At 35.5% G+C, this 288,358-nt stretch overlaps 1 protein-coding gene across 1 annotated transcript; it reads left to right on the forward strand.

Annotated features, from left to right (window-relative positions):
* The first annotated feature begins 226,079 nt into the window (after nucleotides 1-226,079).
* Nucleotides 226,080-226,737, forward strand: LOC141714678 (endoplasmin homolog). The gene is made up of 2 exons (XM_074518182.1): nucleotides 226,080-226,217; nucleotides 226,489-226,737. The coding sequence occupies exons 1-2, from the start codon at nucleotides 226,080-226,082 to the stop codon at nucleotides 226,735-226,737; spliced, it is 387 nt and encodes a 128-aa protein (XP_074374283.1).
* Nucleotides 226,738-288,358: the final 61,621 nt, after the last annotated feature.

Genomic DNA, 288,358 nt, shown 5'->3' on the forward strand with positions numbered 1-288,358 from the left:
ATGGAATGTATTGACCCTGATAACTGTAATGAAGGATGGGTAGTTGTTGCCAAAAATATCTAGGATGGGTATATTGTTCAACTTTACACTAAATTATATAGGACTGTGCCAACTGTAAAGAAATGTATTGGCTAGAAGAACTCAGACACAATCCAAAGATGAATCAAGATAACTGAGAGCAAGAAAGAAGAAATTTAAAAATAAAATCAAGTTTGGGAGTGGTAGAAAATGAGTAATAAAATGATAAAAACTTAAACAAAGATAGCACAAACTTAACAAGATAATAGCAAATAAAAAATGAAATGGGAAGACATATAGCTCCAAGACTAGTGGCATATTAGTTTCGGTAATTGACTACGATATATATTGGCTAACGGTATATGAGAGAGGCAAATACAATCTTACATTAACAGGCAACGAGGCACACAACCAGACCAGGGAATCGAAATGTTAACATGGGTTTTACGACATGCTATACACTATAAACACACACTAGAGAAACTCATGCTATGTATAGAGAAATACAAACAAACCTAACACATGAATAATAGAGCTCAAAAAAGCTCTCGGCAACAGACACAAGATTAGCTAAAAATAACACACATGACACATATAATATATTTAAACAATTCAAACAATTACTCAACTTAGAAATAGATTAACATGCTCAATTCAAATAATTATTCAACTAATTAAAAAACTAGGGTTCAAACTGAAACCCCCAATATAAAAATTAGGGTTTCAAGCTTACTTAATTCAAGATTGACCTACGACTTGAGCTTTAAACTCTGATTTGAGCTTTAAGTTTTCACATCTTTAACCTTTAAACCCAATTCAACCTCCGTCCTTTTCAAACTTCGACGAAAAGAGAGAGTAGAGCGAGTAGAGAAAGTAGAGAGAACACAAAGAGAGCAGTCGATAGAGACGAGCGAGCCTTCCGTATAACACAATATCGAGAGACAGAGAAACAGGGAGGAAGTTTTTTTTTTGAGAGAGTTGTTCTTTGAGACTCGAGAGAGATGAAAGTTGTTCTTATTTATTTTTGGTTTTAAGTTTTTAGATCTGCATATGTGTAATTTTGATTTTAATTTTTTAGTGTAAAGTTGAAAAAAGGGAGAGGGGGAAATGAGTACTTAAAATTTTAGAAGGTATAAAACGGGGGGGGGGGAGTTTTAAGAGGGTATGAAATATTTAGCTAAGGAAGGGAAATGGGGGGCGTGATGAGTCATTTTTTTAAAACAGAATTATAACATCGGTTGATACAAAAAAACCGATTTTTAATTTATTCAAAGACCGGTTGAGCAAAACAGATGTAAAAAACATTTTTTACATCGTTGATAACTTCAACCGATGTCTAAGAGGCGATGTCTATTCTACTTTTTATAGTAATGATTATTTAACATATAATCTGCTATTAATCAATAATTGAATAAGATATTCAATTGCAACACTAAACAACTCATAAATTGTTTAAAAATAATATTCTAAATTAGAATATGCTGACCTGTTGTTAGTATTTGGAACTGCAAACCTTTCAGGATTTGACAATCTCAGGATTTGTCGACTCAAATTCATCAGTATTTGTCAAAAATGCAAACTCGTTAGAATACCATAATTTAATCTTAATAAGCATCAAAATATAAATGATAAGTGTATGATTTAAAGATTAATAGTCTAAAATAAGAACAATCACATGCACACACAACAAAATAACAGAGATTAAATCTTGTAAACAAAATTTCATTAATAGATCAAAAAATTACATTTCATAAAATTTTGATTACATGCATGAGAGATTACAAGATGATCCTAGTCTAGTAGATAATAACTTCAACAACCTTAGTCTAAGAAGCACGAAAAAGCTGATGGTGAAGAGAAATCGACAGAGGATGTTTGTCTGGAGGACTAGGATGGTGGATGATTAGGGCTTTTTCCTGCTTTCAACAAAGAGAAGTGCAAGATGAATGATCCTCTCTTGATGACGAAGGCTGTAGAGATAAAGTTCTTTCTGAAAGCACAGAAAATTAGTTTTAGTTACTTCTAGGAGTTGAATCCAAATGTCATTTGGAATTGCGGTGATATGCCATGAACTTTGTACCCCAGCACAAAAGAGTGTCACATTATTTGTGTCATAACTGTAAAATCAACCGAAGTTCTCCTTTGTTTAAGAGAAGAAGAAAAAGATGTGAAGGAGATGATAAGTGAAAGAGATTTGAGAGTTTTGTGTTGGGAAGATATGATTAGTCTGGATGATGAATGGTGGTGTAAATAACCAAGAGAGAGGGAATATGAAAGGACTAGAGGTTTGGTTAATTATTAACTAGAGAGTTAACTGAATGAATTAACCAAAAAAATATCTAAGTGATACGCGTCTCCCTAGACTGATTTGTAATAATGACAAAGATATATGTATACATGAACATTTAGCAAATAAATCACTTAATTTAACATGCATATAGAGGAGTACATCATTAATTCCCAAAATAATATCTTTAAAAATGTTTAGGACATCATCAGGATTTGATCAATTTATATCAGGATTTGATCAAAAAAATTATCTGTCCCATTGACAAGCTTCGTAAATGTTGCTTCAGGTAATGGCTTTGTGAAGATATTAGCCAGCTGTAGGAACAAAATCAAGCTCAATTTTCCCTTCCATGACATGTTCTCTTATAAAGTGATATCCGATACCGATATGTTTAGTAAGAGAGTGTTGCACTGGATTTCATGTCATGGCAATAACACTTTGATTATCACAATAAATAGGAATTTTAGAAAAATGATAATCCATATTCCATGAGCTGGTTCCTCATCCATTGTAACAGTGCATAGCAGCTTCCAGCTGCAATATATTCATCCTCAACAGTTGAAGTAGAAATGGATTTTTGCTTCTTACTGAACCATGAAACTATTCTTCCTCCCAAAAACTGACAACTTCCAGAGGTAATCTTCATGTCTATTTTGCATCCAATAAAGTCAACATCTGAATATCCACACAATCCAAAGTCAGCTTCCCTTGCATACCATAGACCAAGTGATGCATTACCCTTGAGATATCTAAAGATTCTCTTAACTGCAATAAGATGTGGATCCCTAGGATTTGCATGAAATCTTGCACAGGAAACAGGTGAAAAACATAATGTCTGGCCTACTTACCGTTAGGTACAAGAGAGAACCAATCATACCTCTATAGTTTGTGACATCAAATGTTATACCTTCATGAGGATCAAGCTTTGTAGGAGTTGACATAGAAGTAGTTGCAAGTGCACTTTCTTGCATATTAAACCTTTTCGGTAGATTCTTTGTGTACTTGGACTGATTAATGTAGATGTCATTATCAGTCTGTTTAATTTGCAATCCCAGGAAATACCTCATCTCTCCCATCATACTCAGTTGATATCTTGATTGCATCAACTTTGAGAACTTATCACATAGTTTTTGATTAGTTTATGCAAAAACGATATCATCCACATAAATTTGAACTAAAAGCAAATCTTTACCTTTATTTCAGATAAAATAATGTTTTATCTATTGTACCTCTTTTGAATCCACTTTCAAGTAGAAACTGAGCAAGGGTCTCATACCATGCTCTAGGTGCCTACTTTAGTCCATAGAGTGCTTGTCAAGTCTATAAACATAGTCAGGATGTTTAGGATCCATAAAGCCTGGTAGTTGTTCAACATAGACTTCTTCTTCAAGTTCTCCATTGAGAAATGTACTCTTGACATCCATCTGAAAGACTTTGAATTTCTTGTGTACAACATATGCCAAGAAAATTATGATTGCTTCCAGCCTAGCAACATGAGCAAATGTTTCATCATAGTCAATGCCTTCCTATTGAGAATCTCCTTTAGCCACTAACATTGCCTTGTTTCAGATGATGGTTCCATCAGAATCAATTTTATTTTTGAAGACCCATTTTGTACCTACAATTGACTTGTTCTTAAGTCTAGGTACTAGCTTCCATACTTCATTTCTTTCAAACTCATTCAAGTCTTCTTGCATAGCTATGACCCAATCTGCATCCTTAAGTGCATCTTCTATTTTCTTTGGATCTTTCTTTGAAAGTAGATTGTGATACAGACATTCATTTTGAGTTACACTTCTTGTCTTTACACCTTCATCAAGATTTCCATTGATCAGATCAGGAGTATGATCTTTGGTCCATTTTTTGAGATGAGGAAATGTCCTTCTTAAGCTAGATGCTCCCCCTGAATCATATGCCCCATCAAATGCATTTGAGGCTCCCCCTGAATCGGTGTTGTTAGCTCCTAATGAAGTACTAGGACTTGACTCATGTTCTCCTGATATTTAATCAGCATTAGATTCTGAGTGATCAGATTGAGAAAAATCTTGAGTTGACTATTCAGTATTAGTACTATCAGCTGAACCTTGTTGTTGCTCCCCTCAACATGTGCAAGTTCATTAGTACAATGATCATCTTCAGGATCTCAAGGAGTATCAGGATTAAGATCATCAGTAATTGATAATCCATTAGAGTTTAATGCAGATTCTAACAGTGCATTTTAATTCGCAAAGATCAAATTTTCATGAAAATCTTCTTCAAAACTAGGAATCTTCTTATCATCAAAAGATACATTGATAGTGATAACTAAAGTATTTGTTCTCAGATTAAAGACCTTGTATGCTCTTGATGGTGAGTAACCAACAACGATTCCTTCATCAGCTTTTGATTTAAATTTTCCTAGCTGATCAGTATGAGTTCTCAGAACAAAGCACTTACATCCAAATACATGGAGATGTTTGAGACTGGGCTTTTTTTCTTTCAACATCTGATAAGGAGTAACACCATGTCTGATTATCAGTGTGATATTTTGAGTATAACAGGCTGTATTTACTACTTCAACCCAGAAGTAAGTGGGTAGTTTGGATTCTTCTAGCAGAGTCCTGCCAGCTTCAATCAAGGTTCTGTTCTTCCTCTCAACAGTACCATTTTATTGAGGTGTGCCAGGAGCTGAGAATTGTTGTTGTATGCCTTTGTACTTATAGACTTCCTCCATCTTTCGGTTCTTGAACTCAGTGCCTTTATCACTTCTCAGTATTTTCACTTTGAAGTTGGATCCATTTTCAATTTTCTTTACATGATCCGGAAGAATATCTGGAGTTTCATCCTTCATGTGTAGAAAATAAACCCAAGTGTATCTAGTAAAATCATCAACAATTACAAGTGTGTACCTTTTCTTGTTGATAGACATTATGTTCACTGGTCCAAAGAGATCTAAGTGTAGCATATGATATGGTTCAGTGATAGAGAATTTTGTTTTACTTTTGAAAGATACTCTTCTTTGTTTGGAATTTTGAAAAGCATCAAAAATACCATCAGATGAGTATAGCATATTTCGTAATCCTCTTACTAGCTCCTTCTTGGAAAGCTCATTGATAGAATTGAAGTTGAGATATGAGAGCTTCTTGTGCCAATTCCAGCTCTCATCTATTGATGACTTTAAGATAAGGCAAGTAGCTTCTTGCTCAATACTTTCATGTAACCTTTCTACATACATGTTACCATGTCTGTATCCAATAGAGACAACTTTATTTTTCTTATTATGAACAACTTCACAGTGAGAGACATAGAATACCACATGATAACATCTGTCAGTGATTTGACTGATGCTAGTAGGTTGGGCTTCAGTCCTTCCACCAGAGCTATATTCTCTATTACCACCTTTCCAATCACCAAGTTGCCATATCCCAGAGCGTATTCTATATTTCCATCTCCATAAGATACATCTGGGCCATCATTCCTCTCAAATTCTGATAGCAGGGATTTGTTTCCATTCATGTATCCTTTAGAGGTTTTGACTTCAGCTTCAATTTGAGCCATTAACTCCTTATGTTGCATAACTGCTTCTTCAGTTGTAAGATCCGGAAATTCTTCAGTTATCATTTCAAGAGCACTCCTAGCATTCTTTTGCTCAAACTTTTTATCTTTGTAGTACATAATAATCTCTTCATCTATTTCCTTGTGTCTATAAGGGAAGAATAACCCTTTAGCATCTGCTAAGTTAGAGATTGTAACATCACCAGTCTCAGGAGCATCATCAATAGTCTTGTGCTTAGCTTCATGACCACCAGTAAACTTCCCTTGTCATGAAGAAACAAACTTTTTAGAAAGTTGAGGTTGTTGAGCAATAGGAACAATTGGAACATTCGCAACTGGATTTTTATCACCATCACCATCAGTATTTTTGTCCTTCATCTGAATAGAATCTGGTGTACATTTTGTAGCAACTATCTTCTCCCCCTTTTTGGCATCAGTATTTGAAAGAAGAGAAAACATAGCATCCAGTTTATCAGCCATAGAAGATACTTTATCTCCCAAAGAAGAAAATCTAGAATCCATGCTTTGTTGAGATTGTAACACAGCTTGAATAGTAGTTTTCACATTTGTGAGTTCACCTGAGGTAGGTGTATTGATCATGAATGCATCAATCTTGTCCTTTAAACTAGCATGAGATTCCTTCACATCAGCAAGTTTAGAATGAATCCATTTCATATATATAGTAGAAGCCTTAAGATGCAATTTCAGCTCAGGATTTTGAATTTCATCATAGGCCCTTTGAACATGTTGCATACCAATAGCAGATGAAATAGAAGCATTTGCACTTATCCATTTAAAATCCCATTCAGGCTTTCTAAAGTGCTCAGCATCAGCATTATAAGAAGAAGGATTTTCACTGAAATGTGAATAAGAACTAAGATTGGACTTCTTAGATGCATCAATAGCAGCCTTAAGCCGAGCTGTATCAGAATCATCATCATCACTATAATCATTAGAATCAGAACTAGACAGACCCTCAGAAGAATTTGCAGAACCAGGTAGAATTGCTTTGCCTTTAGATGAATCCTTAGCAATATGTGTCTATTCTTGATGAGATCCTGAAACATAAACAAGTGAACACCTAAATCTCTCTTTTCTTGTCAAGTGATCTCATCACTTCTCACACATATATTACTTTTGGGAGTAATATTTTTCTCACAGAAGAAAGTTTATAAGTAAAGAAACACTTATAAAATTCTTTTCTCAAAGTTACCTCTCCATTTGCCAGTACCGGAGACTGCCCCTCAAAAATTTTATTTTCTCTAATAATATTTTCACACAGTCTCACAGAAAAGCACAGTCACACATTTGTCAAATAAATAAGAGATGGCTGGGAGGAGTAGTATGCTTGTAATATAAATAGGAGTAACCTCAAACAAGAGACTATTTATAATCATACAAACATGAGTAACAATTTGTAAGAGAGTAAGCAATACTTGAAGGTGAGTTCTCAAGTGGAAGTGATGATAGTGGAGGACTAAATAACACATCAGGATGCTTTAGCAAACTAGCAATCAATAAGGGATCATCAGTAGTTGTTGTTGCATTTGAAGAATAAACATCATCAAGAGTTGATGTAGCATCAGGATTTAAATAAGTGGTGAAGGTTTTTGTGTACTTGGACTGATTAATGTAGATGTCATTATCGGTCTGTTTAATTTACAATCCCAAGAAATAGCTCATCTCTCTCATCATACTTATTTGATATCTTGATTGCATCAACTTTAAGAACTTATCACACAGTTTTTGATTAGTTGATCCAAAAATGATATTATCCATATAAATTTGAACTATAAGCAAATCTTTACCTTTAATATGATAAAATAATGTTTTATTTATTGTACCTCTTTTAAATCCACTTTCAAGTAGAAACTGAGCAATGGTCTCATACCATGATCTAGGTGCATGCTTTAGTCCATAGAGTGCTTTGTCAAGTGTATAAATATAGTCAGGATGTTTAGGATCCACAAAGCCTAGTGGCTGTTCAACATAGACTTCTTCTTCAAGTTCTCCATTAGGAAATGCACTCTTGACATCCATCTGAAAGACTTTGAATTTCTTGTATGCAGCATATGCCAAGAAAATTTTGATTACTTCCATCCTAGCAACATGAGCAAATGTTTCATCATAGTCAATGCCTTCCTGTTGAGAATATCCTTTAGCCACTAACCTTGCCTTGTTTTTGACGATGGTTCCATCAAAATTCATTTTATTTCTGAAGACCCACTTTGTACCTACAATTGACCTATTCATAGGTCTAGGCACCAGCTTGCATACTTATTCCTTTCAAACTCATTCAAGTCTTCTCGCATAGCTATGACCCAATCCGTATCCTTAAGTGCATCTTCTATTTTCTTTGGCTCTTCCTTTGAAAGTAGATTATGATACAGACATTCATTTTGAGTTGCATTTCTTGTCTTTACACCTTCATCAGGATTTCCAATGATCAGATCAGGAGTATGATCTTTGGTCCATTTTCTGACATGAGGAAATGTCCTTCTTGAGCTAGATGCTCCTCTTGAATCATATACCTCACCAAATGCATTTGAGGATCCCCCTGAATCAGTGTTGTTAGCTCCTGATAAAGTATTAGGACTTGAATCATGTTCTTCTGATATTGAATCAGCACTAGATTCTGAGTGATCAGATTGAGAAGAATCTTGAGTTGACTCTTCAGTATTAGTACTATCAGTTGAACCTTGTTGTTGCTCCCCCTCAACATGTGCAAGTTTATTAGTACAGTTATCATCTTCAAGATCTGAAGGAGTATCAGGATTTGGATCATCAGTAATTGATAATTCATTAGAGTTTGATGCAGATTCTAACAATGCATTTTCATTTACAAAGATCAAATTTTCATCAGAGTCTTTTTCAAAACCAGGAATCTTCTTATCATCAAAAGATACATTAATAGAGATAACTAAAGTAATTGTTCTCAGATTGAAAACCTTGTATGCTCTTAATGGTGAGTAACCAACAAAGATTCCTTCATCAGATTTTGATTCAAATTTTCCTAGCTGATCAATATGAGTTCCCAGAACAAAGCACTTACATCCAAATACATGGAGATGTTTGAGACTGGGCTTCTTTCCTTTCAACATCTGATGAAGAGTAACACCATGTATGTTTATCAGTGTATTGAAAGATACTCTTCTTTGTTTGGACTTTTGGAAAGCATCACAAATACCATCAGAAGAGTATAGCATATTTGGTAATCCTCTTACTAGCTCCTTCTTGGCAAGTTCATTGACAAAATTGAAGTTGAGATGTGAGAGCTTCTTGTGCCAATTCCAGCTCTCATCTACTGATGCCTTAGAGATATGGCAAGTAGCTTCTTGCTCAATACTTTCATGCAGCCTTCCTTCATACATGTTATCATGTATATATCCTATCAAGACAACTTTCTTTGTCTTGTTATGAACAACTTCACAGTGAGAGTCATAGAATACCACATGATAACATCTGTCTGTGATTTGACTGATGCTCAGTAGGTTGTGCTTCAGTCCTTCCACTAGAGCTACATTCTCTATTACCACCTTTCCAGTCACCAAGTTGCCATATCCCAGAGAGTGTCCTATATTTTCATCTCCATAAGATACATCTGGGCCAGCCTTCCTCTCAAATTCTGACAGTAGGAATTTGTTTCCAGTCATATGTCCTGAACATCCACTATCCATGAAAAGAATATTTTTCCTGTTACCCTGCAATCAGAAGAGTGATTAGATAGAAGTATTTTTAAGGACCCACACTTGTTGGGCCCTCATTTTGGAAAACTTAAGTTTCTGTGATTCAGAGTTACTTCTGACAATTTAACCCTTATCAGTATTTGTCTTATCAGAAGTAGATTTAGTAGAACTAGTAGTATTAATCACATAAGCAGTTTTATTGAATTTTGGCAAAGGATCATAGTAATTATGATATAGCTTATGATAAGAACTACAAGTGTAAATTGAATGCCAACTACTACCACAGTGAAAACAATGGTTTTTTGGTTTATAAAATATTGATCTACCCCTAACATCAGACTCAGGAATAACAGTCTTCTTTTTCTTACTCTTCCTGCAATCAATATCAAGATGATTAGAATTACCACAGTTAAAACAAGTTTTTCTAGGAGCAATGGGAACAAACTTATATTCAGATTCCTTAGAAATACCTTGCTTACCTTTTTTGTTTCTTTTTGGACTTCTTACTTGAGGTTTATCAGTAACCTCAGATAATTTCTTTTTTAATTATCCTTTAGACAAAAGTCCTATGTTCTTTTCTTTCTTAACCGTCTTAATGGTCTCCTTGTTTTTCTCTCTTTGAGTTTTATCATTTACTTTCTTTTCTTGGGATTCAGAGGTTGAGCCCTTCACAAAAGTAGATTTGGGTTCATCAGCTTCTGAAGAAATAAACTTAACAGGAGTCTTAAGGGTAATTTCATTTTTAGTGTCAACATCCTTAATTCTATCTGCATAGCCAAGATATTCCCTCCAGTTATTCTTAGAAATCATCTCATGAACCTTTTTGCCTGAATCAGTCCAGGCTTTAAGGGTTTTCCGATCATTTTCTAAGTTATTTTCTAACATAATGTACTTATCCTCTAGTATCTTTGCTGTATGTTTAGCTTTCTCACATTCTTTTTGCATTTCAATCTGATTCACTAAGTCAAACTCTAACTGATCATTCCTATATTTTAAGACTTCAATTTTAGTTAACAGTCTATTGTTCTCTAGAATCTTATTCTTAAAATTTCCATGGAGAGACTTAAGAATATATTTCAATTCAGAGTTATCTTCAGTATCAAGAGAAAAGAAGGAAGTTGATACCTTAGAATTAGAAGAAACAGGATTATCAAAACTAGCCATCAATGCATAGTTTGTTTATTTATTTTCAGAATTAGTGGAATCCATCCAATCCTTGCTTGATGTAATCAATGCTTTGTTCTTCCCTTTGTCATTCTTTGCCTTTCTGTATTCTGTAGCAAAGTGACCAGGTTCATCACAGTTGTAGCACTTGATCTTCGATCTGTCAACTTTTCCATCTTTAAAATCCTTTACTTCTCTTCTTCCAGAAGGCTTCCTTTCTCCTCCAGAAAACTTCTTCCTGAAGCTTCTATTCTTCTAAGACTTCCTGAACTACATCCTCTTGAAGCCCTTAACTATCATTGCAACCATTTGCATATCAGAATCTGTCATTTTCTCATCAGTTTCAGAATCAGTGTCATCATCAGGATTTGATGATGAATCATCAGTATCTTATTCTGGCAGATAGTTCTTTTTCCTTGTAGCTTCAACTGACCTGTCTTTTGAAGCTTTAGCATTCACTTCTAAAGAAACTGATTTTCCCTTATTGCTTTTCCTCTTTTTCCTTTGCTGAACTTCCAAATCATGAGTTCTCATCATACCATAGATTTCATCCAGAGTGACTTTTTCCAAATCATATTGATGTCGTATGATTGAAGTTTGAGTCTCCCATTCCTCATTCAAAGCTCTCAGAAACTTGGTGTTTGAATCTTCCAGATCGTACATCTTTCCCACCAAAGATAGATTGTTAAGGAGAGTAAGAAACCTATCATAGATGTCGGTGAGACTTTCATCAGACTAGGCCTCAAAATGTTCATATTCTTGAATTAGAACAGCCCTTTTCTTCTTCTTGATGGTCGTGGTTCCTTGACATTGAGTCTCAAGGGCATCCCAGATCTCTTTGGCAGTCTTGCAGGCTATAACTCTGTTTGACGTCACAGAGTCAAGACTGTTATGCAAAATGTTTCTTATCCGTCAGCACATTGGCTTTGTCTTCTGGTGTCCACTCCCTCTTCTCCTTCAACCGAAGGTGTTCATCAACAGTAGGAGTTGCAGGTATCAATTTTGTTGGCTTGTAAGGTCCATCATTCATTACATCGAGGTAGTCTGGATCTGTAGCTTCCAAGTGCATTAGCATCTTTACCTTCCATGTAGGGTATTCAATCTTTTTCAGAATGGGAATTTTGATACTTTCATACTTGTTCAGAGACATGTTTAGATCGTTTCTGATAGTAAATTATCAGTTTGCTCTGATACCAATTGTTGCCTAGTAATAATACAATTGTTTAAGGGGGGTTGGATACAATTGTATAGATGTTTCGAACAAGTTTGAAAAATATAACATAAAAAACTGTTACGAACTCCCTCAAGAAATACTGATTTCTTGAGAGATGCTAGGTCGTACTGTATTCGAGATCCTTACTATGTGATGACTAAACTGTATTTATATATTACACAGTTGCTACAAATCAATCTAAGATATGTATTATCAATGACTAACAGAAATGATACATATCTTTAACTGAACATATAAAGTCCGATAACTCAGAACGTAATAGATATTCATCCCTCAAATTAAGGAACAAAATCAATGTTCATAGCTGACCGCCTCCAGATGCTAATGACATGCAAATACTGATGATGTGTCAAATCCTGACGACACACCAAATACGGATGACATCTAAAATGCAGCCAGATACTGAGCTTCTTCTGATCATTGAAAATCAGCATGTAACACGGTGGGTTAGTGTGTTCTTCCTGACCCGATTATTTCTTGAGGACCCGAATCAAAACCCGGTTCTAACCCGATTTTGATCCGTTTTCACCCAATTCCTGTTTTAAAAACTTGTTTTTGAGTTTTATTTTTACTTTTATTTTTAAAAATTCTAAAAATCTGTTTTCTTTATTTAAATGAATTGATTAATTTAATAAAATTGATTAATTGATTTATATTATAAAAAATCTGAATTATTTTAAATATTTTCCAATAATCCAAAATTTTATTTTTTAATTTATTTTTTTATTATTTATTATTTATTTGAATTGATTGATTATTTTGATGATTAATCAGTTTATTTAAATAATTTATATTATTTTTATTTAAATTTCAAAAATTATGGAAAAAATATTTTTAATTCTAATTTTTCCTAAAATATATTTAAGAATATGATTAATATTTAATTAATTTAAATAATTGATTATTTTGAATAATAATTGAATTATTCTTATTAATTGAATATTAATTGAACCGTTTATCCATTTTAAATAAAACGAACGCTCCTAAATTCAGAAAAATGATCTGTTTCCGATAAAAATAGTTTTAAATCTTAATTTATTTCAAAAATGAGTCAGCTTTTGATATTTATTTATTTATAGAACCGATTAATTAGGAATACGAGTCTTATTATAAATTCTAAAAAGTAAGAAACGAGTCAGATATTGTGCAATAAAATCAAAACATATAGATTATTTCAGATGCTTCACTTATAGACTGTATGGTTACAAATAGGGCTAGGGATGGACTGATGTGATATCCCATATTTTTTCAGAATTATTATTATTATTTGAATATGTTTATGTGATTTTTCGATTTGAAAGTAGTAAAATGGTGGATATTTTATTCCTGTTTGACGAGTTCATGTTATTAAATGATAATGTGCTAATTGTTAAGCGTTGTATCGATCCTTGTTAACTTCTAAAAATATTTATTTAAATGTAGTATTTTCAAAAGTTTATTTGAAAGCCGATCATTTTATTGATATCGGTAAATTGAGTTCATTTAGTAATAATATGTATTGAGTGGATATTCTGTCAACTATGTGTTATATGTAATATTAATTGTGTGTGACTCAGTTGTGATTGAGGATTATTTGTATTATTAATTAATGAGTCGTATCGTTTTGTTTTTATCTTTAAAAGTGATTTTATTGAAAATTCATTTTCATAAATATTTAAATTATACTTAAAATTATTTTTATGGGTTTATAAATTCAATAATTATTTTTGAGAATTTATAAAATTTAGAAAATAATATTTCATCAATTACGATCAAATCAAAGACGATTCCTCCCCCCTTTCCTTTTCTTTTACGCGCCAAACCCCCCTTTTCCTATTTCCCTCATCTCCTCCTCCTCTGTCCCTCCTTGTCTACGTATATTTATTTACTTTTAATTTTCAAAAATTCATATCCTCTAAACCGTCTGTCCAAATTTCAATTTTTATATATATAAACAGTTAGCGCTTCGATACCTACGCATATGTATAGATATTGCAAGGTTTTGATGAAATACTTTACGGAGCATATTTTCCGTTTTAATTTATTTTCAAGGCGTAGAAAAGGAGCATGACGGTGTTGATTACTCCACATGGCGTTTCAGCGTGTGTATGTCTATGACTATTATTTCGGATTTTTCTGGAGATATTTTACGGACATCAGATAATCTCTTGGGGTGATCAGAAGTTATTTTGGGTAAAGATTCCGAAATTTTTGCTGTTAAATTTGGGTATATTATAGCATGTTAGTGTTTACATATTTATTTAATACTTTTTAGAAGTTGTAGAAGTCGCTTTTGGCCGTATTTTTTATTTCTCGCGTATTTATACGTGCAAATATAAATAATTGTGTGTTTTAAATTTATTGATTTTATTAGAGTATAGTTGGATTTTATTGTTTGGAATTGATTTTGAGGGGTTCTAACATCGGGGGAAAAGTCCATTTTATAAAGTTGTTATTTCAATTTTTTTTAAAATATATATTTTAATTTCAAATCATTCTCTTTTATTATTTTCAAAAATTATAATTTGAATAAATTGTTTAAAATTTGTTTTGGTTAATTATTTATTCATTAAATTAATTGATTAATTTAGTTAATCAATTAATTTTAATTTATAAATAGTTGAATGAAGTGTAATTATTTAAAATTGAGCCATATAATATTCTAAAATTATTTCGAGCTTTTAAGATTATATAAAGGTTTTGAATATATAATTAATATTATTAATAATTGATTTATTCTTATTTTATTCGCAATAAATAGACCGTTTGTCCGTTTAATACGAAACGAACGCGTCTAGACTCAGAAAAATATTCTGCTTTTATTAAAAATACTTTCGAGACCTAATTTATTTTGTTTCAAAAGGTTGCTTATTTTTCGAATCGTTCTGTGTCATGTGTTATATGAATTATGTGATACGTGAATTATGTCTTTACGTTTCATGTGAATTACGTGCGTATGTGGATCAGGATTCTTGTGTTGACTGTTGTAATTATGTGTGAGCTATCGTATGGGTGGATGATAGGATTTTGGCGTAGTCCGCCGAGTAGTTATCGTTTAGACGAATAAAGTGTTATTTTCTAATTATAAATACGAATCTTTCAAGACGATCAGGACCAGATGGAATGGATGAAGAGTAGAGTTGAATAGTATGGAATATTGGGTTACAGCACTACATGAGCAGCAGATCAGAGATTTAGCGAAGTAAAAGACGGTGATTGTAAAGCCCGGGAAATATTATGTAATTATTTTTATCAATAAATAATTATTATGTGAGTTTTGCGTGATTTTTTGGTGAATTATTTGATGATGGATAATAATATATGAATGTTTATTTCTGATAAAATTTAGATATTCTAATTTCCAATTATCCAGAATTAAGTATAGATAATTTTGGTATTTTTCTGGTAATTTTTGAATGATCATATGATTTTATAAGGATTTATAGAATTAACAATGATTATTTTTACATAATTATAAAATTAATTTTTAGAATCAGAAATTGTTCCACTTCAATCGTTTTTGCGTTTTTACAACCCGAAACTCTTCCGAAAACTCCTTCCTAACCTAATCTGTTAATTCTGAACACTTTTCATGTTTTGACTTTCTCGATCCGGGGTACGGTTTGACCTGTACGAGTCCCAGTGTGAAATTTTCGATACGCAAATCATTTTATATATCGATAAGAATCCATAGTCTCAAAAGGCGAGACATTATCACCTTAATTTCGTATAAAGTATTTTATAGAAAGCTCTGTTTTGATAATTATCCCAATTATGGTATTAAAATCGTATCGACTTTTAGTTACTTAGCGGCTAAGTAACCTATTTTCGGAACCAATCTGTAAATGTAATTATCAAATTATTAACTAAATAAAATATGTGATGGGTATGTCGGCTATGCGTTGCTGTATTATTAATTGTTTGTGATTTGTTGGACGCGAAGGTTAATTTTATAATTAACTATTGAGCTGTATGAATTTAATTCGTTTTAAAATAATTTTATTGAATATTTATTCTCATAAATGCTAAAATTGCTCACAAAATTATTTTTGTTGCTCTATAATTTTATTTATTATTTTTAAGAATTTATAAAATTTAGAAATCAATATTTTATTGATTATTTATCTTTAAATGATTTTTTTGATTTCATTAAATTGTAAAATCAGTATTTAATTTCAGAACGCTTCAAAAATCATGAAAATTTTATTTTATCAAGTTTGGAATACTTTGAGAATTTTAAAATTATTTTAAAATGTTAGGTCACACTCACTGTAGAGGGGGTGAATACAGTGTATATTACAATCAAATTGAACTTTAATATCGTAAGTAACAGAAAACAAACTTTATTGAAACAATAAACTCTGTTACAGTATGGAACCGTTACCTCTCAGTGATGAACAAATATCACGAGAACTGCTAGGGTTACAATGAATAATCTTCTCGAATAATGATAACACTTATAGTGTAAACCCTATGTCTGTGTTTATATACTACACAGTTACAAGATATTCGCTAATTGATATGGAATATAATTCTGCTTCCTAAAATATATCAATCAGATATCTTTTCTTCCAAGTATTCCATTCTTCACGAAACTCCTTCTTCATGCATATCTCTTCTTATGTTTATCTCGATCTTCTTTCCTTTAATCAGCTACTTCCCTTATCTAATCGTCCTTCAGCACTTAAGTTCTGATATCCAACTTCTGATGATTATCTCCTGATAATATAAGTACTGATATCCTTAAGTCCTGACTTCCAGTATAAGTACTGATTCCCAGTTAAGTACTGATTTGTCCTGGTAAGTAAGATCTAAAAACTAAACATAAAACATATTAGCCATGACATTATCAAATATATCTAACAATCTCCCCCAACTTGTAAATTAGCATAATATACAAGTTTAACAAATATTTGATGATGTCAAAAACATTAAGTACAAATGCATGAGAATTAGACTAGATAACTACAACTTACAGTCCTTAAAGCTTTACCAATATTTAACTTCTGATAACAACTTCATTCTGTACAAATATCAGAATTTAAGCAGTTGTAGATCTTTGACTTGGCTTCATTTTCTGATCTCTCTGATGTTAGGAGTTGTTCTGAGATAGTTCTTCAACAAACATCTCTCAGCATATCTAAGTTCATCAATCATTCTCCTTTTGGCATATTTAAGCTCTGCAGTATCTTCACCAATTTGAAAGATTGCAGCCCTGAGATCATTAATCTTTGCTTTTCTTATATCCTGATCCAGTCTGATCAAATAAGCTTTATCAGACTCAAGATTGAATTCCACAGCCCTGTACCCTAGAAAGGTAGTTATAATTTGAGCAGAATTGGGCTTCATTTCAACTATATCACCCTTGTGATCTTTGTACTTTGGAACATATATGCTGTCAGACTTAACAGAATAAAGCCTTTTCTGTCTCTGAATCTGATCCTTCAAATAGTTTCAGCAGTTCCTGTCAATCTGTCATCCACTTCAAAATACTTCAATGGAATGGCATTTTGCCTTATATGATAAACCCTACCATCTGTCATGAAGTACAACAAGATGTATTCTTTCAAGTAGGTATGGTAAACCATTTGTACAGATTCCAGTTGATTCAATCTCTCAGGAGTTTCTCCAATACCTGGGTCACTCAAGGAAGTTGGATCATTGGTAGTGTTCTGTATTCTTCTTTCATCAGCACTTCCCAATCCAGTTTTATCTCTTGCTTCCTTTCCAGTAACTACTCTAGCTTCAAAACCACTTGCAGCAGTCTTTAAAGGTTGAGTCTGTTTTGCTTTAGTGAATCCTGGTAGGAGTGTCTTTGGTCTATCTTCAGATATCAAGTTAACTTGAGCTATATCAGAGGTTACTTGCTTCTTCAAAATATCAGAACTCACAGTTTCTTGACTCTGAACAACTTGAGCCATGTCAGAGGTTGTTTTAAGAACTTTTCTTGAAGTCAGAGCAAGATCATCCTTTTCATCAGTAATTTCTTCATCCTCAGGAGGTACATAAACCTTGATAGGTTCACCAACCTTTTCTTTACCCTTGGATCTTGGATCTATTTGTGGTTGTGATTTAGCCAATGTTGCTTCAGTATTTGTCCTTTCTTTGATCACAATGCCTTTGAGTTCTGGAAGTGGCTTTTTACTAGAAGCTTCAGATTTAGATGTGACTTTTTCTGATTTAAGTCTGGCTTCTTCTTCCATTAAACTCTCCAAGTCCATTCCTGGATTTTCCTGAAGAAATAACTGTCTTGACATTTCCTCATCAAGATCTAAAAGTTCATCAAAACTTATCCTTTTACCAGTAGCAGAACTTATTCTTTTCCCAGTATCAGAACTTGTCCAGTGACTTGTGATTTTAGCTTTTCTTGATGTGAATCCTCTACCTTGACTATGACCTCTACCCATTCCAGAGCTTCCTTGATCATCTTTTCCATCATCATTCCCTTTCAGTGTCTTGTCAGTCTTGCATTTGGACTTAATTACTTTCTCCCCCTTTTTGGCATCAGCAGGTAATAGGAGAGAGACAAGCAATTCCACCGAGGATTGAATTTCAGTAAGTTGAGATTGCTGAGAAGCTTGATTTGTCAAAATATCATTAATCTGAGCTTGTTGTTTTTCTTGAGTCTTCTCAATATCAGCAATCCTGTCAAAGGTAGGTTGGAAGAACCTTTTCTTGTCAAGTTTCCAAACTTCTCCTTGCTTAATAAATTCTTCCTGAATCTTGTGTAGCTCTGCATGAGTAGTTGAATGAAGACCTTGTAGATGTTTAGTACTCAATGCAGTGACTCTAAGCCGGGTTTTGAAATCATCAGAATTTAACATTTCATCAGCTTTAGTCAAATGCTCAGCAAGATGAATCTCATTTGGAATACAGGAAACTGAGTTCCATTCCTTAGTCCACTCCTGTCCTGCAGGAGTTTCACTCCAAGGCACTGGTGCTTCTCTGGTAACAAACTTCTTAACCAGTTCAGACTTAAGAATAGTCTGTTGAGGAGCATGTCCTGAAGGACCTGCTTCATCAGCATCTGCAGTTGGAGCAGCATAACCAGTAACTCCAGCATTTGCAGCATCAGAACTTACAGAATCAGTATCCTCTGATAAAACAACAGTGTGAGTAGCAATGGAGGCTTCAGCATCCTCTAAATGCTGATGTGGTGCGAAGGTCTGATCAACCGCCATATCCTGATGCTCACCTAAATTCTGATCATCAGCATCTAGATGCAGAGAAGGTGTAGTAGATAACTCTGGAGTTTGAACAACATCAGTAACAGGTATTGTTGAAGGATTAGTTGCTGTTGGAGCTTCTAAGAGAATTACTTTAGGCACAACCAAGTTTTGAATATCAATATCAGCACTTGTGCCTGGATCAACAGGAGATACAGAGGATGTGTTGACCTTTTCAGATACAGCTTCCTTAGATGGAGTTGATGGAGAAGAAGTGACTTTAGCAAATTCCTTTTATTGTGAGATCAGAGATTCCTGATCCCCTTCCTTAGCTGCTTCCTCTTCATCATCTGAAACTGGCATATTTACCCTCTGTTTCTTGTATCTCTTTGAAGATTTGAATTCCTTGGGAGTTTCAAAAACTGTCATTCTTCTAAGCCTCTTGAGAAGCCTAGATCCCCCAATTCCAGAATCCTTCTGAGAAGTCACTTTCTCAGCTTCTTTTACAACAGGTTCTGAAGAAGGAACCTGGTCCTCAGTATCAGATTCATCTCTCAAGGCAATCCTTCTTCTCTTTTGAGGTATTTGAGGAACAGTCTTTGTCCTCTTAGGTTTGGAAGATGAAGACTTCATAGTAGATACTGAGGGATGAGGTTCTGATGGTTGAACATCAGGATAAAGTGCAGTGTACTTAACAGGGTCATGGGTGATTAATGCTTGTTTGACAGATAAAGGTATTAAGAGGGGTCTTAACACAGCCTTCTTATTATCAGTAGATAATAAATCAGTGAAAGCTCTTTTAGCTAGTCTAAAGGATGGAATTAAATCACCAAAACTTTGGGGCTGATTACAACAAAACCTATGAATAAGCTGACAAAATCTGGCAAAATATATAATATTTCGATCTTCTGTCATCCTATCCCCAATAAAACCTAAGACAGCACTTGCATAATCAAAATCAGTTTGATTTATAAGAGCATACCCGATTTGTTGGCTGAATATGGGAATTGCATCGAAATTTGAGCATTTGTTAGCAAAAGCCTTGGTAATGCAGTCAAAGAAGAAACTCCATTCCCTCCTTATGAAAGATCTCTTCAACTTGCCAAGCTTTGCCAATGTTCCCTCATATCCTAGACTGGCCATCATGTTCTGAAGAACCGGTTCGTCAACAGTAGAATAAACACAGTTCTCAGGTAGCTGCAGTGCTTGTCGAACCGTAGACAAAGTCACAACATACTCATTGTCCCCTGATGAAAAGATAATACTCGGGGACCCTTGAGCACCACCATCATCATATACTCCACTCCTCCAGAACTCCAGTACTTGAATTCCAGAGACTGACTCAGGCTCAGTTAGAGCGTACCCAATATCAGAACTAGTGTTAAAATCCTGAATGAAATGAAGTTCAGAGGGTGCCTCTGATGTGTGAAGTATAGCAGAGAAGTTATTAGGAACAAACTTTGCTCCATTGAAGATTATGTCCTTGGGTGCCATGTGAAAAGTTGAGATTGAAGAGTGCCTGGTTGGTGTTTGGTAAAATGTCTGTATGAAAAAAAACGTGAGAAGAAGAGAGAGAGTAAAAGCAAGTAGAGAGAAAAAGTATGAAAGGAAATAAAAGATTAAAAAAAATCCTCTCTCTGTCGTACTTATACTCTGAAAAAAAATGTTACCGTTGGACACCTGTCAGACATGCAGTAATAACGGATAGTTACTGGGCGCGAGAAAACAGTAATCATTACTTACCCACTTGCAGTTTTTCAAGGAAAAACCGTTCCACTTACCCAGATATTCCATTAATCAAGGTGAAACAGTTTTAATTCAAAATTGAAACCGTTCCCACTGATTTAATTATTTTTCACTGCATCATTAATATTCTGAAAATAAAACAAGTGAAAATGACCAAGATAAATTAGGTGAGTAAGTACTGAAAAAGGAAAATCAGAACTTAAATGAAAACAGAATTTATATGGTCATCAGAATATGAATCGTTATCAGGATTTATCAATGCATTACAAAATAACTTAGAGACAAAATCTTGAAACAAAAACAAATTTCATTAATATATCAAGTGAATACATTCATGAAATTGAAATTACATCAGAATTTATACAAGATTTCCCTAAGCTGCTAGACCTAACATCAACAGCCTTTGTCCTAGCTCAAGAAGCAGGGCAAGGCTGATGATGAAGAAAAACAGGAAGAAGAAAATAAATCATTTCTTCTTCCTACTCTCGACAAACAGAATGGCGAGTCGAATGATTCGCTCTTGCTGGCGGAGAGCTTCCAACCTTTCCTCCTCCAATCGCTCCAGATGGCGATGGTAGTCCATATAGAAGAACAGGAGGTGGGTGAGTACCTCCTGTGGGACAGAGTCCCATATCTCATCAGGAATGGCAGTAACGTGCCATTCCTGCTGCCAATCGGCACAGCTTAGCTCCATATTGAAGTTTTGGTAGTTCAAAAACATGTTGTATCTGACCATGGTGTTTTTGAAGGAAAAAGTATGAAGGTAAGTTGATGTTGAGAGAAAAGATTTGATGGAAAGACTGATGTGAAGTGGTTGCTTATATAGGCAAGAGAATGCCAGGAGATGCAAAGGAATTTAATGTTGACAGATAGAATTTATTCTACCTCGTCTCCCCAGACTTGGAAAAAGAAAAACATTCATTGGAAAGAGAAAACATGGTTTAATGCGCACAAGAAGCAAGTAAAAGTTGACTGTTCAAGTACGAATACCATTAACCCTAACCATAGTGACTATTAATCTTCCACTTCAACATGAATCTAGTTTGAACCGAGACTGTTATTAAATTTTATCCACAGATAAGTCAAGTAAAGAATTAGACTGGAATATCAGAACTTAGACTTATATCAGAACTTAACAGTCATCAGAACATAATTTCTTAACTCGAAAAAGGAATGCCTATCTTAGTAAGTCCTCATACAAGTTATAAGTTATATTTTTCAGAACTTAATCATCAGAACATGCAACCAGAACTTGTCCTCAGAATTTGTGCAAAGTGACACAATGACTATTTATCTAAAACAACACAGACCACCACAGTAACTTTCATCATTCTTATGGAGTGATTAGTGTGTGCAATAAGCTAAATTTCAGACAAAGAATAAAGTCTGATTCACTTCAGTACATCTTAGAAATAAGGCATAATTAAAACTTTGCTAAAGAGCTATCATTATTCTGTAACCTACTGTTGAATGAGTTCATGCTAGAGTCCACCTCAACTATTTTGTGCTCATTTTATGCATCTTTTTGAATTCCATTTTACAGTGGCTTCTCAGTGTAAGTGAGTCACGACTGCTTATCAGAATTTATGCTATTATCAGAGTATTTCTCCAGTAATCATAGAGTGTAAAAAGTCACCAAGAAAATATTTTGCTTTTCTAATGCATATTTAATTAATACCAGCAATGCACTTGGGTCGTCCCTTCCACATTTTTACTCTAGATCTCAAAGGAGTACCTGATTTTATTCTTTGATCCTTTTGCTTTTTCTTTTTGATAGGAGAGGTTTATCAGCACTTAGTGCATTCAGCAGAATTACTAGTATCAGAACTTAACAGATGAGTAGCATTATTCTAATTTGTGACTTAGTAATAAGATAAACAAAGTAAACTCAACTTAGCTCTATTATCAGAATTTGCTTGTGTCAATAGATTTCCATAGAAATAATTATTTCTTACATGGGATCATTTGTTTATTGAAGACTACTAGGTCAGCATCTAGCACAGTTATCCTCATAGGATTGAATGGTTACTTAAACAGACATATCACTTATCAGAGTTTAGAAACATATATCAGACAACAGTCAGTACTTAAACACATTTATCAATTAATCACAGAATACACAAAGAGATTAAATTCTGTAAATACTGATCATAAAGTCTGATAACACAGAACAAAACTAAGCAGATTTAGAGAAAGAACCTGAAATCATTCCAAGTTCATTTACCAATCTTGTAAAAGTGGCTTCACATAATGGTTTTGTGAAGATATCTGCTAGTTGTTGATCTGTTGGAACAAAGTGCAATTTCACTGTACCTTCATCCACATGTTCCCTTATGAAGTGGTACCTGATGCTGATGTGCTTTGTCATAGAGTGTTGAACTGGATTACCTGTCATAGCAATAGCACTTTGATTATCACAGTAAATAGGGATTTTGAAATATGTTAACCCGTAATCTAGTAGCTGATTCTTCATCCAAAGAATCTGTGCACAACAGCTTCCTGCAGCAATATACTCTGCTTCTGCAGTTAATGTGGAAATTGACTTTTGTTTCTTGCTGAACCAAGAAACCAATCTGCCTCCAAGAAATTGGCAGCTTCCACTTGTGCTTTTCCTGTCAATTTTGCAACCTGCAAAATCTGTATCTGAGTAACCTATTAGTTTAAAATCTGATTCTCTAGGATACCACAATCCCAGATCAGCTGTTCCTTTAAGATACTTAAAAATTCTTTTCACAGCTGTTAAGTGAGGTTCTCTTGGATCTGCTTGAAATCTTGCACAAAGACAGGTAGCATACATGATATCAGGTCTACTAGCAGTTAGATAGAGTAGAGAGCCAATCATACCTCTGTAATCAGTAATATCTACTGATTTACCAGTATCCTTATCCAGTTTTGTTGCAGGGGCCATGGGAGTGGATGCACTTGAACAATCTTGCATTCCAAATTTCTTCAGCAAGTTTCTGGTGTACTTAGTTTGACAAATAAAAGTGCCTTCTTCATTCTGCTTGACTTGAAGGCCCAGAAAATAGCTAAGTTCCCCATCATACTCATCTGATACCTTGACTGCATCAGTTTGGCAAACATCTTGCAAAGTCTGTCATTTGTAGACCCAAAGATGATATCATCAACATAAATCTGGACCAGAAGTAAGTCCTTTCCATGGTTGAGATAGAACAGTGTTTTGTCTATTGTTCCTCTGTTGAATCCACTTTCCAGAAGAAACTGAGCTAAAGTCTCATACCATGCTCTAGGAGCTTGCTTAAGTCCATAAAGTGCTTTATCAAGCCTGTAGACATAATCTGGATGTTTGGAGTCTACAAAGCCTGGAGATTGTTCAACATATACTTCCTCCTCCAATTCTCCATTGAGAAAAGCACTTTTCACATCCATTTGAAAGACAGTAAACTTTTTGTGAGCAGCATAAGCCAAAAATATCCTTATGGCTTATAACCTAGCAACTGGTGCAAATGTTTCATCATAATCAATTCCCTCCTGTTGAGAATATCCTTTTGCAACCAGCCTTGTCTTATTCCTTGTAATTGTGCCATCACTGTCAGTTTTGTTTCTGAAAACCCACTTTGTACCAACAACAGATCTATTCTTTGGTCTTGGCACTAGGGTCCAGACTTTGTTTCTTTCAAATTCATTTAACTCTTCCTGCATTGCTTGCACCCAATCAGCATCTTGAAGAGTTCTTCCACTTTCTTTGGCTCAGTCTGAGAGAGAAACGAATTGTAAAGACATTCATTTGAAGTACCTGTTCTAGTTCTGACACCTGCATCAGGATTTCCAATTATCAAATAAGGTGTATATGATTTTGTCCACTTCCTTGCAGATGGAAGGTTTTCTTTAGAACTGGATGCTCCCCTATGATCCATACTGTCTTCATTTTCATTTTCTGATGCTCCCCCCTGAAACTATGCTCTCTGAGTTGAATTCTTCAGAATTTAGATTTTCAGCACTATCAGAACTTGGCTTATCAGAACTTGACGAATCAGAACTTGAAGAGCCAGATGTATGTTCTGATGTTTCTTGAGATGTGGTAAGCTCTTGAGTATGCTCCCCCTGCATAGGTGCATTTTCCTTTGGCGTAGTCACCACAGTTTCAATAACATCAGAGTTTAATCCATCAGAGTTTACAGTATCAGGACTTAGACTGTCAGGATTTTCAGTATCAAAATTTGAGTCTTCATTTTCAAATCTCAGCTGATCATGGTCAATAAAATCTTCAAGACCAGTAATCTTCTTGTCATCAAAAGAGACACTGATAGATTCTATGACCACTTTTGTTCTCAAATTATAGACTCTGAAGGCTTTTGTGGAAAGTGGATATCCAACAAAGATTCCTTCATCAGCTTTTAGATCAAACTTTGATAGCTGTTCAGGATGGGTCTTGAGAACAAAACACTTGCATCCAAATACATGAAAGTACTTCAGATTTGGCTTCTTTTTCTTCACGATCTCATATGGTGTTTTTCCATGCTTGTTAATGAGTGTTGCATTTTGAGTAAAACAAGCAGTCTGCACAGCTTCAGCCCAGAAATAGGTATGAAGCTTTGCTTCTTCAAGCATTGTACGTGCAGCTTCAATGAGAGTTCTATTCTTCCTTTCAACAACTCCATTTTGCTGTGGAGTTCCAGGAGCAGAAAATTCCTGCTTAATTCCATGGTTTTTGCATAACTCTTCCATTATCAAATTCTTGAACTCAGTGCCATTATCACTCCTTAAGATTTTCACAGAATCTTTGACCAATTTATCCAGATGTTTGACATGATCAATCAAGATAGTGCAGTTTCACTTTTTGTGTTCAAGAAATACACCCATGTGTATCTAGTGAACTCATCCACTATGACCAATGTATATTTCTTCTTTGCAATAGACATGACATTTACTGGACCAAATAGATCAACATGTAGTAGATGATAAGGCTCAAGAATTAATGATTCAGTTTTGCTCTTGAATGTAGATTTTCTTTGTTTTGCCTTCTGATAAGAATCACAAAGACCATCAGGAGCAAATACTGACTTTGGCAGTCCTCTCACAAGATCCTTTTTGACCAGTTCATTTATATTGTTGAAATTTAAATGAGAGAGTTTTTTGTGCCAATTCCAGCTTTCTTCAATTGATGCTCTACTTATCAGACAGATTGCAGAACCATCAGTACTTGTTGAAAGCTTAGCTTCATAAATGTTACCACGCCTGTATCCTTTCAGAACAACTTTGCCTTTAGATTTACTCACAAATTCACAGTGTTCTTCAAAGAAATCAACATGATAACCTCTGTCACGGATTTGACTTATACTCAGCAGATTATGTTTAAGTCCTGAGACCAGAGCTACTTCTTTAATGATGACATTCCCAAGATTGATATTGCCATATCCCAATGTTTTTCCAATGTTTCCAGCTCCATAAGAAACACTTGGGCCAGCTTTCTCCACAAAGTCTGATAGCAGGGCTTTATTTCCAGTCATATGTCCTGAGCATCCACTGTCCAGAACTAGAATATTTTTCATGTTGCCCTGCAATTACAAAGACCACTAATTATTAGTTTTTAGGACCCAGACTTGCTTGGATCCTTTGGCCTTATTAAGTTTGTTAACATTTGTATCGGATTTAGCATCAGAATTTATGTTAACATTTTCCTTATCAGAACTTACACTATCAGACTTTGAATCAGAATTTACACTAGAAGGAATAATGGAAACTTTCTTCAAAGAAGGTTTTAATTGATAATAATCATAGTACAAACTATGATATTCCTTACAAGTATAAATGGAATGCCATAAACTACCATAATAAAAACAAGGATTTTATGGTTTATATCTAACAGACTGACTCTTAACTCTTGATTTTGAAGGTAAGGAGTTAATGTTCTTATTCTTCCTGCAAAAAGAAGCCAGATGGTTAGAACTTCCACAGTTATGACATGTTTTCCTAGGAGCATCAGGAACAGGTTTATAATCATTGGTTTTATTCACACCTTCCTTTCCATTCCTATTTTTCCTAGGTGATTTTACCTTGTTTGCATTCTTAACATCTTTCAGCTTATGCTTAAGCTGCTTCTTAGTCATTAAGCCTATGTTTACTTCAGCTGTCTTTTCCTGTTTTAGTTTGTCAGAAGTTAATTCCTCTTTAACTTCTGATTTCTCATTATCAGACTTTACAGTTACAAACTTAACAGGTTTTAACTTTGGCTTTTGCTTAACAACAGGCTTAATTTCTTCAGTTCCTTTATCATTCTTATCCTCTCCATAACCTAAGCCCTCTTTCCAATTTTCACTACTTAGCAAATTTTGAGTTGTTCTGCCAGAGTTAGTCCAAGTCCTGATTATCTCTCTTTCCTTTTCTAACTCAGTTTTTAGAGATTCATTCATTTTTAGCACTTCATCCCTAACATAAAAAGCATCATCTCTATCCTTCTGAGTTTGATGGAATATAACTAACTCTTTTTCTAAGAAATCATTTCTTTTCTTAAAAGCAAGATTTCATAAGTTAATCTTTCACATGTTAAGGTTTGATCTCTATAACTAACAAACATGGTTTTAAGATATCTTCTCAACTCATTAATATCATCAGTATAAAAAGCATAAGTAGTCTGAGGTACCTTTGTTTCAGCAGCTTCAGAACTGCTCTCAGCACTTTCTTTATCAGCATTTGCCATCAATACATAGTTCTCCTCACTTTCTGAGTCTGAGGTGTCTGTCCAGCTTTTCTGCTTTGTGACAAGAGCCTTGCCTTTGTCACCCTTCACTTTCTTGCAATCAGGAGATATGTGGCCTTTCTCACCACAGTTATAGCATTTAACATTGGTATAATCTCCTCTATCAGACTTTCCTCCTCTGCCTTCAGATCTTCTGAAATTCTTCTTATCAGAACTTATGCCTTTCCTGGAAAACTTCTTTCCCTTCCTGAACTTCCTGTATGCAATCTTTGTGATCCCTTTCACCATAAGAGCACATAGCTTCATCATCTCCTCATCAGCATTAATCTCAGGCAAGCTTTCAGAATCTGAGTCATCATCACTTTCAAAACTTGATGACTCGGTATCAGACTTTGTAAGAAGAGCTTTAGCCTTGTCTTTCCTTGAGGAAGCTGCTTTGGGGGATTTTTCTTCAGCCTTAAGAGCAACTGTTCTTGACTTTCCTCCTTTCCTCTTGCTTCTTTGTTCCATCTCAAGTTCATGAGTCTTGAGCATTCCATAGATTTCATCAAGAGTTGTTTCATCAAGACTGTAGTTGTCTCTTATTGTTGTTGCCTTCAAATCCCAACATTCAGGAAGAGCTAACAGGAATTTAAGGTTTGTATCTTCAAGATCATACTCCTTATTAACCAGTGACAGATCATTCAAGAGTTTGACAAATCTATCATATAAATCAGTCAATGATTCATTAGCCTTTGAATCAAAGTGTTCATACTCTTGAGTGAGTATTGTCTTCCTGTTCTTCTTAATTGTGTCGGTTCCTTGACACCTTGTTTCCAGAGCATCCCATATCTCCTTAGCAGTCTTGCAGTTAATTACCCTATTTGACATTACATTATCAATGGCACTATGCAGTAAGTGTCGTACCTTAGCATCCTTAGCAATTGATGCGATATCTTCAGCAGTATAATCACTCTTTTCCTTTGGTACGGTTTTTGTTACTTCACCTGCAACTGCAACAACGAGCTTGGTTGGTTTGTGAGGCCCTTCCTTGATTCTATCAAGATATTCTGGATCTGTAGCTTCCAGAAACATGGTCATCCTCACCTTCCATATAGCATATTCAGATGGTCTCAGTATGGGAACTCTGATGGTTTCATACCGACTTTGAATTTGTGTTTTTGGAGGTTCTTCAGTTTTGGTAGGCTTAGTTGGAGTTTCTGTGTCAGACATGATTGTGTTTGGATCTTTAACTGTATGTGTGTTAACAGATAGGCTCTGATACCACTTGTTAGGTCACACTCACTGTAGAGGGGGTGAATACAGTGTATAATACAATCAAATCGAACTTTAATATCGTAAGTAACAGAAAATAAACTTTATTGAAACAATAAACTCTGTTACAGTATGGAACTGTTACCTCTCAGTAATGAACAAATATCACGAGAGCTGCTAGGGTTACAATGAATAATCATCTCGAATAATGATAACACTTATAGTGTAAACCCTATGTCTGTGTTTATATACTACACAGTTACAAGATATTCGCTAATTGATATGGAATATAATTCTGCTTTCTAAAATATATCAATCAGATATATTTTCTTCCAAGTATTCCATTCTTCACGGAACTCCTTCTTCATGCATATCTCTTCTTATGTTTATCTCGATCTTCTTTCCTTTAATCGGCTACTTCCCTTATCTAATCGTCCTTCAGCACTTAAGTTCTGATATCCAACTTCTGATGATTATCTCCTGATAATATAAGTACTGATATCCTTAAGTCCTGACTTCCAGTATAAGTACTGATTCTCAGTTAAGTACTGATTTGTCCTGTTAAGTAAGATCTGAAAACTAAACATAAAACATATTAGCCATGACATTATCAAATATATCTAACATAAAAATATTTCAGATTAAATTCACCTGCACCATTGTTTATTACATCGTAAAATGCGGGTATAGTGTGAAAGTTAAAAATGATTTTAAAAAAAAATATGAAAGTGTTATTCTAATTATTTTTAATTATTACAAGGGTGTTTAAAATTAATTTAGTATTTTTTTTCAAATTGATGTCGCTCGCGAGTCACTCGTTACAAATGCGAAACCGATTGATATGCAGCAGTTACAGAACAAAAAGAAAATAACAAAAAGGAAAAAAATAAATAAATAAAAACACACACACGCGTGCACCCTTGTGACCATTTCTCCCACTGCCTCTCTCTTAATTTCTTCTCTGCTGATTTCTTTTGCTCTCTCGGGCAAAATCTCTTTACTCCCTTTTACACTGATTCTTCACTTTGTTCGCTGTGCTCTCTCTCGGTAATTCCTCTGTACTATTGTCCCCTTTATTTTATTTCTGCCCTCTCCATTTTCCGGTGAGGGAGTGGTGGCGCGGGTACCTGTTTGTGGTTGTTGTGTGTGTGTGGTTGCGTGTGTTTGTCTCGTGTGTATTTGTGCCTGTTGCCCCTATTTCCCTGCCCGTGAGGTTCGGTTTTGGCTGTTGTTGTTGCTGTCTTCTCTTCCCTGTTCCGGTGGTTTCGTCACCGCTGCCACGCGTGTCGCGCGTGTTGGTAGCGGGACGTTTCCCCGATTGCTGCCTGCGATTGTATATGCGTATTGAATTACGTTCTTTATATTATTTTATTTAATTCCTGAAGGAACTAAATTACTTGACTTCGGTTCGTGAAATAAAATATTTTTGGTGCGAGAGTTAAATTATTAATCGATGAAATTTACGTAGGATTCCCGGAATTTACGGGAACCCGTAAACTTTATCGCCGTCGGCGATGAGCCTCGGCGAGCCGACGGTGGACCGTGATGATTTTAATCTGAGTCCTACGTTATTAATTAAATAAAAATAGTTGGTAAATCGATTGCGAGACAAAAATGCGAATAAAATAAAAAAATACAAATAAAAATGCAAAATATGAGTAATAATAATAATTAAGCGAATCGGAGTTTGGGACTTGGTAATTGGATTGTGGATTGAATTGCTTGATGTGATTGTTGATTGTGATCGACGTCGATTTGATTTCGACGGGTAGGCCGATAAACAAAGGAGACGCTGCCCGATTTTCGGGAAATTAATTCCGAAATTTCGGGAACGTAACCTGTAATTATCGGAGACGTCGAATAATCATATACAATTATATTATATGAACTGGACTGCGATTGAGACAAGATAATTTATAAATAATCAATTACCCTATTTTTCAAAACGACGAGTATACGTATTTTCTGAAAATAAATACCGAACCGAGTTTCGAAGATGTGAACCATAACTGCTATGTGTATTTCGATAATACATATAAATATGAATTCGGTTATGAAATCGTATGGGTAGAATAGGATGACGATTTGATGTTAAGTTTAAGCGGTTATCTAAATTAGGGTATTTCAACCCTGTAGGTTTTAGACGGAAGACCGAGACGTGACATCGGACTAGGAACGATCTAGTGATTAGACGACGAGATCAACGAAGTTCCAACCGAAGGGTCTGAATGTTGGGATTGTATCGAGAATAGGATAGTAGATTGATGATAAAGCCAAACGATCAAAGTCGAACCAAAGTCAACCAGTAATAACGGTTAAAGCTTATTGAGGCAAGAATTCTGGATTTTCCTTTTAAATACTGCAAGTATTCCAGAACATTCTTTTAAATACTGCAAGTATTCTTAAATTTCTTTTAAATACTGTAAATATTATTCGCTCCTATTCTAAGTTCAGAATAGTTAACTGTTTTACATTTCGCTGCAATTACTCTGATTATGCACGTTCCTTTCATTATTGTTCCTGTAATTCGATTGCTCTCATGAGCAAATACCCATTCTTTCGGGTTATTTGCGAACCCTAAATTGGGATGTTTTGAATTCAAAATGATTTGACATCAAAACACTCTACGGGCTGGATAATGATATTTTGGGGATTGAGTGTGTCTTAATCCTGAGGACCGGGATATGACTGGTGCCTCGATATGGTCCTTAGTGCCTAGGTACCTGAATGGACCTATACAGTTGGGTATAGATTCGCACTGTATCCTGACTGATCAGCACGGTATAGTGCATATGTTAGAAATAGTGTCCAGTCTAATTTATTGTTATTCGCCATTAATGGCATTCCTTCTTAAAAGAAAAATGTGATTATGGATTAAAGTTATTCTTTCTTAGCACTCATTTTCAGAAAATTACAATGTTTCCAAATAAATTCGAGGTTCAGATTGTTGCTGCAACATTAGTTGCTCAGTGATAGTTAGAATCTTGAATGAATTGAGATCTTCTTAATTATTCAAACCGTCCTTATCAGGCTGGTTTAGCAGGCTAAGTCTATGAAAATACGCGATCTCTGAAGCTCTTATTAAATGTCATTATTTCTTATGTGATTTATAGAAATGTAAATCAAATTGATTTTAAGATAATGAAATATATCCTTTAAATGATATCGTGTTTCGCTCTTCAAAATATTTCAGAGATTTGGTCCGGAAGTTTTCTTTGATATTAATATTTGAAACTCAAATTATATACTTGTTGGGCATTTTTGGCTCACTCTTGCTTTGTCAATTCTTATTTCTGCCAGAAACAGATAAGGCTAAAAATGAATAGCTTAGATAGACAGCAGAAGTTCGAGAAATCTCCACTACGAGAGGTTGAAGAAGTTAGAAGAATGTGTTACGAACATTAGTTCTAAGATATTTACAATTGTATTTTAGTTGTTGAAAGTTGTAGAAGATTAGATTCTTGTTTCATACCATAACCTATAAACGATCCGGATTCAAGGGGTTATTTGTTTATTATTTTATTTTATGTAAAGATTGTTTAGTGACACCAAATCTTGACCCCGGATTTGGGGTGTTACAGTTGGCATCAGAGCTGCAGGTTATTGGTCACTGAAATAAGAATAGGTGAGAGTAAGATATGAAGAATAGGTCGTACAGGGTAGGAAAGACACTAGGCATATTCAGGATAAATTGAGTTGAGTGCGAATTAGGGTTAGTAGATCCGAGATGGAATTGCTAAGATAGGATTGTTGAGAAAGTGTAAGGCGAATATCGCAACGCTATAGGTATATTGAATTTTTAGACCCTACAGTAATGAGGAATCGACAGATCGATGGAGACGGGGTATGTTACCCTACTTTTTATGTGGTTTTAGAGACTATGCGATCGATTCTTGTGGGAATGTGTGTAAGAAAAGCTACGATTTACCTTAGAATTAGGTATTAGGACGAGTTCCACGTCGAAGGCAACTAGTTGATGGAAGCTGATGAAGAACCAACGTTGCATGTTTCGAAGGCACCGCCATTGTGAGAAGGATCCTATCACTTATTGGAAGATGCGTGAGGAATGATATCTACCTTCCTAGATATAGGTAAGACTAGCAAGAAAATGTGACCCTATCTACAAACAGAACGTCGAATCGCATGCGTGGTCGTAAGCATCACGTCAAGGACGACAACGAGAATATGAAAGATAATGGCAGGCGTTAGCATTGGGTTCGAGCTGCGAATAAAATGATATACAACGGTAAATGAAGTTTCATCGACTAAGAAATGCGAACAGAGTCCAAGGAAAAGCATGAAAGGCATACCGAAGTAGAAGGACTTTTATATGGATATTCTTTTAATTAGACATTTCATTTGTAAACCATAAAAATAGCAAGTAACTTATATAGTAATGACGACCAAATATTTGATTTTTCAAAACTTTAAAAATGAGATTTTGGAAAAGATTTCCTTAATCAACTTCGAAAGATTTTGCATAAAATAAGTTTTACAATTTGGTTATCGAGATACTACTTAAGTTCTTGTTATTATAAACAGAAAATGACCTAAAAAGAAGAATAGAATTAGATTCAGTATTGTTAATTCAAAGGGCCAAGTAGACCCATTGGCAGGAAGAAAAGTTTAAAGTTTTCTGTGAAAAAAAAAATAAAGGTAAGCGTTGTTAATAAAATCAATAATTGAATCAACATATTAATTACCCAATTTATAAAATTATAAAAAAATAACAAAATTCTTGATTCGAATGGATGGAGGATGATTGAAGGAAATGGCAGAATCTTCTAGACAGTAGGCAAAAGAATCATTTTTATCGAAAAAACTGAGGCGTTGCGTGATTGATGGTTATTTTATGCGGAATAAATGGAATCTAAAGCAATGGTTATAAATTTCGGAAGGACGCGATTAAGATCAAATTATTGAAGTAGTTGATGTGAAGGCATTTCCAGGAAGCATTCCGAAGCAATGATGTGACTTGAATCGTGAACTTGTATCCGCACGATCCTAAAGGCATACGTAAGTGAAGCGTGGAGGTGATCAGCATTGACATTCTTTCTTTTAATACGACAGTATATGTTTTTCTTGATTTTTGAATATGTAGGAGCTTTTTCTGTTGATAAATTATATGAGGCGAAAACGAAAGAAAATTTCTTATATTCCTTCTGAATTGTTTCTCTTCTCCAATTTATTGATTCCTGATTGAGACAATAGTGTTGTGGTATGACGCTTTGTCGAAATGACGAAGAGTCGGGTGGGACGCCACCTAATCATGCACTGTATGCCATATGGTATGAAAGACTGGCCATCTTGAGTATGAATATGGTTGTCCCATTCACATTTAAATCTTCACTCATTTTCTTCCTTCAATTTTCTGATTTATAAATTCTTTCAATCAGTTGCTGCATCGTTACTCCTTATTCCATTTTTCAATCAAAATCATGTTTACAAACTCTCCTCTTGTATCGAGTCTAGTCTTTGACGATTTCAAAAGAAATAGAATAGTCCTGTGCGACAGGTAGAATTACGTGTCCAAGGAGAATATGATTGCAAGTCGATAAATAATGCACTTCAAACCAGAGGATTTCGACGCGAAATGAATGGTTAGTGAATCGTACATTTATTACAAAATAAGGAAGCAAAGTTGTGTGCATCAGATGCTGCAAACAAGTATCGGGACGATAATCAAATATCAAGGAAATTTTGAACAATGATTCAGACATGCAATTACAACGTGAAGCATTCCTCTGTCGCGAGAAGATATTTGTCATGAAGATTCAAGATAAAAGATATCTTAAATATAATCGAACTTCGAATGTGCTCTTCAAGAAATTAAGAAGTTCTCTAACTTGCGTAAATAGGTCATTGTGAATTCAATGCTCATATCCGAGTCAGTGACGAAAGCTCGATACGAAGCCATAAGTGGAGATGAAGCAATGGTGACTCGATTGTGAAACTTTTCAAGAAATAAATTAAAAGAATCACGAAATAAAATTTTAAGTTCATTAATAACAATTCATAATATTCTGAAGAAACTGAGAAATGTATGGTTATATTAATCATTGTTGATGTAAGCTCCAATTCCCATTTAAAAAGATATATGCTATGCCAGTCAGATGCTGATCAAAATGATAAAGTGCGAGTTGTGGAAAATTGATGATTTTGGTTGATGAAAGTGGGTGGATATGATTGTGGATGATTTAGTTGATTGATGGTGTCGGCTTGAGTCCGACTGGTAGTCAATGGTGTAGGGGAAGTGCTGCCCAAATTTTCAGAAATTACCCTATAGTTAAAGAAAAAGAAGTATATTATCGTTCTCGTCAGTACTCCAAATAATTGCGATCTCGGTTCTTGAGAAATTTGTTATGACCAAACCGACTTTATATAATTGGTCTTTGATTCCAGTTAGCTAGTCAGCATTTGATTTAAGTGATCAGTTAAAGGAGTTAATTGATAAACTTTACCAACTAATGGTTAGTTAAATGGAGATCGATTCCAATTAGATTGAGTCGAGCTCTAACATGATTTTCAGCTCCGAAATTAAAGCAATAAGAAATTTTGAAAAAAAGTAATGGCGTTAACGTAAATTGAAGGCTTAGTTCGATTAATGTGATGTTACTGTAATTAGGTTCAAGGTTTGATCCAGAAGAATACGCTCTTTTCGATGAATAAGAGGAACAGGAAGTTACTGGTACACGCTAATAAGAAGAATATTTTAAAGAACTGAAGGTTCAAGATAAAATAAAGGGATTATATCGTCTACAATAGCGTTCCAGGAAGAACTTGGATGTATAACCATATCGAATGACGAATTAATGAAAGATTTGAATGTACACTTCATTTGAACGACGATTGAATGAAAGTTGCTGTAGAATAATGGAAAGCTCGCAAATTCAAGCGCCCGATGAAAGACGGAGATTGATGAAGTCCGCATGTGAACTCAGGAAAAAGAGATGATGGTCAATGAAGAGAAGTCAAACACGCGATCTGTGATACGTCAAGCAAATCTAAGGAAATAGCTATCGAGGAAATTCGATAACTCCGTTAGTGAGAATTTAAATAGTACAAATAAAAGCCTTCATTCCAGTGTGAACTTCAGAAATGACCTATCCAATAATAAACAAAGTAATATTACTAAGAAAAAGAAATTTGTTATGTATAAAAAAGATAATGAATAATGAGAACAAAGAACTAATCAAGACAAGAAGTAGAATCAAAAGAATGATAAAGAAATTTTATAAAATAATTCAGAAAATATGCAAGTTGGGAACGTCGGGTGTGCCAGAGTTGTTGGAGAAGGAGGCGAAACGCCGATCGTTGGAGATAGGAATTTTTTTTTGCAAGAATGCGTGTAAACAGGAATGATTTACCAAGGTTACCTCAGGTAATGAGGTAAGAATTTCTCGTCGGTTATTGCATAGAGTCAAGCTAATATCAAAAGCATGTGTCGTATAATTTAATAGGAATGAAATAATAAGTGAAGGAAAACTTCAAAAATGTGGAATGAAAGCATAATGAAATAAAGAATATTTTGCGTTGTGCACAAAAGCGATCATGGAAAAAAAGAGAATGGAGGTAGGAAGTTACGTATCGATTATCAGAAATTATAAGTTTGAAGATCAAGTGAACACAATATACCAGGAGTATTGGGATGGTGTGATGGTATTTATTGATAACATCCTCGCTAATTCAAGGACTAAGGAAGACTAAGTCGAACGACTGAAGATATGCTTGCGAAGAGCTGGAAAATAACAGCTGCATTCTTAGCTTCAAAGACATGGATTCTGGTTATAATTGATTATGAGCGCTAATGTGTGGATAAAGATCAAACAGGAAAGGTCCATTTAGGAATAGATGTTTCAAATAGAAATAAAAGAGTGAATACCATTAAGATTGTTGAGAAATGGTTAAAAAAATTGGAAAAATTAGGAACTGAAGAATAGGATTTGATCTGTCTTCTAGATTATACTGATACTTACTTTGTCGTTGAATATCAAAGGTGGTATTAATGCAGATGATTGATGTTGACCTCAGTAGGAAACATTGTGAGCATCAAAGTTCGTATTGATATCTAATTTGATAGGACTACAAAATGAGTATTAGTACCAAGAGACCGGATTTTGAACAAAGTTCTAATTCAGATATTAAGGGATTCTCGCTTGATGAAGCTACTTGATAGTGATTGAAAAGAAATAGAAGTATGCTACCAAATGGTGAGTAGATCCAATTGTCGAGATTTTTCTTTTTAGCTTTTGAATAGATGTAGAATATTTCGAAGCATCAGACGTCATGAACTCAGGACATCGGGTGCAGACGAATAGAAAATGCAAAAGACCGATTAAGAATTCTCGAACACAATTGGAAACGATCATAGGTCAGGCTAACCGAACAGAAGGAAACATGAATAGTAGAATAGAACAGTCAGTGAAAATAGAAAGTTCATGAACACGAATTATTGAAATTAGACAGAAAAGAAGATTAGTGTGAATTAAGTTAGTCCTTTGAGGCAATGAGATAGATAGAACGATTGTGGATGAGTTGGTCTTGTTGTCACCGGTATAATGAATCTATAAGACATTCATGTGTGTATGACTACGAAAATTCATTTAGCTTCAAATGTATGAAGTAGAGATTGAGATAGGGCTTGCATGAGCAACTGATAGAGTTGATGACGGTAAAAGGCCGTTGAGTTGTGATTAATGTGATGAGAACTGAGAAATTATAAGAAAGATACTTGAGAAGCATCATGGTCTGTTCCTTAGCATGATTCTGAGGACAGAATCCTTTTAAGGGGGGAAGAATGTAACACCTGGGAAATATTATGTAATTATTTTTATCAATAAATAATTATTATGTGAGTTTTGTGTGATTTTTTGGTGAATTATTTGATGATGGATAATAATGTTTGAATGTTTATTTCTGATAAAATTTAGATATTCTAATTTCCAATTATCCAGAATTAAATCTAGATAATTTTGGTATTTTTCTGGTAATTTTTGAATGATCATATGATTTTATAAGGATTTATAGAATTAACAATGATTATTTTTACATAATTATAAAATTAATTTTTAGAATCAGAAATTGTTCCACTTCAATCGTTTTTGCGTTTTTACAACCCGAAACTCTTCCGAAAACTCCTTCCTACCCTAATCTGTTTATTCTGAACACTTTTCATGTTTTGACTTTCTCGATCCGGGGTACGGTTTGACCTGTACGAGTCCCGGTGTGAAATTTTCGATACGCAAATCATTTTATATATCGATAAGAATCCATAGTCTCAAAAGGCGAGACATTATCACCTTAATTTCGTATAAAGTATTTTATAGAAAGCTCTATTTTGATAATTATCCCAATTATGGTATTAAAATCGTATCGACTTTTAGTTACTTAGCGGCTAAGTAACCTATTTTTGGAACCAATCTGTAAATGTAATTATCAAATTATTAACTAAATAAAATATGTGATGGGTATGTCGGCTATGTGTTGCTGTATTATTAATTGTTTGTGATTTGTTGGACGCGAAGGTTAATTTTATAATTAACTATTGAGCTGTATGAATTTAATTCATTTTAAAATGATTTTATTGAATATTTATTCTCATAAATGCTAAAATTGCTCACAAAATTATTTTTGTTGCTCTGTAATTTTCTTTATTATTTTTAAGAATTTATAAAATTTAGAAATCAATATTTTATTGATTATTTATCTTTAAATGATTTGTTTGATTTCATTAAATTGTAAAATCAGTATTTAATTCCAGAATGCTTCAAAAATCATGAAAATTTTATTTTATCAAGCTTGGAATACTTTGAGAATTTTAAAATTATTTTAAAAATATTTTAGATTAAATCCACCTGCACCATTGTTCATTACATCGTAAAATGCGGGTATAGTGTGAAAGTTAAAAATGATTTTAAAAAAAAAATATGAAAGTGTTATTCTAATTATTTTTAATTATTACAAGGGTGTTTAAAATTAATTTAGTATTTTTTTTCGAATTGATGTCGCTCGCGAGTCACTCCTTACAAATGCGAAACCGATTGATATGCAGCAGTTACAGAACAAAAAGAAAATAATAAAAAGGAAAAAAAATAAATAAATAAAAACACACACACGCGTGCACCCTTGTGACCATTTCTCCCACCGCCTCTCTCTTAGTTTCTTCTCTGCTGATTTCTTTTGCTCTCTCGGGCAATCTCTCTTTACTCCCTTTCTCTCAAATCTCTCCCTCTCCTCTATTCTTCACTTTGTTCGCTGTGCTCTCTCTCGGTAATTCCTCTGTACTATTGTCCCCTTTATTTCGTTGCCGCCCTCTCCGTTTTCCGGCGAGGGAGTGGTGGCGCGGGTACCTGTTTGTGGATGTTGTGTGTGTGTGGTTGCGTGTGTTTGTCTCGTGTGTATTTGTGCCTGTTGCCCTTATTTCCCCGCCTGTGAGGTTCGGTTTTGGCCGTTGTTGTCGCTGTCTTCTCTTCCCTGTTCCGGTGGTTTCGTCACCGCTGCCGCGCGTGTCGCGCGTGTTGGTAACAGGACGTTTCCCCGATTGCTGCCTGCGATTGTATATGCGTATTGAATTACGTTCTTTATATTATTTTATTTAATTCCTGAAGGAACTAAATTACTTGACTTCGGTTCATGAAATAAAATATTTTTGGTGCGAGAGTTAAATTATTAATCGATGAAATTTACGTAGGATGCCCGGAATTTACGGGAACCCGTAAATTTTATCGCCCTCGGCGATGAGCCTCGGCGAGCCGACGGTGGACCGTGATGATTTTAATCTGAGTCCTACGTTATTAATTAAATAAAAATAGTTGGTAAATCGATTGCGTGACGAAAATGCGAATAAAATAAAAAAATACGAATAAAAATGCAAAATATGAGTAATAATAATAATTAAGCGAATCGGAGTTTAGGACTTGGTAATTGGATTGTGGATTGAATTGCTTGATGTGATTGTTGATTGTGATCGACGTCGATTTGATTTCGACGGGTAGGCCGATAAACAAAGGAGACGCTGCCCGATTTTCGGGAAATTAATTCTGAAATTTCGGGAACGTAACCTATAATTATCGGAGACGTCGAATAAACATATAAAATTATATTATATGAACTGGACTGCGATTGAGACAAGATAATTTATAAATAATCGATTACCCTGTATTTCAAAATGACGAGTATACGTATTTTCTGAAAATAAATACCGAACTGAGTTTCGAAGATGTGAACCATAACTGCTATGTGTATTTCGATAATACATATAAATATGAATTCGGTTATGAAATCGTATGGGTAGAATAGGATGACGATTTGATGTTAAGTTTAAGCAATTATGTTAATTAAGGTATTTCAACCCTGTAGGTTTTAGACGGAAGACCGAGACGTGACATCAGACTAGGAACGATCTAGTGATTAGACGTCGAGATCAACGAAATTCCAACCGAAGGGTCTGAATGTTGGGATTGTATCGAGAATAGGATAGTAGGTTGACGATAAAGCCAAACAATCAAAGTCGAACCAAAGTCAACCAGTAATAACGGTTAAAGCTTATTGAGGCAAGTATTCTGGATTTTCCTTTTAAATACTGCAAGTATTCCAGAACATTCTTTTAAATACTGCAAGTATTCATAAATTTCTTTTAAATACTGTAAATATTATTCGCTCCTATTCTAAGTTCAGAATAGTTAATTATTTTACATTTCGCTGCAATTACTCTGATTATGCACGTTCCTTTCATTATTGTTCCTGTAATTCGATTGCTCTCATGAGCAAATACCCATTCTTTCGGGTTATTTGCAAACCCTGAATTGGGATGTTTTGAATTCAAAATGATTTGACATCAAAACACTCTACGGGCTGGATAGTGATATTTTGGGGATTAAGTGTGTCTTAATCCTGAGGACCGGGATATGACTGGTGTCTCGATATGGGCCTTAGTGCCTAGGTACCTGAATGGACCTATACAGTTGGATATAGATCCGCACTGTATCCTGACTGATCAACAGGGTATAGTGCATATGTTAGAACTAGTGTCCAGTCTAATTTGTTGTTAATCACCATTAATGGCATTCCTTCTTGAAAGAAAAAAGTGATTATGGATTAAAGTTATTCTTTCTTAGCACTCAGTTACGGAAAATTACAATGTTTCCAAATAAATTCGAGGTTCAGATTGTTGCTACAGCATTAGTTGCTCAGTGATAGTTAGAATCTTGAATGAATTGAGATCTTCTTAATTATTCAACCCGTCCTTATCAGGCTGGTTTAGCAGGCTAAGTCTATGGAAACTTAGTCAATAAAGATGGATACTGAATAGTTAGGAATTTCTTGAATGTCATTTTATGAATAGTTGTTACATTCGTTGCTCAGGTATGAAGTGTTACCAGAAGCTATTTTGAAAACACGCGATCTCTGAAGCTCTTATAAAATGTCATTATTTCCTATGTGATTTATAGCAATGTAAATCAAATTGATTTTAAGATAATGAAATATATCCTTTAAATGATTTTGTGTTTCGCTCTTCAAAATATTTCAGAGATTTGGTCCGGAAGTTTTCTTTGATATTAATGTTTGAAACTCAAATTATATACTGGCTGGGCATTTTTGACTCACTCTTGCTTTGTCAATTCTTATTTCTTCCAGAAACAGATAAGGATAAAAATGAATAGCTTAGATAGACAGCAGAAGTTCGAGAAATCTTCACTACGAGAGGTTGAAGAAGTTAGAAGAATGTGTTACGAGCATTAGTTCAAAGGTATTTACAATTGTATTTTAGTTGTTGAAAGTTGTAGAAGATTAGATTCTTGTTTCATACCATAACCTGTAAACGATCCGGATTCAAAGGGTTATTTGTTTATTATTTTATTTTATGTAAAGATTGTTTAGTGACACCAAATCTTGACCCCGGATTTGGGGTGTTACAGTGATGTCTTGAGATGCCAGACTGAGATAATTGCGTTGCTACGAGTGTGACTAACTATTAAAAATCAAAGGCAAGTTTTCTATGCTATTCTAATTCCAGAATAGTTCAATATTTTACATATCAAAATGCTTATGGTTATGCAAGTATTCATCGCTATTCCCACTTCAGAATAGATAAATGTTCTACATATCGCGGAATTAAATGATTATGTTTATGCAAGTACACATCTGCTATTCTATATTCAGAATAGTTAAGTGTTTTCACTTATCCAATTATCGGATTTATAAATATTTATACTTTGAGAAAAAAATGATCTTATTGCTAGTATTCCTGCCCAAGTAAATGGGGGAATAAAAATTTATAAGGGGTGTCGATTATTATGACCCCTTTCAATAAAATATTTTAAGATTGGATAGTTACCGGTTGCGTAAGAGGCCGAGGCACCGGTCCAGCATGAGTTATTATACGAAGGTATAATACCCTATAAGGCGAATATATGCATTTTCTGGCTCCCTAAAGGTATAGCATGGTTGCGGGATACCGGTACCTATATTTACTATATGGCTGCGGGATACCGGTGTTGTTTCGTGACTCATCATCAGGAACAACATAGTGCATAATTACTTTAAATCTAAATTTCTAAATTATTTTGATAATCATATAATAAATGATTTATCAAGTATTTATTTTTGGAATAAAGGTGAAATACAATTTTGATTCAATTTTTGCTTGATGTTGATATCTAGTTTGTTTTTAAATATCAAATGGGGTATTAATATACATGATTAATGTTGACTTCAGTATAGGATGTTGTGAGCATCAAAGTTAGTATTAATATCTAATTTGATATGACATCAAAATGAGTATTAATATCAACAGTTCATTTTTGAATAAAGTCAATAATAACTATTTTATGTTATTGTTGTTTACGATATTGCCGTAAGCACTCTTTACGAGTTTTATTCTCGTCGAGGTTTCAAGGGATTGTTGAAGCATTTTCGCTCAAAAATATAAAAAGGATTTTGAATACATTTAAAGAACCAATTTTGGGATTCCTTAACTAAATTTTCTGATTCAGCAATTATGATTTTAAATGTTCTGCTCTATTGTAGATGTCAGTTTTATATAAAAAAAACAATATATATGTTATAATGAACTTGCTGAGCATTTCTTCCGCTCATACTTGCTTGTCTTCAAATTTAACCTTCCAATGAGGATTAAGTTGCGCCGTTTATCCGCGTAATTCGAGAAAACAAAGAAGAAGCTTTTGGAAAGTGGTTGGTCCAGGGTTTGTGGACTAGTGTAAGTTTTATTATGTAAAGTTGTTTATATTGTATTATTTCATAGTTGTGCATTATATAGTTGGGCCTAGTATACTTCTTTTCGAAGTTATACTAGCGGGTTTAGTATTGAGTTAGAATTTATTGAAAAGAGTTTTAAAAGAAAGATAAAAAAATTATTTATGGAAATTGGATATCTTATTTCTACAACTGTAACCTGAAAAGATCTTGGTGTAGTTTGGGGTCACGGATTCTATATTTCAACTACTGGAATTTATTTATTGATTTATCAATTTATTTTGGATTAAGGTTTCATCATGATGACCAAATCCTCTGACCCTGGATTTGGGGATGTTACATGTTGGTATTAGAGCTGATGTTATAGTAAACTAGACACGAGAGTGTGTAAGAGTGTATATAGTTATATAAGGACGCCAGAGCTCATATCGAGTTCGTGTTGAACTATTGGATATAGTACCAATTAATAAGTTAAGATAAGTGTACTCGTTTGAGTTAGTTGTGCTGAGATAGATAGAACTCCTGGCAGCTGCGAACGTCTATTATAGAATTTTCCGAGGTACTATGAGTCGACGGCGACGTAGATTATCAATAAATTGAAGTAGGTAGAAGAAGATTTTGGATGCGGGTAACGAGTCATTTGAAGAATCGATAAAGAAGATAAGTATTAAGACCTTGGCAATACCTTCTCTTTCTATAACTTCTTTTGAAATCTATGAAAAAGAGGTATCTGTTAGAGGATATAATCCCTAACACCCGTTTTCAATCACGTAATGTTCCAGAGGCTGTCATGAAGCCTATTTTCAGGATTTGATAGCCGCGTCAAGTTATAATATGGAAATTTCCACCTTTCTTATATGGTGGATAATTTATTATTGATATGTCACCACTTAGCTATTTTATGCCAGAATCTTGTTTTCTGGATTTCATTTTTTCTTCAGAAATATTAGCTTTGTTAGTTTTTCAATTTTGATCTGAGGATTTCCCTAACAAGTCATTTATTAGAATCCTTTATTATTCATTTGATTTTGAATTTATTTCATATTCTTTTATTATGACTGAGATGAACAACCCTAACTATAGGGGAAACAAGGTATACATGTCTGTATGATAGGAGTTGGATATGATGCCATCACTTGTGTGTGTTGTGACTACAAGAAGGTTAACAACCTTTAGTAGTGTCTTAATTTGGGCACGCAATACCAAGTTCATTTGATCATATTGATCTCTCAGTTATTCTTTCATTTCAACAATACTTTCTCAAAAATTCAGATTTTTGGTAACCACAATGGTGGGACACCCGTTATGAAATGAAATTCTTTTCTCTTTGAAATTTCATGATTTTATAATCTCAAATATACGAAGGTATGCCAATCAAGTTGAGTTGACTTATCTTGGTCAAGTCAAAGTAAGGCTATGTGATGGGATTACCAATAGCAATAGTGGATTGCAATGCGATTAAAATATCAATGGATATAACGAAGTCAGTCTGTTTCTTTATTTCACTATCTATTTATCTCTATCTCTTTTTCCTTTTCTTTCTCTTTATCTTTCTCTCTACTTGTTCTCTCTCTCTCTATCAGTAAAAGTGATTCTATGGAGAAATTGGTCAAATGGCATGAGAATAAATAATTGATTCTATGGGAAAGAGCGATGGTGCGGAGTGAAGCTCCCGTCATAATGGTGTGGTATAAGGATTATCAGTGTTATTTAAAATTTTGAGAAAGGTTACGTATGCAAGATTGGAAAGTTGACAAGAAATTCCTTAATGCTTTCTTCTGCTAATTCCGAGGACAAAATCCTTATAAGAGGGGATAGATTGTGATATCCCGTATTTTTTCAGAATTATTATTATTATTATTTGAATATGTTTATGTGATTTTCCAATTTGAAAGGAGTAAAATGGTGGATATTTTATTCATGTTTGACGAGTTCGTGTTAATAAATGGTAATGTGCTAATTGTTAAGCGTTGTATCGATCCTTTTTAATTTCTGAAAATATTTACCTAAATATATTATTTTCCAAAGTTTATTTGAAAGCCGATCATTTTATTGATATCGGTATATTGAGTTTATTTAGTAATATTAGAGATTGAGTGGATATTGTGTCAGCTATGTGTTGTATGTAATATTAATTGTGTGTGACTCAGTTGTAATTGATGATTATTTATATTATTAATTACTGAGTCGTATCATTTTATTTTTATCTTCAAAAGTGATTTTTATGAAAATTCATTTTCATAAATATTTAAATTATATTTAAAATTATTTTTATGGCTTTATAATTGCAATAATTATTTTTGGGAATTTATAAAATTTAGAAAAGAATATTTCATCAATTATTTATCCCTAAATAATTTTCTGATTGTATTTAAGTTTAATTCAGTATTAAATTCAAGAATATTTCTAAAATCATGAAACTTAGATTTTCTTAAGTTTTCAATATTTCGATAATTTTAAAATTATTTCGGAAATTATTCGGATTATATTCACCCGCATGTTTGTTCATTAAATCGTAAAATACGGGTTGAGCGCGCGAGTCAAAAATATTTTAAAAATTATGAAAATTTTATTTTATTAGTTTTTAAATATTCCGATAATTTTTAAAGTATTTAGGTAATTTTTTGAGTTAATTTCAATCATAAGTTGTTCGTTAAATCACAAAATGCGGGTCTGATATTACATTTAAAAATGTATCAAAAATTACGAAATTTATATTTTACTAGTTTTTGAATATTTGGGAAATTATTTTGGTAATTTTTTGAGTTTTTTTTATCCGCACCTTGGTTCGTTAAATATCAGAATGCGGTATGAAATTGGGCTTTCCGGAAAAGGAGACACGCGGCGATTGCGTTTAAAATGGCAGAGACTAGGCAGTGGTTGGTTTATGTATGTGACTACGCGTTGGTTTTAAAAGAAATGAAAACACACAAACACACGACACAGACATACAGACGCCTTCCTCCCCCCTTTCCTTTTCTTTCACGCGCCAAACCCCCCTTTTCCTGTTTCCCTCATCTCCTCCTCCTCTGTCCCTTCTTGTCTACATATATTTATTTACTTTTAATTTTCAAAGTTCATATCTTCTAAACCGTCCGTCCAAGTTTCAATTACTATATATATAAAAAATCAGCGCTTCGATACCTACGCATATGTATATATATTGCAAGGTTTTGATGAAATAATTTGCGGAGAATATTTTCCATTTTAATTTATTTCCAGAGCGTAGAAAAGGAGTATAACGGTGTTGATTACTCCACATGACATTTCAGCGTGTGTATGTCTATGACTATTGATTTCGGATTTTTCTGAAGATATTTTCCGGACATCAGATTATCTCTTGGGGTAATCGGAATTTATTTTGGCTAAGGATTCCGAGATTTTCGCTGTTGTATTTGAGTATATAATAGCATTTTAGTGTTTACATATTTATTTCATACTTTTTAGAAGTTGTTGTAGAAGTCACTTTTGGCCGTATTTTTCGTTTCTCGTATATTTATAACTGCAAATATAAATTATGGTGTGTTTTAAATTTAATGATTTTATTAGAGTATAGTTGGATTGTATTGTTTAGAATTGATTTTGAGGGGTGCTGACCCGGGGGGAAAAGTTTATTTTATAAAGATGTTATTTCAATTTTTTTTAAATATATATTTTAATTTCAAATCATTATCTTTTATTATTTTTGAAAATTATAATTTGATTATTTATTTATAATTTTTTTTGGTTAATTATGTATTCATTAAGTTAATTGATTAATTTAGTTAATCAATTAATTTTTATTTGTAAATAGTTGAATGAAGTGTAATTTTTTAAAATTGAGCCAAATAATATTCTAAAATTATTTTGAGCTTTTAAAATTATATAAAGGTATTGAATATTTCATTAATATTATTAATTGATTTATTCTTATTTTATTCGTAATAAATAGACCGCTTGTCCATTTAATACGAAACGAACGCGTCTTGACTCGGAAAAATATTCTGTTTTCATTAAAAATACTTCGACACCCAAATTATTTTGTTTCGAAAGGTTGCTTGTTTTGCGAGTCGTTCTGAGTCGATTATTGATCGATAAATCATATTTTGACCCGATTTCAATTCTAAAAGTACCAAGTCAAATATTTTGACGAACTGGGTCATGTGTTATATGAATTATGTAATACGTGAGTTATGTGTTTACGTGCTAAGTGAATTACGTGCGTACGTGGGTCAGGATTCTTGTGTTGACTGTTGTAATTATGTGTGGGCTATTGTATGGGTGGACTATAGGATTTTGACGCGCAGTTCGTCGAGTAGTTATCGTTTAGATGATTAAAGTGTTATTTTCTAATTATAGATACGAGTCTTTCAAGACGATCAGGACCGGATGGAACGGATGAAGAGAATAGTTGAATATTATGGAATATTTGGTTGCAGCACTGCATGAGCAGCAGATTAGAGATTTAGCGAAGTAAAAGATGGTGATGTTTTGAGATGCCAGACTGAGATAATTGCGTTGCTACGAGTGTGACTAACTGCTAAAAATCAAAGGCAAGTTTTTTATGTTATTATAATTCCAGAATAGTTCAATATTTTACACATCAAATTGCTTATGATTATGCAAGTATTCTTCTCTATTCCTACTTCATAATAGATAAATGTTTTATATATCGCTGAATTAAATGATTCTGTTTATGCAAGTACTCATCTGCTATTCTATGTTCAGAATAGTTAAGTGTTTTTACTTATCCAATTATCAGATCTATAAATGTTTATACTTTGAGAAAAAGATGAATTTGTTGTCGATTATTCCTGCCCAAGTGAATGGGGGAATAAAAATTTATAAGAGTGTTGATTATTATGATCCCTTTTAATAAAATATTTTAAAATTGGATGGTTACTTGTTACGTAAGAGGCCGAAGTATCGGTGTAACGACCGAGAAAATTACGCTTGTATTATATTATAATAAAGATAAATTATGTGTATTATTATGTGATTAAATGTGTTGAGTCGTAAAACCCTAAATGTTATGTGCTACGTGTTATCTGTTTTGATCTGAATGTGATTTGGATATTTATTGAGTGTTTTATCGTAAGTTATATGTTTTATATCAAAGCCCCTACAGCTCAAACAGTATTTTAAAAGCCCGTATTTCAAACAAAAATAATGGCCCTATTTTACCAAAAAAGACCTATACCATATCGCTATTTTGAACCCCTAGACGTTTTACAAATTTACCTTTTTCGCGAAAAATGACTTTTCCGGACCCCTTCGGGGGCCAAAAACCCCACAAAAATCAAATTTTTATTTTTATATGATCATGAAATTATCATACATCATTTTTCTTTGCATTTTTGTAATATTCATAATTTTTGGGAATTTTTAGCATTTATTTTATATTTATTGGATATTTAAAAATTCATAATTAATACCCAAAAATTATAAAAATTGGGGCCAAATAATTTTATTAGATGTGTAATTGGACCCTTAATTTTATTTAGGAGTATTATTTTGGTAAATATAAATAGCTGAATTATTTTTAATTATTAGTTAATTAATTATTAAAAATCAGAATATTCAAGAAATCCAAGTGTTGGTGAAGAACAAGCTGAGAATTAATCTGCAGATTTCATAGTGATTTTGTTGCTCAAATCTTTCATGTGAGTAACCAAAATGATCCTCTTGATCTCCCCTATCTATTCCTTTAATCAATTTCATTGTTTGAATGCTTCGATTTTCAATTTGTGTTTTAGGGTTTATACTCGAATCAGGGGTTTCTAATCTAGGAATCGTTTGATTGTTTGGTTGATTCCAATAGCTTTATCTTGAATATAGGAATGATTTTATGTGTTTGATTTGATGGTATAACCCCTGGAAGGTGATTCCCGAGTACTTGGTTTTTAGTAAATTTGGAATTCATTTTTTTTTAATTTATGGATGTTTTGATTGTTGTCGACTGTTGGGATCGATTATGGAGCTAAGTAGCTTCGATTTCATGTATTAATTGACGAGTTTGGTTGTGTTTTTGGGGGATGTGCTGTTTTCCGGTGAAGCCACCGGAGAGCTTCGATTTTTGATCGGAGAAATCGAAGGAGGAATGGAGAGGTGTTGTTGACGGTGTAGGCGAGTTCCTGGGAGTATTACGAAGCGATTCCAGCCGAAATCGATGGTTACGGCCTCGAAATAGCGCGCCGGCGAAGCTACCGGAGTTGTGCGGCGGGCGGCGGCCGGTTCCGGTCGTTTCCCAGATTCCGTCCACTGGTGAACCGACCCGTTTCGGTTTCTTGAAGACCCAGTGTCAACCCGTTGGGTGACCCGGTTTCAATCTTCTAAAATCCAAATTCATTTCCTGATTTATATTTTTTATTTTATATAATTTAGTTTTATTTCCATAAATCAGAAATCAGTTTTAATAATTCTAAAAAAATAAAATAAAATTTAGTTTTAAATTCTGAAAAATATTATTAATAATTTCTGAATTATTTTATTAATTTAGAAATTCAAAAATCATTATTTATTTAATCATTTAATTATTTATTTAATAATTTAGTTATTTATCTATTATTTAATAATTAAGTAATTAATTAATAAATAGGATTGAAAATAATCAAATAATATGATAATAATTCATTAATTAGTCAAATAATGTGAGTAACTCGTAGTGATACGGGTAGTCGATCGGTGTGTTGAATTATTATTCGAGTGATAATTTATTTATTTGAATAGTGTCGTAATAATTATTCGTATCGATTATTTATTTATAAATAGTCGATCTAATCGGATAATTGATAATAATTAGTAAATAATTGTAATAAATTATAATTAATCCTAATAATTAAGGATTAATTATTTTAAAATACAATAATTATTAAATAATTATTTAAAAATATAATTAAGGATTATTTAATTATAATTAATTATTTATTAATTAAATCTTGTTTAATTCATAATAATTAAATCATTATTCCGATTTGAGTGAAACGAAGACCCTTAGACTCAAAAAAATGAAACGAATTTAATAAAAATAATTGTAAGTCATAATTTCTTCCGAAAGAGAGTCGTCTTGTGATAATTAATTGTTTATAGGTCCTAATATAGGTAGAATCGAGTTAAATAAATCCCGAAAAATTATAAATAAAATCAAATAGGGTTAGTTAATACAGGTATGAGTCTAGTATCGATTCTAAATATAATTATGAGGTTGAAATCAATTATGTGCTTTATGTGCTATGTGCTTTACATGATTATATGAACCTTATATGCTATATAATTATATGTGTATATACGCGAGTCAGATATAAACGCATGGGTAGATTATTAGGGTTACGTGGTATCGATTCGAGATACGTGTATGTAGTAAGTTATCTAAACGACTATCTTTTTATGATTGATCCAGTATCAACAAGGCAGATCAAGCAGGAGACGAAAGGAGGTGAGTTGAACCAGTTTAAGTACGCGCAAGACAAGTTTTCCCCTATTCTAAATTCAGAATAGTGAAATATACCCCAATTTCCATATCAGTTACACTTTGATAATCTTGTTCACATATACTGATACATAATTATTGATTCTTGTTTCTATTTCATTTCGATTCTTGATTTCTCTCAATTTATTGAATCCTCTATTCATATTCCAATAATTTTATCCTTGTTATATATACTCTGATATATCCTGATGTTGGGATACATCAAAAGCATTCCGATTATTCCGGATGCTGAGCTTTGACTGGATGGTTACGATACGGGCTGACATTACCCAGACCTTTAATTAATAGGCCATAGTTGCCTGAGTACTCCTTATGTTGGTTGGGTCTATGCAGTTGGGTAAAGATCTGCACTGTATCCTGACTGATCAGCGGGTTATAATGCATATGTTGGTTCTTGTTTCCAGTCTTGTTCATTTGACATTCGCCAGTATTGGAAAATTGTTATTCTTTACAGAAACAGATGGTTGTTCAAACCAGCAGCTTACCGATTCATTTATTCTTCTCCTTTACACTATATATATATTGTTGCAGGCTTGTTGAGCAATTTTGGCTCATCCCCTTTTATTGTTATTCCTATTGTTTCACAGTTAAGGTAGAGAATGAAACCCATCAGAACCCGCATAGTCAAGAAGCGAGTCAAGCTGCGGGACCCTCTTATACCAAGAGTGTTCATCCCTATCCTAGAAGAGAGTTTTGAACTACCAGATCGGGTGTAACAGGATAAGTAGTAGTGTTGGTTTGAATAAAAGTTGTTTGGTGAGAAATGTAGATAGAATAAAGTTTTGTATCAAAGAGAGTTCTTGAGACAGATTATTTTTAAACTGGTTTGTAATAAAGTTATTGTGTCGTTCTTTTTTTCTACTCTTAACCTTAAAAGATCCTGAGTAGCTGTAGGTCGGGGTAATTATTATATTTATATTCCGCTTGTGTAGGTTTAGTGAGTAGTTTATACTAATAATGCCCCAAATCTATACCCCGGATTTGGAGGGTGTTACAATCGGTATAGCGCGAGTTATTATACGAAGGTATAATACCTTGCAAAGAGAATATATGCCTTTTCTGGCACCATATAGGTACGGTATGGCTGCGGGACATTGGTACCTATATTTACGGTATGGCTAGAGGATTCCGGTGTTGTTTCGTGACTGATCATCAGAAACAACATAGTGCATAATTGGTTCAAATCTAAATTTCTAAATTATTTTGATAATCATATAATAAATGATTTATCAAGTATTTATTTTTGGATTAAAGGTGATATGCAGTTTTGATTCAGTTGTTTCTTGATGTTGATATCTAGTTTGTTGTTAAATATCAAAGGTGGTATTAATATATATGATTGATGTTGACTTTAGTATGGGATGTTGTAAGCATCAAAGTTAGTATTAATATCTAATTTGATATGACATCAAAATGAGTATTAATATCAAGAGTTCAGTTTTGAATAATGTCCATAATCACTATTTCATGTTATTGTTGTTTACGATATCACCGTAAACACTTTTTACGAGTTTTATTCTCGTCGAGATTTTAAAGGATTGCTGAAGCATTTTCGCCCGAAAATATAAAAAGGATTTTGAATACAGTTAAGGAACTAATTCTGGGATTCCTTAACTAAATTTTCTGATTCAGCAATTATGATTTTAAATGTTCTGCTCTATTGCAGATGTTGGTTTTATATAAAAAAACCATATATTTGTTATAATGAACTTGCTGAGTATTTCTTCCGCTCATACTTGCTTGTTTTTAAATTTAACCTTCCAATGAGGATTAACTTGCGTCGTTTATCCGCGTAATTCGAGAAAACAAAGAAGAAGCTTTTGGATGGTGGTTGGTCCAGGGTTTGCGGACTAGTGTGAGTTCTATTGTGTAAAGTTATTTATAATATATTATTTTATAGTTGTGTATTATATAGTTGGGCCTAGTATACTTCGTTTCGAAGTTATACAAGCGGTATAGTATTGAGTTGGAATTTATTGAAAAAAATTTTAAAAGAAAGATAAAAAAGTATTTATGGAAATTGCATATCTTGTTTCTAGAACTGTAACTGAAAAGATCTTGGTGTAGTTTGGGGTCACAGATGCTGGCATTTATTTATTGATTTATCAATTAATTTTGGATTAAGTTTTCATCGTAACGACCAAATCCTCTGACCTCGTATTTGGGGGAGTTACAACTAAACCCTTTGTTATGAGGCCAAAATCGGCTCGGGTACCCGAAATGATGGTGGGTCTATAAAAATGGGTATAGATCCGCATTGTATCCTGATTATTCTGTAGGTTATAGTGCGTATGGTGGTTCTTATGTCCAGGCTAGTTCATTGTTGATCGCCGATAACGACCTTCTTTAATTCTTACAGAAATAATAGATACCTATAAAATCTGATTACTTATTTCTAATTAGATTCGCTTGTTTTATCTTGAGATAATATTTATATATATATTGTGGTCTTATTGAGCAATTATCACTCACACTTGTTGTTACTCACTTTTATCTTTCAGTAAATCTTGAGAATGAAGCCTATTCACACCAGGGTAGTGAAGAAGCGAGTGCTAATCCCAATCCAGAAAGAGAGCTTTGAACTACCAGAATAGGTTTAGCTTCTATAGTTCTTGTGTGTTTTTGAATAAAATGGATCTAGGTTTAAAACATGTTTAGACAGTTAGTTTGTAATAAGTATATATGTTGTAAGATTTTGAATTTGAGAATGTAATAAAATTAGTGTTGTGTTCTTATCTTCATACCTTAACCTTAAAGATCCTGAGTAGTCGTAAGAAGTGGTTAAATGTATGTTTATATAATTATATTAAAGGTTAATTTATATTGGTAATGGCAAGTAACCCCTAGATCTAGACCCCGGATTTGGAGGGCATTATAGTTTGACATCAGAGCTGTAGGTGTTTATCCCTGAAACAAGAATATTAGGATTAAGATAGTATAGGAAGATCACATAAGATAGGAATAGAGTTATGGTTTCTAATAGGTTATTTTAGGGAATAGGTTAGGATTTTGTGGATTTTAGGGTGGAAGTTGACCTTTTCTCATTTTATGATTATTTTATCAGATGGAGACCTCGTCAACTCGTAGACGTAGAGAGCAGGTATTAATCCACCAGCACCACAGATAGCAGATCAGGTGGAGTATCCACCAGATTTTGAGCCATAATTACTAGTAGTATATCATTATCCTCAGGTTGTTGATCCACAACCACAGTCATCATTTGCTCTACGAATGGGAAAGCAGGTTGTTGAATGGGAGAGCAGGAAGTCGACCAGCCCGTAGTTCCTATAGATCCATCACCGGAGATTATTCAGCAGGATCTTGCTGAGGCTCTGAGAGTTCCATCTAGATGATCAACTGGTGAGATAGGAGAGCCTCGTAATGTTCCATACAGAGATTTTGCCTGGATGAGGGAGGAGCAATATTTTTGGAGGGCCTAGTGTAGAGAGATTCTGGGGATGATAGACCAGCAAGAGATAGGTCCATTGGCAGCAGTTCATCCGAATTTATTTCTACGAGAGAGGGTCAGGAAGATTGTTAGAGGAGCCTCTCTAGAGTTGGAAGAGCTAGTTCATGAGGGAGCTCATACCTATACAGAGTACCGTCGTGCAGTGATACTGATTGATGTGATTCTACGGTCACTTCGTGAGGAGGTTGATCGAGCACCTCCAGGCTACTGAGGAGATGGTCAGACTGATAGACACAGAGTGTATGATATGTATTATATATATATATATATTTATAGAGGCAACTATAGTTTGTAGTAGTGGGATTAGACTTATGTATTTTACAATTTTGGTTTGTATCCGGCAGTAGTATTTGGCAATCTTTTGTATGAAGCACTCACACATGTCGTTGGTGTTGATATATAGAATAAACCTTTTTGCAACCTCTTTTCTTTTATTTATTTAAACTTTAGTTCTACATTATTTATATTTCCTTGTTTGTCCTGTCCATTTTCATATTTTTAAATTGTGTTTGACTTGTGAAAGGACAAGCAAATTATTTGATAATGATATTGTGTGGGGATAGGACTGTTAAAAAATCTGTTGATTTATTTAAATTTCTGTTCCAATAAAATTTAAATTGTTTCTTTACTTATTGATTATCAACTGTTTAGTGGATTGAATAAATTGCTTGTTTTATCACCAGAAAATGGCACCTAAATGAAAGACCATATCTGAAACATCCAACAATGACCCTGAAGAAATGAAAGACCATATCTGAAACATCCAACAATGACCCTGAAGAACAAAACAATCAAACCATGAACCAGATGCTACATTTTATGCAACAAAAAATGGTTATGAAGCAAAGCAAATGCAACAACAACAACAATTCCAACAACAACAGCTGTTGCATCAACAACCTCAAAATCCACCACAACCAGTTTTACCCACTGTGACTTTCAAGCAATTCCACTCAGTAAAGCCACCAGAGTTCGAAGGTTCTGCAGATCCAATTATATCCAGAACATGGCTGAAAGAATTTGAGAAGGCATTTTCCTTAGTGAAAGTAGAGGAAAATCAAAAGACTGAATTTGCAAGTTACTTTCTGAAAGGGGAAGCTAACTATTGGTGGGAGTCGAAGAAGGCTCTAGAGGGTACTGAGATTGTGGCATGGGATACGTTCACTAAGTTATTAATGGAGAAGTATTTTCCCACACTACATGAAGAATCAGATGGAATTAAACTTTCTGGAGTTGAAGCAAGGGAACCTGTCAGTGGCTGAGTATGAAGCAAGGTTTACTGAATTGTCAAGTTTTGTGCCGGAGTAGGTAGATACAGAAGAAAAGCGAAGGAAGAGCTTTCAATAGGGGTTGAAGTCATGGATTCATAGTGGGGTAGCAGTTTTTAATTGACAATATATATGGCTGTCATTCAGAAGGCTATGATAATCGAAGGAGAGAGTGAGATGTCCCATATAGAAAGGGGACAAGGGAATTTTCAAAGTCGTTTCAACAAGAAGCCGGGATTTTAGGCCCGGACAAATATGAACTTCAGAAGGTTGGACCAGGGAAATCAAAGACCAGGTAATCATTTCCAAGTTACAAATCAGCAAACGCTAGCAAGACCACCATTTCTGGACTGTAAGACATGTGGCCGGAAGCATACATGTGTTTGTAATAAGCCAAATGTTACATGTTTCAGATGCAAGAAGAAGGGGCACTATTCCAATGAATTCCCAACAGGAAAGAGAGATGTTACATATTTCAAATATGGAAGAAAAGGGCATATTTCCAAGGATTATAAAGGACCAGCTATGACTGTAAATGTTCTGAGGATTATGGCACCACCGCCACCATTACAACAAAATCAATCTAAGGCAAGGACTTTCAACATGACAAGGTATGCTTTCTATAAACTCCGTAAATATAAAAGTATTAATTAATTCTGGAGCTACAAGATCTTATATTTTTGAAGAATTGGTTGATAAGTTATGTTGTGAAGTTGAATAGTTGGGTGAGACGTTAATTATAAAGTTAGCTAATGATGATCAAGTTCCCGTTGATCAAGTTTATCCCAATTGTGTCATCGCAACAGCAAGACGTCACTTCTCTGCTGAATTGATACCTTTCAAGTTGGGAGAATTTGATGTTATATTAGGAATGGATTAGTTAGCCGGTCATAATGCCCAAATTAACTGTGTGAATAAGAAAGTGAATCTACGAACCGTGGATGATGTAAGGGTAGTATTTAGGGGTGAGAAATAGAAGAAGAAATTCCTCTCAATGATGTAGACTAAGCGATTGTTATGCCAAGGATGTAAAGCTTATATAGCTTATGTGTTGGATGTTAACAAAGAAGGTCCGAGAATTGAAGACATTTCGGTTGTATGCAAATTTCCAGATGTATTTCCCGATGAACTTCTAGAATTACCTCTGGAGCGTGAAATTGAGTTTACTATCGATCTAGCGCCAGGTACTGAACCAGTTTCAAAAGCACCATATCGAATGACACCGGTTGAAATAAAGAAATTGGCTATATAATTATAAGATCTTTTAGATAGAGGGATTATAAGACCTAGTGTATCCCCATAGGGTGCACCGTTACTATTTGTTAAGAAGAAGGACAGTAGCATGATATTGTGCATCGACTATCGCGAGCTGAACAGATTAACCATTAAGAACATATATCATTTACCTAGGATTGATGATTTGTTTGATTAACTGAAAGGAGCAACGGTTTTCAAAGATCGAATTAAGATCTGGCTATCATCAACTAAAGATTAAGGATGAGGATATTCCTAAGATTGCATTTCGTACCAGATATGGTCACTATGAGTTCCTAGTAATAACATTCGGATTGACTAATGCACCAGCAGTATTCATTGATATGATGAACGGAGTTTTCAAGAAATACTTGGACAAATTTGTGATTGTGTTTATCGATGACATTTTGATCTATTCGAAGACTAAAGTTGAACATGCTGAGCACTTGAGAATTTCTTTGGAAATCTTGAGGAAGGACAACTTTATGCAAAAAAATTTAAATGCAAATTTTGGCTAGGAGAAGTACAATTTCTAGGCCATGTAATAAGTATTAAAGGAATTAAAGTTGATCCTGCAAAGATTGAAGCTATTTTAAATTGGGAAAGACCAAAGACGCCTACAGAAATTAAGAGTTTAATGGGATTAGCGGGATATTATTGAAGATTCATTAAAGATTTTTCGAAGATAGCTACGCCATTAACGAAGTTGACTCGAAAGAATGAAAAGTTCATATGGAATGAAAAATGCGAGGAAAGCTTTCAAGAATTGAAGAATCCATTGGTAACTGCACCTGTATTGGTCTTATCAGACGATCAAGGAGACTTTGTTATTTATAGCGACGCTTCTTACAAAGGACCGGGATGTGTACTACTGTAACATGGTACCGTGATTGCATATGCTTCCAGACAATTAAAGCCTCATGAACAAAAATACCCGAATCACGATTTGGAATTAGCTGCGATTGTGTTCGCATTGAAGCTCTGGAGACATTATCTGTATGGTGAGAAGTGTGAAATCTACACCGATCATAAAAGCTTGAAGTATATCTTCACTCAGAAGGACCTCAACATGAGACAACGATGATGGATAGAATTGATCAAAGATTATGATGTGACAATCAACTATCACACAGAAAAGGCAAATGATGTGGTAGATGCGCTGAGCAGAAAAGAAAGATTAAACATGTTAACTTCCTCAGAAGAATTAATCAGGGAATTTGAGAATTTGGAAATTGAAGTTCGTATTCCAGGAGGATCCACAGAGATGAGTTATGCAATGACGTTCCAACCAGAATTATTGGAAAAGATTTGAAGATGTCAAGAAGAGATAATAACTCAAGAAAATGAAAGCTTAACTGGAGAAGAAATTTCAAGTCAGAAAGATGACAAGGGAATTATACGATTTTCCTCGAGAATCTGGGTACCTAATGTAGCAGAATTGAAAAAAAATTACGAGACGCTCACAGCTCAAGATACTCTATTCATCCAGGAAGCACAAAGATGTACAGAGATCTGAAAGAATACTTTTCGTGGCCAGACATGAAGAAAGAGATAGAGTAATGGGTGAGTAAATATTATACGTGCCAACGAGTCAAAGTAGAATAGCAACGCCTAAGTGGATTACTTCAACCACTAGCTATTCCGGAATGAAAATGGGAGCATCTTGTGATGGATTTCGTGGTAGGACTTCCAAGAACCAGGATAAATCATGATGCAATCTGGGTTATTATTAAAAGACTAACGAAGTCAACATATTTTCTTTTGATGAATGAAATGTTTTCGCTTGATAAGTTAGTGCATTTATATCTCAAGGAAATCATGATGCGACATGGAGTTCTGATATCAATCAATTCTGATCGAGATCCTCATTTTAATTTGAGATTGTGGAGACAGTTTCAAGAATGTTTGGGTACAAAGTTAAATATGAGCACCACAAACCATCCAAAGACGGCCGGGCAAAGTGAAAGAATAATCCAGACAATTGAAGATATGCTACGAGTATGTGCATTGGACTTTGAAGGCAGCTGTGATGAACATTTACCATTAGTGGAATTTTCTTACAACAATAGCTATCATTCCAGCATTAGAATGCCACCCTATAAAGCTTTATATGAGAGGAAATGCAGATCTCCAGTATATTGGGATGAAGTTGGTGAACGGAAGGTTCTAGGTCCAGTGCTGATCCAACAAACTAAAGAAAAAGTGGAATTTATACAAAAACAATTTAAAGCATCACAGAATCGTCAACGAAAATATGCGGATCAAGCCAGGAAGGATATGGAATACAATGTGGGAGAACCCGTATTATTGAAGATATCACTATGGAAAGGATTGACCATATTTGGCAAGAAAGGCAAACTTAAACCGCGTTATGTTAGACCGTTTGAGATATTGAAGAAAGTAGGGAAAGTTGCATATGAGTTAGCCTTACCGCCTATTATGCAGCATATTAATAATGTGTTTCATGTGTCAATGCTTAAGAGGTATAATCCCGATTTGAGACATGTGATAGAAAATGAGCTGATAGAGATTCAAGCTGATTTATCTTATGTTGAGCAACCGCTAAGAATTTTAAGTCAGCAGGAAATAGTGTTGAGGAATAAGTCAGTACCATTAGTAAGAGATTTGTGGAGAAATCCTATGGTTGAAGAATCAACCTAGAAACTTGAGAGTGAAATTTTTTGAAAAGTATCCCCAATTATTTTCTTAAGCGTAATTCTGAGGGCAGAATCCTTTTATGGGGGAAGGATGTACCGGTTGAGAAATTATGATTGTTTTATCAGATATTAAGTTAGTATAATGTGTTTTATTATCTTTTAAATAAGTGTTGATCATAAAATATTAGTTGTCATCTGTTGTATGTGTTTCGTGTGGTTCGGGGTATTTTTCGGATGTTTTATTACGTGTTAAAAGCTTTTATATCAAAAGTTATACTGTCCAGTCTTTGTTTTAATAGTTATTATTTCATATAGAGAAATTGGCCTTATTTTGCCTAATATGGCATATACCATATCGATTTTCCGAACATCCAGTTAATTTAGAAAATATCTCATTTCATGAAAAATGATTTTTCCAGGTCCCCACGGTTGCTTAAAACCCCACAAAAATCATATTTTTGTTTTTATAAAATTATGGGACTATCAAATATTTCATATCTTTGCACTTTTGGATTATTCACAATATTTGGGAATTTTGGCATATATTTTCTATTTATTTGAAATTAAAAATTTAAAAATTATTCCCCATAAATTATTAATTAAGGGCCAATTAATTTTATAAAGAAATATAGTTAAGGTCTAGATTTTAATTAGGGGTATTTTTTTGTAATTATTAATAGGCTAATTTATTATTTAATTATAAAAAAATTAAAAAAAAATCAGAAAATAATAGAAATATTTTCTGAAAAATTGGGAATTAGGGTTCTCGAGCAGCTGAGAATCAAAAACTGATTTTGGGTGATTCTGAGATCCAAATACCATCATATAAGTATCCAAATTGAAGCTCTCAGTTTGTACTACATGATTATACCATCAATTTTATGCTCAGATTCATGGGTTTTTTTATTTTTAATTTTAAGGTTCTTGACTGAAATTAGGGTTTTTAATTTTAGGGTTATTTGATTGATTAGATGATTAAAATAGCTTTCTATGAATGTTTGCAATCGATTTGAGCTATCAATTGCATCATATGAATCCTGGATAGTGTATTTCAAATTTAGGGTTTATGCCATATAATGACTCATATATTTTTTATTATTTTAAAAGTATAATATTTGAGTAAGTAATTAAATAAAATATTTGTATTGGTTTTGGCAGCAGTGTGTAGATATTATTTATATGTCCGTGATTTATTAGTATATAGGTTGGAATTTTTGTGAGTTATTATTGAGTTATATGATTTTGTTTCGCTTGTAAAAGTGATTTTATTATAGTTTTAATTTCATAAATATATGGATTGCCTCTAAAATTGGTTTAATGATTTTATAATTTTAACAAATATTTTTGGGATTTTACAAACTTGAGAAATCAATATTTCATTAATTATTTATCTTTAAATGATTTTGCTGATGGTGTTTATTTGTAAAATCCATATTTAAATCCAGGTTTCTTCAAAAATTATGAAATTCATATTTTATTAGGTTTATAATATTCTGAGAATTTTAAAATTATTTTGGAAATTTTTAGGATAAATTTCACCCGCGCGTTGTTTTGTTTAATTGTTAAAAGCGGGTATAATCAGCATTTCAGAAATTGTTTTAAAATTGTGAAAATTACGTTTTTATGTACTACGGGATATTTATGACATTTTAAGACTAATTTGGATTTATTTTGATGTGTTTTGAATCGCACCTTGTTCTGTCCGATCGCTAAATCTAGGTATTTATTGCGTTCCAAAAATTGCTTTAAAATTACAAAATTTATGTTTTTATAAATTTTGGGATATTTCTATTATTTTAAGATTATTTTTATAATTTTCTGAAACTAATTTATGTGCACCTTGGTACATTTATTTGCGAAAGTGAGACAAAAATTTGGACCATTCGTTATTAAGGGATACGTGTCGAAATTCTAGTGCGAAAGTGAGACAAAAATTTGGACCATTCGTTATTAAGGGACACGTGTCAAAATTCTATACAAGAATTTTGACACGTATCCATTCTAATTGATATGTGTTAGCAGGGTAATCAACAAAAAAAAATTAAAAACCATACTCCCACCCCCCTGTGCGTGCCCTGTCTCATTCTCTTTTCTTTTTCTCCTTTGTTTTTCTCTTCCTTTGTCCTCTGCTTCGCCGCTGTGTTCATTCTGGTTCATTTTTTTCCGGTGAGTGGTCGTGCTTGGTTGCCTCGGTTTCTTCCTGTTGTTGTGTGATTAGACATATATATGTATGTATATGGGTATGCAATTGATTATAGCTTCTGTGTTGCCTTCTTTTATTTTTCCGATCACCGCCTCCTTCTCCGATTCCGGTGAGGGGCGGGTGGCGTTGTGTTGGAGTGCCGCTGCACGCGCTGCGCGTGTGTGTGGCTGTGTTCCTGTTGCTTCTGTTGTTATTGTTGGCTATATTAATTCGGTTAACTTGATTTATAATTATAATTATTTTGCAGGAATTTTGATTGATATTTGTGATATAAATAATTCTGTGCGATTAGTTTTATTCGAAGAAATTGGCAAAAAAATTTGTTGGAATCCGAATTACTGGGTACCCCGAGAATTTTGCCGCCATACCGCGATGACTCTTTACGAGCGGATGGTGGGTGGTGATGAATTTATTCTGAGTCCTAAATTTTATAAATAAATAAAATGAGTCGTATATTAAATTCAGTGTGTGAATAATTTTGGAATTGCATTGTGGAATTATGGATTGTGGATTTTATTGTTGTGAATATTGACGTCAAATGTAATCGACACGTAGGCTTATAAACAAAAGAGTTGCTGCCAAAATTTTCTAAAATTTTATTTTAAATACAAGAACATACTTTATTTTATAAAACATTTTAACCTTATGTGAATAAGGATTATTTGATTATGTGTATAATTATTATACGAGTCGGGTTATCAAATTGGGTTATTAGGGTTTGAGAATATCAAGCATGTCGGTTTAACTGATTAGGGTATTCTGTTGTTGTAGATCCCAGTCGAGTTTCGCCAGGATCGAAGTCAGCGTAAAGCTACTTAGGGTTTCCAAAAGCGTTGCAAGGCAAGTACCCTGACCAGTATTTTATGGTTCAGTACGTATGAATAGACTAATGTTTTATTCCCGTAAAGGAACAAAAACGTTTTAAGTTACATATCCCCTGTAGTTATAAATCACTGTTTTAAACCTGTTTTGGGGAAAAGTAACTTCGAAAGGTACCTATCTCGAATGAAATGATTTGTGAACTAGATTTTCTATGTGTGCTGTTAAAATGAATGGTTTTGGAAATGAGATAGGTACAAGTGATTTTGAAAACCGGATAAAACGATCAGATATGGGATACATAAGGGCTAGAGTAGGCATATTGAGGTGGCGTAAGAGGCTAATTTGGTTGCGCACATTATATAACCGATTAGTCCAGCAGGTCAGAGAACTAGCTAGTCTCTGAGTTCCGGAACATGTAAATGGGATGTCAGTTATAGCCTTCTGGTGTTGATAGCCTGATCAACTGTCTTCACATATCCGTTACGTATCTGATTTGGCTTTGTGATTCCCATAAGAGTATAAGTAATTAATACAGTGGTTTTATAAATGTGAATAACATGCTAAAATTGGACTTTGCTACTTACATAGCACAATACTACGTTGTTTTGTTAAAAGCATGCTAGTCAGTGATATCCAGTTATCCCAGCTTTTCATTATGTAATTTTGTTCGAATGATTTACGGATTTCAGATTTCATTTTGATTACAGTTCTGTTCTTATCATTGTTTACATTACTATTTTTATCTTGTTATTCATATGTTGGTACTACTGAGCGATTATGCTCACCCTTGCAACCTATTATATATATATCGCAGATGCCTAAAAGACCAATCAGACCTAGGCAGAACCGTGTTTCAGCCCCTTCAGGACCTGGCTCCTCAGAGGTAGTTAGTATCAGGCCACGTACGGTCTGATGAATTGTTGAATAAGTTTGGGTGTGTCTGACTTTTGAATAAATGGTTTGTAATAATGTGTAGCTTGGATCATACTTAAACCTGGATCGGATCTTGGTTCAGGGTCAAGTTAGTTTATTTTAATAAAAATCTTGTTGTTTATATTCCTAGTATATGTGTTTGGTGACATCAACTCCTGACCCCGGGGTTGATGTTGTCACAGTTGGTATCAGAGCTACAGGTTCAAGTCCCTGATCCAGGTTGGGAATTGAGTTAAAAAGGTATAGAATTGAGTCTTAAGGTGTGAGTCAGCAACTCTTATAGAGGAGCAAACCCTTAGAGCCAGTCGCAGGTTCCGTCGGCGTTACCCTGACATCTATTAATGCTTTGATAGAACTGCCTTGACCTTGTTGTGTCTTTCCTGTATATTTATTCTGTTGGTTGTGGCCTATTATGATCTCTAGTTCTCCATCCCGGGAGAACCCATCAGACTCGGATAGCTCTGATTTCGAAAGGACCATGGATGTTTTAGCAGAGGAGACTCATTTGCCTCCTCCACCAGTTCCTTCATTTGTACCAAGGGATATTCTTGGACCGAGTTCCCGTCCCCGCTGGGTACGTAAGTCTATGTCTGCTGTTTGGGATTTTCCTTCCGATTGTGGTCCTAGTTCTTCCTCATCGAGACCTCCGGTTCCTCCCTTTGCCCCTAGCGGTACCTCTTCCCCGATTCCTTATCATGTTCACTAAGCGGTGAATAGGTCTTTCATTAGAGAGCAGAGCCCGGGGCTGGCTATACAGCTTGACCAGATACCAGTTGGACCTTTCCAGGGCATCCCTGCCCCTTCCCCTGAGGTGCATTCAGGTGTGCAATCTTTGACTCGGACTGCTATGGAGAGGGCTAGTTCCATTGATCATTTTATTAGCTCAGAGCTTAGAGCCATTCAATACTAAGACCTGGTGAACTGGTTAGTGTTTGAGCTAGGTTCTATCGGTGGAAGTGGCAGTGGTTAGACCAGGGTTGCAGCAGAGAGATACAGAGCTCAGAGTTGGGTTCCAGGAGTTTTGTAGTTGTTTCTTTATATATGTACATTATGTTATGATATTTTCTAGTAGGCGGAGGCTGCTATGACAGCCAGTTTTGATGTGTATTCGGATGGTTACTTTTCAGTTGGATTTCAGTTGTATCAGTTGGATTTATGTTGGTTATTGTATCGTAGCTGCTTTATTTAGTTATTCAGTTTTTATATATACTTGTGCGTTGTTATTATTGTTGTTACTATTATTGTTGCTTCTGTTGCTGGTATTTCTAGATTATGATCATTCACTCGGGATAGATCCAATTAAACTGAGGATGAAGATATTATCTTAGTGGAAGCACTCTCCTGATATATATGTATAAACTGCTTGGAGCAATCCATTTTCTTATATATGACTATTATGTTTAAGGAGAATTCCACTAAAGAAGAATTCTCAACCCAATAACGGATCTGATGGGGATCCCTCCATGAGTGAATTGATAGATTTGTTGTATCAACAGTCTACTCAGCTGGCCCAACAACAATTTTAGCAGGAGAAATAACAATTACAGCAAAAATAACAACAACAGCAACAGCAGCCCATACAGCAACAACGACAGTAAATCCAACAACAGCAACTGCAGATCCAACAGCAGCATGAGATGAGGGGGACAAACCAAGTTATTAGCTTTAAGTCATTCCAGGCTGTGAAACCCCTAGAGTTTAAAGGTGAAGTGGATCATGTTGCTGCCAGGATATGGTTGAAGGAAATGGAGAAGGCTTTTGCACTCACCAAGGTTCGTAAGGATTTAAAAACTTATTATGCTATTTATTTTTTGAATAATGATTCTAATTATTGGTGGGAGTTTACGCGAGCCCTAGAAGGAGAAGGCCCTATTTCCTGGGCCAAATTCACAGAACTATTCTTGGAAAAATATTTTCCGGATTGTCTCCAAATTCAAATGGAGATGCAGTTTTTGAAGTTGAAGCAAGGAGACAGGAGTGTCACAAAGTATGAAGCAAAGTTTATGGAGTTGGCCCGTATAGCACCAAATTATGTAAGTTTAGAAACTCAGCGAGCGAAGCGGTTTCAATAAGGGTTAAATCCAGAGATAAGGAGTGGAGTTGTAGCCTTACAACTCAAGATATATACATCGGTAGTTCAGGCTACCTTAATGATAGAAAGTGACCAGAAGTTAGCTGCTAAGTAGCAGGGTGAGAAGAAAAGAAAGTTTGAAGGTGGACCTGCTAGGTTAGAACCAGGAGGAGTAAGCCAGAAGTTTTAGTGCCGGTTTGGAAAGAATAAGGATAGGAAGTTCGAGAAACAGAATTTCTCCCAGGCTAGGCCCAGTACTGCTTCAGTTAATTCTACCCCGACAAGGTTTAGCAAGCCAGTGATCGACTGTAAGATATGCGGAAAAAAGCACAGTGGTCAGTGCCGAGAAAATATCAACTGTTTTAAGTGTGGCCAGAAGAGTCATTATTCCACGGAGTGCAAGTCTGAGACCTAGGGAGTAACCTGTTTTAGTTGCAGCAAAGTGGGGCATATTTCTAGGAATTACAAATCAGTGACCCAAGGTAGTGTCGGAAAAAGTGTGTCCGAAGGACCATCAACAAGTACGGCTAGAGCTAGAACCTTTAAGATGACCAAGAAATCTCCAGCTCATAATTCCGATGTAGTTACAGGTACGCTTTCTCTTAATTCCATACCTGTTAAGATTTTGTTTGATTTGGGAGCGTCCAAATCTTTTATATCTATGAACTGTGTGAATAAAATGAAATTGATGTTGGAAGACTTAGAGGAACCTTTGACCATAGAGGTGGCTAATAAGGATAAAATGCCTGTAAGTCAATTTTGTCCCAAGTGCTCTATAGAGATTTCAGAATATACTTTCCCTGCCAACCTAATACCTTTTGAGTTAGGAGAATTCGATGTTATTCTAGGCATGGATTGGTTGTCTCTGTATAAGGCAAATATTGACTGCAAGAAAAAGAGAGTTGTTATGTATACCATAGATAATTAAAGGATTAGTTATCAAGGATATAGGCAGGACAAGAAGTTCCTTTCAGTATTACAATCAAATAAATTATTGCGGCAAGGGTGTGACGCTATACGAAGAAAAATACCCCTACTTTGGATGAGATTCCCATAGTAAGAGAATTTCCCTATGTCTTTCCAGAAGAATTGCTAGGATTACCACCTGATTGAGAGATAGAGTTCTGTATTGATTTGATACCCGGAGCTAAACCAGTTTCCAAAGCTCCATATAGAATGGCCCTAGTGGAAATGAAAGAATTGGCCAAGTAATTTCAGGAACTATTGGATAAAGGAGTTATTTGACCCAGTGTTTCCCCGTGGGGTGCTCCAGTATCATTCATGAAGAAGAAGGATGGAAGTATGAGATTGTGCATTGACTATAGAGAGTTGAACAAGTTGGCAATAAAGAACAAGTATCATTTGCCACGCATCGATGATTTGTTTGACCATCTTAAGGGTCATGTTATTTTTCAAAGATTGATTTAAGGTATGGCTACCACCAACTGAAGATAAAGCCCGAAGATATCCCCAAGACTGCATTCAGGACAAGGTATGGCCATTATGAGTTATTAGTGATGTCGTTTGGATTGACCAATGCGCCAACGGCTTTTATGGATTTAATTAACCGGGTGGATAAGGATTACTTGGATAAGTTTGTTATTGATGACATCCTCATATATTCAAAGACTCCAGAAGATCATGCAACGCATCTTGGGATTGCCCTTCAGAAGTTGAGAGAAAAGCAACTGTACGTAAAGTTCTCCAAGTGTGAGTTTTGGTTGACAGAGGTACAGTTTCTTGGACATGTGGTGAGTAAGTAAGGTATCACGGTAGACCATGTGAAGATTAAAGCCGTATCCAAGTGGGAGCAACCGAAGACTCTGACATAAATAAGAAGTTTTCTTGGATTAGCTGGATATTACCGAAGGTTCGTAAAGGATTTCTCTAAGATTGCATCCCCATTAACCAAACTAACCACGAAGAATGAGAAGTTCATATGGACGGAAAAGTGTGAAGAAAGTTTCCAGGACTTGAAAAGAAGATTTGGGACATCTCCAATACTAGCATTACCAGATGAGACGGGAAACTTTGTGATTTATAGCGACACTTCTTTGAAAGGGTTGGGTTGTGTACTGATGCAACACGACAAAGTTATCGCCTATGCCTCCAGACAACTAAAGCCTTACGAGCAGAAGTATCCAGTCCATGATCTTGAGTTGGAAGCTGATAAGTGGCATTTTATACCACTTAGAATGTCTTATAATGGCTTGAATTGATGTCTTAAAATCAGGTATTTTGTGTATTTGATGCGTTTTTCTAGTGTTTTTGCATTTCAGGGTATAACTTGCGTATGTAGGAAGAATTCATCAGAAATAAGCCAAGGGAAATGCTTGGCATTGGTTGTGGGAAGTTAGGAGCAGAACGCAGCAGAAAATCGGGAGAAAAATGAGAAATTTTCCAGTAGCCTGCTGGGCGCCCGCTCAAGAGCTTGGGCGCCCACTCAGGAATGCTGGGTGGCCGCTTAGGGTCGAGAATTTTAAATACTGATTTTTTATAATCCTTATTCTGTGTGACTTCTGAGACGGTTGGTTCTTGTGGGCTTCTATATAAGTAGTTTTCAGAGACGTTTCACAAAAGGGTGGTATCAAGCAAGGAGCAAGGAGAGAAGGAAGAAGACCGTTTTAGCACATCGCAACGAAGAAGTGGAAGCATACGTTTTCTTGTGATTCTTTTATTCGTTGTATCAGTGGATGCTAGTTTTCTTTACTTTGAACCTTATTACTCTTGTGACGTACTCTGGTTTTAATAAGTATTTTTATTAGTTTATATTGTGTGTTATCATCATGTTTTCATATGAACCCATGGTGACGATGAGTTCTGTCATGGGTTGATCTTGATCATGGGGTCGTAATGGATTTACCATGGATTTCTTTAGTTAGTTGTTTAATACCTTAGTGTGTGATGATTGTATGATATCTAGCATAGGTTGTGCTTATTCGTCTTATGTGTGTCGCAAACATATAAGATAGGCTGTTAATCTCTTGTGAAGCGACGGTGGATCTTGATGTTTAGAACTTACCATGCTAGCATAGGTTCATGTATGTGTATGCATGATTAGTGGGTAACTCTAACCGTTTTACTTGCCCTGTGTAATCATAAAGAATAACTTGTGCTTAAATCGTTATGTTGTCAAATTCTGTAGACATATAGGGTCTCAACATAATTGATGCCTATTCAACTTCTATCTTAATTATGGATGTTAGGTAGAATGGTATTAGTACAACGAAAGTTGGCTTTTATCAGTTTCGTGTTGTTCGATTAATATCATCACTGTTTCTTGCTAAGGGTAATAACGATAACTATTGAAGGAAGTAGTAATGAAGTTATGATCTCATGTGTGTTTAATATTGTTAATTCAAGTGCCAATTAAGTGTTTAATTCTCGTAGTTAATTGTAGTTAATAATTAGTTAATCAAATTTAAGTGTTATCGTCTTGATATTGAGAAGTAATCATACATTGGTGAGTAAGTGTTAATTGAACATAATTAGTCTGAGTCTATATGGGAACGAACTAGAAATTATTCTATATTACTTACGAACGTGTATACTTGCATGAATTATTAGCGCGTGTTTTGTGCCTAACAAGTTTTTGGCGCCACTGCTGGGGACTCGGCGTATTTGTTTAGTTTATGTACTTGCCATCAGTGGTCATTAGTACTCATTGAATAAGATGTGTTACTTATTATTTCCGGTTGTGTTTCAGGTACTCTAGCGAGTGTTTATGCAAACACGTTCTCGCACTCGCAAGAGAACTTTCGATACGGCTGAGGAGACAGACTCAGTTCTTGATATTCCGGAGAAGATAAATTTTGAAGATTCGGATAAAGAGAGTGAGCAGAAAGAACCGGTAATCATGGGGGATCGTATAGTTCCAGCAGCAGATCCAGCTCTTATGGACTTTTCTCGGCCTAAAATTAATGACATTCAGTCAAGCATCCTTCATCCGGATATTTAGGCTAACACTTTTGAAATCAAGCCGGGCACTATTCAGATGGTGCAGAATTCTGTTTCTTTCGGAGGTGCTGCGACTGAAGACCCCAACATGCATATCAGGAATTTTGTCGAGATCTGTAGTACTTTCAAATATAATGGTATGACTGATGAGGCTATCAAGCTGAGGCTTTTCCCACTCTCTCTGAGGGATAAAGCTAAGGACTGGTTACATTCTGAACAAGCTGGGTCCATCACAACTTGGCAAGATCTTGCGCAAAAGTTTCTGGTAAAGTTCTATCCAATGGCGAAGACTATAGCTATGAGGAGTGCTCTTACTCAGTTTGCGCAGCAACCAACAGAATCTATGTGCGAAGCTTGGGAGTGCTACAAGGAGATGTTGAGAAGGTGTCCACATCATGGTATGCTTGACTGGATGGTGATCACTGGTTTCTATAATGGTTTGGGGGCCCAATCTCGGCCCATGCTCGATGCAGCAGCTGGAGGCGCCTTGTGGGCCAAAAGCTATACTGAGGCTTATAATCTTATTAAAACTATGGCTGCAAATGAGCATCAAAACCCAACTCAAAGGATGATGCCTGTGAAGGTAGCAGGTATTCTGGAAGTTGATGCAGCTACAACTATTGCAGCGCAGCTCCAAGCGCTGTTTTTGAAGGTCGATTCTTTAGCCAACTATGGAGTCAATCAGATAGCTATGGTCTGTGAGCTTTGTGAAAGTTCTCATGCTACGGATCGGTGTTCTCTTGTTAATGAATCTGTTCCGTATGTGAACAATTATCAGCAACCTCAGCAGCCTGTGCCAGCTACTTATCATCCTAACAACAGAAATCATCCCAATTTCAGCTGGAGTAATAATCAGAATGCTGTTCAGCAACCATATCAGCAACCTGTAAGTAAATAGTTTAATCCACCTGGATTCCAGCAACCATATTATTACTCTCAAAGGCAATCATATCCTCAACAAGGAGGTTATGCTCTACCTTCTAGTGCTGATTTCGAGGAGCTCAAGCTATTATGCAAAAGTCAGCCTATTTCTATCAAGACCTTGGAAAATGAAATCGGTCAATTAGCCAATGCTGTGCACAATCGTCAACCTGGCACACTTCCCAGCGATTCTGAAGTGCCAGGGAGGAAGGAAGCTAAGGAGCAAGTAAAGGCTGTCACCTTAAGGTCTGGAAAAGTTGTTGATGCTGAAAAAGTGAAAGATGGAGAAGCTGAAGTTGTTGATGAAGAAGAGAAGCAAAAGGAGAAAGCGGCGGAACTAAGGAAGACTACTGTTGAACAAACTCTGCCTGAGGGTAATACAGGGGAGAAACAGCTCTATCCTCCACCACCTTTTCCTAAGAGATTGTAACAACAAAAATTGGATAAGCAGTTCGGTAAGTTTCTGGAGGTGTTCAAGAAACTTCACATCAACATACCTTTTACTGAGGCTCTGGAGCAAATGCCTAGTTATGCAAAATTCATGAAGAGTATTCTTTCAAGGAAGGTGAAACTGGATGACCTTGATATCGTTGCTCTAACGAAAGAGTGCAGTGTTGTGCTGCAATAAAAATTACCTCAAAAGCTTAAAGATCCAGGTAGCTTCACCATTCCTTGCACCATTGGCAAGTTGTCTTTCGATAAATGCCTGTGCGATTTGGGAGCAAGCATCAATCTGATGCCATTGTCTATCTTCAAAAAGTTGAATTTGCCTGATCCAAATCCCACCTACATGTCTCTACAATTGGTTGATCGTTCTATTACATACCCACAAGGTATCGTGGAGGACGTGTTAGTAAAGGTGGATAAGCTCTTCTTCCCTGCAGACTTTGTCATTTTTGATTTTGAGGAAGATAAGAAGATTTCTATAATCTTGGGAAGACCTTTCTTGGCTACAGTCTGTACCTTGATAGATGCGCAGAAAGGTGAACTTACTATGAGAGTGCAAGATCAGGATGTGATATTCAATATATTCAAGGCGATGAAATTCCCTATAGAAGACGAGGAGTGCTTCGAGGTGGATTTGATTGATTCTGTGGTAACTTCAGAACTTGATCATGTGTTGATGTTTGATGCCTTAGAGAAAGCCTTAGTGGGGGATTTTGACAGTGAAGATGAGGATGCCAATGAGCAACTACAATATCTAAATGCTTCTCCTTGGAAGCGAAAGCTAGACATGCCATTTGAATCTCTTGGTACTACTAATCTCAAGAATGCTGAGGGAAAGCTCAAACCATCTATTGAGGAAGCACCTACTTTGGAGCTTAAACCATTTCCTGAACACTTGAGGTATGCTTTTTTAGGTGATGCATCTAATTTACCTGTTATTATTGCATCTGACCTTTCAGGTAGTGGGGAGGACAAGCTCTTGAGGATTTTGAGAGAATTCAAATTGGCTATCGGATGGACTATAGCAGATTTAAAAGGGATCAGCCCTTCGTACTGTATGCATAAAATTCTGCCAGAGGAAGGTAGTAAGCCGATTGTTGAGCAACAGCGAAGACTTAATCCTATCATGAAAGAAGTGGTGAAGAAAGAAATTCTGAAGTGGCTAGATGCAGGAATCATATATCCTATTTCTGACAGTTTTTGGGTGAGCCTCGTGTAATGTGTACCTAAGAAAGGAGGTATAACTGTGGTAGCAAATGAGAAGAATGAGCTCATCCCCACTCGAACAGTCACAAGATGGAGGGTATGCATGGATTACAGAAAGTTGAACAAAGCCACGAGGAAGGATCACTTCCCTCTTCCATTTATTGATCAGATGCTTGACAGGTTGGCTAGTCATGAGTATTATTGTCTTCTGGATGGCTATTCGGGATATAATCAGATTTGCATTACACCAGAAGATCAAGAAAAGACTACCTTCACTTGTCCATTCGGCACGTTTGCTTTTCACAGAGTTTCGTTTGGTTTATGTGGTGTACCTGCCACTTTTCAGAGATGTATGATGGCTATATTCTCTGATATGATTGGAAACAATGTTGAAGTGTTTATGGACGACTTCTCCGTCTTTGGACATTCGTATGATGAATGTTTGAATTATCTTCATTCGGTGCTCAAAAGGTGTGTGGAAACTAAGTTGGTGCTCAATTGGGAAAAATGTCACTTTATGGTGTGTGAAGGCATTATTCTTGGGCATAAAGTCTCTAGCAAGGGTCTTGAGGTGGACAAAGCCAAGGTGGGAGTCATTGAAAATCTTTCACCACCTATTTCTGTGAAAGGAATCCGTAGTTTTCTTGGTCATGCGGGTTTTTATCGGCGTTTCATCAAGGACTTCTCGAAGATATCTAAGCCATTGTGCAACTTGCTCGAGAAAGATTTGCCTTTCAAATTTGATGATGAATGCTTGGCGGCATTCGAGACTCTCAAGAAGAGTTTGATAACTGCACCAGTTATTACGACACCTGATTGGACAGAACCTTTTGAGATGATGTGGGATGCGAGTGATTATGCAGTGGGAGCAGTTCTTGGGCAGCGCAAGAATAATCTTTTTCATGTGATCTACTATGCTAGTAAGACGCTTAATGGAGCTCAAATGAATTACACCACTACTGAGAAGGAGCTCTTGGCTATAGTGTTTGGTTTCGAAAAATTTCGATCTTATCTGCTTGGTGACAGTATTCACTTATCATGCTGCCATTTGCTACTTGGTCTCAAAGAAGGATTCGAAGCCTAGACTTATTCGTTGGGTGCTCTTGCTACAGGAATGTTAGTCCCTTAACAATATAACAAGAATTATAGAAGGGGGGTTGAACGGAATTCTTGAAACTTTTTTTCTTGAATAAAAATTGTTCTAACTCAATTATATATATCATTGTGAATTGATTAGCAGAATGAAGAATAATCACTTGAAATTAATCTAAATACAAGTAATTAAAAACAAGAGTCTTTAAAAACTTTCTGATGGATTTGAATGATTCCACCATAGATATATAATATATATCGAGAGAACTCTGTGTGCAAAAAGCTCACAGCTGCTTACAAATGAACAACTAAGAATACATAGAAATACTGAGAATTCAGCTTACAAATGTTTCTCTCTTGGTTACTTAGTTTTTTCGTTAGTTGTTCTATTTGCTACTTCTTGGTTTATATCACCAAGATTATAAAGCAATAAGACAAGATAATAAAACAAACACTATCGAGTCTATTACAATGTTACTTCATTACTCTATTCCAGCATCTTTGAATATCTTCATAATAACATAGAAATGGCAATGCTTCTTTGTTCTCGAAAACCCAGTTGAATAGGCTACCACATTCCATTTTCATACATTCGACGCATGTGACTGTGTTGTCACTGTCAACGGATATTTGAATTCTTTATCCGTCGGGTTCATGATTATCCGTCGAGTTAATGATCATCCGTCGGGTTAATGATCATCCGTCGGGTTGTTGATCATCCGTTGAATTCATTGTTTTTTTATCTATCGGGTAGCAATCAGGCACTAGACTTCATTTCATTTATGTAGAATTACAAGACATCATCTATGTATAATTAATCAACCTATTCTCCATATCTAGTTAAAGTCAACATGACTTAAGTACTACTACAGATTCTAAACAACGTGTATGCAGAAATGTGCTACAGACTTATTGTTACATAAGCTACTCACTCGATGGATAATAAATCATCATCCGTCGGGACTATATTGAGTCATCCGTCGGGACTATAATCCTTATCCGTTGAGTGCTACATTTTCACTAAGTAAAATCTACCAAGGTGTTTTGTTAATGAAATCATCAAGTTCACAACATATACACAACAATCTCCCCCAATTTATGTCTACTAGAATTGTAGCCATAAATTTAGAGATACTTGATGATAACAAAACACCCTAAAAATACAACTTTGAAAGTAGATAGATAAAACTGTAAAGTGCTTCAGTTAACAAAATGTACAAAGTTTTGCTCACAATCATTTTCAAGATGCTCCTCTAGCCTGAGCAGATTTATCTAGTTCCTTGAAGGTCTGGATCTCCTTCCAAGCTTTCTGTTGTTTTCTTCAATCTAATTTTGGAGCTGCCTATGGAATTCCAGTTCATCAGATTCTGAGAGATTAAGCTTTTTTTGCATCTCCAAGAGAGTCTCATTGCTAGAGATGCTTAGTTGGTCTTCTAATCTAAAAAATCTTCTCACTCCTTTGTCATCCATGAACTCCATCAGCCAGTAGGGCCTTAGATGCACTCTTCTCCCTGTGTAAGGGATGATTAGAGTCGTTGGGAGTGCATCTTTAGCTCTAACACTCCTTAGTTCTTCAATCTTCTTTAGAACCAATCTTCTTGCAGTAACATTGAACCCAAAGTTCTTCTTGAAAGATGAATAAACCTTAATCAGTACAACTTGGCTTTCTTGAAGGATCCTGTGAAGTGGCTGTTGAATTTCCTTTCCTCCCTTGTACTTGAAAACTAACCTTTCAGGTAGGTTTCTGTAGGCATCAATCCATCTTACTTCTTCTAGTTCATCTAGATAGAGATTTAGATCAGAGAATTCCTTGATGTCACACAAGTACATGTAATCTCCTTTATTGACTTTAGATTGAGCTTTGACTAAAGATTTGGATTTAAGAGGTGACAACTTCATTTTCTTGACTGCTCTTGACTTTTTTCTCTTTGGCTTGTTAAGGATTTGCAAATTGAAGTCAGGAATTGGTATGTTCTCCCACTCTATTGGTTCATCTTTAGGCACAATAGGTTCACCATAAATGTTCCTGTAAGGATCCACCACCTTGATATCTTCAAGTATCACAGAGGCTTTTGATGCTTGAGTTGTTATTTGAGTGAATTCCTTGGGAAACTGATTCTCCAATTCCTTATCAACAATGTCCAGTTTCCTTTTGGTTCTTTTAGCCAATTCCTTGATTCTTGGAGATTTCTTTTATTCTTGTTGAACTTGCTTCTGTGGGTCTTGAGATTCAGTGATTCCAGATGGCTGAGAAGGAATCTGTTGTGTTGGTTTCACAGCTTGTAGTTTGGCCAAGATAGCAGTTTGCTCTTTCTTTTGCTTAGCCTTTTTGGCATCTAGAATAGCTTGCTTCTTTTCTTGCTTCAATCTTGCCTTTTCTTCCCTCTTTGCTTGAGCAAATTGAGGATGTCCAGCCACCACACAGATTTCTTTCCCATTCCCGAAAACTTTAGCAATTCTTCTTTTTAAAGTTGAATTAGCTGGATCCTTGTAGAAGGTAATTGACCTTGACAGAATGATTTTGGATAGTTCACCCTTGGTTTCAGAATTATTTCAGCCTTTAGAGATTTGATGCAGGATGACTGTCCCCTTTCCAGATAGTTCATGCTCATCTCATTCACAGAAATCTCCTTGATTTGAGAGTGATGGATGGCTGACTTTTCTGACTCCTTTACTAGCCCAAATTTCCTTTGTATATCCTCATCAATCTTCTCCCAGTTGATTGGCTTCAACTGCTTCATTTCAGCTGCTCTGATGTTGGCTGCTGCTACATTTATCAGATCTATACTGTCTGTAACTGGTGGCTTTGAGATAGTAATTGAAGGCACAATTACTTTACTGATTTGAATTTAAAGCCTCTCCCCCTCACTTGATCCTTTCTCCCCCTTTTCGTTATCATCAAGTTCAGTAGAGAAAGAGGTTTGAGAAGCCACCAGTGTTTGAAGTAAATCTGTCTGTTGGGCTTGATGAAGATGAATAGCTATTAAAGATGCTTCCATGGGTGTCATTCTTGTATCCAAGGCATCTATCTTGGTTGCAAGATCAGAATTTTTCCTTAATTACCTCTTGATGTCAAACATTATAGCTTCTGGAAGCTTAGAATCCATCTTGTCTGAAATGGCCTTCTTCATCTCCTCAATATCACCCTTGATGGTGTTTACATCCCTTGCATGTTGGAAGCCTTGAATTTATTGAAGTTGCAGAGAGGCTAGATATTACTGAAGGAGCTTCTTGGTGCTAGCATTTGTAGTGGTTTGAAGAGCAGTATTTGTCTGATTGATTAGTTGGATCAGGGTTGTCTTGAAGTAGTGCTCATCACAGTGCTTTGAAAATGCTCATGATGGCATACCTGATCTTGAACTGGAACCTACTTCCCCCCCCTATGTTCATTACTTCATCTTCACTATCCCCACTTCCATCACCAAAGAAATCAGCTGAACCACCAGTCTCATAATCCACATCACCAGCTGTAGAGGGCAAAGGTGTGATGGCATCCTTAGCTCTTAGCATAGACTGTGTGGTATGCACCAGATTGAGCATCCTTTATACATTGTCATTGCCATGTTCAGCTAGAAGTTGATAAGCTGGAACAGGGTGAGTAAATGCCTCAGCATCAAGGGAGGTGGAATCTATGATAGCTTGAGGTTGCTGAGATAGTCCCTCCCTGTCTGCATCCTGGACATTCATTGACTCACTAGCAATGACATCCATCCTTATAGCTCCAGTAAATGCATTTCTCTCATTTTCTCTCTTTTTTTGTATCAGGGTCTCACCCTGGCTCCCCACCCTCACAACCTCACCTTCACCATCTAAGGTGGGACTCCTCTCACTCTCTTTTTCCAGTCCTGAAGAAATGGACTGCATAGTTTCACTCATTTCCTCTCCTTTTTCCTGGGAGCAACCCAGACTCTCACTCAAAACACTCTTCTCTCTCAATCCTAATAGTGACTGTACAACCACTAATTCTTCTGCACTTGAAATAAATGAAGTTTGAAATGGTGCAGAGATACTCGGCAGATAAGGAATATCCATCGGGTTAGTGATTTTGCTAACCGACGGATAACTATTGTTAAGCTTATTCGTCGGGATACTGTCACTACTCGACGGATGAGAAATATCCATTGAGAGAGTAGAAATGAATGAACTTGGAATAGAAACTACTGTGGACTCTGTGCTGATTGATGATATTTTGGGCACAGATGATTCAACAGTTCCTGAAAGAATTGGCAAGTGAGCCAACAAATCATCTAAAAGATGATGCTCACTTGCACAAGATTTTGGCTTCCCCAACAAAGTTAAAGAAGGGGAATCAGGAATTGATGTGTTTATCCACATCTAGAGAGTTTGTGGGTGAGTTTGGTGTTTGAGGTGCTTCTATTACTAGAGGTTTTGGTTGTGACTCCACATTTATTGGAGCCACATCAAACTGAATTTGTGAAGGTGCAGTGACTGTGTCTTTAGCACCAGTTTGCACAGTGTGTGTACCCTGTGCATCCCCAAGGGTTTTAGATTTCTTCTTTCTGGCATAAGTTTGGAGTGAGCTTGTGTCCCTAACCCTCTTGACATGTGCTCTTGGTTGAGAGCTTTGTTCAATAGCTACATCTTTTTGGGAGGATGCAACTAGAAATGAGCTTTTATCCTTTTTAAGCACTGTAGTTTGTTAGGAAACTGCAGTGTGGCTAGGCTGGGAACCACTCAACTCTTCATCCTTATCCTTAGGGTTTATTTTATGTTAACCCCTTCCCTCACCTGCCTTACCCACCTACACACTCCCCTCTTTGGTTTTGGTGGATTTTGCAACTGGCATCTTTTGAGAGATACCAGAGGGGGTTTTCTTTGATTTGGATTTAGAAATTTTTGCTGGTTTGGTAGCTTGGGTAGGCAACTGTTGGGTCATTGACACAGTTGCCATAGCTACACTGGAACTCAAAGAAACTTGTGAGGTTGGAATAGCAGGGATAGATGAACTTACCTCACTTACCTGAGGTGCTTCCATTGCAGGGAAATAGAACAGTGGCACCTCCTTGTGATGATTGGCCCTGTTCAAATCTGCAATGATCCTTCTCTCTTGAACCCAACAATCTAATTTGTTATTAGGGTTCTCAAGCACAATTCCCTCAGAGAGGTGGTTAGCTAACATCATAAAGAATCTAGCATAATACACATTCTTACCTCTCTTATTTAACTCTCCTAGTTTAAATCCCAACTCAAATAAAATAAGGTCACTAAAATTATAGAACCTATCTGTAACTAGCATGTAGAGCATGTTAAGCATGGAGATATTGACTGAATCAAAATTACTAATTTTAGCTGAAAAGACCTTTGTCACTACATCACACATAAAACTCCATTCTTTCTTAAGGCCCTAATATCACTTAACTTAGAAGTAGAAAGAGCATAGTTCATGGAATTAAGCATATTGATTATGTCAGTGTCAGTGTGTGGTAAGGTCACAGTGTTATCAGGAATCTTGAAACATGCTTTTATAATATCACTATTGATACAAAATTCCTTACCTTTAATGGTGAGTGTGATTGTCTTATCTGTTGAGTTGTATATAGCAGTGGTCCACATCTCTTCAACAACTTCATAAAAGATTATGGGTGATTCCAGCATGGCATAGCTAAGCTTGCAATTCTTCACAAAGTCCATCATCTTGTAATAGTCACCAGATTGCTGAATTCCCTTGTTTACTAGTGTAGTGAAATTGTTCTTCTCATAAATAAACCCAGTTTGAGACATAATCTTGACAACGGGCACCATTGTTAGAGAATAAGAGCTTGAAGAGAGAGAGAGTAAGTGCTTTGAAAGAGAAAGAAATTTGAGCAGTTGATTTGAGAATGATAAAAGAAAAGCAATGGAAATGAAATAAGCTTTTATACTATCTCAAAAATAACTGTTAAAAATAATAAAGTAAAATAAATTAACCAATGAAAATTGCCTAAAATAGCCGTTTAAAAATAAGCTGTAAAAATTCCACCCATTATCTGTCGTGTTATGCTTACAAACTGTAAGTATACTCGATGGATAATGTTTAGGGAATTACCAGCTAAGATTAAGGCAATTCGACGGATGAGGATAAACTGTTATCCGTCGAGTCATAAAATATTCTAGAAAAATAATTGATAAAATATACCGACGGATGATCAAACTCGATGGATAAAGATCATCCGTCGAGATGTAAATTTTGACTTAGCCAAAATTTCATCCAAGAATGAAAGATCAATTAAATTTCTGGCTGTATTACAACTTGCAAATTATCTCATAAAGATTTAAGAATAATTGAGCATACCTAATTCACTTACCAACCTTGAAAAGGTGGATTCATCCAGTGGTTTGGTAAAAATATCTTCAAGCTGCTTCTCACTTGGAACAAAATATAGTTCCACAGTACCATTCATTACATGTTCCCTTATGAAGTGGTACTTGATGTCTATGTGCTTTGTCCTTGAATGTTGTACTGGATTTTCAGTGATGGCAATTGCACTTGTGTTATCACAGAAAATAGGAATCCTTTCAACTTGCAGACCATAATCTAGCAATTGATTTTTCATCCATAAAATCTGTGCACAGTAACTGCCAGCAGCAATGTATTCAACTTCAGCTGTAGAAGTAAAAACTGAATTTTGCTTTTTACTGAACCAGGACACAAGCTTGTTTCCTAGAAATTGACAGGTTCTTGTTGTACTTTTTCTATCAATTCTACAACCTGCATAATCTGCATCTGAATAACCAGTTAGATCAAAATCAGAATCTCTATGGTACCAAATGCCAAGTTTTGGTGTTCCCTTGAGATATCTAAAAATTCTCTTAATAGCTACTAAGTGAGATTCTTAGGATCAGCCTGAAATCTAGCACATAAACATGTAGCAAACATTATATCTGGCCTACTAGCTGCTAAGTACAGAAGTGAGCCAACCATGCCCCTATAACTTGAAATATCCACAGACTTTTCAGTAGTGTTTAATTCAAGTTTAGTTGCAGTGGCCATGGGAGTTTTTACAGATGTGCAATCCATTAGATCAAACTTCTTTAAAAGATCAAAAATATATTTAGTTTGACTAATGAATATTCCATCACTAACTTGCTTAACTTGCATCAATTTGGAAAAATTTTTGCAATGTTTCTCATCTATAGAGCCAAAAATAATGTCATCTATATAAATTTGAACAAGTATACTAGAGCCATTTACATTTCTAAAGAATAAAGTTTTATCTACAGTACCTCTTGTGAAATGATTTTCTAAAAGGAACTTTGATAAGGTGTCATACTAGGCTCTAGGTGCTTGCTTCAATCCATAAAGTGCTTTCAAAAGATAATAGACATGTTCTGGAAAATTTGGATCTTCAAAAGCAGGAGGTTGACTGACATAGACTTCCTCCTCCAAATCTCCATTCAGAAAGGCACTTTTGACATCCATTTGATAGACCTTGAAATTGGCATGGGCTGCATAGGCTAAGAAGATTCTGATGGCTTCAAGTCTTGTAACAGGAGCAAATGTTTCATCAAAATCTATTCCTTCTTATTGACAATAGCCCTTAGCAACCAATCTGGCTTTGTTCCTGACTACTATGCCATTCTCATCCATCTTGTTTCTGAATACCCATTTAGTGTCTATTAGAATCTTTCCTTTAGGCTTGGGCACCAGCTTCCATACATTATTCCTTTCAAATTGGTTTAGCTCCTCCTACATAGCTAAAATCCAATCAGGATCCAACAAAGCTTCTTCTACCTTCTTTGGTTCTTCCTTGGAAAGAAAGCTGCTATATAGACATTCTTCTTGAGTTGCTCTCCTAGTTTGAACTCTGGAAGAAACATCACCAATTATGAGCTCAAATGGGTGATCTTTTGTCCATTTCCTTTATTGAGGTAGATTAGCTCTAGATGAAGATGCCTCATTGTTGTCTTGATGTGTGATTAAGTTTTGATTGTTAGAAACTCCCCCTGAGTTTGTGGATCTTTGATTTGAGAAAGGGGAACTTTCTACAGGTGATCTATTCTGATTTCCAGCTTCTCTTGATAACCCGACGGATGATGAATTTAGAGTACCGACGTATGAAGCTGGTTGTCTCCCGACGGATAAAGCAGATTGCCTCCCAACAGATGAAGCATTATGCAACTCGACAGATGTTGAGTTTTGTGCTTCATTGGTAGTGGATTTTTCTGCATTATCCTTTGATACTATTTCTTGATCACTTTCATCATCACTGTCATCACTAACCATTTCCACATTGTCGAATTTGAGGCTCTCATGATAGTCTCTATCTTGCAGTCCTTCAATCTTTTTATCATCAAACACAACATGTATTGATTCCACAACAATGTTGGTCCTTAGATTGTAAACTCTATATGCTTTACCAACAACATATCCAACAAAAATTCCTTCATCTTCTTTAGCATCAAACTTCCCATTTTGATCAGTTTGATTTCTCAGAATATAGCATTTGCAGCCAAAGACATGAAGAAAATTTAGAGTTGGCTTCTTGTTCTTGAACAATTGATAGGGAGTCATGCATCTTACTTGATTAACCAGGGAAATATTCTGAGTGTAGCATGCAATATTTACAGCTTCAGCCCAGAAATATGTTGGCAGTTTAGATTCTTTAAGAATTATCCTAGCAACTTCAATAAGTGATATGTTATTCCTTTCCACTACTCCATTCTGTTGTGGAGTTCTTGCTGCTGAATACTCATGCAGAATCCCATTTTCCTCACAAAATGCTCTTATGACAGAATTCTTGAACTCAGTTCCATTGTCACTCCTGATTCTTCTAACCTTGAAATCAGGATGATTATTGACTTGCCTTATGTGATTGATGATGATTTCACTAGCTTCATCTTTAGACTTTGGGAAATATGTCCAAGAGAACTTTGAGAAATCATCTACAATTACTAGGAAAAATCTTTTCCTTGAGATGGACAACACATTGACTGGTCCAAACAAATCCATGTGTAGCAGTTGCAAAGGTTCTTCAATTGTTGAATCAAGTTTCTTTCTGAATGATGCTTTGATCTGCTTTCCCTTTTGGCAGGCATCACACAATCCATCCTTAGAAAACTCCACTAGAGGAATGCCTCTAACCAATTTTTATTTTCTAGCTCATTCATGGTCTTGAAGTTTAGATGGGATAGCTTCTTGTGCCATAGCCAACTTTCATCCTAACTTGCTTTACTGAGAAGACAAGTAACAAATTCTGCATTAGATGAGTTAAAATGAGCTAGGTACACATTTCATTTCCCCACACCAGTGAGAACCACTTTGTTTCTCCTTTTGTTAGTCACAACACAGGCTTCTGAGTTGAAGGTTACTTAATTGCCTTTATCACAAAACTGGCTGATACTCAACAAGTTGTGTTTGAGACCATCCACTAAGGCAACCTCCTCAATGATGACATTGTCCTTTAAAATCAATCCATATCCCATAGTATAACCCTTACTGTCATCTCCAAAAGTAATACTCGGGCCAGCTCTCTCCTTGAACTCTGTAAGCAGGGTAGAATCACCAGTCATGTGTCTTGAACAACCCCTATCCAAGTACCAAAGATTCAGTCTGTTTCCCTGCACACATCAAAATCAAATCAAGTTGATTTTGGTACCCAAGTTTCCTTGGGTCCTGCCTTGTTAGCTTTCTTTTTCTATTTCTTAGGCTTTATCTCATTTGACTTGGGGATATCAGATTCATCCTTAGTCATTTGAGTTGGACCTTTGAAACCATTCATTGCAACAGAATTATCATGCATATTATAATTAACAGGGAATGACATGCTACTAGTGAACATGTTATTCCAGTAAGGCATGCTAAATGGCATTTGTGGCATACTAAATGCAGCATAATAAGGATTAGGTACAAATGGCATATTATAAAACTGTGCATTCATATTCTGTGTAGGCATAACATTCATAGGCACGGGAGGCATGGCATTCATGTTGGGAGAGTGAGGTGGCACAGACATGGAAGTAGGCATGGCAGATTTGCAATTAACAGACAAATGATTTACACTACCACACTTGACACATATTTTTCTTGGAGCATATTTATCAGGTGTGTAGTTATTGTGTTTGTTAATTCCTACTTTACCGTTTCTATTATTTTTCTTTTTAGCCTCTGTTTTAACCTCAATCTTTTCAAGTCTATCACTTAATTGTCTGACAGTCATGTGACCAACAATAGCCTTTTTCCCTTTTTTAACTTGACTCGATTCTCCTGGAACAAAGTTCTTAGAAACAGATCCATACTTTTCATTTAACTTAACAAGTTTTGCTTTACTGATAGGCTTGCTTACAGTCGACGGATGAGGATTTGCATCAGTCGACGGATAACCCTTTTTGTTATTCAACGGATGACCCTCATCATCCGTTGAGTCTACATCTGTTAGCACTCCATCCACCAAATTTGGTTCTAGTTTTTCCTTGTTCTTTTTCCAGGCTGCATCACAGAAGGACTCGATTTCTTGAACTTTGTTGATTTGAGCATGGACATCTCTAGATGTTTTCCATGCTTTAATTACCTTCTGTTCACGCTCGAGCTGCTTCTTCAAAATTTCTTCTTTCTTCAAGGACTCAGTTAATTCCTCCTTGGCAATCTTACTCTCAATTCTTAATTTTTCAAAATCAATGAACTGAGACTCTAGCATATTATTCCTCTCACTTAAAAACAAATTGTTTTCTTTGATTTTAGCATTTTCTTTAGTAAGAGACTTAAGTATAACACGCAAATGATATAACTCTGTAGACATGTCATTTATAGCATCATTACACTCAGCTTTAGATAAATGTGCAAGGTTTGTGGTAATTACCTGATTACTTGAAGAACTTGTCTCTGTTTCATCAGACTTGGCCATTAGGGCTAGATTGACATAGCTGACATCTTCATCTTCATCCAGACCATCTACTGCCCAGTCATTTTCCTGTGTAATGAAAGCTCTTTCCTTTTATTTGAGCAACTCAAAGTATTTCTTCTTATAATCCACAGGCTCAAACTTCTTTTTGTTGGAATCTGACTTTCTACACTCACTGACAAAGTGTCCTGCCAAGCCATATTTGAAACATTTGAATTTTGATTTATCCACCATGTTTCTATTTGGCTTGGCTGCTCCAAAGTTCTTCTTGAACTTGAGCTTGGCAAATCTTCTGGAAAGAAATTCTAGATGTTCATCAATATCTTCCATGTCATCTTGGCTCAGAGAATCTTCATTTTCTGCTGCAAGCCCCTTGCCCTTGTTTTCACAGACCCTTCAAGTTGATTCAACAGCTTCCATCTTCATCTCCTTCTCTTTTTCTAACTCAGAAACTAGTGCAATGGATCCTCTTTTCTTCTTTCCTCTCTCCATCCTCTCATCTTGCTCTATTTCAAGCTCATAAGTCTTCAGGATGCCATACAGTCTCTCCAAAGTAAACTACTTATAATCTTGAGAGTTTCCTAATGAGACTGTCAATGGTTTCCATTCCTTTGGAAGAGATCTAAGGAATTTTAGATTGGAGTCTTTTGTCTGATAGACCCTTCCATGCAGCTTTAGAGCATTTAGTGGTTTTTGAAACCTACTAAAAATGTCAGTGAGAGACTCACTTTCTTCACTATGAAAATGCTCATATTGCTGAATCAGTAGCTGCATCTTGTTTTCTCTAACATGCTCAGTGCCATCACAGATAATCTGTATAGTATCCCAAACATCCTTGGCAGTTTTGCAATTGATGATGTTGTCAAACATGTCACCATCAACTCCATTGAATAGGATATTCATGGCCTTCTTATCTTTCCTGACTTGTTCAATATCAGGATCAGACCATTCATGCCTTGGCTTGGGGACACATGGCTCATTTCCAGTTGCAGCTCTCATAGTTACATGAGGACCGCTTTTTATGCAGTCTACATAGGCCTAATCTTGAGAAAGTAAATGAAGATGCATCTTTACCTTCCAATGATGGGAATTATCTTTATCCAGAAAAGGAATCTTGACTCCAACATCCTTCTTGTTCATTTTGTTGTATTGTTTTGATCGTTAAACTCTTTGTTCTTCAAGAGCTTGCTCTGATACCAATTGTTAGTCCATTAATAATATAACAAGAATTACAGAAGGGGGGTTGAATGGAATTCTTAAAACTTTTTTTTTCTTGAATAAAAATTGTTCTAACTCAATTATATATATCAGTGTGAATTGATTAGCAGAATGCGGAATAATCACTTGAAATGAATCAAAACACAAGTAATTAAATAAAGAGTCTTTATAAACTTTCTGGTGGATTTGAATGATTCCACCAGAAATATATAATATATATCGAGAGAACTGTGTGTGCAAAAAGCTCACAGCTGCTTACAAATGAACAACTAAGAATACAGAGAAATACTGAGAATTCAGCTTACAAATGTTTCTCTCTTGGTTACTTAGTTTTTTCATTAGTTGTTCTATTTGCTGCTTCTTGGTTTATATATCACCAAGATTACAAAGCAATAAGACAAGATAATAAAACAAAAACTATCGAGTCTATTACAATGCTACTTCATTACCCTATTCCAACATCTTTTTTCCAGAAACCCCTTGGGCGCCCGCTTAGGATTGTTGGGCGGCTGCTCAGGAGCTTGGGCACCCGCTCAGGAATGCTGGGCGACCGCCCAGGACCCTTCTGCCAGAATTTTTTTTCCTTATAAAAAAATCCAAAAAAAAATCAGAAAAACCCAAAAACAAAATACAAACCCACAACCCACGATTTCTTTTACACAACCCATGTTTTATCTCCCACAAACCCCACTCCTACTCTAATTTTAACCCTAATTCCTACCTTATATATACACACAACCCCTCCATATACACTCCCATATACTTTCAACTTTAAAACTCTCTCCTACACTCAAAACACAACTCTTAAACACTTTTTCTCAGTTTCAATGGCACCTAAGAGATCCCGAACTATTGATAGCAGCAACACCGTTCCAACTGCTGATTCTTCGAGGGGAACTGCTGCGAGACCTCGTTTGATGGATAGGGATGCTGAGGAGGAGTATACTAGGCTCCTGACTAAGCCAATTTTGAGGGAGAGGGGATTTTTACCATCGGGGAGGGATGGTGAGTTGTTACCGATGATTGCGGAGAAATGGTGGATTTCTTTTTGTGAGTCACCGGAGGCGGTTCCAATGAGTGTGGTTCGTGAGTTTTATGCGAACGCTACGGCTGAAAAGAATGGGTTTACTATTATTCGTGGGCTTACTATGGATTATCATCCTGAGGCGATTCACTGTGTTATTGGGCAGCGACAACGGAAGCCCACGGAGGAGAATTGGAATGAGAAGACCCTCGAGGACTTTGATTTGGATTTGATTTGTGCTACTCTCTATCAGCCGGGCACGGTGTGGAAGTTCAAGACGAGATCTAACGAGTATCGTTCTTTTCCGGCGATTGTAATGAATAGGTATGCCCGTGCATGGAATGCCTTTATTTGTGCTAATATTTTGCCTATTTCACATGCACATGAGGTTACAGTCGAGAGAGCAAGGTTGTTATGGGGGATCTTGAATGAGGAGTATTATGTGGACTTTGGTGAGTTCATCTACCAAGGGATTTTAAAGTTTTTGAGGGGGGCAAAACATATGAACATCCCTTATGCATCTACTATCATGAAGCTGTGCAGAGCAGTAGGAGTTCATTGGCCTTCTCACGAGCAGCTCCAGATGCCGGCCACTCCTATTGACTCGGCGACTCTGAATGCGATGTAGGAGTGGACGGGTGGAGAGCCCGAGGAGCATGGTTTAGGGATATCGTCTTCCAGGAGGATGTCCAGCAGCTGGTGCTACCATGGCTAGGCCCAGTCAGGGTCGTGATGAGGCAGGCTCTTCTAGAACCCAGGAAGGTGCTGGGATGGCTGATGCCCAGTATAGGAGGTTGTCGAGGAGGATGGATGTGATGTATGAGTCGCAGAGTAGGTTCGCTCGGGAGCTCACCCTTGCACTTGGGACTGCTTTTAGAGCCTTGGAGCTGACATCCAGTTGCCCATTTTTGATGAGGACTCTGCTTATCCGCCTCCTGACACTCCACCCTCTGAGGGTGATGATGATGAATTCTCCGAGTAGGTATACCCTGTGTTCCTTTCTACTACCTTCACTAGGGACAATGAAGATTTTAAGTTTGGGGGTGGTAGTGGTAGTTAAGGAATATTTTTGTGTGTGTGTCATGTAGTTGCATATTTGTAATAACCCACACTTCCGGACTATTAAATCTAAATCAAAACTAATACAAAATCCAACTTATTAATCTAAAATTCTATTACAAAGATGACTATTACAAAAGCGCAGCTAACGGAAGTCCAAAAGTCAATCTACGCTAAACTATGGTTCTCGAACTCCAATGCTATTCAACTCGAATCTCGGACGAAACCTGAAATTGTAAAGGGTGAGCTACAAAGCTCAGCAAAAAAACAATCGATCCTACTAGTAGGCCAAGTAACATCAACACATATAACAAAATATGATAACATATACGATACGATACACGAAATAACACTTTCGGTACATATTCTTATTCTTATTCGATATACACAATACACATACCACATAAATAACAATAATTCAAAATCCACAATTCATGCCATGACCACTACAACCCGGTGATAATGGTCCTAAATTTTTAGAAAACTGTCTGTAACGCCCTCCAGACCCGGGGTATAAGTCTGGGGGTTACTAGCTAATCATCAAACCTGTACAATTTGATTAATAATTCATAAAGAAATGAAATTAAACCCCTTTAACACTAACCAGGATCTTTTTAGGTTGAAGTATGAAAAGAGGAACCACTAATTACTTTTATTACAAACCAACATTCAAAATCTCACAACTCTCTTTATTACAAACCATTGTCTAATTCATTTTAAACTAAATTCAACTTTTATTCAAACACACACACTATCTATCAACACTTCACCTGCTCGGGCAACTCAAAGCTTTCTTCCTGGATTGGGATCAACACCTTGAGTATGAGGGGATCCCGAGGCTTGACCCGCTTCTTTACCACTCGAGTCCTGATGGGTTTCATATTCCTTCTTAACTGAAAATAATAAGGTGAATAACAACAAAAGGGGTGAGCCAAAAATTGCTCAACAAGTCCAAAAAATATAAACAGTGTTAAAGCATTTTAAATGAATCCGTCATCCCAGCTATATCTGCAAAGATATAACCTCAGAGAATAGAAAGAAGGCCATTACTGGCGAGTACAAATGAACTAAACTGGACACAAGTTCACATCTATATTCTGCTGATCAGTCAGAATATAATGCAGATCCATATCTCATTATATAGATCCAGTCGGGTACCCAGGAACTACGGCCCACGTCGAGGCACCAGTCATCCCGGTCCTCAGGATTAAGACACACTCAATCCCTAAAATATCATTATTCAGTCCATCGCTTAGAAACAGGAACGATCAGTATGCTTTGACATATTCTAATCACCAGAATATATCAATCTCAATGTAACATCAAGCGAATATGAACCAAGTATCCAAAGAAATGGAGAAATCAAGAATCGAAATGAAATATGAACAAAGGAATAGCAAGTGTGTATTAGTGATTAAGAACAATAATCAAAAGAGTGCAAATTTGATAAGCATTGGAATCAATATCACTATTCTAAAAGTAGAATAGGGGAAAAACTTGCCTTCTACGCGATTCACTGCAATTGAATCACTTATGTCTATCACCTTGGACTATTACCAACTCAACTTGCCTGGCTGGCTTAGCTTCTGTTGGCAAAACAGACTGGTTAAGTCACGTCGTACTTCATTTGCATCTTGAATCGACTTCAAACCGTTCCTAACATCTACCCATGCGCTTATGACTGACTCATATATTACTTACTAGCAATTAAGACTCAACTAACCACGTAATACACATAAGCACATCAGCACATAATCATTTTTATGGTTAAAATAATTTTTAGAACCAAAATCGACTCGCGGATCGCTCAACTGATCGTTATCTGACTCGTTTCCCATTTTTCAGGAATTTTTCGGACTCGTCTCGGCAGGTATCTCGACTGATAATCAAATAGATAACAAAATCAACAAATTTCTAGAAGAAATTAAGCTTTGATATTATTTTTAATGAAAAGAATTCATTTTTCTGAGTCAGCAGGCTTTCATTTCACGCAAATCGGACTAACGGTTGAATTATTATCAATTAAATACTGATAATTCCATTTATTAATCATTATAAGTAAGTATTACTAATTTTTAAAACTCAAAAATAATTTTTAAATCATTATTTAAGAAAAATCAGAATTAAAAATAATGTTTCTATAATTTTTGGAATTAAAATGAATTTATTATGATTTATTGAAAATTATTTGATTAATTATCAAAATAATTAATCACTTTTAAATAATTAATATATAATAATTAAATAATAAATAATTAAGAAAATAATTCAATCTGATTTTTAGAAAATAATTCAGAATTATTTATAATATAAATCAATTAATTAAACAATTAATTAATCAATTTACAAAATAAATAAAACTGATTTTTTAAAATTAATAAAAATAAAATAAAAATCAAAATTACAGAAACACATGTCAGAACCCAATTCCTGACAAAATCAGATCAAACCCGGGTTCTGGAAACGGGTCAACCGGGTTGGATTCCGGGTTGCCAAGAACATCACCGGATTTTTCCCAGAATCCGGTGAGTTCCCGGAGTCCGGCCAACTCCGATCAGCCTCAAATCAACACCGTTTGGTGCTGTTTTTGAGTGCTTTTCATTGCAAATCAACACAGCAATCTAACCACGGCCAAAACATACCAAAAACATCTCAGAATCACAATCTCCGGTCAAAATCGACATGAACTCCGGCCAAAATATCATCTTTTGATTCTGTAAACCAAACTCAACATTCTATAGTGCAAATTGAAGCTAAGAACATATACAATCAAGGCCCTAACATTACAAGAACCAAATATTCACAGAAATCATCGAGTTGTGTTTTGAAAATCTGACATAAACCTTAGAAATCGTGAATCACTATTCAGGCATCGTTTGTTCAATTAAATACCATAAATCGACTGTAAATCATCCAACAAAGCTTTATCAATCATCAAAACATCAAAATAACCTTAGAATCAAAAAGTCCTAATTCGAACATAAACCCTAGAAATTGAAAATAAAAAACGATGCAATAAAACGTGAAATTGATGCAAGAAACAGAAAGAACGGATCAAAAACTTCGATTTGAGTGCTTGAATCACACGATTTGATGCTGTAATCAGTGAGAAATCACGACTTGATTCTTCGACCCGAACCTGTTCTTCCCGACCCGATTTCAGAGAATTTTGTGTATTTTTGCAGATTTTAATGATTAATTATAATTAATTAAATAAAAATTAGGCTATTTATAGTAGTAAAATTAATACTCCTAATTAAAATTAAGGCCCTAATTCTACACTTTTTAAAATTAATAGGCCCCTAATTTTTTAATTTTTGAGTATTAAAATTTAATTTATAAATATTTTATATATACAATATATATGCCAAAATTTTCCAATAATTGTGAATAATGCAAAAATGCAAAGAAATAATATAAATGAAAGTCCTATAATTTTATAAAAATAAAAATGTGATTTTTGTGGGGTTTTTGACACCCAATGGGGCCCGGAAAAGTCATTTTTCGTAAAATGAGAAAATTTATAAAATATCTAGATGTTCAGAATAATGCGATTGTAAAACCATTTGATGAAAAATAAGGCCCATTATTTTATTTGAAATACTGGCTTTAAAGTCATTGTTTGGGTCGTAAAACGTTTGAAATGGAAACGATGAATGCCAAATAAAATATCGGAAAAATATCTTAAAAATACAGAAATGACACGGAATACACGTAACACATCACAGTTAGGGTTTAACAGATAATCACACATAAATGACACATTAATACACATATTTTATTATGATTATGATATAAAATAAACGTAAATTTCCCAGTCGTTACACTGTCACTACAATTCAGTGACTACGGTCCTAAGTTCTTATTCGATATTTTCACAAACCATGGCACAAGTCAAAGATCCAAAATTATCGTTGAGACAACACACGTATACATTGATACATATTCTATAATACATAATACTTTCAAATATACCATCACTTAGCCCATGTTTTGATAATCAAATATATACACATAACACACAATTTTGAAAATACTAGCAAGATCGATCGAAAACTTACCTAAAAAACAGACCAGATCTGAAACTACTCGATTTTGACCCTCTAACCGACGATTGTTTGGAAAACACGGAATAAGGAAGTTGTAGAGAATGAAAAGACCTTTTCGAAAAGTCCAGAATCACTGAATTCTAACTTACGATGAATTTTCTACGAATTCTACAAACTGTTGTTTTTGTGAGAGAAAAAGGCCTACGAATTTTAATATAAAATACGAGAAACACGAATATGGTGTATTTATAACGATACAAAACCCTATATCTTAACTTAAAAGTTATCCATATTAGAATCTGATCCAAATTTTAGGCCCATTAGTCTAATTAAATATTAAATCTTAATCATTATCCAATTTTAATCCTTTTTAGTCTATTATTCAATTATTAATCTAATTCTAAAGATTACGGGATATTACATACTAACCTCCTTAAAAAGAATTTGGTCCCCAAATTCACAACATCCTAAAATTTGTGACACGTCTACCCTTTGATCTACCACTGGTCAAACTATGGTCCACAAGATCGAATCCTGGGGAATGTACTAGTCTCATACCTAATACACTCCGAAAGACAGTCTGCTCTAATACCAACTGTAACAGCCCACACTTCCGGACTATTAAATCTAAATCAAAACTAATACAAAATCCAACTTATTAATCCAAAACTCTATTACAAAAATGACTATTACAAAAGCGCAACTAACGGAAGTCCAAAAGTCAATCTACGCCAAACTATGGTTCTCGAACTCCAATGCTATTCAACTCGAATCTCGGACGAAACCTGAAATTGTAAGGGGTGAGCTACAAAGCTCAGCAAGAAAACAATCGATCCAACTAGTAGGTCAAGTAATATCAACACATATAACAAAATACGATAACATATACGATACGATATACGAAATAACACTTTCGGTACATATTCTTATTCTTATTCGATACACACAATACACATACCACATAAATAACAATAATTCAAAATCCATAATTCATGCCACGACCACTACAACCCGAAGATAACGGTCCTAAATTTTCAGAAAACTGTCACTACAATCCGGTGACTACGGTCCTAAGTTCTTATTCGATATTTTCACAAACCATGGCACAAGTCAAAGATCCAAAATTATCGTTGAGACACCACACGTATACATCGATACATATTCTATAACACATAATACTTTCAAATATACCATCACTTAGCCCATGTTTTGATAATCAAATATATACACATAACACACAATTTTGAAAATACTATCAAGATCGATCGAAAGCTTACCTCAAAAACTGACCAGATCTGAAACTACTCGATTTTGACCCTCTAAACGACGATTTTTTGGAAAACACGGAATAAAGAAGTTGTAGAGAACGAAAAGACCTTTCCGAAAAGTACAGAATCACTGAATTCTAACTTACGATGAATTTTCTACGAATTCTACAAAACTGCTATTTTTGTGAGAGAAAAAGGCCTACGAATTTTAATATGAAATACGAGAAACACGAATATGGTGTATTTATAACGATACAAAACCCAATATCTTAACTTACAAGTTATCCATATTAGAATCTGATCCAAATTTTAGGCCCATTAGTCTAATTAAATATTAAATCCTAATCATTATCCAATTTTAATCCTTTTTAGTCTATTATTCAATTATTAATCTAATTCTAAAAATTACGGGATATTACATACTACCCTCCTTAAAAAGAATTTGGTCCCCAAATTCACAACATCCTAAAATTTGTGACACGTCTACCCTTTGATCTACCACTGGTCAAACTATGGTCCACAAGATCGAATCCTAGGGAATGTACTAGTCTCATACCTAATACACTCCGAAAGACAGCCTGCTCTGATACCAACTGTAACAGCCCACACTTCCGGACTATTAAATATAAATAAAAACTAATACAAAATCCAACTTATTAATCCAAAATTCTATTACAAAGATGACTATTACAAAAGCGCAGCTAACGGAAGTCCAAAAGTCAATCTACGCCAAACTATGGTTCTCGAACTCCAATGCTATTCAACTCGAATCTCGGACGAAACCTGAAATTGTAAGGGGTGAGCTACAAAGCTCAGCAAGAAAACAATTGATCCAACTAGTAGGCCAAGTAATATTAACACATATAACAAAATACGATAACATATACGATACGATATACGAAATAACACTTTCGGTACATATTCTTATTCTTATTCGATACACATAATACACATACCACATAAATAACAATAATTCAAAATCCACAATTCATGCCACGACCACTACAACCCGGTGATAACGGTCCTAAATTTTCAGAAAACTGTCACTATAATCCGGTGACTACGTTCCTAAATTCTTATTCGATATTTTCACAAACCATGGCACAAGTCAAAGATCCAAAATTATCGTTGAGACAACACACGTATACATCGATACATATTATATAACACATAATACTTTCAAATATACCATCACTTAGCCCATGTTTTGATAATCAAATATATACACATAACACACAATTTTGAAAATACTATCAAGATCGATCGAAAACTTACCTCAAAAACTGACCAGATCTGAAACTACTCGATTTTGACCCTCTAAACGATGATTTTTTTGAAAACACGGAATAAGGAAGTTGTAGAGAACGAAAAGTCCTTTCCGAAAAGTCCAGAATCACTGAATTCTAACTTACGATGAATTTTCTACTGAATTCTACAAAACTGCTATTTTTGTGAGAGAAAAAGGCCTACGAATTTTAATATAAAATACGAGAAACACGAATATCGTGTATTTATAACGATACAAAACCCTATATCTTAACTTACAAGTTATCCATATTAGAATCTGATCCAAATTTTAGGCCCATTAGTCTAATTAAATATTAAATCTTAATTATTATCCAATTTTAATCCTTTTTAGTCTATTATTCAATTATTAATCTAATTCTAAAAATTACGGGATATTACATACTACCCTCCTTAAAAAGAATTTGGTCCCCAAATTCACAACATCCTAAAATTTGTGACACGTCTATCCTTTGATCTACCACTGGTCAAACTATGGTCCACAAGATCGAATCCTAGGGAATGTACTAGTCTCATACCTAATACACTCTGAAAGACAGCCTGCTCTGATACCAACTGTAACAGCCCACACTTCCGGACTATTAAATCTAAATCAAAACTAATACAAAATCCAACTTATTAATCCAAAATTATATTACAAAGATGACTATTACAAAAGCGCAGCTAACGGAAGTCCAAAAGTCAATCTACGCCAAACTATGGTTCTCAAACTCCAATGCTATTCAACTCGAATCTCGGACAAAACCTGAAATTGTAAGGGGTGAGCTACAAAGCTCAGCAAGAAAACAATCGATCCAACTAGTAGGCCAATTAATATCAACACATATAACAAAATACGATAACATATACGATACGATATATGAAATAACACTTTCGGTAAATATTCTTTTTCTTTTTCGATACACACAATACACATACCACATAAATAACAATAATTCAAAATCCACAATTCATGCCACGACCACTACAACCCGGTGATAACGGTCCTAAATTTTCAGAAAACTGTCACCTACAATCCGGTGACTACGGTCCTAAGTTCTTATTCGATATTTTCACAAACCATGGCACAAGTCAAAGATCCAAAATTATCGTTGAGACAACACACGTATACATCGATACATATTCTATAACACATAATACTTTCAAATATACCATCAGTTAGCCCATGTTTTGATAATCAAATATATACACATAACACACAATTTTGAAAATACTAGCAAGATCGATCGAAAACTTACCTCAAAAACTGACCAGATCTGAAACTACTCGATTTTGACCCTCTAAATGACGATTGTTTGGAAAACATAGAATAAGAAAGTTGTAGAGAATGAAAAGACCTTTCCGAAAAGTCCAGAATCACTGAATTCTGACTTACGATGAATTTTCTACGAATTCTACAAAACTGCTATTTTTGTGAGAGAAAAAGGCCTACGAATTTTAATATAAAATACGAGAAACACGAATATGGTGTATTTATAACGATACAAAACCCTATGTCTTAACTTATAAGTTATCCATATTAGAATCTGATCCAAATTTTAGGCCCATTAGTCTAATTAAATATTAAATCTTAATCATTATCCAATTTTAATCCTTTTTAGTCTATTATTCAATTATTAATCTAATTCTAAAAATTACAGGATATTACAATATTCATGATAGTTTAGTTCATTTTGTTGCATATTTTTTCCATATAATAGTTTTTTTATTTTATAGCTTTATTTATCATATTATTTAGCTCATGCATATACCATGATCCCTTTTTGCGTTGCTTTACCGATTGATTTGTGATATTGATGCAAGTGTAGTGATAGCGTTAGAGTGATGATTGAGTCTTGTAGGTTGACATGCATGTTAGAAACACTTGTAATCTCACTAAGTCTTAGAGTATGCTTAAGGACTAGATGGCTGTCATGGTTTGATGGTTTTTGAGGTTAATCTATTGATTATGCTTAGAATTTATGATAGGCTCTTAATGATAAAAGGCATGAAAAGAAAAAATTGGAGTAAAAATTGGAATTTATTGCTAATTGTGGTTAGGCATCAATTGGCTAGTAGCCGGCTCGTATTTTTATGCGAGTAGTCTAGGGTTGAGCAAGATGGAGCGAAACGCACTTGCTCAGAAATTTGAAAAATATAGAAAAAAAAAGAAAAAAAAGAAAAAAAAAATAAAGAGTTAATGCATAATTAATCACGAGTGGGCTCTTTGGTATTCGAGTTATTAAGTTCTTAGTGGAATTTGTGCCTAGTGACCTAAGGCTTTTATAGTCTGGGATCCGCTAACCTAACGCTCACTAAATGGATGCCATTACATAAGTCTTTTGTGGACCTCACTCATTGCACGGTCAAATAAGCATTTGTTGTTGTGTTGAATAAAAACATGATTCCGTAATAAGCTCCAGTGATCTTGAAGTGTTATAAGTCATTTTGTGCCTAGAATTTATTCTTCGTATAATCATGTGATGGCCTTGAGGATAATCGAGTTATGATAATTGATCTAGTTTCGAAGCATATCTGTTAAGCATCCGCACACACCACGTTTCTAGTTGTATGTTAGTTTGCATGATTTGGTTGATCTTTATTCGCCTAATTACATTTGTTGAGGTGTCATGAGTTGGTTGGTTTAGTAATTGCGAGGGGGATCGCTGCATTTCATGTAGATTGCATTCATGCATGTTTTTGTTTTATTTTTGAGTCTGTGACGCTTGAGGACAAACATCGATTTAAGTTTGGGGGTGTTATAAGTGGCATTTTATACCACTTAGAACATCTTATAATGGCTTGAATTGATGTCTTGAAATCAGGTATTTTGTGTATTTGATGCGTTTTTCTAGTGGTTTTGCATTTCAGGGTATAACTTGCGTATATAGGAAGAATTCATCAGAAATAAGCCTAGGGAAGTGGTTGGCATTGGTTTTGGGAAGTTAGGAGTAGAACGCAGCAGAAATCAGGAGCAGAATGAAAAAATTTGCAGTAGCCTGCTGGGCGGCCGCTCAGGAATGCTGGGCGGCCGCTCAGGAGCTTGGGCGCCCGCTCAGGAATGCTGGGCGGCCGCTCAGGGTCGAGAATTTTAAATACTAATTTTTATAATCCTTATTATGTTGGACTTCTGAGATGGCTGGTTCTTGTGGGCTTCAATATAAGTAGTTTTCAAAGACGTTTCACAAAAGGGTGGTATCAAGCAAGGAGCAAGGAGAGAAGGAAGAAGACCGTTTTAGCACATCGTAACGAAGAAGAGGAAGCATATATTTTCTTGTGATTCTTTTATTCATTGTATCAGTGGATGCTAGTTTTCTTTACTTTGAACCTTATTACTCTTGTGACGTACTCTGGTTTTAATAAGTATTTTTATTAGTTTATATTGTGTGTTATCATCATGTTTTCATATGAACCCATGGTGACGATGATTTATGTCATGGGCTAATCGTGATCATGGGGTCGTAACGGATTTACTATAGATTTCTTTAGGTAGTTGTTTAATACCTTAGTGTGTGATGATTGTATGATATCTAGCATAGGTTGTGCTTATTCGTCTTATATGCGTCGTGAACATATAAGATAGGCTGTTAATCTCTTGTGAAGCGATGGTGGATCTTGAGGTTTAGAACTTACCATGCGAGCCTAGGTTCATGTATGTGTATGCATGATTAGTGGGTAACTCTAACCATTTTACTTGCCCTGTGTAATCATAAAGAATAACTTGTGCTTAAATCATTATGTTGTCAAATTCTGTAGACATATAGGGTCTCAAAATGAATGATGCCTATTCAACTTCTATCTTAATTGTGGATGTTTGGTAGAATGATATTAGTACAACGAAAGTTGGCTTTTATCAGTTTCGTGTTGTTCGATTAATATCATCACCGTTTCATGCTAAGGGAAATAACGATAACTATTGAAGGAAGTAGTAATGAAGTTATGATCTCATGTGTGTTTAATATTGTTAATTCAAGTGCCAATTAAGTGTTTAATTCTCGTAGTTAATTGTAGTTAATAATTAGTTAATCAAATTTAAGTGTTATTGTCTTGACATTGAGAAGTAATCATACATTGGTGAGTAAGTGTTAATTGAACATAATTAGTCTGAGTCTCTGTGTGAACGAACTAGAAATTATTCTATATTACTTGCAAACGTGTATACTTGCGTGAATTATTAGCGCGTGTTTTGTGCCTAACAACAGCTATAGTATTTACTCTGAAGTTGTGGCATCATTACTTGTACGGAGAGAAGTGCGATATTTACACGGATCATAAGAGCCTGAAGTACATATTTACACAGAAGGATTTGAACATGAGACAGAGAAGGTGGTTGGAATTGATCAAGGACTACGACTATTTTATTAACTATCATCCGGGAAAATCCAATGTGGTGGCTGATGCCTTGAGCAGAAAAGAGAAGTTAGATATGCTTCAGATTGTGGACGAACTAGCTCGAGACTTAGAAAAGATGGAGATTGAAGTTCGAGTACCAAGTGGAAGTCAAGAGCAACTGTACGAGATTACCTTTCAACCAACGTTGATGGAAAAGATCAAAAGGTGTCAAGAAGGAGTTATGGAACAAGAATTTGATACTTTGACGGGAGAAGAATTGTGTACTCAAAAGGATAGCCAAGGTTTGTTTAGATTTTCTTCCAGAATTTGGATTCCTAATGTGATGGAACTAATGAATGAAGTATTACATGAAGCGCACAACACTCGGTTTTCTATTCACCCTGGTAGCAAAAAGATGTACCAAGACTTGAAGAAAAACTTTTGGTGGCCGAGAATGAAGAAGGATATTGCCAATTAGTTTAGCAAGTGTCACGTGTGCCAGACAGTAAAAGCGGAATATCAACGACCAAGCGGATTGTTACAACCTTTGAAGATTTCCCAGTGGAAGTGGGAAGAGATTGTAATGGATTTTGTAGTGGAATTTCCAAAGACGAGAGCAAACCACGAAGCCATTTGGGTAATCAATGATAGGTTGACCAAGTCAGCACATTTTCTTCCGATCAATGAAAGGTATTCTTTGCAAAATTTAGTAAAGTTGTATTTGGATGAGATAGTGACCAAGCATGGAGTTCCTGTGTGTATAGTATCGGATCGAGACCCGAGGTTCAGTTCTAGGTTTTGGACCAAATTCCAAGAGTGTTTAGGAACTAAGTTGAATATGAGCACCGCCTATCATCCTCAGACAGATGGTCAAAGTGAGAGAACAATTCAGACCATCGAGGATATATTGTGAGTTTATGTTTTGGATTTTAAGGGAAATTGGGATGAATACCTACCTTTAATTGAATTTTCATATAACAACAGCTACCATGCCAGCATCGGAATACCGCCTTATGAAGCTTTGTATGGACGTAAGTGTAGATCACCATTGTGTTGAGATGAGGTCGGGGAGAAGAAAATGTTAGGCCCCGAGTTGGTTTAGCAAACCAGAGATGCAGTGCCATTGATTCGGAAAAGGTTAGAAGTAGCCTAGGATAGGAAGAAAAAGAATGCAGACTTGCATAGGAAGGATATGAACTTCAAGATAGGAGCACTGGTGTTACTAAAGGTATCACCGTGGAAAGGGTTAGTGCGATTTGGTCAGAAAGGTAAACTTAGCCCCAGTTTTATAGGACCATTTGAGGTGTTGAAGAAAGTAGGGAAGGTTGCCTACGAGATGGCGTTGCTACCACAGTTGCAGCGCATTCACAATGTGTTCCACGTATCCATGTTGAAGCCCTATGTTCCTGATTCAAATCAGGTTATAGAATACGAACTCATTGAACTCCAGCCAGATTTGTCCTACGTGGAACAACCGATCCAAATCTTAGACCGTAAAGAGCGAGTCCTTAGGAATAAGTCGATCCCCATAGTGAAAGTTTTGTGGAGAAATCCTAGAGTAGAAGAGTCTACTTGGGAATTAGAATTGGACATGCTTGATAAATATCCTCATTTATTTAGCTGAGTCAGATTCTGGGGACAGAATCTTTTTAAGGGGGAAAGGATATAACGACTCGTATATTTTCTATTATTTTAAATGTGTAATAATTGAGTAAGTAATTAAATAAATATGTGTATTGGTTTTGGCAGAAGTGTGTTGATGTTATTTATGTGTCTGTGATTTATTGGTGTATAAGTTGGAATTTTTGTGAGTTATTATTGAGTTATATGATTTTGTTTCCCTTGCAAAAATGATCTTATTACAGTTTTAGTTCCATAAATATCTGGATTGCCTCTAAAATTGGTTTTATGATTTTATAAATTCAACAATTATTTTTGGGATTTTATAAAATTGAGAAATCAATATTTCATTAATTATTTATCTTTAAATGATTTTCTGATAGTGTTTATTGGTAAAATCCATATTTAAATCCATAATTCATATTTTATTATGTTTATAATATTCTGAGAATTTTAAAATTATTTTGGAAATTTTAAGGATTAATTTCACCCACGCGTTGTTTCATTTAATTTTTAAAAGTGGGTATAATCAACATTTCAGAAATTATTTTAAAATTGTGAAAATTACGTTTTTATGTACTCCCGGATATTTTTGACATTTTAAGACTAATTTGGATTTATTTTGATGTGATTTGAATCGTACCTTGTTCCATCCGATCGCTAAATCCGGGTATTTATTGCATTCCAAAAGTTATTTTAAAATTACAAAATTTATGTTTTTATAAATTTCGGGATATTTCTATTATTTTAAGATTATTTTTGTAATTCTCTAAAACTATTTTATGTGCACCTCGGTACATTTATTTACGAAAGTGAGCCGGAAATTCAGACCATTTGTTATTAAGGGACACGTGTCAAAATTCTATACAAGAATTTCCACACGTATCCATTCTAATTGATATATGTTAGCAGGGGAATCAACAAAAAAAATATATTAAAAACCATACCCCCCCACCCCCCTGTGTGTGCCCTGTCTCGGTCTCTTTTCTTTTTCTCCTAAGTTTTTCTCTTTCTTTGTTCTCTGCTTCGCCGCTGTGTTCATTCCGGTTCGTTTTTTTACCGGTGAGTGACCGTGCTCAGTTGCCTCGGTTTCTTCCTGTTGTTGTGTAGTTTTACATATATATATATATGGGTATGTATATGGGTATGCAATTGATTATAGCTTCTGTGTTGCCTTCTTTTATTTTTCCGATCGCCACCTCTTTCTCCGATTCCGGTGAGGGGCGGGTGACGTTATTTTGGTATGTCGCTGCACGCGTTGCGCGTGTGTGTGGCTGTGTTCCTGTTGCTTCTATTGTTATTGTTGGCTGTATTAATTCGGTTAACTTGATTTTTAATTATAATTATTTTGCAAGAATTTTGATTTATATTTGTGATATAAATAATTCCGTGCGATTAGTTTTATTCAAAGAAATCGGTGAAATTTTTGGTTTGAATCCGAATTACCGGGTACCCCGAGAATTTTGCCTCCGTACCGCGATGACTCTTTACGAGCGGACGGTGGGCGGTGATGAATTTATTCTGAGTCCTAAATTTTATAAATAAATAAAATGAGTCGTATAATAAATTTTATAGGTGAATAATTTTTGAATTGCATTGTGGAATTATGGATTGTCGATTTTGTTGTTGTGAATATTGACGTCGAATTTAATCGACGAGCAGGCTTATAAACAAAAGAGTTGCTGATTATGTGATTATGTGTATAATTATTATACGAGTCGGGTTATCAAATTGGGTTATTAGGGTTCAAGGATATCAAGCCTGTCGGTATAACTGATTAGGGTATTCTGTTGTTATAGATCCCAGTCGAGTTTCGCTAGGACCGAAGTCAGCATAAAGCTACTTAGGGTTTCCGAAAGCGTTGCAAGGCAAGTACCCTGACCATTCTTTTATGATTCAGTACGTATGAATAGACTAATGTTTTATTCCCGTAAAGAAACAGAAACATTTTAAGTTACGTATCCCCTGTAGTTATAAATCATTGTTTTAAACCGGTTTTGGGGAAAAGTAACTTCGAAAGGTACTTATCTCGAATGAAATGATTTGCGAACTAGATTTTCTATGTGTGCTGTTAAAATGAATGGTTTTGGAAATGAGATAGGTACAAGTGATTTTGAAAACCGGATAAAACGATCAGATATGGGATACATAGGGGCCAGAGTAGGCCTATTGAGGTGGCGTAAGAGGCTAATTCGGTTGTGCGCATTATATAACCGATTAGTCCAGCAGGTCAGAGACCTAGCTAGTCTCTAAGTTCCAGAACAGGTAAATGTGATGGCAGGTAGAGCCATCTGGTGTTGATAGCCTGATTAACTGTCTTCACATATCTGTTATGTATCTGATTTGGCTTTGTGATTCCTGTAATGGTATAAGTAATTGATACAGTGGTTTTATAAATATGAATAGCATGCTAAAATTGGACTCTGATACTTACATAGCACACTACTACGTTCTTTTGTTAAAAGCATGTCAGTTAGTGATATCCAGTTATCCCAGCTTTTCATTATGTAATGTTGTTCGAATGATTTACGGATTTCAGATTTCATATTGATTACAGTTCTGTTCCTATCATTGTTTACATTACTATTTTTACCTTGTTATTCATCTGTTGGTACTGCTGAACGATTATGCTCACCCTTACAACCTGTTATATATATATATCGCAGATGCCTAGAAGACCAATCAGACCTTGGCAGAACCGTATTTCAGCCCCTTCAGGACCCGGCTCGTCAGAGGTAGTTAGTATCAGGCCACGTGCGGTCTGATGAGTGGCTGAATAAGTTAGGGTGTGTCAGACTTTTGAATAAATGGTTTGTAATAATGTGTAGCTTGGATCATACTTAAACCTGGATCAGATTTTGGTTCGGGGTCGAGTTTGTTTATTTTAATAATAATCTTGTTGTTTATATTTCTAGTATATGTGTTTGGTGACGTCAACTCCTGACCCCGGGGTCGAGGCCGTCACATGCCAATTTTTCAATTGATCATTTTTGAATTTTGAAGAAACTGAGATGTGTTTGTGTATAGGGGTTAGATTATACAAGTGAATGTAGATAATATTTACTCACACTTGCTGAAGTTCAATTACGATTCTTTTTATCATACTTTTATCTTAATTTTAATTACCCTTGATATGCTGGATACTCTATTCATATTCCAATAGATTATACACTATCATTATCCTGATACGACTCTTGATATTGGGATAATATCAAAGCCTACCGATTGTTCCAGATGCTTCACTTATGGACTGTATGGTTACGAATAGGGCCAGGGATGGACTGGACCCTTTGTTATGAGGCTAAAATGGGTCTGGGTACCCGAATGATGGTAGGTCTATAGGGATCAGTATAGATTCACACTGTATCCTGACTGATCAGAAGGTTATAGCACATATGTTGGTTCTTCTGTTTAGTCTAGTTTATTATTGATCACTGATAGCGGCCTTGTTTATTTTTTAAAGGAATAGCAGATACTTATAGAGTCTGGGTACTTATTTCTTATCGGACTCACTTATTTTATCTTGAGATAACATATATATATATATATTATATATATTATGGACTTGTTGAGAAATTATGGCTTAAACTTGTTGTTACTCACTTTTATCTTTCAGTAAAGCTTGAGAATGAAGCCTATTCACACCAAGGTAGTAAAGAAGCGAGTGAAAAGGCGGGACCCTCTGGCACCAAGAGTACTAATCCCAATCCAGGAAGAGAGTTTTGAACTACCAGAATAAATTTAGCTTGGATAGTTCTTGTGTGTGTTTGAATAAAATGGATCTAGTTTTAAAACATGTTTAGACAGTTGGTTTGTAATAAGTAGATGTGTTGGAGGATTTTGAATTTGAGAATGTAATAAAAGTAGTGTTGTGTTCTTGTCTTCATACCTTAACCTTAAAGATTCTGAGTAGTAGTAAGAAGGGGTTAGATATATGTTTATATAATTATGTTACAGGTTAATTTATATCGGTAATGGAAAGTAAACCCCAGATCTAGACCCCTGATTTGGAGGGAGTTACACTAGATGCCGCTCATTGTTTATAATTTTAATATGAGATATTTAAATTGTCAACGTCATGATAACGTAAAGGGTCGCACAAAGAAATCTTGGAGGAATATTTAATTTAAATTCAGATTTGAATTAAATTTGAATTTTTGAATTATTTATTATTAATTAAGTTGGACTTAATTAGTAGATTAAATGAAATTTGAATTTATTATTATTAAGTTAGAAATTCAGTTGTTAGATGATTAAGTGAGACTTAATTAGACAATGAATTGGAATTTTCATATTTAATATAACTCTAATGTGAAATTAGGGTTAGAATTTGTTTTTTTCCCTCATATATAATATCTTTTAGGGCTGAATTAGAGGACTACCTTTTTATTTAATAAAAATACAAAATCATTATAGCTAGAGAGAGAGCCGAAGAAGAAGAAGAAGAAGAACGAGTTCAGATTTTCAGTGCTAGTACACGCCTCCTCCGCTCAAGTTTTCGTGTGGACACATATACGGCGTATATCCCTAGGCGGGATACGCGGTGATCATTTTAAGCAAGGACCTCCATTAGTAAACCATAATCATGAAGCTTCATAAGGTAAACATCTCATCCACGAATTAAATATTATTTTCGCATGGATCCAGTGGTAGGTTTCAATTTTATTCAATTTTTACAGTTTTTAATTTTTGTTTCCGCTGTGTTTATATGCCCTGAAACCCAATAGATCGTGTCAGAAGTGAGTGCTTAGTTGTTTTCATGTACTGTAGCATGACCTTGGATTGAGGTGATAAGGTAGAGACTGAAGAGTCTTTTGTTGGGGGACAAGGAAGAACGACGAGTGTCGCTAGTGTGACTTGTTTTGATAAATTCAAATTTGCTTGATATTTATCCATACATGTTTACACATAATATTTTACACATGCACCCTCACTCGACCTTTTGGTTGACATATTTGCGTGTAACAAATTTTAGGTGATCAAGTTTTTATCGACCCGCACATGGATGCTTAACTATCATAGGTTTGAGTAGCTGAACACTAATTTGTAATAGATTTTGGGTTAAGTTATATCTTTTATATTTTTGTACCGGGATGTGATAGCTTACAAGGTTTGTAATTGTATTATGGTTGAATTTTATGCATATGTTGTCACACCCCAACTTAAACAGCAAATTAAATATAACTATCACAACAAATAAATAAACATACTCAAATCCAAGATCTTACAGTTTAGGGTTTGGAACAGCCCAACACTACCATCTATTTCAACTGATTTTAAATACCGAGTCCTCACACAAAGTACTATCACTTATTCTACCTGAGCTCGAACATAAGCATCAGCATCACAGGTCTTACGGGCAGTCTGCTTGAATCTAACCATAGCTGCTAGCTGTAATATCAGGGTAAAGCAAGGAGTGAGCCAAATGCTCAACAAGTGCTAAACAATACGATACAAATCATAAATCGAGATATATATTGAAGAATGTCAATGGGAAGACATAACCAGTGATAACGAGAGATAAAACTTTGGGTGATGGCATCATTCCGTTTGTATCAAAATAATTTCAAAATCATATCTTAATCAAAATCATTTTATGACGCTACGGATTACAGCCGGTGATCAGCCGTGAAGTAATCCCGAACCTCGCTGGGTTCTAAAACATTAATGGGAATCCCTAGGCAACTTTTAAGCCTAATATAAGTGTGGAAAGGACTCGCGTCTCAGTCCAGATCCACTATTCAAAGAAAATATTTATCCCCCTTTGGGACTGGAAACCCATATTTTATTTATTTCAAAAACTGATGCCGATTTATAACAAAATCTCTTTTACAGTAAACATTAAAATTTTCTTTTTTATCAAGGGATTATAGATCAACTCGAAACACGGGAAATATGGAACTAAATCTCAGGGCCATGATTCATAAAACTATACTTTATTAAAGTAACTGAATGGTTTTCATATATCAAAGATTAGACAACGGGATTTAGTGAGGCTATTGGATATTATAAAGGGTAATGCCAAATTGGGCTTAAAGCAATGGTTTCTCATCAAGGTTCAAGTGCTGGATCATCAAGAAGATAAGCTTCATGAATACTAAGAGTGTTAAGGTATGCAGAAATGATCTTTAACTCAGGATATATCAGAATTGTCAAGCTTCAGGATAAGAAAGAGGAGTATCAATCAATGAGGAATCACTTTGATAAGTATCTGGATTTTAGGGTTCAAGGTAATGTTCTATAGGGGTTCAAGTATCAGGATGACATATCAATACTTAGGAATCATCAGCATGTAAATCAAGAGAATCAACCAAGAGTTATAATTACCCTTTCTTTTATCCTGGCATTCGAATTACTTTAATATACTATCATGATAAGACCACTTTGCAATACGTACTCGAGGGTTCATGGAATTTTTATATAATCCAAAGATAAACATAAGATACGCTTGATTTAATATATCAAATGACACAGGATAGTTGTAGCAATGTATGAACTATTAGCAGTAAATATGAAGGACAAGTTGAATCACTTGCCTTGAGAAAGGCTGGTCTGGTCTGACTGGTAGGAGCAACAACTGGAGCTTCACTCGACCTTTATGGCAAGTTTTCCCTCGTCTCGAGATCCTACATAAATAATAATAATCCTCATTATAAGATACTCTCACCAACTTAACCTATTTACAACCCAAATTTAAACACGGATGACACTTAGGCCTATATGCACTTAATTTATATTCACCTTTAATTTATAGTTGCACACACATAGCCACATAATCACATATCATATATTAATACCAAATAACACCATATACACCATAATGCAACACTAGGCTTGGATGATCTCGATCCCCCCAACTTAAGTCACTTGGTCGCTAAACTAGACAAAGTCTTCTAATTTTGGCTTCCTAACTCGATGTGCCTTTACTAAACTATCCAAGACCTATTGACCCTCACTTGTGCCTTTAATTCTACTGACCTTATACTATCTTACAACTATGGTGGTCAACCTAAATCTCACTCCTAAGTGTTCTAAAACTATGTGCTAAGTGAAAGTGTTCACTGGTGCAAATTTCAGAATGACAACTATGGTTTCTTAAGTGCATTTGACACCCTTAAACTATAGGTTTTCCTTTAAAATTCTTACACAAGACTCTCCTGACCCAAGGGCATCTCCCAAACTTGATGTGGCTCAAGGGCCTGGCTTGGGCCTTCTTGGGCCTAAGCTCAAAGTCCATGGTTCCCCTATTTTCCTGGGCAGAAAACACCCTAACTTGAATTAACTTGTGACACATGGTTCTAACTCATATCCTATGAACTATGGTTGTAAAAACTTCTCTGACACTCCCTCTAACTAAGTCCCAACAGGACCTAATGAGGGCCTATCCATGACATGGTCAAATCTCCCTATTTCTAAGTTGCAATAAAAATGTCCCCTGCTGGACAGATTTTGTTATTCTACATGTGCACCTAACCAAATGACATGCAAACCTCCAACCAACACCTAAAACCTTTTATATACTCCCAATACTAACTTCTGGTGGCTTGGGCCTAAAAGTGCACATCAATGACATGGTCAAAACTCACTCTAAACCTCAGGGTACTAAACTGATTTTCTGCAGAAACTATAACTCTCCTTTCTCCAAGGTTTTGACTTGACAACTCAACAACCAACAACCCAATACCCAAACCAAGACTTAAACATGGTGATCTACTAAACTAATTCCCTTATACTCAAAATAATCTTGGTGGAGATCATCCTTACCTAAGGTGCAATCATGGCAAAACAAAAGAAACCACATTTCACAACTCACAAATCATCAAATTTTTGAAACAACAAGTTATGCATTTTATAAAAGATATACAGGACTTATTACCATGCATCAAGAAGCATTAATTAATATTAACACATTATTCCTACTGAAATTAAATCTTACTAATAAAATATTTCCAAATGATCAAAATCTTATAACATTCTAAATGAAATCCACATGCATGCATGTCTTCGAGTTTTGCAAGCCAAACAACATGTTTTCTAAATATGTTTTACCAAAAAATTTACATGCAAGCCTAGCATGAGCTATATCTAGATGATCACTTAGCATGCAAGGAGTTTCATCAAATTTTACTACAAAATTCAAGCCATTATCACATAAACATGCAAAAATTGAACAAAGCAACAAGAATGGTCTCAAGAACCATTCATTCGGCTCCCCTATGGTCATGGCCGAATGAAATGGAAGGGAATGGCCATTTAACATCAAGAGTTTTCTTCTCAAGACTTGGCACTTCACCATTCCTTGTAGTCCTCTCTAAAACAACCTTAAACTCACAAGAATCAAGGTTGTACTTTGAGTTTCAACTAAAACCTTAACATGCAACCTTAAAACTTAAACTTCCTACTCAAAACTCTTTAAAATATAAGTGATCATGGCATGGGAAGTAACATTTAATTGTTGTAGAAGGTGGAACTTGATTGAGAAAGAAAGAAAATGGGGAGGGGGTTGATATCGGCAAAACCCGAGAGTGAGGAGGGAGAAAACCGAGAGTGAGAGAGAGGAGGGAGGGAAGAAAGAGTGTGGTGGTGAGTGATATGTGAAATGATCATGTATTTACTTGTTTTATGGTTTTTGTTTTGACAAATGTGAGTGGAAATAGGAATTGACATGACCACCCTTCCACTTAAACTTGGATCATTTTGCATGCAAGGGTAAAGGAGGAATTTGGCTAGAAAATAAGAGTTAGTGGGATGGTAATTGTCTCTTTAGCCCTTTTGGATTCAATAGAAAGGATTTACATGCAAGGACAACTATGTAATTTGCTAATTATAATAATTAACATTTATAAAGATTCATTTTTATAAAATAAAACACAAGTTCAAAAATTATAAAATTTATACCATAAAATAACTTGGATTTTTAGAAATTTTATAAAACTACTTTTGAATTTTGTGAACAAATAACTTTTAAAAAGATATTTATTCAAGGTTTAAAAATATTCCTTATAAATAAAAAATGAAAGAAATAAATAAATTTTTGCTTTGAAAATTCATATACCACATAACAAAAATTTAAGACGCAGAAATTCTCATTCACACAAGCATACAATAGTTGAATATATATTGGCATTCGGCTTTATAATTACACAAAATTTACAATTAATATTACACAGAAATGCCGGGTGTAACATCCTCTCCCCCTTAAGGGATTCTGTCCCCAGAATCTAAGAGAACAGATGAGGATACCGGGAACGCATATCAGACTCTAACTCCCAAGTAGATTCTTCGACCTTAGGGTTCCTCCAAAGTACTTTTACTAACTTTACTGACTTATTTCTAAGACTCTTCTCTTGTCAGTCGAGTATTTTGACCGGTTGCTCCACAAATGACAAGTCTACCTGAATTTCTACTGATTCATATTCTATTATATGGTTAGCGTCAGGGTTGTACTTCTTAAGCAATGACACATGGAACACATTATGCAAGTGTTGATACTGAGATGGTAAGGCCAACTCGTAGGCCACCTTCCCTACTTGGCTCAAAATTTCAAAAGGACCTATGTATCTAGGTGCTAACTTCCCTTTCTTGCCGAATCTAGACAACCCTTTTCTAGGTGACACCTTCAACAAAACAGCTTCGCCAATTTGGAATTGAACATCCTTACGTGCCGGATCTGCATACTTCCTCTGTCTATCTTGAGCAGCAAGTAGCCTTTTCTGAATTAACTTGACTGAGTCATGCAATTGTTGTACCAATTCTGAGCCGAGAATCCTTCCTTCTCCTACTTCATCCCAACTTGTTGGTGATCTACATTTTCGCCCGTACAAAGCTTCGTATGGTGGCATGCCGATACTGGAATGATAGCTATTGTTGTAAGAGAATTCTATCAACGGTAAGTGGTCGTCCCAACTTCCTGCAAAATCGATTGCATAACTGTGCAACATGTCTTCGATTGTTTGAATTGTCCTTTCGCTTTGTCCATCAGTCTGCGGGTGGTACGCTGTGCTCATATTCAATTTCGTGCCAAGACATTCTTGAAATTGCTTCCAAAATCTCGAGTTAAATCGGGGATCTCTGTCTGAAACTATTGATACAGGTACTCCATGCCTTAGTACGATTTCGCGCACATACAGATGAACTAATTTGTCTAATGAGGACTTCTCGTTAATTGGAAGGAAATGCGTTGACTTTGTAAGACGTTCAACTATAACCTATATAGCGTCATGCCCGGATTTCGTTCACGGTAGTCCTACTATAAAGTCCATAGCGATATTTTCCCATTTCCATTCTGGAATCTTTAGGGGCTGAATTAATCCGCTTGGTCGTTGATGTTCTGCCTTCACTTTCTGACAAGTATAATACTTCGCAACCCATTCCGCTACGTCTCGCTTCATATTTGACCACCAAAAGTTTTTCTTTAAGTCCCGATACATCTTGGTACTTCCCGGGTGGATTGAAAATTTCAAATTGTGGGCTTCATGTAGGATCTCATTCTTTATTTCAGGTACATGAGGAATCCATATTCTGAATGAAAACCTTAGTATCCCTTGCTCATCCCTTTGAGTATTAATCTCTTCTCCAGATAACTGATTCTTCTCTTTCTCCATTACTTCTTCTTAACATTTCTTTATCTTTTCCATTAGTGTTGGCTGAAAAGTCATTGCACGACAAACTTCTTCAACTTTTCCACAATCACAAAGTTCCAGTTCAAATCTCTTGATTTCTTCAGATAATTCCTTTGATGTTGTCATCATATTCAGTCTCTCCTTCCTACTTAGAGCATCGGCCACAACATTCGCCTTTCCAGGATGGTAATTTATCGAACAGTCATAGTCCTTGATCAATTCCAGCCATCTCCTCTGCCTCATATTGAGCTCCTTCTGAGTGAAAATGTACTTTAAACTCTTGTGATCCGTGTAGATTTCACACTTTTCTCCGTAGAGGTAATGTCTCCAAATCTTTAGTGCGAACACTATGGCGGCTAGTTCCAAGTCATGCGTCGGGTACTTCAACTCATGCGGTTTTAACTATCTTGACGCATACGCGATCACCTTACTGTGTTGCATTAATACACAACCCAATCCCTTATGGAATCCGATCCTCTTTACATTCCGATCTTGTAAACTTCCCGCTTCAGACTTTTCTCCATAAAATGGAACCTTCCTCTTCTTGTTATCCCTTTCCTTCCTTGACTGTGTCCCATTATTTTCAATCAGAGCAGCTTTCTGTACTACTCCCGCATAAGTTTCAAGCTCAAACATAGCCACTCTATCTCTGATCCAAGGCTCCAATCCTTGCTGAAATTTCTTCGCTTTTTCCTCGGTACTGGTATACTTTGTCACAAACCTTGACAACTCAGTGAACTTCTTCTCATACTCCAGTACAGTCATGTTCCCTTGCTTCAGCTCCAACAATTTAAGCTCCATCTGATTCTGCATGTACTTAGGGTAATACTTGTCCAGAAATAACTTCTTAAATCTCTCCCAAAAAACCTGTTGAGTTGCTTCCATAGCTTTTACTGATTCCCACCAATAGATGACTTCGCCCTTTAAGAAGTAAGTAGCATACGGCGTCTTCTGATCGTCTCCTAACTGTACCAACTCAAAAGCCCTTTCCATCTCCTTGATCCATGTGTTAGCTACTACTGGATCAGTGGTATCATGAAATGCAGGTGGATTCACATTCTGAAAAGCCTTGAAAGTGACAATTTTTCTAGGTGGTACTGGTGGTTCAGGTGGTTGGTGTGGTTCATGGTTATCTTGGTTTTCAATTCGATGTTGAAGAGTTAGTTGTTGTTGGGCTATAGCATTGGTTTGCTGTTGCAAAGTTTCCAGTAGTCGAAGAATATTTGGATCTGTGGTGGATGTGGTTGTTGGGTTCTTCTTTTTGGGAGGCATGATCCTGAAATAAGAGTTATGTCAAAACAGATACGAATAATAAAACAATTCGAGGGTATCGCATGGCATTCTTATTTACATATGAGGTCAGGTTTCAAATTAAGCAGATATGATGATGCATATAAAGCGTATAATAATAGTTGAGAGCAATTGGAACAATAGAGCATGATTATTGAAATTTAAAGGTCGCAATACATGGGATTAGAACAAAGTCTGATTCTAGGATCAACAGGCTTCTTTAAAGGAAATAACGGAAACAACTGGGAAATTCTACGGAGTGTGATAGTACAACAACATGAAAGGTAAATGGAAAGAACTAAGGCTCCACTCCATCTGAACGGGGCTTGGTAGTCTTTTCCTCTCAAAGCATCTTCACAATGCTTTGGAGCTCATCTGCCACCATCTGAATGACATACTGGCTGGTACGGTCCCGGTGCGCTGGCATCTCCTCAAGCTTAGTGTTAACGTACTGAACCAAGGTCTCAAGTCTCGCAGTCATCTGCTCCTTGGGCTTCCCTTCGTAGTTTCGGCTATCCGGGTACACGTTCTTCAGTCGGTCTATCAATCGGTCATACTTTCCCTGAAGCATATCAAACTCGCGCCTCAACTCAGCATACACGGTGAAAGCAATAGTGTCGTCTGAACCAGAGGATGACGAGGAATGCGCCCTTTGCTGACAAACCAATAAGAGGAGTATTAATAATAAACTTATTTAACCTACTCTCTCGCATATTATCTATAACCTACACATATACCCTTTAACCTATTTGGGCTGTCCAGGGACTCTAAACCGTAGCTCTGATACCAAAACCTGTCACACCCCAACTTAAACAGCAAATTAAATATAACTATCACAACAAATAAATAAACATACCCAAATCCAAGATCTTACAGTTTAGGGTTTGGAACAGCCCAACACTACCATCTATTATAACTGATTTTAAATACCGAGTCCTCACACAAACTACTATCACTTATTCTACCTAAGCTCGAATATAAGCATCAGCATCACAGGTCTTATGGGCAGTCTGCTTGAATCTAACCATAGCTGCTAGCTGTAATATTAGGGTAAAGCAAGGAGTGAGCCAAATGCTCAACAAGTGCTAAACAATACGATACAAATCATAAATCGAGATATATATTAAAGAATGTCAATGGGAAGACATAACCAGTGATAACGAGAGATAAAACTTTGGGTGATGGCATCATTCCGTTTATATCAAAACAATTTCAAAATCATATCTTAATCAAAATCATTTTATGACGCTACGGATTACAGCCGGTGATCAGCCGCAAAGTAATCCTGAACCTCGCTGGGTTCTAAAACATTAATGGGAATCCCTAGGCAACTTTTAAGCCTAATATAAGTATGGAAAGGACTCGCGTCTCAGTCCAGATCCACTATTCAAAGAAAACATTTATCCCCCTTTGGGACTGAAAACCCACATTTTATTTATTTCAAAAACTGATGCCGATTTATAACAATATCTCTTTTAGAGTAAATATTTTTTTCTTTTTTATCAAGGGATTATAGATCAACTCGAAACACGGGAAATATGGTACTAAATCTCAGGGCCATGATTCACAAAACTATACTTTATTAAAGTAACTGAATGGTTTTCATATATCAAAGATTAGACAAGGGGAATTAGTGAGGCTATTGGATATTATAAAGGGTAATGCCAAATTGGGCTTAAAGCAATGGTTTCTCATCAAGGTTCAAGTGCTGGATCATCAAGAAGATAAGCTTCATGAATACTAAGAGTGTTAAGGTATGCAGAAATGATCTTTAACTTAGGATATATCAGAATTGTCAAGCTTCAGGATAAGAAAGAGGAGTATCAATCAATGAGGAATCACTTTGATAAGTATCTGGATTCTAGGGTTCAAGGTAATGTTCTATAGGGGTTCAAGTATCAGGATGAGATATCAATACTTAGGAATCATCAGCATGTAAATCAAGAGAATCAACCAAGAGTTATAATTACCCTTTCTTTTATCCTGGCATTCGAATTACTTTAATATACTATCATGATAAGACCACTTTGCAATACGTACTCGAGGGTTCATGGCATTTTTATATAATTCAAAGATAAACATAAGATACGCTTGATTTAATATATCAAATGACACAGGATAGTTGCAGCAATGTATGAACTATTAGCAGTAAATATGAAGGACAAGTTGAATCACTTGCCTTGAGAAAAGGTAGTCTGATCTGACTGGTAGGAGCAACAACTGGAGCTTCACTCGACCTTTATGGCAAGTTTTCCCTCGTCTCGAGATCCTACATAAATAATAATAATCCTCATTATAATATACTCTCACCAACTTAACATATTTACAACCCGATTTTAAACACGGATGGCACTTAGGCCTATATGCACTTAATTTATATTCACCTTTAATTTATAGTTGCACACACATAGCCACATAATCACATATCATATATTAATACCAAATAACACCATATACACCATAATGCAACACTAGGCTTCGATGATCTCGATCCCCCCAACTTAAGTCACTTGGTCGCTAAACTAGACAAAGTCTTCTAATTTTGGCTTCCTAACTCGATGTGCCTTTACTAAACTATCCAAGACCTATTGACCCTCACTTGTGCCTTTTATTCTACTGACCTTATACTATCTTACAACTATGGTGGTCAGCCTAAATCTCACTCCTAAGTGTTCTAAAACTATGTGCTAAGAGAAAGTGTTCACTGGTGCAAATTTCAGAATGACAACTATGGTTTCTTGAGTACATTTGACACCCTTAAACTATAGGTTTTCCTTTAAAATTCATACATAAGACTCTCCTGACCCAAGGTCATCTCCCAAACTTGATGTGGCTCAAGGGCCTGGCTTGGGCCTTCTTGGGCCTAAGCTCAAAGTCCATGGTTCCCCTGTTTTCCTGGGCAGAAAACACCCTAACTTGAATTAACTTGTGAGACATGGTTCTAACTCATATCCTATGAACTATGGTTGAAAAAACTTCTCTGACACTCCCTCTAACTAAGGCCCAATAGGGCCTAATGAGGGCCTACCCATGACAAGGTCAAATCTCCCTATTTCTAAGTTGCAACAAAACTGTCCCCTGCTGGACAGATTTTGTTATTCTACTTGTGCACCTAACCAAATGACATGCAAACCTCAAACCAACACCTAAAACCTTTTATATACTCCCAATACTAACTTCTGGTGGCTTGGGCCTCAAAGTTCACATCAATGAGATGGTCAAAACTCACTCTAAACCTCAGGGTACTAAACTGATTTTCTGCAGAAACTATAACTCTACTTTCTCCAAGGTTTTGACTTGACAACTCAACCACCAACAACCCAATACCCAAACCAAGACTTAAACATGGTGATCTACTAAACTAATTCCCTTATACTCAAAATAATCTTGGTGGAGATCATCCTTACCTAAGGTGCAATCATGGCAAAACAAAAGAAACCACATTTCACAACTCATAAATCATCAAGTTTTTGAAACAACAAGTTATGCATTTTATAAAAGTTATACACGACTTATTACCATGCATCAAGAAGCATTAATCAATATTAACACATTATTCCTACTGAAATTAAAGCTTACTAATAAAAGCTTTCCAAATGATCAAAATCTTATAACATTCTAAATGAAATCCACATGCATGCATGTCTTCGAGTTCTGCAAGCCAAACAATATGTTTTCTAAATATGTTTTACCAAGAAATTTACACGCAAGCCTAGCATGAGCTATATCTAGATGATCACTTAGCATGCAAGGAGTTTCATCAAATTTTTACTACAAAATTCAAGCCATTATCACATAAACATGCAAAAATTGAACAAAGCAACAAGAATGGTCTCAAGAACCATTCATTCGGCTCCCCTATGGTCATAACCGAATGAAATGGGAGGGAATGGCCATTTAACATCAAGAGTTTTCTTCTCAAGACTTGGCACTTCACCATTCCTTGTAGTCCTCTCAAAAACAACCTTAAACTCACAAGAATCAAGGTTGTACTTTGAGTTTAAACTAAAACCTTAACATGCAACCTTAAAACTTAAACTTCCTACTCAAAACTCTTTAAAATATAAGTGATCATGGCATGGGAAGTAACATTTACTTGTTGTAGAAGGTGGAACTTGATTGAGAAAGAAAGAAAATGGGGAGGGGGTTGATCTCGGCAACACCCGAGAGTGAGGGGGGAGAAAACCGAGAGTGAGAGAGAGGAGGGAGGGAAGAAAAAGTGTGGTGGTGAGTGATGTGTGAAATGATCATGTCTTTACTTGTTTTATGGTTTTTGTTTTGACAAATGTGAGTGGAAATAGGAATTGACATGACCACCCTTCCACTTAAACTTGGATCATTTTGCATGCAAGGGTAAATGAGGAATTTGGCTAGAAAATAAGAGTTAGTGGGGTGGTAATTGTCTCTTTAGCCCTTTTGGATTGAATAGAAAGGATTTACATGCAAGGACAACTATGTAATTTGCTAATTATAACAATTAACATTTATAAAGATTCATTTTTATAAAATAAAACACAAGTTCAAAAATTATAAAATTTATACCATAAAATAACTTGGATTTTTAGAAATTTTATAAAACTACTTTTGAATTTTGTGAACAAATGACTTTTAAAAAGATATTTATTCAAGGTTTAAAAATATTCCTTATAAATCAAAAATGAAAGAAATAAATAAATTTTTGCTTTGAAAATTCATATACCACATAACGAAAATTTAAGACGCAGAAATTCTCATTCACACAAGCATACAATAGTTGAATATATATTGGCATTCAGCTTTATAATTACACCAAATTTACAATTAATATTACACAGAAATGCCGGGTGTAATATATGTTATCTTAAATGTGTATGTGAGGTAGCACATTGATCCGGGTTTTGGAATACTTGTTTCGTGGCGTTAAAGAATGGTTTCGGATCTATAGGTTTTATGACCCTTGGACATAATATTAGTGATTATATAAAGCCTATTTATATTTTTAAGTTTCCATATTTAATGTTACTAATAGTTACTTTCTTGCCTCTTAGGTCATGGCTCACGTTTTTGCAGGTTGTACTCGTGCAAGCTGTTTGTGTTTGTGCCCTAGAGACAACACTATGATATTTAGTTTAAGACATTAGGATTATTAATGTTTATGTTCTATCGATTATTCTCTTTATAATTTATTAATTCTTAATTTAATACGATATAAATTTTAGATTAATAAATGTCCTTGGAATATGATAAGCAATTCTATATCTCTAAGTACGTGACTTAAAAATGAGATTATGAGAATAGTATCAATATTCCTAAAGGTCCCTAGTCGAGTATTATTATTAAGGGAAAATAATAATGCATTAAGACTGGTGTGTTTGTTGACTGATGATCACATCTCATTGATCATAGGTATAGTGATACTAAAATAAAAAACACAGACAAATATATATGTACATGGTGTTGGACAGACCTAATGCGGGATTCTACATGACTGTTGTGTCATAAGTAATTCTCACAGTAATAATGATGTAATGGTCCTTAGACCTGAAGTCATTATATTTCTATACGAGAATTAATATACATTAATTCCATTAAAAGTTATCCTTGACCGAGTAATGATAAAAGTGGACATTGGGTATATTATGAATCGTATGATAAATATGAATGATATAGATGGGATTTAACCGTCCTATTTTAGGAGTGATATTATTGGTCTCTTGTGTGAGCTAGACTATGAAATGCGTGGTCATGCTCAAATGTTGATTTGATATGATAGTCTACTCATTGATCAAGAAAACTTGGATTAAACTATGAAGAGGATGACACATTACATGCCTCTAGTTTAATTTATAATATTTGGTTAAAGGGATTATATTACATTGTACATTATTCATAAAAGGTTTAATCGATCACCAATTCAATTATTATTACTTGGGTAGCAATAATGTATTACTAGATGCCGCTCATTGTTTACGATTTTAAATTAGATTTAAAATTTGTTCCCAATGGAATAATAACCTATAGGGTCATGCTTGAACAATTATTTAATTTAAATTGGATTTAAATTATATTAAAGTAATTAAAATTATTTATAATATTAATTAAGTATGACTTAATTAATTAGATAGATATTGACATTTGAATTTACTAATATTAATTATGAAATTTATTTGCTAAATAATTAAGTGATACTTAATTATAATACAAATAGGAATTTCGAATTTATAATAACTCATAATTAGTTAAGAGTTATAATTCATTTTTCAACTCTCTATATAATATCTCTTGTGTGGCTGATTTTGTAAATAAGACTTTTACTAAAACCCTAGCCACCAAGGGAGAAGATGGAGAGAGAAGAAGAAACGAGTTTGTGCTAGTACACATTCAATCCTTGAGTTCAAGCATTCGTGTGGATACCGATAGAGCGTAGATCGCGAGAGCGGGATGCGTGGTGATTGAACAAGCTTTGGAACCATTAGTCAATCAATTTATAAAGTTTCTTAAGGTAAACAATCTGATCTACGGATTAAATATCTATGTTTCGCATGGATCCTGCGGTGGATTTCGAAAATTCTGCTTTTTCACGTTTTTAATTACTGTTTCCGTTGCGTTTATGTGCTCGAAACCCAACAATGGCATCAGAGCTACTTGCGAAAAGTGTTTAATTCATTTATGTGTTTTTTGGTTTTATGATGATAACATGTATACAATATTCCATGACTGTTATGTATGCGATTTTGTATGTTTTACATGTTGTTATGTTTATATATGCATATGTATATATATATATTTTGAATATATGATATTCATGAGAGTTGTATAATCATATGATGATTATATAATCTGTATATATACTGATATTTACATGTTTTGTGTTTGTTTTTATTATAAGAATCGTATTTGATACGATTCTGAATCGGATGCAGCGGATTTGCTGAAATCCGTGTCTAGTGTCCGATTTTGGCGAACGAATACGCTATTTCATATGGAATCGAGCGTCTGAACATAACTGATATCTAAAACTATCATCGACTGATCTGTAAGGCGTTTGACGTCGTTTAGGCCCTGTAATCTGCGATTTAATGTTGTCAGATTTAATTTTGAATTTTCGGATTTTTTTCAATATTTGGTTTTAATGATTAGATCATAATGGGTATGATATGTTAAGATCAAATTATGTGTTTTAACATGTTATTTTGTGTTAATTGAGCATGGTGGATGGTTATGGCTTATGACATTAGGTTTATGGTTTTGGTTTTTCAAATACGGCTTGCATGTCATTTAATCTTGTAATTATTAAATCTCAAATGTAACTCAAGTTCTTGTAAGTTCATTAGATTAGTTTTCATATTTCATACTTGTAATGTACATAAAGACATGAAGATTTGAAGATCAGGGGTAATCCCACACGGAGGCCATCCAAGGAAGCAATACAAGAAAGAAGACATGTAATAGTTAGCCTATATTTATTTTCCACCTTAGATTGACCTAGATCTTTGTCATTAGCTTGATAAAGATCACATAGGATGAAGCCATAACCAACCACGTTTATTTATTGCACTTTACTTATATATGTGCATATGATGAAAGTATGTGTAGAGTAGTTTATAAAGATGCATGCTTAATTAGATTAAGGATGTATATATTATATACGACACCAATACCATACTTGCTAAATAAGATAAAGTCTGTAATGATTCAAGATTTTAAAATGAACAAACGATTATGAGATTCTCATGTTTATGAAACACAGAATAAAATACAAATTTTCTTTATTTCTGACATGGGGTGATTTTGTCAAAAGCGAGTTCATTGAACTTGTAAGGTTGTGGGTTTTAAGCGAGACCGTTGTGACTCCCTCACTATCTGGAAATCAAACCATTGACGAATATTGATTTGAAGTATTTATTCAAGGAAAAATTGGGAATCTCTTTATGATGGGATCATGATCGTTTTAAAATTAACAAAACCCTAAAGTTAATATTAGGTTGATCAGATGCCTTCCAATGAGTCCAATGTGTTAACCCCTAGATTGACCAGGAGTGGGTTCGCCAAAGCGAAGTACTCCCATCTATCGTGGGAGATGTGTTGAAGTACTTAACTAAGTTACCACCATAGAATTGTGAACTTAGAGGCATAGAGTTTGGTGAGATTTATTAGATAAATGTGAATAAATATTGTTCCACCAAGCTATCCAAGAGTTATATAGTTGATATAATTGACAAATGTTGTCTACCTAAATAATCATGTTTTAGGAGAAAAGCCAAAGCTGACCTAACACATGGTGAAATATGGATCTTAGGATCATTAGAAAGGATATAGAAGATATTCTTTCCGAATTAATAGTTAGGGCTATTAATTTGATAAAAATAGTGGGAGATATATATTGTGTATATATACGAATAATCACTTCAACATAATTTAATGATCATCTGTAGACTAAGTCATTTTATGCACTATAATATTGTTGATATCAAATGACAAATAACACAAATAACTTCTCTATGTAATAGTCCCTGAGAAGGACAAGGTGACATGAAATAATTTCCTCAATTGACATGGGAACTTGAGGATTGTCCTCAGGTTTAAGGATGTCATTCAAACCCCTCATTTATTTCTTCTAGCTGAGAATGAAACATGTGCTGACCAAAATGGTTACCGGAAGAAAATTATTATGCAACTGATGTTTCATGTCTCATATTTGTAATTACACTACACCATAAATGGCTTTAACCAACACCAAAAATGTGTTGCTACAGACCCCTAAAAATGTGGCTATAAGCGAAAATTGGTCTATTGCAACACTTTTTCGGTGTTGGGTCTAAGGCCATCACTATAGGTATCTAACCTTACATCAGTGTCAATCATTAGCAATATAGCAAAATAGGTTGCTATAGATATCAATTGTAACAGAATTTTCAGAGTATATCACCACAGAGATGGTGTTGCAATATGTATACTAACTAGCAAAAAGTGGGCCCCATATGTGGATCATGCATGGCATGCCACGTAACATGACACGTGGCAGGACACGTGGTAGAACAAGGGCAGGACATGTGGCAGGACACATGGAAGGACACGTGGCTGGGACCCATTGGTGGACCCACATGTGGGGCCCACATTATCTATGGCAACACACCTATTGCAACACCTTTAATGTTATAAAAAAGAAATTTATGTGAATAATTTAGCACCCTATTGCAACATACTAATAGACTATTGCAACACCTGAACTGTAAAAAATTGAAATATACTTTTTAGATACTTGATTTCCCATAAATTCAACAATAATCACAACAATTTCAATTCATCCAACCAGTCTTAACTACCCATCCAACCATTACATTATGTCAAACCAACAATACAATCCATCACACCAAAACATAACTTGAGACCATATACAAGTACTCTTGCTAAAAACTAAACGTGCAAGATAACGCAAAAGCATACAAGTATTTGAAAATAACGTTGAAGAGAGATAACAAATGGTCTAAGTGCTACGACCACCGGTAAGAGGAGTACCATCAGCTCTTGTGTCACCTGAAATTGTCCCACAAATCTGAACCATTACATTCCAGTTGTAACATCATTTGCAGCTTCTTTTTGTTTACGCTCATGCAGCGCAAAATAGTCAACCATCGTTCCAAGTCCCTCGATACAGGCTAACTGAATTTGTATGGCAGGTTACACTATCTTTGATTTTCCAGCTTGCTTCGCATTCATATCATTCCCAGTAGGAAACTCTTCGGTTATTGTGACGGGATTAGCTACAGAATGAGTAGGTTGTCTTCGTCCACTTTGAGTCTTGCTTTTCTTCATTTTTTTGGTTTTCTCCTACAAGATGTGGTTAGAGTAAATTTATGGAATTCCTCGTTTTCTATAGATATAGATCAAGTGAACCTAAACTCTTTGTTTTGAACTTTTTAATAAAATGACGCACCTTTGCAGTAACCTGTGAAGAATCTTCATCGCTTTGTTCCCCATCATCTGTAATGTATTCATCTGGATCTTGCATCATTTCTTTTCCTTTATTTTTTGGGTTCCAGCCACCATATTAGTTGCTAATTTAGGCAGACCCAGCTCATTCATCTTTTCATTATTCTTCAGGACATTTAACCATTTGTTATATTCATACACGGTCATCGGTTTTATAGGAGATGGAAGTGGCGGTGGAGGTGGTAAACTTGCATCCTACACATTATTGAAATAAACAGTAATAAATAATTTCTCCACGGCTATATGGAAAAACTATTAGGACATGTATTAATTTAAAATAACAAACCTGAATGTCATTCTCATCCATGGTTTCATCTTCATCAATTTTTTCATCTTCACCTTGCATGTTCTGCAAATTCAGTTTCCTCCGAACATTCGCAGACTTGTCCAAATTTTTATCACTCGGCCCAGACATTTGAGCTTCTTTTTCTTTAATCAACTTTGGCTTTTTCTTAAAGGTAACAGTACTCTTTTCTGGTGTTAAACTAGCCAGGCGAGAAGACTTTCTGACACTAGTCACTTCACCGCAGTCATCCCTACCTTTACGTGGTATTTTTTGAAGTGCCGACTTTCCAGAACATCCAACTTCACCAGGGTTCATAACTTCTGCATTGTTCAGCCTTGCAGACTTTCTAGGACTACTGACTTCATTACACCTTTTCTTTTTGTTTTGTTGTTGCAGCTGATGAGTGGTTACAAACTGCCGTTTGACAAGTTTTGGAGCTGCAACATGATGAAACAAATTTAGGACATCGCCAAATATGAAAAAAACACGTGAAACAAGTACAGACCAATAGACAAAAATACAGGAAACAACAATTGATAACATTTAATACCTCCAAACACATTTGGCCTTGGTCGTATGATTACATGTGGCTGCATTTGCTGCAGTGGCTCGATTTTAGGATCGACGACATTATCAACGTAAAAATCCATATCTTTGTCTAATAATGGCAAGTCTTTATCACTTGTAACCATTTTCCATCCTCCCGCCTCATCGCTTTTGATGTAAATGCCCCCAACTTCACTGTACTTCAAATCATCTTTTACATGCTCCATGAGCACAGTGTAGGAAAATTTGTCAGGCTCTACACCAGCTATCAGTCCATATTTTCCCCCAACATATTCAGAATTCTGGAATTTCCCCAGGTTGTAAAATCTGAGATTGTAATGCTGCTCTTCCATCCTATAAACAAATAAAGATAATTTCACATTAGAACCAATAATAGACACAATTAATTTGAAGTACAGAAAGTGTATTTATAGCTTGAAGCAGTCATACAAAACACTTGAAATAAATTGAAAAAATAAATAGACGTGGTCATATACAAACAAGGTAAATTCAAGTAGAGATATTCCATTTAATGCCACTATATTTAATCATTTTGAAAAAAATAAACTACGAAGTTATACAATTACATGAAATACATTAAAATTAAGAAGTATCCACTTAAACACAACATACACTCACAAATTAAGTTCATCACATTTAAAGCCACTATATTAAACTATGTTACATAAACAAGAAAAGTAATAGGCAGTTACTTGACAATAATCACTAAAACTAGACTATTTTTTTCTAAACGACAATTTTTGTTGTCGGGATATCTTCTCTGGACCAACAAATGTCGCCAAACTCATCTACAGTTCTGGAACCATTCTGGATATCATGAAAAATGGAATCAGTTTCATCTTCCTCATTCATGTTCTCACATTCCACATCACACCAGTCTCTTGGAAATCTATTGATAACATTATGAAACATCTTATCAGTTGGATCTTCTATATAAAAGACTTGTTGTACTTGCGATGTCATAACATAAAGATCGGATTTTTGAACCAATATGTTAAAGTTAACTCGAGTCATTCCGTATAAATCCTTTTCAGCGTGGTACGAACAACACTTGAATAGGACCGCAGAGAATTCTCCCCAGAAATTGATTTCTAGGATCTCTTCAATCGATCCGTAGTAATCAACAGCACCAATCTGTGGATTCTGATCTTTCGAGGTCGCAAATCTAGTGGTCAAGGAAGACAGAAATACACCACTATATAGTGTTGTACACTTAGAATCTCTGTATTTTGAATTAAATCTGTATCCATTGATAACATATCCACTAAACCTTTTAGCTTCTTGATTAGGGCCCATTGCAAGTACTTTTACTTCTTGAGAGATGTACTCTCTTTTCCCAGCCTCCTCATTCAACCATTTCCAAAAATCTTCCGTATGTGACCTCTCTCGGTTATATCTTTGTGACATTGCAGCGCCATCAGTTAAAACACGATGTTCCCTATAATAAAATACCTAATTAATAAAATATAGAAATATATTTTCCAATTATAATTAAAAATTATTTACACCTTTAATCTTACTAAATTAAACTATCAATGTCCTTGTTACCGTAATTGAATAGAATCTACCGATGACATGCCGTCCAATGAGATTCCTTGAGAGTAATAGGTTTTACCTCTTTATTTATTCTTGTCCCAAGAGGATATTCCATCTTCTCTGGACAACTATTGAATTTTGGTACTAAATCGCCGCTCAAAAATCTTGAACAGATAGCCAAGCATTTGTCTGCCAAATAGCCTTCCGCGATTGAACCCTCTGGCTTTAGACTTGTTACGCACGTATGACTTTAGTCTAGCCAGATAATGCACAATTGACCACATGCATCTCAGATGTGCAGGTCCCCCCATTTCAACTTCATCGCATAAATGAACCAACAAGTGAACCATAACATCAAAGAAAGCTGATGGAAATATCATCTCAAACTCGCAAACAATTTCAACAATTTCTTCTCGTAGTCTCTTCAAGTCAGCCAAGTCGATGACTTTGCACCAAAGACCTCTTAGAAATGCTCCCAGTCTTATCAAGGGTGATGCAACCTGAGGTTTCAAGGTTTTTTTAACTGCAAACTGCAATAGGTAGTGAAGAATAAAATGATCATCATGACTCTTATACCCTGAGATCGTCCTCTCCTTCGTGTGAATGAACCGACTTATATTAGCTGCACATCCATATAGAAATTTTGTTTTCTCTAGTACTGAGCAGAAAATTCCTTTCTCTTCTTTCGTCATATCAAATATAGAAGCCCTAATCTCAAGGCATTTTCCATCTTCTGATTGAACCAGATGAAGGACCTTCATGATGCCCATTTCTTGTAAATCCAAGCACGTATTCAAATGGTCTTTTGACTTGCCGCCAATGTTCAGCAAAGTGCCGAGTATATTGTCACAAATATTCTTCTCGATATGCACAATGTCAAGGTTATGTCGCAATAAATTGTGACTCCAATACGGTAAATTGAAAAATATTGACTTTTTTTGAATGGAGAGTTGATCTTTTTACGCTTTGTTCCCTTTTGGCCTTTTTCCTTGCTTTTTTCCTTTTTTCCAAATTGATTTTCATAGCCCGATAATAACTGGACTACATCTTCACAACTTTAAATTGGTGGAGCCTGTCCCATTTCAACCTCACCATTGAACCTTCTCTTGTCGAATCTCCACTTGTGCTCCTGATCTAGAAATTTTCTATGGTTCATGTAACACATCTTTTTACTATGTTTCAAGTACATTGAAGATGTTTCGTAGTGGCATATGGGATATGCCAATTTACCCTTGATGCTCCAACCGGAGAGCATCGCATATCCGGGAAAATCACTAATGATCCATAACGCACTTGCACGTAGAGTAAAGTTTTGGTTAGTCAAGGAATCATAAGTATCAATTCCAACATCCCATAATTCTTTCAACTCTTCAATTAGAGGCTGCATATATATGTCAATATTATTTTTTGGAGATTCCGGACCCGGGATGAGTGTTGAAAGAATCAGATTTTCGGGCTTCATGCATAGCCACGGTGGAAGGTTGTAATTCACCAAAATAGTTGGCCATGTCGAGTGAGTTATGCTCATTGTACGGTAAGGACTGAATCCATCAGAGGCTACACCAAGTCTGATATTCCTCTTTTCTATCGAAAAATTAGGATACCTTGCATCCATCGCCTTCCAGGCCTTGGCATTAGCAGGATGTCGAAGTTTGCCATCATCTTTTCGTCCCATGGCATGCCAAATCATAAGTTTCGAATACTCCTTCGACATATACAACCTCTGCAGCCTAGGTTTCAGCGAAAATAACACATAACTTTGGCCGGAACTTTTCGAATCACCTTCTCTGGATCATTTTCACGGATGCCTTTCTTTTCCACTATTTCCCATCTTGAAACACCGCAAGTTTTACAAACAAATGCATCTTTATTTTCTCCCCAATACAACATGCAATCATTTGGACATGCGTGAATTTTTTGGTAATCGAGCCCTATATCTTTAATGATATTCTTTGTAGAATTAAAAGATAAGGGAATGTGGGCATGTGGAAAAGCTTCTCTTAACAACCCTAGTAAATCCCCGAATGCAGCCTCTGTAATTCCATGTCCACACTTTAAGGAATAGAGCCTAAGGACAAAACTTAATCATGAAAAATTTGTATAGCCCAGAATAACGGTTGCTTTTCATCTTCCATATGATGATTAAATCTATTAGAATTGGTATTTGGTCCATTTACGGGGTCATCTTCACCATTCTGCATTCCATGAGTACGGCGCAACAAGTCAGCGAGATTGTCTCTAAAATCAGTACCGGCCTCACAATTCATTTCATCGTCACCCTTTTGTCGAGATACGTCACATATCCATTCCGTATACAATGGAGATGGTCCATTGTATATCAGATGGTTGTAGATCACATCTTCACGAAACCAGTTGTTGTTTTTACATTTCTTGCAAGGACAGATAATTTCATTCCCTATAGAGAATCTAGAAAATGCAATTTCCATAAATTATTTTACCCCTGTAATATAGCCGTCACTATACTTTGGAAGTTTTATCCACGCGGTTTCATTTTCGTCCATCACTACATTTTGACAAGCACAACTATGTTAATTATTATTATTAATTACAACAGACACAAACTTATATCTTTAATATTATAAACCTATAGATTATAATTATTACCAACTCATGAACATAATAATTATTACTAATTTTAGACCCTAATATTTATTACTGACTCCTAACCTTAAAAATTATTACTAACTCTTAATTATGATGTTATAATAAGCTATAACAATATTTCAATAAGCTATAAGTGATAAATAGTTATCTTAAAAAATGCATCTCAGTTTCACTCATACTCACATACATATTTATTTCTATTCAAATAAATTTACACTTTACTCTAAAATAAAGCTATAAATATATTAAAATATTAAAAATAGATATATTGTAGTCGTATAAAACTACAAATATAGAGTAACTAACTGTGGAGCTCTGTTACAGTAACTAACTCCTGAAATACTTAAAATACTGAAATTCACATAGGCTATAAGGGTAGTAGCAGATTAAACATAAAAATGTATCTATTACTAGAATTATGAGACAAAAAAGTTAACATCCTTAATGTATTTGTATGTCTTACATTGTGAGTTATAATATTAAACAACAAACATTACATAAACAGAGTATCAAACACAAACACACACACGCACACACACACACACACAAAGCAGTATACAAATATCAAAATACAAAAAAAAACAACATACATACAAGAAAACACTCAGATCTAACCCAACCCAAACATGCATACATTTTGAACCCTAATTGAAACCCAAATCAGTGTATATTAAATTTTAAAGTTAATTTACAAGATGGAAGAGGGTTTATACCTTCAATCGGAAATCGGCAAAGATGTTGAACCCTAATTGAACCCCATCACTCGGCAATGTTGAACCCTAATTGAACCCGTCACTCTGAAATAGAACCCTCAAATAAGCCGTCACTCTCCAACTCGAACCCAACCCGTCACTGGAACCCGTCACTGTATCCCCCTTGAACACTCAGATAAGCCGCCTTACTTTCAGTTGCAAAAATTCAGTATGAAATTTAGTATACTTTCCTTATTACCCCTTTTTCTTACTTAGTACAAAATTTCAATTCTCGCTTATCTGAAAATTCAGCTGTCCAAAACCAAAAAAATTACAGCCCAGCCCCAAAAATATAAGCCCAAACCCAAATATATAAGCTCAGCCCATTTACTTCAATTCCCCTAAATTTTATAAATATTAATTAAATTTATAATTAATTTTATATTTAAAGATGATATACAAATATTTATGAAATATTAATAATTTATTTATTTTATGTACATTTACATTCTACAAAAAATTCAAATTATTTACATTTATTTTCCAGTTAAATTTAAAAAATAAAAAAAGGTGTATGGCAACACAGTCTACCGTGTTGCAATAAGGAAGATATCTATGCAAACACCAGAATTGTATTGAGCTATAGCAATATGTTTTTATATCTATTACAACAACAACATTGGGGTGTTGTAATAGGACCACAATTTCATACCTATTGCAACATTTTCTAAGGCAACACCAAAGAAAAACGTGCAAATAGGCCATCTATGGCGTAGTGTTATGAGTGCTGATCTTTAGAAGCAACAAGAGCATAATGATGCTTATGATATGATTGAGCACCTTCAAAGGATGTTTGAAAAATAGGCTCTTCAGAAAGATTTGACAATAATAAGGCACCATACTTTGCATTAATGGGAGAATGATATCCGGTTGGACCACATATTCTAAAGATGATAGGTATATGTACCTTGATATTTTGGGTTTCAAGAATAGTCTAGAGACTCAGCTTGATTTGATCAAACAATCTTTGAACACCTTATATTCTTAGTTTGTTAAGAACAAAATGAATGAGATAGACAGAACACATACACTGAGTTGTTAAGCATGTTTAGAACTGCTGAAAATAACACGGTAAAGGCATGAATTACGTCCATATTGATGATGTACACATGGAATGCAAATGGGAAAGGAAAGTGGACATGCAAGGTGAATATTTGATCTTATTCGGTGTCAAACCAAAGTCCAATCCCAAAGGACTTTTGAAGCCTGATAGTGGTGTTGCTAAATGAGATGATTGTCATTTATGTGGAAATAACTGGATGATTGGAAGTTAAATTGTCGAGCTTGTTTAGAAGATCTAAAGAAGAAGACTAGCAATGGTCAAGCTTCAGGTATCGGGCTAGAATTGGAGCAAAAGTTGTTTCTCTAGTTGAAGAAACTCGATACCTAATTTTGCCCATATAGGCGAGATTGAGAACTTGATAAATTGTTATTACGTGACTGCCTTTAGGGGATACATTAAATCAATTTCTTGTCAGGACAAGAAAGGTTTTCATTTTAATTAAATAAATAATAGTTATTTATTCTATTTTAATGATAAGGCCTATAATATTGCACAATTAGTTACCAATTTATATGTTCTAAGATGACTCAAATAAAACATTACCTCTACCATTGTCGTTAAGCCATATTAATGAGAAACACATTTCTGAGTTACATATAGATGGATACTTGGATAATTTGATTTTGAATCATACAGAAGATGCGAACTTTGTCTCATTGGCAAAATGACTAAAGCTTCTTTTACCTGATCAAGTGAAAGGGCCACCGAACGATTATGACTTATACATAATGATGTATGTGGTCGAATGCGTATGATGGCAAGGGTTGGCTTATACTACTTCATAACATTTACTGATGATTTTAGTAGATATGGATATGTGGTTCTTATAAAGAACAAATCCGAATCTTTTGAAATGTTCAAAGAATATAAGGCCGAAGTAGAAAAGCAAACAAGGGAAAAGTATAAAAGTTTTACGATCAGATCGTGTAGGAGAATACTTAAACCTCAATTTTAAGAGTTTCTTGAAGGAGTGTGATAGTGTATCATAACTTACTCCTTCTGGAACACCTCAATGGAATAGAGATTTTGAGAGGAGAAATCATACCTTGTTGGGCATAGTGCGATCGATGATGAGTCAAGCGGATCTTTCATCCAGTTTCTAGGGTTATGCTCTAGAAACGGCTGCATATACACTTAACCAAGTTCCGACTAAAGCAATTCAAAATACTCTGTATGAGATATAGAGTGATAAATGTCAAAGCATGTCATTTATGAAAATTTGGGGACGTGAAGCATTTGTAAAATGTTTAGCCTCTGACAAGCTTGGACCAAAATTAGATAGATGTTATTTTGTGGGATACCCAAGTGAGACTAGGGTATAGTTTTTATAATCCTTCTGGGAACAAAGTGTTTGTTACTCGGGTCGCTGTATTTCTTGAGGGACAACTACTTTCTAAGAAAATTAGTGGGAGGATAATACATCTCGATGAAGATCGAGAACCACATGGTAACATTGAACCAGAGTTGGAATAAGATCAGAATGTACATCAAAATGTTGAAAGTAATCCTGTCCAAGAAACACATGTTATTCGTAGATCTAGTAGGATTTACCATGATCCCGGGAGAAATTATGAATTTCTTTTGACTCAAGATGGTGATGTGATGCTTACGGATAATGATAAGCCTCTCACCTACCAAGATGTTATGAATGGTTCAGACTCCAAGAGATGGCTAGAGGCCATGAAATCCGAGATGGAATCCATATATCAAAATACAGTACTGACTTTAGTTGATCCACTCGAAGGGGTAAAACCTATAGGGTGCAAGTGGGTTTTCAAGAAGAAATCTGACATGGATGGTAAAGTACAGACTTATAAGACGCGACTAGTGGCAAAAAGTTTCAAATAAATTTATGGTATAGACTATGATGAGACTTTTTCATCGGTTACTATGGTCAAGTCCTTCAGGATTTTGTTAGCAAAAGTTACTTACTTTGACTATGAGATTTGGCAAATGGATGTCAAAACTGCTTTCTTATATGGGAGCCTTGAAGATGATGTATATATGATACAACCTGAGGGTTTTATCGATCCAAAGTTTTCTAAGATAGTTTGTAAGTTGCTTCTATCTATTCATAAATTGAAGCAAGCCTCAAGGAGAATGAATATTCATTTTGATTGTAACACCCCCAGATCCGGGGTCGGGGATCCGGGTCGTCACGGTCTTTCTTTCCACAATATCACTCCACTTAATTAATAATAAATAACCTCATGCTGTGACCCCACACTAATACACACCACAACTCGTTATAGTCTCAGAGATGAAATTGAAATAAGTACAAGTCCTTGAATCCACAATTTTAAAAGTTATTACAACCCAAAATGATTACTTGATAAGTTTACAGTTAATTGCCATTATCTACCACAAGTTATAATTATACAATATTTGGTTCCCAAAAGTAGAATGCCTGATCTACCAATAGATCTACCTCTGCAGCAATAGTAGCTACAACATCAACGGGAAGACGCGGGACGCTTCCCACGCGCTTGCGCTGGGTCTGCTTGAGTCTGGCCATCTTTCCTAACTGTTGTTGTATGATGAAGAAATGAAGCAAGAGTGAGCATTACAGCTCGCAAGATAATATATAGTGTAAACAATAATGCAAGTATCTAAATGGATAACTTACTGGAATCCTTTATCAAGTGTAAGGTAATTACTTACTGGATATAAGTTTAAAGGAAGATGAATTTACCAATTACTTCACTATACTTATACCATTTTTAGAAATCTACTTGAACTACTACTGTTCAAAGTATAATAAGTTTCAAAAGGTCATCCCATAGATGAGACCACAAGTTAAGACTTGAATAGATTCAATCTTCGATATATTTTTAAAGGAAATGAAGTTACAAGATACTTCATTCAACGGAAACACCATTATAACTGTTTGACCCTGTCAAAGCTTCGGCAACCACCCATTCGTAGCCTTTCGATCGAAATGCTCCGGGTAGTGTTGCAGACTTATCCAACTGGATGATGAACTCATTACGGGAGTTTGCCGCGCCAGGAAGACCACTTACGATGATCAGTCGTAGTAGTGCAACCCCACCATTTTCTACATGTAGAGGAGAACCTGTGGAATTTACTTGTCAACCGAACACTGGACTCCTAAGGAATGTACCGTCTTAGCGGAACTTCCAGGCCATTTGGGCCAATATAATAAGGTTGGGCCGGCACCACTCGACCACTTACGCCACTCCTAGTTCAGATGAAATCCATGACTCTGAAACGTAAAGCTCGTCCCCCCTTTCCCCAAGCAGAAACTTGTTGATACGGCTCCACCAAGAAGTCGTATCTAGTTGGAAAGGAAAGCTCACCAATATTTCCCAGGCGATGCCTGTTAATAGATTAACTTGTTCCAAGAATTTTACTTCCCGAGTGTTGGGTAAGTAATCAAAAACTCTTTTATCAAAACAGCAACCTTGTTGCGAATATAAACTACACCACAGAGCCGGATCCCTCAGGTTTTCAGCGAATATTTAAATCCCCTTTAAAAGGAAGATCTTAAATATAAAAATGAGTTTTGGGATCCGCCCTAACCTTTAAAAATCATTTTGAAGACTCGAAAATACTTTAAAGAGTGTTTGGAGTAATGCTGATTTAATGAAATAAATCAGTCCCAATATATTAGAAAATATCTAAATATTATTATTTAAATAATATTCTCATAAATAATAATCTTTATGAAAATAATTGAAGTAGAAGTTTTAAAACTTATACTTGCAATGAATATTAAATAACCAAAGATATACTTATACGAAAGTACTATCTTTATTTGAATAATCAAAAGTGAGTTTGATTATCGACACATTATTCCTTAATAAAATAAAGAATAATAATTAGTAATTAATCGGAGTCATAAGTTCTCGAATGAATATTCAAAATAATATTCATTAATAAAATAAACGGAGTCATAAGCCCTCGAATGAATATTCAAAATAATATTCATTAAATAAAATAAACGGAGTCATAAGTCCTCGAATGAATTTTCAAAATAATATTCATTAAATAAAATAAACGGAGTCATAAGTCCTCGAATGAATATTCAAAGTAATATTCATTAAATAAAATAAACGGAGTCATAAGTCCTCGAATGAATATTCAAAATAATATTCATTAAATAAAATAAACGGAGTCATAAGTCCTCGAATGAATATTCAAAATAATATTCATTAAATAAAATAAAGTTATCGAATAAACCTTATTCGAATAATAGTCTTGAAAACTATTCATATATATATATATAAATATATATATATATATTATACTCGGGAATATCGACTCCCGGTTTTAGAAAAATGTTCACCTTTGGGTCCCCTATACTAAGGGTATACGCAAATACCGCTTATCTCTAGCATAGGTATTATCAACTGAATCAACAGATATATGTATCAAGATTATGAAATAGGCATGCATATATACCATATCACATGCTACAATATATCGCAAGAATTTGCTAATTAACCATCATGCATCTATCACAAGATAATGCATATACATATGTATACATCACAACAACAGTATAACGGGTAGAAAACTTGCCTGAGCGACTGGGGGTTATAAATGGCTTGGGACGAGTCTGGTAACCTATAAACAACATATAAGTTGGAATTAAACCAAAGTCACTTATAAATCTATACTTTAACCAATTTAGACTCTAACGCTCGCTTTGCGCTTAATGATTCTCTTAAGTCGCTCGAGTACCCTCGGCTCCACCATTTTTAATAAATTAACCATTAAGAGTTTTAAGGCGATTCTTCCGCGAGTGCCTTACCAACTGCCTAATACACTTTACATAAATGTTTCATATTCCAATTAGTCCTTTTAGGTCTTTAACCTATGTTTCAAAGTAAGGAGAGGGGTAATGGTTCGTTCGCGAAACGCCGTTACTCAAAACGGTCGTTTCTCCTAAACCGTACATCGGATTCAAACGAACCACATATCAAAACGAAGCTCGTAACATGAACTATAACAAGAAAACTAAACCTAATACTCAAAGTAAATTTAGGGTTTGGAGGGGTTATACCTTCCTTGGAGAGTGGAGAATCAAGTAATTAGCTTGGAATCACCCTTAAAAGTCCTTATCCAAGCTTAATCTAAACAAAAAACTCAAGAACAAAAATTTTAGTTCTTGAAAAACACTATTCACCCTCTTCTTCCATGATTTTTAGGAAGAGATTGTGAATGAATTAGAAGCTCAAACTTATAGGATAGCTATATCTATGCATACGGAGTCTTTGATAATTACCTTGCTAATTAACAAAGCTTGGATCTAGGATTTTGACTTTTTCTTTCTTTGAAGAAGAAGAAAGCCGAGAGATTTTGATGAAGAAAGGGAAATAACTTTGTGTTTTTGGTGAAAAGAATTATTGGTTGGCTTGGTTGATTTTTTTTGTTTTGATTTATTACCTTTTACCATGGTAACTTTTGTGTGGTTCTTAATCAACCAACAACACACCTTTCTTTGTCATGCTTATGTCACCTTGTTATGTCACCCTCCCCCACTTGTCCTCCTCTTATTGGTTTGATGACATCATCATCCCTAACCTCCTTGATTAACTCTTAATTGCCTGCCTAATGACCGCTGATCTGTTATACGGCTCGCTTAACTTTTGTTCTCGTTTATCGTTTGAGGGATCATACCCGGGATCTTATTACTTGGGTTCCCTTAACCTTTCTCAATACATTATATTCCTTTTATGATCCTCTCTTAAATTCCTTGAATTTAAATCCTTTTTATCCTGTTACCTTATACTCAATTCTTTCGGTATCCGGTGGATTTTCGGGAAAAATCAAAGTGTTCGGATTTGGATTCTGACGATCTTTGCATACACTTATTTATCATATAGAGTACTAATACGATCTCAGGATAACAATAAAAGAACCCCTACATAGTGTGGCATGAAAAATTTTCTTATTCAGCAATATCAGCAAAAACACTATTTATAAGGGTTACAAAAAAGTTCAAAATTTTGGGGTTATTACATTGATGAAACGGTCAAAGAGTTTGGCTTTATTCAAAATGAAGATGAACCATGTGTTTGCAAGAAGGTTAGTGGGAGCCATGTGACATTCTTAGTATTATATGTAGATGACATATAATAAATAAGGAATGTCAAACCTTCTCTACAGGTTGTTAAGACTTGGTTGAGAAATAGTTTCTCGGTAAAAGACTTAGGCGATGCTACCTATATATTAGGGATCAAGATCTATAGAGATAGATTGAAAAGATTAATCGACCTAGTCAGAGTACATACATTGCTAAAGTATTACATCATTTTATGATGCAAGAGACAAAGAAAGGATATGTTTCGATGTCTCATGGGATAATGATCTCAAAAGATAATTTTCCCCTAAATCATTAGATGATAAGGGCCGTTTGAGAAAGTTCCAGATACGACAACAATTGGATCTATAATGTGTACAATGATATGTATTTATCCTGATGTTTCGTATGCTTTGAGCATGACGATCAGATACTAGTCTAATCCAGGTGAGGGTCACTTGATAGTTTTCAAGAATATTCTTAAGTACTTAAAGAGGACTAAAGATTTATTTTTGGTGTATGGAGAAGATAGGGAACTGGTTGTAAAGGGTTACACTAATACTAGTTTCTGAACCTAATTTTTGGATAGACAAGGATGATTACGAGTTTATGTCTGTTTTTTCTTTTGTCTAAATATAATTGATGTTATCTTGAATAGTTCACAGCAAGAACATTGATGATTCTATGGAAGCCGAATATATTGATATTTTTTGAAATGACCATGGAGACTGTTTAGGCATGTCCTTAGGTAATATCGCCTTATTAATGAGATTAATGATTAAGGAGATATAAATGTAAAGTGCATAGTAATGATAGTGTTGCAGACCCACTAGGGCTTTTCCGCAGCAGAAGTACGATTGTCATACTAGTTCCATGAGTATTAGATACATGGGTGATTGGCTCTAGTGCAAGTAGGAGATTGTTAGTGTTTGTGCCCTAGAGACAACACTATGATGTTTTAGTTTAACACATTAGGATTATTAATGTTTATGTTCTATCGATTATTATCTTTATAATTTATTAATTCTTAATTTACTGCGATATAAATGTTAGATTAATAAATGTCCTTGGAATATGATATGCAATTCTATATCTCTAAGTACGTGACTTAGAAATGAGATTATGAGAATAGTATCAATATTCCTAAAGGTCCCTTGTCGAGTATTATTATTAAGGGACAATAATAATGCATTAAGACTGGTGTGTTTATTAACTGATGATCACATCTCATTGATCATAGGTCTAGTGATACTAAATTCAAAAACACAGGAAGATGTATATGTACATGGTGCTGGACAGACCCAATGTGGGATTCTACATGTCTGTTGTGTCATAAGTAATTCTCACAGTGATAATGATGTAATGGTCCTTAGACCTGAAGTCATTATAATTCTATACGTGAATTAATATACATTGATTCCATTAAAATTTATCCTTGATCGGGTAATGATAAAAGTGGATATTGAGTATATTATGAATCGTATGAGAAATATGAATGATCTAGATGGGATTTAACTCTCCTATTTTAGGAGTGATATTATTGGCCGCTTGTGTGAGCTAGACTACAAAATGCATGGTCACGCTCAAATGTTGATTTGATATAATAGTCTACTCATTGATCAAGGAAACTTGGATTAAACTATGATGATGATGACACATTACATGCCTCTAGTTCAATCTATAATATTTGGCTAAAGGGATTATATTATATTGTACATTATTCACAAAAGGTTTAATCGATCACCAATTCAATTATTATTACTTAGGTAGCAATGATGTATTACTAGATGCCGCTCATTGTTTACGATTTTAAATTAGATTTAAAATTCGTTGCCAACGTAATAATAACATATAGGGTCACACACTAAGAATGCTTGAAGGATTATTTAATTTAAATTGGATTTAAATTTAAATTATATTAAAGTAATTAGAATTATTTATAATATTAATTAAGTATGACTTAATTAATTAGATTAATATTCAAATTCAAATTTACTAATATTAATTATGAAATTTATTTGTTAAATAATTAAGTGAGACTTAATTATAATAGAAATAGAAATTTCGAATTTATAATAACTCATAATTAGTTAAGAGTTATAATTTGTTTTTCTACTCTCTATATAATATCTCTTGTGTGGCTGATTTTGTAAGTAAGACTTTTACTAAAACCCTAGCCACCAAGGGAGAAGATGGAGAGAGCAAGAAGAAATGAGTTTGTGCTAGTACACAATCAATCCTTGAGTTCAAACATTTGTGTGGATACCGATAGAGCGTAGATCGCGAGAGCGGGATGCATGGTGATTGAACAAGCTTTGGATCTTCATTAGTCAACCAATTTGTAAAGCTTCTTAAGGTAAACAATCTGATCTACGGATTAAATATCTATTTTACGCATGGATCCCGCGGTGGGTTTCGAAAATTCTGCTTTTTCACATTTTAATTACTGTTTCCGTTGCTTTTATGTGCTCGAAACCCAACACAAGCAACCCTAATAGCCCTGCTATTGAACTTACCCCTGTGGAGAATGTGAAAGTTGATGTGGCATGGTTCATAGGGAAGCTAAAAATATAAATATGAGGCTAAGAAGAAAACTCTAATAAATGAAACATTTTAAAATAAGCTTAGTGAGTTAGCGGAGGAGGTTAAAGGTCGTCAGGTTGAAATGGAAAGGGATATGTGCATGAAACTTTAAAAAGCAGTAATACTGAAAAGGTTACATTAGTCGTGTTTAAACTCGAAGAGGAAGCTGAATATTGGTGGAGAATGATTAAAAGGAAATGGGACAGAAGGATCCCTAGAAAAGTGTGAGAGGATTTATTGGAATAATTCAACGCAAAATACATTCCTGAGTGGGTAAAGGATAAAAGAGAAGCTGGGTTCTTAGATTTCGAACATAGAAATTTGATGGTATCTCAGTATGAATCAAAGTTCACCGAGTTATCAAGGCTTGCTCTGTATCTAATCTAGGGCTGTTCACGAACCGAGTAGAGCCAAGTTTTGAAGTAAACGAGCTCAGTTTTAATTTTTTTCTAACGAGCCGAACCGAGCTTTATTACCGAACAGAAAAACGTGTTCGACCTCGAGCTCGGTAACTATCGAGCCGAACACGAGCTTGTTCGTGAACAAATACGAGCCGAGCCGAGTATATGTGTTATCGAACAGCTCGTTAAGAGCTCGTTAAATATACAAATATTACAACTTAAAAGCTCAGCCCAATCCAAATCATCAAGCCCAGCCCAACTAAAAACCTAAAATATACTAGTCAGACGACTCAGACCATAAATTACATTCATTCTCCAAACCAAATCCCTAAATTTCCTAAAAGACAATTCCCCTCACATACGACTTAAATCCTTAAATTCCCAAACAAATCCAGTAAACGATTACCAAATCTGAGATTCCCCGATAATGTTCTCTACTTCTCTTCCATGTTCTCAATTTTTGGTTAAAGTTAAGTGGGTTGGTTTGGTTATTCTGGGTGTATGTTGGTGGTTTTGGTTTTGTTTTCAAGCCTGACTGGAGTTGGTTATTTCTAAAGGGGTTGTTTCATTTTGGTTTTAATGCGAGAGTTGGATGTAGATGGAGGCTAGGGGGTGGGTTAATTGGATGATTCCTTATTGGTGCTGCTTTTGTAAGTCTGTTGGTTTTAATCTTCAATAGGGAAGCAAGGGTGAGTGCAAGTTGGCCTATGGCTCTGGTGGGTGTTTTTTATTCTCTGGTTTGGTGTCTGGAGAGTTAAGGAGTCGATGGTGAGTATTTGTGTTGAGGTTGAGCGAAACAGGGCAATGTATTATTAAAATATTTTAAAAATATTACATTTTTTCGAGTTTTACTGAGCCGAACTCGAGTTGAACGAGCTCGATTCGAGCTCGAACCGAACACGAGCCGAACAAACTCAAAACTCGGCTCGAGCTCGTTTTCTTAACGAACAGATTTATGTGTTCGAGCTCGAGTTCGAGTTCTTAACGAACCGAGCCGAACCGAGCTCTTACCGAGTCGAGCCCGAGCCTGTTCGCGAACAGTTTTGTTCGTAAACAACCCTAATCTAATCAAATGAGAAGTTAGAAAAGCGAAGAGGTTTTTTAAAGGGCTTAAGAAGGAAATTCAGGAGAAATTGATATCCTTATGACTTAACACTTATGCAGATATAGTCGAGAGGATGAGATGAGAGATAAATACCCATAATTATTTTAGGCTGCATAATATAAATTCAAGGATAAATTTTATTTTAAGGGGGAAAGAATGTAACATCCGTATTCATAATATATTACTGAAACTTTGTTTCAACTACATTTTACGAATTCGATAAAAATATATGTATTAAGAATTTATTAGTTATTCATTTATTTGAAACAAAATTAAATAATTGTGGAATGATTTTGTAAGTCATTTGAATAATAGTTAAGTACCCGGTCACCTGGGTTCAAAGGGAATTTAGTTCACTATGTTATTTAATAAATTAAGGAGTGTCAAGATATGTATTCAAATCCTTATAAGTGCTATAGTAAAATTATTAGCTCAGAATTGTTACTTGGGATCTGTAAAGAGGGATAAATTGTTAATTAAATGATAGAAATATCGGGAAAGGAATAGACCTTATAAAAGTGGTTTAAACTTTAAAGGGATAGACCTCATTTGTAAATAATATTATTTTATTAGCAAAGTCGGTCATCACCCTTATATTAAACAATGCTAACTTTCATTTGGGGCTCTGTTGGGCTAAGCAGAGAACCTCTCCTTCTATTAAGGTACTAGTCTCTAACTTTATTTTTAAATTATTTAATATATTTAGTTTTATATTTTTTTAATTTAATTATTATATATTCATATGACCACTACTTGCACAAGTGAAGATCATCCAGAACTGACTTATATTCAATCCTTAAGCAAGGTTTACAAGGTAAGTATTCTCTATTGCATTTTATATACTTTAGAACTATACTTTTATTGTATGGTATTGGATTTGGCTTCCCAAAAATGGTTATTTTGGAAATTATAGCTAACAGCTGGATAAGTTAGACTAGTATATGCAGGGTGACTCTGAACCATTGCTAAGTACATTATATTTCAATAATAATAATAATAACAGTCATGTACACAAATTGTGGGATTAAACTGAATTGGACACTTCAATTTTATTGAGTGATAAACCTTGGAACCCTTGTGTATTGACTTGTAAATAGAGTGCCTTGCATAGTAGTACTATTAGTGGATCACACAAACTTATATAAAATTCGGGAGGAAAGACATGTTTTAATTAAAAAGGAAAGTAGCTAAAATGAAAAATCTTATGTGACCCGAGACATAGTTCCCTGCTGGGCGAACTATATTTTATAAAATATATGAAGAAAATATTTAGACTAAAAGGAAAATATAGGCACCCCATATAGGTGAGCTATCAATATTTAAATAGTTCAAGTTATTATTTAAAAGTCAAGTCTAATAATTATGTTAAATTTCAAGAGTATTTTATTAGTTATCATATAATAATTTGTAGGTTAAAATTTTACTTTAGATATAAGTTTGTAATGATTACTTTTATGAGGTGAGTAATCAAGTTAAATTTGTTAGATTTTAATGTCATATATATATATATATATATATCATATGGTTATGGTTAAGTTATAATTAAGTGGGATAGTAACTTCCCAAGCGAGCAAAAGAGATTGAAGAGTTGTAAAGGTTCATATGTTAAATGAAGGTGATGTGTTACACATTATCTCATATCGGAAAAAAACTAGATTAAATCTTGTCTCATTTTTATGTCATAATTAGTTTTGTAAAATTTTAATCATCATAGTGAATTACGAGGTTATATAAATATATTAGTACTTATAGACTTAATGATGTTTTAAATATTATTTGTTTATTCCCTGTCACGAACTTGGATATTTTATACTTTTGTATAGTAAATTTTATGGTATTTGGGGCCCCGACTTCGGGTGGTCAATATCCACCAGACTGGTAGTGAGACAACAGATTTTGATATGGAGCCTGGGTTCTGACTTCTCTCACACACAATCAGTTTTTGATCTTTTCGGAAGTGAGTTCTTATTTGTTGTCATGTACTTCAGCATGACTTTTGATTGAGGTGATAATGTAGAGACTGACGAGTCTTTTGTTGGGGGACAAGGAAGAGCGACGGGTGTCACTAGTGTGACTTGTTTTGTTAAATTTAAATCTTCTTAATATTTATCCATACACGTTTACAAATAATATTTTACACATGCACCCTCGCTCAGTCTAATGGTTGACATATTTGCGTGTAATGGGTTAAGTTATATTTTGTATCGTTATACTGAGATGTAAAAACTTACAAGGTTTGTAATAATAGTATGGTTGACTTTGATGTTATATTTTGTGTCATTGTACTGGAATGTAATAACTTACAAGGTTTGGAATAATAGTATAGTTGAATTTTATGCATATGTGATTTTAGATGTGTATGTGAGGTAGCACATTGATCCGGGTTTTGGAATACTTGTTTTGGGGCGTTACGGTTTGAGAACACTTTCTTGATAACATATGTACCATAACTCATAGATTTGAACTTAAGCAAATTTGCTACCTTATAAAATAAATATTATAAGCTTATTCAAATAATCAAATATACTTTAACAACCTAATAAATGACATGTCTCAAAATAATAATTAAAAATACATACTTTATTAACTAAACTCCACTGAAATTTAATAAAATTTTATAACTTACCAAAATCTGTAAACTTACATGTTAGATATTGAGTGCAATGAAATATACCATATAGGAGGTGAATGTGTTTCTTAGATATTACTTGACTTTTAAAACTATTTGGATTGCGGATGAACAAAGTAGTTAGGAGTTGTAGAGATATATCCTAAACAGCAAATACACAAAACACAATATATCAAAACCCCACATAATTGTATTAATTAAGTTTGTCATACTACAAATCTGTGTTCTTAAGAAAATAAGAACTCAAATATAATCTTGAGAGAATACAAGATTTTTCTCGATCTATTTGTTACTTTTAAACTAAGAACATGTGCATGCGTTATAGACTAGCTGAACGGGTTTACAAAACTTGCACCACAATGTACTAAACCATTTTCTAAAGCAACTTTATCTATTTCCTATTCTGGTGTTAGCGTATCTGTTAAGAATCTTGTTGGTCTGTGACCATCCTTTATCCAGTAAATCTTGACCCTTGATCTTGTATTCTATAAGCTACTTTTGTAGTCTTTCTAATTCAGTGAATGAATTGTTTGTTGAATGATAATCTTGAATCTTGAACTTGTATGTATTCTGAATTTGAGATAGTTTGTCGAGATCTTTTTTTCTGTAGAGAAGTGACATAACAATAAGTAAAATGACTTATCCGTATCTTGAGTTCTCTACAGGTATATTTGAGTTCTCTACATACAGAATGACTTGTCGACATCTCAAGGTCTCTACATTGGCTTTTGAATTGTCGACATCTTGAGTTTTTTACATGAAGATTTTGACTTGTCGATATCTCTAAGATCTCTAATGAAGAAATGACTTCGATATTTTTGAGATCTCTATATGAGGAATTTGACTCGTGGATATCTCTAAGATCTCTACATGAGTAATTTAACTTATCGATATCTTTGAGATCTCTACACGAAGAATTTGACTTGTCGATATGTCTGAGATCACTACATGCAAAAATGATTTGTCCATATCTCTTGGGACTTATTTACAAGTCATTTTGGACTTCTCGATAGGTTTCTCTATATCACTTGATCAGTGTCTTGTCGATATATTGACTAAGAATATTTTTCCTAGAATAGTATTATTCAAATCCAAGCTGCTACACTTCTCTCTGAGGCATGATCAGGATTTGATCTTTTTCTAGAGTTTATTTCTTAGCTTGAAGGTTGTTCACATAAAAATCCCTAGTTTAATCTACTAAATATTTTTACAGATTCAAGAAATATAATTACAGAATACAAATTTAGATTATCATACAACTTAATCTTAGAGCTGTCAATATGACTCAGTCTTGTTATATATAGGCATGTCTTGCACAATATTACAATTTTTGAATTAAAAAATAACTAAAATATCCAAATACACTAACCAACTCTTACAAAAATCTAAGAAAATATCAAATTCCTCAAAGTCAATAACTCCCACTTTTTACATGTCGGAGGAAAACAAAATAATAAAGGACCGATAGTGAGTGATGGATACACAGTAATACACAAGCTGACAAATAAAATATGATGACAATATAACTAAGCACAAATTAAAATGATGAGATTAAGAACCAAACTGAATATATGACTGAATAATAAGGACGATCAGACAATGATCACTCAACTCATAAATAAAAACAAACATTTTTAAATTAAAGTTATCTTACCACTTACAGATAATATAATTCAAAAGGATAGACAACTTTACTCTTACATGTGAGATAATCTTACACTTATAGAAGTTCTACATTTTAGGTAATCCAGAAATATGTAGCCATCAAAATGTACATGGGCTTGCATGATATAAAATAAATTCTACCCAATAACTTATAATGGCTTACACGACAATAAGCATAATGCTACCCAAAATCTTATAGTGGCTTGCATGATAATAAGCACAATGCAACCCGAATATCAAACATCTCCCAAGTCATATATAAATATATGAAAAATAAGTTCAAAACACACTAATCCAATATCACAAAATAAATATTGTAAATAATCGCTTATTATTGATAAAATCAGGTTTGATCAGTTTCAAAAAATGCCAAATTATTGCAAAATGATGAATTCAAATAAAAACAGTACGAAACATGAAACTCGTTGAAAATTATGAGAGATTTTCAGAATGACAAGAGACGTCGAAAATGAGTAAGAAAAGATTTCAGAAATTAAATAATTGCAGACTGAGGAACAAAATCAGCATATGATTATAATAGTAATTTGATGTTTAAGACATCAAAATCACAGTATTTAACAGAAACATATGAAACAAAATTCAGATATCGAAAAGAGCTTTCCAGAATGGTATTAATCATAATATTTGAACAAATTTTCAGTTTACTATGTTAGGTCACACAACACTGTAGAAGAGGGTTGAATACAGTGTAGAATACAATCAAATCGATTTCGAACACAAGTAACAGTAAACATATATATTCGATATAATAAACTCTGTTACAATGGAATTGTTCTCTCTCAGTGATGAACAAATATCACGAGAGCTGCTAGGTTACAATGTATGATCTTCTCGATAATGATAACACATATAGTGTAAACCTATGTCTGTGTTTATATAGTGCACAGTTACAAGATAACTTCTAATTGATATAAAATATAATTCTGTCTCCTAAAATATATCAATCAGATATCTTATACAAGTCTTTAAGTCCTATAACTCTTTCCATGCATATCTTCTTTTTGTATTAGTCTCGATCTTCTTTTCTGTAAATCAGCTTCCTTCCTTAACTGTTAGTCCTTCAGTACTTAAGTTCTGATATCCATCTTCTGATAATCTAAATCCTGATATCCTTCCAGTAAGTACTGATTTTAGTAAGTACTGATATTTCCTATTAGTTAAGATCTGAAAATTAAACATGAAACATATTAGACATGACATCTCAAATATATCTAACAATCTCCCCAACTTGTAAATTGTGCAAAAATATACAAGTTAATATATTTGATGATGTCAAAAATATTTAAGTTCAAATGCAATAAGAGTTTAATAAGACTATTAACTACAACTTATAGTCCTTGTAGCTTTATGTTAGGAATATGTGTATTAGTTTGATGATAAGTTTAGCAAAACACTTAAGTAGAAATCTAGTGTTTGTAGCCTCAACGGATAAGACCATCTTGGCTATCCGTTGAAGGAGTAGCCTTACTTAGCAATAAGTTTGGTATTGTAGCACATCTCACTCTATGATTTCAAGCTGTAATTCTTAGATGTTGTTAGGAGATAATCAGTCATGTTGACTACTAATGGATGTACAAATAGGAGGGCTAATTGTAAATATTTCATGCCTTGTAATTTTGTATAAGTGAAGAAGTATCAACGGATATTAAAGACCTTCAACGGATAAGAAACTAAGCTTTAACGGATGTCTCTAACGCTTCAACGGATAATATCCATCAACGGATAAGTGCTTCAACGGATAAAGCTTCAACTGCTAGAGCATCAACGGATAAAGCCATCAACGGATGAAAGCTTCAACGGATGCACTGCTAGAGCATCAACGGATAAAGCCATCAACGGATGAAAGCTTCAACGGATGCTCAGCCTCATAGCAGTTGATAGTGACAATTAACAAAGCTGACAGAGGCACATGGATTGATAGAGATGTGGTAGCCTATTTCAGGAACAGCAGAAAAAGCAGCCATTTTTAGTCTGGTTCAGAATGGAAAGTCAACAGATAATTCCATATTACACTGGATAAAAATGGAACAAAAACAAGTTGAGAACTATTGTCTTATTGTACTTTATCTTTGTCTTCACTTGTAAACTTGGTGTTATATAAACCAAGTAGTAGCTAGTAATTAGATGTGAATTTTCCCTGAGCTATTTAGAAATATCAAGAGAGAAAATCATCTAGTTTGTAGTAGGAAGTAGCTGTGATTTAGTTTTGAATCACAGATTTTCTGAAATAACACATCTCTGGTGGAACAACAAATCCACCAGAAAAGTTTTTAAGTTCTTTGTGTTCATTACATTTGTGTTTGAATATATATCTGTCTGCATCAGCACCAAGCAATTCACACAAATTTGATCACCCAAACACTTAGTCTTACAAACTGCTCAAAACTTGAAAAAGTTTTGAGATTTACATTCAACCCCCCTTCTGTAAATCTCATTGTTAGTCTACTGGGAATAGCAATTGGTATCAGAGCAAGCTCTTAACATACAAAGAGTTTAAAGATCTATTCTGCTAACATCATGAGTAAGAAGGATATTGGTATAAAGATTCCAATCCTGGAAAGAGATAACTATCATCACTGGAAGGTGAAGATGCATTTACATCTTCTCTCTCAAGATGAAAGCTACATCAACTGCATTGAGAATGGTCCTCACATCCCATACAAGGTGGCCACAGCTGCTACTGCTACAGTTGCTGTTGGACAGTCTATTCCCAAGCCAAAGGCAGAATGGACTGTTGAAGATATTGAAGAGGTCCACAAGGACAAGAAAGCCATGAACATTTTGTTTAATGGCCTGGATCAAGATATGTTTGACAATGTCATCAATAGCCAAACTGCTAAGGAAATTTGAGATACTGTGCAGCTTATCTGTGAAGGTACTGAGCAAGTTAGAGAAAACAAAATGCAGCTTCTCATTCAACAATATGAATATTTTCATTTTGAAGAAGGAGAATCATTGAATGATACATTCAACAGATTTCAGAAACTATTGAATGGATTAAAGCTGTATGGGAGAGTGTACCAAGTCAAGGACTCCAATTTAAAATTTCTAAGGTCTCTACCAAAGGAATGGAAGCCTATGACTATTTCTCTAAGAAATTCTAAAGATTATAAGGACTTCACACTTGAAAGATTATATGGAATATTGAAGACTTATGAACTTGAGATGGAGCAAGATGAGCTGTTGGAAAAGGGAAAGAGAAAAGGAGGATCAGTTGCACTTGTAGCTGACAGTGAAAAAGTTGAAGCCAGAAATGAGGAAACGACAATGCCAAGTCTCAAAATTGGCACAAGCAAATCAGAATCAAGCAAGGGTAAAGAGCAAGTTGCTGAGGATGAAGACAATTCCAGTCAGGATGAATCTGATGATATTGATGAACATCTGGCCTTTCTGTCCAGGAGGTTTGCAAAGATGAAGTTCAGGAAAAACACAAAGTTCACTAAGCCAAACAAAAACATGGTGGACAAATCAAAGTTCAAATGTTACAACTGTGGCATTAGTGGACACTTTGCAAGTGAGTGTAGGAAGCCAAATTCTGAGAAAAAAGAAATTTGAGCAAGTTGATTACAAAAGGAAGTATTTTGATTTGCTCAAACAAAAGGAAAGAGCTTTTCTCACTCAAGATGATTGGGCAGCAGATGGGGTAAATGAAGATGATGATGTGGAATATGTCAACCTAGCCCTGATGGCTAATTCTGATGAAAATGAAACTAGTTCATCAAGCAACCAGGTAATTACTACTGATCTCTCTCAGCTTTCTAAACATGAATGCAATGAAGCCATAAATGATATGTCCAATGAATTATATCATTTGCGTGTTTCTCTTAAATCACTAGCTAAAGAAAACACTAGGATCAAAGAAAATAATGTGTTTTTAAGTGATAGGAATGCTGTGTTAGAGAGTCAGGTAATTGAGCTTGAAAAGATTAAACTTAAATGCTTGACTGTTGAGAGTGAACTAGAAGAAGCTGTTAAGAAAGTAGAAATTCTTTCTAAACAGTTAGAAAGTGAGCAAGAGGTAATCAAGGCCTGGAAAACATCTAGGGATGTTGGTGTTCAAATTGCCAAGGTTCAGGGAATTGAATCATTCCGTGAGGATGCCTGGAAGAAAAACAAAAAGAAGTTAGAATTAATTGATGGATTGTCAACGGATGTGGAATCAACGGATGATGAAAGTTATCCGTTGAAGGAAGAAAAGGAGCATCCGTTGAAGACTCATCAATTAAAACAGGCAAGTTCTTTTAAAAATAAAAAGAATGATTCAACTCTCAAGAACTTTGTCAAAGAAGGAGCTAGCACATCCAGAGATGTCAGTAAGGTGAATATAGGACACATGACTTTAGATCAGTTGAAAGATAGGCTTAAGTTGGTTGAGGATAAGAAGGAAACTAAAAGAAAATCTAAAAGAAATGGGAAGGTAGGGATTAATAAACATAACAATTACACACCTGATAGGTATGCTCCTAGAAAAAGCTGTGTACATTGTAAAAGTGTTAATCACCTATCTGATAATTGCAAATCTGTTAAAAATTCTCCCATGCCTTCAAATCCCTCCATGCCTAACATGTCTATGTCACCTCTGCATGCTATGCCTGTTATGTCTCACCAGAATCCCCATGCACATTTTGCAAACATGCCATACATTAACAATCCTTACTTTACTGCATTTAGTATGCCTCAAATGCCATACAATATGTCTATGTGGAATAACATGTTTGCACAACCTATGCCTTATCAAATTCAATCAAATGTGTTAAATGATTCTGTGACTAACCCTACACTTCAACCAACCACATCTGAGACCAAGGTAGACCCAAAGTTACCTAAGTCAAAAGATGCAGGAGGAATGAAGTCTAGGAAAAAGACTAACACGGCTGGACCCAAGGACACTTGGGTACCAAAATCAACTTGATTGATTTTGTTGTGTGCAGGGACAAAGAAGGAATCTATGGTACTTAGACAGTGGTTGTTCAAGACACATGACACGAGATTTCACCCTGCTCACAGAGTTTAAGGAGAGAGCTGGCCCTAGCATAACCTTTGGAGATGACAGCAAAGGATTCACTATGGGATATGGCTTGATTTCAAAAGAAAATGTCATCATTGATGAAGTTGCATTGGTTGATGGTCTCAAACACAATTTATTGAGCATCAGTCAACTATGTGACAGAGGGAATATTGTTTCCTTCAATTCTGAAGCCTGTATTGTCACAAGTAAAAAGGACAATAAAGCGGTTCTGACTGGAGTTAGAAAAGGGAATGTGTACTTAGCTGATTTCAACTCTACAAATGCAGAATCCATTACTTGTCTTCTCAGCAAAGCAAGTCCAGTTGAAAGTTGGCTATGGCACAAGAAGCTGTCCCATTTGAATTTCAAGACAATAAATGATCTAGTCAAAAAGGACTTAGTTAGAGGAATGCCTCTAGTGGAATTCACAAGGGATGGACTGTGTGATGCTTGTCAGAAAGGAAAGCAAAAGAAAGTATCATTCAGTAAGAAGCTTGAATCTGCAATTGATGAACCACTACAACTTCTACACATGGATCTTTTTGGACCAGTCAATGTATTGTCAATTTCAAGGAAAAGATACTGCCTAGTGATTGTAGATGATTTCTCAAAGTTTTCATGGGTTTATTTTCTTGGATCAAAGGATGACGCTAGTGAAATCATCATCAATCATATCAAGCAAGTCAACAATCATCCTGATTTCAAAGTAAGGAATATTAGGAGTGACAATGGAACTGAGTTCAAGAATTCAACCATGATGATATTCTGTGAAGAAAATGGGATCATGCATGAGTTCTCAGCTCCAAGAACTCCACAACAAAATGGTGTGGTGGAAAGGAAGAACAGATCACTAATTGAAGCTGCAAGGACAATGCTTGAGGAGTCAAAACTCCCAACTTATTTTTGGGCTGAGGCTGTTAACTGTGCATGTTACACTCAGAATATTTCTCTAATCAATCAAGCAAAATGCATGACTCCTTATCAATTATTCAAGAGAAGAAAACCAACTTTAAACTTTCTACATGTCTTTGGTTGCAAATGTTACATCTTAAGGAATCAATCTGATCACAAAGGAAAGTTTGATGCAAAGGCTGATGAAGGAATGTTTGTTGGTTATTCTGCTGGAAAATCATATAGGGTCTACAATCTAAGAATCAACATTGTCATGGAATCTGTACATGTTGTGTTTGATGATAAAAAGATTGATGGACTAACAGATGAGGGACATCATGAAGGACTCAAATTTGACAATATAGAGATATATTATGATGATAGTGAAGATGAGAATGATGAAGAAGGCATCTCAAGAAGAAACCAGAGTCTGCCTTTGGATAATGCACAGAATGCTGCATCCGTTGAAAGTCATAATTCAGCTTCCGTTGAAAGAAGCAATGCAACATCCATTGAAAGACAAAGTGCATCATCCGTTGAAGTTCATAAAGAAGCATCCGTTGATCACAGTCTGTCAACGGATAATCAATTCACCTCATCAATTGATAGAACTCCCAATTCCTCTCAATGGATCAGCAACTCAGGGGGAGTTTCAACAAATCAACATTCTATCTCACATCATGACAATACTGAGGCAACCTCATCAAGGGCTAATCTACCACCTCAAAGGAAATGGATCAAGAATCACCCTTTTGAACTGATCATTGGTGATGCTACATCTAAAGTACAAACTAGAAGGGCTACTCAAGATGAATGTCTGTATAGTAGCTTTCTATCACAGGAGGAACCTAAGCGAGTGGAAGAAGCTCTTTTGGATCCAGATTGGATTTTAGCAATGCAAGAGGAGCTAAACCAATTTGAGAGGAACAAAGTGTGGAAGCTGGTACCCAAGCCAAAGAACAAGAGTTCTATTGACACAAAATGGGTATTCAGAAACAAGATAGATGAAAATGGCATTGTCATAAGGAATAAAGCCAGATTGGTTGCCAAAGGCTATTCTCAACAAGAGGGAATAGATTTTGATGAAACATTTGCTCCAGTTGCAAGACTTGAAGCCATCAAAATCTTTCTAGCCTATGCAGCTAATGCCAATTTCAAAGTCTATCAGATGGATGTCAAGAGTGCATTTCTAAATGGGGAATTGGAAGAAGAAGTTTATGTAAGCCAACCTCCAGGTTTTGAAGATCCAAATTTTCCAGACCATGTGTATTATTTGCTGAAAGCACTCTATGGACTAAAGCAAGCACCTAGAGCCTGGTATGAGACTTTATCAAAGTTCCTTCTAGATAATCACTTCACAAGAGGTACTGTTGACAAAACTCTCTTCTTTAGAAATGTTAATGGCTCTAAGATACTTGTACAAATTTATGTAGATGATATTATATTTGGATCTACAGATGATAAACTTTGTAAAAAGTTTGCTAAATTAATGCAAAGTAAATATGAAATGAGCATGATGGGAGAGTAAACTTACTTTCTTGGTTTACAAGTTAAACAAGTTAGTGGTGGAATTTTCATTAGTCAAACTAAATATATTTTTGATCTTTTAAAGAAGTTTGACTTAATGGATTGTTCACCTGCAAAAACTCCCATGGCCACTGCCACCAAGCTTGAATTAAACAAGGCTGAAAAGTCTGTGGATATTACAAGTTATAGAGGCATGGTTGGCTCACTTTTATATTTAACTGCCAGTAGACCTGATATTATGTTTTCTACATGTCTCTGTGCTAGATTTCAAGCTGACCCTAAAGAATCTCACTTAGTGGCTATTAAAAGAATTTTCAGATATCTCAAGGGGACTCCAAATCTAGGAATTTGGTACCCTAGAGAGTCTGGTTTTGATCTAATTGGCTACTCAGATGCAGATTATGCAGGTTGCAAAATAGACAGGAAAAGCACAACAGGCACCTGTCAATTTCTAGGAAACAAGCTTGTATCATGGTTCAGCAAGAAGCAGAATTCTGTTTCCACATCAACAACTGAAGCTGAATACATTACAGCTGGTAGTTGCTGTGCACAAATACTGTGGATGAGGAACCAGTTATTTGACTATGGTATAACTGTTGACAAAATTCCAATATTTTGTGACAACACAAGTGCCATTGTCATTACTGAAAATCCAGTGCAGCACTCAAGAACCAAGTACATTGATATCAAGTACCACTTCATTAGAGAACATGTGATGAAAGGTACAGTGGAACTTCATTTTGTTCCAAGTGAAAAGCAGATTGCAGACATATTTACCAAGCCACTTGATGAATCAACATTCACAAGATTAGTAAGTGAGTTAGGTATGCTTAACTATTCATAATCTATGTCATCTCTGTAATCTGTCTTGTAGCCTGAAATGAATTTGCTGCAAGAACAAAGTTGGCTTTAATCAAGACTTATCCTATCAACGGATATTCCCTATCCGTCGAAAGCCAAAATTGTTCTATCAACGGATATTCATTATCCGTTGAAAGACAAATACATTTCTGGTAATTCTATCCTTCAACGGATAAAATAGTGTTGTTCATCAACGGATAACTATTTACCTTATCCGTTGATGTGTCACGTCAGTGAGTCACAGCCGTTGATTCTTTTACTCAACCGTTGATACAGATATACAGTGTTGTATGTATTTATATTTACGGTAGTTTTCAGAATTTCTATAGCTTCATTTTTTTTCTGAACGGCTATCACTTACTTAAAAGTATCATTTAATTATTTTATTTGTGTTTTAATTCAAGAAAGTATAAAAGCCCAATTTGTCACACCCCCAACTTAAATAGCAAAATAATTATAGCTATTACATCATTTTAATGAGTATTACACAACCAAAATCCAAGATCTTACAGTTTAGGGTTTGGAACAGCCCAACACTACCAACTATTACATCTGATTACAAATACCGAGTCCTCACACAACTATTATTACTTATTCTACCTGAGCTCGAACATAAGCATCAGCATCACAGGTCTTACGGGCAGTCTGCTTGAATCTAACCATGGCTGCTAGCTGTAATATCAGGGTAAAGCAAGAAGTGAGCCAAAAGCTCAACAAGTGCTAACAATACAACGCAAAGCATAAATCGAAATATACCTTTAGGAATGACAATGGAATGACATAATCAATGATAATCGAGAGATAAAACTTATGTGAGTTGGCATCATTTTGCTTGCATCAAAACAAACTTTTAAAACCATTCTTAATCAAAATCATTTTATGACGCTACGGATTACAGCCGGTGATCAGCCGCGAAGTAATCCCGAACCTCGCTGGGTTCTAAAACATTACTGGGAATCCCTAGGCAACTTTTAAGCCTAATATAAGTGTGGAAAGGACTCGCGTCTCAGTCCAGATCCACCATTCAAGAAAACATTTGTCCCCCTTTGGGACTGAAAAATCCACCTTTTATTCATTTTGAAAACTGATGCCGATTTATGACAAAATCTCTTTTGACTGAAATCATTTTTATCAAGGGATTATAGATCAACTTGAAACACTGGAAATATGACACTAAATCTCAGGGCCATGATCTACTAGACTTTACTATATTAGGGTAATTGAGAGGTTTCCATAAACAAGAACTTAGACAAGGAAATTAAGCCAGGCTATTGGATAAGATGAAAGAGTAATGCCAAACTAGGCTTAAAGCAACGGTTGTAGACAAGATATAGGTATTAGAACATCAAAAGATAGGCATCACTGTTTCCAATAGGATAAAGGTGTTAAAATATAAAGAAAGCGATCATCAGCTCAGTATATAACAGGGTATCAAGCTTTAGGGTAAGGATAGGGTTATCAAACAATCATGAATGTATTTAAGAAATGATTGGCTTTTAGGTATCAAGATAAAGTTTCTATCGAGGTTATTTCAAGAGTTGAATCAAAGCATCAGGGTGCAACATCAAGATTTCTCAGGGATCAATAGCATGATAAACAAAAGGATCAATAAGATATTATAACGCATCTCTAATTTATCATGGCATTAAACTATCATGAAGGACTTTTGAACTACTTGCAATATGTACTCGAGGGTTCATGGCATCTCTATGTAACTCAAAGATAAACAAAAGATACGCTTAATTTAAATACATCAAAATGACTCAGGATAATCGCATCGATATATATATATGAACTGTTTACAGCAAATACGAAGGTCAAGTTGAATCACTTGCCTTGAGATAGACTGGTCTGGTCTGACTGGTAGGAGCAACAACCGGAGCTTCACTCGACTTTTATGGCAAGTTTTCCCTCGTCTCGAGATCCTACATAAATAATAATAATCCTCATTATAATATATTCTTTCCATCTTAACCTATTTACAACCCGAAATTAAACATGGATGGCACTTAGGCCTATACACACTTAATTCATATCCAACATTTATATTTTTAAATGTACACACGTAGCCACATAATCACATATCGTATATTAATACCAAATAACATCTTATACACCATAATGCCACACTAGGCTTGGATGATCTCGACTCACCACTTAAGTTACTTGGTCGCTAACTAAACGAAGTCTTCGAATTTGGGCTTCCTAACTCATTGTGCCTTTCCTAAATTATCCAAAACCTATTGACCCTCACTTGTGCCTTTTGCTCTACTGACCTTATACTATCCTACAACTATGGTGGTCGACCTAATACTCACTTCTAAGTGTCCTAAAACTATGTGATAAGTGAAAGTGCTTACTGGTGCAAATTTCAGAATGGTAACTAAGGTTTCTTGAGTGCATTAGACACTCTTAAACTACAAGTTTTTCTTCAAAATTTTTACACAAGACTCTCCTGACCTAAGGGCATCTCATAAGCTGGATGTGGCTCAAAGGCCTGGCTTGGGCCTTCTTGGGCCTAAGCTAAAAGTCCAAGGTTCCCCTGTTTTTCTGGGCAGAAAATGCCCTGACTTGAATTAACTTGTGACACATGGTTCTAGCTCATATCCTATGAACTATGGTTGGAAAAACTTCTCTGACATACCCTCTAACTAAGGCCCAATTGGGCCTAATGAGGGCCTACCCATGACATGGCCAAATCTCCCTATTTCTAAGTTGCAACAAAACTGTCCCCTGCTGGACAGATTTTGTTATTCTACTTGTGCACCTAACCAAATGACATGCAAACCTCCAACCAACTCCTAAAACCTATTATATACTCCCCATACTAACTTCTGGTGGCTTGGGCCTCAAAGTGCCCATCAATGACATGGTCAAAACTCACTCTAAACCTCAGGGTACTAAACTGATTTTTCTGCAGAAACTATAACTTCTCATTTTCCAAGGTTTTGACTTGACAAACCCAACTAACAACAACTAAATACTTAAACCAAGACCTATACTTGGTATTCTACTGAACTAACTCCCTTTTTCTCAAAATAACCTTGGTGAGATCATCCTTACCTAAGGTGCAATTATGGCAAAACAAAAGAGACTACTCTTAACAAATCGCAAACCTTCATGCTTTTGAAACAACAAGATATATATTTTTATAAAAGATAACCACAATTTATTACCATGCAACAAGAAGCATAAATCAATATTATCACATTATTCCTACTGAAATTAAGGCTCACTAACAAAATCTTTTCCAAATGATCAAAATCTTACAACAAACTAAGAGAATTCCACATGCATGCATGCCTTCGGGTTTTTCAAACCAAAACAACATATTTTCTACATATATTCCATCTTAAAATTGACATGCAAGCCTAGCATAAGGTATACCTAGATGATCACTTAGCATGCAAGGAGTTTTATCAAATTTTCACCACAAAATTCAAGTCATTATCACATAAACATGCAAAAATTGAACAAAACAACAAGAATGATTTCAAGGACCATTCATTCGGCTCCCATATGGTCATGGCCGAATGAAATGGATGGAAATGGCCATTAAATCATCAAGAGTTTCCTTCTCAAGACTTGGCACTTATCCATTTATTGTAGTCCTCTCGAAAACAACCTTAAATCCATAAGAATCAAGATTGTATTTTGAGTTTCACTAAAACCTTTACATGCAACCCTTAAACTTAAACTTTCTACTCAAAACTCTTTGAAATATGAATGATCATGATATAGGAAGTAATATTTACTTGTATGGAAGGTGGAAACTTGATTGTGGAATGAAGAAAAGGGGAGGGGGTAGGTTTTCGGCTAAAAACCCGAGAGGAGAGGGGGAGGGCCGAGAGGAGAGGAAGGAGGGAGGAGAAGTGTGGAAATGGTGGAGTGAAAGTGGTGTGTTTGTCATGTTTACTTGGTTTTTATTTGCCCATAAGTGAGTGGATGAGAGAAATTACAATAGTAACCTTCCAATCTTAGTTAGGTAGATTTGCATGCAAGGACAAAATAGTAATGTAGCTAGTAAAATGAAAGTGAGTGGGGTTGGAATTGCCCTCCTTGCCCCTTGGTTGAATAGAAGAGAGTTTGCATGCAAGGGTAATCATGTAATTTGATAATTATTAAGCAACTAATTTCCAAAGATTTATTTTTATATAATAAAATACAAGTTCAAAAATTATAAAATTTATACCATAAAATAACTTGGATTTTTAGAGACTTTATAAAATCATTTTCAAAATTTTGTGAACAAAATGTCTTTTAAAAGAAAATTTTTCCAAAGCTTAGAATATTCCTTATAAATCAAAAATAAAGAAATTAAATAAATTCTTGCTTTGAAAAATCATATACTACCCAAAGCAAATTTAAAAATGCAGAAATTTTCACTCACACAAACGTACAAGCATTGAATATATTTTTATTTAACTTAATATTATTCACAAATAATATTACATAAAATGCCGGTCGTAACATCCTCTCCCCCTTAAGGGATTCTGTCCCCAGAATCTAAGAGAACAGATGAGGATACCGGGAACGCATATCAGACTCTAACTCCCAAGTCGACTCTTCGACCTTAGGGTTCCTCCAAAGTACTTTCACTAACTTTACTGATTTATTTCTAAGACTCTTTACTTGCCAGTCGAGTACTTTAACCGGTTGCTCCACAAATGACAGGTCTGCCTGAATTTCTACAGGTTCATATTCTATCACATGGCTAGCGTCAGGATTGTACTTCTTAAGCAACGACACATGGAACACATTATGCACATGCTGATACTGAGGTGGTAAGGCCAACTCGTAGGCCACCTTTCCTACTTGGCTCAAAATCTCAAAAGGACCTACGTATCTAGGTGCTAACTTTCCTTTCTTGCCAAATCTTATCAACCCTTTCCTAGGTGACACTTTTAGCAACACAGCTTCGCCAATTTGGAATTGAACATCCTTACGCGCGGGATCCGCATACTTCCTTTGTCTATCTTGAGCAGCAAGCAACCTTTTCTGAATTAACTTGACTGAGTCATGCAACTGTTGTACCAATTCTGAGCCGAGAATTCTTCCTTCTCCTACTTCATCCCAACTTGTTGGTGATCTACATTTTCGCCCGTACAAAGCTTCATATGGTGGCATGCCGATACTGGAATGATAGCTGTTGTTATATGAAAATTCAATTAATGGCAGGTGGTCGTCCCAACTTCCAGCAAAATCGATTGCACAACTGCGCAACATGTCTTCAATTGTTTGAATTGTTCTTTCACTCTGGCCATCAGTCTGCGGGTGATACGCCGTGCTCATATTCAACTTCGTGCCAAGACATTCCTGGAATTGCTTCCAGAATCTTGAGTTAAATCGGGGATCTCTGTCTGAAACTATTGATACAGGTACTCCATGCCTTAATACGATTTCGTGCACATACAGATGAACCAACTTGTCCAGTGACGACTTCTCATTTATTGGAAGGAAATGCGCCGACTTCGTAAGACGATCAATTATAACCCATATTGCGTCATGTCCGGACTTTGTTCGTGGTAGTCCTACTATAAAGTCCATAGCGATGTTTTCCCATTTCCATTCTGGAATCTTCAGGGGCTGAATTAATCCGCTTGGTCGTTGATGTTCTGCCTTTACTTTCTGACAGGTATAGCACTTCGCAACCCATTCTGCAACGTCTCTTTTCATATTTGGCCACCAAAAGTTCTTCTTTAAGTCTTGATACATCTTGGTGCTTCCCGGGTGGATTGAAAATTTCGAATGGTGGGCTTCATGGAGGATCTCATTCTTTAATTCAGATACATGGGGAATCCATATTCTGGATGAAAACCTTAGTATTCCTTGCTCATCCCTTTTAGTATTAATCTCTTCTCCAGATAACTGATTTTTCTCTTTTTCCATTACTTCCTCTTGATACTTCTTTATCTTTTCCAGTAGTGTTGGCTGAAAGGTCATTGCATGACAAACTTCTTTGACTTTCCCATAAGCACAAAGTTCCAATTCAAATTTTCCGATTTCTTCGGATAACTCTTTTGATGTTATCATTATATTCAATCTTTCCTTCCGACTCAGCGCATCGGCCACTACGTTCGCCTTTCCAGGATGGTAATTTATCGAACAGTCATAGTCCTTAATCAATTCCAGCCATCTCCTCTGCCTCATATTGAGCTCTTTCTGAGTAAAAATGTACTTTAAACTCTTGTGATCCGTGTAGATTTCACACTTTTCTCCATAGAGATAGTGTCTCCAAATCTTGAGTGCGAACACTATGGCGGCTAGTTCCAAGTCATGCGTCGGATACTTTAACTCGTGCGGCTTCAACTGTCTTGACGCATATGCTATTACCTTACTGTGTTGCATCAACACACAACCCAAACCCTTATGTGAAGCGTCGCTGAATATTACAAAATTCCCTTGATCATCTGGAAGTACTAACACCGGAGCTGTTACCAACTTCTGTTTTAACTCTTGAAAGCTATTTTCACATTCTGCACTCCATTCAAACTTTTGATTCTTTCTGGTTAACTTGGTCAATGGTGTGGCGATCTTCGAGAAATCCTTGACGAATCTTCTATAGTATCCGGCCAATCCTAGAAAACTTCGCACTTCCGTAGGAGTCCTTGGCCTCTCCCAACTCATAACTGCATCAATCTTCGCCGGATCCACTTTAATTCCATCATTTCCAATAACATGCCCCAAAAATTGAACTTCCTTTAACCAAAACTCACATTTGGTAAACTTGGCATACAACTTCTCTTGTCGGAGTATCTCCAATGCTATCCAGAGATGCTGCATATGTTCTTCTTCCGATTTAGAATAAATAAGGATGTCATCAATAAATACCACGACAAATTTATCCAAATACTTCTTAAATACTCGATTCATCAGATCCATGAATGCGGCCGGGGCGTTGGTCAATCCAAACGGCATTACTAGGAATTCATAATGCCCATATCTGGTCCTAAATGCGGTCTTGGGAATATCTTCTTCCTTGATCTTTAATTGGTGGTATCCCGATCTCAAGTCAATCTTCGAAAAACATTTTGCTCCCTTTAACTGATCAAAAAGGTCATCTATCCTTGGTAGCGGGTAGCGGTTCTTGATCGTTACTTTATTCAACTCCCGGTAATCTATGCATAGACGCATACTCCCATCTTTCTTCTTCACAAAGAGAACAGGTGCTCCCCATGGCGACGTACTTGGTCGTATCACTCCCTTATCCAATAATTCTTGTAGCTGGCTCGCCAACTCTTTCATTTCTGCTGGTGCCATCCTATACGGAGCCTTTGAAACTGGTTCCGTGCCTGGAGCAAGGTTGATCTCGAACTCAATTTGTCGATCTGGTGGTAAGCCTGGTAGTTCGTCGGGAAACACATCGGGGAACTCATTAACTACAGGAATATCTTCCATGCTGGGGCTGCCTCTCTCTGAATCCACTACATATGCTAGGAACGACTCACAACCTTTTCTAAGTAACTTCTTAGCCTGAATAATTGTAAGAAATAGTCGCTCTTGCCTCTGTCCCTTAAATACTACCTTCTCTCCACTCTTCGTCTTTAAATACACTCTCTTGGTCTTACAATTTATCTGAGCGCTATTCTCTCCTAACCAATCCATTCCTAAAATTATATCAAACTCTCCCAGCTTGAAGAGTATCAAGTCGGCCGAGAACTTATTTCCCGAAATATCAATCTCACATTTTGGACAAAATTGATTCACAGGAATCTTCTCTTGGTTCGCAATTACCACATTTACTACCTCACTCATAACCGTTTTATCACATTGGATCTTATCAACAAAAGATTCTGATATGAAAGATCTTGTTGCTCCCGAATCAATCAATACTTTGGCTTTGACATTATTGAGTAAAAGTGTACCTGCTATCACCTCAGAATTCTGAACAGCATCTTTCATCTTTAGGTCAAATGTCCTTGCTGTTGCTTGCGGGGTTGGTGCGGGTGGTGGAGGTAATGCCAATACCTCAGCTGGCACGCTTGCACTGGTACTTGCCACGTTCATCAGAGCTCTGACTGGTCCTGTTGCCTTACACTCCCTAGCCATGTGTCCAGTCTTCCCACATTTGTAGCACGTAACTCCTGGCTTCGGCATCTTGCACTCATTTGCCAAATGTCCCTTCTGATTGCACCTATAACAGGTCATACTCAGCTTATTGCATACTCCGGGGTGCCTTCTTCCACAGTGCTTGCATTCTGGCCTCTGGAACCTGTTTTCTCCAACTTGCCCTTGGCCTGCCTGATTGTTCCCTTTTGATTCTTGCCTTTTGCCCAAATTTCCTTTCCTTTGAAAATTTCCGCCCTTCTGGAAACCAATCCTCTTTACATTCCGATCTTGCGAATTTCCAGCTTCAGACTTTTCTCCATAAAATGGAACCTTCCTCTTCTTGTTATCCCTCTCTTTCCTTGACTGCATCCCATTATTCTCAATCAGAGCAGCTTTCTGTACTACTCCCGCATAAGTTTCAAGCTCAAACATAGCCACCCTATCTCTGATCCAAGGCTCCAATCCTTGCTGAAATTTCTTTGCCTTTTCTTCCTCAGTGCTGGTATACTTTGTCACAAACCTTGACAACTCAGTGAACTTCTTCTCATATTCCAGTACAGTCATGTTCCCTTGCTTTAACTCAAGAAATTTTAGCTCCATCTGATTCTGCATGTACTTAGGGTAATACTTGTCCAGAAATAACTTCTTAAATCTCTCCCAAGAAATCTGCTGAGTGACTTCCATAGCTTTTACTGATTCCCACCAATAAATGACTTCTCCCTTCAAGAAGTAAGTGGCATACAGCGTCTTCTGATCGTCCCCTAACTGTACCAACTCAAAAGCCCTTTCCATCTCCTTGATCCATGTGTTTGCTATCACTGGATCAGTGGTATCATGAAATACAGGTGGATTCACACTCTGAAAAACCTTGAAAGTGACAATTTGTCTTGGTGGTACTGGTGGTTCAGGTGGTTGATATGGCTCACGGTTATCTTGGTTTTCAATTCGTTGTTGAAGGGTTAGTTGTTGTTGAGCTATAGCATTGGTTTGCTGTTGCAAGGTTTCCAGTAGTTGAAGAATGTTCGGGTCTGTGGTGAAGGTGGTTGTTGGGTTCTTCTTTTTGGGAGGCATGATCCTGAAATAAGAGTTGTGTTATAACAAATATAATTGATAAAATGATTCGAGGGTATCGCATGGCATTCTTGTTTACATATGGGGTCACGTTTCCAAATTAAGCAGATATGATGATAAAAACATAAAATAACAGTTGAGAGCAAATGGAACAATAGCACATAATTATTGAAATTTTAAAGGTCACAGTACATAGGATTGGGACATAGTCTGATTCTAGAAATAACAGGCTTATTTAAAGGAAAGACGGAAACAACTGGGGATTCCATAGAGTCTGATGGTACAGCAACATGAAAGGTAAATGGAAAGAACTAAGGCTCCACTCCATCTGAACGGGGCTTGGTAGACTTTTCCTCTCGAAGCGTCTTCACAATGCTCTGGAGCTCATCCGCCACCATCTGAATGACATACTGGCTGGTACGGTCCCGGTGTGCTGGCATCTCCTCAAGCTTAGTGTTAACGTACCGAACCAAGGTCTCAAGTCTCGCAATCATCTGCTCCTTGGGCTTCCCTTCGTAGTTTCGGCTGTCCGGATACACGTTCTTCAGTCGGTCTATCAGTCGGTCGTACTTGCCCTGAAGCATGTCGAACTCGCGCCTCAACTCAGCATACACGGAGAAAGCAATAGTGTCGTCCGACCCAGAGGATGACGAGGAATGCGCCCTTTGCTGACAACCAATAAGAGGAGTATTAATAATAATTTACTTTACCTACTCTCTCGCATAGTATCTATAACCTACTCACAAGTCCTATAACCTATTTGGGCTGTCCAGGGACTCTAAACCGTGGCTCTGATACCAAAACCTGTCACACCCCCAACTTAAATAGCAAAATAATTATAGCTATTACATCATTTTAATGAGTATTACACAACCAAAATCCAAGATCTTACAGTTTAGGGTTTGGAACAGCCCAACACTACCAACTATTACATCTGATTACAAATACCGAGTCCTCACACAACTATTATTACTTATTCTACCTGAGCTCGAACATAAGCATCAGCATCACAGGTCTTACGGGCAGTCTGCTTGAATCTAACCATGGCTGCTAGCTGTAATATCAGGGTAAAGCAAGAAGTGAGCCAAAAGCTCAACAAGTGCTAACAATACAACGCAAAGCATAAATCGAAATATACCTTTAGGAATGACAATGGAATGACATAATCAATGATAATCGAGAGATAAAACTTATGTGAGTTGGCATCATTTTGCTTGCATCAAAACAAACTTTTAAAACCATTCTTAATCAAAATCATTTTATGACGCTACGGATTACAGCCGGTGATCAGCCGCGAAGTAATCCCGAACCTCGCTGGGTTCTAAAACATTACTGGGAATCCCTAGGCAACTTTTAAGCCTAATATAAGTGTGGAAAGGACTCGCGTCTCAGTCCAGATCCACCATTCAAGAAAACATTTGTCCCCCTTTGGGACTGAAAAATCCACCTTTTATTCATTTTGAAAACTGATGCCGATTTATGACAAAATCTCTTTTGACTGAAATCATTTTTATCAAGGGATTATAGATCAACTTGAAACACTGGAAATATGACACTAAATCTCAGGGCCATGATCTACTAGACTTTACTATATTAGGGTAATTGAGAGGTTTCCATAAACAAGAACTTAGACAAGGAAATTAAGCCAGGCTATTGGATAAGATGAAAGAGTAATGCCAAACTAGGCTTAAAGCAACGGTTGTAGACAAGATATAGGTATTAGAACATCAAAAGATAGGCATCACTGTTTCCAATAGGATAAAGGTGTTAAAATATAAAGAAAGCGATCATCAGCTCAGTATATAACAGGGTATCAAGCTTTAGGGTAAGGATAGGGTTATCAAACAATCATGAATGTATTTAAGAAATGATTGGCTTTTAGGTATCAAGATAAAGTTTCTATCGAGGTTATTTCAAGAGTTGAATCAAAGCATCAGGGTGCAACATCAAGATTTCTCAGGGATCAATAGCATGATAAACAAAAGGATCAATAAGATATTATAACGCATCTCTAATTTATCATGGCATTAAACTATCATGAAGGACTTTTGAACTACTTGCAATATGTACTCGAGGGTTCATGGCATCTCTATGTAACTCAAAGATAAACAAAAGATACGCTTAATTTAAATACATCAAAATGACTCAGGATAATCGCATCGATATATATATATGAACTGTTTACAGCAAATACGAAGGTCAAGTTGAATCACTTGCCTTGAGATAGACTGGTCTGGTCTGACTGGTAGGAGCAACAACCGGAGCTTCACTCGACTTTTATGGCAAGTTTTCCCTCGTCTCGAGATCCTACATAAATAATAATAATCCTCATTATAATATATTCTTTCCATCTTAACCTATTTACAACCCGAAATTAAACATGGATGGCACTTAGGCCTATACACACTTAATTCATATCCAACATTTATATTTTTAAATGTACACACGTAGCCACATAATCACATATCGTATATTAATACCAAATAACATCTTATACACCATAATGCCACACTAGGCTTGGATGATCTCGACTCACCACTTAAGTTACTTGGTCGCTAACTAAACGAAGTCTTCGAATTTGGGCTTCCTAACTCATTGTGCCTTTCCTAAATTATCCAAAACCTATTGACCCTCACTTGTGCCTTTTGCTCTACTGACCTTATACTATCCTACAACTATGGTGGTCGACCTAATACTCACTTCTAAGTGTCCTAAAACTATGTGATAAGTGAAAGTGCTTACTGGTGCAAATTTCAGAATGGTAACTAAGGTTTCTTGAGTGCATTAGACACTCTTAAACTACAAGTTTTTCTTCAAAATTTTTACACAAGACTCTCCTGACCTAAGGGCATCTCATAAGCTGGATGTGGCTCAAAGGCCTGGCTTGGGCCTTCTTGGGCCTAAGCTAAAAGTCCAAGGTTCCCCTGTTTTTCTGGGCAGAAAATGCCCTGACTTGAATTAACTTGTGACACATGGTTCTAGCTCATATCCTATGAACTATGGTTGGAAAAACTTCTCTGACATACCCTCTAACTAAGGCCCAATTGGGCCTAATGAGGGCCTACCCATGACATGGCCAAATCTCCCTATTTCTAAGTTGCAACAAAACTGTCCCCTGCTGGACAGATTTTGTTATTCTACTTGTGCACCTAACCAAATGACATGCAAACCTCCAACCAACTCCTAAAACCTATTATATACTCCCCATACTAACTTCTGGTGGCTTGGGCCTCAAAGTGCCCATCAATGACATGGTCAAAACTCACTCTAAACCTCAGGGTACTAAACTGATTTTTCTGCAGAAACTATAACTTCTCATTTTCCAAGGTTTTGACTTGACAAACCCAACTAACAACAACTAAATACTTAAACTAAGACCTATACTTGGTATTCTACTGAACTAACTCCCTTTTTCTCAAAATAACCTTGGTGAGATCATCCTTACCTAAGGTGCAATTATGGCAAAACAAAAGAGACTACTCTTAACAAATCGCAAACCTTCATGCTTTTGAAACAACAAGATATATATTTTTATAAAAGATAACCACAATTTATTACCATGCAACAAGAAGCATAAATCAATATTATCACATTATTCCTACTGAAATTAAGGCTCACTAACAAAATCTTTTCCAAATGATCAAAATCTTACAACAAACTAAGAGAATTCCACATGCATGCATGCCTTCGGGTTTTTCAAACCAAAACAACATATTTTCTACATATATTCCATCTTAAAATTGACATGCAAGCCTAGCATAAGGTATACCTAGATGATCACTTAGCATGCAAGGAGTTTTATCAAATTTTCACCACAAAATTCAAGTCATTATCACATAAACATGCAAAAATTGAACAAAACAACAAGAATGATTTCAAGGACCATTCATTCGGCTCCCATATGGTCATGGCCGAATGAAATGGATGGAAATGGCCATTAAATCATCAAGAGTTTCCTTCTCAAGACTTGGCACTTATCCATTTATTGTAGTCCTCTCGAAAACAACCTTAAATCCATAAGAATCAAGATTGTATTTTGAGTTTCACTAAAACCTTTACATGCAACCCTTAAACTTAAACTTTCTACTCAAAACTCTTTGAAATATGAATGATCATGATATAGGAAGTAATATTTACTTGTATGGAAGGTGGAAACTTGATTGTGGAATGAAGAAAAGGGGAGGGGGTAGGTTTTCGGCTAAAAACCCGAGAGGAGAGGGGGAGGGCCGAGAGGAGAGGAAGGAGGGAGGAGAAGTGTGGAAATGGTGGAGTGAAAGTGGTGTGTTTGTCATGTTTACTTGGTTTTTATTTGCCCATAAGTGAGTGGATGAGAGAAATTACAATAGTAACCTTCCAATCTTAGTTAGGTAGATTTGCATGCAAGGACAAAATAGTAATGTAGCTAGTAAAATGAAAGTGAGTGGGGTTGGAATTGCCCTCCTTGCCCCTTGGTTGAATAGAAGAGAGTTTGCATGCAAGGGTAATCATGTAATTTGATAATTATTAAGCAACTAATTTCCAAAGATTTATTTTTATATAATAAAATACAAGTTCAAAAATTATAAAATTTATACCATAAAATAACTTGGATTTTTAGAGACTTTATAAAATCATTTTCAAAATTTTGTGAACAAAATGTCTTTTAAAAGAAAATTTTTCCAAAGCTTAGAATATTCCTTATAAATCAAAAATAAAGAAATTAAATAAATTCTTGCTTTGAAAAATCATATACTACCCAAAGCAAATTTAAAAATGCAGAAATTTTCACTCACACAAACGTACAAGCATTGAATATATTTTTATTTAACTTAATATTATTCACAAATAATATTACATAAAATGCCGGTCGTAACACAATTGAATTCTTATTTTCACTTTACGCTTTCTTGCAATTATCATTCTCTTTCTCTCTCAATTCTCAAGTTTTTCTCTGCAACCTCTACTCACAACAATGGCACCAGTAGTCAAAATTATGTCTCAAACAGGATTTGTTTATGAAAAGAATAATTTCATAGTCTTGGTTGAAAAGAATGAAGCCCATTCTGATTATCACAAGATGATGGACTTCATCAAGAACTGCAAACTGAGCTATGCAATGCTGGAAGCCCCAACCATCTACTGTGAAGTGATTGAGGAGATTTGGACAACTGCAGAGTTCAACTCCACAGATATGACTATTGCATTAATTGTGATGATATACAATCTTGCTTTAAGTTGCCTGAGAATAATGCCATGACACCACATACTGATAAAGATGTCTCTGCAATGCTAGATTCCATAGGCTATGCTTTTGATTCTGCTAGTTTAGGTAGTATTAGAAGGAAAGGCCTTAGGAAAGAATGGAGTTTTCTTGGAGATGCCTTTATTAAGGTTTTCTCTGGGAAGATTAGCAATTTTGATGTTATCACTTCATCTCTTGTTAATATGCTCTATATGCTAGTTTTTGATAGGTACTTTAATTTTAGCAACTGTGTTATGCTAGAATTAGGTTCCAGATTAGGCAACAAAGCTAATAGACCACATAACATCTACTTTGCTAGATTCTTTATGTTATTGGCTAACCATGTTGCTGAAGGTTTGGTTATATCCAATGAGAATAATAAACTCAAATGCTGGGCACAAGAGAAAAGGGTCTTTGCAGACCTTTTGAGAATGAACCTCAACAGCCAGGTGCCATTGATACTTGCCAATCATGAATGCACCACAGGTAAGTGAGGTAAATATTTCTATAACTCCTACTATTTCCAACCCCAATGTTTCTTTGCCTTCTAGTGTGGCTATGGAACCTGTGTCATTGTCCAAACAGGCTCCTACCAAAGCCACCAAATCTAAAGTTTCCAAAGTCAAGTCAAAGAAACCTACCTCTGTTGTTTCTCAAAAGACAACAGTTGTAACAACTACCAAAAACCCTGAAGGGAGTGAACAGGGTGTGAGTGGTGAGGGGAGGGGTGAACATCAAAAAGCCCCCCAGGATAAGGTGGGAGAGGTGAGTGGTACCCAAACCAGCCAAGCCACAGTCTCTCAAAAGACTGTAGTGGTTCAAAAGGAATCCAGCACATCCCTAGTTGCATCCTCCCAAAAGGATGCAACTATTGAAAATAGTCCCCAACCAGGGACACAGAACAAAAGAGGGAGGGACACTGAAGCAACACATTTACCAATTCAAGCCTTTTCAAGGAAGAAGAAGGCCAAAACCCTAGTTTCCACACAAGGGACACACACAGCACAGATACATCCACAGTATCTGTGCCTTCTCAAATTCAGCTTGATGTGATTCCAGCAAATGTGGAATCACAGCCCCATTCTCTCAATATAGAAACACACCATTCCTCAAACTCTCCAACACCCTCTCTAGATGTGGATATGATATTCACATCAATTCCTGATTCTCCCTCATTAAAACTCAGGGAGGAGCCCCACTCAAAACCTGGTGATCATCATCTTTTAGATGATTTGTTGGATCATCAGCCAATTCTTTCAGATGTAGTTGTAGAATCTGTGTCACCACACTTAAAATCAATCCACACAGATTCAACAATTATATCACTTTCTATCTCTACATCATTTCCTTCTTCAACGGATATCTCTCATCCGTTGACAAGTGGTTGTTCTTCAACGGATAAGCTTAACAACAGTTATCCGTTGATACCATCAGTTTCTACTTCAACGGATACTCCCTATCCGTTGATGGCCTCTACACACTTAACCGAAACAACTTCAACTGTAGAGGACATGGCAACTGTACAATCACTTTTAGATTTGAGGGAAGGGAGTGATTTTTTGAGTGAGAGGCTGGGTTGCTCCCAGGCAAAAGGAGAGGTTGAGAGTCACCAAATGCATGCTATTTCTTCCAGCATGGCAAAAGTAAGTGCGAGGAGTGCCATCTTAGAAGGTGAAGGTGAGGGTGTGAGGGTGTGTGTGAGCCAGGGGGAGCCCCTGATGCAAGAAAAGAGAGAAATTGAGAGAAAGGCAGGTACAGAAGCTATAAGGGTGGATCCAGCCATTGCTAGTGAGTTAATGAAAGTGGATGATGCAGATAAGGAAAGACAATTTCAGCAACATTACAAAGCTGTCATTGATAACATTTCCTTGGATGCTGACACTTTTACTCACCCTGTTTCAGCCTATCAATTATTGGCTGCACAGGGCAATGTGGAGGCAGAACAGACACTACACATTGTACACACTTCAGAATCTCTTCTCAGAGACAAAGCTGCTGTCAACAGGCTGCCTTCTCAAGCTGGTGAGCCATCTGAAGAATTTGGAGTAAATTCTAATGATGATGACTCTAATTCGTTGAATGAGAGCATGAACTTAGGGGGAGTAGCAGGCCCAAGTTCTGTTCCTAATCTTCCTGCATGGGCATGGGCAAATCCATCAACACCGGGAGAGTTTGGTGTCACTTTGGTCAAACAAGTCATGACAATTCAGCAGGCCATTCAGGAGACTAGGATGCTGGTACCAAGGCAATTCTTCAAGCTCATCTAGAATCTCTGCATCTCTTGCAGTTACAGCATTACCAGCAAAATCTAAGTGTGGATGAGCTCAAGCTGGACATTGCTGATCTGAAATCCTACAATGCTGAGAAATTGGATTCAGTTATACCCTATGGTACTATGTAAGATTTGTTGGGGAGACTGAGGAAGGCATCTGATGCTGACAAGAGGCTGGCCAGATTGGAAGATAAGGTTCAAATCATTGAAGACTCTATGGTCACCATTCTTCAGAATCAACAAACTCAAACAAATCTACTCATGCAGCTGGCACAAGCACAAGGCTTGACCCCTACCCTTGATGATAACAAAAAGGGGGAGAATAAAGGGAAAGGGGAAGGAGAGCCATCTACAACAGTTCAGATTTCTCAAGTGCTAGTTCCTGTCATCACAACTTCTCCACCAATTCAAGTCAAAGGAAAGCTAGATGGAATTGATCTAATCCAGATAGCAGCAACTGAATTGCAAGTCAAAGAGCAAAGGAAGAAGATTGATGAAAAGATGCAACTAATATTTGGTTCTACAACTTCTCAATCACAATCTGTGAAGCATAGCACAAAAGTGGAATCAATTATTATGGAACTCAAGCCAGTAGGGAGGCATAAGGATGGAGAAACTTCTTCCAAAGATCTGCAACCTATGGTTCTCAAGCCCAACAACAGATCCAATAAGGACTCTACAAAGAATCCTCTAAAAGAGGTGGATTTTCCTCTTCCAAAAGCTGATGAGGACAAGCTTTTAGGAAGAAGTATTGCATATCTCAAAGAGACCATGGATGAGGCTGTAAGGAGAAACATGGCTATTATCTTCAGAGAGGGAAAGAGCATATGTGTGATGCAAGGACATCCCAAATTCTCAATAGCCAAGAGGGAAGAAACCAAAAGGTTGAAGGAAGAAGCCAAACAGCTAAAGGCTGACAAAAGAGCACAAGCAAAGCTTGAAAAATAGCTAAAGTCAAGTCAGGCTGAAGAACAGAAAGAAATTGAAGACAAAGGTGAAGATGAAGCTATGGGGGACATGGTTGGTACTGAGATGGAGGAAAGAAGTAAGGAAGAATGGCAGAAAGGGAAAAGAAAGAAGGTCAATGCAAAGAGAAAGAAGGTAGATAAAACTGAAGAAACCCAATCAATATCCAAACCACTACCCTCTATTCCTGAACCCATTGTACCTGACCCCTTCATGAACATTCATGGTGAAACAATCATTCCCAAGGAGGAACCAATTGATTGGGACACCATCAAATTGCCCACCTTCCTAACCTTTTCTCCACCATCAAAGAAGCAGAAAAGAAGAATCAAATCAACACCCTCTAAAGCCTCAATCAAATTCACACAGAAGCCTAAGCCTAAAACTCAAACCTCTAAAGATGATTATGTTCACATCTGTGACATAAAAGAATTTTCAGACATTGAACTCTATCTGGATGAGCTGGAGGATGTAAGGGGAATAGCTGCCTACAGACAGCTACCAGAAAGACTAGTGTTCAAATACAAAGGAGCTGGGGAAAGAACATGGCCTCTTCACAGAATTCTGAATGAAGGCTACTCTACCTTGATTAGAGTCTACTCAGCCATACATAAGGATTCTGGCTTTACCAGAACTGCCAGGAATGAGATTCTCAACAAGATTGCCAACATAAGAAAAACTTGGAGGGAGCCCAATGCCTTGCCTAGAACTTTACTCATTCAAGAGAGAGGTATTACAATTCACAAATCACCTTATTGGTTGATGGAGTTCAGAGACAACAAAGGAGTCAGAAGTCAGAATTGAAGATCAGCTAAAGATTGTTAGTAATGAAACTCTCAAGGATATGCAATCTAAGTTAGATATCAATGAAGAAGATGAAGTTGAATTCTACAGACAACTTCAACTTCAAATAGAGGAGAATGACAGGAGGCTAGGAAAGAAAACCAGGGATCAAAGGAAAAGAAAGTAATTTGCTCAGGCTAAAGGAGCACCCTTGGAAACAATGTATTTCTTCAATTTCATCTCAGCATATACACTTTTGCAACACTTTTGAATTTCTGCTTTGTTATAGTTTATATATTTGTTAAGTGTTTTGTTATCATCAAGCTAAACCCAAATTTATGCCTATAGTTCTAGTAGACATAAATAGGGGGAGATTGTTAGGAATATGTGTATTAGTTTGATGATAAGTTCAGCAAAACACTTAAGTAGAAATCTAGTGTTTGTAGCCTCAACGGATAAGACCATCTTGGCTATCCGTTGAAGGAGTAGCCTTACTTAGCAATAAGTTTGGTATTGTAGCACATCCCACTCTCTGATTTCAAGCTGTAATTCTTAGATGTTGTTAGGAGATAATCAGTCATGTTGACTACTAATGGATGTACAAATAGGAGGGCTAATTGTAAATATTTCATGCCTTGTAATTTTGTATAAGTGAAGAAGTGTCAACGGATATTGAAGACCTTCAACGGATAAGAAACTAAGCTTCAACGGATGTCTCTAATGCTTCAACGGATAATATCCATCAATGGATAAGTGCTTCAACGGATAAAGCTTCAACTGCTAGAGCATCAATGGATAAAGCCATCAACGGATGAAAGCTTCAACGGATGCACTGCTAGAGCATCAACGGATAAAGCCATCAACGGATGAAAGCTTCAACGGATGCTCAGCCTCATAGCAGTTGATAGTGACAGTTAACAAAGCTGACAGAGGCACATGGATTGACAGAGATGTGGTAGCCTATTTCAGGAACATCAGAAAAAGCAGCCGTTTTTAGTCTGGTTCAGAATGGAAAGTCAACAGATAATTCCATATTACACTGGATAAAAATGGAACAGAAACAAGTGGAGAACTATTGTCTTATTGTACTTTATCTTTTTCTTCACTTGTAAACTTGGTGTTATATAAACCATGTAGTAGCTAGTAATTAGATGTGAATTTTCCCTAAGCTATTTAGAAATATCAAGAGAGAAAATCATCTAGTTTGTACTAGAAAGCAGCTGTGATTTAGTTTTGAATCACAGATTTTCTGAAATAACACATCTCTGGTGGAACAACAAATCCACCAGAAAATTTTTTAAGTTCTTTGTGTTCATTACATTTGTGTTTGAATATATATCTGTCTGCATCAGCACCAAGCAATTCACACACATTTGATCACCCAAACACTTAGTCTTACAAACTGCTCAAAACTTGAAAAAGTTTTGAGATTTACATTCAAACCCCCGTCTGTAAATCTCATTGTTAGTCTACTGGGAATAGAACTTTACAAAATTCACTGGATCAATCTGAATCCATAATGATTCTTAACAAAATCTCTTACCAGCTTGTCTTCAGCTTTTCTCAGAAATTCAACTAAATGTGCTTTGACCTGCATCAATTCTTCATATTTACTATCACCAATTTGATAAATGGCTGTTTTGAGAGCTTGAATTGATGTTCTTTCAAGTCCATCACCAAGTCTGATAACTCTAGGATGTGAAGAGTTTTCATTATAACATAAGCATTTTCCTTTCAAAATAACTTCTACCTTAGCATAATTCTTCAACATAGGAATTTCTCTTCCATCATCTTCAGTAATCATTGGTATATACTGAGAAGTCTTTGTACCAGAGATTCTAAATAGATCTCTTATAGCCTTCAAAATGTATTCTGACCATCTTCTTGTAACATCATATTTTACTTCCAGAAGATAGTGAATATGTTGAAGTTCTCTGACAGACTTCTTTAGCACATCAGTATCAGGTAGTCTGTAAGTTAATCCACCATAGATAAATAAAATCAATTTCTCCTTTAGATTTTTCTTATCATGAGCATCTATCACAATTTGAGCAGACAACACTTTGTTAAGGTGCATTTGTTTGATTTGTTCATATGGTTTGTTTGTCAACATGAAAGGATTTCTTAGAGTACCTTCTACTCCTGTTTGTATCTTCTCTTCATCAGAACCTAATCCAGCTTTATCTCTAGGTTGCTTGGATCTCAATCCAAATGTTGCGAGTTGACTCATCATAAGATTGGATTTTGGTTCAACTAGAGTAGCTTTCTACCATAACAGCTTCTTCTTATCAACAATTGTCATCTTTTCCAAATTAACTTGATCAAAATTTTATGTTTCTTCTGTAGCTTGTTGTTCTTTATTCTGAACAACTTGAGCAGTGTCAGAGGTTATTTTAGATTCTTCAATTACCTTTCTTCTCTTCAGAATTTAAACAGTTTCATCTTCTATCAAATCATCATCATGCACTGTAGTTTGATAGACTGGAATGGAAGAACTTATCTTTTTCTCAATCTTAAAGGTTCACCAACCTTTTCTTTTCCTTTTGACTTGGGATCAATCTCAGTTTGTGATCTAGTCTTGGACTTTGAAGTCTCAGAATTTGACTTTTTCCTGATCACAATGCCTTTTTCCTTAGTCCTTGAAGGTTTCTTTACATCAAAAGCTTTAGACTTAAGATTTGTCTTCTCAGCAGCAAATCTAGTTTCTTCCTCCTTGAGAGTTTCCAAATCCATTCCTGGATTTTGTTTCAGAAATAATCTTCTAGCTATCTCCTCATCAAGTGTCTGGATTTTAGGATTTTTGTAATAAACAGTAGTCTGCTTCCCCTTTAGCTTCAGAGTTTGTAAAAACTTCTAAGAGTCTTTAGATCCTGACTGAATCAGAATATCAGAACTTGACATCAGACTTTGTTTATCAGAACTTGTCTTCAGACTTTTAGCATTCACAACATCAGAACTTGACTTGTTCTATGTAGAAGATTTTCCTTGAACTTTTTCTTGACCTCTACTCTTATCAGAGTTTCCCTGGTCATCACCTTTATCATCCTTTTTCTTCAGTACTTCAGTTGGTGAAAATTTGAACTTAACTACCTTCTCCCCCTTTTTGGCATCATCAGGAAGTAAGAGAGAAAGAAGAAGTTCAACTGAAGATTGGATTTCTTCCAATTGAGCTTTCTGAGAAACTTGGTTAGCGAGAACTCATCAATTTGGGCCTGTTGCTTCTCTTGAATCTTCTCAATGGCTTCAATTTTCTCAAGAGTAGGTCTGATATATCTATTCTTTTCAAGCTTAAGTTGTAGATCTAGCTTATCAGCATGTTCCTTTAGTGTATCAACCTTTTTATGAGTAGAAGAATGTAGACCTTGAATATTTTTGGTAGATAGAGCAATGATCTTGAGTTGTGTCTTTAAATCAGTATTTGTGAGCAACTCATCAGCTTTAGCAATATGCTCTGTCATAATGTTAGAACTTGGAATGAAATCAGTGTCATTCCACTTCTTGGTCCACTCCACACCTCTGTGATTATCCTCCCAAGGAATAGGTGCTTCCTTTTCAATAAATTTCTTCACCAATTCTTCCTTTCCTAGTATAGGAACTTGAGTCTCAGCAGAATCACTGTCTGCAGAACTTGAGGAAGACTCATTATGTTCTGACAGCACAACAGTGTGTGAAGCAGCTAGAGATTCAGGAACAACTTCATTTAAATTTTGAACATCAGAATTTATCTCCAGAGCTGGTGTGGTTGATGTAGATGGTATCTCAGCATTTAAAATTGGAAAATGAGTTGGAGTTTGCTGAGCATCTGTAGATGGAGCTTCCAGATAAAGAACACTTGGTATATTCAAATTATTAATATCTATTTCAGAGTTTTCAGTTTGTTCTTTAGCATCATCTGTAGCTTTAATAGGAGAGATAGGAGGGGTTACAACTGTATCAGTAGCAGTGTCTTTAGCTTGAGCTGAAAGAGCTTCAATGATAATCGGTTCTTGTGAGATCAGAGATTCCTTATCCCCTTCCTCAGCTTCTTCAGTATCTTCTGATGGAGCCTTTTCCAAATACCTCCTAGCCTTCATTTTCTTCAATCTCCTTGCCAATGAAGGAGTTTCTTCAACAGTAACAGAACTTACAGATTTCTTTCTTTTCAAAGTATCAAAACTTTGAGCTACTGTTTTTGTCTGAGAAGTAACATTCCCAGCTTCAACTATCACAGGTTCTGATGCATGAACCCATGCTTCAATTGTTTCCTCAAATCAACAAAATTTATTATTGACCATAATTGTAATCAAAACATTCATCAAAGGATAAAGTTAAAATAGATGAAGTAAAGATTAACAAATTCCAATTAGAACATGCACAGTCACATAATATGAGAGAAATAGAGACTAAATCTTGCAATGAAAGGAAAGTTCATTAATATATCAAGCGATTACATTTCATGAAATTTAGATTACATGCAAATATTACAAGATAGTCCTAGTCCAAGAATCTTAACATCAACAGCCTTAGTCCTAGTCTAAAAAGTCATATCGACTAGTTCCTTCTACTGCTGACAAAGAGCACTGCAAGACGGATAATTCGTTCTTGTTGAAGGAGAGCCTCTCTCTTTTCCTCTTCCAATCGATCAAGATGGAGCTGGTAGTCCATCGTAAAGAACAAGAGGTCTATGTGAACCTCTTGTGGAACAGAGTTCCAGAGCTCTTCAGGAATGGCGGTGACATGCCATCCCTGTTGCCAGTCATCACAACTCAACTCTATATTGAAGGTTTCATATTTCATGAACAAGTTGAAAAGAACCATTTTTGTTTATGAAGAAGAAAAATGATGATAATTAAAAGAGAGAGTGAGTTTGTGAAAAAATGGAAGATGATTTGGCCGGGATGAATAGTCGGTTTAAATAGCCAATGGAATACCAAGGGACACGAGGACTGTTTAATGATTAAGAGTAAAAAATAATGATACCTCGTCTTCCTAGACCGATGTGTAATAATAACAGTAAGTAAAAAGACGTAAAATAAACAATAATTACTGTGCACATACAGTTTTTCAAGACAAACACGTTTATCACTAACCCATAATGATAATGACTGTTTTTATCTTACCCAAATATATTATGATTTAAATATGATTGTTTCAGTTTTTATCACAAATAAGTCAAGTAAAGAATAATGCCACGTAAGCATCAAGGATTTCATCAGGATTTAATATTAGAACTTAACTTATATCAGATTTTAACAGTCATCAGAATATGGCTTCTGAACTCAAAAAGTGAATATCATTTTCTGTGATTCTTTATACAAATACTGACTTATTTTCTTCAGAGTTTAATCATCAGAACTTCCATCAGAACTTATCCTCAGAATTTATGCAAATGACACTTAATTGTTTGTCAAAAACAACTTAATCACCACAGTAATTTTCATCATTCATATGGAGTGAAAGTGTGTGCATTCAGCAAAATATCAGATAAAGATTAAAGTCTGATAAACTTCAGTACATCTTAGAAATAAGGCATAACTAAGAAAAGTGCTTAAAATATGTTATCAATCATGAAGTCTACAATAGAACAAATTTATGCAAGAGTCCACCTCAACTGTTTGTGCTCATTTTATGCATCTTTTGAAATTCCTTTTTATAGTGGTTTCTCAGTGTAAGTAAGTCACGACTGCTTATCAGAATTTATGCTGTTGTCATAGTATTTCTATAGTAATCAGAGAATGTGAAAAGTCACCAAGAAAATTTATTTGCTTTTCTGATGCATATTACTTAATACCAGCAATGCACTTGGGTCTTCCCTTCCACATATTTACTCTAGATCTCAAATGAGTACCTGACTTTTCTTTTTTTTTTCTTTTGATAAGTGAGGCTTATCAGCATTTAGTTCATCCTTAAGATTTACTGACATTAGAATCTGACATATAAGAAGCAAGAATCTAGTTTGTGACTTAGTAATAAGATATACAAAGTAAACTTGACTAAGATGAAAATCATAATTTGCTTGTGTTAATGAGTTTCCACATAAACAACTAATTCAAACATGGGATTTCTAGTATGTTAAAGACTACTAGGTCAACATCTAGCACAATTATCCTCATTGGATTGAATAGTCACAGAACATTCAAAACACTATCAGAGTTTAAAGATCCACATCAGATAATAATCAATTTCATGAAGATAAGACAATCTGTAAATACTGATCATAAAGTCTGATGCATGAGAACAAAAACTAAGCAGATTTAGAGAAAGAACCTGAAACCATTCCAAGTTCATTTACCAGTCTCGTAAAAGTAGCTTCACATAGTGGTTTTGTGAAGATATCTGCTAGTTGTTGATCTGTTGGAACAAAATGTAATTCTACTGTACCTTCCATCACATGTTCCCTTATGAAATGGTACCTGATGCTGATGTGCTTTGTCATTGAGTGTTGAACTGGATTACCTGTCATAGCAATAGCACTTTGATTATCATAGTAAATAGGGATTCTAGAAAATTCTAACCCACAATCTAGTAACTGATTCTTCATCCAAAGAATCTGTGCACAACAGCTTCCTGCAGCAATATATTCTGCTTCTGCAGTTGATGTGGAAATTGACTTATATTTCTTGCTAAACCAAGAAACCAATATGCCTCCAAGAAATTGGCAGCTTCCACTAGTGCTTTTCCTTTCTATTTTGCATCCTGCAAAATTTGCATCTGAGTAACCTATTAGCTTAAAATGGGATTCTCTAGGATACCACAATCCCAGATCAGCTGTACCCTTAAGGTACTTGAAAATTCTTTTCACAGCTATTAAATGAGGTTCTCTTGGATTAGCCTGAAATCTTGCACAAAGACAGGTAGCATACATGATATCAGGTCTACTTGCAGTTAAATAGAGTAAAAAACCAATCATACCTCGGTATTTAGTAATATTTACTGGTGAGCCAGTATCTTTATCTAACTTGGTTGCAGTGGCCATGGGAGTGGATGCTGTTGAACAATCTTGCATTCCAAATTTCTTCAGTAAATTTCTGGTGTACTTGGATTGACAAATAAAAGTACCTTCTTCATTCAGCTTGACTTGAAGGCCCAGAAAATAACTAAGTTCTCCCATCATACTCATTTGATATCTTGACTGTATTAGTTTTGCAAACCTCTCACAGAGTTTGGCATTTGAAGAACCAAATATGATATCATCAACATATATCTGTACCAAAAGTAAGTCCTTTCCATGGTTGAGGTAGAACAGTGTTTTACCAATTGTACCTCTATGAAATCCACTTTCCAGAAGGAATTGAGCTAAAGTCTCATACCATGCTCTAGGAGCTTGCTTAAGGCCATAAAGTGCTTTGTCAAGCTTGTAGACATGATTTGGAATTTTGAATCTACAAAGCCTGGAGGTTGTTCAACATAGAGCTCTTCTTCCAATTCTCCATTAAGAAAAGCACTTTTCACATCCATTTGAAAGACTTTAAACTTTTTGTGAGCAGCATAAGCCAAAAAGATCCTTATGGCTTCTAATCTAGCAACTGGTGCAAATGTTTCATCATAATCAATACCCTCCTGTTGAGAGTAGCCTTTAGCAACCAGCCTTGCTTTATTCCTTGTAATTATGCCATCACTATCAGTTTTGTTTCTGAACACCCATTTTGTGCCAACAACTGATCTTTGGTCTTGGCACTAGGGTCCAGACTTTATTTTTTTCAAATTCATTTAACTCTTCCTGCATTGCTTGCACCCAATCAGCATCTTGAAAAGCTTCTTCCACCTTCTTTGGTTCAGTCTGAGATAGAAAAGAATGATAGAGACATTCATTTGATGTTGCAGTTCTAGTTCTAACACCTGCTTCAGGATCTCCAATAATTAAGTTAGGTGTATGTGATTTGGTCCACTTCCTTGCAGATTGAAGTTGACTTCTAGAACTGGATCCTCCCCCATGATCCATGATATCTCCATCAGTATTTTCTGATGCTCCCGTGTAGTTATGCTCTCTGAGACTTCAGAGTTTGACTTGGATCCTTCAGGATTTGAAGTATCAGAGCTTCCAGAATTATCAGAATTTGGCTCATCAGAACTAGATGAATCAGAACTTAAAAAGCCAGTGATAGGTTCTGATGCTTCTTGAGGGTCTTGAGATGTGGTAGGATCTTCAGCTTGCTCCCCCTGGACAGGTGCATTTACCTTTGGAGTTGTTACCACAAATTCAATGACATTAGTACTTACAGGTTCAGAGTTTAAGTCATCAGAATTTACAGAATCAGAATTTAAGTCTTCATTTTCAAATCTCAGCTGATCGTGATCATTGAAATCTTCAAGTCCAGTAATCTTCTTATCATCAAAAGATACATTGATAGATTCTATGACAACCCTTTTTCTTAAATTGTAGACTCTGAAGGCTTTTGTGGAAAGTGGATATCCAACAAAAATTCCTTCATCAGCTTTAAGATCAAATTTTGACAGCTGTTAAGGATGAGTCTTAAGAATAAAATATTTGCAACCAAATAAATGAAAGTATTTCAGATTTGGCTTCTTTTTCTTCACCATCTCATATGGTGTTTTTCCATGCTTGTTAATGAGTGTTAAATTCTGTGTAAAACAAGCAGTCTACACAGCTTCAGCCCAAAAGTAGGTTGGCAGCTTTGTTTCATCAAGCATAGTTCGTGCAACTTCAATGAGAGTCATGTTCTTTTTTTCTACAACTCCATTTTGCTGTGGAGTTCCAGGTGCAGAAAATTCCTGTTTGATTCCATGCTCTTTGCAGAACTCTTCCATGATTGAATTCTTGAACTCAGTGCCATTATCACTTCTTATAATTTTAACAGAATCTTTGACCAACTTATCCAGCTGTCTGACATGACAGTTAGAGTAAATGCAGTTTTATTCTTCTTGTGCAAGAAGTACACCCAAGTATACCTTGTGAACTCATCCACTCTAACCATAGCATATTTCTTCTTTGCAATAGACATGACATTGACTGGACCAAATAGATCAACATGCAGTAGGTGATAAGGCTCAAGAATTGATGACTCAGTTTTGCTCTTGAAAGAAGATTTTCTTTGTTTTGCCTTTTGACATGAATCACAAAGGCCATCAGGAGTAAATACTGATTTTGGCAATCTTCTCACAAGATCTTTCTTTACAAGCTCATTTATGTTGTTGAAATATAAATGAGAGAATCTTTTGTGCCAATTCCAGCTTTCTTCAATTGATGCTCTACTCAACAGACAGATTGCAGAACCATCAGAAGTTGTTGAAAGTCTGGCTTCATAAATGTTACCATGCATGTATCCTGTCAGAACTACTTTGCCTGTAGAATTACTTACAACTTCACAGTGTTCTTCAAAGAAATCCATATGATAACCTCTGTCACAAATTTGACTCACACTCAGCAGATTGTGTTTAAGTCCTGAGACAAGAGCTACTGCTTCAATGATGACATTCCCAAGATTAATATTGCCATATCCCAGAGTTTTTCCCATGTTGCCATCTCAATAAGAAACTCTTGGGCCAGCTTTCTCCACAAAGTCTGAGAGCAGGGCTTTATTTCCATTCATATGTCCTGAACATCCACTATCCAGTACTAGGATATTTTTCCTGTTGCCCTGCAATCACAAAGACCACTAATGGTTAGTTTTAAGGACCCAGACTTGCTTGGATCCTTTGGCCTTTTTATGTTTGTTAGCATTTGCATCGGATTTAATATTAGAGTTTATGCTAACATGCTTTTTATCAGAACTTATATCAGACTTTGCATCAGACTTTACACTAGAAGGAATTAAAGCAACTTTCTTCAAAGAAGGTTTTATTTGATAATAATCATAGTATAAACTATAATATTCCTTACAAGTATAAATGGAATGCCATAAACTTCCACAATGAAAACAAGGATTTTGTGGCTTAAACCTAATAGACTGACTCTTAACTCCTGACTTAGGAGGTAAAGAGTTTATATTCTTATTCTTTGTAATAACCCCAATTTTTGGAATTTTTGAAACCCTTATGAATAGTGCTTTTGCTGATTATGCTGAATAAAAAAAACTTTTCATACCACACTATGTAGGGGTTCTTTTATTGATCTTCTGAGATATTATTAGTACTCTATGTGGTAAATAAGTGTATGTAAAGATCGTCAGAATCCAAATCCGAACACTTTGATTTTTCCCGAAAATCCACCAGATACCGAAAGAATTGAGTATCAGGTAACATGATTAAAAGGATTTAAATTCAAGGATTATAAGAGAGGATCATAAAAGGAATATAATGTATTGAGAAAGGTTTAGGGAACCCAAGTAATAAGATCCCGGGTATGATCCCTCAAACGATAAACGAGAACGAAAGTTAAGCGAACCGTATAACAGATCAGCGGTCATTAGCCAAGTGATTAGGAGTTAATCAAAGAGTTAGTGGAGGGTGATGTCATCTCACCAACAAGAAGAGGACAAGTGTGGGATGATGACATAAGGGGATGACATGAGCATGACAAAAAGAGAAGGAAGTGTTGGTTGATTCTAAACCACACAAAATTCACCATGGTTAAAAGTAATTAATCAAAACAAAAGCAACCAACCAAGGCAAGCAAAACAAATCTCAAAAACACAACTTGACTTCTTTTTTTTTTCTTCTTGAAGCTCTCAGCCTCTTTCTTAATAAATGGGAAGTCCAAGCTCCTCCACTTGCTAATTTACAAGGTAATTATCCTAGCTTCTCCTAGTTAAGTTACATACTTCCTAGGAATCTTAGCTTCAAAATCCTTTCCTAGCATTTCCTATAAATCATTCAAGAAGATGGTGAATAGTACTTTCTTGAAATTAATTTTTTTGTTCTTCATTTCTTTGAAAGATCAAGCATGTAGGAGGATAGATTAAGGCTTCCATGGGCATTCCAAGGATCTTTCATGGATTAAAAGCTTCAAGGAAGGTATAACTCTTTATGATCTTAGTCTTAAGTTTTGTTGTTTGGATTTCCTAATGTTTTGATGATGGGTTAGTGTAATGGGTGTGTAATCATGTTTAGAGCTTTGTTTAGTAAGTGGTTTTGTTGATTTTGGAGTTAGGAGTGATACTTGTTGGATTTAAAGTTCTTGGTCACATTTTTGACTTGGTTTAGATGAATAAGTTGAGATATTGAGTTATGGTTGAATGATATTGTATTGTGGTTGAATGATGGTGGAATGGTGATGATTGGTGGTGGTTTGATATTGATTGGAGTGGTCTAAAATTTGGTAATCGCGTAAACATAGCCGTCGTAATGCCCGATTTACCTTAGACTGTTTTTGTTCTTAACATGAGTACCCGTGAACTCACTGTTAGGTGTTGACCATTGCCATGTTTAGATAGTTCATGTTACGAGCTTCGTTTTGATATGTGGTTCGCTTGAATCCGATGTACGGTTTAGGAGAAACGACTGTTTTAAGTAACGGCGTTTCGCGAACGAACCATTACCCCTCGCCTTACTTTGAAACCTTGGTTAAGGCCCTTAAATGACTAATTGGGGTATAAAACAATTATGTTAAGTGGATTAGGCAGTTGGTAAGGTACTCGCGAAAGAATCGCCTTAAAACTCTTAATGGTTAATTTATTAAAACTGGTGGAGCCGAGGGTACTCGAGCGACTTAAGTGAATCGTTAAGCGCGAAAGCGAACGTTAGGGGTCTAATTGGTTAAAGTCTAGTTTCTTAAGTGATCGGGGATTAATTCCGACTTATGTTGTTGTTCATAGGTTATCGGACCCACTCTAAGCTTAAGCCTATCCGGGAACACTCAGGCAAGTTTTCTACCCGTTATACTGTTGTTGTGATGTATATATGTATATGCATTATTTTGTGATAAGTGCATGATTATTATTAGCAAAGTCTTGCGATATATTGGAGCATGTGATATGATATTTATATGCATGCGTGTTTCATAATTTTGATATTCTATTATCAATTCAAATGCTTATAAGTTGCATAATACCTATACTAGAGATAAGCAGTAGTTGCGTATACCCTTAGTATAGGGGACCCAAAGGTGAACATTTTTCTAAACCGGGAGTCGATGTTCCCGAGTATACTATATATATATATATATTGATATAGTTTTCAAAACTATTAATCAAATAAGGTTTATTCGATAACTTTATTTTATTTAATGAATATTATTCTGAATATTCATTCGAGGACTTATGACTCCGCTTACTTTATTTAATGAATATTATTCTGAATATTCATTCGAGGACTTAAGACTCCGTTTATTTTATTTAATGAATATTACTCTGAATATTCATTCGAGGACTTAAGACTCCGTTTATTTTATTTAATGAATATTATTCTGAATATTCATTCGAGGACTTATGACTCCGCTTACTTTATTTAATGAATATTATTTTGAATATTCATTCGAGAACTTAAGACTTCATTTATTTTATTTAATGAATATTATTTTTGAATATTCATTTGAGGACTTATGACTCCGCTTATTTATTAAATAATATTCTTTATTTTATTAAAGAATAATGTTTCGATATTCAAACTTATTTTCGATTATTCAAATAAAGATCGTACTTTCGTATAAGTATATCTTTGGTTATTTACTATTCATTTCAAGTATAAGTTTTAAAACTTCTACTTCAATTATTTTTATAAGGATTATCCTTTTGGGAATATTATTTAAATAATAATATTCAGATATTTTCTAATATATTGGGACTGATTTATTTCATTAAATCAGCATTACCCCAAATATTCTTAAAAATGTTTTCTAGTCTTCAAAATGATTTTAAAAGTTAGAGCGGATCCCAAAACTCGTTTTCAGATTTAAGATCTTTCTTTCGAATGAGACTTGAATATTCGCTCAAAAATCTTGGGGATCCGGCTCTGTGGTGTATTTTATATTCGCAACGAGGTTGCTGTTTTGAGAAAACAATTTGATTACTTGCCCAACGTTCGGGAAGTAAGTCCATCTAATTGAGTCGGCATAAGCGACAGGCCGGGGTACGGTCTATGAAGGTGTAAGAGGCTGGGTGACAGTCCATCCACGCGTGAGTGGCCGGGTAACGGTCTAGCGCGAGGTCCTAATGCGGCCAGGGTGATGACCGGCGAGGAATTCATCCATCTCCAGTAGAAAAGGTTACTTATTGGTATCTTTGCTTGATCAGCAAGATATCGGGTTTATGCCAAAATTCTTTTCTTTCCAAATTCATTGGATATTGCATCTCTGTTCATACTTTACATGACAGAGGTTTTCAGGAAATGTATGGGAGATATATATGAATATATATATATATATATATATCGGGACTTAATGAAGTATCTCGTAACTTCATTTCATTCAATGATATTTCAAAGATTGAATCTATTCAAGTCTTATCTTGTAGTCTCATCAGTGTGATGAACTTTTGAAACTAATTATAACTTGAACGGTGGTAGTTCGAGTAATATTCGGAAAAGATATAAGCATATTGGAGTATCTTGTAACTTCATCTTTTGAACTTATATCTAGTAAATGATTATCTTATGCATATCAAAGATTTTCAGAAAAACGTTGAAACAAGGTTAGATATATGAGATCACCTTGCAACGATATTTCTATACAGTTATAAACTGGAACTCTGTGTATATTATACATGTCAGAGGATTTCAAAGATTGTGAAAAGTATATATATACTGAATATTTTGCGACGTGGTCGCATTAATATATCAAACTTGGTTCATTTTTTCTTGACCAAGACTTTCATGAGTACTATGAGGATGCTCACATATTGTAAATTATTATACATATTATTTCGGTGGGCTTGTTGCTCACCCTTGCTTCTTCTTTCATCACACAACAATAGATAGACAAGATGAACAGGACCAAGCTCCCAATTTGTGAGCGGACATGAAACGTTCCGCAGTTTCCTGTAGGCGTTGATGGCACTGTAGCTGAGGTGGGAACTACCAATAGGCTAGGTTTTTCAATTGTTGATGTACCATACTTATGTATATTATGAATTGTAATAATGGAAAAGAAAATGTAAATTTATTCAGAAACCCTTTTAAGGTGTAATGGCATATAATTGTGGAATAAAATGACTCGTGTTATTTTTGGATATTCATCTTTGAGACTATAACTTGTGGTGTGTGTGTTCATTGTGGGGTCACAGTACAGAGTAGTTGATTTTTTATTAAGATTGGGTGTTATTAAGGGAAATGGAACTCGTGACAACCCGGATCCCCGACCCTAGATTTGGGGGTGTTACATTCTTCTTGCAAAAAGAAGCAAGATGGTTAGAGTTTCCACAATTATAACATTTCTTTCTAGGAACATTAGGAACATGCATATAATTATTGCTTTTATTCACACCTTCCTTTCCATTCCTATTTTTCCTAGCTGCTTTAACCTTGTTGACATTCCTTATGTGTTTCAGCTTATGCTTAAGATGCTTCTTTGTCATTAAGCCTATGTTGACTTCAGCTGGTTTTTCCTGTTCTAATTTTTCAGAAGTTGACTTCTCCTTAACTTCTGTCATGGATTCTTTCATCTTTTCAGAATCAGACTTTACAGTTTTAGCTACAAACTTAACAGGATTTACCTTTGGCTTAACAGTTTGTTTAACAACAATTGGCTCAAATTGTTCAGTTCCTTTTTCACTTTTATCATCTCCATAACCTAAGCCCTCTTTCCAGTTTCCATTACTTAATAAATTCTGAGTTGTCCTGCCAGAGTTAGTCCAAGTCCTGATAATCTCTTTTTCTTTTTCTAACTCAGTTTTGAGAGAATTATTCAATTTTAGCAATTCATCTCTAACATAAAAAGTATCATCTCTCTCTTTCTGAGTTTGATGGAACATAACTAACTCTTTTTCTAAATAATCATTCCTTTTCTTATAAGCAAGATTTTCAGAAGTTAATCTTTCACATGTTAAAGTTTGATCTATGTAGCTAATAAACATGGTTTTAAGATATAATCTCAACTCAGTAATATCATCAGTATGAAAGGCATAAGTTATTTGAGGTACCTTTAATTCAGCAGTTTCAGGGCTGCCATCAGCATTTGCCATTAAAGCATAATCCACCTCATCTTCAGAATCTGAAGAGTCTGTCCATCTTTTCTTCTTTGTGACAAGTGCATTGCCTTTGTCACTCTTCCCTTTCTTCTAGTCAGGAGATATGTGGCCTCTTTCACCACAATTGTAGCATTTGACTTTTGAGTTGTCTCCTCTTTCAGACTTTGCACTTTTGCCTTCATACTTTCTGAAACCTTTCTTATCAGTACTTCCACCTTTCTTGAAAAACTTCTTTCCCCTTCTGAATTTCCTGTAGGCTATATTTGTGATACCCTTCACCATAAGAGCACACAATTTCATCATCTCTTCATCAGTGTCTATTTCAGGTAAACTTTCAGTTTCTGAATCATCATCATCAGAACTTGATGATTCTGAATCAGACTTTGTGATGAGAGCTTTTCCTTTACCTTTCTTTGAGACAGCTACTTTGGGGAATTCCTCCTCAGCCTTAAGAGCAACTGTCCTTGACTTTCTCCCTTGTCTCTTGCTTCTTTGATCCATCTCAAGTTCATAAGTCTTGAGCATACCATAAATTTCATCAAGAGTAGTTTCATCAAGAGCATAGTTGTCTCTTATAATAGTAACCTTCAAATACCAACTTTCAGGAAGAGCTAAAAGGAATTTTACATTTTAATCTTCAAGATCATATTCCTTATCCACTAGTGATAGATCATTCAAGAGTTTGACAAACCTGTCATATAAGTAGTTAATGACTCATCACTTTTTGAGTCAAAGTGCTCATACTCTTGAGTGAGTATAATCCTCATGTTCTTCTTGATTGCATCATTTCCCTGGCATCTTGTCTCCAAAGCATCCCATATCTCCTTTGCAGTCTTGCAATGAATTACCCTGTTTGACATGACATTATCAATGGCACTATGCAGCAAATGTCTTACCTTTGCATCCTTGGCAATGGATGAGATATCTTCAGCTGTATACTCACTTTTCTCCGTTGGTATGGTCTTTGCTGGCTGATCTGCAACTACAACAGAGAGCTTGGTTGGCTTATGCGATCCTTCATTAATTCTATCAAGGTATTCTAGATCTGTAGCTTCCAGAAACATAGCCATCTTCACTTTCGATATGGGGTACTCAGAAGGTCTCAGTATGGGAACCCTAATAGTCTCATATCGACTGTGGATTTGAGTCTTTTGAGTTTCTTCATTTTTGGCGTGCTTGGTTGGATTTTTTGCTTCTTCAGACATTATTATTTTGGATCTTTACTGTATGTGTGTTAACAGATAGGCTCTGATACCACTTGTTAGGTCATACAACACTGTAGAAGGGGGTTGAATACAGTGTAGAATACAATCAAATCGATTTCGAACACAAGTAACAGTAAACAGATATATTCGATATAATAAACTCTGCTACAATGGAACTATTCTCTCTCAGTGATTAACAAATATCACGAGAGCTGTTAGGTTACAATGTATGATCTTCTCGATAATGATAACACATATAGTGTAAACCTATGTCTGTGTTTATATAGTACACAGTTACAAGATAACTTCTAATTGATATGGAATATAATTCTGTCTCCTAAAATATATCAATCAGATATCTTATACAAGTCTTTAAGTCCTCTAACTCTTTCCATGCATATCTTCTTTTTGTATTAGTCTCGATCTTCTTTCTTGTAAATCAGCTTCCTTCCTTAACTGTTAGTCCTTCAATACTTAAGTTCTGATATCCATCTTCTGGTATTTATCTTCTGATAATCTAAGTCCTGATATCCTTAAGTTCTGACTTCCAATAAGTACTGATTTTAGTAAGTACTGATATTTCCTATTTGTTAAGATCTGAAAACTAAACACATATTAGACATGACATCTCAAATATATCTAACATACTATGAATTTATAAATTTAGGACGTACAAGTATAATTTATCCACCTGATTGCACAAAAGGTAGATTTTAACATATTTCATAGAAGAATTTCAGAAAATTTAAAGAACGAAAACAAAGATAATCCAACGAGAATAAAATCACTGTAATGCGGCAAATAAAGAATCTGATGCGAATTTAACAAAATTCAGAATATACAGTATACATAAACAAAATCATATTCGAAAAGAAAGAGTACAAAAAAATTTACGTACCTCGAATTTAGTGATTGTGAATGTTAATTACCAACAAATTTTAAAACTCCAAATTATAAGAACTCTAATTCCTAAAACCTAGAATCCATAATCTCCGCAAAGTTCTTGTTATTTACCCCCCCCCGCTCTCTCTCTCTAATAAAAGTAACGTAAGTAATGTTTTTTACAAACCCTAACTCTTCCTTATTTTTTTAAAACCCTCACTCTTTATTTATTAAACACATACTTCTAAAACAATATTCTAATTTGATTTTAAAAATAAAATAAACTTACACAAATTATATTAAATATAACTCACTAATATTATAATATAAACATAAAAATACCGGAATGTTACATATACAATATATGGAGTGTTTCCCTGCATGTATGCTTGCAGAGTAGGATCGTTGCCCCTAAGGATTGTCTTACAAGCTCATATATTGATGTCGATGAGATGCTAGTTGTATTCATGTCAAGGGGGATTAAAAAGTTTCTCGTAGTTATATCAATGGTATTAACATGATTAAACACTAATTTTTGTTGCATATTAGGAATTTTAAGCTACCATTTGGTATACGTTTTACAAAGATTTCATTTTGTGCTAGTTTTTGATATCTCCTAATTGTTTAGTATTTGGTATTAGTTTAGTATTTTGTATTAAGAGGATTTAGAAAGCTAGAGTGGATAAATAATCATCGTGTCTTATAATCTTAATATATTTTATTCAAATCGTAGATCTGTACTAGATATATTTAACTTGTTCTTACTTTTCCTTCCATTTCATAATTAGCTTGTCACTTCAATATCCTCTTCTTTTGTTACGACGTCTTGAAAAATATAAAACTCATCCCAAGGGAGTTAACGTTTATGTATTTAGACGTGTGAATTCCATTATTATCTATATGCTCAATCCAGTTTCTAGCTAGTGCTACATATACACTACACCATATATGGCTTATTGTAACACCTCAAATATTGTTGTTAAAGCCCCAAAAACGTTACTGAAAGTAAAAAATGGGTCTATAGTAACACTTTTGCCAAAAAATAGGATCGTAACTAAATCCAGCAGTAGAATAGGGGTCTACAGTTATACTTTTGAGTTTTAAGTAACACTGGACAAACGTGTAACCATAGCCAACCAATGCTAACACTTTCATGTTTGGTAAAACCTAAATAACTATGACTATAGGCCTATAATCACACCTTTATAGTTTTAGTTACATTAAATTTGATGTAACCAAAGGACCTATTCTAATAATCTTTGTTTATATTACTTACACTGTTTATGTATGGTAACACTTTTTTCGTAAATATCATTACCTTCACTAATAGTTTTTAAAATATTTACCAACACTTTTTAGATCTTTCCCAAGACATGAATTTTAATCATTTACATCAATAGCTAAATTCTATAAGGCTATGCCAACACTCTATATAAAAAAGATAATATAATTTGAAAATACCATTTTCCATTGCATAATCTTCCAACAATCATCAACATTCATAATCCAAGACAATAAAAGGTCCAAGACAACAATAAATATGTCCAAAACAACCCTGATCGAACATTCACAATCCAAAATAACTTAAAAACCCTATAATATAATTACTAAATAGCTAAGTACGTCCATTTCCAAGTTAACTACAAGTGCAACTCACATAAAAAACACTTGGTAATGATTTTTTGTAAATAATTTGCAACTGCATTTTTATTGTATTTTGGGGGTTAGTTTGGCTGAATGCTGCCAATGAGCTCATCAATCCTCTCTTTGTTTATTAACCATCTCTCCAAATCAAGAACTCTGGTCATGAAAGCTACCTCGTTTTCTAAAAGATCATTACTAGATGAGACAATCCCTCGTGACTACTCCCATGTTGTTTGACCCCTCTTTATAGCCTATATAAAATAAGAGAGAAATGGGCACACAAGTACCGCAAGGAAATACTATATTAGAATAATAAAATTAACATAAAACACATATAACACCAACTACCAACATTAATGAAACCCAAAATTAAACAATCTTTCGATAACCCAACAATTTTTAATCAATCCTAAACAAATTTCAAAAAAAAAATCTACCAACAATTAGCATTGTCTATACATACAATCTTTACACACACTTACACACAAAAAGACATAGCTGGGTATCAATATGAGTGAATATAAAACATTAATGATCCATAAATTGCAGGATGCCTAAATTTATTTAATAAACTGCCATTCTACAAAATATTCTGGGCAGAAAATCATATATAATCACAAAGATATCAAAACCTGATTTTTAATGCAGAAAATGATTCAGGAAGATATATTTTCTATTGAGAGTTTGGAAACTTTTTTCTTTATAACATCCTTTCTACGCTATTCACTTGTTGAGAAAAAGATGCAAGCAACCAAGGACATCGGGAATTCATGTCTTGGTAATGTTATGACAATATACCAGCACTACTAGAATTGTAACACCCCAAAATTCAAGGTCATAAATTCGGGTCGTTACGATCACTTATCAATTAAATAATTCTCTTTTCACAATATTACTCGACCTTTTATTCAAACTCACACACACACAGGTTATATGCTTGGAAACAATATCAAATAAATCATCTACACTTATCTACCTGACGGGGCTGGCGCACAAAAAGCCTACGGAACTCACGAGCGTTCCTTACCCGCCTATGGACATCAGTCATGGTCTGATCCATGCTGGTAGTCTGTTGTGATATGATATATAAAGGCAAGGGTGAGCATTATAGCTCAGCAAGGTATATATCCCCATAATTAAGTATATAAGGATAAATAAAACCAATAATTATACTTTGTATCTCCAAAGCATTCTAAAAGTTTATATGCTTGTCAAATTTATAGTATTCTCAAAATCAACTACAATAATATATCCACTGAATACTTGTATTCATCTCTTTCTCAAAATCATTTTATACTCGTACTCATTTTATTTCAAAATCTCAAGATGTTACTCGAACCAAGATTCTCAAATGGGTGTGATATATATATTCGTCAACATCCCAATTTAAAACTCAGCCTTATCGGCAGATTTCTAAAATGGATTTGATATATAATCATCAACATCCTTATTTAAACTCAGCCTTATCGGCAAATTTCTCAAATGGATTTGATATATATTCATCAATATCCTTGTTTAAAACTCAGCCTTATCGGCTCTCTGTTGTATATTTCACAACAGTTTTTTTTTCCAAAATGGAAGAAAGGGACTATACCGGAATAAACCACGTATCGGTGATCAGCCGAATATGAATTTTTCTCTACTAGTAGAAGGAATACAAACCTAGCCGCCTTTGGGCTCATCAAGACACTACACGGTGGTTGCCCATTGCCGTGCAAGTCCGAAAGTCAATGGTCACATAGACCATATAACCGTACAATGCGCCACTCCGCGCCTGGTCACTGCCCGATACCACTCCGTGCCGGGCAGGCCACATTCCAGTCCCAAGACAATTATATCTTTTGCTCAAAATCCTTTTTCGAAGGAATATGTCGTTAAAAGTTGACCTTTAAATAAGATGATTTATTCATCACTTTTAACTCAATTGATCTTTGGGAGTTATCGGAGTTTTAAATTTAAAATCATTTTCAAATCCCTATCTGTAGTAGGGTGACATATATATTACTCACTTGTTCTTTATTGAATGAGGAAGCAAAACTCTTACGCTTCTAGACTAAGTCCCCTAAGGTTTTGATATGTTTCAAATGATTAATCTCTTTCAAGAGTTTTGAATATTTTAGAAAGTACCTTTGGGCACTATGTCTATTTTTAAATAAGTTTTTAGAAGTCCGAAGATATTAAATATCTAAGGTCTCATAATAATTTAAGAGGGATTCAATGAATTGATAAAATCTTATAAATAAAACATCTCTGTATAAGGTTCAATGAATTGATAAAATCTTAAGTACAGAGTATTTCTAATTAAGGTTCAATGAATTAATAAAAAACCTTAAATACAAAATATATCTGAATAAGGTCCAACGAATGGATACACCTTAATCAAATAATCAAAACATGATTTGGTATCCTATAATTGCTCTTTGAATAGTTAAATCTTTATTAAATAACGTGAAATGATTTATAAACTATTCAGTATATTTTTAAATACTTTCTGGATATTTGATAATTCCTTAAGTATCGCTTTATAATATAATCAATCAAGTAAGGGTGTCCCTTAAATGAATAAACCAATATTTCTTGAAGTTTAAGTCAAAATCTCAATCGTTCGCTTGATATATATATTACGCGAACGCACTTTGTTTATCGAAATAGAAATCTTTCGCGTCCGGCTCTCTCCGGAATTAAATCGTTATTAAAATATCTCTGACTCCCATTATCATATATTATATTTGAAATACGTTTCAATTTCTCATACTCGTGTAAAACTAAATTTATTTTCGTAAACAATCGCATAATTCGTATGCATTGATATCATAGACAAGCATATATATTTGAACTGTAAATCATGGCATCAATATCACAATATTATATATATAGCATGGATAGTATGAGATAGGGTTTCGAAAACTTGCCTCGAGTAATCGAAGTGGTATGGTCTCTGGTGTTTGGTTGGCGATCTATAAACAAGAACCAACGGTCTAAGTTAGTACGCGATTAATGTCTCGCTCTTATTAAGCAACTTTCGCAACTACTCAAGTATAACGAATCTCCGATCGTCACATTCTCAACACTTATATTCTCACTTTATAACATGGTCGAGTTTTGAAATCGATCGTTCGCTTTAGAAAGTCCATTTTGAGTTTTAAGCTCGAACATGAGAAAACGCGCATCAAAACTAGGTTTTTTATGCGTTTCTCGCTTGCTCTCGCTTTACCAAAACATTTTTATAAAATCGCAAAATTAATATTTTGTCAAAATTCTTTTTGTACAGTCTTTTCTACTGTCATATCCATTTTTCATATTTTTTCCAGAATCTCGAAATTATTTTAAGTCCTTCAAAATCACCATGCAAGTGGACTTAAGTGCAGTTGGCTAATCGCATAAATGTTTTACACTAAAATGACCATAACTCCTAAACCGTAAATCTCCTCATGATGATCTACACATGTATAGAAACTAAAAAACAATATCTATCTAGTAATGGCCAGTGGTTTTCAAATTTTAACCATTTTCATGGCCGAATGTCCTGCAGAAAACAGATCAAGTGCAAGAATGCCCAAACTCAATTTCTACTACTTGATCTTAACACAATCACTACCTATAACCATCATAAACACAAGTACTTCTCAAGATCCACCCACATACACCTTATATGATCTATCTAGTACCACATACATGGATTACAACTAAACATCTCAAGCCTTTAGCAAGAACATAATCAATACAAACTCAAACAAACACAATCATTTGGATCTTAACACTACAACAAACATAACTCTTAAATCCAATCATAAAACCTTAAAGGGTTGAAACTTATACCTTCTTGGACACTAGGAAGGTTAGTTCTAGGATGATTGAGGCTTGGTTTGCTTAGAAAACAGTTAGAAGGGCTAGATCCCTAAGAAATAAAACCAAGAAACAAGTTAGAATTTCGGAGTAACCTTTCAGCACTGCATTCAAACATTTTTATAAAATTGAAAAAAATAATTTGTGGCTGAAATTTGGTACGAAGCTTAACCATGATATAGAGAAGCTATGGTAAAAATTTCATGATATTGAAGGAGTATATTTTGAGTTATGAATTTTTCTTTCTCCCTTGCTCAGAAAACCCGAACTACTGGAATGAAAAATGTGAGAGCTTTAAGTGAGTGAAAAGGGTTTGTTTTCTTTTGTGGCTAAAGTGTGGGAGTGTATATGAATATATGGGATGTATGCAGCAGATTTGACAATAATTTGGAAAAGGTATGGGTTGGTTTGATTGTGTGGTGAAGTGAGAAAAGGGAGAAGTATGGTTTGTGTACTTGTTTGTCTCCCATCACTATTCAACACTATTCCACTAACTATTCTAGTTAACTTCTAATCATCTAGTTACACTCCTAACTACTAGTTAGGACTTGGTTATGCATGGCCAACTTGCATGGGATTTAATTTCTCATTCGTTTATTTATCATAAACACAATCGTCGTTCTATTCCGATAGTTTCCACGTATAATGACTTGTTTCATAGCGATTTCTTTTATCGCTTATAATCCTATAACCAATTCCATTCCTTCTCTTGATCATAGAAACACCTTGATATATTATTTATTTCACGTAGTATTCCCGGTTCTATGCCATTCTTTACGGATATGAAAACACATAGTATAATCGTGAATCTTCGAATTCCGTCGGCTTTTACATTCACTTATTTTCCTCGATAAACAAGAATATGATCTCGGATTCTCAAAATTCCACTATTCATTTTATGATGATCCTCATACGTATTACTTAATCAGGTCAAGTTACTATTCACATAAGTTTTAAAATATTACAAAAATCATGGTTCGTACAGTCTCCCCCCTTAAAAGGATTCCGTCCCGGAATCAACTCACAAATAGATGGGGTACCTTTCTCGCAGGTGGCTCTCTAATTCCCAAGTCGACTCCTCGACCTTGGGATGTCTCAACAAGACTCTGAATAGCTTGACACTTTTGTGCCTGAGTACTTGCTCTTTTCACCCAATGATTTCAACTGGTTGCTCACAGTAGGACAGATCTAGAACTTACTCATGTTTCACTATATTCTTGGTATCCGCATTATACTTTCTCAACATTGGCACATGAAAAATACTATGAACCTGTTGAAGGTTTGGAGGTAAAGCCAATTCGTATGCCACGGTTCTATTCATCACAAAATCTTAAAGGACCCATATATCGGGAAATCAGCTTCCCTTTCTTTCCAAATCTCATTAGTCCTTCCCATGGTGACACTTTCAAAAAATACCTGGTCACCCACTTCATACTCTCTGTCTTTTCATGCTAAGTCAGCATATTTACGTTATCGGTCTTGGGTTGCCACTAAGCATCCTCTGATCAACTCAACTATGTCCCTCATTCTTTACACCAAGTCGGGACCTAGTAACTTTCTTTCACCAACTTCATCCCAGTACAAGGGTGAATGACACCTCCGACCATACAGCGCCTCATGTGGGGGCATTTATATACTCGCATGATAACTATGATTGTAGGCAAACTCTATCAAAGATAGGTGTTCATCTTAGTAACCTTAAAAATCAATTACACAATTTCTCAACATGTACTCCAATGTCTGAATGATTCACTCACTTTGTCCATCGGTTTGGGGATGGTATACAGTACTCACATTCAGTTTGGTTTATAAGCATTCCTGAAAGCTCCTCAAAAAATCTGGAGTTGAATCGGGGATCTTTGTCAGATACGATGGCTATAGAGACTCCATGTCTTATCACAATTTCCTTGATGTATATCTCTGCCAATCTATCCACCGTGTAGGTTTTCTTGATTGGAAGAAAGTATGCTGACTTGGTCAGTCAATATATAATTACTCATATTGCATCACGGTTAGCCTTAGCTCGGGGAAATCCTACCACAGAATCCATGGCTATATATTCCCACTCTCACATCGGAATTCCTAAGGGTTGTGGGAGTCCCCTCGGTCGCTGATGTTCCATCTTCACTCTTTAACAGGTCAAACACTTACTGACCCAATTGGCCACGTCTCTTTTCATGTTGGGTCATCAATAATATTCCTTTGGATCTCGGTACATCTTGGTACCTCCAGGATGAATTGAATATCTAGAATTATGTCCTTCGCGTAAAATTTCATCTTTTAATTCTCGAACATTCGGAATCCAAATCTGGTTCACATACCTCATAATTCTCTTCTCATCTTTCTCACATTTGACTTCTTCTCAGTCAAAGATTCTCGCTCTTCATTCGTCTTCTCTTCCTGACAATATCCCATCATTTCTAACAATTCCGGTTCTAATTTGATCTTAAATAGTCCATCAGTCCCTTTACCGGTGACTTCACCTCTATCTCCATCTCCTCGAGTTCTCTCACTAGTTCCTCCGGCGTTGTCAACATCTTGAGTCTCTCTTTACTACTAAGGGCATCGGCCACCACATTGGCCTTCCCTGGGTGATATAAAATCTCACCGACATAGTCTTTCATTAACTCTAACCATCTTCTCTGTCTCCTGTTGAGTTCTTTCTGAGTAAATATATACTTAAGACTCTTATGGTCAGTGTAGATCTCACAATTTTCTCTGTATGGATATTGACTCCAATTTTCCAAAGCAAAACTATTGCTGCTAATTCTAATTCATGATTAGGGTATCTTACTTCATATTCCTTCATCTGCCGTAAGGCATAAGCAACCACTTTCCGATGTTGCATGAGCATACATCCTAATCCTTTATGTGACCTATCAATATAGATCACAAAATCACCCTTTCCATCGGGCAATGCCAGCATGAGGGTTGTTACCAAACTCCTTTTCAATTCCTGAAAACTTTCCTCACATTTTTCATTCCACACAACCTTTTCCGTTTTGCAAGTAGGCCTAGTCAAAGGTCCCGATATCTTAGCGAAATCCTGTACGAACCTCTCATAAAACCGGTTAATTCCCAAAAAGTTCCTACTTCCGTAGGTATGGTTATTCTTTCTCATTGGAATATTGCCTCAACATTGGTAGGGTCAACTAACACTCCTTCACTGCTCATCAATTGTCCTAAGATCTGAACTTCATTTTGCCAGAATTCGTACCTTGAGAATTTGGCAAACAACTTTTCTCTTCTCAATGCTTCTACCACTATCCTCAGATATTCCACATGTTCTTCTTCCGTTTTAGAATAGACTAAAATATTATCAATAAAAATAATGATGCACACGTCCAAATACTTTTTAAACACTCGATTCACAAAGTCCATGAAAGCAACCGGGGCATTCTTTAGCCCGAACGACGTCACCAAGAACTCATAATGTCCATACCTCGTGCGAAATACGGTATTTATCCCCTGTTTTAATCTTCAGTTGGTGATATCCCGTTCTTAGATCGATTTTCGAAAAGTGTACAACTCCTTCAAGTTGGTCAAACGAATCGTCAATTCTAGAGAGAGGGTATCTGTTCTTAATAGTCAGCTTATTCAGTTCCCTATACTCTGTGCACAATCGCATAATGCCATCCTTCTTTTTGACAAACAACATTGGTGTGCCTCATGGTGACACATTAGGTCTCATCATTCCTTTGTTCAACAGTTCTTGCAACTGTGAAGTCAATTCTTTCATTTCAACCGGGGCTAGCCTATATGGGGCTTTTTGAAACTGATGCCGTTCCTGATGCTAATTCGATAGCGAACTCTATCTCTCGGTCAGGTGATAATCCTGAAAGGTCTTTGGAAAACACATTCTCAAATTCGTTAACAACTGGTATGTCACGTACATCGGAGCTTTTTACTTGGTACCCGCCATGTATGCTAAATACGCTTTGCTATCTTTCCTCAATAATTGCTTCGCTTGAGCAATACTTAAAAAATTCTGGGTCTGACGCTGACCCTTAATCGCAATTTCCTTGCCGTTAGGCATTCGGATTTTAACTTTCTTTCCTTTATAATCAATTTGAGCACCATTGCTCGATAGCCAATCCATTTTTAAGACCACACCAAATTCTCTCAGCCTGAAAGGAATTAAGTCCAACTTAAAGTCCTTCCCTCCTAGTTCCCACTTGCAGATTAGATGAATCTCATTAATTGGAACAACCTCTTGATTCACTATTTCTATCCGCAATAATTCTCGCATTGGAATCACATTAAGTTTTAACTTGGCCAAAAATCTCGCGATATAAAATACTTAGTTGCTTCAGAATTAAACAGTATATTTACAGTAACCAAATTGAGAAAAAGGTTACCTGCTATCACGCCCTAGCTGGGTTGGGGCAGTTGCTAGAAAAATGTCCTGGTTGGTTGCAATTAAAGCACCTCAGTAGCTCTTTTTCCAAATTACATACCCCAGGATGTTTCTCCCCACATGACTTATGATCTGGTAGGGGTGACCGAAACTGGTTATAAAACGTAGTCCTATATTGACCACCTCCCTGGGCGATACTCTTGCTTACCGATTTGCTAAAACTGGTACCCACTGCGGGTTGGGACACCGCTCCCCTCTCAGTCCTAATCGGAAACTTCTGTTTATCGCTCTGCCGCATTGGCTTCCGAACTCCTCTTCTTGCTCTCTTCCTCTTTTTGACTTTGCTCACTCTCTGCCTCTACAATCGAGGCCTTTTTGCACATAGTCTGTTATCTCAAGTAATGACACTCAGTCCTGAATCCATTATTTCAGCCCTTGCTGAAATCTCCTTGCTTTTTTCTCTTTCGTGTTCACAAACTCCGACACGAATCTCGACAATTCAATAAATTTGGCTTTGTACACAGCCACTGACATCTTATCTTACTTAATCTCTAGAAACTTCAACTCCATCCGAGCCTCCATAAACCTGGGAAATACTTTTCCCCATGTGATAATCACATCAGTCTCCATGGTTCCTTTATGTTCCCACTAATAATTTGCTTCTCCTTTCAACATATAATTGGTGAACACAGTCTTTTACGTCTCTTCTATGGGAACTATCTTAAATCTCTTTTCCATTTCTTTCAGCCAAGCTCTGGCCTTAACAGGTTAGCAGTCCCTTGAAATTTCTGGAGGTTTTAACAACTTAAAGGCCTTAAAGACATTAGTAACTGGAACATGATCAACCTGGGTTGAGGGTGACAATTTAAATTCTCTCGAAGAAGATTCATAATTTGGTCCATGGGGTTTCCGCTCTGGCCTTCCCCCTCGTTAGTATCCATAGTTTCTTCTTCATTGTAATCCTCTACGTCGAATTCATTATATTCGACTTCCTCATGTTCTTGGTTATTTTGGTTTACCAATTCAGCAGGGTTTGCTCTAGTTTCCCAATATGTCAGGGTGGCATTGTTATACTAATATAAAAGATCACCAATATAACATTATTCGCGTCTCTACTCATTATGTTAAAGTCGCTTAATAACTCACTTTGTCACAAATACATTCTTCATTCCTTTTTAGTTACTCGCAACGTTGTGCCCACTCATATGATTTGATGCGTTAACAAAAGACGACATCCTGTCGAGAATATACACGTAGCTCCTAGTGACATCCTACTCTTGGAATTCTACGTCAGACTTATTGGTCTTCTCCTCCAGTAGTTCGGAGCTTGTTGCTTTGATTGTAGGAGCATGAAACTTTTCAGAAATTATTCTGTCGATTCTCGTTTTCCGTGCCGAATCATAATGGCTTAACGGATGAAATGATTTTGTATTATCGCATAACATTCTCATATTGGGACACGCTAAAATCTTCCTTATAGGACATAGATTCCTCAATGGTATAGCGAATACCCTTCTTGGTAGAATCACTGTTTGTCATGTATTGAACCCTTATTATCGGAACAATACTTTCAACCAATTCAGGTAACGTAATAACCTTAATAGTAAAAGAATTAAGCATCTTGATTCTTGTCTAATATGTCTCCTCAAGGACACTCTATAAAGAGCTATGAGTGGCAAGACTCGGGTTTTACAATCAAGCCATGGTATTGGGGTATCGTTTTCATCCCGCTTTTTCCGGAGACTTAGCTCCACTTCTATATCAACATTATAAAAATCATGTACAATTTTCTCATTTCCTCATTCTGTCGATCTTAAACGATTCCATCAATTTCCGTATAACACTTCACATAAACACTTCAACATAACTCCTTGTAGTCCATCAACAAACTCTATCGGCTCAACCAATGGACACTCTTTTGCATATAACTCTTAGCACTCTTTTCTCTGAGTGTTACAAATCATTATCTTCCCTTAATGCTGGCTTTTCAATCGACTGTTAATAACTCAACCAATGCCTCAACTCTTAAGGCTAAGGTCCCCTTGGGTACTACCGTCGCGACTACTCCATAGTAATCTGACTACGAACTCGATGAGAGTTCTTGTTAACTTTTAGATCCTCAGTCTACCCATTTCACTCTTACTGTTTCCAAGACTTATAACCTTTGGCTCTGATACCATTTCTGTAACACCCCCAAATCCAAGGTCGTGAATTCGGGTCGTTACGATCACTTATCAATTAAATAATTCTCTTTTCACAATATTACTCGACCTTTTATTCAAACTCACACACACAGGTTATATGCTTGGAAATAGTATCAAATAAATCATCTCCACTTATCTACCTGACGGGGCTGGCGCACAAAAAGCCTACGGAACTCACGAGCGTTCCTTACCTGCCTACGGACAATAGTCCTCGTCTGATCCATGCTGGTAGTATGTTGTGATATGATATATAAAGGCAAGGGTGAGCATTATAGCTCAACAAGGTATATATCCCCATAATTAAGTATGTAAGGATAAATAAAACCAATAATTATACTTTGTATCTCCAAAGCGTTCTGAAAGTTTATATGCTTGTCAAATTTATAGTATTCTCAAAATCAACTACAATAGTATCTCCACTGAATACTTGTATTCCTCTCTTTCTCAAAATCATTTTATACTCGTACTCATTTTATTTCAAAATCTCAAGATGTTACTCGAACCAAGATTCTCAAATGGGTGTGATATATATTCGTCAACATCCCAATTTAAAACTCAGCCTTATTGGCTGATTTCTCAAATGGATTTGATATATAATCATCAACATCCTTATTTAAACTCAGCCTTATCGACAGATTTCTCAAATGGATTTGATATATATTCATCAATATCCTTGTTTAAAACTCAGCCTTATCGGCTCTCTGTTGTATATTTCATAATAGTTTTTTTCCAAAATGGAAGAAAGGGACTATACTGGACTATATGAAATTTTCTCTACTAGTAGAAGTAATACAAACCTAGCCACCTTTGGGCTCATCAAGACACTACACGGTGGTTGCCCATTGCCGTGCAAGTCCGAAAGTCAATGGTCACATAGACCATATAACCGTACAATGCGCCACTCTGCGCTTGCAAAATGCGCCACTCCGCGCCTGGTCACTGCCCGGTACCACTCCGTGCCGCGCAGGCCACATTCCGATCCCAAGACAATTATATCTTTTGCTCAAATTCCTTTTTCGAATGAATAGGTCGTTAAAAGTTGACCTTTTAATAAGATGATTTATTCATCACTTTTAACTCAATTGATCTTTGGGAGTTGTCAGAGTTTTGAATTTAAAATCATTTTCAAATCCATATCTGTAGTAGGGTGATACATATATTACTCACTTGTTCTTTATTGAACGAGGAAGAAAAACTCTTATGCTTATAGACTAAGTCCCCTAAGGTTTTGATACGTTTCAAATGATTAATCTCTTTTAAGAGTTTTGAATAATTTAGAAAGTACCTTTGGGAACTATGTCTATTTTTAAATAAGTTTTTAGAAGTCCGAAGATATTAAATATCTAAGGTCTCATAATAATTTAAGAGGGATTCAATGAATTGATAAAATCTTATAAATAAAATATCTCTGTATAAGGTTCAATGAATTGATAAAATCTTATAAATAAAACATCTTTATATAAGGTTCAATGAATTGATAAAATCTTAAGTACAAAGTATTTCTAATTAAGGTTCAATGAATTAATGAAAAACCTTAAATACAAAATATTTCTGAATAAGGTCCAACGAATGGAGACACCTTAATCAAATAATCAAAATAGGATTTGGTATCCTATAATTGCTCTTTGAATAGTTAAATCTTTATTAAATAACGTGAAATGATTTATAAACTATTCAGTATATTTTTAAATACTTTCTGGATATTTAATAATTCATTAAGTATCGCTTTATAAAATAATCAATCAAGTAAGGGTGTCCCTTAAATGAATAAACCAATATTTCTCGAAGTTTAAGTCAAAATCTCAATCGTTCGCTTGATATATATATTAGGCGAACGTACTTTGTTTATCGAAATAGAAATCTTTCGCGTCTGGCTCTCTCCATAATTAAATCGTTATTAAGTGAGGGAGAGCTTTAAGTGAGGGAAAAGGGTTTGTTTTCTTTTGTGGCTAAAGTGTGGGAGGGTATAATGAATATATGGGATGTATGCAGCAGATTTGACAATAATTTGGCAAAGGTATGGGTTGGTTTGATTGTGTGGTGAAGCGAGAAAAGGGAGAAGTATGGCTTGTGTACTTATTTATCTCTCATCACTATTCAACACTATTCCACTAACTATTCTAGTTAACTTATAATCATCTAGTTACACTCCTAACTACTAGTTAGGACTTGGTTATGCATGGCCAACTTGCATGGGATTTAATTTCTCATTCGTTTATTTATCGTAAACGCAATCGTCGTTCCATTTTGATAGTTTCCACGTATAACGACTTGTTTCGTAGCGATTTCTTTTATCGCTTATAATCCTATAACCAATTCCATTCCTTCTCTTGATCATAGAAACACCTTGATATATTATTTATTTCACGTAGTATTCCCGGTTCTACGCCATTCTTTACAGATACGAAAATATATAGTATAATCGTGAATCTTCGAATTCCGTTGGCTTTTACATTCACTTATTTTCCTCGATAAACAAGAATATGATCTCGGATTCTCAAAATTCCACTATTCATTTTATGATGATCCCCATATGTATTACTTAATCAGCTCAAGTTACTATTCACAGAAGTTTTAAAATATTACAAAAATCAGGGTTCTTACAAGAATTATGTTAATAGACATCGGTTGCTCAAATGACCGATGTTAAAAACAGTTTAGACATCAGATAAATTGTAAGCGGTCTTAATTCTTTTATTAGACATCAGTTATCAAATTAATCATTGTGTATAGTTTCTTTTCAAAAATGAGAAATGTTAGTTAGACATCGGTTTTTGATATAATCGATGTTGTTTTTTTAGACATCGGTTTCAGTTAACAACAGTTGTCGATGTTTAATTAAAAAAATTAAAAACACACAAAAAGTTTCCCCCCTTTATTTCACAATTTTTCCCCCTTATCCAAAAAATAAACCTGTTTCCCCCCTTAGGACAAAATTCTTTTTGGCTCTCTCACTCTTACTCTCACTCTGCTATCTCTCTCAGCTTACTCTCGTCTCTCTCCGTCTCTCTCTCTCTTCCATCTCTCTAACTCTCTCTCTCTCTCTCTCTCTCTCTCTCTCTCTCTCTCTTCCATCTATCTGATTCCCCCCTCTCTCACACACACCATATCAGTTGATCGCAAGTACATAGGGTTTCAATTAAACCCCAAATTGAAGAACACCTTCAATTAATCAAATTCCATCTACGAGAAACCCTAAGGTCTAAACAGGTTTGTTTGTTCAATTCAGTTTGTTTGTTCAATTAGGTTTAATTTTTTCAATTAGGTTTGTTCATAATTTTTAATGGGTTTTTTGTTTTTTTTGAACAGGTTTTGAGATTCAGTGAGCTTCATAAGGTTTGTACTCAAATTATCTATGTTTTCTTGTTTTTATGATATGGTTTTTGCAGATCAAGTTGGACACAGAACGGAAAATACTTTCAATTCGTGATAGAGGTATAAGAATGACAAAGGAGGCTTCGATAAAGAACTTGAGAACCACAGCTTAATTCGGAACTTCAGGTAAAGCTAGTGCCAATGCCTCGCTCATAGATTGAACATCTCCACTCTTATTCTTTTATGATGAATTAAAGAACTAATTGATTTTTTTTTCAATTTTTTATGTGTTTAAGCTTTTGTGGAGAAAATGCAGATAAGTGGTGACCTTAAATATAGATCAAGAGCTATGATATGTTTATGCATATTTTAACGGTATTTGGCCTTGGAAAGGGCTAGAACTAAATCATGTATTAGCTTCACATTAGTAGTTCAATTTTTTAAAATATTAAAAGGTATGGAAACATTCTAATGATTCAGACTTCATAGAGACAGAAGTTACTTCCGCCATCTCATATTATGTGTCTTCTTTGAATTTGTGTTGGTCAAATTGACTTAAATTTGACCGAAATTTATTAATAATTTATAATTAAATAAAATAAAAAAATTACATCACCGGAAAGTAGATTTAATCTACTTTAATATATAATTTTTAGTTTTTTAAAATAATATACGAGTAATGTTTAATCGTTGGTCAAAAATTGGTCAATTTGACTTCTATAAAAGGAAATCTGATACATAATATTAGATGGAGGGAGTATTTGTTATCAAAATATTTTATTGAGCAGTTTGGTTGCCAAGTTAAGGATACGATATGTTCTGTCGCATATTTAGTTCTCCATTATGAACTTATCTTTTGATTTTTGAGTTGATAAATAATGATATTATCAATTGCATACTTGTCATATGATGGTAAATTTGTCCGTTACAATTATTTACCGAAAGGGAAAGGCTATTTTGGTATAAGAATTAGTATATTAGTCCTTATTCCATAATTTTTTTGGTCAAGTACACAGGTACTTCTAATATATCTTGTTATAGGTTATATATTGTAATTATATGAGTTTTATAAATAGACATTTAATTATGATGTAGTCTCTGTATTAACATATCATAATAATGGTGCAATTTAACTTTACTGTTTAGTTACGAAAATTGTAAAACGTTATAGTCAAATTAAGAGCTAGATTGCATGGCGGATTGTCTGACCATGTATAAAATATCTTGTGGTAGAGAGCAAATGAAGCAAGCATTTCCTTTCATCCCATTTCTGGAAGTATTTTGTTAAGCATATCAAAGATTATGATGGTAGTTTTGGGAGATTCTTATATCTTGATAATAGAGTTATAAATTATGCAATTGTCTAACTGTAATTTTCTACGTTAATAAGCTTATTTTGTCACATTTAAACTGTTTATATTCTACCAGATTTCTGGAGAAAGAATGGGCCTACTTGAACGATAAAGAAACATCTTCTAATTATCCTATAGAAGCTAGAATCTGGAAGATTCTCCCTCCAAGAATTGAGGAAAAAGTTATTATGGTTAGTTCTTTCTTGAGCCTTCTTGTCTAGTGTTCTAAGACATTTGTCATTGTTTTATGTTTTGGAGTATGAGAAATGTACATTCTTTGTTGACTAGCTAGATGCTGTTATGCTATAAGTTTATTTTCTCAAGTATGTAGTTTGTTACTGGTTTAAGATTTTAGAGATTGGGCAAATTCTAGTATGTGATACACATTTCAGTTATAAGTGTAATATCTGAAATATGGCGTGTAATTATTTTTGTTAATAAATGAATTATGTGTATAGCTTCTGTTAGCTATGTGTTATTTTATTATTATCTATGGGTGATTTGTGGTGTATAGGGTTGTGCGCGTAAGTGATTATTGAGCTATATTGTTTTTGTTTCACTTTTAAAAGTGGATTTAATGCAGATTTATTTGCATAAATATTTGGATTGTCTCTAAAATCATTTTTATGATTTAATAATTACAATAATAATTTTAGGATTTTATAAAATTGAGAAATCAATATTTTATTAATTATTTATCTTTAAATGATTTTCTGATTGTGTTTATTTGTAAAATTCATATTTAATTCCAGAATTCTTCAAAAATCACAAAAATCATATTTTACTAAGATTATAATATTATGAGAATTTTAAAATTATTTTGGAAATTTTCGGGATTAATTTCACCCACGCGTTATTTCGTTAAATTGATAAAAACGGGTATAAATTGCGTTGCATAATGTTATGGATAAAAAACTAAGGTTATTATTTGCTCTATTTGTTACTAAGGTTCGGGAGCTCAAGGCCTTAAATGGCTGCTCTCGTGTTTCGTAGCTTAACTCTGCCTTTACAAGATGCCTACATATCTCTGTGAATTAGAGAATCAAGCCAAAAAACGTAGTTCTGATCTGTTGGGTGAGACCCCTTATATAGATGTTGAGAGTCCTTGAATTGGACTAGGGATAGGAGACTTGTTGATCAAGTTCTTAGACTTTGGATAGACTTTGAAGTCCTAGAATAGAGGAATCAGATTCCTAGTTGGTGTAGGTGCCCTTGGGGCTATCTTTTATAGATTTATATCACTGATTGGACTCTTTTAATGAGCTGTTAATCTCCCTTATTTATTAATTACGAAATTAGTAAATAATCAGAGTTTCGGGCCTCATTAATTGGGCTTCGTTACTGGTCCATACCAGATCTAATAAATTCAACGTTAATTACATTTCTAGGCTAATTTTAGGCCCATATCATTTGCCCCCAACTTCTGGGAAACCGTAAAAGATTTCGCAGAAGTTGAGTTCATTAGTTCCCTTACAGGGTGTCGTTTTTGCGTAAAGTGTTGAGCGACCAACACATTTACAACGATTTGTCTTGCACACGACTTGAGGGTTATTTTATAACCTCTCTATTGTTTTTCTTACCTTATTCCTTCTTTTTAAGAATTTTCTGGTATTTTTCAGGAATTTTCTCTTTATTCACATGAATTTTCCCTTAATTTCGGGGATTTTCCTTAATTTACAGGAATTTTCCCTTAATTTCGGGGATTTTTCCTTAATATTTTACCATAAATAATTTTCGAAAATTATTTTCTAATTTTCCCTAATTTTTTGGGATTTCATGCTTATTTTCCCTATTTATTGGGAATTATTAGCGATTTTCTTGATTTTACCCCACTTTTCTAATTAATTAAATAATCAGAAAAATAGAATTTTGCTGCTCAATGCATCCTAGGCATTGTTGATCCACGCCTAGGAGACATTTTCCTAACAATGTCTAGGAATAATGCACCCTGGGCGTTGTTGGAGACTGATACTTCCTGGGCGTGGTTGATCCACGCTTAGGAGACAGTTTCCTAACAACGTCTAGGAACAATGCACCCTGGGCGTTGTTGGAGGCTGATACTTCCTGGGCATCGTTGATCCACGCCTAGGAGACAGTTTCCTAACAACATCTAGGAACAATGCACCCTAGGCGTTGTTGGAGGCTGATACTTCCTGGGCATCATTGATCCGCGCCTAGGAGAAAGTTTCCTAACAACGTCTAGGAACAATGCACCCTGGGCGTTGTTGAAGGATGATACTTCCCGGGCGTCGTTGATCCGCGCCTAGGAGACAGTTTCCTAACAACGTCTAGGAACAATGCACCCTGGGCGTTGTTGAAGGCCAATCTGTTCAGAATTCCTAGGCATTGTAGACGCACGCCTATGAGACATCCTTCCAACAGCGTCTAGGAAACTTACGTCCTGAGTGTTGTTGTAGGTTAACACGTCCATAATTCCTAGGCGTTGTAGATCCACGCCTAGGAGACATTTTTGACACTACGCCCAAGAATCATGTCCTCTAGGCGTGGTTGGGCTTTCAAGCCTTAATTTATTCAGTGAATTTTGGTTTTCTTTTTGGTTTAGAACGTCCTAGATCTTTTCAAAATTCAAACTTTATGGGCTTCCCGCCTCTACTAGGCCCATTTCTTTTGGCCCAGAAATGTTTGAGCTTCCAAACGCTCATCTATATAAGGAGTCAAGTGTGAGCTCATTTCTCGCACTTCACTTCTACAAAATTTTCTTCACCTCTAGATTTTTCACTCTACAAATATTCTCTCAAGAATAGCCACCGCAAAGCAAATTCCGTCATTCTACACCACCGCTTTATGGGCTCAGTTTGAAGATTCTGTTTGAATCTTCATCTTCTTCGATTATTTTCAAGAGCTTTCTGGGTTTCAGTCTTCATCCATGGCGGATTCCGGTTCATCCCACTCTCAGGTTCCCCAAGCTGTTACCCGTCCATCTAGGGTCAGCCGAGGTAAAAAATCTCTCGTCCATTCCTCAGTTATTTCTCTTAGGGATCTTTTAACCGAGTTTGGGCAAGCCTTTCCTAACATGTTACACTTAGATGCATATAACTATCCTTCTAGATTTGGTTCAGAACAAATAGGTACCATAGCTCGCCTTTTTGGTATTTCTCACCCTTATATGGCCGAGGGTCCATGCCCAAATGATAGGGCCTGTTACCCAAAGCCTGGGGCCATTCGGGTCTATAAGGAAACCTTTTATGTTGTTTTTTGCCTTCCTCCTCATCCTTTCATTTTTCGCCTTTTGGCTGGGGCTCGAGTCTGTCCGACCCAACTCATACCCAATTCTTGGCATTTCATTCACTGTTATATGGCCCAATCACGTAAACACGGTTTTGAGCCCAACGTTTGTGTCTTTCGATATTTATTTAAATTTGTAAATGCTTCTGAGGAGCAATGATGGGTCAAAATAGTTCATAGATCCTTGGCCCGCTTCTGCTTTATTTCTGGCACCAACCCTGACTCGTATCCAACTTGGAAGAGCGAGTGGTTTTATGTGTTTCTGGATTCCGAGGAGGGTTGGGACCATTTTTTCAGGCCCAACTTCTCAAAAAGTATAGACGGGTCTTTAATAGACCTAAAATTGGGGATAGATGAGGATGCGGCCATCAAGGCCATCACAGCTGATAACTTGCATCATTGTGCTCTCATCCTTTCAGAGGGTAATTTGCAAGATTTAGGTCTAAGTGACCTAGGTCCCGAGGATATTTCTTTCCCCTTTTATTCCATTTTCTTAATTCCTTATTTGTCCTTCTTCTTATGTGCCTATATCTTTTTGCACCTAGGGCAGCTCTGGACACGATCTTCAAGAAGCGGGAGGCCCGTGCTGCCAAGGGCTCTGCTGTTGAGACCCATCGTGACAAGCGGGTTAGGATTGGTGACGGCCCTTCAGTCACGGTTAAGGAGGCCGTCCCTACCTTTTTATCCCAGAGGCCCCTTAGCCTTGATGAGGATACCTCTCCTTTTACCGTCATTTGGGGCCTTCAGAGGAGGGACACAGTGGTAGGGAGTTCCGAGGCTGTCGCTGTTTGGTCCGAGAGTGTGATTATGCCTCGTGACAGGGCTGAGATAGTAGAGTCTTCTGATGACCTACAGATTGAGTGTCTGGGTGCTCAGGCCGTGGCTTCTGTAAGCCTCTTCCTTGTCTCCTTTTTGTCTGTTTTCAATTCTTTCATACTTACTTACTGTATTATGCTCGTGCAGATGAATACCTATCTCCAGGCTGCCCTTCACAATCTGAAGGATGTGAGGACTAGCCTGACCATTGCTGAGAGAGATAGGGACAGGTACCTCAAGGCTTCCGAGGCCAACTTCACTCGTTTCCGTGAGGTAGAGAAGGAGCTGGAGGATGAAAAGGAGAAAGTGCGTAAGCTGGAGCTGGATGCTCAGAGGGCCCGGGCTGAGGTGATATATGAGTATAAGGCATCTCAGGATTTTCAAGATGTCTTGAATGCTGAGTACGATGCTAACTTCCCGGAGACCTTTTCTAGCTGCCGGGAGCAGATAGTGGAGGAGATTGAGAAGAAGATCCTGGAGGTGACTCTCGCAACCTATCCAGTCCCTGCTATTCCTGGGCAAGGGCTTCTTCTTGAGGATATTCCTCTATCTCCTACTCTCACTACTTCTATTGAGGCCACAACTGTTTCTCCTCGAGATGCTGATCCTATGGGAGACAAGCCCGTTCCCCCTTCTACTACTGCCGATGAGGGAAACATTGATGATGACTTTTTCAAGGATCTTGAGTAGTTTATTTTTCTTATTTGGCCCATCGTGGCTATTTATGTATTGACTTATTCGTATTGGGAATTTATTACCCTTTAGGGTTTTATTATCTTATTTTAAGTTATTTGTTTGCTTTTCTACTATCTCTTTCAAGTACTTGTACTATTAGTTTGCTAGCTTTTTAAAAGTCGTCCCTTATTTTCCTCGTACTTGTACTAAAATAGATAAGCAAACTCAACCATATATAGTATGCACCAAATAGTTCTATGATAAGATGAACTAAACAATTGTAAAACAAGTTTATAGCAACTCTTGGGATTCATCCCTTACACAACTCCTAATAATCCTTAAAAATAAAGCTAAAACATGTAAACCCTATGCAAGCAAAGCTTTAAGGTGCTTTTCAACTTACTTGTCATCTTGATAAGTGAGAATCATGTTTAATGGCTTCACACATAGTAAACCTTCAGGTTTTGTGCATGCCATGTTCTTGGAACTTCAATACCATCCGTGGTCTCCAGCTTGTAGGTTCCTCTACCCTGTACACTCTTGACCTTGTATGGCCCTTCCCAATTTGGGGCAAGTTTCCCTTTCTGCCCTACACCAGAAGCTTCCACCTTCCTCAAGACTAAGTCACCCTGTTTGAAGAACCTTTCTTTAACCCTTAGGTTGTAGTAGAACGAAGCATTTTTCTGATACTCCACTATCTTCGCATGTGCCTTGTCTCGGACTTCATCAATTAGATCCAGGGCTAATCTATGCCCTTCCTCATTCTCCTCGGCATTGAAAGCTTGAATCCTGGGAGAGGAATGTGATATCTCTACGGGAACAACTGCTTCTGCCCCATATGCTAACATGAAGGGAGTTGCTCCAGTCGTGACTCTACAGGTAGTCCTATAGGCCCATAGTATTGGGAGTATTTCATCTACCCAGTTATTCCTCGACTTCTCAATTCTTTTCTTTAGTCCATCCAGGATTATCCGATTTGCCACTTCTGCTTGCCCATTGGCTTGCGGATGATCTACAGAGGTGAATCGTAACTCAATTTTGTTCTCTTCATAATACTTCTTGAATTCCTCGTTGTTGAATTGTGTCCCATTGTCAGTGACTAGGATGCGGGGAATTCCATACCGGCACATGATATTTTCATTCAGGAACTGTGCAACCTGCTTAGTTGTGATTTTGGCCAAGGGCTTGGCTTCAATCCACTTGGTAAAATAATCGATGGCTACAATCAAAAACTTCCTCTGTGCTATGGCCATTAGAAAAGGCCCAAGTATATCCATTACCCACATAGCAAAGGGGATAGGTGAGTTGATGGATGTCAGCATCTCAGGGGGTTGTCTAACAACAGGTGCATGCTTCTGACAGTGGTCACACTTCTTCACATATTATTTGGCATCCGCCATCATTTCTGGCCAATAGAAGCCTAAACGGGTTATCTTATGAGCTAATGCTCTGCCCCCAAGTGTTGCCCATGTATGCCTTCATGTACTTCTTCAAGAGCCAAACGTGCCTCATCGGGCCTGAGACACCTTAAGTAAGTCACCACAAAAGATCTTTTATACAAATCCCATCTATTAAAGAGTATCTTAGTGCTCGAACAACCAACTTCCGTGCTTCAGTAGCATCATTTGGCAACAATCCGGTTTGAATATGAGTCTTAATGGGATCAATCCATGAAGTCCCCAGACCTATAGGAGCTACAAGCTTAACACCAATGCTCCGTGTCTTCAGAACGCGGAAGTATACACTTCCCGAACTTTCCTCTATCTCGGATGAAGCAAACTTTGATAACGCATCTTCCTTAGCATTTTCCTCCCTTGGAATATGTTCAATATGGAATTCATCGAATTGGGTCATCACAGCCCTTACTAGGCAGACATACTTAGCCATCGTATCATCCATTGCCTCAAACTCTCCCTTTACCTGGGATATGACCAGCTTCGAGTCTCCACAGACTTTTAAGTTCTTGACTCTAAGTGTCCCTGCTAAGCCAAAGCCAGCTATCAGAGCTTCATATTCTGCCTCATTATTTGTGGTTGGGAAGTCTAACTTCATGGCATACTCAATCAAGAACCCATCAGGGCTTTGTAAAACCAAACCTGCTCCACTTGAATTTGTTTTTGATGCTCCATCGAAATAAAGGACCCGATATTCTTTCTCCTTATCAACCTTTTCCTTGTCCTCCTTATCAACTTCCTTGTCTTGAGGTTTGGTATCCTCTTGCCCCCCGACTTCTTGGTCGGATATGGTACATTCCACCACGAAGTCAGCCAATGCCTGTGCTTTTATTTCCATTCGTGGCTTATACTTGATGTCGAATTCTCCTAGCTCTATCGCCCATTTGATCAGTCTCCCACTAGCCTTAGGACTATGGATTATATTTCTCAAGGGTTGATTCGTTAGAACCTCAATTTGATGAGCCTGAAAGTAAGGATAGAGCTTTCTCAAAGCCATTACCAGAGTTAAAGCAAACTTCTCAATGGTTGAATAATTTAACTCAGCTCCATGCAGAATCTTGCTGACATAGTATACGGGTTTCTGGATTTTCAGTTCCTCCTTAACCAACACAGCGCTCAAGGCACTCTCTGAAATGGCCAAGTACAAGTATAAGACTTCATTCAAAGCTGGATTGGCCAACAACGGGGCCTGGGCCAAGGACTTGAAGAATGACAGGCACTTGTCTCCTGACATGAAGATGAATCGTCCCAGCGCAGCAACCCTTCTTGTGAGCTTTTGAACATCTTTGACAGTTTTTAGTGGCTCCATGTCCAGGATTGCCTTTATTTTATCGGGGTTGGCCTCGATCCCTCTCTTGGAGACCATCAATCCCAAAAATTTTCCTGATCCTACTCCGAAAGCATATTTCATAGGATTTAACATCATTTTGTGGTACCTCAGGACCTCGAAAGCTTCCCTCAAATGGGTTATATGATTAGTCTTTACTAGACTCTTGACTAACATGTCATCAACATATATTTCCATAGTCTTGCCAATAAGATCCTTAAAATTTTATTTACCAACCTTTGATAGGTGGCTCCTGCATTCTTGAGACCAAATGCCATAACAAGATAACAATAAACATCAAAGTCAGTGATGAATGATACCTTTGGAATGTCATCCTTATGCATCCTGATCTGATTGTATCCACTAAATCCATCCATGAAGCTCAGCATCTCATGCCCAGCAGTAGAATCTATGAAAGTATCGATCCTTGGTAACGGGAAACAGTCCTTAGGACAAGCATCATTTAGATCAGTGAAGTCCACACACATCCTCCACTTTCCATTGGCCTTCTTCACCATTACAGGGTTTGCTAACAACTCCGGAAATTGAATCTCCTCAATGAAACCAGCCTCTAAGAGCTTCTCCACTTCCTATTTTATAGGTTCTTGCCTTTCTGGAGCAAAAATTCTTTTCTTTTGTTTCACTGTCTTCCGATTTGGGTCCATATTCAGCTTATGAGTAATCAGTTCCGCGTCTATGCCAGGCATATCAGCCGCTGACCATGCAAACACGTCACTGTTTTCTTGCAAAAATTTTACCAACTTCCCTCTAAGGGGCTCCTCGAGCGTGGCTCCAATAAAGGTCACCTTCTCAGGATCTTCGGGAGATAAAGGAATTGAAATCAATTCTTCTGCTGGCTTTCCTCTTTTCTCAACATTCTCTCGGATATCCAGATCTTCAATAGGAAGAACCTGCCCCCCAACTACATCTGCCCTCAAAGAGGCCACATAACAACTTCTAGCCATTTTCTGATCTCCTCTCTCTTCTCCAATCCCATCCCGGGTTGGAAACTTCATAACTGAATGATAGGAAGAAGGGACTGCCTTAAAGGCGTGTATCCCTGTTCTTCCCAGGATAGCATTGTAAGTCGAACTAGCCTTCACCACTACAAAGTCCAACATCTGAGTTGCTTGCCTTGGTTCATGTCCTATGGTTTTGGGCAACTTGATTATCCCTTCTACAGGGCACTCCACCCCCGCAAATCCATAAATTGGCATGTCGGTTGGGGTCAATTGGGAGTCGTTATATCCCATCCTTAAAAAGGTGTCATAGAGCAAGATATCCACTGAAGCACCATTATCCACAAGGACCCTTCTCACCGGGTTGTTCCCTATTATCGGGGTTATAACCAACGGGTCATCATGGGGAAATTTCACACCCTCCAGATCAGAATCATCAAAAGATATTGTTACTCCCGTCCTGGCCCTCTTCGGGGATTCTCCAATAATATGCATAACTTCTCGGGCATACACTTTCCTGGAGTTCTTGGATAGCCCGGCAGTGGTTGGTCCTCCAAAAATTATGTTTATCACGGGCCCTCGGGGTCGTGGTCCTCCGAAGATTGTATTTATCACCGGTCCCCTGGGCTGGGAATTCCGCCCCTGATCTTCTTGGTCCCTTCTACGATCTTCAAAGTTCTTTCTTCCATTGTGATTCCTATCGCCTCCATCTCCAGTATAATTGTTCAATCTCCCTTTTCTAATAAGGAACTCAATTTCATCTTTTAGTTGCCTACAGTCATCGGTGTCATGACCAATATCCTTGTGAAATCTACAATACTTGCCCTTATCTAACTTGGCAAGATTGGCCTTCAAGGGTTTAGGCCAGCGAACATCTCGATCTTTCTTGATTTCCATTAAAATTTGGCTCCTTGGAGCATTAAGTTTAGCATATTCAGTGAACTTTTGCCCAGGTCCTCCCTTCTTGGGGGGTCGAATCAGAGTTTTGCTCGGTTCTAGGATACTTGTCCTTAGCAATATATTCCAAGTCAGTTTTCCGCTTCTTGCCTCCACTGGGCTCATTACTCACTACGCTCTTCCTCATGCTCTCTTCCACCTTGATGTACTTCCCGGCTCTATCTTGGAGCTGCAACATGCTTTCAGGGGGGCATTTGGTCAAGGACATCTTGAAGAATTCATCCCTAGTTCCCTGTTGTAGTGCTATCATGGCTACCTTATCATCAAGGTCCGGGACTTTCAAAGCCTCCTTTGTGAAATGATTCAGATAATCTCTTAAGGATTCTTTTGCTCCTTGTACAATACTCATGAGGGATGCTGAACTTTTCTCATGCACTCTCCCACTGATAAACTGCTTAATAAAAGCTTGAACTAACTCTCTAAAGGACCCGATAGAGTTTGGGGGCAAACGACTATACCATCTTTGAGCCATACCCGACAGGTTTTGAGGAAAGGCCCGACACTTAGTAACGTCATTCACGGGTTGCAACAACAGTACATTAGAGAACGTCCTGACATGATTAGCGGGATCTCCCGTGCCATCATAAGCTTTGATAGTGGGCATCTTAAACTTTCTCGAGATATGGGCTCTAACTGTTCTCCGTGTTTTAGCCATGGTTGTTGTTGTGCTTTCCCACAGATGGCGCCAAATATTATGGATAAAAAACTAAGGTTATTATTTGTTGTATTTGTTACTAAGGTCAGGGAGCTCAAGGCCTTTAATGGCTGCTCTCTTGTTTCGTAGCTTAACTCTGCCTTTACGAGATGCCTACGTATCTCTGTGAATTAGAGAATCAAGCCAAAAAATGTAGTTCTGATCTGTGGGGTGAGACCCCTTATATAGATGTTGAGAGTCCTTGAATTGGACTAGGGATAGGAGACTTGTTGATCAAGTTCTCAGACTTTGGATAAACTTTGAAGTCCTAGAATAGAGGAATCAGATTCCTAGTTGGTGTAGGTGCCCTTGGGGCTATCTTTTATAGATTTATATCACTGATTGGACTCTTTTAATGAGCTGTTAATCTCCCTTATTTATTAATTACGAAATTAGTAAATAATCAGAGTTTCGGGCCTCGTTAATTGGGCTTCGTTACTGGTCCATACTAGATCTAATTAATTCAACGTTAATTACATTTCTAGGCTAATTTTAGGCCCATATCACATAAATTATTTTAAAATTACGAAAATTATATTTTTATAAACTTCAAGATGTTTTTAGCATTTTAAGACTATTTTCGTGATTTTCTGAATTTGTTTTAGGTGTATCTCGGTTCGTTAAATTGGGAATACGGGACAGAATCGGACTACAGGGAACTTATATTCAACCTATTTTGCTACGTGGCAGCCAGGAACAGGAGCGGGGTATTAAAATGATACGTGTTTGATGGCTGGTACTTTGCAAAAAATAAATAAAAAAATTGCAGAAACAGAAACAATAGTAACATAACTCATTCTCCTTCCTTGTCACTCATCCCTCTCGATTACAACTCTCTCTCATCCCTTCTATCTCTCGGTCTCTCTCTCCCTATCTCTCTTTTATTTCTCTACCCCCACCTTTTTTCTTCCTCCTGTTTTTGTTTCTTCCCGGTCCCCTCATTTTTATATTTCTCCGGTGAGTTTCTGCCGCCGCGGTTGTTCCCAGTTCCGGCTTCCTGTTATTCCCGTTTTGCATGTATATATATCCTGTACATATGTATGTGATTAAGTGTATGTTGTTGTGTGGTTTTGCACGTGTGCGCGTGTAGTTGTGTCTGTGTGTGTGGCGGCCTCACGGCCGTGTGTGGTGGTCTGTGATTGTGATGTTGGGTTCGACTGTGTTGCCTGCTCGATATAGGATTTTAATTGTTTTTATTATTATTTCTGCAGGAATTGTTTGAATAATGTTCGTGATGTTAAATTCAATTTTGTACAGGGAACGATTTTTAAATTAATCAGTGGGAATTTATGTTGGAACCCGGAATTTAATCGGGTACCCGTAAGTTTTCGCCGCCGTAGGCGATAAGCCTCGGCGAGCTGACGGTGGACAGTGATGATCCAATTCTAAGTCCTAATACGAATACAAATATAAAATGTGAATAATAGTAAATAATTGAATAATACCGGTGCTTGGGATTTGTGATTGTTGGGTTATTTGTTGATTGTGACGTCGAATTATTTCGACGGGTAGTCCGATAAACAAAGGAGTCGGGATTTGATATCGTTTGGGTAGGATTGGTATCGAGGATATGTCAAGCATAACTGGATGTCTAACACAGAGTATTTCGACCCTGTAGGTACTAGTCGGGAAACCGAAAGTGGATATTGGACTAAAGATAACCTACTGGTCAGTCGACGAGCTCAGTAGGGTTTCAACCGATAAAAAAAACCTGAGTGTCAAAGTCGAATCTAAGGTGATCTAGTGGTTGGACGTTAAAGCCTGAGCGTCAGAGTCGGCTCAGAGTCGATCAGTAATAGTTGTAAATCCCTGTAATGCAAGTACTTTTGAACCTTTCTCGAGATATATTGCAAATATTTCTAAATTCTCTAGTGACATTGCTAGTATTCAAAATAGTTCTGTTTTATATTAAGTACTTTGGATGATTCAGCCTGTACCCCGATCACATCATTTGATCTTTGAGTTGTAAGCCTTATTCTTTGTAAACCATCCATTGTTGATTTACTAGACACTAAATCACACAAATACAATACTACCCAACAAAAATATAACCACCATACACCAAACACTGGAACATACTTGCTTAAACATACAGAAACTTTAATACTCAATCATACCTTATAACATCAAATGACTAAACTTTGTGAAATCATTGCTCATTTAATCCCTGATTCTCTTACAGGCTGAAAGCCATTCCTCATACATACCTTGATATACCTTGTGATACCCATGAATTGCATTACGTTTTTATTCAAGTGTTTTATCATCATTGATTATGATCTTATTTTATTGAATTATATTGTTTATCATACTGAACTGTTTTAGAATTGGATAGTTTTCTTATGTGGGCCAGATTCGCGGTGAGACCAGATTCATGGTCGAGGTAGGCCATTGTGTGCCTTGGATCCATTAATTAGAGCAGAGATGTGTGCCTTGCTCGGGGTTAGTGCGTGACTAATCAGCAGCCTAACCTTGGTTTTAAAACTTAAAATGAATATCCAATTCTAACGATTGTTTAACAATAAACTTGATTCTTCTGAATCATCCCATTTGAACATTGTTTAACCTCGATTATCATTATTATGACTTGCTGATCTAGTTAGCTCACTCTTGCGAATCTTTTATCTATTCTACAGTTAAAAAGGGATATGGTTGATAGTGAGGTTCCTCAGTCCATGGTACGAGCTAGGAATCCAGATTGAGTTGGATCGAGCTAGCAGGAGCTTATTATGGTAGTGAAATAGTATGATTGTAAGAATAATTTCATTATCAGTTATAAGTTAAATTAGTTGGGATTTGGTACGTTGTAATAAAAGTTAAGGTTGCGGCTTGTTTTCATACTTTAACCTGTTGCGATCTGTGGTTATGTAAAGCAGGGTCATTGCAAATAATATTTCATATACAGGTTTATATATTGTGCATGTGTTGTGGACCCCAAACTTCAAACCCGGGTTTGGAGGGCGCCACAGGTTGATATCAGAGCTATAGTTTATAAGTCACTGAAACAAGCCTAGATTGTCGGGATTGGGTAGAGGGTTAGGATTAGGAATAGGAGATAGAAAGATAAGACGTCGTGAGGTTGAGTGCAACTATATAGTAGGTCTCCGGCATGATTCGTGTTACAATTCGAGATTCTTAGCTTGCGACGTGATTTCCAGATAACGACAATGGCAGATCCCGTTTTCCCTGTATCATCTGATCATTCGGAGCCTTCCGTTCGAGGATCGTCATCTTCTCCCAGATTGGATTTGCACCTTGTTCTTCCATCAGTATTAATGGTATTACCTTCTGTTATAACAGTTGCACCTCTTCAATCTATTCTATGTTATTTTACCACCTCTTGATACGAGACTAACTATTTAAGAACCTCCATCTTTTTATTCTTGTTTTACTAGTCATTCGGCTGTGAATGTATCTTTTCAGTTTACCCTACACCATATTCTATACCCCTAGTTTAAAACTTGTCCTATGAAGCAATAGTACATACTAGGATGGATTCGGGAGTTACAGTAAATGGTGAGTACTTGAGATATAAATAAAGGTGAGAAGAAGTTTAGAAAGAAGATTCAAGTGTTCCGAAGGATAGTTCTACCCGGTTAAAAGAAGCTATTAGTGACTAGGCCACCCATGACTAGCCTGTGGAATGGATTAGATGACTTTTAAAAGAGAGCTAGAGAAGATTATGGATCTGGAGCTTTCTTGAAGTTAGATAATGGTGTTATGACGATGTGATATATTTATAGTAACAATGTGATGTGACATCAGCCGACTTGTTGACTATTGGATAGTCTATTCTACTTAACGACTACAAAGTTGATGACGGGAGTATTACCAGTATGGAAGCTTTGATGTGAAGCTATGAATAAGATAACATGCAACGAAAACTGAAGTTTTCATCGATTAAGGAAGGCAAATGGACCCAATAAAGGAGAGAAGGTAGATTGAAGTGAATGGACCTTTATGTGATCATTTCTTTAATCTAGTACCTTGTTATAGGTAGGAAGGACAACAACCAACTCATATAGTAAGGACAACCAAGTGTGCGATTTTCAAAATTTTTAAACAAACTCTCGAAAGAGATTTTCTTAACAAATTTCCAAAGGCTCTTTTTAATAAAATAAGTTTTAAACATTGGTTGTCAAGTTATTACTTGAGTTTCTTGTTTGTTAAAAGACCCGAATTACCTGGAAGGATATTTGTTTCAGACTTAGTATTGTTAACTCAAAGAACAAAGTAACTCGTGATTATGAAGAAGTTGATTATTCCTAACAGTAAGGTGCAAATATTGTTTGATAAGATTAACAACAGAATCAGCGTACAGAGTAACTATTCATCCAATTACTAGGACTATCAGAGTTAAAAGAATTCATTGATTTAACAGAAGCCTGAGTATGATCGAAGAAAATTGGGAAGATTTCCAGACTTTTCTAAAAGGAGAATATTATTAACAAAATGAAACTCGAGGTTATCTTGTAAGAATGCCATTATGATCGAATTAGTAAAGTATTATACGTGTAGGTGCGATGTTAAAGATGCAAGTCTTAACAAGTAAGAGTCTACCGTAATGCTTAATTTGTGAAGGCATTTCAGCGTACTTTCTAAAGTTGTTATATGACACAATTGGAATATGATCGAACAAGCTCGAAAGATGAATACAAGTGAAATATGGATGGTGACCAATGGTATCATTCTTGTCTCCAATATTACAACATATATTTCTTTTTGATTCCTAAATATGTATGAAATTCTTTTCTTAATAAATTCTTTACGATGATATCGAAAGGGAGGATATTACATTCCTTTCAAATTTAATTTTTCCTCTCAAGTTTTGTTCTCTGATTGGGACGAGCAGTGTTATGGTGAGACACTTTGTCAGAATGACGAAGAGTCGGGTGGGATGCCACTTAATCATGTGCTGTATGCCATATGGTACGAAAGACTGGCCATCTTAAGTACCAATGTGGTCGTCTCATTCATATTTAAATCATTACTTCTTCTTTCTTTTCAACTCTAATTTTGTTAAATTGTGAATCCTTCTAGTTGTTTTGTCATACTGTCGTTCTTTGCAAGAGTTTTTCAAACAAAAATCAATGTATTATGAACCAAGCAGACAAAGTTCCATCTACCTCTCATGCATGGAAAGGAAACAAGGGCATATAGTGAAGATTGCAAATCACTAGCCCTAGCCAGAGATGCACTAAGAGTCAAGGGAATCTACTCCAATAACTAATATGTCTCCAAGAATGAGAGTTTACGAATTGTCTGTGAATTATGTTATTCAAAATATGGGTATGATGACGTGAATGATTATTGTGGATACCTTATGCGTTAAAGTATTGAAAGATGTGGGAGCAACTTGATTGTTTATCTCTCAAGGTTTTGTTGATAAGATAAATTACCATGTTGAATTGATAAGATTATGACTGAAGGGCTAGCAAATCAAGAATGTGTAATTGTTAAATAAGTGAGTACCCATAATGGAATTGAGATTTCTGGCAATAAGTTATGAGGATTTGATATCATTTAAGATAGGAGAATTTGATATTATTCTATGAAATGGACTAACTATTTAAGCGTGATGCCCAAATAGATCATCATGATGAAAAGATAGTCTTGAAGACGCCAAATGAGAATATGATGAGGTTTATAGGACGAAGGAAGGTAAAGAATTTGTTAACAATGATTTAAGCTAAAAGGTTACGGTGACCAAGATGTAAGCACTATGGAGATTATAAATAAAAGCCAGGAGCAAACAGAATTTTAAGATTTTATAGTAATTAACGAGTTTCAAGATATGTTTCCAGACGAATTACCAACATTTCCTCCAGATAGAGAAATTGAGTTCGCAATTGATCTAGCACCTGAAATAAAGCCAGTGTCCAAGGCCCCGCAGAGAATAGCGCCAGTTAAAATGAAGGAGTTAGTAAAGCAAATGCAAGAAATGTTAGAAGAAGGAGCGATTAGATCTAGTGTACCCCATAAGATGCACCCGTACTAATTGTTAATAAGAAAGATGGAAGTATAAGATTATGCGTCGACTAGCGAAAGCTCAATAAGTTTACTACCAAGAGTAAGTATCCGTTACCTCGAACTAATGACTTGTTTGATCAGATGGAGGAAACAGAGTATTTTCTAAAATTGATTTAAGATTTGGGTATTACCAATTGAAGATTAAACCTATGGACTTATCGAAGATAATTTTCAGAACTAGGTACTGTTGTTCTAGTATTGTCATTTGGATTAACTGATATACCAGTAATATTTAAACTTGATGAACAAAATCTTGAAGGAAGATCCGAATAAGTTGTATTTATGTTACTTAAAGTCAAAGAAGGACCATGCAAAGTATTTAATGATAAACGGGGAGTCGAAGAAGAAAGAAGTTGTATGTAAAGTTGAGAGCTTTGATGGCAGGAGGTATAATTCTTAGCATGAATAGTCAGTAAGGAGAAGACCAAAGGGGATCCAGCAGAGATTAAAGTTACTATGAATAAAGAAAGACCAAAAGCACCAACAAAAGTAAGAAGTTTTATTATTGACCGGTTATTATCGGAAATTTGTTCAAGTTTTTTGAAAGTTGCAACACCTTTGACGAAGCTAACCAAGAAAAGTAAGAAGTTTATATGAAATGGAGAAGGGTGAAGAAAGTTTTGCGGAGTCAAAGGAGGGAATGGTTACAGCACCTGCTTTATCACTTTGAAAGTATCAAGGAGATTTTATAGTTTATAGTGATACTTCTCATAAGGGAATATGATGTGTGTTGATGCAGCACAATAAAGTTATTGTATATGCATCCAGGCAACCAAAACCTTATGAGAATAAGTACCTTACTCATAATTTGGAATTAGCAGTAATAATATTCGCTTTGAAAGATTGGAAAACATGATATGTATGGAGAAATATGTGAGATCTATACGGACCATAAGAGTTTAAAGTATGTATTTACAAGAAGAAGCAAATGTAGCGGCAAATGATAAGCAAAAAGTAAACATAGAGACTGCACCGAAAGAATTATCTATAGAATTTTGGAAGTTGGAATTGGAAGTCATAAATTATAACCCAAAGGAAGCGAGGTAGGATAGTATGACCTTTCAGTCAGAGTTATTAAGAGAAAATAATGGGATGTCAAGAGAAGATAGTGGATCAGGATGTTAATGGTTTAGTAAGAAAATTTATGCGCCCAGAAGAATGATCACAGTATTCTTGAATATTCTTCCAGAACTTGGGTACCACAAGTAAAAGAATTAAGAAATGATATCATACAAGGAATTCACAATATAAAGTATTTAATTCAAGAAATGCCAGGATATACGGAAATTTAAAGAAAAATAGTGATAATTAGGTATAAGAAGGAAATTTCAAAATGAATTAGGAAGTGTTAGTCATGTCAAAGAATTAAGGCGAAATATCGGAGGCCTAGTGGACAAGGCAGACCAAGAAGTGATTTTACAAGAAGAGAATCATAAAGTGTACCAGTGATGTTGTTGGAGAAAAGGGATGAAATTATGAGATTGTGTACTGATTATCGGGAGTTTAACAAAACAACGAATAAGAATAAGTGACCCCTATAAAGAATTGATTACTTAAGAGACCTAATTCAAGAAGTGTGTTATGTCTCGGGGATTAACTTAAGATCTGACCTGAGAGCATATCAGAGATTACGATTAAAATGAGTTATGAGCATTGCAAGCTCTGGTGATATTATGTGAAATAACAAGTGTATCAGTTGTCTATAAGAAATTAAGGAACATGGTGTATAAGAAGTAGTCGGATAAGCGAATTGTATTTATTGATAACATCCTCTGCTATTCAAAGAATAAGAAAGTCTGTATGGAATGCCCAAGGATTTTCCTCCAAAGATTAGAAGAAAAGCAACTATACGTTGAGTTTTCAAGTATGAAATTTTGACCGAGGATTAACAAAAGATTCTGATTAATCCATTAACAACTACCTAAATAAAGCCGTATGGTAACAGATGCCTTGTGTAGAAAGAAAGGATTGGATGTAATTAAGACCACTGAGGAGTTAATAAACGAATTGGACAGAGTGGAATATAAAGTTCAAATACCTTAAGGTGATAATAAGTGAATATTTGAGATTACTTTTCAGCCTTAACTGATAAAAATGAATAAAAGATGTTTAAATATTTGGAAACTAAGTTGAAAATGAGCGCTGCCTATCATCCTTAAATGAAGGGTCAAAGTGAGGAAGCGATTCAGAAAATATAAGATATGTTGAGTTTTAAGGAAAACTGGGATGATCATTTATCATCGATGTCAGCTTTAGAATGCCATTTTACCAAGCTTTATGTGGACGCAAGTGTAGGTCCCCATTTTATTGAGATAAAGTGGGAGAAAGGAAGTTGTCAAATCCTAAGTTAATTCAGCACACCAAGGGCATAGTGATATTGATTGAAGCAACTCGGAGTAGACAAAGAAAGAAGGCGGAATTGTATAGAGATACAGTATGAATATAGAAATAGGACCAGTAGTGTTAGTAAAAGTTTCACCTTAAAAGAGATTGGATAGGTCTGAATAGAGGGGACAAGTTGAGTCCTAAATTTAGTAAACCATTTGAGGTATTGATAAATATAGATAAAGTTGTTCATGAGTTGATGTTACCGTTACAACAGTATGTACATATAATGTGTTCTGCGTGTCAATGTTAAGGAGATAATTATCTGATTCGAATCAAGTGATTGATTAGGAACCAATGGGCTCTTGTCCAAGTTTGAACTGCATATAGTGATCGATCTAAATTCTTAATCGTTAAAGGCGAGTCCTTGGAAATGAATGTATATCTATAGTAAGTACATTTGAAACCCTCGAATAGAAGAGTCTACTTGGGAACTAGAGTCAGATATGCTTGACAAATATCCTCACTTGTATAGTTAGATCAGATTCTGAGGGCAAAATCCTTTTAAGGGGGGAAGGATGTAATATCTGAAATATGGCGTGTAATTATTTTTGTTAATAAATGAATTATGTGTAGAGCTTCTGTTAGCTATGTGTTATTTTATTATTATCTATGGGTGATTTGTGGTGTACAGGGTTGTGTGCGTAAGTGATTATTGAGCTGTATTGTTTTTGTTTCACTTTTAGAAGTGGATTTAATGCAGATTTATTTGCATAAATATTTGGATTGTCTCTAAAATCATTTTTATTGTTTTATAATTACAATAATTATTTTAGGATTTTATAAAATTGAGAAATCAATATTTTATTTATTATTTATCTTTAAATGATTTTTTGATTGTGTTTATTTGTAAAATCCATATTTAATTCCAGAATTCTTCAAAAATCACAAAATTCATATTTTACTAAGTTTATAATATTCTGAGAATTTTAAAAATATTTTGGAAATTTTCTCGATTAATTTCACCCACGCGTTGTTTCGTTAAATTGATAAAAGCGGGTATAAATTGCGTTGCATAAATTATTTTAAAATTACAAAAATTATGTTTTTATAAACTTCAAGATGATTTTTGCATTTTAAGACTATTTTCGTGATTTTCTGAATTTGTTTTAAGTGCATCTCGGTTCGTTAAATTGGGAATGCGGGACAGAATCGGACTACAGGGAAATTATATTCATCCTATTTTGCTACGTGGCAGCCAGGAACATGAGCGGGGTATTAAAATGCTACGTGTTTGATGGCTGGTACTTTGCAGAAAATAAATAAAAATAAATTACAAAAACAGAAACAATAGCAACAGAACTCATTTTTCCTTCCCTGTCACTCATCCCTCTCAATTACAACTCTCTCATCCCTTGTATCTCTTGGTCTCTCTCTCTCTCTCTATCCCTCTTTTATTTCTCTACCCCCACCTTCTTTCTTCCTCCTGTTTTTGTTTCTTCCCTGTCCCCTCATTTTTATATTTCTCTGGTGAGTTTATGTCGCCGCGGTTGTTCCCAGTTCCGGCTTCATGTTATTCCCGTTTTGCATGTATATATATCCTGTATATATGTATGTCATTAAGTGTGTGTTGTTGTGTGTTTTTGTGTGTGTGCACGTGTAATTGTGTCTGTGTGTGTGGCGGCCTCACGGCCGTGTGTGGTGGTCTGTGATTGTGATGTTTGGTTCGACTGTGTTGCCTGCTCGATATAGGATTATAATTGTTTTTATTATTATTTCTGTAGGAATTGTTTTGAATAATGTTCGTGATGTTAAATCCAATTCAATTTGTACAGGGAACGATTTTTAAATTAATCGGTGGGAATTTACGTTGGAACCCGGAATTTAATCGGGTACCCGTAAATTTCGCCGCCGTCGGCGATGAACCTCGGCGAGCTGACGGTGGACAGTGATGATCCAATTCTGAGTCCTAATACGAATAAAAATATAAAATGCGAATAATAGTAAATAATTGAATAATACCGGTGCTTGGGATTTGTGATTGTTGGGTTATTTGTTGATTGTGACGTCGAATTGCTTCGACGGGTAGTCCGATAAACAAAGGCGACGCTACCTGATTTCCGGAAAATCGAACTACGGAAATACGGGAGTGTATCCAGTGATTATCGGGACGTCGAGCGGATATATGAATGCATATGTATTTTATATGAAACTTGATTGTACGGTATGATGAAATATTTTTCCAAAACCAATAACCCTAATTTCGTAAAATGACGAGTATATGTATTCTCTGAAAATGAACACCAAACCGATTTTTTTTCCGAGAACATGAACCCTAACTGTTGGGTATGTTATTGTAATATGTATAATTATGAGTCGGGATTTGATATCATTTGGGTAGGACTGGTATCGAGGATATGTCAAGTATAACTGGATGTCTAACACAGAGTATTTCGACCATGTAGGTACTAGTCGGGAAACCGAAAGTGGATATTGGACTAAAGATAACCTACTGGTCAGTCGACGAGCTCAGTAGGGTTTCAAGCGAAAAAAAACCTAAGTGTCGAAGTCGAATCCAAGGTGATCTAGTGGTTGGACGTTAAAGCCTGAGCGTCAGAGTCGGCTCAGAGTCGATCAGTAATAGTTGTAAAGCCCTGTAAAGCGAGTACTTTTGAACCTTTCTCGAGATATATTGCAAATATTTCTAAATTCTCTAGTGACATTGCTAGTATTTAAAATAGTTTTGTTTTATGTTAAGTACTTTGGATGATTCAGCCTGTACCCCGATCACATCATTTGATCTTTGAGCTGTAAGCTTTATTCTTTGTAAACCATCCATTGTTGATTTACTAGAAACTAAACCACACAAATACAATACTACCCAACAAAAATATAACCACCATACACCAAACACTGGAACATACTTGCTTAAACATACAGAAACTTTTATACTCAATCATACCTTATAACATCAAATGACTAAACTTTATGAAATCATTGCTTATTTAATCCCTGATTCTCTTACAGGATGAAAGCCATTCCTCATACATACCTTGATATACCCTTGTGATACCCATGAATTGTATTACATATTTATTCAAGTGTTTTATCATAATTGATTATGATCTTGTTTTATTGAATTATATTATTTATCATACTTAACTGTTTTAGAATTGGATAGTTTTCTTATGTTGGCCAGATTCGTGGTCGAGGTAGGCCAATGTGTGCCTTAGATCCATTAATTAGAGCCGAGCTATGTGCCTTGCTTGGGGTTAGTGCGTGACTGATCAGCAGCCTAACCTTGGTTTTAAAACTTAAAATGAATATCCAATTCTAACGATTGTTTAACAGTAAACTTGATTCTTCGGAATCATCCCATTTGAACATTGTTTAACCTCGGTTATCATTATTATGACTTGCTGAGCTAGTTAGCTCACTCTTGCGAATCTTTTATGTATTCTACAGTTATAAAGGGATATGGTTGATAGTGAGGTTCCCCAGTCCGTGGTATGAGCTAGGATTCCAGATTGAGTTGGATCGAGCTAGCAGGAGCTTTTTATGGTAGTGAGATAGTAAGATTGTAAGAATAATTTCATTATCAGTTGTAAGTTAAATTAGTTGGGATTTGATACGTTTTATTAAAAGTTAAGGTTGCGGCTTGTTTTCATACTTTAACCTGTTGCGATCCGTGGTTATGTAAAGCAGGGATCATTGCAAATAATATTTCATATACAGGTTTATATATTGTGCATCTGTTGTGGACCCCAAATTTCTGACCCGGGTTTGGAGGGCGCCACAATAAGGGTGTAAAATAAGTCAAATGGCCAAATGGGTGTAGCTTATGATTTACTTTCCATCTTATCATTTACTCATTTAGTTAACATGGACATGTTATAGCAGAAGCATATGCAATTGAGGAGTACTTTTTTATTTTCAGTTTGTACTGACTATCAGTATCTTTCTCATTTAATCCGTGGTTTTCCTTTCCTCCTAAATGCTACTTAATTTGTCATATCTATAAGATGTCGGACCCGCGTCCCTATACAGTTCATAGTAAACATATACCAGAGGATTTGTTGCTTCTTCCAACGTTTAAAAGATAAATTAAAGTATATTCTTGATAAAAACGTGGCATTTAATTAATGTAGGTCTTGTTCCAAGTTCTAAACATATAATATTTAAAAGTGATTATGTAGGAGACTTTTATTACAAAGGTCTAAAAGGGGTAAAATTCCAAAAAATATTAGGTAGAGTAATTAGTACAATCTTGTTTATATTTGTCACTTCCATATTTTTTTAAATTTTTGGCTATTAACTACCAGGTTCCCCAACAAAAAAATGATTATGATTGTGGTCTCTTTGTTCTGTTGTTTATCCAACGTTTATTGAAGATGCTCCTGAAAGGCTAAAAAAGAAAGATTTAGCAAGGGTACGTAATTTTATTATGGTGTTCTCTTTATCATTTTTGGTTTTAGATTTTGACTTGGCGAGAGTGTCGATTCAACTATGGGATATGATAATGAGAATGCTTTCTTAGACATTCAAACTATGGGATATTTCATTGGAGTTCAAATATGGAAAGGATCATGCAGTCTCAAACTCTTGCAAATGCAAACAAGCAAGCATACATGCATGGTAAAAGGGTTCTTGAAATTAACCTGAAGCACTCAATCATCAAGGAGCTTCAGGCAAGAGTTGCAAAGGACCCTGTGGTAATTTTTTTTCCTTTCTTTAGGTCAATTACAAGAAATTTAAATATTCATGCACACTTTTATCTTTGAACCATTGACCTCTTATTACTAGGGCGAAGACCTTAGATTCTTTCTTAATGACTAATTAAAGTTTGTGGATATTTTCATTCAAATTTGCAAGAAAATGCTACATTATTTACCATGTTCTCATACTTATTCCTGAATTATTGCCTCAATTTATTCTGACTAGCATGATAGATGTTTGCAATAAGGTCTTTACTTCTACCTTTAGGATAAGAGCGAAAAGCATACAATGGAGCTCATGTACCAAACAGTGTTGATGGAGAGTGGCTTTGTTCTAAGTGACCCCAAGGATTTTGCATCCCGCATATATGGCTTCGTGAAAAATAGTCTTAATATCAATCTTGATGCTGCACTTGAGGAAGAGGATGAGGTTGAGGAAATCAAAGCCGAGTCCAGTGTGCAAGAAGGAGCTGATAGTGCCAAGGAGGATGACAGAGACATCAAGGATGATTTGTAGACTGCTATATCTTTGGACTATATATCTTAATTTAGTGTATTTTTTCTTTCCCCTAGTTTAAAGAGGGTACCCCAAAAAGTTGTAGTTTGTGCTAACTCGCTGTAAGTGTAACGCCCGAGAAATTTTAGGAATAAAATATTGTTAATATATCCTATTATGTTATACAAGGTATCGTTTAACCCTTAGTTACTTTGTGTTTCTATTGGAATCGATTAATAAATAATGATGCCTTCGATTTCTATTTAATTGATCGAGAATCCAATATTTTTAGTATGCTTTATTATTGGTTATTTAGTAACTCAATTAAATATCAAACCCTTAAAACTAAATTGATAAATGAATCGTTCTATTTAATAAATAAAATTAGTATGCTAATATTTTTCCAAGAAACCTTTCTGTAATAAAGGGTGTTCCTTTTTATTTGCAAATATTCAATTTATATTACCTTGGATATTCCCTCGACTAATAATTTATTTCTTTAAAAGTTGGAGTTGTTTTCTATTACTTCTTATAATTAATAATAAAGGAAAAATTATTTTGGCATACATATATGCAAATCTTGTCATTATTTTATTTTTATTTTTAATTTTTTTCCTTTAATTTAAAATTATTCAAATTATTATAAAAAAATACAATAAAATATATTGTAATTTTCAAAAATTAAATAAAGTAATTTAGCATATAATATTTCTTAAATATTTGGGACTCAAATAGACTTTTAAGGAGTATTTTGTCCTAGTTAGTAAAAATAAATAAATATTTTAGTAAATTCTAGAATCTAGTAGGTGAGTATAGAGAGTACTAACTATAACACCCCCAAATCCGGGGTCGGGGATCCGGGTTCTCACGAGTTCCATTTCCCTTAATAATACTTAATCTTAATAATCAACAACCTACTGCGTACTGTGACCCCACAATATACACACACACCACAAGTTATAGTCTCAGAGATGAATATCCAAAAATAACACAAGTCATTTTATTCCACAATTATAAACCATTACACCTTAAAAGGGTTTCTGAATAATTTACATATTTGTTGCCATTATTACAATTCATATAGATACATAAGTCTGGTGCATCAAAGTTGGAAGCCTAGCCTATTGGTAATTCCTACCTCAGCTACAGCGGCATCAACGCTTCTAGAAAACTGCGGAATATTTCCTAACCGCTTGCGAATTGGAAGCTTGGTCCTGTTCATCTTTTCTATCTGTTGTTATGTGATGAAAGAAGAAAGCAAGGGTGAACAATAAGCCCACCAAAATAATATGTATTATACTTAACAATATATGAGCATTCTCATAGTACTCATGAAAGTCTTGGTCAAGAAGAAATGAACCAAGTTTGATCTCTTAATGCGACCAAGTCGCAAAATATTTAGTATATATGTATATATACTTTTCAAAATCTTAGAATCCTTTTCCATGCATAATATACATAGAGTTCCAGTTTATAACTGTATAAAAATATCGTTGCAAGGTGCTCTCATATATCTAACCTTGTCTCAATATTTTTCTGAAAATCTTTGTCATGCATAAGATAATCATTAACCAGATATAAGTTGAAAAGGTGAAGTTACGAGATACTCCAATATACTTATATCTTTTCCGAATACTACTTGAACTACCACCGTTCAAGGTATAATCAGTTTCAAAAGTTCATCACATAGATGAGACTACAAGATAGGATTTGAATAGATTCAATATTTGAAATATCGTTCAGAAGAAATGAAGTTACGAGATACTTCATTAAGTCCCGATATATATATACACCTATCATACTTTCCTTGCAAACCTCTGTTATGAAAAGTATAAACAGAGTTATAATATCCAATGAATTTGGAAAGAAGAAAACCTTGGCATAAACCTGATATCTTGCTGATTAGGCAAATATACCAATAAGTAACCTTTTCTACTAGTAGATGGACGAATTCCCCACTGGTCATCACCCTGGCCGCATTAGGACCTATGCTGGACTGCTACTCAGCCACTTACGCATTGATGGACTCCCACTGAGCCACTTACACTTTCATGGACGCCCACTGAGCCCATGTTGCTTATGCCGACTCAAATAGATGGACTTACTTCCCGAATGTTGGGCAAGTAATCAAAATGTTTCCTCAAAACAGCAACCTCGTTGCGAATATAAAATACACCACAGAGCCGGATCCTTCAGGTTTTGAGCGAGTATTTAAATCCCCTTCGAAAGGAAGATCTTAAATCTAAAAATGAGTTTTGGGATCTGCTCTAACTTTTAAAAATCATTTTGAAGTCTCAAAAATATTTTAAAGAATGTTTAGAGTAATGCTGATTTAATAAAATAAATCAGTCCCGATATGTTGGAGAAAATATCTGAATATTATTACTTAAATAATATTCCCATAAAGGATAATCTTTATAAAATAATTGAAGTAGAATTTTTAAAACTCATACTTGAAATTAATAATAAATAACCAAAGATATACTTATACAAAAGTACGATCTTTATTTGAATAATCAAAAATAAGTTTGATTATCGAAACATTATTCTTTAATAAAATAAAGAATATTATTTAATAAAATAAGCGGAGTCATAAGTCCTCGAATGAATATTCAAAATAATATTCATTAAATAAAGTAAAGTTATCGAATAAACCTTATTCGATTAATAGTTTTGAAAACTATATCAATATATATATATATAGAAAATGTTCACCTTTGGGTCCCCTATACTAAGGGTATACGCAACTACTGCTTATCTCTAACATAGGTATTATGCAACTTATAAGCATTTGAATCAATAATTATATATCAAGATTACGAAACAGACATGCATATATACCATATCAGCATGCTCCAATATATCGCAAAATTTGCTAATAACAATCATGCACTTATCACAAGATAATGCATATACATATATTTATATCACAACAACAGTATAACGGGTAGAAAACTTGCATGAGTGTTCCCGGATAGACTTAAGCTTAGAATGGGTCCGATAACCTATGAACAACAACATAAGTCGGAATTAAACCCCGGTCGCTTAAGAAACTAGACTTTAACCAATTGAACCCTAACGTTCGCTTATGGTCACTCCTACGCTTAACGAATCACATAAGTCGTTCGAGTACCCTCGGCTCCACCATTTTTAATAAATTAACCATTAAGAATTTTAAGGCAATTCTTTTGCGAGTACTCTACCAACTGCCTAATCCACTTTACATAATTGTTTCATACTCCAATTAGTCATTTAATGGCCTTAAACAAGGTTTCAAAGTAAGGCGAGAGGTAATGGTTCGTTCGCGAAATGACGTTACTTAAAACGGTCGTTTCTCCTAAACCGTACATCGGATTCAAGCGAACCACATATCAAAATGAAGCTCATAACATGAACTATCTAAAACTGGCAAAGGTCGAATCTTAAAGTGAGTTCACGGGTCCAGAAGTTAAGAACAAAAACAGTCTAAGGTAAATCGGGTATTACGACGGCTATGTTTACGTGATTACCAAAGTTTAAACTACTCCAATCAATCCACAAATCAACCCACAACAAACCATACAACCAAACTTCATCCAAGTCCTACTAAAGCAGTCCATAACCTCATGTTTTATCCAATTTATTCAACCACAACAAGAGCTACTAACTATACTTAAGGTTCATTAACCAATAACCAAGATCTACAACTCAAACTCATTACAAATTCAACAAAAATCTAAATATACATTAATCATGATTTCATGAACTATAACAAACAAAACCAAACCTAATACGCAAAGTAAAGTTAGGGTTTGGAGGGGTTATACCTTCCTTGGAGTGATTAGAGTAGCTAGGAAGCCTTAAGAAACCTTGAGATAGCCTAGGAATGCTTGGATCTTAAAGGAAATCAAAGAAAATAAAGTTAGTAATCTTGAAAACACTATTCATCATCTTCTTCCTTGATTTATTGGAAGAGATTCATGAAGAAATAGAAGCTTAAACTCCTAGGATATGCTTATATAATTATAAGGGACCTTGGGTAATTACCTTGCAAATTATAAAGGCTAGAATCTTGATTTTTGGAATTTTCTTCTCCTTGAAATGATGAAGAAGCTGTAACACCCCTAAATCCAAGGTCGTGAATTCGGGTCGTTATGATCATTTATTAATCAAATAATTCCCTTTCCATAATATTACTCGACCTTTTATTCAAACTCACACACACACACAGGTTATATGCTTGGAAACAGTATCAAATAAATCATCTCCACTTATCTACCTGACGGGGCAGGCGCACAAAAAGCCTACAGAACTCACGAGCGTTCCTTACCCGCCTACGGACAGCAGTCCTAGTATGATCCATGCTGGTACTCTGTTGTCATATGATATATAAAAGCAAGGGTGAGCATTATAGCTCAACAAGGTATATATCCCCATAATTAAGTATGTAAGGATAAATAAAACCAATAATTATACTTTGTATCTCCAAAGCGTTCTGCAAATTTATATGCTTGTCAAATTTATAATATTCTCAAAATCAACAACAATAGTATATCCACTGGATACTTGTATTCATCTCTTTCTCAAAATTATTTTATACTCGTACCCATTTTATTTCAAAATCTCAAGATGTTACTCGAACCAAGATTCTCAAATGGGTATGATATATATTCATCAACATCCCAATTTAAAACTCAGGCTTATTGGCAGATTTCTCAAATGGATTTGATATATATTCATCAATATCCTTGTTTAAAACTCAGCCTTATCGGCTCTCTGTTGTATATTTCACAACAGTTTTTCCAAAATGGAAGAAAGGGACTATACTGGAATAAACCACGTATCGGTGATCAGCCGAATACGAAATTTTCTCTACTAGTAGAAGGAATACAAATCTAGCCGCCTTTGGGCTCATCAAGACACTACACGGTGGTTGCCCATTGTCGTGCAAGTCCGAAAGTCAATGGTCACATAGACCATATAACCGTATAATGCGCCACTCCGCGCTTCCATAATGCGCCACTCCGCGCCTGGTCACTGCCCGATACCACTCCGTGCCGGGCAGGCCACATTCCAGTCCGAAGACAATTATATCTTTTGCTCAAAATCCTTTTTCGAAGGAATAGGTCGTTAAAAGTTGACCTTTAAACAAGATGATTTATTCATCACTTTTAACTCAATTGATCTTTGGGAGTTGTCGGAGTTTTGAATTTAAAATCATTTTCAAATCCCAATCTGTAGTAGGGTGACACATATATTACTCACTTGTTCTTTATTAAATGAGGAAGCAAAACTCTTATGCTTCTAGACTAAGTTCCCTAAGGTTTTGATACGTTTCAAATGATTAATCTATTTCAAGAGTTTTGAATAATTTAGAAAGTTCCTTTGGGAACTATGTCTATTTTTAAATAAGTTTTTAGAAGTCCGAAGATATTAAATATCTAAGGTCTCATAATAATTTAAGAGGGATTCAATGAATTGATAAATCTTATAAATAAAACATCTTTGTATAAGGTTCAATGAATTGAAAAAAACCTTATATATAAAATATCTCTGAATATGGTTCAATGAATTGATAAAATCTTAAGTACAAAGTATTTCTAATTAAGGTTCAATGAATTAATGAAAAACCTTAAATACAAAATATTTCTGAATAAGGTCCAACGAATGGAGACGCCTTAATCAAATAATCAAAACAGGATTTGGTATCCTATAATTGCTCTTTGAATAATTAAATCTTTATTAAATAACGTGAAATAATTTATAAACTATTCAGTATATTTTTAAATACTTTCTGGATATTTAATAATCCCTTAAGTATCGCTTTATAAAATAATCAATCAAGTAAGGGTGTCCCTTAAATGAATAAACCAATATTTCTCGAAGTTTAAGTAAAAATCTCAATTGTTCGCTTGATATATATATATTACGCAAACGTACTTTGTTTATCGAAATACAAATCTTTCGTGTCCGGCTCTCTCCGGAATTAAATCGTTATTAAAATATCTCTAACTCCCATTATCATATATTATATTTGAAATACATTTCAATTTCTCATACTCGTGTAAAACGAAATTTGTTTTCGTAAACAATCGCATAATTCATATGCATTGATATCATAGACAAGCATATATATTTGAACTATAAATCATGGCATCAATATCACAACAGTATATATATAGCATGAATAGTATGAGATAGGGTTTCGAAAACTTGCCTCGAGTAATCGAAGTGGTATGATCTCTGGTGTTTGGTTGGCGATCTATAAACAAGAACCAACGGTCTAAGTTAGTACGTGATTAACGTCTCGCTTTTATTAAGCAACTTTCACAACTACTCAAGTATAACGAATCTCCGATCGTCATATTCTCACTTTATAACATGGTCGAGTTTTGAAATCGATCGTTCTCTTTAGAAAGTCCATTTCGAGTTTTAAGCTCGAACGTGAGAAAACGCGCGTCAAAACTAGGTTTTTATGCGTTTCTCACTTGCGCTTGCTTTACCAAAACATTTTTATAAAATTGAAAAATTAATATTTTGTCAAAATTCTTTTTGGACAGTATTCTCTACTATCATATCCATTTTTCATAATATTTCCAGAATCTCAAAATTAATTTAAGTCCTTTAAAATCACCATGCAAGTGGACTTAAGTGCAGTTGGCTAATCGCAGAAATATTTTACACTAAAACGACCATAACTCCTAAACCGTAAATCTCCTCATGATGATCTACACATGTATAGAAACTAAAAAATAAGATATATCTAGTCATGGCCAGTGGTTTTCAAATTTTAACCATTTTCATGGCCGAATGTCGTGCAGAAAACAGATCAAGTGCAAGAATGCCCAAACTCAATTTCTACTATTTGATCTTAACACAATCACTACCTATAACCATCATAAACACAAGTACTTCTCAAGATCCACCCACATACACCTTATATGCTCTATCTAGTACCACATACATGGATTACAACTCAACATCTCAAGCCTTTAGCAAGAACATAATCAATACAAACTCAAAGAAACACAATCCTTTGGATCTTAACACTACAACAAACATAACTCTTAAATCCAACCATAAAACCTTAAAGGGTTGAAAGTTATACCTTATTGGACACTAGGAAGGTTAGTGCTAGGATGATTGATGCTTGATTTGCTTAGAAAACACTTAGAAGGGCTAGATCCTTAAGAAACAAAACCAAGAAATAAGTTAGAATTTCGGAGTTACCTTTCAGCACCTCATTCAAACATTTTTATAAAATTGAAAAACAATCATTTGAGGCTGAAATTTGGTACGACGCTTACCCATGATATAGGGAAGCTATGGTAAAAATTTCATGATATTTTCATGAGTATATTTTGAGTTATGAATTTTTCTTTCTCCCTTGCTCAGAAAACCCGAACTGCTGGAATAAAAAATGGGAGAGCTTTAAGTGATGGAAAAGGGGTTGTTTTCTTTTGTGGCTAAAGTATGGGAGTGTATAATGAATATATGGGATGTATGCAGCATATTTGACAATAATTTGGCAAAGATATGGGTTAGTTTGATTGTGTGGTGAAGTGAGAAAAGGAAGAAGTATGGCTTGTGTACTTGTTTGCCTCCCATCACTATTCAACACTATTCCACTAACTATTCTAGTTAACTTCTAATCATCTAGTTACACTCCTAACTACTAGTTAGGACTTGGTTATGCATGGCCAACTTACATGGGATTTAATTTCTCATTCATTTATTTATCATAAACGCAATCGTCGTTCCATTCCGATAGTTTCCACGTATAACGACTTGTTTCGTAGCGATTTCTTTTATCGCTTATAATCCTATAACCAATTCCATTCCTTTTCTTGATCATAGAAACACCTTGATATATTATTTATTTCACGTAGTATTCCTGGTTCTATGCCATTCTTTACGGATACGAAAACACGTAGTATAATCGTGAATCTTCGAATTCCGTCGGCTTTTACATTCACTTATTTTCCTCGATAAACAAGAATATGATCTCGGATTCTCAAAATTCCACTATTCATTTTATGATGATCCCCATACGTATTATTTAATCAGCTCAAGTTACTATTCACAGAAGTTTTAAAATATTACAAAAATCAGGGTTCTTACAGAAGCCGAGAGTAGATGTTCTTGGGAGAGTATTTTCTTTGCTGAATGTGTTTGTGGTGGAAAATGAAGTGAATGGGATATTTGGATGATTTGTTGGTTAATTAAAGTGAGTGGAGTATGACTAAGCATGACATCATCTTGGTGACTTCATCTTTTTCCACTTGTCATCACTTGGTGGTGGAAGCATCTTCTTATGCTAATCCTTTCTTAATTGCTTGGTTATCATCCTTAATCCTTGCACTAATCTATCTTGCATTACTTGTCGTTTAATTGTTTTACGACTCGTTTATCGTTCGTTTCTGCTAATCGTTTGAGGGATCATATCCGGGATCTTATTACTTGGGTTCCCCTAAACCTTTTTCAATATATTATATTCCTTATGTGATCCTTTCTTTTAATCCTTGAATTTAAATCATTTTAATCATGTTACCTTATACTCCATTCTTTCGGTATCTGGTGGATTTTTCGGGAAAAATCAAAGTGTTCGAATTTGGATTCTGACGATCTTTACATACACTTATATACCATATAGAGTACTAATAAGATCTCAAAATATCAATAAAAGAACTATTACATAGTGTGTCATGAAAAGTTTTCTTAGTCAGCATAATCAGCAAAATCACTATTCATAAGGGTTACAAAAATTTCCAAAAATTGGGGTTATTACAGTCTCCCCTCCTTAAAAGGATTCCGTCCCGGAATCAGATAAAAATGAATAGGGACACTTTCTTAGCATTGCACTTTCTAACTCTCAAGTCAATTTTCCCACATTGTGGTTCTACCACCAACTCTGACTAGTTTGATAACCCTTCTCCTAAGCACTTGTCCCTTTTCGATCTATAACCCTTCCTAGTTACTCCATATAGGTTACATCCGGTTGCATGTCTATGCGCTCATACGCCCCTATTTGTCTGGCATCCGAATTATACTTCCTTAACATTGATACGTGGAACACGTTATAAACTTGCGACATGTTCGGGGGTAGGGCTAGCTCATATGCTAACTTCCCAATATGTCTTAATATATCCAAGGGTGCAACAATTCGTGGGCTTAACTTTCCTTTCTTTCCGAACCTCATCTATCCTTTCCAAGGGAATACCTATAACAGCACTAGGTCCCCTACTTCCTATTCTTTGTCCTTTCGCGTCAAATCAACATACTTCTTATGTCCATCTTGGGCTACTACCAGTCGTCGTCTAATTAGATCTATAATATCCTTGTTCCTTTGGACCACTGCTGGTCTGAGCATCTTGCGCCCTGCAACTTCATCCTAACATAAGGGAGATCAACATTGTGTTCCCTCAAGGATCTCATAAGGCGACATCTCGATACTGACATACGATCTATTGTCGTAAGAAAATTCAATTCACGATAAATGATCATTCCAAATTCTTTCAAGTCTATTGCACAGACTCTCATCATAGCTTCTAGCACTATAGCTTTTGCTTCTCAATACTCCTTCTTTTCTTGTTCGTAAGCGTTACTATCTTTCGTACAGAATACTATTCTAGATATACTTTTACTCGCTAGAGTTTTATAACCTTTTAATAAATGTGTCAACCTTAGTGTCACGAATGTGTTTCCATTCCGAATACCACCATACTTTTACTACTCCTTTTTTGGTTGCTTCTATTTCCAAAGGTTGATCAATCATATAGAAGTAAAGGAATTTGTTGAGAGATCACTATGATCATGAACACTTGTTCTATTGCATAGTTAGTACAGAAGGTGGCCAGCCTTTAGTACTTGGCAAGCAATTAAACAACATGTGGTATCCTACTAGGCTTCTATCACACAGATAGATAGTCATTCGGCAATAACTCCCCTTCTGGAAGGGTTGTTCTTCTCAGCTTAAATGAAATGAAAAGAAGAGAAAAGAATGAACTGAAGAGAATTGTATTTATGTAAAAATACTGCCACAAAATATCTGGCTTGGAATCTACCTTTTGAACTATAGAGGTTTGTCATAGGAGAACAAAACATATACATATATATATCAACATCAAGTATTATAGCATCGCATTTCACATGCCTAAATATTTTTTCTATTCCGTCCATCATTCTATGGACCCATGCTCTTGCTTGAGCTTATAAACAATCACCTTTGAAACTCCCTCGACACCGAAAATCGAATCTGGGATTTCATTCTAGGCATCATCGCTACTAGGATCCATTGCTATACCGCAACCTTCTTCATATAGTAATACTACTCTTTATCGATAAGAAGGAAAAAATATATCATAAGTAGATAATCGACTTAATTAGTCTATCAATGATGACTTATATATCACCATGACCCGATTAGTGGTACTCAATCTCAACATCCATTCCTATACAACTCTCACGGTTGTTATTGCCTCATTATTCAAGGAATCGTTAATGCATTACTATAGTCCACCACATACCTACTATAGTCATTCATTTTCCTTGGATCTTAATAGTTAATCATACGGAGTCCATTCCTTCCATACTGAAATCTTCTAGAGAGGAAACATAATCGTTATTCCATGATTCATGAAGAACACTCCTGAACTTGGTGTACATATGACATGAAGCAGATAAAATTGCAGAAGAGTTTCAATAAAAGCAACGATGGCAGGTTAATACCATTTTTAATCATATGTCTATATTAGGAGACATGAAGCTCAAAGGTTCATTTAGTCCTTTTTGAAATATGGTCATGGCTTATTCTTAAGATAGGACCTTCTAAGATAGATAGCCCGCTCACAGCGATTACATGAATTAAATCTTTTCCAAACTACTATTACGGTTGAGTATTGCACAATCATCAGAAGGAATGTCAATCTTTCAAACCATAATACAACCTTCACAGCTTTAACCATCGTCACTGTATTCCTCTGGCACGAGCGCCGATAATTGTCTTCTTACACTCAAAGTGTCGGCCACCTCATTGGCCTTTCCTAATAGTAATAGTTCCTTATAATCAATGTCATTTTAACCACCTTCAACTAAATTTTCTACCTCATTTCAAAATACTGCTTGTGTGAAAATGCTCTTCTTTAAGCTTTGGTGAGAAAAAAATAATATATTACCATTTTTCCATAAGTTATTGCCTTGGTCTTTAGATGTGAACATTGTCACGGCTGACTCTCGATCATATTGAGGACGTCTTTTATCTTGGGTCCTTCTTGCTTTAACAATTCTGACCTCCATTGGTTCAATCTATACTTCTTATGGTTTAACACGTGCCCACCTGGCATTATTATATTTAAGCCATATTTCCTTTATCAAAATTTCTATTCTTGAGAATTTTGAAAATTACCTTTCTCCTTGTAAAACCTCTAAGGTTATCCTTGAATCGTCCCTCCTGTATTCCCTAGATACAGGGCATATCAAAATACCATTTACTAATATTAGTACCATTATCTATGTATAACTGAAAAATTTCTCTACTAATCCTTAAAGGTTGTTGTTGCCTTAATCCTTCATACCGTATTACCCAAACTCATAATGTCCCTAGGGTGAAATATCAACCTTTATGCATTCCCCCATGGTTCATCTCAAGTTATTGAGGTTATATCCTTAATTCCACCTTTAAAAAGGTACTTACATCCTTCCATGGATAAATCAAGTCATATATCCCTGATGAGGGTATCTTATTCAATCATTTCCACCTCGATATTCTATACCAAATTTCATAATAATATCCTTATCCAAAATGAGGTCAATCCATATTGCCTCCAAAAGACAATAATGGTTATCCACTTTTCTTTCCTGATTTGGTAATGATAACAGGGATGTTCTGGAAGATATTGGTCGTGTTCAACGTGAACTTCTTTTTACCATATTCTCTTTTACTTTTGTTGTTTATCTCAACAGTCATCTCAATGTTGGGATACCTTTTGTACTTGGTGTCTCCCTTTTTGGGTATCAAGTCACATGTGTTACATACACTTCACATTTTTGAAGGTTATTTTCTTCATCCAATTTCCTAATTTCTTACTTTCTTGTCTCCTCCGTCTATCCGCGTCTCATTATTTATCCTTCAAACTATCTCAATTTTTCCTCGAATCCTCCCAACTTAAAGGGAATAAAATATATGTATCTCTTATACCTTCAACCATCAACTTTAACTCATGGTGAATCACCCTCATCCTAACGATTACATACTTTCCTATTTCTATTGCTACGAGTCTTTAGGGTTTCCTCATACCCAACTCCCTTATCATTCCTCAAACTGTATTGCCTTTTTATTTCTTTCCACTTCAATCTCCCTTTATTTTCCTTTCTCTTACAATCATTTCATGAACCCACTAATCATTGACTTCAAACATCACGTCGTTCTGGGATTCTTGTCCTCAGAACGAATCTTTACAACTTTTACAACTTAGATTCATAATCCATCATACTCGTCCGCCTTTGTTCTGGCTCTAAAGCTTTTACACTATCTCCCTATCTTCCTTAGCCTTCCACCAGTGGGTGGCCACTCTCTTAGGAAGGTAAGTGATAAAAACAGTCTTATGCACTTCATCAATCATTTAGAATCTCAAATGATTCCTATATTTCCCTTAGCCAGGCTCTTGCCTCGACTGGGTTGACTTTGATGAAACCTTTTACCTGTAGCCCTGTTAAAATCAGTTCGGATTTTGCTTGCGAATGCTGCTTACTACGACTATGATATCTGGCAAATAGCCATATGGTTTTCTTTCCAAGAGAAATGAAAGTCACTTTGATCGTCATAAAGACAAGATGGGTATTAGATACCAGAGTGATTGACTTTAGTACAAGTGGGAGATTGAAAGGAATATGTCCTAAGTCCAATTATGTATTAGGATTTAGGAATAACTTCCTGTGTAATCTGTTTTGATTTCATTGATATTAATAAAAGACTTATTTTGTTTTTATTACGGGCTCTATCTATTTAAGTGTTTAAATAAGATATACCATAGTTTAGAGTAAAGCTTTTTATGGATTATGATGAGATCATAATAGTGAGACCTAAAAGATGATAACTCTAAACTTAAATAGTTCCTGATCATAGGATTACTAACTGGTAATTAATAATCCGCAAAGATCGGTACATACTATGCTTGCTTCATTATGAAGGATGTATGTTCTCATAGACATTTGTGTGGTGACACTATAGCTAGTATGTAGGTGCTTATTATAGAATAAGTTCACTGAACATGACTCGCACAGCTGAACAACTGATGGAGTTCACTCACGTGTCAGCAGTTGTTCACATAGTGATAGTTGTACAAGTATCCATAGACTTGAGGTCATCATAGTCATCTTGTGTACACTGAACTATGCTTTGGTTTAGTTCTTAGTCTCCAGGGACAATTATTAGGGCTCTACTGGGTATAGGAATTTGTACACGAAGATAGTGTATGATCAATAAAGGATCTACCCCTTCCAGTGAAGGAAGCGAATGTTCAAGGCTGATCCACTTATGCTAGTTCAAGAATCTCTGGCCAGAGTAAATGAAATTAGAAAGGAGTTTCTAATTTGCATAGAACTACGCATAGTAAATGGTAAGCAAGTGATTAAATTAGATAGGCTTGACACGAGATCCATGCCTTGTATTTAATCGGGACATTGTAGGGTAGAAAGAGTTTATTGTACGGTAACTATACACTGAATAGGTTCTTGGTATTCTAAGCAGTGAATTAATATTATCCGGATAGTCGCGATATGCTAAGAAGTATCCCTCACGATGTAGAATAAATGTGATTAATTAATTAATCATATTTAATAAATTAGAGAATTTATATAAATAATGATAAAATAGTTTTATTATTATTTATTTCTACTACCGGCTTAATACTGAACCTACAAGGTCACACCATAAAAAGAGAATGATTTAATGGTGGAGGAAATAATTAATAATGGCTAATAATTATTTATTTATGAAATAAATAATTAATTGGCAAATTTAATAATTGATTAAATGAGATTTAATTGATTATAAATTAATTAAGAAAAGTTCTTAATATTATTAATTAAAGGATTTAATTTTTAGAAATTAAATCAAGAGAGAGAATTATTTCTAAAGTGTTTAGAAAAAGGATTAATAATTAAAAGGTATTTTAATTATTAATAAGAATAATAAATGGGTTAATAATAATAATATTTTATGGGAAAATTTCAGCTGAAAATTTGCCTATAAATATACTATTATAAACCCTATTTTTATTCTAACCCCAATTTTTAGAAAAACCTAATTCTCTCCACCTCCTCCTCCTCCTTAACGTCGTTTTCTTGGTGGATACCGGTGGAGTGCTTCACGTTTGAGGAGCAGCTGCTAAGGATCTCCGATCGTTGCTCTTGGATCGCATATTAAAGGTTAGTAATCGATCCATATGTTTTTTACCACGATTTATATGCTTTTATTTGGATTTTATGTGTGTAAAAGTGTTTTACCATGCCTCCGCTACGATTAAAATCCAACATTTTATGATTGAAATAGCTTCCTGATGCGATTAAGAATCGATTCTTATAATTATTGATATCAAACGATTGCTAGAACTATAGAATCGAGTTCATGGGTTTATGTAAATTTTCGATTTGATTTTATGAGATGTTCTTGAATTGTTAGTTAATATAATTGATTGGGTTATATTCGTGTGAATTCTGGCTTTAATTTCGTATATAAATTACCATGGTTGGGATCGAAATTGCCCGGAGTCGAGCTTGCCGGATTTTTCCGTCGGCCTCGATTGGATTAGCCGGAGACGACGATGTACTCGTCGTGATTGTGGCTATAATATCAATCATTACTGTGGGATGATTCTAGATTGTGTGCCCTGAAAAACCAAATCGAAAACAAGTTGTTTGATTGCAAAAACCGACTTCTTCGGAATTTTCAATCGCCGCCGGATTCCGGGTTTCGGCCGGCTATTCCTGGTTGACCCGAAAACCCAATTTCAGACCAGGGATTTGACCCGGTTTGAATCCATATTTTCCAAAATCAGTTTTCTAAAATCTGTTTTTGGAAATTCTGTTTTTAAAATCAGTTCAAAAATCGTTTATAAATTCTAAATTTTTTTTTTAAATTTAAAATGAATTTAGTTAACTATTTTAAATAATTAACTAAATTATTTAAAATCCTTAAAATTCTTTTCTTTTATTAATTATAAAAATCCAAATTTGATTTAATTATTTATAATGTATTTTAATTAATTATTTATGGATTTAATTAATTATTTAATTCATTTAATCAAATAATTTTATTCATAAATGTTTAAATAAAATATAATTATTTATAATTAATTTAATAATTCTTAAAAATCATTTTGAGCCTTTAAAATTATATAAAGGTATTTAAAATTTAATTAATGTTATTATTAATTGAATTATTCTTATTTTATTCATAGTAAATAGACTGTTTGTCCGTTTAATACGAAAGGAACGCGTATAGACTCAGAAAAATAATCTGCGCTATTAAAATACTTTCGAGACCTAAATTCTTTTGTATTGAAAGGTTGCTTGTTTTGCGAGCCGTTCTGAGTCGATTATTGGTCAATAAATACTTTTTTGACCCGATTTCAATTTTAAATGTATCGAGTCGAATGTTTTGATGAACTGAATTATATGTTATATGAATTATGTGATACGTGCTTTATATGTTTACGTGTTAAGTGAATGATGAGTCCACGTGTCTTTTAAACTTTATATGATTAAATGTGATCCCTATCTGTTAGTATCGGGCGGGTAGACGATAAGGATAAGCGTATATTAGGCAATTATATACTGTTAGATAATTGAAATGGTATCTTTTATGATAGATACACATAGTTCGAGGTGTTCAAATCCATACAGAGAGATTTAAAAGTAAAGTGTGTCCATATGAAATACATGAGACTAGTAAATACAAAGATAAGACAAACATAGAATGGTGATTGACAAGAAGGGTCAAATAGCCTGTCGATGGAAACACAGATATATCAGAACTAAGTTATATGGCGGATAATTAAAGATTAGAGGATTATCAATTGAGGAAAGTATTCTCAAACTTTCTTGTGATATATTGTGATTATTTCTTTGTTATTCTAAATTCAGAATAGTTAAATGTTTTTATATTTTGCGGCAATTACTCTTGATTATGCAGGTACCTTTTTGTTCTTCTTCCTGGTTATTATTGGTGATCTCTTGGGCAAATACCTATTATTATGGGTTATTTACGAATCCTGAATGGGGATGTTTTGAAATCAAAATTATTTGATATCAAAATACTCTACGGACTGGATTGTTATAATGAAGGCCAGAGATGGACCGGACCCTATGGGATGAGGATGGACCGGACCCTTGTTTGTTGGGCCATAGTTCCTGGGTACCCGAATGGAACTATATAGGTGGGTATAGATCTGCACTATATCCTAACGAATTAACAGGGTATGAGTGTGAATGTTGGTTCTAGTGTCCAGTCTAATTTATTGTTGATCGCCACTAACGACATTCCTTCTTAAAAAGTTTTATGATTACAAAACTGGAAAAAGATACGATTCAAGAAATAAATCAGTGAATTGCTCGTTGCTTTTGGTTTATAATTGAGGGTTAATAAAGGCCAATGTTTTATTTACTCAACTGTTTTAATAAATAAAGATGTTTTAAAATCATTTAAAGATTATTTACACGAGTGCTTTGTTAGGATACCTGAAAACCTATTATGATACTTGTTGGGCATTTTTGGCTCACTCTTGCTTTGTGAATTCTTATTTCTTTTAGTATCAAATGAGGATGAAAGTGAATAGCTCTTAATAGACAGCAAAATTGGAGAGATCCCAGCTGCAAGAAGTTGGAGATGTTAGAGTGAATAAGACGAGGAAGTTTGTAAAGAGGCAATAAAATTGTATTTAATTATTATAAATTTTAGAAGGTTAAATTCTTGTTTCATACCATAACCTGTAAACGATCCGTATTTGAGGGGTTATCTGTATATTATTTCTAATATACAGGTTTATATTATTTAAAGTTGTTTGGTGACACCCGAATTTGGGGATGTTACGGGACAAAGAAGACCAATTGGAAAAATGGTTTTGTACAGCTTGTGGGTTGTGATATACACTGAATGTTTATAATCCATTGATGCTATGTTTGTGTATTTTTGGTTGTAAAAACCATTGACGTTATGTTTGTAAAATCATTGATGTTATGTTTGTAAAATGAACTTTAAAAAACATTATGTGTAAAACCATTGATGTTATGTTTGTGTATTTTTCGCATTTATTTAGATGTTTCAAAATATTTTAAGAGAGAAAAGAGGATTTATAAAATAGCTCTTCGTTCGGTTTTCTTTTAGTTATTAATAGACGCGATGGTCTGTGACCTGAATGAAAATTTCTTCAGTTTGATGACCAAATTGCAAGTTTTAAGTCAGTTGAGTGATCAAAATGCCGCTTCATTTGACTGTACATGCCACAATGGATTTATGTAAGCCATGTCACCAAGCTTATTCACTAATTCGTCAAGTTTTTAACGGAATGTAATGACGAGTGAGCTGAATGAAAATTTTTAAGAGAAAAATGATGTGACTGAAAGATTTTTGAGTTGGATGACCCAACTGAAAGTTTTCGGTCAGTTGAGTGATAAAAATGCCATTTAACCCAAATTATAAGGCATCTATTATTTACAATTAGACAACCTATTTTTGCATATCATTCTAGTAGCCAACATGACTTATAATATCCTACAACTTCTAATTCTCTAAGACATTGCAATATGCAGGAATGTGCTACAAAAACTTATTTGAACATAAGCTACTCTTTCAATAGATGATATAGTAAGATTATCCGTTGAAAGCTTCAAACACACTTCATTAAATTTACTAAGGTGATTTGGTAAATATCATCAAGCCTATAATATATTCATAACAATCTCCCCCAATTTATGTCTACTAGAATTATAGGCATAAATTTAGGAGGAGTTGATGATAACAAAACACCTTATTCAAAAGGATCAATCAATAGCAAATAAAATGATAAGTGCTGCAATTTTATTAAAACTTGATAAAAGAAAGTTCACAAAAGTCTCACAAGCTTTGTTTAAGGTGCTCCTCTAGTCTGAGAAAATTAATATTTTCTCCTTCAGTGTGTAGTCTTCTTTCCCAGCTTTTCATTATTCTCATCTATCTGGTATTGAAGTTGTCTATAGAACTCAGATTCATCTTCATTAGATAGATCCAGCATCTCCTGCATTTCCTTGACAGTTTCATTGCTTGATATCTTTAGCTGGTCTTCTAATCTAAAAAATCTTCTGATATTCTTTTCATCCTTGAACTCCATCAACCAATATGGCCTCAAGTGCACTCTACTTCCAGTGTAAGGAATAGTTAAGATTCTTGGTAGTGCACTTGAGTCTCTCCAGCTTTGTCTTATTTGTTCAATTTTGTTGAGTATCTCCTTTTTGGCCACCATGGTGAATCCAAAAATTTTCTTGATTGCAGAGAATACTTTTATGAAGACAGAGTAGCATTTATTGAGAATTCTTTAAAGAGGCCAAATGATTTCCTTTCCACCCTTGTATCTGAATACTAGTCTTTCTAGAAGTCTGTTGTGGGCATCAGTTGCTCTCACTTCATCTAGTTATTCCAAGTAAAGATTAATATCTGAAAACTCCTTTATATCACAGATGAAGAGTTCATCTCCTTTGTTGACTGTTGGCTTGGATTTAGATAAGATATTGGATTGAAATGGGATAGACTTGACTGGCTTTCTTAGTATGTTCTTTCTTCTTTTAGAAGATATTGGTATTGAAAGAGATATGTCCTAAGTCCAATCATGTATGAGGATTTAGGAATAACTTTTATGTAATATGTTTTGATTTCATTGATATTAATAAAAGACTTGTTTTGTTTTTATTACGGGCTCTATCTATTTAAATGTTTAAATAAGATATACCACAGTTTAGAGTAAAGCTTTTTGTGGATTGTGATGAGATCATAATAATGAGACCTAAAAGATGATAACTCTAAACTTAAATAGTTCCTGATCGTAGGATTATTAACTGGTAATTAATAATCCGCAAAGATCGGTACATACTATGCTAGCTTCATTATGAAGGATGTTTGTTCTCATAGACATTTGTGTGGTGACACTATAGCTAGTATGTATGTGCTTATTATAGAATAAGTTCACTGAATATGACTCACACAGCTGAACAACTGATGGAGTTCACTCACGTCTCAGCATTTATTCACATAGTGATAGTTGTACAAGTATCCTTAGACTTGAGGTCATCATAGTCATCTTGTGTACACTGAACTATGCTTTGGTTTAGTTCTTTGTCTCAAGGGACAATTATAAGGGCTCTACTGGGTATAGGAATTTGTACACGAAGATAGTGTATGATCAATAAAGGATCTACCCCTTCTAGTGAAGGAAGAGAATGTTCAATGCTGATCCACTTATGCTAGTTCAGGAATCTCTGGCCAGAGTGAATGAAATTAGAAAGGAGTTTCTAATTTACATTAAATAGAACTAAGCATAGTGAATGGGAAAGCAAGTGATTAAATAAGATAGGATTGACACAAGTTCCATGCCTTGTATTTAATAGTGACATTGCAGGGTAGAATGAATTAATTGTACAGTAACTACTCACTGAATAGGTTCTTGGTATTCTAAGTAGTGAATTCGTATTATCTGGATAGTCGCGATATGCTGAGAAGTATCCCTCACGATGTAGAATAAATATGATTAATTAATTAATCATATTTAATGAATTAGAGAATTTATATAAATAATGATAAAATAGTTTTATTATTATTTATTTCTACTACCGGCTTAATATTGAACCTACAGGGTCATACCATAAAAGAGAATGATTTAATGGTGGAGGAATTAATTAATAATGGCTGATAATTATTTATTTATGAAATAAATAATTAATTGGTAAATTTAATAATTGATTAAATGAGATTTAATTGATTATAAATTAATTAAGAAAAGGTTCTTAATATTATTAATTAAGAATTTAATTTTTGGAAATTAAATCAAGAGAGAGAATTATTTCTAAAGTGTTTAGAAAAAGGATTAATAATTAAAAGGTGTTTTAATTATTAATGAGAATAATAAAGGGTTAATAATAATAATATTTTATGGGAAAATTTTCAGCTGAAAATTTTGCCTATAAATATAATATTATAAACCCTATTTTTGCCTCAACCTAAAATTTTTACAAAACCCTAATTCTCTCCACCTCCTCCTTCTCCATTACATCGTTTTCTTGGTGGATACCGGTAGAGTGCTTTACACTTGAGGAGCAGCTGCTAAGAATCTCCGCTCGTGGTTCTTGGATCGCTATTAAAGACCTCCATCTTTCCATTAATGTAAAGCTTCTTAAGGTAAACATACTGAACTACGAATTAAATATTATTTTTCGCATGGATCCTGCGGAGAGTTTCGGTTTTTTTAAGATTTAAGTTTACATTTTCGCTGCGTCTATGTGCTAAAAACCCTTCAATGGCATCAGAGCTACTTGCAAAAAGTTTTTAAATGTTTTCGATATATGAGCATGTACATGATTTGCCATGATTTGATGTTGATATAATATGCTTGTATATGTATGGTTTTGAATATATGATATTCATGTGAGTTGTATAATTATAAGATGATTATGTAATCTGTATATATACTGATATATACATGATTTATGTTTGTTCTAATTATGAGAATCATATTAGATACGGATTCTGAATTTGCTGCTGCAGATTTGCTGAAATCTGGGTCTGGTGTCCGATTTACGCAAACAAATACCCTATTCCATAGGTAAACGAGCGTCTGAACAAAACTGATAGGTAAAGCTATCAACGACTCGTCTGTAAGGTGTTTGACGTCGTTTACTGCCCGTAAACAGTGATTCTTGTTTTTCTGATTTGATTCTGATTTTTCTAATTTTTGTCATATTTTATTTTTATGATTAGATCATGGATAATATGATATGTTAAGATCAAATTATGTGTTTTAACATGTTTTTATGTGTTGTATGAGCATGGTGGATGGTTATGGCCTTTCGACCTTAGTGTAATGGTTTTGGTTTTGGTTTTAAATACGACTTGCATGTCGTCAATCTTTGTAATCATAAATCTCTAATGTAACTCGAGTTATTCTTGTAAGTTCATTAGATTAGTTTTACTTCCAATAATGTAATGTAATTGAAGACTCAAGAAGGCTATCCAATGGAGGTGATACAAAGAAGAAGAAGAAGACTTATGTAATAAATAGTTGTATTTATTTCCATCACCAGATTAGATTGACCTTCACATAGGATGGGGCCATAACCAAACACATTTACTTCATTGCACTTTACATTTACTTGTTTATTTAATTTTATATATGAGATATATGCCTATGTTTACCATGCGATGATAAATTTAGGTGAACTTAAATCAATATAAGGTGTGTTCTAGAAAATCTAGAATAGGAATCGTTTCTTGCCTTAATAATAATATTATGAATACAATCATGAGATTCTTGTGTTTATGAAACACGTAATTGAATATGAATTTTCAATATTGAGAGAAAGAATGATTCTGTCAACAACAGATTTCTATCTGTAAGAAAGGGTTATTAAGTGACGCCTCTTGACAATGCTCCACCCGATCTGGGAATCATCTGATTATCGATTATTGATTTGAAATATTTAATTTAAAAGGAAGAATCTCTTTATAATATGATTATGATTGTAACGTAATATAATCCCTCTAAAATTAAATAATATCAAGTAGTAATTGGCCGATGACACAACGGGCTTGTGTCGGTCAAAGCCTTCCAACATGGTAGAAAGTAGTTCTTATTTTTGAATCATTATCGTTTCGTGCTACAGCCGAGGGCTTTGATTTCGAAATAAGAAATACTTGTCTATTACATAGAGATGTGTATATTGAATTAGAATCTAAAGGTCGGTACGTGCCACAGCCGTGGGCCGTTGGAGACTGATTCAATTGTACGAAATGTTGGGTTAGACTTGACTTAGAATATTGAGTTTATCGTGCCACAGCCGTGACTCAATTATTCAAGAGGCTAAAGTTATATTAGGGAATAACATAAGATGTAATTCACAAGAGTTGTCTGCCTATTGAACATCACATGACGTTTCGTGCCACAGCCGAGGTTGTGTGATGGAATGTAGGATCCCTATTCCCACTAGCATTATGAATGCTTAATTTTCACTTAGGGGGTTGAATAAATTAGATAAACTAGTGGGAGACACTTATGAATAAAGACCCGATTCATATAGTGTTTTGAAATGAAATTGAATATTTGCTAAGTGTTGTTATGTGTTTATCATTTACAGATTTACTATATTCGTCATGTCTTCTGCACTATCACTCCGGAGCATACTAGATGCTCACAAGTTGACTGGTCCTAATTTAGCTGTTTGTTTTCACTGTAACAAGTTGGGGCACTGGAAGAGGAACTGCAAGGTTTACCTTGCAGAATTGAAGAAGAAGAAGGGTAATAAGACTACCGCTTCTGATTTAGGCATGTTCATGATCGAAGTTAATATGTCACTAGGTCAAATTTCTACTTGGGTATTAGATACCGCCTGTGGTTCTCATATTTGCAATTCATTGTAAGGACTAAAGGGAAGTAGGACTCTTGAAAAAGATGAGGTGATTCTACGTATGGGTAATGGAGCAAGGGTTGCGGCCATATCTGTAGGATCATTTAGTTTACATATGCCTACGGGCAAGACTATTATTCTGAATAATTGTTATTATGTTCCCTCTATTGTGAGGAATATTATTTCTATTCCTATGTTGGATGTGGATGGTTTTTCATTTATTATTAAGAATAATGAATGTTCTATCCTTAGAGATAATGTTCTTTTTGGATGTGGCATTTTAAATAATGGTCTGTATGTATGTGATGTAGAGCATGATTTACTTCAGATTGAACTAATAAAAGAAAACGAGATGATGAAAATCTGACCTATTTATGGCACTGTAGGCTAGGTCATATTAGTGAAAATAGACTGCGGACATTGCATAAGGAAGGGTTACTTGACCCCTTTGATTTTGAATCATATCCTATATGCGAGTCTTGTCTATTGGGTAAAATGACCAAATCTCCATTTAGTGGACATGGAGAGAGGGCTTCAGATTTGCTAGGATTGGTACACACAGATGTATGTGGACCAATGTCTACGCAAGCCATGGGTGGATTTTCGTACTTCATTACTTTCATAGATGATAGATCTAGATTCGGATATGTGTATTTGATGAAACACAAGTCTGAAGCCTTGGAAAAGTTCAAAGAATATAAACATGAAGTGGAGAAACAAACCAAACACAGTATTATAACTCTTCGATCAGATCAAGGTGGTGAATACTTAAATGGACAGTTTCTAGATTATCTCAAAGAAAATGGTATAGTCTCCCAGTGAACTCCTCCATATACTCCACAGTTAAATGGGGTATCTGAAAGGAGAAATCGAACTTTGTTAGACATGATTCGGTCCATGATGAACTATGCGAATCTTCCAGTATTCCTATGGGGTTATGCATTGGAAACCTCGACATATTTACTGAATAAGGTGCCTTCCAAATCTGTTCCTCAAACACCATATGAGATATGGAAAGAAAGGAAACCGAGTCTTAAACACGTTAAGATTTGGGGATGTCCAGCTTATGTCAAGAAAGTTGACCCAGATAAGCTGGAATCTTGATCCGTATAATGTAATTTTGTGGGATATCCTAAAGAGACTTTGGGGTATTACTTTTATACCGATCATCGGGTGTTTGTCTCCAGACATGCTACCTTCTTTGAAAAGGAGTTTATCCTTGAAGGAAACAGTGGGAGCAAAATTGAACTTGATGAAGTTCAAGAAGCACAAACTACTACGGATCAAGTGGAAACACCTGTTCAGACTGAACAACCTTCTGTGGAACAGTCCATTCATAGGACATGGAGAGTGTCTCGCCAACCTAAGAGGTATTATGGCCTTGTCATTGAGAATGACAATGAGTTATCAATCATTGATGATGACGACCCTGTGACCTATAATGAGGCTATGAGTAGTGTTGACTCAGAGAAATGGCATAGTACTATGAAATCCGAAATGCAATCTATGTATACCAACCAAGTATGGACTCTGGTTGAGGCGCCTGAAGGTTTAGCCTATTGGGTGCAAGTGGGTATACAAAAGAAAGATTGGAGCAGATGGCCAGGTAGAGACCTATAAGGCCAGGCTCGTGGCAAAAGGATTCAAACAAAGGAAAGGGATTGACTTTGATGAAACTTTTCCGCCTGTAGCCCTATTAAAATCAATTCGGATTTTGCTTGCGATTGCTGCTTACTACGACTATGAGATCTGGAAAATGGACGTGAAAACGGCCTTCCTCAATGGGGAACTTGAGGATGAAGTGTATATGACACAGCCAGAGGGTTTTCTTTCCAAGGGAAATGAACACCTAGTGTGTAAGCTGCTGCGAACCATATATGGTTTAAGGCAATCTTCTCGTAGATGGAACATCCATTTTGATGAGGCAATCAAAGAGTTTGGTTTTATCAAAAATATAGATGAACCATGTGTCTACAAGAAGGTTAGTGGGAGCGCGGTAACATTTCTTGTATTGTATGTGGATGACATACTTCTTATAGGAAATGATATACCGATGCTACAATCAGTCAAAGTATGGCTATCAAAGAACTTCACCATGAAGGACTTGGGAGAAACATCCTACATTCTCGGTATGAAGATCTATAGAGATAGATCTAGAAGAATGATAGGTCTTACCCAGGGTACATACATCCAGAAAGTGCTTAAAAGGTTTAGCATGGAAAACTCCAAAAGAGGTCTCATACCGATGAGCCATGGAGTGTCCCTTTCCGAAAAATGTCTCATAAGACACCTGAGGAAAGAGAGGGTATGAGTAAGATTCCTTATGCTTCAGCAATAGGATCTATCATGTACGTGATGTTGTGTACAAGGCCTGATGTTGCTTATTCAATTAGTGTGACGAGCATATATCAGTCCAATCCAGGTGAAGACCACTGGAAAGCAGTGAAAAACATCCATAAGTACTTGCGAAGGACTCAGGACATTTTTCTTGTTTTTGGTGGTGAATCTGAGTTGAAAATAGAGGGTTATACTGACTCTAGTTTTCAATCAGAAAGTGATAGCAAATCCATGTCAGGGTACGTGTTTACTCTGAATGGTGGTGTGATTAGTTGGAAGAGTTCCAAACAGTCTACAACGGCTGACTCCACAGCGGAAGCAGAATATATAGCTGCAAGTGAGGCTACAAAAGAAGCCGTTTGGATGAGGAAATTTGTTTCTGAGTTAGGAGTTGTTCCTAGCGTTGAAGAGCCTATTGTGTTGTATTGTGATAACAACGCAGCAATAGCACAAGCCAAGGAACGTAGGTCTCATAAAAATTCCAAACATGTCCTACGGCGCTTTCATCTGATTAGGGAGATTGTTGAAAAAGGAGATGTCAACGTCGAGAGAGTTGACACACATAACAACGTAGCAGACCCACTCACAAAGCCACTTTCTCAAAGTCACTTTGATCGTCATAAAGACAAGATGGGTATTAAATATCAAAGTGATTGGCTTTAGTACAAGTGGGAGATTGAAAGAGATATGTCCTAAGTCCAATCATGTATGAGGATTTAGGAATAACTTTTATATAATCTGTTTTGATTTCATTGATATTAATAAAAGACTTGTTTTGTTTTTATTATGGGCTCTATCTATATAACTATTTAAATAAGATATACCACAGTTTAGAGTAAAGCTTTTTATGGATTATGATGAGATCATAATAATGAGACCTAAAAGATGATAACTCTAAACTTAAATAGTTCCTGGTCGTAGGATTACTAACTGGTAATTAATAATCCGCAAAGATCGGTACATACTATGCTTGCTTCATTATGAAGGATGTATGTTCTCATAGACATTTGTGTGGTGACACTATAGCTAGTATGTAGGTGCTTATTATAGGATAAGTTCACCGAACATGACTCACACAGCTGAACAACTGATGGAGTTCACTCCCGTGTCAGCAGTTGTTCACATAGTGATAGTTGTACAAGTATCCTTAGACTTAAGGTCATCATAGTCATCTTGTGTACACTTAACTATGCTTTTGTTTAGTTCTTAGTCTCAAGGGATATTTATAAGGGCTCTACTGTGTATAGGAATTTGTACACGAAGATAGTGTATGATCAATAAAGGATCTACCCCTTCCAGTCAAGGAAGAGAATGTTCAATGATGATCCACTTATGCTAGTTCAGGAATCTCTGGCCAGAGTGAATGAAATTAGAAAGGAGTTTCTAATTTACATTAAATAGAACTAAGCATAGTGAATGGGAAAGCAAGTGATTAAATAAGATAGGATTGACACAAGTTCCATGCCTTGTATTTAATAGTGACATTGTAGGGTAGAAGGAATTAATTTTACGGTAACTACTCACTGAATAGGTTCTTGGTATTCTAAGCAGTGAATTCGTATTATCTGGATAGTCGCGATATGCTGAGAAGTATCCCTCACGATGTAGAATAAATATGATTAATTAATTAATCATATTTAATGAATTAGAGAATTTATATAAATAATGATAAAATAGTTTTATTATTATTTATTTCTACTACCGGCTTAATATTGAACCTACAGGGTCACACCATAAAAGAGAATGATTTAATGGTGGAGGAATTAATTAATAATGGCTGATAATTATTTATTTATGAAATAAATAATTAATTGGCAAATTTAATAATTAATAAAGGGTTAATAATAATAATATTTTATGGGAAAATTTTCAGCTGAAAATTTTGCCTATAAATATACTATTATAAACCCTATTTTTGCCTCAACCTAAAAAATTTACAAAACCCTAATTCTCTCCACCTCCTCCTTCTCCATTACATCGTTTTCTTGGTGGATACCAGTGGAGTGCTTCACACTTGAGGAGCAGCTGCTAAGGATCTCCGCTCGTGGTTCTTGGATCGCTATTAAAGACCTCCATCTTTCCATTAATGTAAAGCTTCTTAAGGTAAACATACTGAACTACGAATTAAATATTATTTTTCGTATGGATCCTGCGGAGGGTTTCGGTTTTTTTAAGATTTAAGTTTACATTTTCGCTGCATTTATGTGCTAAAAACCCTTCAGGTATGGGGATGTTCAGCTCAGGATCATGTAAGCTTTCCCAGTCTATTGGTTCATCCTTGAGAATGATTGGCTCACCGTGAAAATTCATACCAGAAAGGACCTTGATTTCAACTTGCTCCATTGTGGGCAGAGTTGGTTGATTTGTAGTAGTAGACTAAATTTACTTTGGTTCTTCCTTTTCTTCTTCAAATACCAGCTTCCTTATGGCTCTTTCCTTTACTCTTTTCATAGATTTCTGTTTTGGTTCCTACTTCTTTTCAGTCTCAGTTATGGTAGCAGGCTTCTCACTTTCTGACGTGGTAGCAAGCTTTTTAACTTGTTTTTTTTGCTTCTAAGGCAACCTGCCTTTTCTGATGCTTGAGCCTAAACTTTTCTTCTCTATTGGCTTATCCAAATTGAGGATGTCCAGCCATTACACAAATTAGTTTACCATGCATGTAAATCTTTGTTATCCTTTTCTTCAAGATTGAATCTTTTGGATCTTTGTGATTTGCAATAGAGTGACCAAGCAGTTTCTTTTCATCAGGTTGAGAAGTTACATAGACTAGGTCCAATGGATTTTTGCTTGAATGTTTTGATGAGTGATTCTTGGGCTTCAAAATCACAGTGGCCTTTTGATGTCTTCTAGATGAGGTTTGACCAATTTCCATATTCCCCAACTTCATTTCACTTAATGGAATTTATCTCAATTGAGTGAAGTGCTTCACATATTTATCTTTATTTCCAATTGGACCAAATTCCTTCTCAATTCTTGCATCAAGCTTCTTCATTTGTTCTTTCATCTTGAGTTCAGTTGCTGTTATGTTGATTAAGTCAATATTGTCCAAAACTGGTTGCTTTAAGAAGGTAATGGCTGGAAAAATTACCTTGATGACTTGAATATGAACATCCTTCTCCCCTTACTAACTTGGACAATTACATCCTTCTCCCTTTTTTTGTTATCATCAAGTTAAGAAGGGTTTGAAGTTTTAGCAACAATCAGTTGCTGTATCAAATGAGTTTGAGTTTGTTGATTGGTAAGAATTTGAGCAACTGAGTTCTCCACTTTTGAAAATCTTGAACCCAATTCCTCAACTTTCCAATTCAAGTCATATTCCTTTATAAGATCTTGATTGATGGTTAGCATGGTGGAATCAGGAAGTTTGGCATCCAGTCTCTCAGAGATATCCTCCCTGACTTGATCAATTTCATGTTTCAATTCATCTACAGTTTGATAATGTTGGAGTGCTTGAATTTTGTGTAACTATAGAGACTCTAGATGAGCTTGTAGAAGACTTTTGGTGCTGGAATTATTGGTGGCTTGAATGCCAGCTAGATTTCGATGAATAATTTTGAACAAGGTGGATTAGAAGTGATGATAGTTGTAGTCCTTTATAAACATCCAAGCTGGAGTTTCTGCTTCTCCCCCTATGTTCCTGCCTACTTCTTCAGCATCCTCTCCAAGAGAGTCATCCCCAATAGAACTACCAGAGGCACCAGAAGGATAGTCAAAATCATCACCAGCTGTAGAAGGAAGTGAATTGATTACATCCTTTTCCCTTAGCATAGAAGCTATAGTGTGCACCAAGTTTAGAGACTTCTCAGCATCCTCATTACCCTGTTCAGCTAGTATTAGATATGCTGGGACAGGATGAGTAAATGCCTCAGCATCAAAAGAGATAAAATCTAGAACAGCTTGATATTCTTGCTAAAATAGTGTCTCTTTTTCTGCATCATTGAGATCATTTAACTCACTAAAAATGGGATCTTCTCATTCTTCTTTACCTGCTTTTCTCTCATTATCTCTCTTTTCTTGCATCAAGGTCTCCCCTTGGCTCCCCACCCTCACCTTACCATCCAAAGTGGGACTCCTCTCACTCACTTTTGTCATGCTGGAATAAATAGCATGCATTTGATCACTCTTTTCCTCTCCTTTTGCTTGAGAGCAACTCAACCTCTCACTCAAGTCAGTCCCTTCCCTTAGTCCTAAAAGTGATTAAACAACTACTAAGTCATCTACACTGGTAACAAGTTTAGAAATTCCAGCCTGTGTAGAGACTTCCAACGGATGAGAGATATCTGTCAAAATAGCAGTTTTGAATATCGACGGATAATTACTGTGAAGTTTATCCGTCTAGAGACAATCACTTGTCGACGGATGAGGAATATCTGTCGAGAGAGTAGAAATGATAGAGTTAGGAGTTAAAACTACTGTTGAATCTGTGGTGATTGGCTTGAGATTAAGCACATATTTCTTAGTGGTTCCAGAAAAAAAAGGCAAGTGAGCCAAAAAATCATCTATAAGATGATGCTCACTTGCTTTAGATTTTGGCTCCTCCATGAGTGTCAAAGATGGAGAATCAGGAATTGATGTGTTGATCATGTCCATATCCAGTGAGTTTGTGAGAGAATTGTGTGTGAGAGGCGTTTCAATTATAAGATATTTTGTGACTCCACATTTATTGGAGCCACATCAACCTGAATTTGTTATGGTGCAATAACTAAGTCTTTGACTGCAGTTGGCACTGTGTGTGCCCTGTGACTCCCCCATTGATTGAAATTTCTTCTTTCTGATATAAGTTTGAGGTTGGTCTGTGTTCCTTCCCCTTTTGTCCTGTGCTCTTGGTTGAGAGCTTGTTTCAATAGTTACATCCTTTTGGGAGGATGCAACTAGAAATGAGCTAATTTCCTTATTAAGCACTACAGTATGTTGGGAGACTGCAGTGTGGCTGGTTTGGGTCACACATACCTCTCCTTATCCTCAGGGTTTCTTTGATGTTCACAATGTCCCTCACCTTCCTTACCACCCTTCACACTCCCCTATTGTTCTTTGGTATTTTTTAAAACTAGTTTCTTTTCAGAGGAACTAGAATGGGGTTCCTTTGACTAGGATTTTGAAATTTTAGATTTTTGGCTTGGGTAGGCATCTGTTTGGTCACTGTCACAGATGTCATTGCCACAGTAGTTTGCAAAGAAAATTGTGGTTGGGAAATAGTAGAGACAGAAACAGTTACCTCACTTACCTGAGGTGCCTCCATGATTGGCAGATAGTTGAGAGGCACTTCACTGTGAAGATTGTTCTTGTTAAGATCAGCAAGTACCCTCTTTTATTGGACCCAACAATCAAGCTTATTTGTTGGGTTCTCAATCAAGAGGTCCTTAGGCACATGATTTTCTAGCATCATAAGAAACCTAGCATATTAGATGTTCTTTGACCTCTTTTTAATGTCTCCTAACTTATACCCTAGTTCTGTCATGATAGAGTTACTGAAATTAAAGTACTTGTCATTCAGAAGCATGTAAAGAATTTTAACCATAGAGTAAGTAACTAAATCAAAATTGCTAATCTTACCAGAAAATGCTTTTATAAAAGAGTCATAGAGAAAGCTCCATTCTTTTTGAAGACCCATTTTTCTAATCTCGCCTAATTTGGCAGGATTTAGAGAATAGCCCATAGACACAAGCATGGTGCTTACATATGTCTCTGTGTGTGGAACATTTGTGTTGTTTTCAGCAAAGTGAAAGCATGCTTGTATTTTATCACAATTAATCATTACCTTTCATAGATGAGGCAATGTTCTTATCTTTAGAGTTGTACACAGCAGTAGTCCAAATCTCTTCCACAACTTCATAGTAGATAACTAGTGATTCAAGCATCGCATAACTTAGTTTGCAACTTCGAATGAAGTCCATAATCTTGTGATAGTCCTCAGAAGCAACAATGTTCTTGTCCACCGGTGCCACAAAGTTGTTCTTCTCATAAACTAATCCAGATTGAGACATAATCTTGCTACAGGTGCCATTGTTGTGATTGAAAGCAATTACATAGAAAGAGGGTTTTTCTTTTAGAGGCGAAGAGGGTAAAAAATTGCTTTTCAGAAAGATAAAGATAAAATGAAAAAATTAAAGAGGGCTTTTATACTTTCTCAGAAATAAACAAGTAAAAATTAAAAAAAGTACAATAAAGTACCCAATGAGAATTGCCAAAAATAGCCGTCTAAAAATGAAATACACTGCAGAAATTCTAGAGATTATCCATCGACATATACATACACACTATAAGTAAATTCAACGGATAAGGTATATAATTAACGGCTAAGATTAAAGCAATTCAACGGGTATAGATTAAACAAATATCCGTCGAGACATAAAGTACCCAAAAAAATATTTGATTTTCAATAGATAATGAAATTCAACGGATATTCACTTTCAACGGATAATGAACATCCGTCAAGATGTAAATTTTGACTTAGCCAAAAATTCATCTTTTTAAGAAAAATCAAATTTATTTCTGGCTGCATTACAAATTGCTTAGACATCAAAATAATTTAGGAATAGTTAAGCATACCTAACTCACTTATCAACCTAGTGAAAGTTGACTCATCAAATGGCTTGGTAAAGATGTCTGCAAGTTTCTTCTTACTTGGAACAAAACGGAGTTCCACAGTACCACTCATGACATGCTCTCGAATGAAGTGGTACTTAATGTCAATGTGCTTTGTCCTTGAATACTGTACATAATTTTCAGTAATAGCAATGGCACTTATGTTGTCACATAAAATTGGAATCTTGTCCATATGTAGACCATAATTTAATAACTGATTTTTCATCCATAGAACCTATGCACAACAACTACCAGCAGCAATGTATTCAACCTCAGCTGTAGAAATAGAAACTAAATTTTGTTTCTTACTAAACCAGGATACTAGCTTGTTTTATAGACACTGACAAGTTCCTGTTGTCCTTATTCTGTCTATTCTACAACCTGCGTAATCTGCATCTGAAGAACCAATTATATCAAAACCAGAATCTATTGGATACAAAATACCAAGTTTTGGTGTTTCTTTGAGATACCTAAAAATTCTCTTAATAGCTATTAAATGAGATTCTTTAGGATCGGCTTGAAATCTAGCACAAAGATAAGTAGCAAACATTATATCTGGCCTACTGGCTGTTAAATATAAAAGTGAGCCAACCATGCCTCTATAGCTTGAAATGTCTATAGACTTTTCAATTGTGTTTATTTCAAGTTTAGTGGCAGTGGCCATGGGATTTTTTGCAGATGTGCAATCCATTAAGTCAAACTTCTTTAAAAGATCATGAATGTATTTGTTTTGACTAATAAATATTCCATCACTAACTTGCTTAACTTGAAGACCAAGAAAGTAAGTTAGTTCTCGCATCATACTCATTATCACATTTATTTTGCATTAGTTTGGAAAACTTTTTGCAAAGTTTTTCATCTGTAGAGCCAAATATAATATCATCTACATAAATTTGAACGAGTATACTAGAGCCATTAACATTTCTAATGAAAATATTTTTGTCAACAATATCTCTTGTGAAATGATTTTCTAAAAGGAGCTCTGATAAAGTGTTATACAAGGCTCTAGATGCTTGCTCCAGTCCATAAAATGTTTTCAAAAGATAGTAGACATAATATGGAATGTTAGGGTCTTCAAAACCAAGAGGCTGACTGACATAGACTTCCTCCTCCAAATCTCCATTCAGAAATGCACTCTTGACATCCATTTGATAGACTTTGAAATCGGCATAGGCTGCATATGCTAAAAAAATTCTGATGGCTTCAAGTCTTATAACAGGAGCAAAAGTCTTATTAAAATCTATTCCTTCTTATTGACAGTAGCCCTTGACAACCAATCTAGCTTTGTTCCTGAATACTATGTCATTTTCATCAATCTTGTTTTTTAATACCAATTTGGTGTTAATATAATTGTTGCCTTTAGTTTGGGTACCATCTTCCATACTTTATTCCTTTCAAATTGGTTTAGCTCTTCCTGCATAGCTAAAACCCAGTCAGGATCCAACAAAGCTTCTTCTACCTTCTTCGGCTCAACCTGTGATAGGAAGCTGTTATACAAACATTCTTCTTGAGTTGCTTTCCTTTTTTGAACTCTTGAAGATGCATCACCAATAATTAGTTCAAATGGGTGATCTCTAGTCAATTTCCTTAGTTGTGGTAGATTAGCTCTAGATGAAGAGGCCTCAAAGTTGTCTTAATGTGTGACTGAGTTTTGATTAGAAGAAACTCACCCTGAGTTTGTGGATCTTTCAATTGATGATGGGGTCCTTTCGGTGTGTGATCTAAATTAACTTTCAAATCTTATTGATGGCTCAACGGATGTTGAAATTTGCCTTTCGATGGATGATGCAGTCTGTCTGTCAACGGATGATGCATCATGTCTTTCAACAGATGCTACACTTTATCTTTCGATGGATGAAGAATTTTGTGCTTTATTTGTTGCTGATTTTTCTGCATTTTCCTTAGAAATTATTTCTTGATCACTATCATCATAACTTTTATCACAGTTTATCTTAATATTGTCAAATATGAGGCTTTCATGGAAACCTTCATCTTGTAGTCCTTCAATTTTCTTATCATCAAAAACAACATGTACAGATTTCATAATAATGTTGGTTCTGAGATTGTATACTCTATATGCTTTTCCAACTGCATACCCAACAAAATTACCTTCATCTACTTTGGCATCAAACTTTCCATGTTGCTCAGTTTGATTCCTTAGAATATAGCATTTGCAGCCAAAGATATGAAGAAATTTTAGTGTTGGTTTCATGTTCTTGAATAATTGATGAAGAGTCATTCATTTTGCTTGATTGACCAAAGAAATATTCTGAGTGTAGCATGCAGTATTTACGGTTTCTGCCTAAAGTAAGTTGGTAACTTTGATTCTTCCAGCATTATCTTTGAAGCTTCAATAAGAGATCTATTCTTTCTTTCCACCACTCCATTTTATTGTGGGGTTCTTGCTGCTGAAAACTCATGCATGATCCCATTTTCTTCACAAATAACCTCATAACAGAATTCTTGAACTCAGTTCCAATGTCAATCCTGATTCTTCTAACTTTGAGATCAAGATGATTGTTGACTTTCCTTATATGATTGATAATGATTTCACTGGCTTCATCTTTAGATTTGAGGAAATATATCCAAGTGAACTTTGAGAAATCATCCACAATCACTAGACAATATCTTTTCTTTGAGATTGAAAACACATTGACTGGTCCAAACAAATCCATGTGCAATAGTTGCAGTGGTTCTTCAATTGTAGATTCAAGCTTCTTTTTGAATGATGCCTTCATTTGCTTTCCTTTCTGACAGGCATCACACAGTCCATCATTTGAGAACTCAACTTGAGGAATGCCTCTTACTAGGTCTTTCCTGACTAATTCATTCATAGTCTTGAAGTTCAGATAGGACAATTTCTTGTGTCGCAACCAACTTTCATCTTGACTTGCTTTGCTGAAAAGACAAGTAATAGAATTTGCACTTGATGAGTTGAAGTCAGCTGGATACACATTTCCTTTTCTCACTCCAGTGAGAACCACTTTGTTGTTCTTTTTGTTTGTAACAACACAGGATTCTGAATTGAATGATACTGAGTTGCCCTTGTCACATAGCTAGATGACACTCAAAAGATTGTGTTTGATTCCATCCACTAGAGCAACTTCTTCAATGATGACATTGTCTTTAGAAATCAAGCCATATCCCACAGTATACTCTTTGCTATCATCTGCAAAAGTAATACTTGGGCCAGCTCTCTCCTTGAACTCAGTGAGCAGGGTAGAATCTCCAGTCATGTGCCTTGAGAAACCACTATCCAAATACCAAAGATTCTTTCTGGTTCCCTGCACACATCAAAATCAAATCAAGTTGATTTGGTACCCAAGTTTCCTTGGGTTCTGCCTTGTTAGCCTTCCTTTTAGGTTTGCCCTCATTTGACTTAGGTGATTGAGATTCAACCTTGGTCAATAGGGTAGGTATTTTAAGAGCATTCATAATTACAGAATTATCATACACAGGTTTGTTAACATGAAATGGCATACTATGTGCAAACATATTATTCCAGTATGGCATGTTAAATGGTATTTGAGGCATATTGAATGCAGTATAGTAAGGATTTTGTTTAAATGGCATATAGCAAATTGTGCATTCAAATTTTGTGTAGGCATAACATTCATAGGCATTGTGGGCATGTTGAGAAATGAGGGAGGTGTAGACATGGGTGCAGGCATTGAAGATTTGCAATTCACAGAAAAATGATTAACACTACCACACTTAACACAGATTTTTCTAGGTGCATATTTATCAGGTGTGTAGTTCTTATGTTTGTTAATTCCTAATTTCCCATTTCTATTATTTTTCCTTTTGGAGTCTTCCTTGACCTCAATTTTCTCCAGTATGTCATTTAGTTGCTTCATTGAAAGCTACCACACATTAACTCTTTTGTTCTCCTTGACTTGACTTAATTCTCCTGTAACAAAGTTCTTGAAAACTGATCCATATTTCTCATTGAGTTTAGCTAGCTTGGCTTTGCTAATTGGTTTCTTTACAATCGACGGATGTGGTTTCTTATCTTTCGACGGATATTCTCTTTTGGCTTTCGGTAGAGAATCTTCATCATCCGTTGATTCCACATCCGTTGATAATCCTTCCACGAACACAGGATCCAAATTCTCCTTGCTCTTTTTCCAGAATTCTTCCCATAATGACTCTATACCTTGAACCTTGGAAATTTGAGATTGTACATCTCTTGATGACTTCCAAGCCTTTATTACCTCTTGCTCTCGTTCAAGCAGCTTTCTCAAAATCTCCTCTTTCTTTAAAGATTCAGTCAATTCCTCTTTGGCAATCTTACACTCTAACTTTAATTTCTCAAACTCAACGAATTAAGTTTCTAGCACATCATTTCTCTCACTTAAAAACGGTTTATTATCTTTAATTCTTTTTTTTCTTTAGTGAGTGATTGAAGTGTAAGATGCGAGTGATATAATTCTATTGACATGTCATTTATAGCATTATTACACTCATATTTAGAAAGGTGTGCTAGGTTTGTGGTGATTACCTGATTGCTTAAGGAACTGACTTATGTTTCATCTATTTAGCCATCAGGGCTAGGTTGACATAGCTTAGTTCTTCATCTTCATCTTCCCCATCTGCTGCCAATCATTTTCTTGAGTCAGTAAAGCCTTCTCTTTTTATTTGAGCAATTCAAAGTATTTTTTCTTATAGTCAACCGGCTCAAACTTCTTTTTGTCGGAATTAGGCTTTCTGCATTCATTGGCAAAATGACCACTCAAGCCACATTTGAAACACTTGATTATATTTATCCGCCATGTTTCTATTTGGCTTAGTTGCTTCAAAGTTCTTCTTGAATTTAAGCTTGGAAAATCTTCTTGATAGGAAAGCCAAATGTTCATCTAGATCCTCCATTTCATCCTGAATGGTATAGTCTTCAACCTCTTCTATTAACCTTTTTCCCTTGCCTTCACAAACTCTTGAGTTAGGTGCAGATTCCACAACTTCAACCTTCATCTCCTTCCCTCTGTCCTGCTCAGCTACAAGTGCAATAGATCCTCCCTTCTTCCTTCCTTTCTCTATCTGCTCATCTTGTTCCTACTCAAGCTCATAAGTTTTTAGAATTCCATATAGTCTCTCCAAAGTAAACTCCTTATAATCTTGAGAATTTCTAAGAGAGAGAGAGTCATAAGCTTCCATTCTTTTGGTAGAGATCTAAGGAATTTTAGGTTTGAATCTTTTTTCCGATAGACTCTTCCATGTAGCTTCAGTATATTTAGTAGTTTTTGAAACCTACTAAAAATGTCACTAAAGGATTCACTGTCTTCACAGAAAGTGCTCAGACTGCTGGATTAGAAGTTGCATCTTTTTTCCCTCACTTGTTCAGTTCCATCACATATGATTTGAATTGTATCCCAAATATCTTTAGCAGTTTTACAGTTGATGACATTGTAAAACATATCTCCATCAAGACCATTGAACAGAATGTTCATAGCCTTTTTATCTTTGAGCACTTGCTCAATGTCTTCATCTGTCCATTCTGATTATGGCTTTGGAATGTTTTCCTCATTGCCTACAGCTCCATCAACATCTGTAGCAGCTCTTTGAGGAACATGAGGGCCTTTCTCAATGCAATCAACATACCTTTCATCTTGAGAGAGAAATCCCAAGTGTATTTTCACCTTCCAGTGGTGATAGTTATCTTTATCCAGAAAAGGGATCTTCATTCCAACATCCTTCCTACTCATGTTGTTAGTTTTTTTTATCTTTAAACTTTTAGTGTGTCAAGAGCTTGCTCTGATACCAATTGTTATTCCGAAACAATCTAACAATAGAATTATAGAAGGGGGTTGAATGTAATTCTTGGTTTCTTTTTAAAATTAAAGAAACTTCTTTATCAAAGTATATCAGTGTTTGAATATGCAAGTGTGCGGAATGAAATATAATTGTATTCAAAATATAAAGTAATTAAACACAATGATTTAAAAACTTTCTGGTGGATTGATCTTTCCACTAGAGATATATATTGATTGAGAACTCTGTGATGCAAGAATGCACACAGCTGCTTACAAGTAAGTTTACAAAGGAAGAACTAAGAAATTCTTAACATATTTTGCCTTATCTATTTCTCAATTCTTTTAATCGATAATTATCTATTTGCTTCCCTTGGTTTATATATCACCAAGTTACATATGAAAAAGACAAACTAAAAAAACAAAAATGTTTAAGTCTAATCACATGTTTCTTCATTTCTCTATCCAGCATCTTTGTATTTCTTCAGGTAAGCATGGAAATGAAAATGCTTCTTTGTTCTCAAAATCCTACTGATAGGCTGCCACATTCCTTTTGTATACAATCAACCCATGTGACTGTCAAGTCACTATCAACTCCTATTTGAATTTGTTATTTGTCAAGACTCTGTTGATTATCCGTCGAGACTCTATTGGATCATCCGTTGATTAAGACTTGGGTCATCCGTCAAAGCCTTGTAGAAACATGCGTTGAAAGTGTTTCCATAGCAGTTGACTCAATTTCACTTATGCAAAATTATAAGGCATCTAATATTTGCAATTAGCCAACCTATTTTGCATATCATTCTAGTAGCCAACATGACTTAGAATATCCTACAAGTTCTAATTCTCTAAGATATTACAATATACAGGAATGTGCTACAAAAACTTATTTAAACATAAGCTACTCTTTAACGGATGACAGAGTAAGATTATCCATTAAAAGCTACAACACACTTAATTAAATCTACTAAGGTGATTTGATAAATTATCATCAAGCCTACAACATATTTCTAACATATATACTACTAGAAATGTCTCTGAGTCTAGTTTTTTTAGCAAAAAACAACTCGTACAAACATTTTTCCTATAGAAAGTTATAGTCATTTCAGTAAGCACTTGGCTAGTTGTCCAAGTTGCTGATATTTTGTTATTTACCTCTATGTTTATGTTGATAGATGACTACATCTTCTGTACTCTTATAGCTAATGAGGAATCAAACAATATCCAGATTTACTTGTATACCTCTATTGGTAAACTAAACGGGCTTGCAATTTAATCTTAAGTGAGCGGCAACAGAAGGCACCCAAATTTCAAATGCATAGAATAAACCTAAAACATATAATTGTACTTTTAACCCCTGAGGTCGGGGTTATATATAACTAAGTATATTATTCATAAGTAATGAAATTAAGAAGGGGCAAATAATCATTACAAAGAAAAAAAGGCTTTACTATTACCTATTATGCTTCCTTGTATAGTTTTTATTCAAAATACATCAAGTAACAATTTGTAATCATTGTTTAAGTTGTAAATTTTATTTTCTTAGAATAGGCCTTATAATGACTAATTTGGTGTAAATCACCTTCAAGATGTCTTCCCATTTGTAAACAAATTATTTTGATATTTATTGCTTAAACTATATCAAATGACTATTTATAATCAGGTGATACAACTAAATCATCAAAAGATATTGTCTTTCTAGCAAAGATAATAAAGAATAATATGTTTTTTATTTCAAAAAATATCATTAGTCTTTGTTAACAATATTAATATTCTTGGTTGATAACATGTCTTAATTTGTTAATAACTTTTAGGGTTATTCTGTCTTTCACAAGGAAAATTATTTGAGTAATGATGAGGCTGGTCTCTTTGTGTCTCTTTTGTGGCAAGAATGCCAATATAGTGGCATCCACGTTAGGTCATTTTCAGCAGTTTTGATATAAAAAATCTAATTTTAGATCATCAATTGGTCCAAATCATGATCCAAATTTCTGACGAACTCCAACATCACGATCCAAATTTTGATTCAAATTATCTTTTACATAATTACATATTATAATACACAAAGATTATATTAAACTCTTTATTTTTAAATTTAATGTTTAACAACTATCAACCATTTATTTTATATTTGATATATTATTTAAATCAAAGACAAAATATTTTAATATACGTAATAATAATTAAAGGTTATATGCTTAATTAACAAAAAACTTATTCATTTCATTTTAAGATATAAAATATCATTAATATTCTTTAATTAATCAAAAATTAATTTTAAATCTAATAAGTTAAAATTTTCTAATAAGAAAACTATTATTATACATTAAACTAAATTTGGATCATTTTATAGTGGCGATTCAAACTTTGGTCAATACTGTTCACTAATCCAAATTTGAATTACAATTTAAATCACTGTTGGAGATGCCTTTAGGGATTAGTGTAACACCCCCAAATCCGGGGTCGGGGATTCGGGTTGTCACGAGTTTCATTTCCCTTATCAATACTTAATCTTAACAGTCAACCAACTACTACGTACTGTGACCCCACAATATACACACACACCACAAGTTATAGTCTCAGAGATGAATACCAAAAATAAAACAAGTCATTTTATTCCACAATTATAAGTCATTACACCTCAAAAGGGTTTCTGAATAAATTTACATATTCTTTGCCATTATTACAATTCATCATGTACATATATCTAACCTTATCTCAACATTTTTGTGAAAATCTTTGTCATGCATAAGATAATCATTAACAAGATATAAGTTGAAAAGATGAAGTTACAAGATACTCCAATATACTTATATCTTTTCCGAATACTACTTGAACTACCACCGTTCAAGTTATAATTAGTTTCAAAAGTTCATCACATAGATGAGAATACAAGATAAGATTTGAATAGATTCAATCTTTGAAATATCATTCAAAAGAAATGAAGCTACGAGATACTTCATTAAGTCCCGATATATATCCATATATATCTCTCATACATTTCCTGAAAACCTCTGTCATGTAAAGTATGAACAGAGTTGTAATATCCAATGAATTTGGAAAGAAAAGAATTTTGGCATAAACCCGATATCTTGCTGATCAGGCAAAGATACCAATAAGTAACCTTTTCTACTATAGATGGATGAATTCCTCGCCGGTCATCACCCTGGCCGCATTAGGACCTAGCGCTAGACCGTTACCCGGCCACTCACGTGTGGATGGACTGTCACCCAGCCTCTTACACCTTCATAGACCGTACCCCGACCTGTCACTTATGCCGACTCAATTAGATGGACTTACTTCCCGAACGTTGGGTAAGTAATCAAATTGTTTTCTCAAAACAGCAACCTCGTTGCGAATATAAAATACACCACAGAGCCGGATCCCTAAGATTTTTAGCGAGTATTTAAATCCCCTTCGAAAGGAAGATCTTAAATATAAAAATGAGTTTTGGTATCCGCTCTAACTTTTAAAAATCATTTTGAAGACTCAAAAACAATTTTAAGAATGTCTGGAGTAATGCTGATTTAATGAAATAAATCAGTCCCGATATATTAGAAAATATCTGAATATTTTTATTTAAATAATATTCCCAAAAGGATAATCCTTATAAAAATAATTGAAGTAGAAGTTTTAAAACTTATACTTGAAATGAATAATAAATAACCAAAGATATACTTATACAAAAGTACAAGTATATTCAAAAATAAATTTATTTAAATAATAATAATAAGTTTATTTGAATAATCGAAAATAAATTTGATTATCGAAACATTATTCTTTAATAAAATAAAGAATATTATTTAATAAATAAGCGGAGTTATAAGTCCTCAAATGAATATTCAAAATAATATTCATTAAATAAAATAAACGGAGTCTTAAGTCCTCAAATGAATATTCAAAATAATATTCATTAAATAAAGTAAGTGGAGTCATAAGTTCTCGAATGAATATTCAGAATAATATTCATTAAATAAAATAAAATTATCAAATAAATCTTATTCGATTAATAGTTTTGAAAACTATATCAATATATATATATATATTATACTCGGGAACATCGACTCCCGGTTTAGAAAAATGTTCACCTTTGGGTCCCCTATACTAAGGCTATACGCAACTACTGCTTATCTCTAGCATAGGTATTATGCAACTTATAAGTAATTGAATCAACAATTAGATATCAAGATTACGAAACAGAGATGCATATATACCATATCACATGCTCCAATATACCACAAGATTTTCTAATAACAATCATGCACTTATCACAAGATAATGGATATACATATATTTACATCACAACAACAGTATAACGGGTAGAAAACTTGCCTGAGTGTTACCGGATAGACTTAAGCTTAGAGTGGGTCCAATAACCTATGAACAACAACATAAGTCGGAATTAAAACCCGGTCGCTTAAGAAACTAGACTTTAACCAATTGAACCCTAACGTTCGCTTATGGTCACTTCAACGCTTAACGAATCACATAAGTCGTTCGAGTACCCTCGGCTTCACCATTTTTAATAAATTAACCATTAAGAATTTTAAGGAGATTCTTTCACGAGTACCCTAAAAACTTCCTAATACACTTTACATAATTGTTTAATACTCCAATTAGTCATTTAAGGGCCTTAACCAAAGTTTCAAAGTAAGGCGAGGGGTAAAGGTTCGTTCGCGAAACACCGTTACTTAAAACGGTCGTTTCTCCTAAACCGTACATCGGATTCAAGAAAACCACATATCAAAACGAAGCTTGAAAAATAACCTATCTAAGCATGGAAGTGGTTAGTTTATAGAAGTGGGTGTTCAGGTCCAACAGTTAATCACAAAACAGTTTATAGAAAATCGTGCATTACGACGGCTATAACCTAACGATTTCTAAAGTTTAAACTACACCAAATCATCACCAATTCAACAACAATCCAACATCCATCAACATCAAACTAAACCCATTCATCTGAGTACTATTATCATCCAAACAAACCAAACTTAAAACTAAGGGTTCAAGAGTTTATACCTTTCTTGGAGAGTGGGTAGTCACTAACAAGCCTCTAGGAACCTTGATCTATGCTTAATCAACCTTAAGCTTTCATGAAAATCAAGAAAATCAAAGTAAGTTACTATTCACTACTATCCATCGTCATCTTTGATGAGTGGATTAGCTAAGCAAACCATGGAATCTTGATCTTAAACTCATGGTATAACTAAGTTATGAAATATAGGATCCAAGGAAACAAACCTTGTAATTTTGCATAGCCTAGAAGTTGAGTTTTGAAAATCTATTTCTTCAGTTCTTGAAAAGGCCGAATGGAAGAAGAAAGAAATGGGGGAGAGCTTTTTCTTGCTTGTCTTGCCTTGATATTTGTGCAAAGAATGCATGGTTGTGGTTAATTATTGGCTAAATATCTTGTTTTCACTTGCTTATGTCAATGCTTGCATCACTACTTTGCCACATGTCTCATTCTCGTGGTGTGATGATGTCACCTTGATTCTAACCACATGTTTTAGCTTATCTTAGAAGCTTCCTTCTCATGTTACTTGCATGTGCTTGCCCCTTGAACGTTTATTTGTTTTACGGTTCTCTTAACTCTCGTTCTCGTTGATCGTTTGAGGGATCATATCTGGGATATTATTACTTGGGCTTCCCTAACCCTCTCTTAATATTTTATAGTCCTTTAATGATCCTTGCTTATAATCCTTGAATTTAAATGCTTTTAATCATGTTACCTTGTACTCAATTATTTCGGTATCTGGTGGATTTTCAGGAAAAATCAAAGTGTTCGAATTTGGATTCTGACGATCTTTACATACACTCATATACGTTATGGAGTACTAATAAGATCTCAGAATATCAATAAAAGAATTCCTACATAGTGTGGCATGAAAAAATTCCTTAATCAGCATAATCAGCAAAATCACTATTCATAAGGGTTACAAAAAGTCCAAAATTTTTGGGGTTATTACAGTCTCCTCTCCTTAAAAGGATTCTGTCCCGGAATCAGATAGAAAATGAATAGGGATACTCTCTTAGCATTGCACTTTCTAACTCTCAAGTAAATTTTCCCACATTGTGGTTCTACCATCAAACTCTGACTAGTTTGATAACCCTTCTCCTAAGCACTTGTTCCTTTTCAATCTATAACCCTTCCTGGTTGCTCTATATAGGTTACGTCTGGTTGCATGTCTATGCGCTCATATGCCCCTATTTGTCTGGCATCCGAATTACACACGTGGAACACGTTATGAACTTGCTACATGTTCGGGGGTAGGGATAGCTCATATGCTAACTTCCCAATACGTCTTAATATATCCAAGGGTCCAACAATTCATGGGCTTAGCTTTCCTTTCTTTCCGAACCTCATCCATCATTTCCAAGGCTTTCCAAGGGAATACCTTTAACAACAAAAGGTCCCATACTTCATACTCTTTATCCTTTCGTTGTCAAATCAGCATACTTCTTATGTCCATCTTGGGCTACTACCAGCCGTCCTCTGATTAGATCTATTATATCCTTGGTCCTTTGGACTACTGTGGGTCTGAGCATCTTGCGCTCTACAACTTCATCCTAACATAAGGGAGATCGACATTGTCTTCCCTCAAGGATCTCATAAGGCGATATCTCGATACTGACATACGATCTATTATCGTAAGAAAACTCAATCCGCGTTAAGTGATCATTCTAAATTCTTTCAAATCTATTGCACAGAATTTCATCATAGCTTCTAGCACTATAGCTTTTGCTTCTCAATACCCATTCTTTTCCAGTTCGCACTATAGCTTTTGCTTCTCAATACCCATTCTTTTCCAGTTCGTAATCGTTACTATCTTCCGTACAGGTACTATTCTAGATATACCTTTACTCGCTAGTGTTTTATAACCTCTTAATAATCGCGTCAACCTTAGTATCACGGACGCGTTAGAATCGGAATACCACCTTACTTGGTACCACTTCATCTCTAGCTGCCTCCATCTTCGAAAGCTTGGTCCTTCGTATAGAAGTTAAAGAATTTATTAAAAGGATCACTATGATCATGAACACTTGTTCTATTGCATAGTTAGTACAGAAGGTGGCCAGCCTTTAGTACTTGACAAGCAATTAAACAACATGTGGTATCCTACTAGGCTTCTATCACACAGATAGATAGTCATTCGGCAATACCTCCCCTTCTGGAAGGGTTGTTCTTCTCAGCTTACATGAAATGAAAAGAAGAGAAAAGAACGAATTGAAGAGAATTGTATATGAAAAAAATACTGCCACAAATATCTGGCTTGGAATCTACCTCTGAACTATAGAGGTTTGTCATCGGAGAACAAAACATATGTATCTATATCAATATCCAGTATTATCACATCGCATTTCACATGCTTAAATATTTTTGCTATTCCGTCCATCATTCTATGGACCCATGCTCTTCCTCGAGCTTATACACAATGACCTTTGAAACTCCCTCGACATTGAAAATCGAATCTGGGATCTCATTCTAGACATCATCGTTACTAGAATTCTATGCTTGCACCGCAACCTTCCTCGTATAGTAATACGACTTTCTATTGATAAGAAGGAATAAGTATTCAATAGGTAGATAATCTACTTAATTAGTCTATCAATGATAACTTATACACCACCATGACCCAATTAGTGGTACTCAATCTCAACATCCATTCTAATACAACTCTCATGGTTGTAAGTAATCGGCTCATTACTCGTAGAATCATTCCTGCATTACTATGGTCCACCGTTGACCTACTGTAGTCATTCGTTTTCAATGAATTCTTAATATCTAACCATACGGAGTCCGTTCCTGCCGTACCGAAATCATCTAGAGAGGAAACATAATCGCCATTCCATGATTCATGAAGAACACTCCTGAACTTGGTGTACATATGCCATGAAGCTGATAAAATTGCAGAAGACTTTCAATAAAAGCAACGATAGCAGGTTAATACCATTCTTAATCATATGTCTATATTAGGAGACATGAAGCTCAAAGGTTCATTTCGTCCTTTTTAAAACATGGTCCTGGCTTATTCTCAAGATAGGACCTTCTAAGATAGATAGTCCGCTCACAGCAATTACATGAATTAAATCTTTACCAAACTACTATTACGGTTGAGTATCGCACAATCATCAGAAGGAATGGCAATCTTCCAAACCATAATACAACCTTCACTGCTTCAACCATCATCACTGTATTCCTCTGGCACGAGCGCCTATAATTATCCTCTTACATTTAAAGTGTCGGCCACCTCTTTGGCCTTTCCTGATAGTAAAATTTCCTTACAATCAATGTCTTTTAAATGACCTTCAACTAAATTTTCTACCTCATTTCCAATCACTGCTTGTATGAAAATGCTCTTCCTTACGCTTTGGTAAAGAAATATATCACCATTTTTCCATAAGTTATTGCCTCAGTTTTTTTTTTGAGGTTAACATTGTCACGACTGACTCTCGATCATACTTCAGACGTCTCTTATCTTGGGTCCTACTTGTTTTCACCAATCTCGACCTTCATTGGGTCGATCTATACTTTCTTATGGTTCAACACGTGCCCACCTGGCATTATTATAATTACGTCACATTTCCTTTATCAAAATTTCTATTCTTGAGAACTTTGAATATTACCTTTTTCCTTGTAAAACCTCTAAGGTTATCCTTGAATCGTTCCTCCTGTATTCCCTAGATACAGGGTATATCAAAATACCATTTACTAATACTAGAACCATTGTCTATGTACTTCTGAAAAATTTCTCTACTGATCTTTAAAGGTTGTTGTTACCTTATTCCTTCGTTCCATACTACCCAAACTCATAATGTCCCTATTAAGGGTGAAATGCCATCCTTTATGCATCCCCCATGGTTCATCTCAAGCTATTGAGGTTATGTCCTTAATTCCACCTTTTAAAAAGGTACTTGCATCCTTACATGGATAAATCAAGTCATATATCCCTGATAAGGGTGTCTTATTCAATCATTCCCACCTCGATAGTATATGCCTAATTTCACGATAACATCTGCATTCAAAATGAGGTCAATCAATATGGCCTTCAAAAGATAACAACGCTTATCTGCTTTTCTTGCCTGATTTACTAATGATAACAGGGTTGTTCTAGAAGATATTGGGCATGTTCAACGTGAACTTCTTAGTTCTAACCATTTATTTATCTCTGTTATTTATCTCAACAGTCATCTCAATATTGGAATACCTTTTATACCTAGAGTCTCCCTTTTGTGCATCAAGCCACAGGTGTTACATACACTTCACATTTTTGAAGGTCACTTCCTTCATCCCATTTTTCTAAATTCTTGTTTCCTGTCTCCTCATTCCATCCGTATTTCCTTATTAATCCATCGATCTATCTCAAAGTTTCATCGAATACTCTCAACTCCAAGGGAATTATCTATACGTATCGCTTACGCCTTCAAACCTTAAATTTATCTCATGATCAGTCATCATCGCGCTGATGATGACACACTTCTCTATATTTATTTCAAGGGTTTCTTAGGGTTTCCCATACCTAACTCCCTTATCACTTCTCAACTCTATTTCCTGTAATATCCCTTTATACTCCTTCCCCTTTCAGTCTTTTATTTTCGTTTCTATTACAACCATTACATGAACCAACACGACATAAGCATTGGTTTCAAACATCCCGTCATTCTGGATTCGTGTCCTCATCACGAATCTTGATAACTTTTACAACTTAGATCCATAATTCATCATACTCGTCCGCTTTTGTTCTGGCTCTAAAGCTTTTACACTATCTCTATAACCTTGGAAATTACTTTCCCGAAAACAATTGACTGAACTTTAATCAGTTTATTATAATCTCTGGCTCCATGCCTTTTTGGTCTTTCACCAGCGGGTGGCCTCTCTCTTAGGAAGGTAAGTGACAAAAATAGTCTTTTGTACTTCGTCAATCATTTAGAATCTCAAATGATTCCTCTATTTCCTTTAGCCAGGCTCTTGCCTCGACTGGGTCAGCTTGTTCCTTGGAACTCTGAGAGCTTAGCGACTTAAAGGTCCTAAAAGAATTTCCCACCGCATTGTTTCCTCAGGGTGGTGGTTGGGGTAAAAGTATAACTTTTGTTTAGGCAGGTCCATAATTTTTCCCATAGGAGTACCGTCCTGGTTCTCCCTATCTTGCTCGACTTCTCTTTTCTTAGTATGAAATGTTTCATCCTTCTCCCATAATCGGGGTTATCTTATACATTAAAAGTCTTATTTTCCACTTCATTATGTTATGGGTTCCTTCCATCTTGATCGCGACCTCCCTGACTATCACATTCAGGGTTAATCTCTTCTCCAGTCATTGACTCTCTGCCTTCATTCATCAATTTTTCTTGGCACAATATGATCTTTTTTTCGATAATTTGGGCTGCATTGCAATCTCGAACAGCTTTTTGGTACCGGCTCCGGTTACCTTCACTTCTATTTCCATTTTCTCAAAATCTCTTATCAACTCTCCCAAAGACATTTTCATCTTGAGTCTCACTTTTATACTAAGGGCATTAGCCACCATTTTGGCTTTCCCTGGATGATAAAGAATCTCATAATCGTAATCCTTGATTAGCTCTAACCACCTCCTCTGGCGCATGTTGAGCTCTTTCTGCGTGAAAATGTACTAGAGCACTTATAGCTTATATAAATCTCGCACTTCTCTCCATACAAGTAGTGCCTCAAATCTTTAGGGCAAAACCATTGCCACGAGCCCAAGCTCATGGGTGGGGATATCAAATTTTATATTCCCTTAATTGTCTTGATGCGTACGCAATTACCTTGTTGTGCTGTATAAGAAGCACCCTAATTCCTTATGCGAAGCGTCACTACAAATCACAAAATCTCCTTTTCCATCCGGCAACGCCAACATAGGGGTCATCACCAACCTTTGCTTCAGTTCTTAAAAGCTTTTCTCACATTTCTCTGTCCATTCAAACTTCTCAGTCTTACGAGTAAGCCGCGTTAAAGGGGCTACTATCTTTATAAACTTGAACGAACCTCCGGTAGTGACCGGCCAATCCTACCTCTGGTAGTTTCCCTAACCATGGTTATCAATTCCTCAGTGGTCCTTTATTCATTCTTGTCAGGATCCTCCTCAGCAACAATCCCTTCTAGGACAACATCCTCAACCGCTACATCCTCAATATGAACATCATCCGGTCCCTCATTAGGACGCTCTATTGGATCCACAATCTGATCTCCAATAACTAATAAAACATCATCGCGTTGTTGGTCCTCAACCTCAGGGTTCGGAGTCCCGCTACCATATACGATAACGAACTATGTTTCTATCACGATATTTATAAGGGTTCCCATAAGGGTTTTAACTGTCAGTACTACGTTAGGTAGTCCGACTATGAACTTGGCAAGAGTCCTTATTATCTTAGTGAACTTATTATTTTAACGTCACATCATCTCTGAGGTTTATAACGCTTGGCTCTGATACCATTTTTGTAACACCCCCAAATCCGGGGTCGGGGATTCGGGTTGTCACGAGTTCCATTTCCCTTATCAATACTTAATCTTAACATTCAACCAACTACTGCGTACTGTGACCCCACAATATACACACACACACCACAAGTTATAGTCTCAGAGATGAATACCAAAAATAAAACAAGTCATTTTATTCCACAATTATAAGTCATTACACCTCAAAAGGGTTTCTGAATAAATTTACATATTCTTTGCCATTATTACAATTCATAATATACATAAGTCTGGTACATCAAAAGTTGAAAGCCTAGCCTACTGGTAGCTCCTACCTCAGCTACAACGGTATCAACACCTACAGGAAACTGCGGAACGTTTCCTATCTGCTCACAAATTGGGAGCTTGGTCCTGTTCATCTTGTCTATCTGTTGTTGTGTGATGAAAGAAGAAAGCAAGGGTGAGCAACAAGCCCACCGAAATAATATGTATAATAATTAACAATATATGAGCATTCTCATAGTACTCATAAAAGTCTTGGTCAAGAAGAAATGAACCAAGTTGATATGTTAACGCGACAAGTCGCAAAATATTCAGTATATATATACATATATACTACTCAAAATCTTTGAATTCCTCAGACATGTATAATGTACACAGAGTTCCAGTTTATAACTTTATAAAAATATCTTTGCAAGGTGATCTCATATATCTAACATTGTCTCAACGTTTTTGTGAAAATCTTTGTCATGCATAAGATAATCATTAACCAGATATAAGTTGAAAAGATGAAGTTACAAGATACTCCAATATACTTATATCTTTTCCGAATACTACTTGAACTACAACCATTCAAGTTATAATTAGTTTCAAAAGTTCATCACATACATGAGAATACAAGATAAGATTTGAATAAATTCAATCTTTGAAATATCATTCAAAAGAAATGAAGTTACGAGATACTTCATTAAGTCCCGATATATATCCATATATATCTCTCATACATTTCCTGAAAACCTCTGTCATGTAAAGTATGGACAGAATTGTAATATCCAATGCATTTGGAAAGAAAAGAATTTTGGCATAAACCCAATATCTTGCTGATCAGGCAAAGATACCAATAAGTAACCTTTTCTACTATAGATGGATGAATTCCTCGCCGGTCATCACCCTGGCCGCATTAGGACCTCGCGCTAGACCGTTACCCGGTCACTCACGCGTGGATGGACTGTCATCCAGCCTCTTACACCTTCATAGACCGTACCCCGGCCTGTCACTTAAGCCGACTCAATTAGATGGACTTACTTCCCGAACGTTGGGCAAGTAATCAAATTGTTTTCTCAAAACAGCAACCTCGTTGCGAATATAAAATACACCACAGAGCCGGATCCCTAAGATTTTGAGCGAGTATTTAAATCCCCTTCGAAAGGAAGATCTTAAATATAAAAATGAGTTTTGGGATCCGCTCTAACTTTTAAAAATCATTTTGAAGACTTGAAAACATTTTTAAGAATATTTGGAGTAATGCTGATTTAATGAAATAAATCAGTCCCAATATATTAAAAAATATATGAATATTATTATTTAAATAATATTCCCAAAAGGATAATCCTTATAAAAATAATTGAAGTAGAAGTTTTAAAACTTATACTTGAAATGAATAATAAATAACCAAAGATATACTTATACGAAAGTACGATCTTTATTTGAATAATCGAAAATAAGTTTGATTATCGAAACATTATTCTTTAATAAAATAAAGAATATTATTTAATAAATAAGCGGAGTCATAAGTCCTCAAATGAATATTCAAAATAATATTCATTAAATAAAATAAATGGAGTCTTAAGTCCTCGAATGAATATTCAAAATAATATTCATTAAATAAAGTAAGCGGAGTCATAAGTTCCCGAATGAATATTTAGAATAATATTCATTAAATAAAATAAAGTTATCGAATAAACCTTATTAGATTAATAGTTTTGAAAACTATATCAATATATATATATATTATACTCGGGAACATCGACTCCCGGTTTAGAAAAATGTTCACATTTGGGTCCCCTATACTAAGGGTATACGCAACTACTGCTTATCTCTAGCATAGGTATTATGCAACTTATAAGCAATTGAATCAACAATTAGATATCAAGATTATGAAACAGAGATGCATATATACCATATCACATGCTCCAATATACCGCAAGATTTGCTAATAACAATCATGAACTTATCACAAGATAATGGATATACATATATTTACATCACAACAATAGTATAACGGGTAGAAAACTTGCCTGAGTGTTCCCGGATAGACTTAAGCTTAGAGTGGGTCCAATAACCTATGAACAACAACATAAGTCGGAATTAAAACCCGGTCGCTTAAGAAACTAGACTTTAACCAATTGAACCCTAACGTTCGCTTATGGTCACTTCTACGCTTAACGAATCACATAAGTCGTTCGAGTACCCTCGGCTTCACCATTTTTAATAAATTAACCATTAAGAATTTTAAGGAGATTCTTTCGCGAGTACCCTAACAACTGCCTAATACAATTTACATAATTATTTCATACTCCAATTAGTCATTTAAGGGCCTTAACCAAGGTTTCAAAGTAAGGCGAGGGGTAAAGGTTCGTTCGCGAAACACCGTTACTTAAAACGGTCGTTTCTCCTAAACCGTACATCGGATTCAAGCAAACCACATATCAAAACGAAGCTTGAAACATAACCTATCTAAGCATGCAAGTGGTTAGTTTATAGAAGTGGGTGTTCGGTTCCAACAGTTAATCATAAAACAGTTTATAGAAAATCGGGCATTACGACGGCTATAACCTAACGATTTCCAAAGTTTAAACTACACCAAATCATCACCAATTCAACAACAATCCAACATCCATCAACATCAAACTAAACTCATTCATCTGAGCATTATTATCATCCAAACAAACCAAACTTAAAACTAAGGGTTCAAGAGTTTATACCTTCCTTGGAGAGTGGGTAGTCACTAACAAGCCTCTAGGAACCATGATCTATGCTTAATCAACCTTAAGCTTTCATGAAAATCAAGAAAATCAAAGTAAGTTACTATTCACTACTATCCATCATCATCCTTGATGAGTGGATTAGCTAATCAAACCATGGAATCTTGATCTTAAACTCATGGTATAACTAAGTTATGAAATATATGATACAAGGAAACAAACCTTGTAATTTTCCATGGCCTAGAACTTGAGTTTTGAAAATCTATTTCTTCATTTCTTGAAAAGAAAAGGCCGAATGGAAGAAGAAAGAAATGGGGGAGAGCTTTTGCTTGCTTGTCTTTCCTTGATATTTGTGCAAAGAATGCATGGTTGTGGTTAATTATTGGCTAAATATCTCGTTTTCACTTGCTTATGTCATTGCTTGCATCACTACTTTGCCACATGTCTCATTCTTGTGGTGTGATGATGTCACCTTGCTTCTAACCACATGTTTTAGCTTATCTTAGAAGCTTCCTTCTCATGTTACTTGCATGTGCTTGCCCCTTGGACGTTTATTTGTTTTACGGTTCGCTTAACTCTCGTTCTCGTTGATCGTTTGAGGGATCATATCCGGGATATTATTGCTTGGGCTTCCCTAACCCTCTCTTAATATTTTATAGTCCTTTAATGATCCTTGCTTATAATCCTTGAATTTAAATGCTTTTAATCATGTTACCTTGTACTCAATTATTTCGGTATCTGGTGGATTTTCGGGAAAAATCAAAGTGTTCGAATTTGGATTCTGACGATCTTTACATACACTCATATACGTTATGGAGTACTAATAAGATTTCAGAATATCAATAAAAGAATTCCTACATAGTGTGGCATGAAAAATTTCCTTAATCAGCAAAATCACTATTCATAAGGGTTACAAAAAGTCCAAAATTTTTGGGGTTATTACAATTAGACTGGTCTTTTACTTTTAATATACTATAAATCAGTGATGAATTTTTATTTTAACTTATGTGCAACTTCAGAATTGTATGATATTTTCATTTTTTATTTATATATTATACACATTTTATCCTTTCATTTTTTGTTTATATATTAAAATAATATAGTTAATATTTACATGTGCAGGTGTAATGGAGATGATCACTATATTTTAGGCCTCTTTGCCCAAAATTGTGCCCATAAAAGTGATCATCTCCACGCTACCATTAGTGACCGGTTGACCGATGAATCCGACCATATTTATTTACTAGTGATTGGTTATAACTGCTTAGACAAAAGATTGATATTACACACCCTTTTTGGATTACTAGTCATGGTATGTTAAATAGAACATGGCAATGAACACATAATTTCCATGTCTTATGTGGGCCCAGGAAACACATGTATGGAACGTAATAACTATTTTTTTCGGTTGGATTACTATTGGTAATAACACTAATAATCGACTGATCGACCGAGGTGTCATTTACGACCAGATTTTAACCGAACACTTTTATCGGTTGGTTATAATCCATTTGGCCATTATTTTAAGACAGGGTAAATTTATTTTTTACCAATTTTGATCATCAGAAATGTGCATTTTTTTTCTAGTACAACTGACCAAATAAAATCATATTTTGCTTATAACAGTGTAGATATATATATATAAAGCTCGAACAATTGCTTGATATATTATTTATTGGTCGAGCCTATTCTTAGGGGTGACAATTTCGGTAATGGGTTCGTATCAAGTTGACTATACTCAGTCCTATTCTTAAGTCAACCTGAACCCGAACCAACCCGAAATCCGAACCCAACCTGTTCGGGTGTGGGGTGACCCGATTCAACCTGTTCGGGTCTCGGGTGACCCGAACCCGACACGAAATAATCTAACTTAACTCGACATATACATGCCAGTAAAGTATCTAGTTGTTGATCTGTCCAAAGTTGAACCAGTTTATGCTCCTCAATATTCAGATGTGGGTGTTCTTAACTAGATGGCATGCGTCCGAAAATATAAGGATCTAGTTGAGAAAACTCTTTTATAGGAACTCGAAGAAATGGGCTTTAAGCAGGTTGATTTGACCAAAAATCTTTTAAGGAACAATGATTATGATTTGGAAGGAACACTCAATGATCTATGTGTGTGGGATCCTATTCTTATGAAGTTGTAATTTCATTTAAAAAAGATAATGATAAGAAAATAAGATGAGGAGAGGCTGTAAAACTAAAATTAGGGTTCGATAGGTGCATTTTAAATGTTATGGGCTTTTTATTGGGCCAGAACATATGACCTGGCTATATGACAAACTTAATAATATGTGTATTAAATATATATATATATATATATCGGGTTAATTACGCGTATTTTTGGTTACCCAAAATTGACCCAATTTTTTAGGGTTAGTTTTGTATCAACTCGAACCCGAAATGAAAATCTCGACCCTAATTCATAATTTTATGTGTCAACTTTGTGTCATATTTCAGGTCCTATTGATTTTGGCCACCCCTACTGTTGTGGAATAAAAACTAGGGGTTTTTAGTATTTAATGCTAGGGTTTGTGAACTTCGAGCTTTAATGGCTATTCTCGCGGTAGCAACTAGGTGTCCTCGTAAGATGCCTATGTATCTCTGTATTGTAGAGAATCAAGCCAGAACATAGTTCTAGGTTGAGGGGTAGGTCTCTTTATATAGATGTGAGTCTAGAGTTAGACTCGTGTTGGGAGACTTGGTGGACAGGTTTCCAACTTAGATGGTAATTAGGACTCCTGTAAAGCAAGGGATTCTGTATCCTTCATTATAGGAGTTAGTGTTCATGTTGGACATCATGTTCTTGGTCTCTCAGCCGTATTAGGCTTAGTCCGTGGACAACTTATGTTCTTGGACCTTGACGACTTGTGCTCGTGGGTCTTGACGACCTCGGATTGTGGGCCTTGACGACTTGGGTAGTCTTTAGTCTGTAACAGGCCTTGATCAGCCTGTTTTGTTTTGGAATTTTGACCAGATTTTCACGCGCAATCAATGCGACATTTAATGTGTCATTAGGATGTATGTTCTATCCATATCATTTCCCCCCAACTTTGGGGGAATACTACTCGAGTTTTTGTGAAAGTTATAATGGTCTATTCGCGACTCAGGGTACTTTTGGCCCTTCTCGGGTATTGGCCCTTCACGGGTGTCGGCCCTTCATGGGTATCATCATTTTATCAGAAACTATGGAGTGACCTACACATTTACAATGACTTATGCATTTTTAGTGTAAGTATACATACTTAAGGCCTTAGCACGGGCTAATAGGATAGTGTTTGACACTAAACAATCCTAATTGGGACTTAAAAGCGAACTTTGATCACCTTTTAATCTTTGTCAAGAATAATTATTATATGTAAGCTGCTTACAGGTCCTAATCGAGGCTAATTTCCATGTTCAAGCTTCTAATAAGGCTTTAAACAACCTAATTTTAAGCTATAGTGCACTAATCGGCCTTAATCGAAGCTAACTGGCCTTAATCGGGGCTAATTTGTCTTAATCAAGACTAATTGGTATACACAAGCCACTAATTATTCATAATCCACACTAATCATGTGCGCAGATAAGTTAAACGACCCTAAACGGGGCTAATTTTATCACACAAGCCACTAATTACCCTTTATTCAGGCTAATTACGTGTAATATACACTAATCGGCCCTAAGCGGGGCTAATACTCACTAATCGACCCTAATTGGGGCTAAGTTTAAAATCCTGAAAATTTAAAAAAAAATTGAATTTTTTCCTTAAATTTTCCAAAACCATTTCGAGGAGAGGAGGGTCGCGAGGAGTCCTGAAGGAGGCTCTAGACCAACCTCCGTGAAGGTTCTGGTCGTCCAGAGGCCTCCATGTGGAGGAGTTGGCCCATCCTGCTCTTGGTCGGCCAAAGAGCCACCTCCATAGTGGTCCTGGTCAGCCGAGTCGTAATGTCTCTCGAGACTTTTTGTATTTTTTCTCGTGAACGTTCTATACTTGTTCTCGTGAACGTTCTGTACTTCACGAAACTTGTTTCCCTCCATGAGGGTTCAAGTTGGCCGATAGTCTTCTTGTTGACTTGTGTCGTGGACATTCAGAACTTGTTCCCGTAACCGTTCTACTCTTCACAAAACTTGTTTCCCAGAATATTATCGTAATCGAGTCGTGGCTATAGATGGCCATTCGTGTTAATTTTAAACCTTGCTCTTGTTTCAATATTCTCACCAATCATTATAACTAGCACAAATAATCGTCAGATTAATACTAATAAATTATGTTTATCCTTCACCAAGCTTTCCTTGGAGGACTAATACGATAATCGATGTTCTGTATCACATTATTCGTTTATTATGTCCTTTTCTCTGAGTTCTTGATCATTTTATTGTCATTTTTTGCTCTTTTTTCGAGTGATACCTGCTAGCGCGAACCAGGAAAAGTTGTGACCTGCTATAGTAGGTGCCTTTTTTCCTATAAAAGAAGATGAGAAGTGCTCATTTTTATTCACACCTTCATTTCTCCACTTCTCCCAAATTATTTCAAGCTTAATAGCTCTCAACTTCCTAAGTGTTTTAGGATGTCTCAAGGTCCTTACGGCAGGCCCTTTATCTCAGCTAAGAAGGCTTTACACAAACAAGCCACGATACGGTCACTGAAAGGTATAGCTTTCGTTCCCCCTACTCTCTTAATCATTGTTCTAATAGCTTGAAAAACATGTAAGATTAGCGAGCCGATGAGTACCCGAGCACTATGCACTTCGATGCCTTCAAATATAGAAGCATGCTCGATGAAGAGGACGTTGACATGATCATGTCAAGTTATCCCCGGCCCGACTGTATCATGGTTTGCAAGGCTAAATGTAATGAGAGGACTTGCAATCTAAGTAGCACTATGTACAAAACGGTGTTGAACTCTAGACTAAGGTTCCCTCTAAACCCCTTCATTAAGGTTCCCTCTAAACCCCTTCATTCCCAGACTCCTTGTCGAGCTGAAGGTTCACCCTTGTCAGCTCTACCCCAATTGATGGGCTTTTATCATCATTTTAATTATAATGTGCAATGACCTTGAAATTTCTTTGAGTGCCTCGATGTTTTGAAGCATATTCATGTTAAAGTCATCTCCTTCCTTCAGGCTTGTCCGAGTTCTGCTATAACACAGGCCACGTGTTCCTTATATTGTGAACACTCACTCTCTTCACGACTTGATTCATCAATAGAATAAAACGTTTGTGGTCTTGCAGTGGAAGGAAGGTGACTGGGGGCGTACTTCAGACGCGATTTCAGTTTTCCTATAGACAGTGCTCACTACATTCTTCACCTCACAGATGTTGAGCTCTACGCTCGTGACCGTCATATGGAGGATGATGGACGAACCACTTATTGGAAGTTTGTTAAGGAGAAAAAACTCGTGAAGGCCGACATTAGCATCCTCTCTATAGAGGGTATTCATTTTTTTCTATCCAAACTTGATCAAGTTTATTCTTACATCTACCTTTCCTTTATTTTATTTCAGATGCTAAAGCCTTGGATGCACTAACCGACCAGCGTGACATGGTCACCAAGAGGATGGCTAGGGAAGCTACCAAGCAGGCGAACCGCATTCCTGAAGTCTCGGCATTCCTTGAGGCCTATGGCTCCGGAAAGAAAAGATCAAGGGTTCAGATGGAAACGTGAAAATCCCCTTTCAACCTTCATTGGGCATATCAACCAATGACTCGGTGTTCGGGAGTCCGGATCTTGCTCTTGAATGGTCCAGAAATTGCATTACTCCCCCAGACCTTGTTCACGTCTCATTGGGTGAGAAGCTACTCGAGGCCGAGGTGTTAGGGGCTCACGCCTTGTATTAATTACTTTTAACTTGTAAAATTTAATGTGCAAAAGCACTTTTTTAGCTTTAAAAATCATGGGCCAATTGAGACATCCTTCCGTAGGGTCTTGGTCGGCCTAGACCCTCCATGTGGGGGACTTGGCCCCCTTGAGTCTTGATTGGCCGGGATCAGACCTTCGTGAAGGTCTTGGTCGGCCAAGACTCCCCATGCAAGGGACTCGACCTTCTTGAGTCTTGGTCATCTTAGCATCTTATCCCTGTCTTTCATGGAGTTAGCTTTTTTATGACCTCTCTTTTAATTTTCTGTGTTAGGTAAATGCCTACTTCGCTGTATCCTCCACATAGAACATCAAAATAAGGAGTGACTATACAGCACTGCAAGTCTCCATGGACAAGATGAGATCTCTTCAAAGGAATGGGAGTCTAAGGCACATCAAGCGAAGGAAAAGGTTGCTCTCTTCGAGAAGAAGTACTCCAAGGAGATGAAAAGGTGGAAAATAAAGTGGAGAGAACTCGCGAAGGTGTATCACGAGTCTAAAGAGTATCTCCAGATGATGAATGACCATGATGATTAAATACATCATGTAAACTTGGCAATTTGATGGAAAAGGCACATAAAGGACGTCCATAGCATGTATGCAGACATGGTTGACCCGAGCCTTTTCACCTTCCCTTGAGCGAGTCATGTGGTTGATCTATCCGGACAGGCCTCCAGGTCTGCACTCGAGACTACTCGCCAGTAGTCCTTATCCAATTCGAGTCGCGGGGATTCTGGCTCTAAAGGAAAAGCTCCTTCAATAAGCCCTAACTCTAAGGCGGCTCTTTATAAGAAGATCCGGGAACCGGTTATAGGGAGTAGTAGCTCTTCCCTCGAGGCTGGCTCAGATGAAGATGGTGAAAAAAAGGAGGAGGACGAGGTTGCTCATGGAACAGGAAATGAAGAGGAGGATGATTCTTCAGATGAATGATTATGATAGCCTTGCAAGACTTTAGATGCCACTTGTAGCTTTTCTATTCAGAACTTTGTTTATTTGCAATCCTTTTTGGAATTTAAACTTTTTATGGTCTGTAACCTAAGATCCTTCGAGATTTTATCTATGCACTATTAGTTCATTTTCATACTTGTCTTTCATTTTCGGCATTTGTTCCTTCGGGACTTGCATTCCTTGGATGCTCGTACTTAAATAAATTTATAGACAAAATAATAGAAAAAACTTGCTTAAATAGATACTATCTTTAGAAAACGGATTCAACCCTTACATGAAATAGTCTCATCTACCTTATTTATATATCTAATAATAAGTACCAGGAATATATTATGAACGTCCTAAACATAATAAACCTTCAGGTTTGAAGCGTGCCAAGTATGTATAATATATCGCTTTTTTCCTCTTCATCGAGATCGTTCCCGTCCTTCGCTTCAGGGGCTGTCCCGGGGAACTTCATCACCGTTCAAGGTCTCTAGCTTGTAGAATCCTCGTCCTAAAGTCTTCTTAACCTTATAAGGTCCTTCCGAGTTAGGGGATGGCTTTCCTCTCTCCCCGACTTCTGATACCCCAATCTTTATTAAGAACAAGTCTCCTTGCTTAAAGAACCTTTCCTTAACCCTTTCTATTGTAATATAGGGAGACTCTTTGTTGATGCTCTACATTCTAGGCATTAGCTTCATCTCTGACCTCGTTGATAAGATCGAGAGCAAGCCTCATTCCTTCTTCATTGGTGTCTGGTTCATCAGCTTCGACCTTAGGCGATCCATGAGTGATCTCTATGGGCACCACAACTTCGGCTCCATAAGCCAACATGAATGGGGTATCTTCAGTCATCACTTTGCAGGTGGTATGATATGCCCATAGTATAGGAAATAGCTCGTCCACCCAAGTGTTCCTCGAGTGTTCGACCTTTTTCTTAATTCCATCAAGGATGATTCAATTAGAAACTTCTGCATGCCCGTTTTCCCGTGGGCGTGCAACCGAGGTGCAGCGAAGCTCTATGCTGTAATCATTACAGTACTTCTTAAACTTTGCATTATCAAACTATCGCCCATTATCCATGAAATTGATGTACGGGATTCCAAACCTGCATATCATATTCTCCCAAAGAATTGACAAATCTGCTGAGTTGTTATCTTTTCCAGTGCCTTGGCCTCAATCAACTTGGTGAATTAATCTATAGCTGCCATGATGAACAAAGACACTCCTACCAGGATTCACTAAAGCAAAACAGACTCAACCTTTGAAGTCTACTGCAAGTGGTTTTGAAGCTAGAGTAGTTACTGGAAAGGAAGCAAGAGATAAAACTGGATTGGGAAGTGCTGATGAAAGAAGAATACAGAACACTACCAATGATCCAACTTCCTTGAGTGAACCAGGTATTGGAGCAACTCCTGAGAGATTGAATCAACTAGAATCTGTACAAATGGTTTACCATACCTACTTGAAAGAATACATCTTGTTGTATTTCATGACAGATGGTAGGGTTTATCATATAAGACAAAATGCCATTCCATTGAAGTATTTTAAAGAACTGGAGCATGTACTATTCTTACTTCAAGTGGATGACAGAATAACAGGAACTGCTGCAAACTATTTGAAGGATCAGATTCAGAGACAGAAAAGGCTTTATTCTGTTAAGTCTGACAGCATATATGTTCCAAAGTACAGAGATCACAAGGATGATATAGTTGAAATGAAGCCCAATTATGCTCAAATTATAACTACCTTTCTAGGGTACAGGGCTGTGGAATTCAATCTTGAGTCTGATAAAGCTTATTTGATCAGACTGGATCAGGATATAAGAAAAGCAAAGATTAATGATCTCAGGGCTGCAATCTTTCAAATTGGTGAAGATACTGCAGAGCTTAAAGGTGCCAAAAGGAGAATGATTGATGAACTTAGATATGCTGAGAGATGTTTGTTGAAGAACTATCTCAAAACAACTCCTGACATCAGAGAGATCAGAAAATGAAGCCAAGTCAAAGATTTACAACTACTTAAATTCTGATATTTGTACAGATTGAAGTTGTTATCAGAAGTTAAATATTGGTAAAGCTTTAAGGACTATAAGTTGTAGTTATCTAGTCTAATTCTCATGCATTTGTACTTAATATTTTTGACATCATCAAATATCTGTTAAACTTGTATATTATGCTAATTTACAAGTTGGGGGAGATTGTTAGATATATTTGATAATGTCATGGCTAATATGTTTTATGTTTAGTTTTCAGATCTTACTTAACAGGACAAATCAGTACTTAACTGGGAATCAGTACTTATACTGGAAGTCAGGACTTAAGGATATCAGTACTTATATTATCAGGAGATAATCATCAAAAGTTGGATATCAGAACTTAAGTGCTGAAGGACGATTAGATAAGGGAAGTAGCTGATTAAAGGAAAGAAGATTGAGATAAACATAAGAAGAGATATGCATGAAGAAGGAGTTCCGTGAAGAATGGAATACTTGGAAGAAAAGATATCTGATTGATATATTTTAGAAAGCAGAATTATATTCCATATCAATTAGCGAATATCTTGTAACTGTGTAGTATATAAACACAGACATAGGGTTTACACTATAAGTGTTATCATTAATTCGAGAAGATTATTCATTGTAACCCTAGCAGCTCTCGTGATATTTGTTCATCACTGAGAGGTAACAGTTCCATACTATAACAGAGTTTATTGTTTCAATAAAGTTTGTTTTCTGTTACTTACGATATTAAAGTTCGATTTGATTGTATTATACACTGTATTCACCCCCTCTACAGTGAGTGTGACCTAACAGATTCCAACATATTATGCTTAATATGACGCGTCTTTATCATTGCCGTATTTCGTGTCCTCTCTAGCATCTTGGACGTATTCACATGCATTGGGAGTTGCCATCAGTCGCTTCTAAGGGTTTGGATGACCTTCTCTGTCCTCCATTGTGCTTCTACCTCACTTTCTTCAACTTTCCACTGCGTCACATCGTCAGTGTATCGGTGTCTCTTTCTTATACTTGAATGATAAGTGCACTACATAAAACTTCCTGTTGGCGATAGTTTCCCTCACTCTACCTGTCGATCCGTGTTCCTTAAGCAGTGCACACTCGATCTTATCCACAAAATAACTAGAAATTAATCCAATTATGG

This window comes from Apium graveolens, chromosome 3 (assembly GCF_009905375.1).
Source record: "Apium graveolens cultivar Ventura chromosome 3, ASM990537v1, whole genome shotgun sequence".
Lineage (NCBI taxonomy): Eukaryota > Viridiplantae > Streptophyta > Magnoliopsida > Apiales > Apiaceae > Apium > Apium graveolens.

Bases quoted from the DNA above. Each gene is read 5' to 3' on its own strand.
- LOC141714678 (XM_074518182.1), top strand. From the start codon at position 226,080: ATGGAAAGGATCATGCAGTCTCAAACTCTTGCAAATGCAAACAAGCAA. The intron at 226,218-226,488 runs GTAATTTTTTTT...TTCTACCTTTAG, and splicing joins GAGTTGCAAAGGACCCTGTG to GATAAGAGCGAAAAGCATAC.